General features: G+C 41.1%; 13 protein-coding genes and 2 pseudogenes across 27 annotated transcripts in view; 8 read left to right on the top strand and 7 right to left on the bottom strand.

Annotated features, from left to right (window-relative positions):
- The window catches only part of LOC110988295 (uncharacterized), a 128,192-nt gene extending 89,455 nt beyond the window's left edge, over window positions 1-38,737 (bottom strand). The window contains exons 1-7 of the mRNA XM_087134485.1: window positions 38,615-38,737; window positions 37,789-37,975; window positions 37,470-37,544; window positions 37,212-37,280; window positions 36,511-36,978; window positions 36,223-36,276; window positions 30,344-30,436 (exon numbers count right to left, since the gene is read on the bottom strand). The gene's annotated coding sequence lies outside the window, so the exon portion shown is untranslated. The remainder of the gene's footprint in view (window positions 1-30,343; window positions 30,437-36,222; window positions 36,277-36,510; window positions 36,979-37,211; window positions 37,281-37,469; window positions 37,545-37,788; window positions 37,976-38,614) is intronic.
- Window positions 38,738-47,594: 8,857 nt separating this feature from the next.
- Window positions 47,595-56,629, top strand: LOC110988293 (ubiquitin-like modifier-activating enzyme 5). The gene is made up of 12 exons (XM_022251655.2): window positions 47,595-47,893; window positions 48,385-48,430; window positions 48,870-48,959; window positions 49,822-49,931; window positions 50,238-50,324; window positions 50,829-50,913; window positions 51,957-52,061; window positions 52,611-52,738; window positions 53,246-53,381; window positions 53,823-53,898; window positions 54,581-54,690; window positions 55,059-56,629. The coding sequence occupies exons 1-12, from the start codon at window positions 47,742-47,744 to the stop codon at window positions 55,128-55,130; spliced, it is 1,197 nt and encodes a 398-aa protein (XP_022107347.2). The 5' UTR covers window positions 47,595-47,741; the 3' UTR covers window positions 55,131-56,629.
- Window positions 56,630-56,853: 224 nt separating this feature from the next.
- On the bottom strand, window positions 56,854-77,047 carry LOC147799628 (nephrocystin-3-like). Of its 2 annotated transcripts, none has more exons than XM_087134792.1 (24): window positions 76,673-77,047; window positions 75,886-76,095; window positions 75,168-75,337; window positions 74,089-74,214; window positions 73,434-73,563; window positions 72,525-72,671; window positions 72,064-72,200; window positions 71,261-71,451; window positions 70,811-70,900; window positions 70,241-70,382; window positions 69,177-69,350; window positions 68,274-68,492; window positions 67,400-67,543; window positions 66,924-67,021; window positions 66,377-66,701; window positions 65,442-65,606; window positions 65,013-65,113; window positions 64,447-64,670; window positions 63,006-63,094; window positions 62,077-62,315; window positions 60,681-60,893; window positions 60,050-60,290; window positions 58,519-58,644; window positions 56,854-57,867 (listed from the first exon to the last, which is right to left on the bottom strand). In XM_087134792.1, exons 2-24 carry the CDS (start codon window positions 76,037-76,039, stop codon window positions 57,571-57,573), a joined length of 3,942 nt encoding a protein of 1,313 aa, XP_086990918.1. In that variant the 5' UTR covers window positions 76,040-76,095; window positions 76,673-77,047; the 3' UTR covers window positions 56,854-57,570. The 2 variants fall into 2 exon arrangements, with proteins under 2 accessions (XP_086990918.1, XP_086990919.1); XM_087134793.1 differs by having other exon boundaries at window positions 76,764-77,047.
- A 4,960-nt stretch (window positions 77,048-82,007) lies between these two features.
- On the top strand, window positions 82,008-126,915 carry LOC110988279 (disco-interacting protein 2 homolog C-like). The gene is made up of 38 exons (XM_022251638.2): window positions 82,008-82,448; window positions 88,715-88,786; window positions 90,014-90,106; window positions 90,851-90,973; window positions 93,214-93,417; window positions 94,540-94,662; window positions 95,752-95,868; window positions 97,382-97,455; window positions 97,654-97,777; window positions 98,807-98,898; window positions 99,237-99,347; window positions 100,335-100,458; window positions 101,313-101,416; window positions 102,092-102,259; window positions 102,942-103,035; window positions 103,586-103,705; window positions 104,229-104,343; window positions 104,993-105,132; window positions 105,616-105,752; window positions 106,210-106,290; window positions 106,654-106,781; window positions 106,943-107,027; window positions 107,326-107,424; window positions 107,673-107,764; window positions 108,557-108,710; window positions 109,421-109,501; window positions 112,161-112,326; window positions 112,674-112,813; window positions 113,189-113,350; window positions 113,884-114,014; window positions 114,369-114,460; window positions 114,792-114,868; window positions 116,067-116,237; window positions 116,836-116,955; window positions 117,564-117,638; window positions 117,949-118,123; window positions 118,554-118,677; window positions 121,618-126,915. The coding sequence occupies exons 1-38, from the start codon at window positions 82,364-82,366 to the stop codon at window positions 121,868-121,870; spliced, it is 4,626 nt and encodes a 1,541-aa protein (XP_022107330.2). The 5' UTR covers window positions 82,008-82,363; the 3' UTR covers window positions 121,871-126,915.
- Window positions 126,916-127,195: 280 nt separating this feature from the next.
- LOC110988287 (uncharacterized) lies at window positions 127,196-145,623 on the top strand. Of its 2 annotated transcripts, none has more exons than XM_022251648.2 (5): window positions 127,196-127,395; window positions 127,886-128,175; window positions 128,679-129,756; window positions 130,318-130,464; window positions 131,335-134,974. In XM_022251648.2, exons 1-5 carry the CDS (start codon window positions 127,374-127,376, stop codon window positions 131,535-131,537), a joined length of 1,740 nt encoding a protein of 579 aa, XP_022107340.2. In that variant the 5' UTR covers window positions 127,196-127,373; the 3' UTR covers window positions 131,538-134,974. The 2 variants fall into 2 exon arrangements, with proteins under 2 accessions (XP_022107340.2, XP_022107341.2); XM_022251649.2 differs by lacking the exon at window positions 131,335-134,974 and adding an exon at window positions 145,505-145,623 and having other exon boundaries at window positions 127,197-127,395.
- Window positions 145,585-146,678, bottom strand: LOC147799627 (adenosine receptor A2b-like; annotated as a pseudogene).
- A 1,086-nt stretch (window positions 146,679-147,764) lies between these two features.
- On the bottom strand, window positions 147,765-150,251 carry LOC110988288 (uncharacterized; annotated as a pseudogene). The gene is made up of 2 exons (XR_015424885.1): window positions 150,100-150,251; window positions 147,765-149,247 (listed from the first exon to the last, which is right to left on the bottom strand). The product of XR_015424885.1 is annotated as an uncharacterized LOC110988288 (transcript).
- LOC110986647 (putative G protein-coupled receptor 21) lies at window positions 150,218-202,929 on the top strand. Of its 7 annotated transcripts, none has more exons than XR_015424882.1 (5): window positions 150,218-150,875; window positions 151,491-151,886; window positions 168,456-168,621; window positions 197,611-197,844; window positions 200,931-202,929. XR_015424882.1 is itself a non-coding variant. In XM_022248686.2 (3 exons), exons 1-2 carry the CDS (start codon window positions 183,520-183,522, stop codon window positions 197,631-197,633), a joined length of 1,125 nt encoding a protein of 374 aa, XP_022104378.2. In that variant the 5' UTR covers window positions 182,335-183,519; the 3' UTR covers window positions 197,634-197,844; window positions 200,931-202,929. The 7 variants fall into 7 exon arrangements, 1 of the variants encoding a protein (XP_022104378.2); XR_015424880.1 differs by having other exon boundaries at window positions 151,373-151,886; XR_015424881.1 differs by having other exon boundaries at window positions 150,218-151,886; window positions 168,459-168,621.
- On the top strand, window positions 157,949-160,310 carry LOC110988299 (putative G protein-coupled receptor 21). The gene has a single exon (XM_022251665.2). The coding sequence runs from the start codon at window positions 158,129-158,131 to the stop codon at window positions 159,296-159,298; it is 1,170 nt and encodes a 389-aa protein (XP_022107357.2). The 5' UTR covers window positions 157,949-158,128; the 3' UTR covers window positions 159,299-160,310.
- LOC110986667 (G protein-coupled receptor 52-like) lies at window positions 162,139-166,025 on the top strand. The gene has a single exon (XM_022248723.2). It carries the CDS (start codon window positions 162,204-162,206, stop codon window positions 163,338-163,340), a length of 1,137 nt encoding a protein of 378 aa, XP_022104415.2. The 5' UTR covers window positions 162,139-162,203; the 3' UTR covers window positions 163,341-166,025.
- Window positions 169,165-175,055, top strand: LOC110986650 (tachykinin-like peptides receptor 86C). The gene has a single exon (XM_022248690.2). It carries the CDS (start codon window positions 170,517-170,519, stop codon window positions 171,612-171,614), a length of 1,098 nt encoding a protein of 365 aa, XP_022104382.2. The 5' UTR covers window positions 169,165-170,516; the 3' UTR covers window positions 171,615-175,055.
- Window positions 176,004-178,248, top strand: LOC147799626 (histamine H2 receptor-like). Its single transcript, XM_087134784.1, has one exon. The coding sequence runs from the start codon at window positions 176,016-176,018 to the stop codon at window positions 177,108-177,110; it is 1,095 nt and encodes a 364-aa protein (XP_086990910.1). The 5' UTR covers window positions 176,004-176,015; the 3' UTR covers window positions 177,111-178,248.
- Window positions 179,864-182,202, bottom strand: LOC110986649 (alpha-1A adrenergic receptor-like). Its single transcript, XM_022248689.2, has one exon. The coding sequence runs from the start codon at window positions 182,065-182,067 to the stop codon at window positions 180,958-180,960; it is 1,110 nt and encodes a 369-aa protein (XP_022104381.2). The 5' UTR covers window positions 182,068-182,202; the 3' UTR covers window positions 179,864-180,957.
- Window positions 191,905-195,783, bottom strand: LOC110986651 (putative G protein-coupled receptor 21). The gene has a single exon (XM_022248691.2). The coding sequence runs from the start codon at window positions 195,688-195,690 to the stop codon at window positions 194,581-194,583; it is 1,110 nt and encodes a 369-aa protein (XP_022104383.2). The 5' UTR covers window positions 195,691-195,783; the 3' UTR covers window positions 191,905-194,580.
- On the bottom strand, window positions 196,388-205,919 carry LOC110986646 (cytochrome P450 4F4-like). Of its 6 annotated transcripts, none has more exons than XM_022248685.2 (10): window positions 205,844-205,919; window positions 205,132-205,359; window positions 203,488-203,632; window positions 201,937-202,109; window positions 201,173-201,294; window positions 200,484-200,748; window positions 199,895-200,091; window positions 199,390-199,523; window positions 198,602-198,749; window positions 196,388-197,824 (listed from the first exon to the last, which is right to left on the bottom strand). In XM_022248685.2, exons 2-10 carry the CDS (start codon window positions 205,303-205,305, stop codon window positions 197,647-197,649), a joined length of 1,536 nt encoding a protein of 511 aa, XP_022104377.2. In that variant the 5' UTR covers window positions 205,306-205,359; window positions 205,844-205,919; the 3' UTR covers window positions 196,388-197,646. The 6 variants fall into 6 exon arrangements, with proteins under 6 accessions (XP_022104377.2, XP_086991078.1, XP_022104373.2 ...); XM_087134952.1 differs by having other exon boundaries at window positions 205,132-205,355; window positions 205,709-205,849; XM_022248681.2 differs by lacking the exon at window positions 205,844-205,919 and adding an exon at window positions 205,552-205,834.
- Between the last annotated feature and the right edge of the window lie 544 nt (window positions 205,920-206,463).

Here is a 206,463-nt window from a genome sequence, read left to right as displayed (position 1 = left end):
GGTGTGCACAAGGAACAACCGCTGCCAAATTGAAAGGAGTAGGCAAAACCTTCACACTTCTTTCCAGAATATCTCTCTAACTACAACGAATGTGGATATGAAACTTATATCACTGTATAGAAAAACATGTGAGCTGTCTGAAATTTTAAAGATGGCCGAGTTTAGAGCATTTTCAAGTCTATTATGAAGGGATATAGGCAGCAATGTATACGCGTGAAGTTAGAATCAAAGGTGTTCACAAGGCAAGCAGAAGAACTAAAATTTAATAGTTCTTTAGAGAATATCTCTCTAACTTCAACAAATGCGGATGTGAAACTTATATCACTGGATGGAGGGACATGTGAACTATTCAAAAATACAAAGATTGCCAGATTTGGAGCATTAACAAGTCTTTTATGGCGGGATATAGGGAGCAAAGTATGTGCAGGAAGGTTGAATCCAAGGTGTGCACAAGGAACAACCGCTGCCAAATTAAAAGGAGTAGGCAAAAACTTCACACTTCTTTCCAGAATATCTCTCTAACTGCAACGAATGTGGATGCCAAACTTATATAACTGGATAGAATAACATGTGAACTACCCAAAAGTTCAAAGGTTGCCGGATTTGGAGCATTATCAAGTCTTTTATTAAGGAATATACGGAGCAATGTATGTGAAGGAAGTTTGAATCCAAAAAATTCACAAGGCAAGCAACAGGACAAAAACTTAACAAGTCTTTCGAGAATATCTCTCTAACTACAACGAATGTGGATATGAAACTTATATCACTGGATAGAGGAATATGTGAGCTTTTTGAAAATGCAACAATTGCCGAATTTGGAGCATTTTCAAGTCTAGTATGAGGGGATATAGAGAGCAATGTATGCACGGGAAGTTAGAATCCAAAGTCTTCACATGGAGAGCAACAGGACAAAAACTTAACAATTCTTTCGAAAATAGCTCTCTAACTACATCGAATGTGGATGTGAAACTTATACCACTTGATGGACGAACATGTGAACTATTCAAAGATGCAAAGATTGCCAGATTTGGACCATTATCAAGTCTTTTATGGAGGGATATCTTGAGCAATGTATGTGCAGGAAGGTTGAATCCAAGGTGTGCACAAGGAACAACCGCTGCCAAATTGAAAGGAGTAGGCAAAAACTTCACACTTCTTTCCAGAATATCTCTCTAACTGCAACGAATGTGGATGCCAAACTTATATAACTGGATAGAATAACATGTAAACTACCCAAAAGTTCAAAGATTGCCGAATTTCGAGCATTTTCAAGTCTAGTATGAAGGGATATAGGGAGCAATGTATGCGCGGGAAGTTAGAATCCAAAGTGCTCACATGGCAAGCAACAGGACAAAAACTTAACAATTCTTTCCAGAATATCTCTCTAACTTCAACGAATGCGGATGTGAAACTTATATCACTGGATAGAATAACATATGAACTATTTAAAATGCAAAGATTACCGATTTTGAAACATTTTCAAGTCTAGTATGAAGGGATATAGGGAGCAATGTATGCGCGGGAAGTTAGAATACAAAGTGTTCACAAGGCAAGCAGCAGGACAGAAACGTAACAAATCTTTCGAGAATATCTCTCTAACTACAACGAATGTGGATATGAAACTTATACCACTGGATAGAGGGACATGTGAACTATTCAAAAATGCAAAGAATGCCGGATTTGGACCATTATAAAGTCTTTTATGGAGGAATATACTGAGCAATGTATGTGCAGGAAGGTTGAATCCAAGGTGTGCACAAAGAACAACCGCTGCCAAATTGAAAGGAGTAGGCAAAAACTATACACTTCTTTCCAGAATATCTCTCTAACTACAACGAATGTGGATATGAAACTTATATCACTGCATAGAGGAACATGTGAGTTGTCTGAAATTCAAAGATGGCCGAGTTTAGAGCATTTTCAAGTCTATTATGAAGGGATATAGGCAGCAATGTATGCGCGGGAAGTTAGAATCCAAAGTGTTCACAAGGCAAGCAGAATAACTAAAACTTAATAGTTCTTTAGAGAATATCTCTCTAACTTCAACGAATGCGGATGTGAAACTTATATGACTGGATGGAGGGACATGTGAATTATTCCAAAATACAAAGATTGCCAGATTTGGAGCATTAACAAGTCTTTTATGGCGGGATATAGGGAGCAAAGTATGTGCAGGAAGGTTGAATCCAAGGTGTGCACAAGGAACAACCGCTGCCAAATTGAAAGGAGTAGGCAACAACTTCACACTTCTTTCCAGAATATCTCTCTAACTACAACAAATGTGGATATGAAACTGATATCACTGCATAGAGGAACATGTGAACTGTCTGAAATTTTAAAGATGACTGAGTTTAGAGCATTTTCAAGTCTATTATGAAGGGATATAGGCAGCAATGTATGCGCGGGAAGTTAGAATCCAAAGTGTTCACAAGGCAAGAGGAAGGACAAAACTTAACAATTCTTTCGAGAATATCTCTAACTACAACGAATGTGGATGTGAAACTTATATCAATGGATAGAGGGCCATGTGAACTATTCAAAAATGCAATATTGCCGGATTTGGACCATTATCAAGTCTTTTATGCAGGGATATAATGAGCAATGTTTGCGCAGGGAGGTTGAATCCAAGGTGTGCACAAGGAACAACCGCTGCCAAATTGAAAGGAGTAGGCAAAAACTTCACACTTCTTTCCAGAATATCTCTCTAACTACAACGAATGTGGATATGAAACTTATATCACTGCATAAAAAAACATGTGAGCTGTCTGAAATTTTAAAGATGGCCGAGTTTAGAGCATTTTCAAGTCTATTATGAAGGGATATAGGCAGCAATGTATGCGCGGGAAGTTAGAATCCAAAGTGTTCACAAGGCAGGCAGCAGGACAAAACTTAACAATTCTTTCGAGAATATCTCTCTAACTACAACGAATGTGGATGTGAAACTTATATAACTGGATAGAGGGACATGTGAACTATTCAAAAAAGCAATATTGCCGGATTTGGACCATTATCAAGTCTTTTATGCAGCTATATAGTGAGCAATGTTTGCACAGGAAGGTTGAATCCAAGGTGTGCACAAGGAACAACCGCTGCCAAATTGAAAGGAGTAGGCAAAAACTTCACACTTCTTTCCAGAATATCTCTCTAACTGCAATGAATGTGGATGCCAAACTTATATAACTGGCTATAATAACATGTGAACTACCCAAAAGTTCAAAGGTTGCCGGATTTGGAGCATTATCGAGTCTTTTATTGAGGAAAATACGGAGCAATGTATGTGAAGGAAGTTTGAATCAAGGTGTTCACAACGCAAGCAAAAGGACAAAAACTTAACAATTCTTTCGAGAATATCTCTCTAACTTCACCGAATGTGGATATGAAACTTATATCACTGGATGCAGGGACATATGAACTATTCACAAATGCAAAGATTGCCGGATTTGGATCATTATCAAGTCTTTATGGAGGGATATAGGGAGCAATGTATGCGCAGGAAGTTAGAATCCAAAGTGTTCACATGGCAAGCAAGAGGACAAAAACTTAACAATTCTTTCGAAAATAGCTCTCTAACTACATCGAATGTGGAAGTAAAACTTATACCACTTGATGGAGGAACATGTGAACTATTCAAAGATGCAAAGATTGCCGGATTTAGACCATTATCAAGTCTTTTATGGAGGGATATCTTGAGCAATGTATGTGCAGGAAGGTTGAATCCAAGGTGTGCACAAGGAACAACCGCTGCCAAATTGAAAGGAGTAGGCAAAAACTTCACACTTCTTTCCAGAATATCTCTCTACCTACAACGAATGTGGATATGAAACTTATATCACTGGATAGAAAAACATGTGAGCTGTCTGAAAATGCAACAATTGCCGAATTTGGAGCATTTTCAAAGCAAGTATGAGGGGATATAGAGAGCAATGTATGCACGGGAAGTTAGAATCCAAAGTCTTCAAAAGGCAAGCAACAGGACAAAAACGTAACAAATCTTTCGAAAATATCTCTCTAACTACAACAAATGTGGATATGAAACTTATACCACTGGATAGAGGGACATGTGAACTATTCAAAAATGCAAAGAATGCCGGATTTGGACCATTATAAAGTCTTTTATGGAGGAATATACTGAGCAATGTATGTGCAGGAAGGTTGAATCCAAGGTGTGCATAAGGAACAACCGCTGCCAAATTGAAAGGAGTAGGCAAAAACTTCACACTTCTTTCCAGAATATCTCTCTAACTACAACGAATGTGGATATGAAACTTATATCACTGCATAGAAAAACATGTGAGCTGTCTGAAATTTTAAAGATGGCCGAGTTTAGAGCATTTTCAAGTCTATTATGAAGGGATATAGGCAGCAATGTATGCGCGGGAAGTTAGAATCCAAAGTGTTCACAAGGCAGGCAGCAGGACAAAACTTAACAATTCTTTCGAAAATATCTCTCTAACTACAACGAATGTGGATGTGAAACTTATATAACTGGATAGAGGGACATGTGAACTATTCAAAAAAGCAATATTGCCGGATTTGGACCATTATCAAGTCTTTTATGCAGGGATATAATGAGCAATGTTTGCGCAGAAAGGTTGAATCCAAGGTGTGCACAAGGAACAACCGCTGCCAAATTGAAAGGAGTAGGCAAAAACTTCACACTTCTTTCCAGAATATCTCTCTAACTGCAACGAATGTGGATGCCAAACTTATATAACTGGATAAAATAACATGTGAACTACCCAAAAGTTCAAAGGTTGCCGGATTTGGAGCATTATCGAGTCTTTTATTGAGGAATATACGGAGCAATGTATATGAAGGAAGTTTGAATCCAAGGTGTTCACAACGCAAGCAAAAGGACAAAAACTTAACAATTCTTTCGAGAATATCTCTCTAACTTCACCGAATGTGGATATGAAACTTATATCACTGGATGCAGGGACATGTGAACTATTCACAAATGCAAAGATTGCCGGATTTGGACCCTTATCAAGTCTTTATGGAGGGATATAGGGAGCAATGTATGCGCGGGAAGTTAGAAAAATAAGTGTTCACAAGGCAAGCCGCAGGACAAAAACGTAACAAATCTTTCGAGAATATCTCTCTAACTACAACGAATGTGGATGTGAAACTTATACCACTGGCAGGAAGGACATGTGAACTATTCAAAAATGCAAAGATTGCCGGATTTGGACCATTATCAAGTCTTTATGGAGGGATATAGGGAGCAATGTATGCGCGGGAAGTTAGAATCCAAAGTGTTCACAAGGCAAGCAACAGGACAAAAACTTATCAATTCTTTCGAAAATATCTCTCTAACTACATCGAACGTGGATGTGAAACTTGTACCACTGGATGGAGGGACATGTGAACTATTCAAAAATGCAAAGAATGCCGGATTCGGACCATTATCAAGTCTTTTATGGAGGGATATACTGAGAAATGTATGTGCAGGAAGGTTGAATCCAAGGTGTGCACAAGGAACAACCGCTGCCAAATTGAAAGGAGTAGGCAAAAACGTCACACTTCTTTCCAGAATATCTCTCTAACTGCAACGAATGCGGATGTGAAACTTATATCACTGGATAGAATAAAATATGAACTATTCAAAAATGCAAAGATTGCCGGATTTGGAGCATTTTCAAGTCTAGTATGAAGGGATATAGGGAGCAATGTATGCGCGGGAAGTTAGAATCCAAAGTGTTCACAAGGCAAGCAACAGGACAAAAACTTAACAATTCTTTCCAGAATATCTCTCTAACTGCAACGAATGCGGATGTGAAACTTATATCACTGGATAGAATAACATATGAACTATTTAAAAATGCAACGATTACCGATTTTGGAGCATTTTCAAGTTTAGTATGCAGGGATATAGGGAGCAATGTATGCGCGGGAAGTTAGAAAAATAAGTGTTCACAAGGCAAGCCGCAGGACAAAAACGTAACAAATCTTTCGAGAATATCTCTCTAACTACAACGAATGTGGATATGAAACTTATACCACTGGATAGAGGGACATGTGAACTATTCAAAAATGCAAAGAATGCCGGATTTGGACCATTATCAAGTCTTTTATGGAGGGATATACTGAGCAATGTATGTGCAGGAAGGTTGAATCCAAGGTGTGCACAAGGAACAACCGCTGCCAAATTGAAAGGAGTAGGCAAAAACTTCACACTTCTTTCCAGAATATCTCTCTCACTACAACGAATGTGGATATGAAACTTATAACACTGCATAGACGAACATGTGAGCTGTCTGAAATTTTAAAGATGGCCGAGTTTAGAGCATTTTCAAGTCCATTATGAAGGGATATAGGCAGCAATGTATGCGCTGGAAGTTAGAATCCAAAGTGTTCACAAGGCAAGCAGAAGAACAAAAACTTAACAGTTATTTAGAGAATATCTCTCTAACTTCAACGAATGTGAATATGAAACTTATATCACTGGATAGAATAGCATATGAACTATTCAAAAATGCAAAGATTGCCGGATTTGGAGCATTTTCAAGTCTAGTATGAAGGGATATAGGGAGCAATGTATGCGCGGGAAGTTAGAATCCTAAGTGTTCACAAGGCAAGCAACAGGACAAAAACTTAACAATTCTTTCCAGAATATCTCTCTAACTGCAACGAATGCGGATGTGAAACTTGTACCACTGGATAGAATAACATATGAACTATTTAAAAATGCAAAGATTACCGATTTTGGAGCATTAACAAGTCTTTTATGGCGGGATATAGGGAGCAAAGTATGTGCAGGAAGGTTGAATCCAAGGTGTGCACAAGGAACAACTGCTGCCAAATTGAAAGGAGTAGGCAGAAATTTCACACTTCTTTCCAGAATATCTCTCTAACTACAACGAATGTGGATATGAAACTTATATCACTGCATAGAGGAACATGTGAGCTTTCTGAAAATGCAAAGATAGCCGAATTTCGAGCATTTACAAGTATAGTATGAGGGGACATAGAGAGCAATGTATGCACGGAAAGTTAGAATCCAAAGTCTTCACAAGGCAAGCAGCAGGACAAAAACTTAACAATTCTTTCGAGAATATCTCTCTAACTACAACGAATGTGGATATGAAACTTATACCACTGGATAGAGGGACATGTGAACTATTCAAAAATGCAAAGAATGCCGGATTTGGGCCATTATCAAGTCTTTTATGGAGGGATATACTGAGCAATGTATGTGCAGGAAGGTTGAATCCAAGGTGTGCACAAGGAACAACCGCTGCCAAATTGAAAGGAGTAGGCAAAAACTTCACACTTCTTTCCAGAATATCTCTCTAACTACAACGAATGTGGATATGAAACTTATAACACTGCATAGACGAACATGTGAGCTGTCTGAAATTTTAAAGATGGCCGAGTTTAGAGCATTTTCAAGTCTATTATGAAGGGATATAGGCAGCAATGTATGCGCTGGAAGTTAGAATCCAAAGTGTTCACAAGGCAAGCAGAAGAACAAAAACTTAACAGTTATTTAGAGAATATCTCTCTAACTTCAACGAATGCAGATGTGAAACTTATATCACTGGATAGAATAGCATATGAACTATTCAAAAATGCAAAGATTGCCGGATTTGGAGCATTTTTAAGTCTAGTATGAAGGGATATAGGGAGCAATGTATGCGCGGGAAGTTACAATCCTAAGTGTTCACAAGGCAAGCAACAGGACAAAAACTTAACAATTCTTTCCAGAATATCTCTCTAACTGCAACGAATGCGGATGTGAAACTTATATCACTGGATAGAATAACATATGAACTATTTAAAAATGCAAAGATTACCGATTTTGGAGCATTAACAAGTCTTTTATGGCGGGATATAGGGAGCAAAGTATGTGCAGGAAGGTTGAATCCAAGGTGTGCACAAGGAACAACCGCTGCCACATTGAAAGGAGTAGGCAAAAACTTCACACTTCTTTCCAGAATATCTCTCTAACTACAACGAATGTGGATATGAAACTTATATCACTGCATAGAGGAACATGTGAACTGTCTGAAATTTTAAAGATGACCGAGTTTAGAGCATTTTCAAGTCCTATTATGAAGGGATATAGGCAGCAATGTATGCGCCGGAAGTTACAATCCAAACTGTTCACAAGGCAAGCAGAAGAAAAAAAACTTAATAGTTCTTTAGAGAATATCTCTCTAACTTCAACGAATGCAGATGTGAAACTTATATCACTGGATGGAGGGACATGTGAACTATTCAAAAATACAAAGATTGCCAGATTTGGAGCATTAACAAGTCTTTTATGGTGGGATATAGGGAACAAAGTATGTGAAGGAAGGTTGAATCCAAGGTGTACACAAGGAACAACCGCTGCCACATTGAAAGGAGTAGGCAAAAACTTCACACTTCTTTCCAGAATATCTCTCTAACTACAACGAATGTGGATATGAAACTTATATCACTGCATAGAGGAACATGTGAACTGTGTGAAATTTTAAAGATGACCGAGTTTAGAGCATTTTCAAGTCTATTATGAAGGGATATAGGCAGCAATGTATGCGCCGGAAGTTAGAATCCAAAGTGTTCACAAGGCAAGCAGAAGAACAAAAACTTAATAGTTCTTTAGAGAATATCTCTCTAACTTCAACGAATGTGAATATGAAACTTATATCACTGGATGCAGGGACATGTGAACTATTCAAAAATGCAAAGATTGCCGGATTTGGACCATTATCAAGTCTTTATGTAGGGATATAGGGAGCAATGTATGCGCGGGAAGTTAGAATCCAAAGTCTTCACAAGGCAAGCAACAGGACAAAAACTTAACAATTCTTTCGAAAATATCTCTCTAACTACATCGAACGTGGATGTGAAACTTGTACCACTGGATAGACGAACAGGTGAACTATTCAAAGATGCAAAGATTGCCGGATTTGGACCATTATCAAGTCTTTTATGGAGGGATATACTGAGCAATGTATGTGCAGGAAGGTTGAATCCAAGGTGTGCACAAGGAACAACTGCTGCCAAATTGAAAGGAGTAGGCAGAAATTTCACACTTCTTTCCAGAATATCTCTCTAACTACAACGAATGTGGATATGAAACTTATATCACTGGATAGAGGAACATGTGAGCTTTCTGAAAATGCAAAGATAGCCGAATTCGAGCATTTACAAGTATAGTATGAGGGGACATAGAGAGCAATGTATGCACGGAAAGTTAGAATCCAAAGTCTTCACAAGGCAAGCAGCAGGACAAAAACTTAACAATTCTTTCGAGAATATCTCTCTAACTACAACGAATGTGGATATGAAACTTATACCACTGGATAGAGGGACATGTGAACTATTCAAAAATGCAAAGAATGCCGGATTTGGGCCATTATAAAGTCTTTTATGGAGGGATATACTGAGCAATGTATGTGCAGGAAGGTTGAATCCAAGGTGTGCACAAGGAACAACCGCTGCCAAATTGAAAGGAGTAGGCAAAAACTTCACACTTCTTTCCAGAATATCTCTCTAACTACAAGGAATGTGGATATGAAACTTATAACACTGCATAGACGAACATGTGAGCTGTCTGAAATTTTAAAGATGGCCGAGTTTAGAGCATTTTCAAGTCTATTATGAAGGGATATAGGCAGCAATGTATGCGCTGGAAGTTAGAATCCAAAGTGTTCACAAGGCAAGCAGAAGAACAAAAACTTAACAGTTATTTAGAGAATATCTCTCTAACTTCAACGAATGCAGATGTGAAACTTATATCACTGGATAGAATAACATATGAACTATTAAAAAATGCAAAGATTGCCGGATTTGGAGCATTTTCAAGTCTAGTATGAAGGGATATAGGGAGCAATGTATGCGCGGGAAGTTACAATCCTAAGTGTTCACAAGGCAAGCAACAGGACAAAAACTTAACAATTCTTTCCAGAATATCTCTCTAACTGCAACGAATGCGGATGTGAAACTTATATCACTGGATAGAATAACATATGAACTATTTAAAAATGCAAAGATTACCGATTTTGGAGCATTAACAAGTCTTTTATGGCGGGATATAGGGAGCAAAGTATGTGCAGGAAGGTTGAATCCAAGGTGTGCACAAGGAACAACCGCTGCCAAATTGAAAGGAGTAGGCAAAAACTTCACACTTCTTTCCAGAATATCTCTCTAACTACAACGAATGTGGATATGAAACTTATATCACTGCATAGAGGAACATGTGAACTGTCTGAAATTTTAAAGATGACCGAGTTTAGAGCATTTTCAAGTCTATTATGAAGGGGATATAGGCAGCAATGTATGCGCCGGAAGTTACAATCCAAAGTGTTCACAAGGCAAGCAGAAGAAAAAAAACTTAATAGTTCTTTAGAGAATATCTCTCTAACTTCAACGAATGCAGATGTGAAACTTATATCACTGGATGGAGGGACATGTGAACTATTCAAAAATACAAAGATTGCCAGATTTGGAGCATTAACAAGTCTTTTATGGTGGGATATAGGGAACAAAGTATGTGAAGGAAGGTTGAATCCAAGGTGTACACAAGGAACAACCGCTGCCACATTGAAAGGAGTAGGCAAAAACTTCACACTTCTTTCCAGAATATCTCTCTAACTACAACGAATGTGGATATGAAACTTATATCACTGCATAGAGGAACATGTGAACTGTCTGAAATTTTAAAGATGACCGAGTTTAGAGCATTTTCAAGTCTATTATGAAGGGATATAGGCAGCAATGTATGCGCCGGAAGTTACAATCCAAACTGTTCACAAGGCAAGCAGAAGAAAAAAAACTTAATAGTTCTTTAGAGAATATCTCTCTAACTTCAACGAATGCAGATGTGAAACTTATATCACTGGATGGAGGGACATGTGAACTATTCAAAAATACAAAGATTGCCAGATTTGGAGCATTAACAAGTCTTTTATGGTGGGATATAGGGAACAAAGTATGTGAAGGAAGGTTGAATCCAAGGTGTACACAAGGAACAACCGCTGCCACATTGAAAGGAGTAGGCAAAAACTTCACACTTCTTTCCAGAATATCTCTCTAACTACAACGAATGTGGATATGAAACTTATATCACTGCATAGAGGAACATGTGAACTGTCTGAAATTTTAAAGATGACCGAGTTTAGAGCATTTTCAAGTCTATTATGAAGGGATATAGGCAGCAATGTATGCGCCGGAAGTTAGAATCCAAAGTGTTCACAAGGCAAGCAGAAGAACAAAAACTTAATAGTTCTTTAGAGAATATCTCTCTAACTTCAACGAATGTGAATATGAAACTTATATCACTGGATGCAGGGACATGTGAACTATTCAAAAATGCAAAGATTGCCGGATTTGGACCATTATCAAGTCTTTATGTAGGGATATAGGGAGCAATGTATGCGCGGGAAGTTAGAATCCAAAGTCTTCACAAGGCAAGCAACAGGACAAAAACTTAACAATTCTTTCAAAAATATCTCTCTAACTACATCGAACGTGGATGTGAAACTTGTACCACTGGATAGACGAACAGGTGAACTATTCAAAGATGCAAAGATTGCCGGATTTGGACCATTATCAAGTCTTTTATGGAGGGATATACTGAGCAATGTATGTGCAGGAAGGTTGAATCCAAGGTGTGCACAAGGAACAACTGCTGCCAAATTGAAAGGAGTAGGCAGAAATTTCACACTTCTTTCCAGAATATCTCTCTAACTACAACGAATGTGGATATGAAACTTATATCACTGGATAGAGGAACATGTGAGCTTTCTGAAAATGCAAAGATAGCCGAATTTCGAGCATTTACAAGTATAGTATGAGGGGACATAGAGAGCAATGTATGCACGGAAAGTTAGAATCCAAAGTCTTCACAAGGCAAGCAGCAGGACAAAAACTTAACAATTCTTTCGAGAATATCTCTCTAACTACAACGAATGTGGATATGAAACTTATACCACTGGATAGAGGGACATGTGAACTATTCAAAAATGCAAAGAATGCCGGATTTGGGCCATTATCAAGTCTTTTATGGAGGGATATACTGAGCAATGTATGTGCAGGAAGGTTGAATCCAAGGTGTGCACAAGGAACAACCGCTGCCAAATTGAAAGGAGTAGGCAAAAACTTCACACTTCTTTCCAGAATATCTCTCTAACTACAACGAATTGTGGATATGAAACTTATAACACTGCATAGACGAACATGTGAGCTGTCTGAAATTTTAAAGATGGCCGAGTTTAGAGCATTTTCAAGTCTATTATGAAGGGATATAGGCAGCAATGTATGCGCTGGAAGTTAGAATCCAAAGTGTTCACAAGGCAAGCAGAAGAACAAAAACTTAACAGTTATTTAGAGAATATCTCTCTAACTTCAACGAATGCGGATGTGAAAATTATATCACTGGATAGAATAACATATGAACTATTCAAAAATGCAAAGATTGCCGGATTTGGAGCATTTTCAAGTCTAGTATGAAGGGATATAGGGAGCAATGTATGCGCGGGAAGTTACAATCCTAAGTGTTCACAAGGCAAGCAACAGGACAAAAACTTAACAATTCTTTCCAGAATATCTCTCTAACTGCAACGAATGCGGATGTGAAACTTATATCACTGGATAGAATAACATATGAACTATTTAAAAATGCAAAGATTACCGATTTTGGAGCATTAACAAGTCTTTTATGGCGGGATATAGGGAGCAAAGTATGTGCAGGAAGGTTGAATCCAAGGTGTGCACAAGGAACAACCGCTGCCAAATTGAAAGGAGTAGGCAAAAACTTCACACTTCTTTCCAGAATATCTCTCTAACTACAACGAATGTGGATATGAAACTTATATCACTGCATAGAGGAACATGTGAACTGTCTGAAATTTTAAAGATGACCGAGTTTAGAGCATTTTCAAGTCTATTATGAAGGGATATAGGCAGCAATGTATGCGCCGGAAGTTACAATCCAAAGTGTTCACAAGGCAAGCAGAAGAAAAAAAACTTAATAGTTCTTTAGAGAATATCTCTCTAACTTCAACGAATGCAGATGTGAAACTTATATCACTGGATGGAGGGACATGTGAACTATTCAAAAATACAAAGATTGCCAGATTTGGAGCATTAACAAGTCTTTTATGGTGGGATATAGGGAACAAAGTATGTGAAGGAAGGTTGAATCCAAGGTGTACACAAGGAACAACCGCTGCCACATTGAAAGGAGTAGGCAAAAACTTCACACTTCTTTCCAGAATATCTCTCTAACTACAACGAATGTGGATATGAAACTTATATCACTGCATAGAGGAACATGTGAACTGTCTGAAATTTTAAGGATGACCGAGTTGTAGAGCATTTTCAAGTCTATTATGAAGGGATATAGGCAGCAATGTATGCGCGGGAAGGTTGAATCCAAGGTGTGCACAAGGAACAACCGCTGCCAAATTGAAAGAAGTAGCAAAAACTATACACTTCTTTCCAGAATATTTCTCTAACTACAACCAATGTGGATATGAAACTTATATCACTGCATAGAGGAACATTTGAGCTGTCTGAAATTTTAAAGATGACCGAGTTTAGAGCATTTTCAAGTCTATTATGAAGGGATATAGGCAGCAATGTATGCGCCGGAAGTTAGAATCCAAAGTGTTCACAAGGCAAGCAGAAGAACAAAAACTTAATAGTTCTTTAGAGAATATCTCTCTAACTTCAACGAATGCGGATGTGAAACTTATATCACTGGATTGAGGGACATGTGAACTATTCAAAAATACAAAGATTGCCAGATTTGGAGCATTAACAAGTCTTTTATGGCGGGATATAGGGAGCAAAGTATGTGCAGGAAGGTTGAATCCAAGCTGTGCACAAGGAACAACCGCTGCCAAATTGAAAGGAGTAGGCAAAAACTTCAACCTTCTTTCCAGAATATCTCTCTAACTACAACGAATGTGGATATGAAACTTATATCACTGCATAGAGGAGCATGTGAACTGTCTGAAATTTTAAAGATGACCGAGTTTAGAGCATTTTCAAGTCTATTATGAAGGGATATAGGCAGCAATGTATGCGCCGGAAGTTAAAATCCAAAGTGTTCACAAGGCAGGCAGCAGGACAAAACTTAACAATTCTTTCGAAAATATCTCTCTAACTACAACGAATGTGGATGTGAAACTTATATAACTGGATAGAGGGACATGTGAACTATTCAAAAATGCAATATTGCCGGATTTGGACCATTATCAAGTCTTTTATGGAGGGATATAATGAGCAATGTATGCGCAGGAAGGTTGAATCCAAGGTGTGCACAAGGAACAACCGCTGCCAAATTGAAAGGAGTAGGCAAAAACTTCACACTTCTTTCCAGAATATCTCTCTAACTGCAACGAATGTGGATGCCAAACTTATATAACTGGATAGAATAACATGTGAACTACCCAAAAGTTCAAAGGTTGCCGGATTTGGAGCATTATCAAGTCTTTTATTAAGGAATATACGGAGCAATGTATGTGAAGGAAGTTTGAATCCAAAAAGTTCACAAGGCAAGCAACAGGACAAAAACTTAACAAGTCTTTCGAGAATATCTCTCTAACTTCACCGAATGTGGATGTGAAACTTATATCACTGGATGGAAGGACATGTGAACTATTCACAAATGCAAAGATTGCCGGATTTGGACCATTATCAAGTCTTTATGGGGGGATGTAGGAGGCCATGTATGCGCGGGAAGTTAGAATCCAAAGTGTTCACAAGGCAAGCAGCAGGACAAAAACGTAACAAATCTTTCGAGAATATCTCTCTAACTACAACAAATGTGGATGTGAAACTTATACCACTGGCAGGAAGGACATGTGAACTATTCAAAAATGCAAAGATTGCCGGATTTGGACCATTATCAAGTCTTTATGTAGGGATATAGGGAGCAATGTATGCGCGGGAAGTTAGAATCCAAAGTGTTCACAAGGCAAGCAACAGGACAAAAACTTATCAATTCTTTCGAAAATATCTCTCTAACTACATCGAACGTGGATGTGAAACTTGTACCACTGGATGGAGGGACATGTGAACTATTCAAAAATGCAAAGAATGCCGGATTTGGACCATTATCAAGTTTTTTATGGAGGGATATACTGAGCAATGTATGTGCAGGAAGGTTGAATCCAAGGTGTGCACAAGGAACAACCGCTGCCAAATTGAAAGGAGTAGGCAAAAACGTCACACTTCTTTCCAGAATATCTCTCTAACTGCAACGAATGCAGATGTGAAACTTATATCACTGGATAGAATAACATATGAACTATTCAAAAATGCAAAGATTGCCGGATTTGGAGCATTTTCAAGTCTAGTATGAAGGGATATAGGGAGCAATGTTTGCGCGGGAAGTTAGAATCCAAAGTGTTCACAAGGCAAGCAACAGGACAAAAACTTAACAATTCTTTCCAGAATATCTCTCTAACTGCAACGAATCCGGATGTGAAACTTATATCACTGGATAGAATAACATATGAACTATTTAAAAATGCAACGATTACCGATTTTGGAGCATTTTCAAGTTTAGTATGCAGGGATATAGGGAGCAATGTATGCGCGGGAAGTTAGAATCCAAAGTCTTCACAAGGCAAGCCGCAGGACAAAAACGTAACAAATCTTTCGAGAATATCTCTCTAACTACAACGAATGTGGATATGAAACTTATACCACTGGATAGAGGGACATGTGAACTATTCAAAAATGCAAAGAATGCCGGATTTGGACCATTATCAAGTCTTTTATGGAGGGATATACTGAGCAATGTATGTGCAGGAAGGTTGAATCCAAGGTGTGCACAAGGAACAACCGCTGCCAAATTAAAAGGAGTAGGCAAAAACTTCACACTTCTTTCCAGAATATCTCTCTAACTACAACGAATGTGGATATGAAACTTATAACACTGCATAGACGAACATGTGAGCTGTCTGAAATTTTAAAGATGGCCGAGTTTAGAGCATTTTCAAGTCTATTATGAAGGGATATAGGCAGCAATGTATGCGCTGGAAGTTAGAATCCAAAGTGTTCACAAGTCAAGCAGAAGAACAAAAACTTTACAGTTCTTTAGAAAATATCTCTCTAACTTCAACGAATGCGGATGTGAAACTTATATCAATGGATAGAATAACATATGATCTATTCAAAAATGCAAAGATTGCCGGATTTGGACCATTATCAAGTCTAGTACGAAGGGATAATAGGGAGCAATGTATGCGCGGGAAGTTACAATCCTAAGTGTTCACAAGGCAAGCAACAGGACAAAAACTTAACAATTCTTTCCAGAATATCTCTCTAACTGCAACGAATGCGGATGTGAAACTTATATCAATGGATAGAATAACATATGAACTATTTAAAAATGCAAAGATTACCGATTTTGGAGCATTAACAAGTCTTTTATGGCGGGATATAGGGAGCAAAGTATGTGCAGGAAGGTTGAATCCAAGGTGTGCACAAGGAACAACCGCTGCCAAATTGAAAGGAGTAGGCAAAAACTTCACACTTCTTTCTAGAATATCTCTCTAACTACAACGAATGTGGATATGAAACTTATATCACTGCATAGAGGAACATGTGAACTGTCTGAAATTTTAAAGATGACCGAGTTTAGAGCATTTTCAAGTCTATTATGAAGGGATATAGGCAGCAATGTATGCGCCGGAAGTTACAATCCAAAGTGTTCACAAGGCAAGCAGAAGAAAAAAAACTTAATAGTTCTTTAGAGAATATCTCTCTAACTTCAACGAATGCAGATGTGAAACTTATATCACTGGATGGAGGGACATGTGAACTATTCAAAAATACAAAGATTGCCAGATTTGGAGCATTAACAAGTCTTTTATGGTGGGATATAGGGAACAAAGTATGTGAAGGAAGGTTGAATCCAAGGTGTACACAAGGAACAACCGCTGCCACATTGAAAGGAGTAGGCAAAAACTTCACACTTCTTTCCAGAATATCTCTCTAACTACAACGAATGTGGATATGAAACTTATATCACTGCATAGAGGAACATGTGAACTGTCTGAAATTTTAAGGATGACCGAGTTTAGAGCATTTTCAAGTCTATTATGAAGGGATATAGGCAGCAATGTATGCGCGGGAAGGTTGAATCCAAGGTGTGCACAAGGAACAACCGCTGCCAAATTGAAAGAAGTAGGCAAAAACTATACACTTCTTTCCAGAATATTTCTCTAACTACAACCAATGTGGATATGAAACTTATATCACTGCATAGAGGAACATTTGAGCTGTCTGAAATTTTAAAGATGACCGAGTTTAGAGCATTTTCAAGTCTATTATGAAGGGATATAGGCAGCAATGTATGCGCCGGAAGTTAGAATCCAAAGTGTTCACAAGGCAAGCAGAAGAACAAAAACTTAATAGTTCTTTAGAGAATATCTCTCTAACTTCAACGAATGCGGATGTGAAACTTATATCACTGGATTGAGGGACATGTGAACTATTCAAAAATACAAAGATTGCCAGATTTGGAGCATTAACAAGTCTTTTATGGCGGGATATAGGGAGCAAAGTATGTGCAGGAAGGTTGAATCCAAGCTGTGCACAAGGAACAACCGCTGCCAAATTGAAAGGAGTAGGCAAAAACTTCAACCTTCTTTCCAGAATATCTCTCTAACTACAACGAATGTGGATATGAAACTTATATCACTGCATAGAGGAGCATGTGAACTGTCTGAAATTTTAAAGATGACCGAGTTTAGAGCATTTTCAAGTCTATTATGAAGGGATATAGGCAGCAATGTATGCGCCGGAAGTTAAAATCCAAAGTGTTCACAAGGCAGGCAGCAGGACAAAACTTAACAATTCTTTCGAAAATATCTCTCTAACTACAACGAATGTGGATGTGAAACTTATATAACTGGATAGAGGGACATGTGAACTATTCAAAAATGCAATATTGCCGGATTTGGACCATTATCAAGTCTTTTATGGAGGGATATAATGAGCAATGTATGCGCAGGAAGGTTGAATCCAAGGTGTGCACAAGGAACAACCGCTGCCAAATTGAAAGGAGTAGGCAAAAACTTCACACTTCTTTCCAGAATATCTCTCTAACTGCAACGAATGTGGATGCCAAACTTATATAACTGGATAGAATAACATGTGAACTACCCAAAAGTTCAAAGGTTGCCGGATTTGGAGCATTATCAAGTCTTTTATTAAGGAATATACGGAGCAATGTATGTGAAGGAAGTTTGAATCCAAAAAGTTCACAAGGCAAGCAACAGGACAAAAACTTAACAAGTCTTTCGAGAATATCTCTCTAACTTCACCGAATGTGGATGTGAAACTTATATCACTGGATGGAGGGACATGTGAACTATTCACAAATGCAAAGATTGCCGGATTTGGACCATTATCAAGTCTTTATGTAGGGATATAGGGAGCAATGTATGCGCTGGAAGTTAGAATCCAAAGTCTTCACAATGCAAGCAGCAGGACAAAAACGTAACAAATCTTTCGAGAATATCTCTCTAACTACAACAAATGTGGATGTGAAACTTATACCACTGGCAGGAAGGACATGTGAACTATTCAAAAATGCAAAGATTGCCGGATTTGGACCATTATCAAGTCTTTATGTAGGGATATAGGGAGCAATGTATGCGCGGGAAGTTAGAATCCAAAGTGTTCACAAGGCAAGCAACAGGACAAAAACTTATCAATTCTTTCGAAAATATCTCTCTAACTACATCGAACGTGGATGTGAAACTTGTACCACTGGATGGAGGGACATGTGAACTATTCAAAAATGCAAAGAATGCCGGATTTGGACCATTATCAAGTTTTTTATGGAGGGATATACTGAGCAATGTATGTGCAGGAAGGTTGAATCCAAGGTGTGCACAAGGAACAACCGCTGCCAAATTGAAAGGAGTAGGCAAAAACGTCACACTTCTTTCCAGAATATCTCTCTAACTGCAACGAATGCAGATGTGAAACTTATATCACTGGATAGAATAACATATGAACTATTCAAAAATGCAAAGATTGCCGGATTTGGAGCATTTTCAAGTCTAGTATGAAGGGATATAGGGAGCAATGTTTGCGCGGGAAGTTAGAATCCAAAGTGTTCACAAGGCAAGCAACAGGACAAAAACTTAACAATTCTTTCCAGAATATCTCTCTAACTGCAACGAATCCGGATGTGAAACTTATATCACTGGATAGAATAACATATGAACTATTTAAAAATGCAACGATTACCGATTTTGGAGCATTTTCAAGTTTAGTATGCAGGGATATAGGGAGCAATGTATGCGCGGGAAGTTAGAATCCAAAGTCTTCACAAGGCAAGCCGCAGGACAAAAACGTAACAAATCTTTCGAGAATATCTCTCTAACTACAACGAATGTGGATATGAAACTTATACCACTGGATAGAGGGACATGTGAAACTATTCAAAAATGCAAAGAATGCCGGATTTGGACCATTATCAAGGTCTTTTATGGAGGGATATACTGAGCAATGTATGTGCAGGAAGGTTGAATCCAAGGTGTGCACAAGGAACAACCGCTGCCAAATTAAAAGGAGTAGGCAAAAACTTCACACTTCTTTCCAGAATATCTCTCTAACTACAACGAATGTGGATATGAAACTTATAACACTGCATAGACGAACATGTGAGCTGTCTGAAATTTTAAAGATGGCCGAGTTTAGAGCATTTTCAAGTCTATTATGAAGGGATATAGGCAGCAATGTATGCGCTGGAAGTTAGAATCCAAAGTGTTCACAAGGCAAGCAGAAGAACAAAAACTTAACAGTTATTTAGAGAATATCTCTCTAACTTCAACGAATGCAGATGTGAAACTTATATCACTGGATAGAATAACATATGAACTATTCAAAAATGCAAAGATTGCCGGATTTGGAGCATTTTCAAGTCTAGTACGAAGGGATATAGGGAGCAATGTATGCGCGGGAAGTTACAATCCTAAGTGTTCACAAGGCAAGCAACAGGACAAAAACTTAACAATTCTTTCCAGAATATCTCTCTAACTGCAACGAATGCGGATGTGAAACTTATATCACTGGATAGAATAACATATGAACTATTTAAAAATGCAAAGATTACCGATTTTGGAGCATTAACAAGTCTTTTATGGCGGGATATAGGGAGCAAAGTATGTGCAGGAAGGTTGAATCCAAGGTGTGCACAAGGAACAACCGCTGCCAAATTGAAAGGAGTAGGCAAAAACTTCACACTTCTTTCCAGAATATCTCTCTAACTACAACGAATGTGGATATGAAACTTATATCACTGCATAGAGGAACATGTGAACTGTCTGAAATTTTAAAGATGACCGAGTTTAGAGCATTTTCAAGTCTATTATGAAGGGATATAGGCAGCAATGTATGCGCCGGAAGTTACAATCCAAAGTGTTCACAAGGCAAGCAGAAGAAAAAAAACTTAATAGTTCTTTAGAGAATATCTCTCTAACTTCAACGAATGCAGATGTGAAACTTATATCACTGGATGGAGGGACATGTGAACTATTCAAAAATACAAAGATTGCCAGATTTGGAGCATTAACAAGTCTTTTATGGTGGGATATAGGGAACAAAGTATGTGAAGGAAGGTTGAATCCAAGGTGTACACAAGGAACAACCGCTGCCACATTGAAAGGAGTAGGCAAAAACTTCACACTTCTTTCCAGAATATCTCTCTAACTACAACGAATGTGGATATGAAACTTATATCACTGCATAGAGGAACATGTGAACTGTCTGAAATTTTAAGGATGACCGAGTTTAGAGCATTTTCAAGTCTATTATGAAGGGATATAGGCAGCAATGTATGCGCGGGAAGGTTGAATCCAAGGTGTGCACAAGGAACAACCGCTGCCAAATTGAAAGAAGTAGGCAAAAACTATACACTTCTTTCCAGAATATTTCTCTAACTACAACCAATGTGGATATGAAACTTATATCACTGCATAGAGGAACATTTGAGCTGTCTGAAATTTTAAAGATGACCGAGTTTAGAGCATTTTCAAGTCTATTATGAAGGGATATAGGCAGCAATGTATGCGCCGGAAGTTAGAATCCAAAGTGTTCACAAGGCAAGCAGAAGAACAAAAACTTAATAGTTCTTTAGAGAATATCTCTCTAACTTCAACGAATGCGGATGTGAAACTTATATCACTGGATTGAGGGACATGTGAACTATTCAAAAATACAAAGATTGCCAGATTTGGAGCATTAACAAGTCTTTTATGGCGGGATATAGGGAGCAAAGTATGTGCAGGAAGGTTGAATCCAAGCTGTGCACAAGGAACAACCGCTGCCAAATTGAAAGGAGTAGGCAAAAACTTCAACCTTCTTTCCAGAATATCTCTCTAACTACAACGAATGTGGATATGAAACTTATATCACTGCATAGAGGAGCATGTGAACTGTCTGAAATTTTAAAGATGACCGAGTTTAGAGCATTTTCAAGTCTATTATGAAGGGATATAGGCAGCAATGTATGCGCCGGAAGTTAAAATCCAAAGTGTTCACAAGGCAGGCAGCAGGACAAAACTTAACAATTCTTTCGAAAATATCTCTCTAACTACAACGAATGTGGATGTGAAACTTATATAACTGGATAGAGGGACATGTGAACTATTCAAAAATGCAATATTGCCGGATTTGGACCATTATCAAGTCTTTTATGGAGGGATATAATGAGCAATGTATGCGCAGGAAGGTTGAATCCAAGGTGTGCACAAGGAACAACCGCTGCCAAATTGAAAGGAGTAGGCAAAAACTTCACACTTCTTTCCAGAATATCTCTCTAACTGCAACGAATGTGGATGCCAAACTTATATAACTGGATAGAATAACATGTGAACTACCCAAAAGTTCAAAGGTTTGCCGGATTTGGAGCATTATCAAGTCTTTTATTAAGGAATATACGGAGCAATGTATGTGAAGGAAGTTTGAATCCAAAAAGTTCACAAGGCAAGCAACAGGACAAAAACTTAACAAGTCTTTCGAGAATATCTCTCTAACTTCACCGAATGTGGATGTGAAACTTATATCACTGGATGGAGGGACATGTGAACTATTCACAAATGCAAAGATTGCCGGATTTGGACCATTATCAAGTCTTTATGTAGGGATATAGGGAGCAATGTATGCGCTGGAAGTTAGAATCCAAAGTCTTCACAATGCAAGCAGCAGGACAAAAACGTAACAAATCTTTCGAGAATATCTCTCTAACTACAACAAATGTGGATGTGAAACTTATACCACTGGCAGGAAGGACATGTGAACTATTCAAAAATGCAAAGATTGCCGGATTTGGACCATTATCAAGTCTTTATGGAGGGATATAGGGAGCAATGTATGCGCGGGAAGTTAGAATCCAAAGTGTTCACAAGGCAAGCAACAGGACAAAAACTTATCAATTCTTTCGAAAATATCTCTCTAACTACATCGAACGTGGATGTGAAACTTGTACCACTGGATGGAGGGACATGTGAACTATTCAAAAATGCAAAGAATGCCGGATTTGGACCATTATCAAGTCTTTTATGGAGGGATATACTGAGCAATGTATGTGCAGGAAGGTTGAATCCAAGGTGTGCACAAGGAACAACCGCTGCCAAATTGAAAGGAGTAGGCAAAAACGTCACACTTCTTTCCAGAATATCTCTCTAACTTCAACGAATGCGGATGTGAAACTTATATCACTGGATAGAATAACATATGAACTATTCACAAATGCAAAGATTGCCGGATTTCGACCATTATCAAGTCTTTATGGAGGGATATAGGGAGCAATGTATGCGCGGGAAGTTAGAATCCAAAATGTTTCCAAGGCAAGCAACAGGACAAAAACTTAACAATTCTTTCCAGAATATCTCTCTAACTTCAACGAATGCGGATGTGAAACTTATATCACTGGATAGAATAACATATGAACTATTCAAAAATGCAAAGATTACCAATTTTGGAGCATTTTCAAGTCTAGTATGAAGGGATATAGGGAGCAATGTATGCGCCGGAAGTTAGAATCCAAAGTCTTCACAAGGCAAGCAGCAGGGCAAAAACGTAACAAATCTTTCGACAATATCTCTCTAACTAAAACGAATGTGGATATGAAACTTATACCACTGGATAAAGGAACATGTGAACTATTCAAAAATGCAAAGAATACCGGATTTGGACCATTATCAAGTCTTTTATGGAGGGATATACTGAGCAATGTATGTGCAGGAAGGTTGAATCCAAGGTGTGCACAAGGAACAACCGCTGCCAAATTAAAAGGAGTAGGCAAAAACTTCACACTTCTTTCCAGAATATCTCTCTAACTACAACGAATGTGGATATGAAACTTATAACACTGCATAGACGAACATGTGAGCTGTCTGAAATTTTAAAGATGGCCGAGTTTAGAGCATTTTCAAGTCTATTATGAAGGGATATAGGCAGCAATGTATGCGCTGGAAGTTAGAATCCAAAGTGTTCACAAGGCAAGCAGAAGAACAAAAACTTAACAGTTATTTAGAGAATATCTCTCTAACTTCAACGAATGCAGATGTGAAACTTATATCACTGGATAGAATAACATATGAACTATTCAAAAATGCAAAGATTGCCGGATTTGGAGCATTTTCAAGTCTAGTACGAAGGGATATAGGGAGCAATGTATGCGCGGGAAGTTACAATCCTAAGTGTTCACAAGGCAAGCAACAGGACAAAAACGTCACACTTCTTTCCAGAATATCTCTCTAACTGCAACGAATGCAGATGTGAAACTTATATCACTGGATAGAATAACATATGAACTATTTAAAAATGCAAATATTACCGATTTTGGAGCATTAACAAGTCTTTTATGGCGGGATATAGGGAGAAAACTATGTGCAGGAAGGTTGAATCCAAGGTGTGCACAAGGAACAACCGCTGCCAAATTGAAAGGAGTAGGCAAAAACTTCACACTTCTTTCCAGAATATCTCTCTAACTACAACGAATGTGGATATGAAACTTATATCACTGCATAGAGGAACATGTGAACTGTCTGAAATTTTAAAGATGACCGAGTTTAGAGCATTTTCAAGTCTATTATGAAGGGATATAGGCAGCAATGTATGCGCCGGAAGTTAGAATACAAAGTGTTCACAAGGCAAGCAGAAGAAAAAAACTTAATAGTTCTTTAGAGAATATCTCTCTAACTACAACGAATGTGGATATGAAACTTATACCACTGGATAGAGGGACATGTGAACTATTCAAAAATACAAAGATTGCCAGATTTGGAGCATTAACAAGTCTTTTATGGTGGGATATAGGGAACAAAGTATGTGAAGGAAGGTTGAATCCAAGATGTACACAAGGAACAACCGCTGCCACATTGAAAGGAGTAGGCAAAAACTTCACACTTCTTTCCAGAATATCTCTCTAACTACAACGAATGTGGATATGAAACTTATATCACTGCATAGAGGAACATGTGAACTGTCTGAAATTTTAAAGATGACCGAGTTTAGAGCATTTTCAAGTCTATTATGAAGGGATATAGGCAGCAATGTATGCGCCGGAAGTTAGAATCCAAAGTGTTCACAAGGCAAGCAGAAGAACAAAAACTTAATAGTTCTTTAGAGAATATCTCTCTAACTTCAACGAATGCGGATGTGAAACTTATATCACTGGATAGAATAACATATGAACTATTCAAAAATGCAAAGATTGCCGGATTTGGAGCATTTTCAAGTCTAGTATGAAGGGATATAGGGAGCAATGTATGCGCGGGAAGTTAGAATCCAAAGTCTTCACAATGCAAGCAGCAGGACAAAAACGTAACAAATCTTTCGAGAATATCTCTCTAACTACAACAAATGTGGATGTGAAACTTATACCACTGGCAGGAAGGACATGTGAACTATTCAAAAATGCAAAGATTGCCGGATTTGGACCATTATCAAGTCTTTATGGAGGGATATAGGGAGCAATGTATGCGCGGGAAGTTAGAATCCAAAGTGTTCACAAGGCAGGCAGCAGGACAAAACTTAACAATTCTTTCGAAAATATCTCTCTAACTACAACGAATGTGGATGTGAAACTTATATAACTGGATAGAGGGACATGTGAACTATTCAAAAATGCAATATTGCCGGATTTGGACCATTATCAAGTCTTTTATGGAGGGATATAATGAGCAAGGTATGCGCAGGAAGGTTGAATCCAAAGTGTGCACAAGGAACAACCGCTGCCAAATTGAAAGGAGTAGGCAAAAACTTCACACTTCTTTCCAGAATATCTCTCTAACTGCAACGAATGTGGATGCCAAACTTATATAACTGGATAGAATAACATGTGAACTACCCAAAAGTTCAAAGGTTGCCGGATTTGGAGCATTTTCAAGTCTATTATGAAGGGATATAGGCAGCAATGTATGCGCGGGAAGTTAGAATCCAAAGTGTTCACAAGGCAAGCAACAGGACAAAAACTTAACAAGTCTTTCGAGAATATCTCTCTAACTTCACCAAATGTGGATATGAAACTTATATCACTGGATGCAGGGACATGTGAACTATTCAAAAATGCAAAGATTGCCGGATTTGGACAATTATCAAGTCTTTATGGGGGGATATAGGAAGCAATGTATGCGCGGGAAGTTAGAATCCAAAGTGTTCACAAGGCAAGCAGCAGGACAAAACTTAACAATTCTTTCGAGAATATCTCTCTAACTACAACGAATGTGGATGTGAAACTTATATAACTGGATAAAATAACATGTGAACTATTCAAAAATGCAATATTGCCGGATTTGGACCATTATCAAGTCTTTTATGGAGGGATATACTGAGCAATGTATGTGCAGGAAGGTTGAATCCAAGGTGTGCACAAGGAACAACCGCTGCCAAATTGAAAGGAGTAGGCAAAAACTTCACACTTCTCTCGAGAATATCTCTCTAACTACAACGAATGTGGATATGAAACTTATATCACAGGATAGAGAAACATGTGAACTATCCAAAAGTTCAAAGGTTGCCGGATTTGGAGCCTTATTGAGTCTTTTAGTGAGGAATATACGGAGCAACGTATGTGAAGGAAGTTTGAATCCAAGGTGTTCACAAGGCAAACAGAAGAACAAAAACTTCACAATTCTTTCGAGAATATCTCTCTAACTTCAACGAATGTAGATATGAAACTTATATCACTGGATGGAGGGACATGTGAACTATTCAAAAATGCAAAGATTACCAGATTTGGACCATTATCAAGTTTTTTATGGAGGGATATAGGGAGCAATGTATGCGCGGGAAGTTAGAATCCAAAGTCTTCACAAGGCAAGCAGCAGGACAAAAACTTAACAATTCTTTCGAGAATATCTCTCTAACTACATCGAAAGCGGATGTGAAACTTATATCACTGGATGGAAAAACATGTGAACTATTCAAAGATGCAAAGATTGCCGGATTTGGACCATTATCAAGTCTTTTATGGAGGGATATACTGAGCAATGTATGTGCAGGAAGGCTGAATCCAAGGTGTGCACAAGGAACAACCGCTGCCAAATTGAAAGGAGTAGGCAAAAACTTCACACTTCTTTCGAGAATATCTCTCTAACTACAACGAATGTGGATATGAAACTTATATCACAGGATAGAAAAACATGTGAGCTGTCTGAAATTTAAAGCTGCCTGAGTTTGGAGCATTTGCAAGTCTATTATGAAGGGATATAGGCAGCAATGTATGAGCGGGAAGTTAGAATCCAAAATGTTCACAAGGGAAGCAGCAGGACAAAAACTAAACAATTCTTTCGAGAATATCTCTCTAACTACAACAAATGTGGATATGAAACTTATATCAATGGATAGAGGAACATGTGAGCTGTCTAACATTCAAATATGGCCGAGTTTGGAGCATTTTCAACTCTACTATGAAGGGATATAGGCAGCAATGTATGCGCGGGAAGTTAGAATCCAAAGTGTTCACAAGGCAAGCAGCAGGACAAAAACTTAACAATTCTTTCGAGAATATCTCTCTAACTACAACGAATGTGGATGTGAAACTTATACTACTGGATGGAGGGACATGTGAACTATTCAAAAATACAACGATTTCCGGATTTGGACCATTATCAAGTCTTTTATGGAGGGATATAGGGAGCAAAGTATGTGCAGGAAAGTTGAATCCAAGGTGTGCACAAGGAACAACCACTGCCAAATTGAAAGGAGTAGGCAAAAACTTCACACTTCTTTCGAGAATATCTCTCTAACTACAAAAAATTTGGATATGAACCTTATATCACAGGATAGAGGAACATGTGAACTATCCAAAAGTTCAAAGGTTGCCGGATTTGGAGAATTATCGAGTCTTTTATTGAGGAATATACGGAGCAATATATGTGAAGGAAGTTTGAATCCAAGGTGTTCACAAAGCAAGGAGAAGAACAAAAACTTCACACTTCTTTCGAGAATTTCTCTCTAACTACAACGAATGTGGATATGAAACTGATATCACTGGCTAGAATAACATGTGAACTATTCAAAAATGCAAAGATTGCCAGATGTCCAAATCCAGATTTGGACCATTATCAATCTTTTATGGAGGGATATAGGGAGCAATGTCTGCGCGGAAAGTTAGAATCCAAAGTGTTCACAAGGCAAGCAGCAGGACAGAAACTCAACAATTCTTTCGAGAATATCTCTCTAATTTCAACGATTGTGGATATGAAACTTATATCACAGGATAGAGGAACATGTGAACTATCCAAAAGTTCAAAGGTTGCTGGATTTGGAGCATTATCGAGTCTTTTATTGAGGAATACACGGAGCAATATATGTGAAGGAAGTTTGAATCCAAGGTGTTCACAAGGCAAGCAACAGGACAAAAACTTCACACTTCTCTCTAGAATATCTCTCTAACTACAACGAATGTGGATATGAAACTTACACCATTGGATGGAGAAACATGTGAACTATTCAAAAATGCAAAGATTGCTGGATTTGGACAATTATCAAGTCTTTCATGGAGGGATATAGGGAGCAATGTATGCGCGGGAAGTTAGAATCCAAAGTGTTCACATGGGAAGCAGCAGGACAAAATCTTAACAATTCTTTCGAGAATATCTCTCTAACTACAACAAATGTGGATGTAAAACTTATACCACTGGATGGAGGGACATGTGAACTATTCAAAAATGTAAAGATTGCCGGATTTGCACCATTATCAAGTCTTTTATGGAGGGATATACTGAGCAATGTATGTGCAGGAAGGTTGAAACCAAGGTGTTCACTAGGCAAGCAGAAGAACAAAAACTTCACACTTCTCTCGAGAATATCTCTCTAACTACAACGAATGCTGATGTGACTCTTATATCACTGGATAGAAGAACATGTGAGCTGTCTGCAAATGCAAAGATTGCTGAACTTGGAGCATTTTCAAGTCTATTATGAAGGGATATAGGCAGCAATGTATGCGCGGGAAGTTAGAATCCAAAGTGTTCACAAGGCAATCAGCAGGACAAAAACTTAACAATTCTTTCGAGAATATCTCTCAAACTACATCGAATGTGGATATGAAACTTACATTATTGGATGGAGGGACATGTGAACTATTTAAAAATGCCATGATTGCCGGATTTGGAGCTTTATCGAGTCTTTTATGGAGGGATATAGGGAGCAATGTATGCGCGGGAAGTTCGAATCCAAAGTGTTTACAAGGCAAGCAGCAGGACAAAAACTTAACAATTCTTTCGAGAATATCTCTCTAACTACAACGACTGTGGATGTGAAACTTATACCACTGGATGGAGGGACATGTGAACTATGTAAAAATGCCATGATTGCCAGATTTAGAGCATTATAAACTCTTTTATAGAGGGATATGGGGAGCAATGTATGTGCCGGAGGAATCCAAGTTGTGCACAAGGAACAACCGCTGCCAAATTGAAAGGAGTAGGCAAAAACTTCACACTTCTTTCGACAATATCTCTCTAACTACAATGAATGTGGATATGAAACTTATATCACTGGATAGAATAACATGTGAGCTGTCTGAGATTCAAAGATGGCCGAGTTTGGAGCATTTTCAAGTCTACTATGAAGGGATATAGGCAGCAATGTATGCGCGGGAAGTTAGAATCCAAAGTGTTCACAAGGCAAGCAGCAGGACAAAAACTTAACAATTCTTTCGAGAATATATCTCTAACTACAGCGAATGTGGATGTGAAACTTATACTACTGGACGGAGGGACATGTGAACCATTCAAAAATTCAAAGATTGCCGCATTTGGACTATTATCAAGTCTTTTATGGAGGGATATAGGGAGCAATGTATGTGCAGGAAGGTTGAATCCAAGGTGTGCACAAGGAACAACCGCTGCAAAATTGAAAGGAGTAGGCAAAAACTTCACACTTCTCTCGAGAATATCTCTCTAACTACAACGAATGTGGATATGAGACGTATATCACTGGGTAGAGTAACATGTGAGCTGACTGAAAAGATTGCCGAATTTGGAGCATTTTTAAGTCTATTATGAAGGGATATAGGCAGCAATGTATGTGTGGGAAGATTGAGTCCAAAGTGTTCACAAGGCACAACCCTAGCAAAATTTCAAGCAGCAGGACAAAAACTTCACACTGCTTTCGGGAATATCTCTCTAACTACAACGAATGTGGATATGAAACTTACACCATTGGATAGAGGAACATGTGCACTATTCAAAAGTGCAAAGATTGCCGGATTTGGAGCATTATCAAGTCTCTTATGGAGGGATATAGACTGTGAGCAATGTATGTGCAGGAAGTTTGAATCCAAGGTGTTCACATTGAACAACCGCTGCCAAATTGAAAAGAGTAGGCAAAAACTTCAAACTTCTTTCGAGAATATCTCTCTAACTACAACGAATGTGGATATGAAACTTACACCATTGAATAGAGAAACATGTGCACTATTCAAAAGTGCAAAGATTGCTGGATTTGGAGCATTATCGAGTCTGTTATGGAGGGATATACGGAGCAATGTATGTGCAGGAAGTTTGAATCCAAGATGTGTACAATGAACAACCGCTGCCAAATTGAAAGGAGTAGGCAAAAACTTCACACTTCTTTCGAGAATATCTCTCTAACTACAACAAATGTGGATATGAGACTGATATCACTGGATAGAGGAACATGTGAGCTGTCTGAAAATGCAAAGATTGCCGAATTTGGAACATTTTCAGGTCTTTTATGAAGGGATATAGGGAGTATGTATGTATGTGTGGTAAATTTGAATCCAAGGTGTGCACAAGGGACAACTGCTGCAAAATTTCAAGCAGACTTCTTTCGCTGATAACTTACTACAGTAAATGTGGACATGAAACTTTCTAACCGCAGCAAGAATGGATATGAAACTTACCTTAGTGGATAGAGGAAAGCGTGAAGTTTCCCATGTTATTGCCAGGTGTGGACCATTTGCAGGTTATTCATAAAGGAATACAGGGAGCAAGTTCTGCGTGAGAAGAGGACCAGTAAGGTTGAGATTTTATTTAGTTAGTAGAGGAAAAATTCTTCACTACTTCCACAGATGGTTCCCGAACTACAACAAATATGAATGTGAAACTTCAACGGTTGGAGTACAATTTGCCATTTCCGATGCCAACTTGATTGGCAAGTTTGGACAATTATCAGACCTTTTTTAAAGACCAACTGTTTTAAAAGTTTCAAAAATAAACTATATTGTGTTTAGTGTGTAATTGTGTAAGAAATCATATAACCATATATCTGTATCGTGTTTTGTAATCTGTATTGCGTTTTGTAATTTTGCCAAAACTTATAAAACGGGTGTCTCAGAGGTTTTAGGAAAAATCCCCCAATCTGACCACTGGCGGCGCTGTTCAGAAGCGGAGTATTTATGATGTAATACCAGAGCCTGAAACTGGTATCCGTGGTACGACTGGCTACGCTACAAACGTATATGTACATGACCATGGCGCTACAATGTGTGCGCACCGAGTGCACCGCGTACAGGGAGCGTAATTTTTTTCCCCTAGGAGAGTTAGGGGCAATTATGTGGACACGTTGAAACTTAAGTGATAAGATAAATGCCGGGCTTTACTTTATTATAAAAACATATTCCAACCAACGAATTCCTCACCAAAAAAATTAATACATATAGACTCACATCCTCGGCTTGTATAACGTACATGTACGACGCTCTTCTAACAGAGCTACCAAGCAAGTCAGCCAGAAAAGCAATTTGTTGTGTCTTATACTTAAAAGTTTGTGTACCCTATTTATGATAATTGTCCCCAACCTTCCTACGAAAAACGCATTCTCAACGGTTAAGATACTCCCATTTTATGATGATTACCTCTAACCTTCCTAGGAAAAATTAAGCTACCGGGGAACGACCTGTGTGCTGGATCTACTGTGCGGCATTCTCTTTTCCCATGGGAAGTTTGTGCTCCTTCAGCCATTTTATTTTCCAGAAAGCCCGGGACGACAAGTAATCTTCAAGTTCGTGCTGTCGTCCGCGGCTACGTGTGCTATGCTTGCACGCATTATGGTATTTCCTCTCCTCAGAAATACTGCACAGAAATCAATATTCATTAGATGCTAATGGGACGCGACAAGAAGTCCATTTCACCGGACTGGAATCGCAGGAAAAAATGGGGGGAAAACTGTGTTTTGTTAATACAAAAACCGAGTATTGCAAGGGAGATATAGATATGTGCCAGTTTTATTACCTATAAATTATAGATTACTTGGCTCTTAAGAATATGATTCAATATGAGGGAAATTAGCAGTGTGGGGGTTGGTCTGTAAACTCGAAAGAAGGGAGCAGTCCTTGCTCGGGAAGAAACCAGCAAGGCGTGAACAAAGCGAGAATTACAAAAAAAGCCCAAGAACGAACTGGGTAATAACTCTTTCGCAATATTTCTGCCTACAGCAAATTTGGTTGAGTTACACCAGTGGAAAGGGAGGCCTCGGAAATAGCCAGATTTCGACTGTTTTCAGATTTTTATGCCGCAGTGTGGGAGCCATCTTTGCGCAGGAAGAGCCAGGTGTGAACAGAGGCAGGACTACGACAAAATACGGAGCAGAAGGGCAACACCTTTTGAATTCTTTGACAGATATTTCGCTAACTTCAAAATATATTATTATGAACTTACACTAGTGGATAGAAGTGCATGTGACCTTTTTGGGTTTAGAAAATTCTCAGGTTTTTTATTTGGAATATATGGGGAACCATTTTTAACCTCGTAGTACGTGGACAAGGGCAGATTGCACACAAATATTGAGCAGTACAGGGCAAAAGGTCTTGCCTTTTTGCCTTGCCTTGGGTATTTCCCTAACTACAGCAAATATAGATACGAAACTTCCACCTGTGTATTAAGAAACGTGCTCTTTTCAATGCCACCAAGTCTGAAAGGTTTTGACAATCGACAGAGATTTTGATGCGGGAATACAAGGAGCCATCTGTGTGTGGCCCAGAAGTTGTTGATAAAGGCAGAATTCAACCAAAAAAGAAATTGGTAGGGCAATAACTCTTGACATCTTTCGCAGATGTTTTCCAAATAGCAGCAGATATGGATTTGAAACTTACATCAATGGATGGAAAACAATGTGCCCTTTCGGAAACCACCACGATTGCAAGCGTTAGAGAATTTTCAGGCTTTTTAAGCTCGCAAATGGGGACCCGTCTTTACGCGGAAAGAGGTAGAGCGGCCGGTGGAAAGGGGGAGAATTACACACAAATACCAATTAGTATAAAACTTTTGCCTTCTTTAGCAGATATTTCTGAAATCCCAGCAAATTATAGGCATGCACAATCTATCGTTGTTATAGACAGTGAACCTTTATTGCGCGCACTGGCGATGTTGCCTGGCCACCAAAAATGATGGACAACGGTGATCTTTCCCCCAGTTTATGTGTCGTGTTTTTTGCGTTGTAACTGTGTAATCTTGGGTATGAGGTGGATATTCGCGGTAGTACTATGAGCCAGTTATTGTAGGAGATATCGTTGGTTGCACCACGAATTGGCCTATCTCATATTTTATCGAGAAAACTGCGTCCAAATTTCTGATTTGTTTGTCGTAATAATTTCTTATTAAAGTGTCAAAAACGCTGGGCCAGTGTATACTGCACATTAAAGAAGGATGGCCAACGAGTACTTTAATTTTTTGAATGAAAATTTGGTTTATTTTAGCTGGAAATAAAATAAAAACTTCATGTCTTTTCGTGAAATTGCACATCTCATATTTCCATAAAACAACGCATGACCCATTCGGATGTGTTACTTCGTGAAACTGCGAGTGTGAATTCTCGACAAATTTTTGTGACGTTTGTGTTTTTGCGGCGTTTGCGTTTTTGCGCATGCGTAGTTTGTTTTATTACATTCGTTTACTATTAGTGCACGCTCTTCAGATCTTTGTACTAAGTTTTAAAGTTTATTTCCAAATTTGTCTTGGTTGGATAAATTCTAACTGGAATTTTAATGGGCTGTGTATGATGAGAGTGCTTTACTCTAGTTTGATTTTGACACATTTTTGGTTGTGTTTTATTTTGCTGAATTACATTTTCATTAGGTTTAGCCTGCTATTAATTCCAGTTTCTGTCCGAAAAGATCTGATGGTGTGGGGGGATGTAACTACTAACAAACATTATTGCACAGCTGAGACAAATTATTTTTCAAATTACTGCCTTCCTCCACTAACGACCCAAATTATAAATTTTATCAAAACACAAACAAAGTTACATTAACTTGAGAAACGAATTTTGTAGACCTGCCCATTTTTTCTAGTGTTTATTTTAATTCTAGACAGTTAAAAATTACACATGAATCAACTTTGAAGTTGATAATTAAAATAAAAAAGTACAAAACGAAAGACGGTTATCCTCCAAAAATTCATTACACATTAGTTGTTTAATAACAAGGCAGTTTTAACCAGTGAAATTCATTTCAGCCCATTCAATTTAGGTATCATAAACAGCATAAAAGACTGTTTTTTAATAGTGAAAACAGCCAACTTAGTCTTCTTAATCACTAAATTATGGCAATTCATTATTCTTCAGGTATAACATTTTTGGATTCATCCACGCAACTTCTAAGACATTAAGAACGAATCAAAACATAGCCTTTTTACATGAACATGTACCACACCCATACATGATGTCTACAAGAACACACTGCTGTTTTTTCAATTAATGTGGCAAATTCCTGTAGAAGGCAATGTGGTTCTGGTGGCTGATTACTGGAGTGGGCCCTGAACACAGAGTCATTAGGTCATTGTATTTACCTTCAGAGAGTTTAGGTGGTGCTTTGGCATATGCCTCAGGTGGGAAAAACAAAGGCTCCGCAAGCGGTCGTCTTAAGCCGTCTTCAATGTCCATCGTATCAAAGGTGTTTTCCAAGTGCGAGCATTTGATCATGATCTTTTTTGGCAGATTTTTACACACTCACACTTGCATTACCTTTTTCCAGTCAGCAGGTTGCCCCTGCAACTCTCAGAATATGCATTTTCTTCCCTAACTTCTCCCAATCATGTATATCGCTACTTTGCACATCTGTGACATGGTAGTGTTCAGGGAACTTTCTAGCAGCTTGGATTAGAGTAGCTAGTTGGCAAGGAAGAAAAACATCCCAAGTGCCTCTTAAGCATCGCTCAATTGTACTATGGACAGCGTCCCCCTCACTTTGGCATTGGTTGGTCTCAAAAAAGTACAAAGTCACCTGTCTCACAGACGAAGAATTTGCCACGAAGTAAAGTAACATGGCTGGCAAAATGAAGTTTTTATTTTGCCCTATGCATCCATTGCTAAACAGGGCGACCTCCTCTTTCCCTTGAAGGTCTAAGATGGACAGATATTGGTACAGATTAGAAGCAATTTCATTAGCTCCTCGCTTAGCAATTCCCTCATGATGAAAGTAACAGTATCCTGCTTTACTGCTCATTTAATATACTGTAAAATTGTAGCAGGCTAGTCTATAGAAGAGTGCCCCCTTCCAGACTTTGGCAAGTATATTACTTGCTGAAGATCATATACCAATGCTTGGAACTTATCTGGGTTTGCAGTAGCTTGTTTTTTCTTTTCACTTTTTATCTCACGGACGGCACATTTTTCTTACATGTGCCTCTCGTATTGGCTGTTAAGCACATCTCGCTCTGGTTCACCTCCTTTGTGATAACTTTCACATATTCCGCACAGGTCTTTTTTTGGCTTATGAAATCTGAGCTTCAAGTTCCGAAGCACCTTTCCATAAAAACTTCTGGAAGCTTTTCTCTTGGGGTGCTCTGTCACATACAAATCATACATTTTATTAACGTTTAAATCTGAGGATAGGTACTGAAAGGAGGAACTGACACGACAGTAGCGTGACTCTGTTTTAGGAAACCGCTGTATGTGTCTCTCAACTTCATCTCTTAGTTGTTTGTCTTTCAGTTTTGTCTGCCTGCCCCCTCGTCTTTCTTTTCCCATCATGGAACACTGGCCAAGCTTTTTCACAACTGTTCTAACCTGTCGGTCAGAAATTCCTAATGTATTAAGGAACATCAGTTTACAAACCTTGCACTTACTGTCACCTTTAGGCAAGTAAAAACATGTAAATCTCTTCTTACGTGTGCTTTCTTTTGGAGATTCTACTTTTATATGTCTTGCAATCCACTCTCTCTGAGCTTGAAGATTACTCAATGAGAAAAATGCATTTCTGACAGACTGGCAATCTTCATCAGAAAACTCATTACACTGAAGTTTTCGGGCCATACAGAACAAGGATTCACATTTTGGTTTCGGTTTGGTTTTTGCGCCCCTCAACATGCTTGTTTGATTTTTCAGTATGATAGGATTCGCCACTGTTTCTCTTTTGTTTGACAGTTTTATTCCTTGCATGGTTAGTCTCTGTTGCAATTGTGGGTTCTAATTGTATTTCAATTTGCAGTTCCCCGTCCACAATGAAATCTTCTGGTTGTAATTCAACCTGTTGTGGTGGTGCATTTTTGACACCGTAGTCATTAGTGCAAATTACTGCTTCTTCCTACAAGGAAGTAGAAGAAAAACTGTCACATCTTTCATCTATTCTGGGAAGCAGATCTTCCAAAGTCTCACTGTTGGCATCTAACACATTGGTACAAGCTTTAATTCCAGGATGACCCTCAAATATGTCAAACAGCAAATTATGTGTTGCACATGAATCTGAGTTTACAAAATGTTCAAAACATACAAGACAGTCACAAATGGAGCAAGCAGCAAAAATTTCCTTGTGACAACTAGAATTGGAGCAAGTCTGTACTCTACCATTGTCTTGAACTGCTGTGTTGTCTGCACTGCTTGATACTGCACCCATCAGACCTGCAAGAAGGAAACACAAACATAAACAGTACAGTTATAAAATAGCAGAGCACGAAACATATAGTCTAAAACTAAAGATACAGTTGTATTCAGATTACACTATCTTCTCTCTTCAATGTTTTATAAAAAAAAACCTCCTCATCAGTGAATTGTATCAAAAATTGTTCCAGATTTAAATAAAATTGATTTGTTGGAAAACTAAAAAAAAAACCTTTATACAACTTAAACATGTACCATTAGGACTGCAATGGGCGTTGATTATGCCAGGAGAAGTACATGTTGAACCACTGGAGCTGGCTGGAGCACCTTCAGTAAGAAATGAACTGTTGCTGCCTAGCACAACCTCCGAAGCCGAAATGCTGCAATTAGCCGTATCATCTGGGGTATATGAAGAGCTGCTGCAGCTTTCAGCAGGTTTTCGATGGGGGTTGCTACATGGAGCTGCATCAACTGGTGAGACTGTTGGATTGCTGGGTCCAGGTGTAGCCTCAGGTATGTTGTCCTCCAAAGTAGTAGCAGTAGCAAGGACACTGTTGCTGACTACACATTCTCAAGATCCACTACTTCAGGGGGCTGGAGTTGTTGAAATTGAAGTTGCATCTTCTGGAGTGCAAGAAGATTCACTGCATCTCGCTGCAGCTTCTGGTCTTGGACTGTTGCAAGGGGCTGGAGTACGAGGACTGAAACATGAGGCCGCAACCTCTGGAGCACCGAAAGAAATTCACAAAAGAGTAAAATACTTGTTTTGAGTCAATGAAAGTGACTGGCACCAATACACACAGGCAGAAGAAAGGGGGAAATTTAAACCTGAAATCATACACCTAACATGCAGTCAAATGACTTTTTGCTGAAGAAAAAAAAATGTGTAGAGTTTAAGCAGCGTGTGTCCTCATAACATACACTCCAAAATTACAAGAATTCTATTCAAGGATTACCTGTTTCCATTAAAAATCGGGGAGATAGATCTCCATTTGTACACGTAGTTGCCAAATAGCAGCCAGTGCCTGATAATTAATTTATAATTTACTCATATAAGAAACTATATTGTTATATTGGATAACAGCATCTCAAGTAGTATTCAATTTCTGCCATGCTGCTCTATTATGAATAAGAGCTCTAAATGATGTTGCGAATAATACCAGAACAGGTAAAAAGTGTTCAAATTAAGTGAAATACACCATGACACAACTTACTCTTTGTTGTACTCAGCCGTGTACTTATGGGTACATCATCTGAGTCTGTGCTGTCACTGGTGTCCTCGTCATTTTCTGAAATCATGTAAAATACATACATTCTCCATCATTTGATACATGAACCAAAACTCCCCAATGATCAAGCCCAATTAATTATAAGTATCCATTAATTTATCACATCATCAACAAGTGAAACCAACAAAAGACTGGAAGGACACTAATCAGTATCCCCATGCCATTGTAGATATCATATATGTTATATAGACAAATGAAAAGTAATACAAGTGAAAAAGTAACGTTTAATAGGATTTAGACTCACCTGTACTCTCTTCAAAATCCAGAACCCGGCCCCTCCACCAGACCCGTCCCCATTTCATTTTGACTGCCTTGTGCACATTAAGGGGAGGTTTGTATTTAAGATGTTCAGAGTACACAATATTCTGGCTTCCATCTGACCACTTTACAAGAACATCCATGGCAGAACAAAAAAGTGTAGACTATGAGTCCTGTAACATAAAAGAAACATATGTAGTCTGTGTATTAATCAAGGTCCCCTCCACCAAGGTTAAATTAAAAAAATGTTTAATGCCAATTTCATTCAGAATTGTGTATTTCACACTATCTACGCCATGGACTCTCAATGAACAGTGTTTACCCAGAAGTAATGTCTATAATTAGAACTACATTTGGCCAAACCTACAATACAGGTTAAAAGGAACAGCTTTGAATGTTATAGGAAAAGGGGGCAAATAGGCCTAATCTCAACGGCTGATTCGGCCAACGTTCTAATCTAGGCTACATCTTCACATGACTCTCAATATAAATTTAGACTAATACATGCAGGCCTGCACACATTTCCGTTAGATGGCAACGACAAAGGATGTGTAGGATGTTTGTGCAAATACAAAGGGGCCTCTAAATAACAGTGACTAATCTAGGCTTGCAGCAGGCATGGCAGGCCTGGCCTATGTGTACGTTAGGCTAGTCCTATTCACTGTTTACATGCCTGCATAATGCGAGTGGGCCTGGCTTATCAGAGGAATTGTCTGTCGCCATACTCAAAGCCATGCTAAAGAACAAAATCTTCTCAAACAAGCTGAAGTCTAGGCCCTATGTGTTAATCGTTTAATGAAAAGTCTACTTACGGGAAACTTGTTCGCATAAAATGACGGTTTGGTGGAGGGACTAAACAGTCTGATAGTTTAAGCGACGCATAGCGACGCCGCCATTTTGAATGTCGTTTACTTTGGGCCTACGTACATGTACGAGTACATAAAAGTAACGAAGCTCGTTTACCCACAAACATTATATACAAAAGTGAGGCTAGACACCAGACCATAGTCAGAACCGGAACAAAAACGACTGAAAAAAATGAAAATGACACAAGTAATTTCAACAAACCAAAATAAAGAAAAAGCCACACTACTGCATGTGTGAGGAAAGAAAGATAACTGAAAAACACAAAGTTGAAATATCTTGGAAAAACGCCATACTAATTTTTTTTCATACCGTTGTAATATGTCACTTCGTCGTGGCATTTGTTTTGTTTTTCAAATATATTCTGGGGGACTCGTCCATGTTGTGACAGTTTAGCATAGCGTTCGGCATCATTTCCTGTTTTCACGAAGTGACTCATCGCAAAATGTCACATTGTCGAATTTTGATTGGAGCTTTTGGAATATGTGCTGAAATTGTTAACTCAAATAATTAATTAAAAACTCACAGAATTTGTCTAAAACTTCAACAAAATGAAAATCTTTAAAAATAAACACCATTGGTGTAAAAATCGAAATTTCGACCAAGGTGTGGACAAACTTAAGGCAGAATTGCAAAAGATTAGGAAACAGTAGGGCAACATCTGTGGGGGGCTTTGCAAAAGAAGAGGCCCAGTAGAAAGTGTTGACAAAGGGGGAGTTGAATTAAAATACGAAGCAGTAAGGTAACAACTTTTGCCTGTCTTTGCTGATAAATATGGATATAAAACTTCATGGATAGATAGACGAACATGTACCCTTTTTTGTTTCCACCGTTCCAAATTTGGACAATTTTGAAGACATTACAGGCTCGAATATATAGGAACCCATCTTTGAGTGGGAATAGGCGCAGTAATGTGTTGAAAGGGGAATAGTTTTCGTTAAAAGAAGAAATATACGTGTGTAACTTACGTTGGTGGAAAGACAAAGATGTACACTTTCAGATGCCAACATGGTATCTAGGTTTGGACAACTTTCGTGGTTGTATTAAAAGAATAATGGGAAACCATGTTTGCGCAGTAAGAGACAGTGTGCCGTTTGACAAAGGGAGAATTGCAAGAATGCAAAGCGGTTTCTAAACAACACTTGCTGTTATCAAATATTCCCAGCATGGCATCAAGTATGGCTATGAAACTGGATAAAGAGAGGGCAAGATTTTCCTAGCAACGGAGGCTCCTTGTAAAAAGACTTTGAAATGCACGCGTTGCGGATGCGTCGCTGCCAACAAAACAAACACTCCCGACCAGCTTGACTCTTTTCAACCGATGAAGGGGTGCTTCTGCATGTTCTAGGTGAAAGGATCTTTTTGACTTTTATCTGCTCGTTATTTTCTTTGTCTTTTACAGTAAATCCATTTCGCGTTCTGAGCGCTCAATTTAGGAACAATGGAGAAGTTAATGCTCTCTTATCGTAAGTCGGTACCGTATGACGTTTCTGTTCCATAAACATTGTTTTGATGGTTGCAAATGATTCCCTTATGTCCTTTCTTTTTTGTTTGTATCTACGCCTATTTCCTTGAGTCAAATCGGAAAGTTTTTGTTTTTCTCTTTGCTGTGCGTACTAATGCTGTGCACTTTGGTTTCATGTCTGATTAACTGGGCCATTTCAAAACACATGTATCAGTACACAGTCATGAAATTTGACAAACGTTCAGGGAAATGAAGTCAGGGTTAACGTTAAAACATGAAATGTACAAAAAAAACACGCGTTACTCCCCTTAAAACAGTTGATCAGATTTTCTCAACCTACCATGCTCAATTTCCTGTAAGAACCTGGCCACCACAAGTTATCCACAAACTTAACGTTTACAAAATCACTCTCAAGATCCACCATTAAACTTTTTTCGGGGAAAATTAGATAGAATCTAGGATTCAGAAAGCGCTTATCACTGGAGCGAATCTGATTTCCATTGGAAGTAAAACAAGATTGCTTATTGACTAACTTTAATGCCTGATCAACTTCTTTCTAAGCCTTCTTGACGAATATGAATGAAAGAAACGATTTTAAACTGACTAGTGTGAAACTGAACGACTTTTTGCTAAAGTTTGCCTGGAAAACCTATATTATACGTCTGTAGAAATTATATCCTGGCCCATTCTCAAAGAGACTAAACAAGGAGTGTCGATCAGTTTATGATACGGGGGCACTCACCTCCGTGTTCCAGTCAAGGGCGCCTTCCACCGGCATTGCGTCCATCATTGCGGAAGAAGAGAAGCTCTGCCTTAAAAGCTCAAAATAAGGGTAAGTCACGAAGGATGACACGGCGGTCCCTTCTTTGCTGCGCCAGGCAAGACCACTTCGTTCATGCCAGCCAAGGCTGGCGTGCCAAATAGGGTATATCTATGCCAAGTCCTTGTTTGTTCGAGTTTGAATAGTTATTCCGCCAACTTTAAGGACGAGGTCAGTGTACCCTCTTATTCTCCAGGCCATGGCGGAAAATCCTCAGATGAGAACACCAGTGACCGCAGGTGGGGTCCGAGTGGGGTCCTTTCATCGAGTAGGGCCAGGCAATCAGGGCCATGCATTTATACAGATCAAAGGGTAAAGGTCAGACGAATGTCAGGTCGGCAGCAAGGGCTGTCGGCTGCAGTCATGACTGAGTTAACCATCTTGCGTCCTGAATGTTGTGATAAGCAAACCGACAATCGGATATTCCCAAACCGCCCGTCAGCATTCAAGGTTGGTCCGCCACGGTAGTCAGCTTCCACCGGTCCACATTCAAATGTTGTCCTTCCTCCTTCATGCTGCTGGACTAGAAAACGTCTGCCCTCACTCGAACCGACAGGCAACCGTCCGGGTCTTTTTTAATGTTGCTGTCTTCATCCATGCATCCTGACACACAGAGCAATGTCTCTCCAAAGAGAATTCTGTACGATAATAAGGCCCAAAGGGCAATGGAAAGAATGTTTGTATTTTGAACTTGCACGGGTATACGTTGCTGGCTGTTCACCTATGCCGCGCATATACATGCAGTGCCACGCCCTACTGTGAGATGCCACAATGGAACGCCGGCATTCCTTTGGCAGAAAAGAGGAACAATAAAAGATTTCACTTATTTGTTGTGCCGTTGGTGCTAAGGGTCAGTTTCAAAGAATCCTTATCACTGCTAAGAAAACCTATGTGTCAATATTGTGCATTCGGGGCTGTGATGGTCGACCATAGCTGTAAGGTCATATCTCAGCCGCATGTTTCGTTTCGGTAAGCGGTGGTGCAAGTAAAGAATAGCTCACGACGAAATAAGTGATTATGTCTGTGTTTATGGTAGTGTTATGTTTATGGTAGTCTGTGGGTAAAAGCCGAACTAAAACAGATCAAAATATTTTACACACTTGGATCATTTATAAGGTAATAAACATAAAGCAATATTCTACTTTCACGAAAGATTCTAATATTTTATCTAACCTTTCCTGACAACAACTGCGCGATGTCAACTCAACGGAATCTGGAACCCATCAAATGCAGGCGGGTAAATCTTTGCAAGGTTGTACCGCCTCATTTTCAAGAAAGCACGCCGAGTGAAAGCAAACGTGTATGAACAAGCAGACCTAGGTACGATATCGCCGGACGTGACAGGTCGTTAATAAAATTCGTCTTTTACCAATCTCCTGGTGACTTTTTCAAAATAGGCCTGTTACTTGAGGGAGACAAAGGTAAAATTCCAAGATGAGTGTTTCATGGGGTGGTTTCAGTAACGAATGATTTTTCCAAAAATTTTCGAACATTACAGGACGACCCAATGTAAAATTCCCATAGGAAGACCGCGCAAGGGTTGGGGAAGCTCGCTGCATGCATATGACTTTTTACTTTCAGGCTCTATACATGTAACTCTATGTGCAGGGCATGTGTAATGGGCATGGTTTAAACTGAAGTGACGTCACATTTACGAACCGAATAACGGTCTCAGTCATCGACAAGAATATAAGATTAAACCAGTGCTCTGAAATATATGATTGCCGAGCTTTCGGTAACTGAGTACCTTCTTCAGGGCAAGCAGATGCTGAATCTGCTCGGCAATCTTATATTTCAGAGCACTGATTTAATCTTATATTCTTGTCGATATCTGATCACGGTGTTACGCAGCCCTTCCATATTTCAACGACCTCACTCATCCGCACTCGGATAAATAATTCATGCATTGCCACAACATGCTTCCCCTGTGTTGTTACGCAAGCACGCACGCTGCGCACTGGTTAGCAGTTTAATGGTGGTTATTTTTTTTGGGGGGGGGTGTCTGCTGGGTGTTGATTTCGTATCCTCATTTACCAAATGCACGCGCGCGTCAAGAATGCGAGTGTGGGTGCGATGCAACGGCGTGTTACATGGATGGGTTGGACAAGAACTGATACATAGGTAGAGAGATATTTAACTAATATCTGGAGTTTGTGCGCCCGACTGCTGGGTCAACACGCTTCTATAACTTTTTTTGTTGTTGCTGATGAAATGAGGGGTTTCAGTATATAATTAACATGTTAAAACATCTGGCTGGCAGTTTTGTATTTGGAAAATTCACATTTGTTGAAGACAAATTTTGTTACGCTTACCTTTTGGTACACTTATATTCTCTTACACATAAAGTAAGTATCAGCAGAGCATATTCAAGCCCTGCATTGATGTTAGAATGGCGGACAAGCCAGGAGTGGCTTTTCATCTGCAGCCAACCCATGTATAACCAAGGCATGAAGAAGAAGGAGAGAGGTGGAACCCCCCCCCCACCAACCCAAGCACCCAAACACAGTACACCCACCCATACCTCAGTCTTCTGTATTGCACGCAAGTGCAAGCACTAAGGTTGTGCAGCATATTGTTGCGCACCCGCAAATCTTGGAATTCTAGCGCCCCCTAGTTTTACTCGTTGTCGGTCCTTGCATTTTTCAGGGTCTCTTATTTAGCTCAGCTATGCATTATGGACATGTAGCAGAGACTCTAATTTTGTATTAAATTATTCATGCTGTACTCTGGCGTTTTTGCGTGCTCCTTCACGCCTTTGTCCTTGTGTTTTCTCTGCTCAGTTTGGTATGTCGAAATTCCCCTCCAAATGGCTGCGTGGTTGGGCGTGGTAAGGTTCCCTGAAATGCTAATGTTCAGAAACCTCAGACTTTGTAACTGTCAATCATTCGCCACAGATGACCGGGTAAGCACTTTCACGCACCCTGCTCTACACTTTGTACAAGTGACTGCTTATTCTGTATTTTACCTTTTTACACATGACACTTTGATTCTTGAACACGACTTTAGCAGGAAGTCATGTGACCCTTTGAGATGGAAGATTTTCATTGGTTGAGCTGTTCAGCGACACTCATATTTTATTAATTCCTAAGCCTCTAGAATCCTATAAATAGAGCAGATTTTCCCCGCTCGTCGGTCAGGTGCGGCGAACCAAACCCTTGTTGCGAGAGCGGAACCTAACCTAGTGCGGCGGTTGGTCCCTTTCCGAGAGAAGTGCGATAGTAACCATTCTTATGGCGAAGAAATGTAACCATATGAATGACCAGCTAGCTTAGCTTGGACCGATGCGAGAGCGGTACAAATTAGCCCAGGGTGCTAGTGAGATTCGTAGCGGCCCGTCATCGCTACGTCCGAACCGATTGCAGGGCGAGACACCCCGTGTCCCTTGCCACCCTTGTCCTGCTAACTAGCCCAGTCCTCCCCGTCTCTGCACTGAGCCAATGGTACAGAGTGCGGCGATCTTATCATTGCGCTCAACACATTGCGGCCTGAACGGCATTGTGGTCGGTGCACATAGGCGCTGGGCCCCGTCCAGCCCTTGGTAGTCACCGTGGTGGTCCGGGACAGCTCCCACCTTTGCCCGGCCTGATGAGTGTAACCTAATTATGCGACGCTACACACACGTACTGTAACCCACTCCGTCTGACATGCATTTCCAATGGTCCTGCCAAACCGTAGTTTAGTTACACTCGTATACAACTCCGCCTCTCTATAACTTTGCCTTTTGTGTGTTGTATTATGTTAAGCTACACCTTCTTCAAACCCACATTGAACTTTAATGAAGACAAGCGAGAGCAATAAACCAACCATACAGTTTGACAGTCACCCAAACCCCTTTGTTTCGCGTCCACCTTTTAATAAATTGTTGACCCCAAATATCACATCCTGTAGACACTAATAAAGTCCATGCTACCATCAACTTGATATTTAGGGAACGCAACAATATGCACAAACAACCAATGGTTGGGACAATCCTTGAATCTAGGACACGCTGAACATCACTTTCAAAGTCCACTTTCATTGAATACCAGCTACTCAGGTGAGTGCATACACTTCCAATTAGAATTGTGGAATTACTAGACAAAAAATAAACCAATACAAAGACAGAGAAATACATGTGCTGTATTTTTATTATTACGAAACAAATTACTCGCAGTGGTAATTTATACAGTTATAACAAAGGAATAACAATCGCAACCATTTTGGCCTACCTAAAAGTTCAGCAGACGAGCTCTTTCCAGCACGTTCAGATTCCGTCACACAAGCACACTCCCAAACAGCAGTTGAAGTATGATCTGCGAAAGTGATACAAATATTGTAATGAAACAACAAAACAACACACTATGTAAGCTACTTAAACACTGGAAAGATTCCAGTGTTAATTAGTGAAAAGTTATTGAAAACATTTCTCGAGCCGTGCTCACAACTCGCAATGCGACTGCAGCGGAAACTACACTCTCTTGTTGAATACACAATGTAGGCCAAAGGTCACCAACGAGGAACTGAAAATGTGACAGCGCACGCACTGCAACCTTACGTCGCTTCAATAGCGCATTTCAATTCACACTGAATGAAATCGAGCTCGGTGAACACAACACTGCTGAGTGGCAAACTAAGGTGAGATAAGTCAGGGCAATACCACTCACCAGTAGCGGACTGTCCAAACTGTCTCCTCCAACAAGGTTTCTTCACCAAAAGGAGACGGTTGCTTCCCAAGGAACAGACATTTTAGGGTCTGCTCAAAGACAAGGAACACTTCGTACACAGGGAAACTAGATTAGCCCGCGCCCTATTACAGTTTTTCCACAGTATCAGTGCCCTCATCACTTAATTACTGGTAAGGGTGGTTCGTACCCCAAAACCATTGGCCAGAATTTACTATCAATCACAAAGTAATTAAATAATAAAGTTGTTTCAGTTTCCCTATCGAAATAAGACATCCAAATCATGGGCTGCATTTTCTTTCCGCGGATGATTACAGCTGCGGTGAGACCAGAGTGGTTAGGCTAACTTTCAGTCCATATATACCAATTTCCAACATCTAAGTGTGAAATTCCTTTGTTTCTTTACAAAAAGATGGCCGTTCCTGGTTCCTTTTTGTCGAAAAACGCTTGTACACCTATTTCATTACACATTTCATTAAAATTGTTGTGGGGAAAGAGAAATGTTCCAATACAACTCGTTCAAGCCATTTCCGAAAAACTCCGTTTAACGAGATGCACGAAGACCATCCACACACTTTTTGAACAAAGGAATTGGCCATTGTTTTGAGCACCGCCACATTAGCTGGTTGCAGGCAAGAAAGAGACAGGGGTTTTCTTCTCAATTTTCAAGCGGTCAAACCGGCATACATCCTCAATGGAAAAGGAGAATAAATTTACAATTTTTGGCCTTAGATGTCCAGGTAAAAGAGAGTGGAAGCTTACTGTGACCAGGAATAATTACGGTGACGCTATGTATATAATGATTGTGTATATGAAACAGGTTGCCCGTAAACTCTGGTGCTCGCTAGACCTACTAGGCCATCGTGCTAGCAATGAGTTCTTTGTCACGGACCTGGTGGTAATACGCATGACCTGGTTCAGCGAATGTCAACACTCAAACTTGAGAATTAGTTTCCGAATTCGACGTAAACCTCTATAGCATCCCATAATTTGACATACCTAAACACTACTGCAATTATACGCCGCATAGCTGTGGTGGCACCCACCACACTCACATTCATCAGCTTGACTCGCGCATGTATTTGGCGAATCACAGAATGCAACACACGCGGTACCACGTATCCACGAGCGTTGTGCCGCCAACTTCTAATTCTGGTTGTTGAATTTATTATTTCTTACGTACCCTAACATGGCATAGCTCCTGGCGCACCTTGAGTTTTCGCTTCTACTGGAGCAACTTTTTGGGTGTGTTTCTTTACCCTAAAGTTCACTGTGAGTGAAATATCAGCAATTAAATTTCAGCGATTAAATTCTAGTTTGTTTCTAATTTGTTTTGTAAAGTGCAAAATGAACTCTTTTCAAATGCGCTCAAAAATGCCCCCAAAATTAACAAGCCTGTGGTTAGGTATTTAAGTAGGGTTGATGATAACTTATTTTAACTTCAAAGGGTCTGTTAAATAGATGTAGGATTTTTTTAGATTTGTTCAAATTCAACAGTACTTTTTATGAATTTAAATGGATATATAGAGTTTTTTTAGGAAAAGTCAAGTGAAAGTCGATGCGCGCCACGTTAAGGGACTCAATGGTAACTCACCACTCGAAGTTAGTGCGTATTAAACAAACCTCCATCGCAGACGAACCGTCACTGCACTTTCTTTGGGGCCGAAATTTACGCGCCCAATTATTACGCTGACTTTTCAGACTCCCGCCCCGTGCGCATTCCATACGGAGAGCATATGGGCATAGAGTTTACGTCTAAATTAAATTTAACTCTTTTAACACTTTTTCAAACTAGTAATTTATTTGGTTTATGTGTAGGCCACACTGCTTTCGCAGACATATTGCGAATGCAGTCGACCGACATTAGTTCAGCCTTTTTACTTGACACACGCCCTCTTGAGCTTTTCCCTGTTCACCTACGCTTGACTTCTAGACGTCTATACACTATTTACAAAGGTACCTCTGCGCCTGTCGCCCGTCTCGTCCTGTAAACGTGAATTTTGTCGAAGATACAAAGTCGCTTCCGAAGATACATCGCCATATGGCAATTATTATCAAGGCAACTAATCGAAGCTACCGGAACGGTAAAGAGACAAGAACAGAATATAGGAAGCCAGCCGTCAAAAACGATGGCGACAGTGGTTGACTTGAAGGAAAAAATTGCTCAACTTGAGGCAGAGCTGGCCAGAGAACGAGAAAAATCTGGACTCGGAAATGTTTCGGGAGGTAGACAGAAAATCGACCAGATGTCTGCAGAAGTAGTGGATAGCAATCCGTACAGGTACATGTACTAAGGTAGCCTAACACCGAAAATTCATGCGATGTTTCATTAGTAACAAAAATAGCATGATAACTGTACTTTAGAAATTTTTTTCAATGCTATTTCAAATATGTGCCATTCCTCCATGTAGCCATGGTAGCGAGTGCGGCGTGTGGGGGATTTTAACTTTCCTGTCTTGTAAATGTACTAACTCTGAATTCGATCTCGTGAATTATGTATACATGTATTCACAGTAACACCTGGAACCAGATCTAGGCGTGAGATATTTAAGACTGGAAGTCCCCCCAAACATTTGCTACACATGTTCTTAAGTGCCTAAGCAAAAGCTGTTCAGGACTGATGCCACACGCAGATATCTATTGCCCACTGAAAATACACTTCACGGCTGTGCAATTGAAATTCCATTTTGTTGTATATTGATTATTTACCATATCCCTTGAAGTGTGATGAAGCAAATTGTCAGTGTAATTTAAATTTGCATTTTTTTTCAGTCGACTGATGGCTCTTAAACGCATGGGAATTGTTGATAATTATGAGGTAAGTTGCATGAATTTGAAGATGCATGTACTGTATGGAGTAAATTGTAATTTGTAATTCTTTTAGTTGTTATAATCAGATCTGTAATTGTGAAAATAATAAACCGATAATAATAGTTAAGATTTATTTATCATTTGTACCAGTGTTTGCAAATAGTTCCAGTTAATCAACACATAACATAGATACTAATACTATGCAGTTTTGGTCGATAGTAAGAACAACAGGACCCTAATTTGCATAACTGAATGATGGCATGCAATTATTGAAAGTTTTTTGCAAGCTAAAACTTTGTTTCACTTTGACCCATAACCCTCCCGGTACATTGGCCTTCATAATCCAGTAGGTTTTCTGAAGCCTTTGATGAGTTGCAAGAGATACCTGGCAGTATTTATTTGAACAGGGCTTGGAACTGATGAACTTGTTTTCTTCTTTCTTATAGAGAATACGAGAGTTTACCGTGGCAGTCGTTGGGGTGGGTGGGGTTGGCAGTGTAACTGCTGAGATGCTGACAAGATGTGGGATTGGAAAGGTAATTGTAGACTTTATGTATTAATGGCAGCATACATGTACCTTCTCGGCCAAAATTACACTAACGTACTGTTCTGGAACGTGAAGGACGGGATTTGTGCTGTTTTTTCCGTTCAGAGTTACTACAGACCAATTGCGCCCACTAAGTCACACAGCCCGTAGTGGGTATCAAACATCAACAAACATGGCGTCCTCCTATACCAAAGTCTGTCATAACGTGTCATTTACTGAGAATAAAGCCGATGGTGGGTAAAGTAGTACGCAGACTACAGATGTGCTGAGTACCATACTGAAAATTGGCTTATTTTTCAGTAAACAACACTCTGGCAGGATGGCATATTTGTTCATATTTGATGCCCACTTTAAGTCACAAGACTTCTCAGTTGCTATCAGTCTATTAATCAGCGCACGTTGATTGAAAAACCCACTAGCACATGTGGGCAGTGTCTCTATTTGCCTGGCCCAACAAGTACACACACAATTCTGTCTTTGGTATTGTACAGCTAATTGACAATCTATCTCGTCTATAGTACATCCACTGGTTTGAAGTGACAGTATTGTGCTGTGAATATGCTTAAGGGTATCTCATTTGCAAAGTCGAATGACTCTGGACTTGCATTAGTTTGACCCAAGGGCTCAGATATGTGAGAAGTCACTCAGACTCAGCGTATAATGTACATGTACAGGTCTGTGTCAGTTGTAGTAAAACACATACGAAACAATCTTCATAGATGGGCACTCGAGCACTGACTCTCTACAGACAATTTCTCCTTACAGTTAAACTTATCATGTACTACTGCACTTGCAAGCTTATTTCTTAGTTGGCATTGATGTTTTGCATTCATGTGTGCTTTGTGTTTCAGCTCCTGCTATTTGACTACGACAAGGTGGAATTGGCCAACATGAACCGTTTGTTCTTCCAGCCCCACCAAGCTGGAATGAGCAAAGTTGAGGCGGCAGAGAGGACGCTAAGGTACAGAAAGGGCAAGTTGGTTGCCTGCCCATCATCACAGCAACTGACCCCAAAACAACAGTTTTAAAAAACAAGGCAGATTTGAATTTGGTGAACACAGATTTTGATGCACCGGTTACGGTTGAGCAATGAAATTTGACTGCAGGAAAATTCCAACCTGCGGCTAAGGCACTGCGGTACTCTTCCCACTAAAATTCGACTGAATGGAAGGCTTGGCCCAGTGAGAAGTTGTTGTTTTGTTTATCATGGAAGGTTTAAAAGTGAGCTCAGTGGTAACGCACATGATTACATCTTTGTTTTTGGTAGAGATATCAACCCAGATGTGCAATTTGAAACTCACAACTACAACATCACCACGATGGATAACTTCCAACACTTCCTGGACAGAATTAGGTAAAGAGAAGAAATTGAAAACAAAAATTAACTGCAAGTTCATTGTCAAACAAGTGCTATGTGAGTTTGTTTCTGCATTCAATTGGGGACCCTGAACAATAGCGGACAATAAGGTCCCCGATTGACAACTGTGTACAAAACATATGGGTGGTCTTCTAAAAAAGTTAAAGTACAAACAAAAGAGGAACAATAGGGGGTCCCCAGTTGCAGGCAAATACACACTTGGGTGCACGTGTGGACGGTATGTAGGACCAAGAAATTGGGGGTCCATTTCTATGTGAAACCATGCATTAGCTCTGCCTAATGTACATGCATCTAAACATGTTCAGGGCAAGAACAGACCTATGTAGTGATGACAATCACACTTTGTTCACATACATGCACTTTCCTGTAGATCCAGTTGGGGCCCATGACCCACTGAACACCGTAGTTTCAGTGAACTGAAAACCACTGAATTTCCTTTTAATGTAATTATTTTTGTGTCGATGCTGTTTCTGCTGGTAGCCATGGAAACCTGAACAGGGACGGCAGCGTGGACTTGGTACTGAGCTGTGTGGATAACTTTGAAGCCAGGATGGCCATTAATACAGTAAGTTCACACACTCATTCTTATCACAAGGGAAGATGCAGGGAGAGTCAAGTTTCATTATAAGAATTCCTAGAGTGTTTTAGCAGGAGTGCTTGGTGCACTGTTCTGGGGTTGCTTTGTTGTAAATTTGTCGTAACTAAATGAATATTGCACAAGCCTTTTAAAACTTGTATTTGGTGATAATTAATGTGAGCATCATGTGCACTAACGTATAATTCTGTTTCAGGAGTGACAGAAAATGTCGGGAATGGCACAGATTAGACGTACCTGCAGGTCTGTTTGTGCATTGCATTGAAGGGACCACAGACTGATTTTTACTGTGCCAGCAAACATAATTAATTTGGCCAACAGATTCTCTATCCCATTCTTTGAGACTGGGAACAGTAAGCAAACACAAGTTCAGAGTTTGAACTTCACAATAATGCTCTGCACACTTTTATTCATATCTAGACCTCAAGGGCACATTTACTACGAGTGTTACTGAAAAGCATTCACTGAAAGTGATATGCCAGGAAACAGTCTGTGTTTACATTCAAGGACGAAGCCTCTCAATTTTCCAATCATTCCATGTACGTTACCAACTTGCCGAAATAGCAATAGTGCCCCACAGGACAGGATCAAAGGCATGACAAGAAAGCACTCAACCATGCTAGTCAGTCTGTGATATTACCTAATGAGACTGCTGACTGGCCAGAATGAGCAGTTTCAGCACGACATCTTTGAAAAAAAATCATTCAGGTTTCAAAACGCAGTGGTTTATCTCCCTATTTTGTGGTTTGTCCATCCTCAAGGTAAAATAGTCCTGTTGGAACCCACTGTATTCAGTATTTTTACAGCTCTTTCATTACTCCTTGCCTGTGTGAATGGGCTCTAATGTGCCAAGGGTTAAAATTAGTCAGGTTACCTATAAGCCTCTGTTACTAAGGGTCCAGAACACTGCTGAATTCAGGAACACTTCCTTTAGAAACTAGTTGTACCCTTGTCTGTTTTTGAGAGCAGGAAAACGAGTCCTTAAGTAACAACCATTGCCTGTTCTGTTACAGGCGTGCAACGAACTGGGACAGAATTGGTTTGAGTCGGGGGTCAGCGAAAATGCCGTCTCGGGTCACATACAGCTGGTCAAACCAGGGGAAACGGCCTGCTTTGCGGTGAGTCCATTCCCCCTCTGACTGAGTGGGTTTAGTGGCTTGGCGCCTGTTGTGATGCTCTGTTGGCAGGCAAGAATGTGAGGGAAAGGGAACAAGTTTTGTCAGGTGTAAGAAGAAATTGTACCAAGCACTGTAAATGGAGGCAGGGGATTTGCGCTCTCTTATTTGTCAACCTTACAAATACCCTGTAGATTGCATGCCTTCCCAGTGCATGTATGATGTTTTCCTGAAGTTCACTGCATTTCTTTTATGTCAAAATCCACGAGGGATTTCAAAAGTATTTTGCAGGATGAAGAGTGGTATACTCAGCCGATATTAGCTCATGCGAAAATTAATGCCCCTTGGAAGTTGGAATGCAAAGGACTTTGCAGTGAAGTTTAGCTATCTAAAAACTTTTGGAAGATTTGGGAACAGTCCCAGAAAATGCTTTTTTTTCGTGTTTACATGTATCTACTTCGCCTTGCAAAATGCAAAAACATAACAAATGGTCATTAGGCAGTTGTTCTGTCTGCCTGTTTAGACCATTCCTGATAATGTTCTTTCGTACAGTGTGCCCCACCGCTTGTTGTAGCAGAAAACATCGACGAGAAGACCCTGAAACGTGAGGGTGTCTGTGCTGCCAGCTTGCCTACCACCATGGGAGTGGTGGCCGGCCTGCTAGTACAAAACACACTTAAGTGAGTAACGCATAGTCTAACACACATAACTCTGCATCACCATTAGGCTGGTGGATAATCCACTATTGTTTTGCTCCTTGGACCGATCAATGCCAAATCCTGAGATTGTCATACAATTTTTCATTCAACCAATGGGCTGTGGGTTAATACAGCACTCTCCTGTTGAGAAACCATTCTCTTGTACACTTTCAGTACATGCTTGAAAACAGTTTCCACAACGTTATCTTCTCCTAATTACATAAATCGTCAATTTCATCTGTCAAAATGTACCACAGGACTACTCATTTCAAAGAGCTTCACCAGTAATGCAGTGCCTTCTCTATAAAAAAAATTAATTGAAGAAAAACAAACCTCAAGCAAAAAATCCCACATCTAGGTATGAATTGAATTAGTGACTATGGAAAGATTTGAAAGTTTGTCAGAGAAAAGGATCACTTAAAGAAATAACCACTAAGTCCCTTCTGACTGGCCAGGTTAAAAAGAGTTTTTTATGTGTGCATTGTTCAGGTATCTTTTAGGGTTTGGGTCGGTCACGCATTACTTAGGCTACAGCGCTCTGCAAGATTTCTTCCCCACCATGTCCATGAAGCCCAACTCGGCCTGCGATGACAGCTTCTGCAGGAAGAGACAAGAGGAGTTTCGAGTATGTAGATCTTTCTTGTATCTCCATGTACACTGCAGGTTGACAAAACCAGACAAAATCAATTTGTTGGACCAAGTCAAAGTCAAGTAAAAGGTTTTCAATTGGACCATGCAAAAATATCTCTTTTGTATGTTGTTCGGAGAGTACCCAACATTTCGGAGCGTATGTTTTGTCCACTGTCAGCAGACTACTAAAGCTCATCTGAAATCAAGTCATTGGTTTTTTGTTGTTGTCAGTGTTAACAACTGAACAACTCCAGTTTGTTCAAGTCCAAATTCATTTTTTTGTATGTTAAGTAACAAGTCATCGTCTCTCTTAAGGCCAACTCAAGTCTTATGAAAGAGAGACTGCAACTCAGGTGACCGAAGTCCCAGTCAGCAATTCAAGACAACAATGTTAAAAACATTCTTTTCCTCACAAATGTTTCTTGATGAACTGCAGAAGGAAGAAGCTCTCAAGCCCAAGTTGGAGGAAGCAGTGAAAGAGGCAGAGATTGTACACGAGTCCAATGAATGGGGTAAGCCATCCATTGCCCATTCTCACAGTTCAGTGCCTCAACCCGAGAAGCTGGGCCATAGGGGAAGGACACACCCCTCCACACACATTGCTTCCAAAATAACCTCTCCATCTTTTCCAGGGGGGGGTCTTTAGTTTGTAGCATGGTGTCTTGCACATGCCTTGATCGCCAGCTTCAAACATTTGGACATTTTGTCTCATGAAATGGCAACATTTTGGAGGGCAACAAAAATCTCAATTTTTAAAACTGTGCCCGTGCTGGTTTGCAGAAATGTGAAATACTGATCCAAATTACCAATGCTTTGTCCAACAAGGCTGAAACTTGTCTTCGTAAAAAGCATTTGTGTGTCCAGGTTTCTGCAACATTTCAGTTAGCTTTTAGATAATAGGGGCTAAGATAAGACGCTTCTAAAATCTTCTAAAATCCAACACAGTATTCCAGATAGTGTGAAACGGAAGCGTCCAGTCTCAAGTCTTAAGCTTCACATTCCAGGCATTTTTGCCAGAAACCTTTCTGAACCCAATGTCTCATTCCTTGTACTTCATCTCTCATTAATTAAAGTTCAGAGGATTAGTTCTACTTTCCCAAATCTTGGAAAATCCGAGCAGAGTTTGTAGGAATTGGGTTGGAGGTTGATCCATCCACACGTCTACTGTGAGCAGTGTGTCTGTATTTCTTCTAGGTATTTCACTGGTCGATGAGTCAAGCATTGATGACCTCAAGACAAAAGCGGCCCCTGAACTTGCCTCTGGCTTGTCTTACGCCTACGACAGACCCGATGAAACAACGAAGGTGCAGTTTGTTCAATCATATTGGAAGAAATGTATTTGTATTGATGGTGGTGCTTATCTGTAACCCTCTAGGAACCATTAAAACCCTGTATAACCTTGTTGGGTTCAGCATGGTTAGGGTTATATAGTGCTATCTAGGCTGGGTTGGAATCAGTTCAATTTGGTTGGGTTGGGTTTCATTAGTCCAATCCAGTAATCCATCTCTGGAAAAAAGAGTGCCCTTTTTTGTTAGGTTCAGAACACTGAATGATAACTTGTTTTATGCCACGCCTGCATAATGTTGTGACATAAACTTGGCAACAGATGGTTACCACAGTAACATCCCAAACTTTCAGATTAACTTTCACCATTTGTCATTTTGTACTACAGGATTCTGATGAAGTGGTCACAGACACCAACCAGTCATTAGAGGAGCTGATGGCACAAATGAAGTCTCTCTAACGACATATGTCAGTGTAGCATTCCATAATTACTTATTTATAAAAATGTATACTTGCGCTTGTAGCCCACTTCCCACACAGAATGAGAGTGAAGTCAGAATTGACAGCTACGTCTGTTCTCAAAAACAACATAGGGTTTGTCTTAACGTAATCTTAACATAATCAAAGTCCTGGCCATAAGGAAAAAAAATCTGAACGAAGAGTAAGGATTTCAAAGCCCCCCAAATCAGCATGTTACATGCACTGCCAGTGTATTGAGTCCATATCATTGAGTAAGAACTAAGCAAGGTCTTTGGCACTGCTTCTGTTTAGACAATTGCAGATTTTACCAGAAAAATTATACTTGGTATTAAACTTCACTCACGTTTTGTGGAAGCAGGTTACATCCCGCTTAACTCCATTCATCATGCATTGTATCTGTTTGACAGAGTTAGATTTTAAGTTTATAAAATACATCAAGACAAGTTGCACCGCAAAGATGGATATTTATTATAGACAAGACAGGTGACCAGTCTAGTTGAGACCAAAATGTGATAAAAAATTCTTAAAACTCTTGCCACAATATCTCACAACTGTGGCTAAGGCACCTCTGGCATTCATGCTGTGTGCGAGCCTGATTCTTGGAGCACTGCTAGAAATTTTTTAAGTGTATAGAGATGTTGAGGTTTCAAGGAAATATCTCAAATAGGTAGTGTCAGCATAATTTTGTATCAATAATCTTCATCAGAAATAAGGCTAGCACATGAAAGCCATGAGTAAAGGGAAACATCACATTCAGCTGGGTGATTAAGGATACATGTACATGTATAGACATACATGTACATGTATCCTTAATCACCCAGTATATATGTGTATGCTGGAAAAAATGTGCTTGAACTTTAAAACTATTTTCAAAATGCATGCTTTCCAAAGGAAGTGTATCACACCCATAGCATTTCCACGTACGCAGTTTTAAGCATGTATACCTAATGTATTTTATGAATTTTTAACCATTACAACTTAACTATTACATGTACATGTACACCCAAATTGCAGGAGGCACAAACACAGTTCTATCGTATTACAAAAAAGAGAAACTTTGTTTCCATTTTTGGTCCTCAGTGTGGACACACTTGGATCCATCTATATGCATCCTTGCATGGGTAACATTTTCACCAAGTTTTTGTGCGTGTAAGAATTTGGTCCTCTCAAGCCCAGAACAAGGTTGTGTGTTTCACACTTGTACCATTGGTGTGAATGAAGTACTCTTCCAAGTACTGTCTAGAGAAATTGACAGCCAACCTGTGGAATTTTAGAGCTGGGGATAAGGTCAGGCCCAGAATGGATAAAATCCTGTCACTCAAATTGTCTGTAAAAACGTCGTCAGGTTATTTACTGCAGCCTTCTTTCTTAAAAAAAAGCATCATTCAAGGTAAAAATTATTTACAAATGTATCAACTTCATCATATAGTATAAATGAATAAATAAACACTGTATATTTACAGAATACAAATACTGGAAGACAGTCAAAATGCATTAAGTAAAGGCGAACAGAGCTTGAACAAATATTCAGTCAAATACATTGTACATGTAAACATTCAGTGGTGGAGGTTTAAACATTAAAGGTACAAAGAAGTTTTGATAATTGTCTTGACATCACAATAAGCCTTTTGTGAGTTAAATTTGAATAACACCTGTCTTTATAAAATTCACGTAAACATAACAATTTGACTTTTCCGTACTAAAGACATTGTCACTACATGTATACTGTACCTCATGACTCGGGGCAAGCTTGCACCGACACACTGTTTTCAATGGATAAGAAGGGCACAAAGGAACCAGTCCATTCTAGAGAAGGTAATTGCTATGCAAAGCTTGCCACAAATCATGAGGTACAGCAACAGTATCTTTAGTCTGGGGAATTCAAATTGTTATGTTTATGTGCAGTCAGGTAACTCAGTGTACAAGATTTTACTCAAATTTAACTCGCAAAAGGCTTATTATGTTAGGGTCCAAAGACTACAACCTTTGGCACATTTTGCAGTTGGATTGGGTAAAAGACCATTGGATTGTTGAACCAACACCTTTCTTGCCAACCCCACTGAATTACGGATGCATTATAATGCAATAATGCAAGCTCTGAATTGGTTGGTTTCCAAACAAGAGTTTCTCCATGGAAAGTTTGTCCACCTGCACCCCATCAGCTTAAACAAATTTCAGAGAGTTCTGGACGGAATGATTTGCATAGACAAATAAACTCTGCTGGCTAGTCACTGTAACAAAAATATACTGTACAGGTACATCAAACTTTTCAGGCTATGAAGAACCCAGAGCCTATCACATTTATGTGGGTTTCAAATACTGGAAGTGTTCTTGATCTATAAAGTTAACTTGGAATATGCTGTTCAATTATACTTCTTATACGGTGCAGTCCGCATAAGCCCTAAACATTCAGCCCTTCACTACCTGCTGTCACTGAGCAGAAGTTGTGGGCTCATTGGGATGATGGGTCTAACAGCTGACGATCCCCCGCTCGACGATCGTCGCGAGAAGGGCTTCTTTGCAAAGGCTGCCTCCATTTCTTTGATGTCCATGGCACGCTTGTAGAGAGTGGCAGCGTTCTGGAAGTCACCCTGTTCGTAGCGCAGGACAGCAAGGTTGCGCAGCGTCTCTGCCACCTTGGTGTGGTGGGGACCCAGGTTTTCCTCGTAGATCCGCAGCGCTCGCTCGTACAGCGGAAGGGCTTCGGTGTGCTTCCTCTACACAACAAACAGACGTGCAATGGATCAACTCTTAACCCTAACCATGCTAAATCCAAAAGATCCTACGTGATTTACACTAACCCTTTGGGCTATAGGGCAGTTAACACCCAAAGATGCCTCAGAGATAAGCAAAACTAAATTCTCACATGATATAGTTTGTCAATACGATGAAATTTTCTACAAATCAGTGGTATTTCGGTACAAGCAAATACAATCCTCAAAACATGAGCACCTTTGAAAGATTACCCTCAGCTTGTTTTTAAGTAAAATGCCTTTCTGCAACATTTGGTATTGGTACTTTAATGTCACTGACAGAGTTCCTTCTTTAATCAGGCATTGAACAATGACTAGAAAGAATTTCTTCTTCATTGTAATCTTTGTGTTTGGTTTTTAAACCCACAAGTCTGCTTCTTGAATGATGGATATCGTATCCTGTATAAAGTAAGACATGGCACAATCCAACAAAGTTTTTTGAGACCAGAAACGTCTCATGTTGATTAATGTGCCCATAACCTGAATTTCAAATCAGACATGCATCATGTGCGCAATAACATCCTCTACAAGTTTTGCATGCTCTCTGGAGTGACTGTAGCACTTGAAATTGAGAGAAACTTTTGAGTTTTGAACCAAGGGAAACGAAAGGCTAACCTGCTGGCAGTAGACTACGGCCAGATTGACCAACGCTGTGGCCACACTGGAATGATTTCCACCAAGGCATCTCTCTTTAGTTTCCACAGCTTGAATGTACAATGGCTCAGCATCAGTGTATTTACCCTGCGTAAAACAAGGAACATTTTAGCCAACTGATGGCTATTTGTGTCTAACACCAGTGTGCAATGAAGGCTGATGATGTGGCTGCTGTATAGACTTTATCTTGATGCTGCTTTGTTTGAATTGTTCCCTGTAGACCCAATGGCAATAGTAATACAAATTCAAATTATGATAAAAGGGAACAAACTATTTTTCCTTCCAGCCGTAAGTTACAGAGCTTTGAATGGCAAAAAAGCAAGACGGCTGCCTCTCGTAGAGGTTGCAAAGATGGTTTCTGCAGTTGCATGACTAGCAATACACAGAACCCAAACAAGGTACCGGTACTCATATAGGTATTACACATGATTTGGTCTGGGAAGTTACTGTCACACTGACCTTCTATCTCAATATAATTAGCTTAATCAGAATAGCCACACAAATCCATGCTCCCAAAATGACGTTAATAAGTTGATGACTTACTGAGGTATCAGCTGCCGTCATTTTCTTGTCGATAACCAGTATTTTCACAAATGCTTTGGAAATATTGGAAATGCTTTCAGTTTTTTTCCACATGGGCCATTAAACTTTGCAAGCTATGCCAGGAAACAACGTGTGCACAATGATTCACATTTGTCTGGCATGGAGTAAACATGACCAAATTTTTTCATGCAGATGTGCCTTTACCCATGCAATTTGTTCATCCCAGTTGGATGAATGCAAAATGGGATTCCAAATGCCAACAGCACACGCGGATGTTGTTCTTAAACAGTATTTTACTCCCCACAATCTAGGGAACAGATGGAGATCATCAGAAACAAAGATGGCAGACTTCGCGTATACCACAATTTAATTCCAGCTTTTTTGTGTGTGTAAACAAGAGCTTATTGCAGGAGCACTGAGCAGTGATAAAAGATAGGGCCTACATGGTCATACAGTGAATTTGCAAATGCCAGTTTCTAACTATACGTTAAATTGTATGCAACGGTACTGTGTGGCTCATCGCTGCAGTGGTGGAGCGCTTTTGTCCCCGGTGGTAATCCACTTGTACTGAATGCCCCAAACATTGGTATACTGTTTCAAAAATATGCTGGATGATCAGTCCGCTATTGACAGTGAAAAAACGTTGGTAATTACCAGCAGCCTGGTCTTTTGTTACAAGTAGGGTCTTTTGTTACAAGGCCCAGTTCCCTTTATCCAATTTCGGACACCCGGCTGTGCATATAAAGAATACATGCCCAAAACCGGGCTCCCAGGCAGCAAGTGGTTAATGTTTGGCCTCGTTCTCAGTCTCGAAGTCTTGGTCTCAGTCTTCAAGGTCTTGGTCTTGAATGCCTTGGTCTCAATCTTGGTCTTGGACATCTCAGATATAACACTGGTTTCCAATACTCTCTCGTGGTTAGCCCAGTTACTTGTCCCAGTAATTACCCACCTGTCTACGATACAGCATTCCCAGGTTCCGTATCGACGAGACCACTGTAGGATGGTCGGCTGGCAAGAGAGATTTCCTTATGCTCAGCACTCGCTCGTAAAGGACACCGGCCTTCGTCAGATCGTTGGAGTCATTGTACAGGGCCGCCAGGTTATTTAAAGACTGTGCAACGTCGAGATGCTGCTCTCCCAGTAACGCCTCACGTATGGACAAGGATCGTTGGAAGCTCTGCTCTGCATTGCTGCAAAGAGTTGAAACACTAGAGTCAAATCTCATGGCAGTTCCTTCAGTAAATAACAAGTCATCAAAATACATCTGGTTTTAACCTTGTTTAGAGGTTACATGAGAAATAACATTGCTTGAATAAGAATAAATATGTAGATATTTCAAATGGAGAATTAGTTAATGTCATTGTTGTCTAACCAAAGATTACACTGTTCACAAACATGTTTTAGTAGGCAGTCAAGTTCATAGTTGGTACACAGTGAACACGAATTTGTAGCTAAACAGCACGCTGCACATTCATACAAGTTGGAAAAATTTCAGGTTAATTGTTATTTCGCTATATGATTGAAGAAATGCAAAACTAGTGTTGGTGTTGGCTTTGTATGTACTGAGCACCGTCCTTTACCTGATATTGTTCTGGAGGTAGTACAGCACCCCGAGCTCATTCAGCGTCTTGGCCAACTCCAGGGAGTCCGGCCCTGTGGCCATCTCCTGCAGCTGAAGGCTGCGCTTCTTCAGGGCATTGAGGGCACTCTTCTGGTGGGGTGGGACGTGCGGGGGCTGCATGCGCTTGAGTATGGCTGTAACTCTCTTCTGCAACAGCTCGGCTGGTTCGTGCCTGAGGGTTCCAAGCAAATGATTTATCTGTATCATCTACACATGTTTATCTCACGAATCTAAACGTTACAGGTACAAGACCACGATGCTTCTTGAAACTTCATTTTAACTGCAATGCAGATGATATATAGGTGAGTCTTTAGCAAAAAAAAAGAGAAAACATGTTCAGCATCCAGATTTATGAAAACCGAGAGGAAGTGGGATGTTTTATGTTTGTTTTCAAGATGGCTGCCACTTTTATAGGCGTGTGCACAATTTGCAGCCGTAGCCCACGGACGTATATATAAAAAAACCTGGACTTGCAACGCCTTTGTATGAAAAAGAAGCCAACCAGCGGCCATTTTACCGAGCCGAATACAAATGCGCGGGTTGGCTCGCTTCTATTGACGCCAGGGAGAACAAAGGCGGGCATTGCCGGGCAAGCTTTGTTTTCGGCTCGGTAAAATGGCCGCGAGTGGATTCAATGATCTCTATAAGCTGAGTAAGGGCATTGCGAGTCCAGATTTTTTTATACACGTCCGTGCCGTAGCCATGTGCAGACATTCAAAGACATGTTTGAACCCTTAGATCGAACGGTCACCAACAGAGTCTGGTGTCAGTTTAGAACTTCTGGTTTGCAATTATTTCACTTTCCAATCAATCAGTTGACATTTTTTGCTGTTTTTAACCAACATGTTTTAAAAAATTAACAAACAAAAAATTGAGGTGGCCCCCCAAACGAAAGCAGGCAGGGTGCTAAACATGTTAATTTTTTTCACTTTACCTTACCCACCATTTTCGTACTTCAAAGTGATCCGTGGTGCAAATTATGGTCGGCAGAAAGCTTTGGTAGTTATATGGGCAGTGAAGTTATGGAGTTTGCATTGTCCACATGCATAATGTCACCGTTCTCTAGATAACATCAAAGAAGCTTTCAGACTGGTTTTTGGAATGATTGTGACTCAACAAAAATTGAATCAAGAGGTCTCCACAGCCACTTTAAGAATCTTGCACAACGTAAATCAATACAAACCCTCAACATTTGTTCTCCCATACGATGTCCGTTGTTATCAGGACATCAAACTAATTATACATACAATCAAAGAATTCAGTTTGTTCTCCCTTGTAAACTATTACAACAAAGAGCATTACGAAGTGGCCCTTTTGTGGGATGGGGATACATATGCATTTATATTCAATCTTACTTGTTCTGTTTCTTGTATAGCACCACCAGTGATTCCAGCATTTTCAGCACCGTTGGGTGATCACCATCGTAGGCATTCTCGCTGATCTCAAGGGCCTGCTTGTAGTAGGCCTCGGCCGTGGCGTACTTGCCCCACTGGCCGTGGAGACCCCCCAGGAGGTGGAAGGACTGTGCCACGCTGGGGTGGTCTGGGTCCATGGACTCACGGATCTCCAGCGCTCGCTGCAGAGGACGCACAGCCTGGAAAGTGACCATTGGATTCCAATGAATTTTTGTTTAATAACGGCATGGGAAATCATTTTAAAAGTCACAGGACAAGCTAATAGGGGTCACCGCTAGTGTTGTAGTCAGGCGCACCACAAGACGGGACACAAGACCAGTCATGAGTGGCAGGGTGAATCACAACAAAGGAATGCTTTAGTTACATTTTTTTTTAATAGCTGTGACTTGAACTCAGACAGGAGGTTTTGTATTGGTTTTGTGATGGTCTAGTGGGGTCTTTTGATGGTCCCAATTGGTCTTGATTACAACACTGTTCACTGCAGACAACAACGTCAAAGGTACATTTTTCTGCACAGAGTGTAAAAAGTAAGAGAAAATACCAGTCCATCACAAATTTCTGAGTCAGTCTCGAGAAAGCACTATGTTCTTTGTTCTTTTTTTCGTTCATGAAAGGTGGCCTAAGAAAAGCAAAATGAAGGCAGGTAGAGATAACACAAATGGCAAGGTGGGAATGAATAAAAGAATAATTTAAAATAATGGGCTTAAAACTAATATCCTTTGCTGCTAACAAATTAACATACTAGACTGTGGGTATTTCCGATTCAACATTTCAGATATCACGTTATTGATCAGTTGCAATTAAAAAGTGGGAAGCTATCTTGACAAGTATGACTGTCAAACGGAATGGACGGGTAGAATGATACTAACCTGAATGAGAAGTCCCATGTCTTTCAGAAATCGGCCCAGCATCTCATGCAGAAAGGCTATTGTGGGTAGAGAAAGTACACCAGCGTACACTGCAACCGATGATAAATGAAATATTTTAATGAAAGATTGTCAAATGCCTTCCTAAATCGGGGGGGGGGACTTTTCCAAAGGTGTCAGCACTGAATTGGGAAATGGGTTAGCCATTAAACCTTCTAAAATCTTCTTGCATTTTGAAGGATTGTGAAAGGCACAGCTTCACCAGAATTATTTCACACAGGGCTTAGTGTCAGTTGTAGTCGAGCCCACCACACGCCCCTGGAATTCCCAGTAAGTCTATCACAAGTCAACAAGTCATTTGGTCTTAAGCCACATCGTAAGCTATTCAAATGAAATGTGATAAAAGCATTGTTCACCCTAAGGGTTCGACCTTAACACTGGTCAGCTAGCCAAATTTGAGTAAAAACCGTGGTGGTCTAGCGAAAGCCCTTGTTTGGGTAGTCCGGCAGTCTAGTAAAACAGTATTCTGAAATAAGTGGCAAAAAAGTTGATTGTGACCCATGCCCTCTAGCTGCTGCTGGTTTTTGAACCAAATAAAATAGAACCTTTTGCAACCAAGAATAGTTGGGTCCCTGGCACCTGCCCAGCAGGAGTAATGCTGAAGTCTTTGCGGCACGATCGCAGTTAACTGTGCGCTGTTTACTGTACTACGTGTGTGGCCGGTATGTCTCGACAACGCTGTGACTTGACGTTGGTTCTGCGTACAGCATCTAAATCAGCACGTGCTTTCATGCATTGCATCGCGTATAGGTACATTTAAGTCGTGAATATGCATCTCACACGTATGGCATGCCGAGTGAGTATGGTGTGTGCATACGCATTACGTTATATGAATATGCAGTACTGATTTTTCTGATTGGTCACTGGTAGTTGTGACACCAGCGACGTGATGGTTGTGATTTCATGTTTTGGTCGTGCGCTACAGGTTGCACTACACCAAATACGCGCTCGTAGAAAACATTGCAAAATCAGACTAAAATAGTGCTGCCTGTTGACTCTTGGAAAGAGGTTGGCCTCTATAGTGCTTCTTTAAATTTAAGTACAAACAAAGGGCCATTGGTTAAGACCATGAGTGATGGATGTTAGGGGGATGAAGGAAGTTTCCTCCACGAAAATTCATATATTGAAATAGCAAGTAATGGCAAGATTGAAAACCATTGGGCCCACACTGTATATGTGATGTTAACTTCTACACTAGGCCCTTTTTATCCTGTTTTGTGTCTCATAGAAAGAAGCTACATATTTGAGCACATCAAACTGAAAGCTGGTTGCAAACACTCACAGTGTTTCATGTTTGTATTCTTTACTGGGTCTTGTGTGTGGGTCACAAACAATGCCATTGACAGTTCTTGCAAGACAACTACAAGTTAATGTAATCACATACCCTCTTCCACTTTTTTGACTGTGTCAAAGTAGATGCTAGCCACACCCTGCCTGTCTACGCCGACCGATCCCCAGAAGTCCAGCAACTCCGAACACCGCCCCCTGGTGTACAGCAAGCGGAAGACGCAGAGGTTGGACAGGCATTCCCGCAACTGTTGGCTGTCGCCTGTGGACTGGATCAGGAACGGGAGCTCGTCCGCAAGGCGAGCCGTCACACTGCCCGGCCTGTAAAACCGAGAGAGAAAGTCTTTCCTCAAAACACACAGCGCAACTGTATGCATTAAAATGCTTTGATATGCTACCACTAATCACCACTCCCAAATTATACCCTTCATTCTTTGCTACTTCCCTTTCTCATTTCTTAAGCATGGAGCACATAATGAGATACCCACTCTTCACTGCACGATGTTGTTTAAAGCTTAATAGCTGAAGTGCATGCTTCCTGGAGAACTTCCTCGAGCAAGAATACCCACCCATATATAATATAAACTTAAGTTCACAGCTGAAAAAAAGAACGGCACTATCAACCTGAGTTGGACAAGTCCAACACAACTAGGAATGACTTACTGAAGCAGTTTGGAATAAAACCCAATGAGAAGCTGTGTTGTGGAGGTGAGGTCTTGTTCGTGCACGCCCATGCAGTAGTTCAACTGTACCGCTTCCTGAACCTACCGATACAAACACAGACAGGCCACAGAAAGTATCTGTTCAGCGCATGTACTTCAGACCCTTGGTACACAAATCCCTACCATCATTCAGCCACATCACACTTGTAGAAAAATAACATGAGCATTTGCCTTTTCACATACCTGCAATTAATTCAAATTAAAACAAATCCACAAGTGATACAAATGTGCATTAACAAACAAAAACAATGAAGAAATGGCACTACACTCTCAAATCTGGGGAAAAAACAACATCGCAAATTTGTGATTTTTCCTCAAAACCTAGCATGCATATCCATTTTCACACAGTTAACGCATCATGTATATGTACCTGTTCATGTGCAAAAGTCAAGGAGCCAGCCCGGTATGTGAAGACATGGCAATCCAGAAGGTCGTAACACAAAGGAGCCCACGTGACCCACGTCAGGTCAGGGATTAACTGGAACAGCTCCGATTCAGATACACCATTACGAGACACATAGACCAGCTGACATATCTGAAACCAAGGCAAAAAATGGGTGCCAGACAGTGAGAGCACCGACACAGCAATACAGAATTTGGAGGCAGAACACGGAGGTCTCAAGGCATCAGTTCCCGAGTAACTCTTGTGATTGGCATTTCTGACCCAAAACTGATGCAGACTTTTTAAAACATTTTGTCTTCCCCTGCATCCAGTAAAACTACCATTTCAATTTCTGATGCGTAGTTCTTTTGCAAGTCAGTTGGGCATGCCACTAACAACTGAATGTGGACTGCATTGGAAAATTCAATGACAATGACTCTAAATATGATGCGATCAAACATAGTGCGGCGTTTGTCAACCAAGGCCAATAGATTGAATTTCATTCCTTCAAAAAAGTATAAAATATCAATTTCATTTCTCTGAAAACCCCCATCTTGAAACAACCTTTGGATAAAAAGAAGTAGAAGCTGAAACATGAAAAGATTTGATGGTGGACATTTTCTTCTGACACATTTTTTAAAATAAAAATTTGACAAATGACTAATTTGGCTTTATTGCATCACAAATGTACGATAAATGGCACAGAAGTGACTACAGATGAAGCACAGTTCAATAGCTACTAATTACACACTTTGACACATTAACTCCAACACTACGTTCTATTCCAATGTAATATTCACTTGTGAATCCATGAAACCACAGAGTGATTCCAGGTAGTGACACATTGAGCTGTTTAAGGCAGTACTAAAGGATTAAACAACTTGACACATTTATTCATTATATTGTGCATTTTTTATACTCACTCTCTTGACCAATCCCCTTTCAACATTGCCCTCATACTGTTCCTCAAGTGACTCCAGCACATGTCGATAGATCTCCACCGTGTCGGCGTGCTGCAGGCAGGCATCCAGCTTAGCATCCGTCACTGTCCCGCTGGCTGTCTGTGCCAGCTGGTCCACGAGCACAGCGAGGTAGAGCGGGAGACGGGAGGCCGGGGTGCGACAGTGGGAGACCACATGAGCCTCCTGCTCCCCGCTGAGCAGGAAGTTGCGCTCCTGGTTGAGGGAGTGGAGGAGCTCCTTGGCGTGGCGGGGGCTGAGGGCCTCCAAGTGGAGCGTGGGCCAGGATCTGGGGAGGGCAAATCCCAGAACTGTTCAGCACAGAGAATGTTTGTTTACCAAAAGCTGGTTACCAGTCACATACTACAAACATCTTGCGACTGGTTCTCAACTGTCCTATGCCTTTTGGAAGGATTTCTTTTTATTTTCAACGCCCTGCACAGTGTCTACTGTTCCTATTTGATAACCCAAGCCTGACCAAAGAATGTCCACATACAGATGCCTATTTTACCTCCAGGCAGGAAGACAATTGTCAGGATTAGCAGTTACTATGACTCGGATGTCAACGGGTAGAGGGTCCAGCAACCACTGTAAGTGGTTCTCAGCATTCTGAGTGGAACAAACCAAAATGCACTAAAAGTATCAAATGGCATGCAGAAATCTTGAAATACCAGGTACAAATTAATAGTAAATATAATATACAATATTACATCACATGCATTTGACACAACTTGGGATAATAAATGTACATGTATCGGATACCATGTGGAGTATGTACATCTATACTGTACTGTGACAAATTATTGGTTGCATGGGGTGACGTGTCATGTACAGTTGCAGCACTATCAGTACAAAGGGTATAAAATATCCACAAAAATATTAAAAACTATCCAATGCATTAATAAATGAAACAAAGGATGAAATCTTTAAAAAACGGTGTTAAATATATTTAGAGTTGATTGAGCCAGCATGTATTATTCTGCGTACCTGTATTCTGTCCAAGGAATCGATGACTAGAATGATTCCTCCAGGAAGACGAGATGAAACCCTCTCCAGCCACTTGGGGAACTCATCCAAGAGTCTGTTGGGGTCGCAGGTCAGGGCCGGGGGTGACGTCACATACTGTATCAGCTGGACACAAAATCAGACACGCATATACTTGTTACCTAATTGTTGGGAGGGGGACTACACGCATGTTGAGATATGAGGACAGAAAAATGTCATGGGGACAAAATTCTTTTCCCCACAATCTGCTCCCAACTTTCCCAACAGACAAAATTGTTCCCCTCGATGTGGCGAAGGCCTATCCACACACATGTATGTCTCACATTGTGTTTATTTGCCTGGGTACCATTCATGAGTTCCATGATAGTCAAGATTTGGACTCATGAGTCCCATACAGGGGGCAGGCCGATGAAACTGTGGGTACACGATAAGTCACCAGAATTTCATTCAAATTTTCCAGACAGAAGTTGTATGTGTCACTGCAGAAGTGGTCAAATTAGCCACGACTGAAGTGTGCTTTGAGACAGACGGGATTTGGAGCAATTTGGTTCAAGTTTTCAGTGATAGACTCCCTTTTGTACCGTGGCCACCGGAATTCATGCTGTGTTTAAAGAAGGGGTTATGATTCCTTAAATAATCCATGCACATTCAGACTTGACCTCACAACAGGCACGAGAGCAAATCTAGCACATATTATCTCACATCAGAATAAGTTCAACCATTGGTGTGGAACGAAAACGTGCAGTAAATCTGTATTTGCTGACGAATTATTCTGTTGAATGGTTTCAAACTTACGAAGTTCACTCATCTGCAATGGTGAAACAGTGATAGCTCAAATGAGCAAAAGGTGATCTACCTGAGCTGTGATTCGACGTATCATGCTGACTGCGTTGGCGCTGCAGGAGGCGGGGCTGCCGACGAAGTGATAGACCACCAGACTGCTGGGACTCCTCTTCTGAAAAAGAGAGATCCACTTGGCCAGGAGCAGGGACTTGCCAGAGCCTGGGATGCCGCTCACAAGGAACGGCGGTAGAGGGCCAGCGGCAGCAACATGCTCATTTAATCTCTCGTAGTGCTAGAAATCGAGTAAAACAGAGAAAAAGTCATAATACTGTCAACATAAACCATCAATGAAAGTATACATGTACATGTACTATATAATAACGTATACATAAACTATCCCATTATATGGAAACTAACTAGGAGCTGACATAAAAATTATTGAGATGAACAAAGAAATCAACCGGAGCGAGACTTGGACCCACGATTTCTGCAACATAATGCTCCAGAATATGTAGGTTCAAATTCCACTCCATATCCCACAATCAATCTCCTCTTTTCATCTCTGTAATACGGATGAAAACAAGTCAAATTTGGTTTCAGAGGTTGTACTTTTAATAATAGTCTTATTGGAAGACTGTTTGGTAACTTGTCAAGAACATTCATTATTTTGTGCCAGAGTGGGTGTCGATATACAAGAGTATTTAACAGCACACACACCACGTCTGTCGGTGAAGTTCAGTCAGGCGTGCAGGACACAAACCGTTTCACACACTAAGCTTCGCTGAAAAACTGCCATTTTGTCAATGACATAAAGCGGTACAACCAACCTTTATGAAATCCCTAATCTGGTGCACTGAATAGCCAAAAATGTCTTGGAACAAAAGTAACCACGTTTAAATTCACCAATACCGTTCAATGTGATGACAACGCAGCGCCATGTTCTTGGACGTTCAAGAATTGGGCCTGAGCAACTCACCTTTTCAAAGCCCAGTTCACAGGACGAGATGGATGCCGTGTTGAACATCTCCCGCTGCTCACCGTCACCATGCATGTCCCACTGACAGCTGGCGCACAGATCCTCGTAGGATGAATCCAGTTCAGTCTGGGCATATTTGTGTTTGGGCTCCTCTGATGTGTCGATTCCAAGCTCCTGCAAAAACCACAGAAAGGTTTATACTGGCAGCAAAAGCATAGTGACCTTCATGGGTTTTCATATAAAAAAGCAGGGACTTTTATGAGCAGACTACTGCGCATGCTTTGTTCCCGAATGACCTGCAGCCGATTTCACGAAACGTGGTGTAACTTTGACATGTTTGAAGCATGCATAAGTCTTGTGTAACAAATTTAAGCCATAGCTGCACCATATACTTACGTTCAATTTCATGAAAAGCTGCACAGCTGTGCCACATTTTAAAAAGATTTAATTTCTTGAACAAGGACAAAAAGGGCTTTTACAATGGCTTTTCCTTTCCAATATAACAACAGTCATCAAACAGTCATTGAATCACCTCTGACCGCCATTTTTAAAAAGTTTTCATCTTTCCTTCGTCAGAACCGAACAGAAAATCTCGCAGTTCTCTCATAGCCAAACAAGTTTTCCATCACCTTCTACAACAAAGTTGTATGTTTCTCATATAAGCCTTGTTAAGTTCAGCTAAGTTCAGCATGATAAGCTACTCAAATCGTTCACTTTTGCTTCATTTGGCACAACTTACTCCACCTAAAATGACTACATAAGTTATGCCATAATTTGTTGCACAAGTCACAGTCTTACAGTACGTAATTTTCGTGAAATTGGTCTTAATTTGTTGTGCAACTTACGCAATAAAATGTGGTGTAAGTGAGGTTACGCCATTTACGTAAAGTTTTGTGAAATAGGCTGCTGGTTTTTTTGAAATGCGTAACTAGCTCACTGCAGTGATAAGAGTGATTCATGAAACTTTTGGCACATTGTTAAAGAATGCCACCTCAACAGATCTTGCCTTACATGCCCAACACACCCGACCGGGTCCCAAAATCGACATATGTATGCGTACTCACCAACTGAATGACTTTCCTCAGCTCAGCAAACGCTTGCTCCACACCGTCCCTGGGCTCGTTGTAACTGTTGACGATCTTAGCACACCCTGTCTTGTTGACGAGGCTCTTCAGCTCTTTGGCTTCCCCTTGACTCGGTTTGTACCTACAATCACAGGAGAAAATGACAACTGCTTATGTTAGAAGGTTGCATACTTCTGAATTGCTTCAGATCTGATTTTTGTTCAAGTATGGCTTCAAGAGGTAATTCTGTATTTTATGTTCCACTTATTTTCAATTTGTCTTAATTCCATACCGTTATGTGAATTTGAAATTGAACAGTTGACCTCAAAAGTGTAAACTGAAGATATTCATGTACAATGTGACTGGTACACATTTGTGCATGACAGAACACTGACATGGAGGAGAACTACTGTTTCACCAAATAGAAATCATAATACATTTTAATGCCTAAAGTGTCTCAAGTGCCAAACACTGGACAAACTGTAAAAAAAAAATCTCTTAATATATTAATTGATAAGAAATATAGAACACTGAACAGTTACTAATATTGTAATGTCAAGAAGTACACACCCTCTGAATGCTGGATTGCTGAAGCAAAAGATGGCCGACTTGGCTCCAGGGCTATTGAGATGGCCAAGCTCATACTCATCACGCGTGAACCTACCCCAAAAGAAATGAAAGCACCTTCAGACACTGACGAGAAATGATGACGACCAAGAAACTCAAGAATTAGTATAGCACCCTTAACACACCCATGTACGTCATGCATGTACATGTTGCCTTTAAATTCTGAAGTGAAGAGTGAGAAAACACATCAACTATTTTTAAAATCCCATTTTTACCAGCAATACTGTGATTCAGTTCCGAAAAAAATAATTCAATTTTTTTCAAAATAACCCGTTTCTCTTTCTCTGATGGCACTTTTGAACTGCTTTTGTAAATACTTACCGCCGCAAAATGTTCTTTACATGAAATCTGAATCAGCATTGCATTTCATTTACAGCTCGCAGTATTTCTTACCGATTGGTCTGCTCTCCTAAAAAGGCCAGAAAGATACTGCAGTCATGCACCAGTCGCTTGTACATGCTGTACACCTTTGACAGCTCGTCATCTGAACATTCCTTCATTCTCTGCTCAGAGAAAGGCAGGTGGATCAGCAGGAAAAAACGCCCCTCCAGCTCACAGAGCTCCCTCAGTTTGGGCTCAAATTCCTGCAATTGCAATTTCAGTCTTCTTCTTGTTAATTGACTAATGGTAGAATCACTTCAACACAGCTTGTGAAAGACTGTTCAATTACGGGTCAGTAACACCCAAAATCTGGGATGAATGAAACTCAAATGTACAAAATTTCATAGGCTTCTATGGGGTGTGGCTAACTCGCAAATGGTGATAGCCCAATAGGGGTGCGATCCAATCTGTTGCTTTGGATAAGTAAGAGCAATGAGGTTTTTTTTAATTCAGAATAAGATCTAAACAATACACAGATGTGACAGCCAAGAGTGAAAAGATGGCATCCTCTGGACGGCACAGTCAACGACAATGATGTAATATTGATATTATATTGATGAGAATTAATGTCACAGAAAATATGCATAAATGTATGCAGTGTGGAACCCCTCTAAAGTGAAAATGTTCAAATGTGAGAAAAGATCACCTAAAATTGTTTGCTTTCCATGAAAGAACAACTGACAAACGTTAAATGTGAAGGTTTTGGGCAAAAAACAGTAAACCAGTAGCAGTTTTATTACAGTCCGAACAAAAATCAATCGGGAAATTTCCCTTTGAGAAAGGTTTCCAAATTATGTACCAAATTCAGCACATACCTTCTCCATAATCGTCAACTCATCCAGCATGTCCTCCGGGGCAGACAGGTAGACACGTATGACATTGAACTGCGAGGTCTGAGGTAGGCTCAGCATGACTTGGTTCCATGCCACAACAGAGACAGGGCTGTCCTCTCCTGTGCATGCATGTACAGATTGAAACCATGTCTCTGAGGGATGAATATTTCTCTAACCCACTTTTTATAAATCAATTTTTTCTTTAGTGTATGAAAACATTTTGATATCCTTTTGGGCTAAGAGTTCATTGAAAAATGCAATTTTTGAACGTTTAAAAATGGCAAGGTTTTCTGGATGACTGCGGGTGCTGCTGCTGCTCACTAAAAACATTTCTGAGAAAGGCTTGCATGTTGGCTTACTCCTGAGTTCTCAACAACAGTAAATTCCCAAAGACGGAACAAGAAAATGCCAAACATTCCATGTAGGTAAATCTTCCAACTCACCTCTGTTTAGACTTGTGAAGGTACTGTCAATGTCAGTGAGATTAGGGGAGACCTCTTGTCCCCTTGGTAACATCTGGAGTTGGGACACACTGCCAAGCGAGGGCTCACTCTCCAACGCTGTCCACCAGTCACCTGGGTAGGAATTGCCTACATTCACAAAGAAAAGGTTGTAGCAGGTAACTGGCATTCAACCTTGGGTTGATGGCACGGTTGAAGTATTTGAAAGTTTAAACTGGAAATTTAATGACAGGCTGTCTTTAGGAACATGTGTCAGTTAGGAAATGCTTGCTTCAGTTCAGAATCATTTGTAAAGATGACTGAACAATTGATAGACAAAAATGAGGAGACAAATGCTTTAAATATTATTATTAAGAACAATTCCACTAACTACTCTTCAATACAGATACATGTTTATGCGTAAATGTTGGGCACAATCAGTCAATCAGCTTAATCAATTGATTACGTTGTGCAATCAGTTGATCCTCTATGAAATCACTGCCTTTACCACAGCCATAAATTAGAAAGAAATTACAAATGCCCACACATGAAATTATCGACTGACTGTACAGCAATTGCGCAAAACATGCACAGCTCTGCAGGCACAGATCATGCAGATGGACTGATCGTGCCCAACATAAACAACCTGGTGATTTGTGAAGGACCCTTTTATACATTGGAACAACATGGTTAAATTATTTGAGTTCCTACATATTCTTCAAAATTGAATCGCTCAACCGGCCAAGTCGTGTCTTTCCCTCTAGTTCTAAGGCCCTTAGAGTTATTCATAACCTCAAATTTTCTTCTTTATCTGAATTTTGATACAATCTTCACATCTTCTTGATGTTATTAATCAAGTGTCCTTGCTTTGTGGTTGAATTTTGCATGCCGCAACCCATCCTCACGTCCTACCTGCATCAAGTGACCTGACTACCCCGTTTTCTCCATTAAGGGGAGGAACAGTCCTGTGTAATGTGGCTTCCAGGCTGCTTCTCGCCTTCAGAAGATCGCGAATTTCGCTCTCTTTTGTCTCGCGGAAAATCTTCAATATATTCAATAAGCCAAAAATAGTTTATCATTTAATACAAGCCATTAACTCCCTCGCCAATCAAAGAAAGTATCAGTTTTAATTGTTACTGTCACACTGAGACAATACTTTAAAAAACCTTCCATTAAGAAATGTATTTACGAAACAGATTGGCAAATACACAACAAAAATTATATTGTAAAAAATGTTTGTTACACATTGTTCAGGTCTTCTGAAGACTACACATTTCATGGGTCACAACAAACAATGATTTAACCCCACACATTGATAAAAATGCAGTTGTAGGCCTTTCCACCCTAGCCACAATTATCACACATGAACACCGAGCATCCTATTTCCAAAATTCAAACATGAATTTCAAAAGGCCTGAAAACCTTTGATTACTGCAGAACTTTCAATGCCAGAAGGTCTTCCTTAGCACAAGATGCTTTTGGTTTAAAATTCAAAAGGTTCACCGGCTTATTAAATTGCTGTCATGATGTCTAAAGAAAACAATATATGCATGTACATTAGATATACCTTAAATTGACGTTGTACTTTATTCCTGTCTTGTTCAAAGGCGGCTGCCCTCTCCAAAGCCTGGTACTCTGCATCCAGAGCCATGTCGCGCTCCTGGCGGAGTTTATTGCACGTTTTCTGCATAGCCTTCAACCAAAACAAAAACATAATAAAAGTTTGTGCATAGAGGTAATCTGATAGCTGTTTTGTCATGTCACTTTTTGTGGTATTAAAACTCGTCATAGTATTGGTCAAAGACAACAACAGCCGAAAATTGGTCCAGCAAATGGTTGCAGCTTCACAGCTAAAGGGTAAGAAAATGCAATGGGTAATACACGGATCACCCCTTATGCTCCAAGATCCATCAAAATCAAACACTCTAGATTTGATGGTGATGGATTCGGGACGGCACAAATTTGGTTCCTCTTTAAACAAAGAACATACCATTAGTTTATTGCTAATGGCTGGAACTTGGAATAATCAGGAAGATAAAGAGCAAGAAATTGGAGGGTTTCCTCTCTCACTTTTTGCGAAATTTGTCTTATGTATCACCTTATCTTTGAAACCCACACAAAAGTGATGCCCTCCCCAAAAATTTAAAAAACCTTCAGCCTTCACTGTGCTTAAAAGCTCCTTGGAAAGCACCATGAGGATTCAAATTGTCACCATTTTCACAAAGAGACAAATTTGCAAAAGAAATTACCTCTTTCCAAATTTCCAGTTTTTCCAAAACTAACTACAATATCTGATGCCCACATCTTGGTGAAATCATTTTGACCAAGTGTATTCAAATCAGCTAAATCATGGTGATCTCTAAGGTGAAAAATTCAACTAAACCACACTTTTGGTTTTGACAGACAGAAGAAATATGTGCTTGACAGAGATTACACAGAGCCATGAATGGCAGAAAGCAATTTTAACAATTTTAAGGAAAAGATAAATTTCCGTAATGCATTAAATTAATCAATTCTTGAAGTTAGTCTCAATAAATTCTCTTTCGAAGAAGTGACAAACTTCAATCATGATTTTTCTAAAAAGGGTTAATTTGATGCAGCTTGGAGAAAGTTGTCTCTTTGTGACAATCCTGACAGAAGTTTCACCTGCAGTTCGGCCCGCAGCCGTTTGTTTTCACTTTCCAACTTCTTCTCTTTCTTGATCAGATCGCTCATCTCATTCTGTTTGCCAATCTTGTACATCTCAAACTCTCGGCGGACTTTATCCACCTCGGAACTGTCCAAGTCCACAGAGAGGGCAGACCTCAGACTCACTCCTGGAGACAGATCATATGGAGTATTCATAGGTTAAGAGCCAAGTCACTAAACCTTGATTTGGTCCAGAACCAATTTTTTTTTGGGGGGGGGAGGTTTGGACCAAATTTGTCGAGCCAAAAAAATTTTTCCTGAAACTTTTAACAGCATTTTAGATTCGTGCCAGTGTTTTGTATCAAAAGCATTTTCATTTTGCATACAATGTAATGTAACAGTAATGCTGAGCCCAACTGATACGTATTTTAAAAAGCTGAGGCAAAGCTAGTATTCAAGTCGACGTATGGCAGCACTGATAAGGTGCATGTAGACCAGTATTCATGCTCGTCCTGAATTATCTTGCACGCACTTCATTTGGGGCATGTGCTGTTGGAATACTGAACTGGCTCAAACTGATCTGACAATCATATTCAATGTCCGCTTAGCCCTATGCAATGGACAAGTTGCAGTATTCTTTGGTCCTATCCTTTTCTAGCTAAATATCTCCAATTTACATGTCATTGCACTAAGTGGACACAAGGGAAACAAAGATAACTTGAACCAGCAGCCACACCTTTCTGTCGTCTGCCAAAAGAGCCGACGGATCGCAAGGTCCCCCCCAGGCTCTTCCGAGGCTTCAGCTCAATGGGGATGCGCTTGATGACACCAGGGTTACTGTCAGACATGTCGGCATCCTCATCGTTGGGAAATGAGCTTCCCGTACCCATTATGTACAGTAACAAAGCGCCTGTGCGGTCATGTATAAAGTCTTGCCGTATCACATCTGCAGTAATGTACATGTAATTGTAAAGGAAAAAGGTTGACACACATTCATTTGTTTAAAACATCTGTTTGATGACTTCCAGGTGAAGGACAAACAACAGAGAACAATTAATGGAGATACTGTAGGTGCCACGCATTGGTGGATCTGCGCTATCAGTTGATTACGCAGGAAATCTTGGACTTTAATTCCCCTTTTTAAAAAAAGGATCTTCCACAAACATGAATCAGATAGAAAAGATGATCAGCTGATGGCTGAAGGGAAAGAGTTCCGTATGCAGAAAACACTAATTTTCCCTTAAAATGTTATAATAGCCATCAGAAAGTGATCACATGACCTAAAAAGTGAAATTAAGCAAAGAATATTTTGAAGCATTTACTAAGAAAACAGACAAGCCTCCTCATAGGTTTGTGCACAGGGGCATCACATGTTAATTTTCCATATGGAACTCTTTCCAAAAAAGCAGTCAGTTCCATCGGGCAGAGCAAATGTACACATGACATAAATAGCGTGAATAGCTCATCATTTGATTGCTAATTTACAAATGAATGATCGTCGAGTCATCTTTTGCAGTACTTACGTTATCATGGTTTTTGAGCTAGGGCCTAACAATCATCGTGGACCAGGCATGATCATGGAGGAGGACGGAATCAACTTCACTCACTGCTTACCGGGATCTGGAAGACTGGGTGTGGATGCGTTTACAGGCCTACTCCAATAAAGCAGACAGACTGCATCACATTAGAGTGAATGTATTCGCCGATATTATTCATTCTGCCTGGACATTGGACCCATGAGCACACACACATGATGTAAAAGTCCTCTTAGCCAAAAATCGTATTGTTCAGGGGTCTCATGCCATGCACGATAGGCCTATGTCACGATCAAGGGGTTCTGATACAGCCGTCCGTAACACGTCCAATGTAGGCCTACAAGTACCTATGCATGTGTTGCTCTACGGTGATACTGTACGTAGCTAGGTACAGGTAAACGCTTTACGGTCAACTTCGTGGGCCTGTGTGTTATGCCCAACTAGACCATCTGTCCCAAATACAGTTGGGTAGCGCTAAAGTTGGGCATCGGGCTGGCCAAATTTATCAACCTCCAGTTCAAGTTTTTGCACCTTTTGTGTTTGAGGGGAGGCCTAAAATTGTATTTTGGAGGCCAAACCAATTCAGATTTTCTTTTTGTTACCTCTTTATGTCATTTCCGAGGGGTGAAGTTAACCATCGGGACAACGGCGGCAGAATGATTTTAAAAGTTTGGAGGGGATTTGTAAATAAAAAGACCTTCAAGCCATGAATAGGCCAGCCATTAAGCCCCACCCAATTTTTAGGACCTGCAAAAAGTGGGGGGGGGCACCCCCAGTTAAAAAAGAGGGGCCATTTGCCCCACCTCTGCCGCCGGTAAATGGCTTTTTACACGCTTTCGGAAGACGGGGAAGTGAAGTAGGAAAGGTCCCAAAATTTGTTTTTCTCTCATCAAATACAACAAGAAAATGCTCGTTGGGGGGACATTACCCCGATTGACCCCCTCAGGATCAGTCAGCGGCTCACTCTCGATTTTTATGCATCAGAGATACGCCGATGTTAACGACGCGAACGAATGACGAATGGCCCGTGTACTGAATATTTTGAGTGAAGTGGCAAAAATAATGTGACAGAAGGAATGGCCCTTTCTAATCAGCTTCGGCTCCTTGAATGGAAAATTCTCCTTGTCATTGTAATAATGTAAAATATTCATTGTTTGTTTATTACAATACCTGTAATAACCCCTACAGCACCTGTATCCCTTCCCTATATAGTAAATCCCTGAATCTTTTAGGAATTCATTGAGCTATGTGGCCGTCTGCGCATAAATGGAACCTTCCTAAATTTAACGTGTAATTGAACTTATGTTTACATGGTAAGGCCCTGTTGGAATGTATAGACCTGAATTATTCCTAGTTATCTGATTAGTGGGAGGTTGATATTCGGTATAGAGGTTTTTCACGTGACGTAATAGGACGGACAAACTCATTTCTGGAAGCGTACCATGTCCTTGGAAGCGCGTGCAGTGTATTTTCGAATCTGGGTATTTCTATTTACAGATCCAGTAAGCCCTGCCCACTGTGCAAGTGGGCACCGTAGACGCGTGCTCTTCTCCAGTGCCACACCACAGGTTCCAGCCGCACGTATAATACGCGCGTGCAAGCATGTTGGGCTTTTGCACAAGCATGTCACGTGGTTAGTCAGAAAACAATGGGGCAGGACCATAGAGCTCTATAGACTAATCCGGTTAGCCGCCAAAACTGCAGTGGCACCGCACTCACACGCGCATTCTTAAGCTTGACGCGCACATGCATTTGGCAAATCACGACACCCTGTTGGTCAAAGAGGCATGTAACGCACGCGTACCACCTGTCCACAAGCGTTGTGCCACCGCAGTAATGGCTTCTAATTGTGCTGGTCGAATTACACTATAAAAAAAACCTGGAGTGCGCTCCGTATTCTATGTACGCAGTACTCTTGTGCCAACATGGACGCCAGCCGCCGTTACAACTGTGGGCGGAATTGTAGTCCTAAGCTAAAAGTGCCCGGAAGTGTTATAACCACGTGCTGCGTTTAAACTGGTTTCGCAGCGACCAAAATATGCTTCTGGTAACCGTAAGTATCACACGCAGTTAGTAAGAAATACGGACATCGCGCGCACGGGCGCACCTGGACCTGGTGTAATAATTTTTCCACGGTGGCAATGGCGGTCGTTGCTTCAGGTTACCTGCGAGTACGCATTCTAGGTTTTTTAAAGAGCTTTATTTGCAGGACTTAGTGATCGGTCTATGGACGTCAGAATGTTGAGAGACTTCGTAAGCGCTCGTTTCCGCGCACATCTGTGTAAATTGAACGCTGACCGTCAAGAATCATGTGACTTAAAATCCTCTAGCCGCTCCGAGCAGGAACAAAATGGCATTCATTTGATATGACACATAGGAGCGCAAAATTATGCGCAGTTGGCGGGGCCGGGCGCGCTGAGTACGCCCTCTAAGCAACGAATTATGCTGGAATGTATGCATGCTCTTTGCGTGTGAGACAAGCGTGTACTAGGAACCAGGCTGCAAAACCGGGTTCACCAGCCTGTCTTTAATTCTTTCCCCGGAGAGGGTGCACTTCAACTCAGGGCGCATAGATTACCGAACACAGAGATCATAAAGTAGAACTAGAGGGGACACGGGGCACGTAAAACTAACTTGGTACCTCGAGGACGCCTACGCGTGCGTGTAAAGTGCGACTACAAGCTCGTGTAAGGGTTAACATCCTTGAGATCAATGGTTAACGTGGCAAGGTAATCGAACATGCCGCCTGTGATAAGGCCAAATTTCCGTAATGTAAAAGAATAGGTCTGTCACCTCCAGTTTTACTATTTTGATCTCTATTAGGGCTATACCCATTGATCTCCATGAAGTCTTTGAAGATACCGAACAAGTGAATACGCCACGCGCACAATTATGTAAAACATTGATCTCCATTTTGAAGACTTTATAATGGAGATCAACGGTGTAAAAGGACCGGTGGGTGAACCAACACGCAGTGCGTACTTCATCATTCGTTTGCGGCACCAGATAACGTCACACACACTTTGGTACTTTATAAAGTCCCCGTTATTGCTGCGCGCTGTTCAACTACCGGCCGTGCGTGCACTAGGCAGGCACAGGAGTGATCGTACATCATGTGGCCAGCTAAGAAGGTGAAACAGCGACTTGTTCACGAGAAGGATATATTTGGGCATTTTATAAAACGAATGTTTCGCATCTGTGCAAATGAAATGAATAATTTCATTCTGTGTCGTTTTTAGTTCTGCATAAACTGGCACTTTGCATGCACCAGCTGGGAACGGCTTTTACACTACAGTTGGGACAGGCGCTGTAGTTGGGGCGTCACACCAAGTTTACGATCGAATCTGACCCAGATGCCTAGTGGGATTCCAATTTATAATGTCAAGCTATGCGTGTCTTAGTAAAAGCGGGAAGATAAATTAGAGTTGGTCAATAGGTCAATAGGTCATTCGTACCAGGTATGTGAAACAATCGAGCTTGTGTTTCAGGGTATGAATCATGGTCCCTTCCAGTGGGCGGCCAAATACACCAAAATAAATGGGATTGTGAAACAACAAAAAAGCGTCAGTAGCCCCCGAGCAAAAGGCAAACCAATGAGAACCGGGACTCGAACAATCAAAGGGAAGATACCGCCAAAATAGGACTGAAAAAGAAATCCTTAAAAGATCAAGGAGCAATTTCATAATGAATACAATGAAGGCCATCATTTCAGTACTGATATTTAATGCGTGCTGAAATTTTCAGTGAAAAACCATACAAAAATTATTGCCAAGCAGAAACGTAGAAGGGACTTAAAGGTAGGCCAGCAAAAGAGGACAAAATCGGCACCAAACAAAATAAGGAACCAATTCGACAAGAAAACCGACTTGCAAAGGGTTGCACGCCAAGCCGTTTTCTTATTGAGTTTTTCCAAGTTGTCTGTTTAATTTGATCTTTATAATTTCACTCACTTATTATAATTGCAAGAGGGCATAATTCGTTCTTTATTAGACTATGCCTTACCATTCTTGGATAATTTTAAGTTGCCCTAGTTCCTTGGTATAGTTGCCTTGCATGTGTGTTATTCTAATACAATTGTTGCATATGTTGTTTGTCTTTTATATGCTTTATTTAAGTTATGTTTATTTTAATTATTTGTACTTGTTCAAATTTATCTATTTTGTGTCTTTGGCCAACCATAATGGATCAACCGGGTGGCTGATTTGTGGGTGGATGCATGTGGGTGGGGGGTGGCGGGTTGAGGAATGCTCCATTATGATGACCCCAGGAATGAACAGTAACAGGTAGAGTGCATGCGACGGGACGGTGGAAACCCGTAGGTCGGTAAGTGCTCGATGTTTTTTTTTTAACATTGTGGAGGACAATTTACAAGTGGATTGTGACTTTGGCCAGGCGGGTGTCCGAGGAGTAGCCAGGTGCCAGAGGATGACGGTCAAAGTGCTGGTTGGGCAGGAATACGGAAATATTGTAAATTCAGGAGTAAGCTTTTTTTTCTTTTTTTTTTAGGGTGTTTGTTTATACTGATATGCAATAAGTAATATTAAAACAGCTAAAAGCGGAAACTAACAGCTTTGATTATTATAAGCTTAGGTGATATTTTTTATGAACGCCCCATAATTTGTTTCTATTTCCAGAGTACAGTTCATCAGGTTTAAGTGTTTGAATGTTTGTACGTGTGCCGCGTGTTTCCCCTCCCGTATTGCCTTGCAGTAGGCCCGACATTTCTCTGAAATGTATCAGTTCGTTGTCGAGGCAAGTTCAATAACGCGACTCAACAGTCAGGGACGCCAAAACAACAAGGTACCGGAACACTCAATCCACGTCCACTCTGCAGCTGCAAGTCCAACACAATTTGCTGCTGTACAAAAAAGTACAAGAAATAAATCGAGACATTTTGTTCCTCGGCCAACAGCATTGGTCAGGGTCAATGTGTATCCAACCCCCCCCCCCCCCGTCTAGTCGGGAATGTGTCATTTATTTACCTGATTTTATTGTTTTGATCACATGACAAGGCGTGAACCAAAGTGCGGTTTGTTGCGGGCCGGGAGGAGCTCGGAAGGGCCGAGGGACAGATGTAGTCTGACGTCACTTACTTTTTATTGGTCTTCAAACAAATTGTAGTCACATATTTTCGGATGTATGTCACAGTGCGCACACTCAGTAAAACGCAATAGTATAATTTAAACCACAATGAACAAAATTTGGCATCTTTTTCTTATGGCTAGAATTAATCATAACAATTATATCCCTTCAAAATGGAGAAAGCTGTACTTGCAAGAGTGTGGTGTCCATAATTTGAAAAGGGTATAATTTAATGCCACACCGTACCGGCAGGTTATTTATTCAAGATGGCTGCCCCTACGTTGTAGAAAGTAGCGAAACACTTTCGTCCGTAGGGTACGATGATGTATCGTCTATTGAACATGTTTTGCACTTAGTCCAGTTGAAATTACCATGAACAGAAATATTTGAATAATAGAGAAGTTATGTTTTGTTTTTAAGCCTGTATGAACGAAACGTAAGTCTATTCATCAGACAACTCGTGAAGGCAAGTTTGAAGCTGTCCTGTCGAGGGCTTGGCTACGCTGCTACACCGTAAGCCTACGCGCACACGTAGGGCCCACTAACTTTCGACTGCTGCTGGTGCTAGTGCTTGACAGGACGTTTCGCGCTATCAAAATGGCTGAGCAAAGGTTAGATGCTTCCAAATTGCCGGTTCATATACGAGAGAAGTTGTCTGAATTGGAGCAGGAACTAAAGGAAGGTAGGCCCCATCGTATTCTCTCAAGCAGGTTGGGATGTTGATAGAGTTCACAGCTGGTCAAGCCAGTTCGGTTCTTGTCACGTCACTGTAGTACAGTATACATGTACATGTAGCGAGACCTATGCATGTTAATGTGTGGTCATTGTTCGTCACGTTCATAGCCGGCATTATTGTCAACAAAGAGACAACAGGCACCCACCTTCTGTTGATTGCGGGGTGTTAACATTGTCTTACATTTGTCTTAATTTTTACAAACATGACAAATTATTGAATATTTTCAGACTTAAATTCAGACAGTAAATTTTTTCTGATTTTTTGTCAATCATAAATAAATATAAAGTGTAAATTAAATCAACTGCCTGACTACATGTACATATATACATGTATATATACCAGGACCAGCATGACCAGTGCCTTCAGCAATAGCTTCTTTCCATGGACAATCAACGGATTAACATGATTAAGGACATGAATAGTGTCCCATCTAGTAGTAGTATTGTTGAATCTGCAGAAACATCACATGCAACCTTTAGACTTGAACTGTTTAAATTGTTTAGCACTTGTGGAGTAACTATAGAATGCAGGGCCAGGAGTGAATATACCCCCTAGATCACTGGCTATGATGTCACATTGGATCTCTGGTAACAACATGATTTGGCGATGTGTGCACAAAGTGACCCAGAAGAGGGCGAAGAAAGACTCAAGTCCGAACCGAGTACCCGCTTCGTGGCTACAATGTTGAAAGAGTTCTTTTTGAAAACAGAGCAACAGAAAATGAATTAATATGGTCGAAAACAGTTTAAGTCCAAACCGAGTACCCGATTGACAGCTACGATGTCGCCCTCTTCTACATGTGACTTTTGACCTTGTAGCCGGCTACAAGGTGGAACAGGTGAGTGGCCCTGTTTTCCATAGTTGTACCATGCTGGTAAATTTAAGCTACTGAAGACACCTCTAGCCCAAAACACACGCCATGCCCCAAACTAACCCTCAAGTTGGTGTGATGTTTCCTTATGGAAGCTTTGCCGACTCTATGATTCAGATTCTGAATTGTGTCAACAGGTCAATGGAAGATTTGATCATGTTGCTGACCGGTCCAGGTTGAAAGTGATAGGGGCGTAGTAGTACTGATCACTTTTAGGTCCTGAGACCGGACGCAAGACAACTTTTTGCTGGTCTCGGTGTTGATCTATCTTGGTCTTGGTCTCGGTCTCATTCTCTAAACTTCTGGTCTTAGCCTTGACTGCAAGACTGGTATAATTGCAGTTTCCTCAAAAATGGACCATTAGATAATGTTCAACTTTGAGGGTTCAGTTTTTCTGAGGTGAACAGCAGTGAATTAATTCCCAATGTCAGAAGAAATGAGGGAAATCATGACTGATATCTGGAACACCGATGACCTTGCCTATCTTTCAACTTAATCGGAGTTGATTAATTAAAGTCTCAAACATAAGCCTTTTTAACCGACTTGAACAACCTGTTGTAAACGATACCCCGATAATCCTTGTGGTTATTTTACATATACGTGGTGTCACATAAAACCATAATCACGAAATTAAAAAATACCTCTCACAAACAATCGGGTCCCTAAGTTGGCAGTCACAAATGTCATTTGATTCTGTCAAAAAATCCAGCTGTAGCTGTTGAGAATTTTAAAGAGGAAAAGTCTCAAATCAATTGCTATGACTGAATTCCATTTCACAAACACAATTTTACAAGTTCACACAGATTATGTACTGAACATAAGCAGGAACCCACAGGGTAAAATTTCTGAGCCCTCCAGGCAAATGGTGGAACACTCACTGCACATGTTTAGTTGCCCTGCCAACTGGTAGATAAGTAAAAAAGTTTCAGTCTACTGCTTCTTCATGGTCACAACGTTTAACACACATACATGTACCTGTGGGGTCTGGACCAAGACTGATTTTGCACTGAGTCGTGGGCTACCTTGTGTGTGTACATGTATGTAAATGTGAAGCTTCCGGGAAAAAAACGACAGCAACCCACGTACAGTACGTGCTTGTTTCTATGTCTGCAATTTTCAATGTGAGAAAGAAAAAGAGATAAACACGTATTGTGAAAGTGAGTGGATTCAATTCCTATGACAGTAACTACATGTACATGTTTAACTTACTCGTCAATGAATGAGGATGAAAGCATGGAACTTGTCAGAGTTGCGTGGCTGCTGTGGCAGTCCCAAACCTGGCAGTGGTCCGGCAGCACAGCACCATACACAGGCAGCTGCAACACAAAACAAGCAGTCAGCAAGGCTTATCCATCCCTTTACTAAATTCGAAGTGCTTCTGCAGACGCTGGATATTTGTGCAAGCAGTCCTCCAAAAATCCTTGGCATATTACTTATCTGCAACAACCGGGAAAATTTAAAATCTACCCTTATTGCATTACCTTGGAACAATCTATTCAGCGTGTTATTGCATGGAAACCTCAAGACCAAGACCCGCACAAGAAAATTGCATTTTCAGCATGCCTCTACTACAAGATTCGCCTGTGAAGATGCACCCTTTTTCCCCATGACGTTTTGGGGTTACTGGCATACAGTATCAATAATACAGGTACATGTTGAGAGTGTTTCTGAAATCAATGTGAAAAAGTGACTTGCGGAAGGCCATTTTGGGATATTTTTGACCATGAATATGAAAGCTGTTCCTTTTTTTTTAATGTTAAGTTTGGAAGATGGTCTTGTCATTTATTGTATAAAGGTTATCATGGGGAAAGAAGGGTTTCTTTTCAATGCCTCTTTTATCATGGACAATTTCCATGCGGTTCATGATGCTAATGCTGAGGGTATTTGGAACTAATTTTGGATGAAATTCTGATTATTTGCAGATATGTAGTACTACATGTACATGTACTTGTAGTAATTGTTAAAAGGCCATTTTTCCGAACCATTTGGTCATAAACTGCATGTATATCGGGGAGTTTTAAGTCTTGCACCCAATGTGTGGATGATTTTATTATCGTATCAGCAATATGTAGTAATAATGAGAAACCTTGCAAATATTTGCTGCCATTTGTATCTGGGAACAGCAGGTCACAAGATGAATGTGTTAAGCCGTATCCAGCAAGACCTTCACAGTAATTTAAACAGCTCATGTGCTGTCTACCACATGTACATTACATACATCCTTCATACGGAAAAGACCAGACATGTATGTATTTTTCAAATAGACATGCCGTTGAAAACCTGCAGACCATGTACACGTACATGTACGTACAGTACATGTTTGAAATATATGTCTGTGTACATGTATTTGATGGGTGAACTGAGGACTTGTGAGCAATGTGACGAGATACTGCAGGTATGTATGTACGTATGAATGTATTAAAGCAAAAGGTTGCTTGTTCATTTTTTTTTCTTTTTTTTTTTTGATGGTTTGAAGTGGTGTCAAGGTACGGCATTTTTATTTTTCAAAGAAGAAAGTAAACTTACTGGAGGTGACCTTGTACATGTATGTGTATAAAATACTTTCACTTCATGAACACAAACGTTCCATTGTACATGTATTTTTCCCTTGCAGAAAATTTTGCCTGAGTTGTTTCCATGTTGCACATGGGTACATTTCATTTGGTTTGACCCAACACATCCTCCAAATACTTTAATTTGACCACTTTTCTGTTGTTTTTTTGTTGCAGTTTAATATTTTATTGATGTCTAACATTACAGTTTAAAGTGTGTGGATTTTTTTCCTAGGTTTCCTTTAACAACTTGTTTCCTCCGTAAGATACATGCAATAACAGACTGCTTTGATGACAGTGTTAGAATGTTGTTTCATTGGTTCTTCATGTACAAAATTGGCACCTACATGTACATGTACATGTATTGTAGCCCAGGTTGGACTCCAGTCTTCATTACATGTACATTATGACTGACATCAGGAAGTCCTCTTGGGCAAGTACCTACATGTATTGGTGCAACTGTTATATCTCTGCCTCAGCTTGCAAAAAAAGGTACAAAATAAAACACCCTCATATGGTACATGTACATGTACTTTGTCCCCAAAGGTCAACTGAGATGACCTCTGTGAGTCTGTGGCAAAAAATTCCAGGGGTAAGAAAACACAACATAAATTTATTCATGTTGTGGTAACTTCTTTCCTGTGGACTGCAGCGAACAGGCCAAAGTATTGTCAAAATGACTGATGCAGTACACCAGGAAGAGATCGACTGATGTACATGTACATACACATGTAGGTTTTAATTTATTGCATTTCATACATGTACAGTACATGTACGACATCTGAGGTACTAGGATTGTGTATTTAATTTATTGGTTCTTTGAGAGGAAATTCATGTTGTTACATGTACATGTGGATTGATAATACAGTACATGTTCTTAAGTACATCTATGTTAATTGAACAAATAAACATACATATACATTAAATTAACAATTACCAAATCATAACAACTATCATATGGTAATACCCCCCCAATGACAAATGACCGGGTACATGTACATGTGAGGATTGTTCAAGCTGCACTGGTTAGGGCAAGACATTAAAGAGGCAATAAAAGAACCTTCTTTCCCCAATTGTAACCTTTATACAACAGGTGACAAGACCATCTTCCATAATTAATATGGAAAATGGAACGCTTTTCCCATTTATGGTTGAAAAGCCTCCAAAACATGAGCTCTCGCGAGGCCCCTTTTCACCAATTTCTGAAATGTTCATTAATGATATACATGTACATGTATGTACATTTATACATGTATGCCACTGACCCCAAAACGTCAGGCTGTGAACACTGCATGTGTCGGATGCATGAATATGTGAGTGTCGCAGTAAGAGGCATGCTCAAAATGCAATGTTCTTGCAAGGTTCTTGTGGACCACGTTGATTGTTCCGTCCATCAAGTTTAAGTGCATGATTTGTTGCCATTTGTCATAAAAAAGCATACTCATGCAGTTTGTACATACCGGTACGCGTACATGTATGTACCCCCTGTAGTTTTAGACAGGAATCTCGTAAACACAAGACTCGATGTTGTCAGGTTTCCATGCAGTAACATGTTGAGTTGATCGTTCCAGAACAATGCTCGGTTCAGTGAGGGTAGATTTTAAATCTTTCTAGTTGTCACAGATAAGAAATGTGCCAAGGATTTTGTAGGACTGCTAAAAAGACAAATATCCAGCATCTTCACAAGCAATATGAATTTATGAAAGCGATGGATATGGGTCATTCTATAAATTTGGGGTCCAAAGTGTGACATTTATCCGTCCCTGTTACCTCTGGCATGTACATGTATACCATCTGACAAGTTTGACAAGGGATGTATCACTGAAATTGATTTCAAACTATTGTTATTTGTGTGGCAGGTAATTTGCAGTACTTATGCAGTCTTGGAAATTAAACAATAAGTTCTAAACATTGAAAATCAAGTGCCAGACGTAACAGGGACAGGCAAAAAGTGGACCCCAAATTTATAGAATGACCCACATACAGGGAAAGCATGGCCGACTACTTGTGTTGTGGCGCAGCTACCGTCACGGCCGGCCGTGGTGCTATATTTGTACATGTATGATGCTGGGCCACCACAGGGTTGGGACCACAACCCCACAACGTGGACAGGTTCTGTGCTGTCATCCTCATTCATTGATGTACCGTCATAGGAATCGAACCCGTGCACTTTCACTTTCTTATTTCTCTCTTCTTGATTTTCAGCCTATGAATTCATTGTATATTGGTTCTCACTCAGAAGTCATATTGACTGGGAAATGAATGAGTTCAAATACATGGTACATGTACCTGCACGTTCTAGCTCTCTTTGAGTGCCATTTTCAGTTGCTACCCAAAACTTTGAAAAGGTTGATATACATGTATCTTTTCTGTAAAATGTACAGATCGTTTGATAATACTGTACCTTCTCTACTCTGCTGATTTCATCTAAATTCAAATCTACTCCCAGAATCCTTCATGCGCCAGTAGGGAGATGAGGAATGTGTTCATCAGTTAAAAAAAAAAGAGCAAGAATGTTCAAATTTATCGCAATTGTGTATTTCTATAAAATAGTGGGCAGAAATTGTTTGTTCCTTTGGCACTACAATTAGCAAGAAAGCAGCACCAAGCTCAAATACATGTACATGCTGGAAACAGCTGGTGTTGTCATCAATTCATGTTTTTTCGGTACAGAAGGGAAAAATGACAAAATGATCAGATGTAACCTTGTCTTTGAGTTACAGTGCGGCTGAAAGGTTCAGAACAGTGGTGTGTACAAAAATACTCATTACTTTTTTTTTCTCCCACAGGTGACATCACTCACAAAGGTTACGAGAAAAAGAAACATAAGCTCATTGAGCCCTTCATGCATCAATTGGAAGGTTTGTCCCTTTACATATGTACATGTTTAGGTCCAGTATATGTTTGTATGTAGTTTCTCTATGTGTACATGTACATGTAGTTCCTTTGTTCACATGTCTTTGTGACCAGAATCCAATTAGTCACAGGCACTCATACATGTACATGTGTACATGGGACAGAAATGTACTGGACATACATGTACACAGATGCATTGCGCATGAGCGTGTACCGCACATGTGACAGTGTGCTGACAGTGTAGTTGGCTCGTATTGCTTTTCTCATGTGCTGATTTTTGTGTTATTACAAGCGACTCTCAGTTACATGTATATGTACAGTTTGTTTATACAGTATGTAGGTAGAGGCACATGGTTCCCTGTTCACTGTTTAAACAGATGGTTGACTTGTGCTGTTGAGGACTTAGTCTCCAAGCATGCCAAGTTGAGTCATGACCTGACCTTGAAAATGTTGAATAGAAGTATCAAACTTGGCAGTATTAATAATGAGGTTTGGGCTGTAAATGTCTGTCTTTAGCCTATGGTTTGATTAACAAAATATGCATTATTACATGTACATGTACGTGTACATGTAAGTACATGTACTTGCTGTCAGATTGATGTATAAATTTATCTCTGTTTGGCCCAAAAGTCAATGTCTTTACTGATTACTGGAATAACTGAAGACATTGCATTAATACTGGTAAGAGATACCGGGTTTGTCCAAGTTGATTTGCACAGTTCTTGCACAGTATGTATGGTACATGTACATTGTACATTTATCATGTTTACATGTACATGTATCAAAGAATGTCTCCTGCTACCCGGTAGTGATAACCTTACAATTACATTGTAGGAACATGTAGGTTAGATAAATATTACATGTGCTGAAGCTGCTGAAGCACATGCACAGCTTACTCTGCAGCTTTCAAGACTTTCTTCTCACACAATATGTCTGTAACTGATGCACTGTGATCTGACTGCATATTTAAATTGCCTGTGACTCTCACCCAGCAATAGAATGTCACATAATGAAAAAATTTAAGCTTTGTTTGGACAGTGATGTGCAGACTTGTGTGTAGGAATTCTTATGACTGTCATTAGTGAGATCCAAATCACACATTCAATGTTGGGCGTTCTTATGCATGTACATCTTACATCAAAGACTTGCAGCCCATTACATGTACATGCACTTTAGCCAACGCATAGGAGCTGTTGTGTGTAACATTATTCTCTTTTTATCCTTTGCTGCAGTTTCAGAGCAGGCAAGTGCTGCAGCTGCTGCTAAACGCAGTGGCAAAAGCCGCAGATACGAACATCATGAACCAGAGAATAGATATCGCTCAGGTAAATAAGCAGTGTGCAGTTTTCGTGTTAATATGCAGTTTTGTCTTAATGTGCATTAACAGTGACGAATGGTAATTTACATTTGCAGGAATATGTACTGTACAGCATTCTCCTAACTGTGCTTTATGCATACATGTATGGTATGATTTGTTTTTATCATGAACACTTACATGGACATTGTGTGCATGTCAGACATGTACATTGTACACTGTGTTTGTGTTTTGCTGAATATTACAAGAGATGAACCATTGTATGTTTTAAATAAGCTAAAATTTACTTTTGAAATGGTCAGCTATTTACATTAAAAATAAGTCCTCGCGTAGCGTGTAGCAAAATGTTTACAGTGGGCACATTGTCATCTTACGTCACTAAATTATAACAAATCTGAACCGAGTTGGTTAAAAATTGGACGCATGTGACGCAACATACATGTAGTGTAGCAACTCTCCAGTGCTACTTTTTGTGTCACCAATCCTTGAACAAATGTGGAGGTCTCTAGGAATCACCCAAAGCTGTCACCATATGCATACACGCACACATACTGGTACACATTTGTCATCACATCAAACAAGTGTCACGTCCCAGTTATGAGTTTGAGTTAGAGGAATAGGTGCGGTTCTTCTTGAAGCATATGTAGTGTTAGTAGAAAGCCAGTACATGTATCTATACAGGTACGTGTACTCATTCTGTGGGATCCTGTCATGGTTTTGTAATGGTGAAATTCGTGCCATCTCCTCTGTACAGATGTTCGAGAGGAGGCCGTCAAGGTGGCGTTGGCAAAGCATCGCGAGCGAGAAATGCCCCTCCCTATGCCGTCGAAGCGTCAGTCTTTCCACACCAGTGCAGTCCCTATTGAAACTCCACCAGGTGAGGCAGCATTTACATAGACTAGCATGACTACCATTTAAGTTTTATCACGTGTCTATGCATTCTTGTACTTGTGTAAAAAATACTGTACGAGAAAAACAAAAAAGCTTATCATCCAAGTTCCAATAGACTGATTGAGCCCACTAAGCCACGTGACCTAAAGTGGGCATCAAACATCAACAAACATGGTGTAATCCCGTAGCAAAGAGCGTCATAAGTGTAATTTACCAAAAGCAAAGCCAACGATCGGTAAATTACTTACATGTAGACTACTGATGTGCTGAGTACTATACAGAAAATTGGCTTCATTTTTGGTAAACAACACTTAGAGCACACTTTGCTATGGGAAGATTCCAGGTTTGTTGATGTTTGATACCCACTCACGTCACTTGATGTACATGTAGGTCACATGACTTAGCGGGCGGAATCGGTCTATTGTCATGAGAAGTACAGTGAACCAGTTTTTTGTTCTACATGTATATTGTACCAATGAACCGCCAAGCTCTGAAAACTGTCCCAGGCAGTGAGAAGGTAGGCAGTTAATAAATATACCTGTAGATCCGAAAATTTGCATTCTGAAATTGTTGTTGTTTATTGTAATGTCCAATTTTTCCCCTGGAGGCCTGTTATCATAGGTGATTTTGTTTCTCAACAATGTCACCTTCTTGAATACATGAACCAATGAGCATGTTTCATCACATACATTTATGTACGGGTATGCCTCAAAGTCATGGGACTTGTACATGATTTTTTTAACAATCAAACTCAAATCAATTTTGTCATGAGATAAATGTTTCCCCCTAAATGTTCCCTATTGTTTATCAGCTGCATCATCAGGGTGTGAAACCCTCCTACTTGTGGTCTTCTCTCAGTGGTCATCTTTGTTGTTTTCCTTCATCATCAAAAGACTGAACAAAAAAAGAGCTTATCTGTCTGACAACAGAACAGAGGGCTTTTTCGCATTCTTTTGTACATTTGAACAACTAAGGCATCATCACATCAGGTCATTTTTCATATATAACACCTCCCTTTCAAGTTATCTGCAAAGTTTCAACCTGATAGAACATGTACTTCAGGAGATATAGGGTCTTAAGGAGTGCACCTTTAATGTCACGTGACTTGTCTCCAGATGACATCATCTTCACATAAGGTCAACTTTTGTCAGTAACACTTCCCTTTCTAGTTATCTGCAAAATTTCAAGCAGATCGGACATGTCGTTTAGGAGATATGAGGCTTTGAAGTTTACAGATTTAATGTCAAGTCACGTGACATATGATGACGTCATCATGTTGGACCTTCTCTAGCTCATGGTCTAAAAGCAAGCACCTAATATGTAACCAGTCAGACCTATAAGAGTATCGAAGTCTGGCTATTGAAAAAAAAAAAAAAAAACGTATGGGGAGAAATTAAACGTTCAAAAGTCAATATAAAATAAGGTGATGACATTATCATGACGTCATAAATTAGGCAATAATTTTGCATCATGGTCTCTACCAGCTGTAACTTTGATGACGATTGGGGATCGCAAAGTAACCCAAATTGTGCCTTGAAAATGTGTACAAAGTCAATTGGCTAAAATATATATGTAAAAATCAATAATAAATCACTTGATGACATCATCATGACGTCAGGTTTCTAGGACCATCTATGCATAAGTGTTCTGCATTGGAATAAGTTCGATGAAGATCCAAAGTTGCAAAAGCACTAAAGTCGCAATGACTAAAAAAAAGGGGCTTTTGAGCGGAAGAACAAAAAAAAAAGAACAAAAAGAATGCCTTTTTGCAAAATTGCAAAAAAGCCAATGATGCCAAAAAGAGGCATAATAAATATAAACAGGCCAATGTGTCTAGAGCAACATTTTTGGTTTCTCTATGAGTTACATTTCCAAAAATCACTCAGCAAAATGCTTTTTGTTTTTTTAAACAAGTGCTTGTGACCAAACTTGTATTTAAGCCTTACCTGATTTGCACTTGTATGTGTCAAATTTGGTATGTTTCCCAAGAGCTTTTCAGAACAGTTCCATCAAGCTAGCTTGGATGGCAGTCAAACCCACGGCTTCCTGCTTATTAGTCAAAAGGTCTGGCTTTTTCAAAATCGAGTTTGTCAGAGTCACCTGTTGACTTGGTTGTGGTCGTAAATGTATGTCTCATGTCTGTTGAGTCACAAACTATGCCATTGTACCTTTGTGTTTTTGTTTTTGAATTGCACGTCGTGCATCTGTTTGTTTTTTCGTTTCCAGATTCCGACACAGATGACGATTCTCGTTCCTCGACCTCATCGCTCAATCGCCTGGGAGACCGGAAAAGTGGCAGTCGTCCATCGTCGGCAGGGAGCTTCCGCCTGCCGGGCATGGAGCCGGGCTTCAGCGAACTGGTGAATCGGCAGGCGGCCAATGGCCACCTCGGTAGGGGCGGGGCCAGGAGATTAGATGTGGCCAGCAGCAGTGAGTACCACAAATGAATGTTTGAGCATTCCCTTCATGGATTGCCTGCGAATGTCATTTTGACTCGTAAAGCTTACCTACTAGTAGAATAACAATGCCATGCAGTGTATTTCTCCAGTTACATGTTGAGCAGGTATTGTAATTAAGTTTTATTTTTTATGAGTGCGAGAATGAGTACAGAGTTCTTCTTGAGTATTCAGCTGACACGTGCAGTATTTCAACTACGGTGTATATAGATTCACAATTGAAAATATTGTGAGCAAAATAGTGTTGGTGTGTACTTTAAGGTTACAGGGTTATCCTTGAACACATCTAAATTTCTCAAAGCTCAAAAGCTTTACTCAGTTGTGTATATCATCTACACTGATAGACCTAACACTGTACATGTACGGTACGTTACAGATAGACACCACATATACATGTACCTCAAATTATTCATCCATTTGCCATTCAAACCATGTTGCCCTTGGAATCAACATGACCAAGCCCTCACCTGTTTTATGGATTTGTAGCCAGCCATATTATCTGTCACAGAGCACCACAGTCAAAGTGACTTTCAGAGCTCTGGCAACAACAGTCTTTCCTTTGAATTTGTCCGTATCTCGAGCTGCCATGTTGAATTCCCCCCCCCACACCAAATGCAAATCCCAGTGAACATGGTGAAGCCTTTGTTTCTAGTTTCAGTAAACCTGGGAAGTCCAGTCTAGTTGGTGACATCTTAAACTGTCATCGCATATTCCTCTAAAAGAGTTTTTTTTTAAACATCTCACAGCTGTCAGATCTTTTTAAAATGCGGCATGCATGTAAAGACACTCTGGATCAGTAGAAATGCATCTCATTCCAACTTAACGGCTTTGTTGTTATGGCCACACACTTATCGTTCTACTTGCATCAAGCTTGTCAGTAGAAAAAAAACATTTATGGCTGACCTGTTCTAGAAAAATGAGCACTACAAGAACGCTCTTTATCCTATTTCACAAGATTGGTGTCAGAATGACGGTTTGCGACAATGTAGTGAAAAACAATGGGGGGGAGGTTCCTCCATCCCCTTGGTCAGAGTTAAACTGGAACCATTGTGATATCCAAACAATAAAGGTCTTTGATCATCTTTATCGTTGCCAGTGGCAAGTTCTCCTATGCCGGTAGCCCAGCCCCCTCCCGACGTCACAACTAGCTCAGGGTACATCGCTGCAAGACAATTGGACGATAATGAAGAGGAGGACGAGCATGATGGCGCATCCTACAGTAAGGAACTTTGGTTTCCTAGCACTTTGTCAATATCAGAGCCAAATGTCACAATTTTCAAAGTTAAACAATGGGAACTGGCAGAAGAATTGTTGAAAAATCTCACTCTATAATACTGCTGTAAATTGGACGTAGAGATTCTGTGAAATTTAAGGATGTGTTGGCCCTGAAAACTTGTTGCACAAATACAGTAGTCTTGAGTGTGTTCTGTGTGCATTAACTATTTCTTTCCAGTTCAGAATGGGGCCCTAAGAGTATGTGCCAAAAATCTTGTGACTGCCACTAGGAGCTTGTGGTACCAACAAAGTCCTGTATTAAGACTGGAAACTGTACCACATTACCATACCATGTGTTGCTTGTATTGCTTGTAGGACTAAATGTACATTTGTCAAGGGCACAGTGGATGTTCAAAGCCGAGAGTCATTGAGTATTTGATCAGGGCCAGTGTGTTGCAGAAATTTTTTTTTTTTACCTGAAATCCCTCAAGATGCGTTTCTGGTTCAAAGCCACCTAGATGCTGAAGAATCCTCCACTCCCCAGGAAACCGGAGGCACGTTCTTTGTAATCAAATGCTTAGACTTGCTTAGGGCCCATGCAGAGTTTCTGTTCTCTGCTTTCTTGTTGCTGTCCCATCTTCCAAATCCTTCAGAGTAGTTTGAAGGTCTTGGAATATTACGGTTCAAAGAACTAGGGGGCTTGAAATTGCAGAATACACATGTTCATATATGTCTGTGAATATTTGCCTGGGGGCATAATATCCTGGATTCAGATATTTGCTGAAGTACGAAAAATATTCACTTTTAATAACATACATGTATTGCTACATGTAGGCAAAATACCCTGTTACATTTACATGGAATGTAGGCTGTGTTTTCTGCATGACATTAGGGCTGGTTTTTATTGCTTTAGTTGGTTGTGCGTGTATGTGTTGTATTTTGTATGTTTTTTTTTTTTCAGCAGGCCATAAAATTAAATGTTGTATTTCATCAAGTGTGCTGGGCAAGTACCCAGCATTATTTTAACAGACGTGCCCTTGTTGAAATGGCTAAGTCAATCTCAGCTTACACACTTTTTGTGAACTTGTCCCAGGGGCTCTGCCCAACAGCAAAGTGTCCGCCAAGATCCAGCAACTGTTGAACACCCTGAAGAGACCCAAGCGGAAACCTCTGCAAGAGTTCTTCCAGGAAGACGACGATGAGTTAGAAGGTAAAATGTGCTGAATCTTTGGTCTCAGTCTTTTTTGTGTCATCCTTTTTTTCTTCTGTTGTCTTCTCTGGTAAGGCTAAGGTAAATTTTGAATGCATGATGCCTGAAAGTGCTGACGATTGTGTGATGCAGTTATAACTGCCCGATGAACACTTTTGACTTGTTTATCTTTATTTTTACATTTTTATTATTTTCATTTCTACATTTTTTTCTTGACATTTAAATAAGTTTTAATTTTTATTCATTTTTTAATTGCGGCTTTTAATTGTTTAAAATTCAAAAACCAGGGATTTCAAGGACAGCAGTTCTACAACTGAGGAAACTACTCTATTTAAAGAAAACTGTAAATAAATAAATAACTGTGGTTCTCCATAGTACCGTAATCTTGTCACATTTTTTGAACTACAGTTTGTACATGTATAATGCCCTTGTACCTTCCTAAAGAAAGTAGGGCTCAATTAGTCAAAGAACTTGGCTGTGTGTGCTTTGATGTTTTTTTTTTACTATTTTAAAGGTCACAGAAACACAGGTCAAGTAAAAATAGCACAGGCATGTGTATCCTGATGGCCTACAATTACATGTAGGTCAAGTTTGGACATGTTTATCGGGGGTTATCACAAATGTACATGTCTTTATGCACAGTGCACTTGTTGCCCAAGTGAGACCAAGTTTCCTCCTTTTTTCATAAGTAATTGGAGTTGACATACAAATCTCGTTGATAAAAGTAACTAGCACATGTACATGTATGTATTTCCTAGCAATAGAAGTACGGTCCGGATTGTTGTTTGCAGTGCAAGCCTGCACACAGGCTGCCCTTGGTGAATTCATCTGGTAAATCCATGAGTAAGACAGTTCCCAAAGGAACCATGGACTGTTACATAAAAGAAAGATATTGCGTCCAGCGCCAGCGTAGCCGAAGATATCCTGTCCAGTGGGAAGATGATGCATTTCCCCTATTCTGGGGATTTCTTAATTTATCTCTCGAAATTTGCGATAAATGTATAAATGATCATTAGAATGATGTATACATACTGGGTACTGCCCATGTTTTTATTTCTGTGGGTTCCGTGCGCATTGGCTATCTGGTGGTAAAAATACATGTCTAAAGTTGTTTGGAGGGCATTTGAGCTCCAGTTTCATGCCTGCGTGCACATCAAGGGCATTTCAATCTTTCTACACACATGGGTACCAATATGTGTAGTTGTTATAAATAAGGTACATGTCGTGTGTTGTACGTGTGCACACTTAACCGTAGTTGGAAATTGGTCTAGCCCAATTTGTACATGTACATGTACATGTATTTGCACTGATACATGTAGCTACATGAAACTTTATGGGCAAGCTTGACCCGTTTAGCATAGAAAGTTTGAAAGTTGCCTCATCAGTCCTCACTCGGAGCCTGTGTGAATACCGCACTGACTCGTACACCAGGTAGCAGTTCAGGTTGGATTTGCAGCCGTTGTGAATACAGGTATCTCAGTTCTGCAGTTTCTAATATTGTGTTTTCTTGCAGTGACAGAAATGGACCCGAATGCTCCCAAACCGGAAGGAAACACAATCACCCCAGCCATTGGAGAACAACTCAGTGTGAGTTCATGTGCAGATTCTAAATACCTTAGTTTGCATTGTGATTTCAAGTATGTTTTAACTTTTCCCCCAAAGTGGAAGCCTTGCTCTACCCTGGACACGTACTGTTCCCTGAATTGTGCCACTCAATGCACTACTAAAATACACATAAGATAATAAGGGTCAAAGCAAATCTTCGGTTTTGCCCCCCTTCAACAGATACCAACAGGCTTGCCAAGGAATCTGGAGTCTGCCTTGCAGCGCTATGGCACCGCTCACCAGAAGGCCACCGTGGTCACATCACTGGATGCCAATGGTAAAGTCAACTGCACTCTTACATATGGTGAGTGTTTCAAATGGTACCGTGAGTTGTTTTTTTTTTGTTTATTTTGAATCATATATTCCACTTTCAAGTGAACCAAATTGTGAACTATATTCTTTATCAGTGAAAGTAAATGTTTTTATACGTGTAAATAACATTTTATCCAAAAATTAATTGCAATATATGTACATGTGCATGCGTTTAGAGTTACATATGAGCCTTATTTTCTTTAAGTATAAATTTTGCGTAACATGCACATGAAAATGAAAGTGAAATAAAAGAAAAATTGCCCTGTTCATACGGATGCCATGCAATAGAGGAATTCCTTGAAATGAATTCAATTACTCATGTATGTTGACAACAAACATGACAAAGCTTTTGTGGGTTTTTTCAGGGAAACGGATTCAGTGTACGTATTGACTTTTTATATGCAATTCTGACCATGAATATGCAAACTTAGTTCACAGAACTCATAATAATTTTTTAAACGTCCTCAGAACACTTTCCTTTTAAGAGTGCATTTCATATTTGTGATTTTATTGTATACATGTCCGTTTACACGAAGTCCCACTGTTGAAGATTACCTGTACAAAGGTTGAATACCATCTACAAATGTCTAGAATTAAAGGAGTCCAAAGTGCCATCCTCTTAACGTTTCAGAGACGTAAACATACCAGGTACATGTATCTTATACTTCTGCCGACTTCATGTACCTGTGCTCTCAGAATCAACCAAATTAGGGTTGTAGCTTTTACATACTTAGTCCTCAAAAGTACTTTTCCAAAACAACAAAGATTGCCACTGACAGTTGAATTTCAGTAGCACTTAAGGTCCTGACTGTGGGGAACTGCTCGAGTTGTGGTAATTTTGTGCTTTTAGGTGTTCAGGGCTTAAAATCTTAAAGAACTGTGAAAAGCTTTTTTATCCCAGTCCCACAGGGTGTGTTTGAATTTTAATGAGCTTACAGGGTTCAGTGTTTCTGATACTCCTTGTGTGTGTGTACATTATGTTGTTGACTTTAGTGTATTCGTAATGCCCCCCCCCCCACAGGCAAGCTGCTGACAAGGGCCAACAAACTTGCTTTTTACTTGCTGCACAAAATCGGCAGCAAAGGAGAGCCACAACTCAAGCCTGGAGACAGGGTAGGAATGTGTCCATCTCTAAAAGCAACAAGTCTGTTTGTGTACACTTTGTGTGTCTGTGAGTTGTTGCGAAAGCAAGCCAGTGAGCTGTTGAAATTGTAAATACTTGTATTTTGTCAGTTATTTCACATTGCATTGGGAAGGGCTCTATATCCTCAACAAATATTTGTGTGTGTGTACGCCCAGTCCTTCTCAGATTTCCTGAAGTTTTTAGCATGCAGTATCCATCTGGTTTTCCACCACCGATTCATGTCTGTATTCCTGGAATTTCTATGCTTAATGATAAATGTAATTTTAACTTTGGCTTCATTCACTCTTTCTTTGTTGGTTGTACCCAGGTTGCCCTTGTGTTTCCAAATTCGGACCCGGCTGGTTTCATTACGGCCATGTACGGATGCCTCATTGCAGGCGTGGTACCCGTTGCCATTGATGTACCGTTGTCTCGAAAGGTTTGATATTAAGAATTTCTGTTTGGACTTTATGCCATCACAGGGTAAAGGCATGACGAGTCCCTTTAATGCTGAGTCAGAAAGTTTCCAAATTAGCTTACACCAGTTGAACTGTTTTCTTCATCAGGCCATTTTGTATTTGTGTACACTGTCACATGGCCCTACAAGAATTCTTTAGCCAATTAAACCAGTTTGCTATTCATTAGCTTTGTCCAACGTTAACTTGTATGTTTGTGTGACTGCAGAATACATGTACATTTTTGGCCCTTCAGTTTGTAGCAAGACATAATTTAAAGGGTTTATAACAGCGGAGTAGAGAGCTGACCACAATATCTGTCCACACTGTCAAAGTGTGTGATCAATGAGTCTTAAGTACATTGTGATGCATTTGTTTCCAGGTGCATTTGAGAGAATGTAATCATCTCTTTTTGACATGTGACTCAGTTGGACATCGTAACAAATACAGGCATTTTGTGTTCAAAAGAAGTAATAATTGCTGTTTGTTGTTGGGTTTAAGGGCTTGCATTATTAGCTTGCATTATTATATAAGTAGCTTGAGCAATTTCCGGCTATTTTTTGTCCAAAGTTTGCCCCGTTAATGCTCTGAGAAAAGTAACACTGAAAACATTGAGGAAGATTCCACAGATTTTTCACAAATATGTCCAAACAGAGGTGAGATTTGACGGTCTTGTCTTAATTTGTCCTGATTTCAGGATTTTTTTTAAACTGGATTTTCCTGCTTTCAGGATTTTGTCAAACAATCTCTTTAAAATCTAGAAACTTTTGAGTTCCCTTTTTAAGGTGTTTTTACATATAACAGTTGATAAAGAAAACAAGAATTAAGCATGTAGGGGGGTCTGACTGTTAACGTTGGACAAACATGAATGTATGCCACATACCCTACACTGCTGTGGAGGCCCCAAAACCTCCAGTGATTATTTTGGGGCCACTTCATTTCCCTCCAATCTCACCCACTGTTCCCCACAGGATGCTGGCAGCCAGCAGATAGGCTTTCTCCTGGGGAGCCTTGGCGTGACTGTTGCCTTGACCTCCACCATCTGCCTGAAGGAGCTGCCCAAGACACAGCAAGGGGAGATCATCAGGTTCCGAGGTAAAGCGATCGTTGGGATTGTGTTGTAACTGAGTTACGTCATAAGAATTTGATGTATCTCGTAACATTGCTCTCATTGTAACAGGTAGTTTGCCACCACGCTGCAAACTATACAGCAAAAGAGGATGAATGGCAGTGGCTGATAGAAAGCCTAAGCTTGTTCTTGGCCATGTCACCCTGAGATACATTACACATTTTAAACAAATAGAAATTAATCATTACGGGGAAAGAGGGTGAATTTCAAGTAGTGAATTACTGTTATACGGCAGCAAATTGATTTGAACAGCAAATTGATTCACGTAAGAACTTCAGTTGATGCAGTGTGGTGCCTCAAATGACAAATGAGAAAAAAAGTGAAACGATTGGTTTTAATTGACACAATGGCCCTCTGAGCTGTGCAGTGGGCAAGGTGTTAGCGAGTGAACTTTTGTCAAGCTACATATGTCACAGTGTTTTTGTGCAGTTGAGTGGATCTCCCCACCTCTCAGAATGTGCAGTCATCTGACTCTCAAATCTGAGCGAAGAACCTGCTTTGCTTTTTGTTTTTTTTCATCGTAGTGATTAGTTGTGCAAATGGAGCTGCAAATGGAATGTTGGTTTATTGCCTAATGCTCCTCATAGCATTGTTGGTTATAACAACTTTCTGCTAGGCAGGATTTTAAAGATATATGAGATCTAAGGTTCTTGAACTGTTTTTTCCATGACCCGTTTAACCAGTTTTGATTTCACGTTCATGTATTGTCTCAGAGAACCTCGGACCGGCAACTTGCAATTGAAAGCTCACAGTATTGATTACATTCAGTACATATGTATAAGCACAGAGACAGAGTTTCAGTTTGTCTTTCAATACACAGGATGGCCTAAGATGAACTGGCAAGTCATAGATCACCTGAGCAAACCCGCCAAGGATTGGCAGGTGCCCCCACGCATGGCGGATGACGCACCTGCTTACATTGAGGTGAGATTAGTTTGGTTTTACCACTCTCCACCCGTGTCCGCATCATGATTAGGCTTTAGGAGTGCCATACGAAAACCAATTCCAAACCCAAACTTGGAATGATACTACACTTTCATAGAGTTTTCAAGCCCCTGTAAATTTCAGATCACAAGTATTTGATTCCTGGTGCATTGGAATGAATTGGATATGGATCGTTAATAACTTGGTGCTGATTTTAGAGTGGGAATGAAAATTCATGCATTGCAGAGCTGAGTTCCTTGACCGTTTCCTCGCTGGAACCGGCTGTTTGTGAGTTGCTATGTATATGCACAGGAATAAATGTACATTTCTCATGTAAGAGTACATTTTTTTCTTACTTTGGTTACAGCGAGGACAGGAAGTGTGCTAATCAGTACAGGTGTATATTCAATTGGATGTCACAGATGTTTTGAATGTTGACAATCTCTCTTTGTGCAGCATTCTTGGGGTTAAATGTGGGAATTTCATCAAGATAGGAAGCAGAAGTTAGCTTTGCAACTAGTCACAGCCCGTGAACACTGGTGAAATTGTGACTACTATTAACCTGTTCTTGCTAAGCCAATATTTGTGTGCTAAGCAAGTTTCTGTTCAAGCAGCCTCAAATTACTTGTCATACTTTACAATTCGCCTCCTTTGTTATTCTGCATTGCTCGACAGTACACCAGTGACAAAGATGGCAGCGTCATGGGAGTCACTGTGACAAGGAAGGCTATGCTGTACCATTGTCGCACACTGACCGTGGCGTGCAACTTCTCTGAATCTGAAACAATGGTCAACGTGCTGGACTTCAAGAGAGACGTGGGTCTCTGGCATAGCATACTAGCTGTGAGTGTCCTTGACTAGCAGTGTTATAGTTGAGTACCTCACAAGTACATGCGGCCGAACAGTAACAAAGGAATGTCTTTGTTGCAGTTCATGAATGCATAGCTTGTGGCTTAAGTGTACATTGGTACTACAGTACTTGTGCCCACTTGTGAAGCAGTTACGAGTGTCGGTGAAGTAGTTGTGAGCACTTCTGCAGTATTCCACTACAGCGCGGTTGCACAGACCTTTATCACAGACACCGAGTAACATTGCAGCACTTTGATATGTCACAAGGTCATTTTGTTGGCGATCATAAGCTAGTTTCATTGGCTGATCCAGAAGCGGGGGCCAATTGGGCTGTGCTCTTACTTTCACCCCCATTCCCCTCCCCGGAAGGGGACATTTTTTTTATAATGAAAGAAAGACAATTGTGGAACATGATTTCCCTTCCTTCACAAAGCTTGTAAAACCCCAAACTCTTGCCCAACCCAAATTTTGTCCAGCCCCAAGAAAAAAGTTGTTATAGCCAAGTCAATTCAATTCAGGTTTAATGTTGATCCCATTTTAAAAAAACCAGTCAAAGTTAATCTTAACTTAATTTTGAAAACTACCACAAGCTTCCCTGACTTGTAAACAGAGAGATGTGAGTGTTTTCTCAAATGCACATACATATTTGATGAATTGAATTTCTTTTTGTGTTCAGAGTGTGTTCAATGGAATGCACGTCATCTTTGTGCCGTACTCTCTGATGAAAGTGAATCCCGCATCCTGGATGCACATGGTCACAAAATACAAAGGTAATTTGCCCAGAAAGAATGTTGGTTTTAAATTGTCTTTCCACCTGAAACATATTCTCAAGAGCTTCCTGCCCAAGCTTACATGTACTTTCAATGATTCATTAAGACCTCTTGTTTTGAAGATATTTGAGCAAAACCATGTCACGTGTAGGATGTAGTGTCAAGGTTGTATAGTAGAGTTTTCCATAGTCTACACTAGAAGTAGAACTAGTAAGCCATTACTGTGGGGCCATCCTGTGCACGCATGCAAGTAATGCACTGGTTCCATTTCTCTCAGACCAGTAGGTTGTTGCAACTTCCTAAAAGGCACGCAGACGGTCAAGTTAAAACTTGTGCTTGAGTATGATAGCCCCTGCAGGAATAGCATCTTCTTAGATTTGTTTATAGAAGACACAGCCGGTGACCAAGTCTTCCAGTCATTTTCAAATTTCACCACAATCTGGTGTGGAACCATGATGTTCCAACTGATGGTCATGCCACCGATCTACCCAAGTGTACACCTGTGATTGACACCTGACATATCCCTTGCTTGTTTTGTTTTTGGTTTCAGCCTCTCTGGCCGTGGTCAAGTCTCGGGATATGCACTGGGGCTTGATGGCCCAGAAGGAGCATAAGGACATCAATCTAAGCAACCTGCGCATGCTGCTTGTGGCTGATGGGGCTAACCCATGTGAGTGTAAAAAAAAAAATTATTATTAACTTTAGATTAGGCAAAAAATGTTGTGAAATTCTGTCACTGAGGCTTAAAGTCTATTTGTGGAAAAGAGCTTGAAAATGACCTTTGTCATCATTAGTAAATGATTTTTCTTTTGTGGCACAGAGAAATGGGAAGGGCAGATTTTTCATGCCGGAACACATCCTTGCTGGGTGGACTGTTGTTTGAATGATTGTGACTTCAGTAATAATATTGGCATGGAGACCCTTTCATTCCTCTCTTCATGCAACATGCATTGCAGGCCCTAACTATCTAGCCTTGACAGGGCCCATAGGGTAGATAATGTGAGAGAGGGCATTTTTGTGTAGGGTGTTTTGCCTTTCAGCAGTGTATTTTGATAAGTGCGGTGTTCTCAGTATTGTCTGAAGGCTTGTGAAAGATCAAGGTGCATCATCCACAGAGCAAGGGTTTTACGTGGGTTGGTTGAACATGGTCATTCAGTAAACCTGTTTATACCTGCATTGTTGCATTGTCTCAGGGTCCCTGTCCTCCTGCGATGCATTCCTGAGTACCTTCCAGAGTCGGGGCCTGAAACCTGAGGTCATGTGCCCCTGTGCCTGCGCCCCAGAAGCACTGACCGTGTCCCTGCGAAGGTAGAGCGGTATTTTGATTCAAACCTTTTTCTTAATTAACACCGATGGCTGCTACCATGCCAAGAACAACCTACTGGTGATTGTTACATCGCCTGAAATTCTATGAGACTGTATCACTTTTTCACATGTTCTTTGGATGTTGTCAGTTTGATGAACATATAAAGAAGGTTCTTAGATTATTGTTTTTTCAAGATCCTGTGTGACTTTTAATCCAAAACTGCTTTTGTTTGATGGTGTCTGTAATATTCTGGAGATTCTCTGGAAGCTATATCTCTTGTTCAGCCAAGAAGGGAACCTTCATTTGCAAGATCTGATTTGGGAGGGTAAAGGTCTAGGAGGGTTTACAGTTCTATTTTCAACTAAATGGGCACAAAAGAGCTCCGAGATGATGCCGAAGCGTGTGTGTATACAGGAGTGAGGGTGGTTAAATGTCTTTTAACCCTACTAACTAGGATAAATCCTCCAATTTCAATATGATTCCACACACACCCTGGGAAGTCAAAGTTAATTTATTGATGATGTATATTTGTTGGTGCTGTTGGGCAAGGGATCACACTTTCGCATAGAGCCAACATGCTCAATACAAGGGCTTGAGCCTGTTGCTGTTGCAGTCCCTGCTTATTAGAACTGATTTCATCTCTGGTTTCAGGCCGGGCAAGACCGGGAGCACGGCCTCAGGTCGTGGTGTGCTGTCGATGGCGGGACTGAGCTATGGCGTCGTTCGGGTTGACACCGACGACAAGTTGACCTCACTGACTCTGCAAGATGTTGGAGTTGTCATGCCAGGATGTAAGTGTAAACTTGGAATCTGTTCTGGGCCTTCGCAAGTGAGAAGTAGATAACGCTACACTTCCTTTAAGTTGTTAGACCGTGCCGGTCATTACTGTACCACCCACTGATACATGGTAGTCTGGTATTCAAATTACATGCGCATGTTGGCAGTAAAGGTTGTCACATCGGCATTGCTTTATTTTTATTGATGAAAGTGGCAAGAAGTCATAATGATTTGGTTTTTCCATGAATTTAAGGATCATGTTCCCTGACTCTTCTAAATCAAGCATTAGGTTTCAAAGGATTTTGCACGGTTAAGGAAGGTCAAGCCCAGCCACTGTACTTTACAAGGGACTCCATACTCCATCAAAACTTCAGTATTAAAACTGTGCCATTGTTTTTCTTGCAGAGTAGTGGATTGTGTAGAAGGAGTTGGGTTCTTATTGAGAGGAAGGCTTGGGAAGTAACCGTGAACACATTGCTTTTTTCACTATTTAACAGCTGCCATGGTTGTGGTCAAGGTGGATGGGCCACCAGTGCTGTGCAAGACAGATGAGATCGGGGAGCTGTGCGTTGCCTCGGAAGCCGTCGGAACCTCCTACTGGGGGCTGAGGGGAAAGACTAACACAACATTCAATGTGAGTAGTTTGGTTGTCGTGACTCTGCAAGGCCTCAATCTCCTGAGCTGTAACTCACAAGATACAATCATTGAGTGTTGTGGATAGTGTAACGGGAGGTATGCAACAGAATATTGAACACAGTTATTGTAAATTATCTGCCCTTGTGTTCCATTTGGCCCCATTTTTATTTGTCGTTCTTAATTTTGAAGGGCATTTTGAAGCCATTTAGTTTTTCTGCCAATGAAACTTGCATATTCATTGACAAAAGTGTGATTTAATTCCAGAAAGGTTACAGCCGTTTTAGTGCCAAACTTTTAAATGTTATATAATTTACTTGTCAGTAGATCTAAAAGGATGTCTGATAGTTTCAAAGCATTATTAAAAAGAGGGGTGATAAGTTTCAGCAAATGCTTTCCTACATTCATGTCAGAGGCCCTATTACTCACTTACCTTTGTTTGAAATCTACTCATTCAGGTCATTCCACTCGGGGATGATGGGAGTGAAGTCAGCAGTGAGCGTTTTGTCAGAACTGGTCTGCTGGGCTTCCTAGGACCTGTAAGTCGCAGTGCTATCAAGTCAGTTTTAGGTGTTTCACTCATGTCAGACAGTTGACTCAATCGAAGATCAAGTTTCATATCACAGTCCAGTTTCTTTAGACTGTGTAGCCCACCAGACTTTGGGTTCTCAATGTTGGATCCACTGGTTGTAGATATATGTACAAGGGATTACCTTCAGTCCACTGTTGTGGCAAATCCAGTGCCTGTTGCAATATTGAACTATAGCTGATTTGAACAAAAAGATTTTCTTGATTTAGACTCTCTGTGTTGCTGCTAAAAGAGATATCTCCTCTAAAATTTTTTCATACATCTGGTAGTGATTACATGAACTGACTGCTCCATTTTTTGGTACTCTCTTTAGGGCGGTTTGGTGTTCGTGTGTGGCAAGGTGGATGGACTGATGGTGTGCGGAGGAAGAAGACACAACACAGATGACATCATCGCCACCGTCCTGGCCGTGGAGCCCATGAAGTTCATCTTCAGGGGGAGGTGAGGGTCTGCCAGACCGTGAGATATTGATCAAAATGGAAAGAAAAAGCATCTCTCACGAGAAAGGTCGTTGCGGTTGTTTCAGTTAAGTGCGGAAATTTCAAACATAATGGGAGTGGCATAAATGTGAATGGAAAAGTTCTTCGTTTGTCTCCTTTCAGAATTGCTGTATTCTCCATCAAGGTTTTGAGAGACGAACGAGTGATCATCATAGCTGAACAGAGACCAGAGGCCACCGAAGAAGAGGTACAGACATAAAGTCCACTTGAGGTTAACTATTTACGAGCTTCAGAGCTCAAGTTCCTGTACATTTCTTATTTGGACCCATTTTCAATTTTTTTGTCCATCACTCTGCTGAGACCCAGTGGCTTTAACTGAGATGTTGAGTCCGCTGGAGAATAATTTTGGCAGGGCTGCACAGTCCTGAATGCAATGGATGGCATGATTGCCATACGTGACCATTACCGGGTGGTTTTTTTGTTTGTTTTTGTTTGCACTGCAAACAAATGCTTATTCAAGTACTTTCTTTGTGATCTGTCTACAGTGTTTCCAGTGGATGAGTCGTGTCTTGCAAGCCATAGACAGCATTCACCAGGTTGGCGTGTACTGCTTGGCGCTGGTCCCTCCCAACTCACTCCCCAAGGTAAATCCTCCAAATTCTCCCATCTTGTTGGACCTCTTGAAACTAGCTGAACCCAAAAAAGTTTGACTCAAAGAACTAGTAGTTATATGTTATATTTCATATTTTGTGAAGATATTTTGGGGATAAAAATAATTGACAAAGCATGAGTGGTTTTTTTATGCTTGAGAAATTTCCTTGGGAAAGTGATGACCTTCTGTACAAGATTCCTCTTCCTTTTCTTAAAAGGATTGATCCTTCCTTGTTTTCAGACCCCACTTGGAGGGATTCACCTTTCTGACACAAAGCACCGATTTCTAGAAGGGTCTCTCCACCCTACCAATGTCTTGATGTGTCCCCACACGTAAGTCTCCTCAGATATGAAATCCAAGTCACTGGGATATAATGCCTTGTTCAAAGTGCTATCTTCTGATATTTTTTTCCCATTTTTTGACCAAAAGTTTTTGACAGGAGCAGTCAGTGTCGAGGCATTAGCCCTGCAGTTCTGTTTGTGTCGTTATGTGGTTTTTTCCCACCGTAAAAATTAATACGAACATTCAGATTTTGCAAGATGTAATTTAATGTCAGGGATGTTAATTTTTCCATAAATGTCTTGCCCTTTATATTCATAAGCACTTTGCACTCATATTTAGTACGCTTGCGAAACAAACAAAAGCTTTATTTTGGTTGCACTCCAACCCACAACCTCAAGCTTACAAGTGCAGAAAGCTCACCACTCAACCCTCAAGCTTGCTTGGGTTGGCTGGTCGGTTGAAGTTAGAGGAGCAGTGGATAGCAAACCCACTTGACAGTCATAAATAGAAGGAATAGAATGGAAATGTAACAATTTAATGAAAATCAGTGGTCTTTGTCATGATTTTGGATTGTATGTAAAGGCAATAACAAAACTTCTAACACAACTTATGTACTGTAACTGATGCATTGAGTGTTTGCCTTCAAAACCCAGCTGGATGGTTTGTAGGGTCTTGCACAAATGGGAAATGCAGACGCTTTTTACACTGTTACCTTGGAGATTGAATGAAGTGCTGGTTCATGTGGAGGAGCAGATGATAAGACAATCAGAACAGGTTCCAAGAAGTGTTATCCAAGGAGTTGAATGCCTATTGATTGTTTCACCGATGGCCATTCTCTGCAGCTGTGTGACCAATCTACCCAAGCCCCGAACCAAGCCGGGTGACATCGGCCCGGCCTCGGTCATGATGGGCAACCTGGTGGCCGGGTCCCGCATAGCCGGAGCATCGGGTCGTGACATTGGAACACTGGATGACGAGAATGATGCTGCTAAGAAGGTAAAATAGGGTTTGCCCATGGTTTGCACCAGAAGGCATCTTGGAGGATAGGGCTTAAGTTTACTGCTGAACCCAATTTCATAGCACTGCTAAGCAGGCAATTTTACACTAACAGAGGCTCCGTGAATTTTAATGGTGACTGTAAGCAGTGAGCTCAGCAAAACGACACCCTCCAAGAAAGAAGTTGTTTAGCTTTATGTCAAAGTGGAAATCTCTATATGAGTGCGACCATTAGCACAATCACACCATGACGTTGTGCTTCAGGTTTAAGCAACATTTGATGCTGTGAAGTAAAGACAACTGTTCTGCTAACTATTAAGCAGCAGGGTCTGATTCGGCTTCCAGTTCATATCTAGTGCTTGATTACTCCTGAGTCTTTAGTACGTTATTCTTACAAACAGGGAATTGGGGCTATTGTTTCTCCTGATGTCGTTAAGATTTTTTATTTGGGAGAGATAAGGGTATACCTGGGCTGGGTATCACAGAGCAATAAATCAGGACTATGTTAACATGACTTGATAAATTGCAAAGATGACGCTAGTCTGTGTTGGAAGGCCTTCGGCCAGTGTGTGTGTGTGGTATCTAGTGAAAAGTGATTTTTCAAGTACTCACGAAATACTCCACTGTAACCCTGATTTGAACCCTTGAGGCCCACTGAAAAGAATTCCCAATTAAACTTGGCCGTTATGGTATTATTTTCTTTGTTCTAGTATCAGTTCTTGTCTGAGGTGTTGAAATGGCGTGCCCAAAGTACCCCTGACCACGTACTTTTCACTCTTCTCAACAATAAGGTAAGCGTTTCAGTTTTAGATGGTGAACTTTACTCCATTTGCCCATTTTTTTCTTTCATAAATGAGTGAAGTTACTGTACATGAATGGTGCATTTTTATGTTTTCCGCTGAGACATTTTATGCCGTTGTCATAGGTAGGCATGTGCCAGGTACCGGTACCTGGGTACCCGCCCGTCAACATCAAAACCTGGTTCCATTTTTTCGGGCCGGGTACCCGTAAAAAAAAATAAATAAATTAGGAACAAACATCCATGTATAAAATGTCTGTGAAATTTCATACTGAACTGCAGACTTCCTGAAATATCACGGTGCCGCTGAAAACCCGGTCCCACGGTCATACATGAAACGTCAGTTCCGAGATTGAGGTGTTATGTACACCGCCCATTGTACTGCAGTCGCTTTCCTAGTTCGGGAGTTTTCCTAGTTCACAAAAGCGAAAAAACCGACTAAAATTCACGGAGGGATAGGTCACTCACTACGTGTGATTTCAAATGCTTTTTTATATTGAATAGTAATATAAACTTTTGCATTTAATGTCTGCTTAATCAAAATGACTTTTAGAGTTTCTGTTTTTTGTTAATTGACCCAAAACTGAAAGTTTTCTCCCTACTTTCGGATCGTGCAGCATTACCACGCAAATTTGTTGCGAACTCAACTACTCGGATGCAGCAGAAATGTATGTGACGTAATGGGTTCGTCAGCTGTGCGGCGCAGGGGGGCGTACTGTTGATAGCTCACTGTACAGTTGAAAATTCAAGTCAAACATTATGCAATTTCTACTTTTTAGTTCATTGGAATTCTTTATAGTAGAAAAGCAACCTTTTATAATGGTTTTGGCTGAAAATGGATATTTCGCATGGTTACTTTTTATTTGTGAAGACGTTTTTGTCTCGATCCGAAATCGATCCAGAACTAGGAAAGGCGTCGTCTTCACTTTTGTCAATCCTGTGATCCAAATATAAAAGCTTAGATTTGGAAAAAAAAATTTGAGTTACATGTATCTCCAAAACATAAAGTTGACTTGTGACCATATTTCACTCAAATTTGAGGATTTTTGTAGCTGCAATCTTACCGAATAATTTTCGCGATTCGGAACTAGGAAAATGACTGTACCAAACCTATGAACAAGAGACTGAAGGAATTTTGTCTTCTGAGGTGGAAACGCAGTTGATGTACACTTGCCTGACTGTATTTGTAACTTTCAAACCCTGTCGGCCCAAACTACTTTTGTGCGGAAGTGGTAGTGCTTACTGTTTTAAGTTAAGAGTAGTTTTGTCAAATAAAACAATTTGAATGAAAATTACTTTATGTTGGGATTGACGATGAAGCTAGAGCGGACTGTGTAATATACCAGCGGTACTGAGATTCCACACGTGCAGTAAGTAGTGAGCACGCACAAATTGTGCTGTTCATCAGCCTCTTATTAGCTGGTAACTATTAAAAGCACTGAATGTGTGCCATAAACCCAAAGAGTCAGAGAACCAGTTGAGTTTGTGATACCAAGAAATATGCCGTAGTCATCATTCAAACTTCAGTTTCAAAATTACTTTTAAATTAAAGCAATATGAATTTCCTCAGTGATTCAGCGGAACTGTGGATGAGGAATTGAACAAAAAAGCAGGAGGGGTGTTTTCTGTGCGCACAAAAGCATTTCAAATCTAAGTGTTTCTTTCATTTGGAAAAGGGAAATGTTGACAGGTCACAATACCGTTGGTCAGTCAAATGTCACTTGTGGAAGTACTTATACATTAAAATCTCGACAACTTGAACCTCAGGTTCAAGTTCACCATCAACTTTGTTTTGGCTGTTGGTCATTCTGTGTCAAATCAAACACTTTTCAGCATCAGTTTTACAGATTTTCTTGAAATTTTGTCGACATTAGTCTCCAAAATCGTCCGTTTGGAGGATCAAGATTGGGAAATGATTTATACTCGCAACTTTAAATGTACTTTTTAAAATTTACCACTGCCTTTTATAAGTTTCTTTTCAAAATTTCAAAGAGAAGATTCCCCAAGCTGTTCTTCACTTCACTTCGTGTGTTTTGCACCTGTAATCATGTGACATCAAACCAGTCAGACTCTCTTTGTTTTATGAATCAAAATCTACAAAATTCTTTATAAATCGGGAAATTTGAGATTCCATATAAATTGAGAAATCTGAGATCTTATGTGGCTTTGCCAATATTTTAGTTATACATTTGGTTTTTTTTTATTTTCTCTAAATTTCATTTTGATATATTTCAATTCCAATGTGAGTGTTCCTCCTTTACATGATATTGAATACAAGATTGTACTTTCTTCCCTTTAAGAAATGGAAATTTGAATTCTGATTTTCATAATAATTTTTTGTGTTTAATCATAATATTTTTAACGAACCTGACAGAAGTTAAAATTTCCCCATGGGAGTCAGCAAAGTGAGCTTTGATTTTTGACCTCTCATGGGCAGAAAGGGTTGTTCTTGTATTTATGTCTGCAAAACTTGTTAATGGCTTGTTCAAATCAAGTCCAGTCATTTCTCTCCCTAGTCGCATCAAGTCACAGTCTTTTTTTCCAAGTCATGTCTCAAGTCACATAAATTGCAACAGAAGTCCACTTCAGCAATTCAAGTCGACAACACTGCAGTGTGGGTATTTAGATTATTGATTGTTCTTGTTCAACAGGGTGCAGTATCACTGGCCCTGACCTGCAGCCAGCTCCACAAGAAAGCCGAGAAGATTGGAGCTCTGCTCCAGGAGAAGGGACGCATCAACACGGGTGACCACGTGGCCTTAATCTTCCCCCCTGGCGTGGACCTCATTGCTGCCTTTTACGGCTGTCTCTACATTGGTCAGTGTCTCCTGCACTTTCCATTGAAAAAAAGACAATAAAAAGTTACAAAAATTTCTGTCAAACCTCTGTATACCTCAGTGACCTGAAATAAATCTGAAAAAAGTAATGGCGCCTGACACTTCATTCTTAGCGGAGATTGTTTTTAATGAGAAAGATTTCATTGGGATCAAAATGTTGTGCCGTCCGTCTTCAGTTGTCCATCCACCTGGATTGATGTTGAAATCATTTGCTGTGCAACAGATCCGAAGTTTTGAATTTCCCATTTCACTCCTGGGATGTAAATACACGCACTTATGCCAGTGCTTGATACAACGTTGCTGTCTTTGTAAAACAACCGGTACCAGGTGCTGTTCCCGTGACTGTGCGGCCCCCTCACCCCCAGAACCTTGTGACGACTCTGCCCACGGTGCGCATGATTGTGGAAGTCAGCAAGTCCATTGCAGTGTTGTCCACAGCCGCTATCATCAAACTCCTGAAGTCAAAGGTAATTTTTTTTATTTCACTCACTTCTTTCTCAAATCAGAGCTAATGACCTCTGAAAATTTGCCATTGGTACTCAGCGCTTCGCTAGAAATTTCACTCGTTTCTAGGACTTGGAGAAATAAACAGACTTACGCCTAGAAAATCCCAATAAAAATGGGAGGTGGAAAACCCAAGCTGCATAATGCTTTGGGTGTGATATCAAAAGGGGCCATAAAATAGAAGGCTCGGAAAAGCTTAGACACAGACTGAACAGAAATTTTGAAAAGCCAGGATGTCATTTTTATTTAATCTAACTCCCAGAATTCACATTATTTAGTATGATTGTGTTTTAAACAAACAATGGTATGTGCACATTTTTTTATTTCCTGATCGGCAGGAGGCAATGGGCACAGTTGATGTCAAGACCTGGCCCCAGCTTCTAGACATGGATGACCTGCCCAAGAAGAAACTGGGCGGTACTTACAGGGCTCCCACCGCCGAGATGATGTGTTACCTTGACTTTAGTGTGTCGACCACAGGGATGCTGGCTGGTGTCAAGGTCAGTGGTGTAGTCGCAGCTAGCAACGCAGGGGAGTCTTACTTGGGCAGAATTTCCAATTACAGATGATCATGATCAGTCATCTGCTGAAGAGTTTCTGAATGGTCGCTGTGTCAGTAATCTAATGAAAGTTCAATCCTTTGAATACTGGGTACCAGACTTATGTTCCTCTCCAGTGTTGCATTGCATCCTCCAGACATGCTTTATTGGCAAATATGCACATGTGCTTTTGTTGAGGCATTTAGGTGCAAACAGTTCCTAGCTGTGAGTGGTGCGAAACATCGCTCTGTTGTCTGACAGTGCAAATCAACAACAGACTGTACTCAAATATGCCTGACTATCTAGTTGTCGATGTCACCAACATTCACAAAGAACTTCCCGCTAAGCATGCACCAACAATTTGTTGTGGCCAGATGTTGGTAATGTGTGTGCGACTGGACTCTAGCCCACGCGCAGAAATGATCGATCACATTTTTCAGCTTGCAGTTGGGATAAGTGTCGCAGTAATTCTTTGATATGTTTGGTTGTTGCAGATGTCCCACGCCTCAGCCAGTGCAGTGTGCCGCTCCCAGAAGCTTGCCTGCGAGCTCTACCCATCCAGGGTAGTCTGCCTGTGTCTGGACCCTTACAGTGGCCTGGGCTTTGTCCTTTGGGTACTCACTAGGTGAGACACACTTGATCCACATTTGAACCTATTTGTGTGAACCCCCGTGCAGATTTTCCAGAAATGGAGTGAAGTTCAGGTCACAGTATACGACCCATGCAGTTTAAATCCAAAACATTAAACTTAAATATTCAAAAATTAAAACTCTCAAAGTCTTCAGGCAAATTTTTTTTACATCTAGATAATCTTAGCCAAAGATAATCATGGCTTTTGCAGCATATTTGCATATAATTAAACTTTCCTTTAACCCTCATGTGGTATCTTTCCGTGAGCAGAACCTGTCATTGTAATAAAGATTTATTGGTAATGTAGATGGTTTTTAATCAAGGTACATATTTCTCTGTGACATTGCAGTGTGTATTCGGGACATCAGTCAATCCTAATTCCACCTGCTGAGATAGAAACGAACCCTTCTCTTTGGTTGAGTGCACTCAGTCAGCATAAGGGTAGGTTCAAAGCAACAAACACTGTTGGTTTGGAGCTATTGTTTTACAGTGTATGCAGTTTACAGTACTTGTGAGTGACTGTAGAGACTATAGTGTGGCTTGAAAGGTGTTTTTAAGTATTTGTGTTCTAACCAACTTCTTAAATATGATGTACCCATAGGTCTGTCCCATGACACTCTATGCAGATGAATTGATCCAAAATCTGACAGAGTTATTTCACAGGTGGCTACTTGTAATTTTTGTTTGACTTTTTTTAAACAGTTTACATGTAGATAAGTCACAGATAACCAATGGTGCATATGTGGGCATTTTGTGTTTTCCAACTATGCAGTGAGGGACACGTTCTGCTCCTACTCGGTTCTGGAGCTTTGCACCAAAGGACTGGGCCAATCTACCGGAGCGCTCAAGGTAGGCTTGTTTTGGTTTCCGCTGTGGCTTTCATAACGCTTCACCTCAGAGATTGCCAGTAGAAATAGGGTTGTTGGCTAGGTCAGGGTCACACTGCTATAGGGCTTAGTCAATTTGATTAAGTCACTATTTGAATATTTGACTTACAGAGTTGCACATTTTAATCACTGTAATAGCTTCTCACATCTGGGAGTATCTCCAGCCATCATTGAGCAAGATTTAGAGACAAAGAATAGTTTGTGTCCTTTAAAATTTGTAATGAATAAATTAGTTTTTGAATCGTTGCAAGATTTCTGTCACTTTTTATTTGAGTCTGCATGAAACAAGCCTCGGCAGTGCAATTTTTGTGCATTTAAAACAAAAGAAAATTCTCCCTTCAGTTTCATGAATTTTGCATTCGAATATTTGAATTCTGAAAATAATATTCAAATATTCAACACTTGATCGATTATCTGGATATTTGGCTATTCGGCACAGCCCTACACTGCTAAGGTCGGTATGACCTACTCATAGTCCCAGTTTCATGGAGGTTTGCCAAAGGTTTCAATATGGTGAAAAAGTTGAATTGTAGGGCTACAATGTGCAGTAATTCCAAGTTTCTAGGTCCTACAGCTGTGGGAAATGTTTGAGATATATGCAAAAACTCTAGTTTTTTTTTTTCAAAAGCCTGTATGTATGCTTGTCAGACAGGTTCAGCCCGTGCTGTATTGTCTTGATCATTATGATGATAGATCTATGACATAATAAAAAAAATCCAGACCTATTGCACATTTTTGAACAGCTGAAAATTAGGGTGAAAACATGCCCAAACCTCAAAGATGGATGATGTGGTTGTTGATTTCACTAAACATATTCATGTGGCAGTTACAGCAAAATCCAAAACATGAGCATTGTGGCTTTTTAATTTTCATATTGTTATATTCTGGTAAAGCAACAAAGGATGTTTCAAATATACCAAAGGCGCTCACAAACCTGAAGAAATTTGTAGAGAGAAGACAATTATAAAATATTCGCTTTTAAAGGTGAGAAAAAATCCCAGATATGTATCCTGGCGGAAAATGCACAGTGTCAGGTGGACTGAGAACCTGATCCACACTCCGGCCCACATGGGATTGTAACTCTGGGTCACAGAGACAGAGGGCAAAGAAAGTGCGAGCAAGCACCAAGCAAGGATTGACAAGGTCTCCTTTGTTTGCAGGCCAAAGGAATCAACCTGTCAGCCGTGCGGACCTGCGTCATTGTTGCAGAGGAGAGGCCTAGGATCGCGCTGACCAACTCCTTCTCCAAGCTGTTCCGCAGCCTAGGGCTCTCTGCCCGAGCTGTCAGCACCTCATTCGGCTGCCGAGTCAATGTTGCCATTGGACTTCAGGTACATGTGCCTGTCCTCTCATCTCACACTCAAGACGTGGAGACGTCCAATGTCCTCTGAAATAATTGTGCCTCATTTGCCAGTGTGATAAGATATTGCATTATCCTTCTGACGTTAGTTGTTGCAAATGAACTGTGTCAAGTTGACCTCTCTACTATTTGCATTTACCAACAGTTACTACGTGAAAATTTCCCTTGTGTAGTCTGTGTATCCCACTTCACCATTACTGTTGGCCTTGTGTGCTTGAATTTTATAAATTGCATGGGACAGTTTCTGGTAGCATTTTTGTACAGGTGTGACCCTTTGTCAAATATTTAATATTTATGTACAGTTTATTCATCGTTAAACTAAAGAAAATGACAATACTAGCACAATCAATTTTACAACCTAAACAAGGGAAACTTCCTGATTTGAAATTTTATATACCTGGAATGCCACTCCTGTTGTCTACCAACAGAGCCAACCAGCCATTCTTCCACGTTCACTTTTTGCTGGTGAACCCCTTGTCAAGGGATAATTAAAACATTTTGCAATAAGGGATCATTTCTGCACTAGATGTATCAAATGCCGGGCCACCAATTTTCTTCCCCCGTCTTAGGGAGCCTCAAGTCCAGACCCAACCCAGGTGTACTGCGACACGAGGGCACTACGTAACGATAGAGTGACCATCGTTGAGAAGGGGAGTCCGCAGAGCGTGTGCCTTATGGAATCTGGCAAGGTAAACCAGCATCTGATAAACCCATCACCCACCTGCAGGAATACCTCGAGCCACATACCAGCGTTACAGACAGTGTCAGACCTACCCAAAAAGAATGTATTCTGTTGACAAACCAGATTACCAGAATTAAGAGTCATTACTGCATAATCCCACGTTTGGGTACAGGTTATGTATGTGCATAATTGCAAGTGCCTCTGAAGGTGTTGTGACTCACCGAAAATTCACTCATGGTATAAATTTAAGACTGCATGCCGCATGCAGTGTTTCTGTTTGTACTACAGCAGTAACGTCTCACCGGCTTTGTCCATAATGGCCCTTCCAGTGTAGAGGATACACATAAGAATTGAAGGTCACTTGTTGTCGGAGCAAAAGTAGTGGTCATATTTCTGTTGCAGAGCTTCTTATGAACCTAAAATATATTGAACATGGCATAAGTGCCTGCCCTTTTCTCAAAATCACCTTGTTGCATTTACCTACAGATGCCTTTCACAGAGGGAAATGTTTTTCCTAGAGCAATCAAGGCACGGTGTCCTACCCAGCGAGGCTCGGGGACTGTCACTGTGAAATGATGACATTACTTTTTTTCATTTCCCTCCCCCTCTTTTCAGATTTTACCGGGGGTGAAGGTTGTGATTGCCCACCCAGAAACCATGGGGCAGTGCGCTGACTCTCATCTGGGAGAGGTAGGGAACTCACTTTGGATTGATTTTTTTCCTCAGATGAATTGTCAGAAAACAAGGTTATAGACTCGTGATTCTCTCCATCCTGTTGCGATTATTCAGCTGTTGCCTGTGAACTTTTTTCTTCCTAGTGCCGCCATCCTCTCTTGAGTCATCGTCCCTTCCCTTTATCTTTGTTTCTGGAACGGACATATACATTAAACAGAGCATTCTGTTCGAACTTTCGAGCAACGAAGTAAACAGCTTATGAGTTATTTCAGTTCTATTCATAGATTAGTTTATTGATAATTTTTTCTCCCACCCTCATTCAAAGATCTGGGTAAACAGTCCACACAACTCCTGCGGCTACTACACCATTTATGGTGATGACTCACTACGCAATGACCACTTCAACGCCAGACTGATGACTGGAGACACACAAACAATGTACGCCAGGACAGGCTACCTGGGCTTCATCAAGAGGACTGACCTGACTCAGGCTGACGGAGGTGAGTACTTTATCTCTTGCTTAATATTGACAGAGAGGGCAATAGTTTATAACTATGCACACCAGGAGGGATTCATAGTCATAGCTGATAAGCATGTATTGACCAGCATTTATGCTTGGGGCACTAGTACATGTCAGTGTACGCATGGCACTCTGTGTAACCACCGTTTGAACAGCAGCAAGGGGACCAGTTATTGTCTATATTAGGACAGTAGTGATTTTCAATATGTTTGGATGATCTGTGACTGACAAATATGCAGTATTTGACTGGCAGGGAGGGCACTAGTTCAGTGGTTGTGCCCAATGAACTATGAGTGACCCCTACCATAAGCCTAATATTTAACATAAATTTTGCATCCCATGCTGCTGGATGTCACAACTTTGGATGACTTTGCCCTAACAAATGTCTGTTCTGTTCTCCTCCGACACAGATCGGCACGATGCTCTGTTTGTGGTTGGTTCCCTGGATGAGACACTGATGATGCGTGGTATGAGGTACCATCCAATTGACATTGAGAACACAGTCCTCCGATGCCACAAGAATGTCTGCGAATGGTAAACACTCAGCACACTTTATTATCTTCTTTAATTATGCACGTTTTCAGAAGTTGCACTTAATGATGCATTAACAAAGAAACAATAGACCTTTACAACATCAGCAAACATGGTGTCCTCCTATATCAGAGTGTGTTTTAAGTGTTGTTCACCAAAAACGAAGCCGCTTTTTGGTATAGATACTTAGCACATCAGTGGTCAGAGTACTTTGCCAACCATCAGTTTTTTTGGGTGCAGTCGGTCTATTGCTGTGATCTACAAATTTTCAGTTATGAGGCAGGGTTTGGACATGTAACAAAAATAGCAATTGATAAGTTAGATACATGGAGTCTTGTTTGAGAGAAATAACTCTACAACGAATTTCATGCAACACGTCAACCAGTACATTTCTTTCCCAAGCTCCGTACTTTGTATTCGTTGGCAGAAGCCCCGTATTCCTGCAGTCACCTACATATGTTACAGACAGTGTTGTATGACTTGAGTCCAGGACTCAGACTTGAGTCAAATTTTTCATGACTTGGACTCGACTCGAGTCACATTGGATAATGACTCGGACTTGATCACAATGACTCCGACTTGAGCTTGGTGACTCTTGACTTGAGTCATGTATTTTCATTAAACACATTTACTGTATACACCATCGAAAAGTAATTTGTATGCACCCGTGCTATCACTGGTTTGCATGTGCGGAGTGTCGTCGCATTGGTCATTTTCCACGTCGCCCATTTATGTACAGCTTAATATCCATTTCAAACGTATTCAGCCTCAAACATGTCAAAGTCCCCAGAACCAGTCGCAATTATGAACACTTTTAGTAAAATGGCCAGGCTCATGTGTAGATAAAAATGCTTGGCCTGCGCTGGTTGTGGTGTTCATATGGGCAGTTTCCATACGATTGGATTCAGCTTAGACTTTGGTCTCACTGGTTCCATCCGTTTTGAAGCTGCGTTCAAAACCGCAATGTTCAAACTCTGAGAGGAACCAGCGAAACTGAAGTCGAAGTGACATGACTCGAACTCAAGGTTGTGACTCAAGAATTGGGCTCAGACTTGAGGCTTGGGACTTGGACTCGGCATTGGTGACTCGACTACAACACTGATTTCAAATATTGATATACTGGCAATATATCTAAACGGTTGTGGGAAATGGTAGTCCAGGGACTCAGTGTTCTCCACAAAGTTTAGACCACCCCGCTGAAGTTTTGCCACCCTGCCAAAATTCTCACCGCCCTGCTATTTTTTCTGTTGGATTTTCCCTAGTTTCCACCATCTTCAGAGTTTATGCAAAGAATTCTACCCCACTTTATAGAATGAACATGACGAGATTGCTATCATTATTCAGCGTGAAGCCAGATGCAGTATACAGTACAAAAGCACAAAATTGGACTGGTTCTAATCTCCCAGTCATAGCATTTTCATTTTGTAGTGTCAAGAATCAGTACCTCAAATGCGGTGTGTTTTTTCCTCGGAAAATTCAGCCAACTTCCTTCATGTAGTTCCTGATTTTTCTTAGATCCGGATCACTTGAAATAAAACTTCTTTTCTTCTGTTTCTAAAAGTATTTCTTATGTGTTTCACATTATCAAACAAATTCAGGTGAAATGTAAGCTTCTTGTACAAAATGTTTGTTTCAGAAGACATCTAGAAGAGAAAGTTTTTGCCAGCTAGATTTCTGTTTCAAACTTAGACATTTTGGAACGGCTTCTCAAAAATCGACCAAAAAATACAGGGTGATGGGTCATTCTGTATGTGTGATTCCAAATACTTGTTTCTTAACAGTCCTATAAACTGTTGCATATAGTGTATGTTTAATCAAAATGACTTTTGGAGTTTCCATTTTTTTGTAAATTGGCCAAAATCTAAAGGCATATTTTTCCTAGTTGTGGATTACACCATAAGTGCATGCACTTACAGTACGGGCATAACAGAAATGTACGTGTATGTGACGTAATGGGTTTGTCAACTGCAGCTGGGAGATAGTCGCTGATTGCTTGCAGTATACAGCTGAAAAACTAAGTCAAAACTTACACAAGTTTCACTTTTTAATTCACTGAAATTGTTCTTTATGAACTAATTTCCTCGAAATCAAGAAATTCTTCATTGGAAAATCAGCTTGCTACAATGGCTCTGGCTGACTTTTTTATGAGAAAAATTTTGTCGCTATTGGGAACCGATAAAACCAACTCAGAACTAGAAGTGTTGTCACTTCTGACGATCCCGTAAGTCCAGATTAAAAGCTGAGATTTTGAAAGTAATTTTGTAGTTTTTCCAATACATGAGTGGACGACTGACCATATTTTGCCGGAATTATAGGATTTTGTCGCCGGAATCTGACCATGGAGTTATTTTGAGATCCAGATTTAGGGAAGTGACAGTGCATCATACACTTGCGCTGTGCCCACGTACGTATTGTCCATGTAATCCCAAACCATCTGCTCGATGGCAAGTTCCGATCATTAAAAAAAAGGAACATGCCCCAGAAAAAAAATCAACTTCTGATGACCTCCCGATAAGAATCTTGCCTGCATTTCAACAAGAGCAAATTTGATTCAAGGAGTCTAAAGAAAGTGCCCAGGAAATACCTCAGATTGCACCACAGAGCTTCTAGAATCCAAAATTTTCTGGGGCCCTTGCCCTTGAGGGGGCCGCAGACCCCACGCCGTAATGGCTTTGCACTCCGTGCTTGCATCATGTGCTGCCCTGCTATAATCTTAGGCTGTGGAGAACACTGGGACTGATGTGTTCCTACTCATTTTCGTATATGTGGCTGCGTCCAAAAGTTGTGGCTTTGGCCAACAAGAACATTTGTACCTGTAGAAGCCATGAGCCAGCTTCTGCTGCTTCTCAACATTAATGCATGTGTGACTGCCAATCCGCAGCCAGGACCCTTTTTTTGGAAGCAGCCCCATTCTCCTTTTAACCTGCCCATCCTTCTTCCCAGCGCCGTCTTCACCTGGACAAACCTGCTGGTGGTGGTGGTGGAGCTGGACGGCAAGGAGTCGGAGGCCCTGGACCTGGTGCCCCTGGTCACCAATGCCGTACTGGAGGAGCACTACCTGATCGTGGGCGTGGTAGTGATGGTGGACCCAGGCATCATCCCCATCAACTCCCGGGGGGAGAAGCAGCGCATGCACCTGCGTGACGGCTTCCTGGCTGACCAGCTGGACCCCATCTACGTAGCCTACAACATGTAAATGCAGCTGCACCCCAACAGAACGGTCAGTCCCAAGATCCCCAAGCCACCATCGATCCTCTTCCAAGTCAGTAGTGCAAAGAACGAGTCTGCACAGTAGACAGTAGAGTTTTCCAAACCTATCCCTTTTAGGTCTTTCAGAATGCACCATTAGATTTCAGGATAGAGGAAGGCAGAGACCAGCTACCGTATGCTAAGCTCAAAGTCTTTTGAAAGTTTAAGTGAAGCCTGTGCTGTTGGGCTCCTTATCAAAGGTGGTTTTTAAGTATTTGGATCGAGTTACAAGCAGATATTTTTCTGGGAAGTTGGTGCTAAAGTGAAGTGCTTAATCAACAGACACCCCTGAGCCTAATGGACTCGACCACATCTGCAAGCCACACCTGCAGAGAAATTCGAACAAACTGTTGACAGCAGTTTTACACCAAGCTCATTTTTTGCATTTGTATTCCTTTTCATGCAAGGCCAAGGAAGATGAACTAGTGCAGTCAATCCTCATTTACACCCTGACTGTGGACACAAAGTATTAGGGGTTTTAAGCCAGTGGTTTTTGGATGTTCACACACATGTGGAGACGGTGCACGTAGACCCAAACGTACATTTTCACGTAATTCAAGACATGCATGCAGCATGCACACCCCCATTCTTTATAATGTACAAGGTGGCTTCAAGAGTGCGTGTTCATGACAGAAGCACTCTCAGGATCGTAAACTGACAGCCAGTTTCTTAATGGGGCCGCATCAATGAGTGTTCTTACGCAAACGTCTCTTAAAGATTTTCAGTGTGTGCCAGATGGCGTAGTATAGTGCAGGTAGAGATTTAAAGACAAGTGGTCCAGGAATTTGTCAATGTTTTCCCATCTATTTCTGGCCCCTTAAATACGGTGAGTTGATGCCTCAACCATGTACACATCGACATTTGTGTGATAACTGTCTCTCAAGTCCTTCTTGCATTAGATTTGGTACAATAATTCCTTTTATCCGAATGCTCTATTAATTACAACTGCTTCCAGTTAGCGGATAATGTCTTAACTTTTGACACTTTGCTTCATGTGTTATCAGGAGGCGTTGACTTCAGGGGAGTATATCTGGTGACTGCGAAATCAGATTGTATACAATCAATGAATTATAAACATTAAATGAACTAGAATTTTTTTTAGACGGGAGACCCTCTCTTCCATATAAAAAAAATGAAATGATGCAAATTCAGTCTAAGTTGAGTTGTTTGATGACAGAATTGTCTTTGTCCAAAGTGAATGAGAGTTATGTGTGTAGACTGATGCCAAGACTTCTATTTGGAGAGTAGTAAAAGCATACTTGCTGGCTTGTTGAGTAATCACTTCATAATGTGGCAAGTTTGTATTGCGATTTTTGTAAGATAGCATTAAGGATTAAGAACTAAGTCGTAAATGTGGCAACAGATTTAGATATACAGGTTCTAAATTGAAATTTTTAGGTTCACATTCTAAGAGATTGCCTTTATTGTGTATATTGGGGGAAAATGATAAATGGGGCAGTTTTTTAGGGGCATGTTGAGAAGTGTTTCACTGCAAAATTGTCAGAACTTTTCCCTATCATCTTCATATGAATTGAATCACATTTTCTAAAAAAATTCTGATATTGTTGAAATCACTGAATTTCCTAATCATGAAAATAATATTAAACTTTTGCAAGAATAAAGTACCTACCCCGAATTAGATTATACATATACCCTCCCTTTCCTTGACAAAACACCGGTCAAGACTTGCACCTATGTTTAACATGTAAAAATATTGGCTAGCAGTTAATGTTAATAGTGAGGTTGATAACGATATATGTGTATTCTGGTCACACGACCTGGCCTATGATTTTTGTTTGATAAGCCTGTATGGGCATTGCTAGATGGAAAAAATACAACTATATGCATGATTTAAGAGAAAATAATAGACTTGCTTGCAGCAGTGTATGGTTCTCCGTGTAAAGCCAAGACGTGTACATAGCTAGAGGAACTGTACCAGAGGTAATGAGACGTACATTTGAACCGTTTGTAGGAATGGACAGGTGTAAGGCAAACTCTAACGCAGGAGAAAAAGTCTTACACACGATGCTGATTTATCCAGGTTTTAATTTATTATTTCAGTGTAGCTCGAGAGGGCGGATATTAGCAGGTTAAGATTTTGTGTAAAAGGACAAAATATACAACACAGGCGTAACTTCTCCTGGCCCTGGAAAGTTAGTGTGAATACATGTATTTTGGAATGGATTTAGTTGTGGACAAGATAGCAACGTAGCGTTAATTTTAACATTTTATATGGTTCCTATAAATCGTGATGGCTAAATTGGCTATGCAGAATTAGAAACGGATTCGATGCGTATTGATCACTAGAATAGGATCCCTTTTTCTTTTTTGATCAGTTGTTTGTTTTTTTTGGGGGGGTGGGTAGTTTGTCAATACATAACTTAGTGAAGGAAGCAAAACGCAACTTGTTTGAGATTATAAGTTCGGTTCGAGGAATGGCGAAAACGGCTCTGGAACTCAAAGACTAATTAGGGAAAGGGGCATTAGCTGTATGAAAGACTGACTAAATGTACATGTGCATTGGCTGAGTTAGGGTTAGTAGTTAATTGGTTGTCAGAAACAGCGCACCTGTATTCACCCGTCGTGTCAGGTTTTTAATTCTTTAGAATCAGGGTCTCCAATTAATCCATTCAAGCTGGTCAGAATCGGACTCGACCAATACAAGGTACCTGGAAACAAAATTATCACATAATTAAAAGTATCCTTGTCACGGCAGAGGTACATTCTTGCATTGGTTAGTTTGTTGCGTTCTATGGGAAAAAAGTGACAAGATGAGATTGAAGTGATTGATCGTCGGTGTCCGTCCCTCTGCAGTCTTCATCGCTTTTTGTCAACTTTCTAGATGCTTTTTTCAGCTCATAGTTTCTCATGTGTCCGGAGATTCCGTGGGTACAAAAAAATTACGAAACGCACAACTTCCGTGATATTGTAAATTAAAATATAGCTTCAGGGTTTTACGTTCCACATTTGCGTTGCATAGTGGTCCAGAGCAGTCACTTCCCTCTGTGCAGTGCTGTGCAAGAGTGTCTGCTCTGCAAATACTTATTGCTTTAGAAACCGACACGTGACTACTAGTAGGTACGTTGCATGAAGTTTGTTCTCACTCGTCAATGGACTTTAACTGCGTAGACCTTTTTCACCCACGAATAAATGTAAACAATACCACCACGTGTGGACCGCCTTGGCCACGGTGATCGCACCTAATTCCTACGGGCAGCTTCAACCACGTGCAAGCGCACGTGCAAACGCTGAATGCTTGACTACTTTATCTTGAATAGATAGATTACCATCGCAACATTATGCACTCATAACCATTACAACACATCGCAGTCCAGTACGATCGTGACATCACTGGAAAAAGGTGTATACGTTCCTAGAGAATGCGTTGATTGTCGAGTTTACACCATTCGAACCTTATTCATGTTGGGGCCAAATTCATAAAGATGCCGTCTTTCTGTAATCACATTTGTGGAAAACAATCGTCGGCTGGACTCCGTTAACAGTCAACTGCAAGTACAGAACCGGTTTTACCTTTTATTTCTGTGACTTGCTTCCCAAATGTATTAATTACCGGTACGTTGATATATTAATTTGTCTTATGCAAGTGTTTTGTCGGATTTAAGGGTATGAAGTTTGGTTACTCACTCTTGATCAGCTGTGCTGATCATGCTTAAAACTTATCAACGAGGCTCTCAGTTTAGGTGTATTCCTGTTTTTCTATTAAAAGCGCTTGTAAGTAATCTTCCAAATAAGTGATTATGAGATCACTTTAACCGTTACCGTATCGTTCGGTAATTAAGACGACATGGAATTCTGGAACTTCATCCTTTGGGATTTGAGAATTTTCCTTGCCACTTTTCCCCTATGATTCGAGGTAACACCTGACTGAATTTTACGCCAATCGGCTTGCGTGCATATTGCTCCTGATACGCCAGTTAATGTGTAATAATGACTATATGCTACAAGTATTGCCAAGTATCGGAGGCAATAATGTGTCGGAGTTTGGTGTTGCAACGGCATTTATTGGCTTCCGTTCCGGCTTTGATAACCATCATTTTGAGTGGCTGCTGCTAGTTGGATTGCAGGTTGAAAAAAAACCGACTAAATTCACAAGAGTTAGCGTCGAGCCTCATGAATATTCCTTCTGTGCAGAGGATGTACAAAATATTATGTGAATGTTTGTATAGTTTGGTTTAGAAAATTGATTTAAAGACGGAGGTAGGGTTTCTTTTTCATTATTTAAATGGGCGACTGTAGCCGCTACAATTATGCTAAATTTTGTAAAGTGAAATTAAAAAGTACGGTGTCCTTTCTTGACAACGAAAGGTGCTTTGGTGTGCAGCATGTAGATTGAAAATAGATCCCTTCAAATAAATGCATTCTTAGGTCTTCAAAAGATAACAAGCTGTTGTGATTTCTTAGTGTGGCTGACAGGTTTTCTGACTTATAACCATCCTCTCTAGAGCCGAGCAGTCACATTTATAGCGAGAACAGTAATAGTTGGGTTAAATGTGATATTTGTCGTTTGCCATATGTTGTAACTGAATAAAAGGAAAAGCTGTGTTGAGCGTTGCATTGCCTTTGGAACATGCCGCAAAAAAGTTGTTGATGCCACTAGAGGTACGGCTAGAACTAAAAATCCGCTTTTGCTCCCCTGTTTTAATCCAGGGTTGCTCTTTTGCTCTCGTGTATTGGCTTTTCTTGGGTTCAAGGTGAATGTAAAGCTAGCTTATAGGAAACCCTTACAACGAGAATACTTGTCAAGAGTTTTAATCAAGTATCATAACTTTCGTTCATAAGAAGAATATTCAACTTTGCCAATCTAAGATCGGGCATTTTTGAAAGATGTAATATAGATAATAAACCAGATAATGTTATTAATTTTTATTGGTAAATATTGTTGCATTTAAAGATGTTAAGGTTTGCGGTACATAATATTCGTTAAATGGAGGCTAGTTGAATTCAATAAAAGCTTGGCTTAACATTAACTAATATTGAGAAACTACTTTTTCTCTTTCTGTTCATTACAATGTGGCCCCTTCTTAGAATTTCTTGACATTTGTTTTCAGTTTTAAGACTGATTTATCAACGCCAAAATTCGTCAAATTCGGTATTTAAACTTTAGCCAACGTTAGCGTAATGACTATTTTATGAACTCTAAAATAACTGCAAGAGAAGGAAACTAACAACTAAAAGGGGCGGATGACCAGTAAAAGTCTACGAATTTTAATATTCATAATGAAGTTGTTGCCCACCAGGTGGCGCTGTTTGTATTGTGAGCGTTAGTTACCGATTGTGAGACGCGCGCGTACGTACAAGACCGTCGTGAAACAGATCTTGCTTGCACGTGTAGATGACAGCTTCGCTTTGGTGTTCAGTGGAATCGACGCATATTTGCGGTTGGAAAACGATTATTTTCTACAAAGTCCGTCACTTTTGCCAGTCTCAAAATGAGTGATATCAACCCAGGAGGTGAGTTTCGATAAGAGCGAGCAGTTTTCCAAGTCTACAGTCACAGTGTTGAGGATAAGAAAGAGCTTCAGAGTTTGCATTTTTACATTTGAGGGAAATTGAGTTAAAGGAAACCTGTCAATTTCTGTAAACACGTCCACGGGGAAGGAACATTTCCTTCTAGATTTGTGATGTCACTTTGCTGTTGTGGATGTCCAAAGAGATATTGCGAGATTCACGTTATTCCAGTCAAAAAAAGTAAACGGTCTGCAACAAAATGAAACCAATGGAACCAAATCTGCATGCCTCCTGAATGGAAATCCAGGTAATCTTTATTCATCCAAACTGGATGCGTTTACATTTTTAGTAACATTCAACGAATTCATTGCCGAGTTCAACGGTTGAAAATATATAGCAGTTTATTGTATTGACTTTTGTTGCAAGGTTTTGTTGAATTTAAGACTAATAAAACAGAGATTGTTTTTTACTTTTTCCCCCATTTTCTGTGCAGTACAATACGTGAATGCTCTCGTTCAGTCCGTGGACGAGTTCGTGGACTACACTGATGAGTTTCAAGAGGAGCTGGATGCCCAGGCCGAGAGGCGGGCAGCCATTGCCCTGGAGGACCCTGACTCCGTCTGTGCCATGATCATGCAGGCCGGCTTGGCACGCCTGCTGCAGGAAGCGAACGAAGGCGGCAGGGAAATCTACGGTGCCGCTGTGCCCTTCAAACAGACAGGGAGCGGAGTTACCGTGATGGCTGTGGGTGGAATCAGTGGTGGCACCACTGCATCTACGAAGGTTAGTTCAGTTAAAAAAATTGGCAACTCCAAACATCAGCTTTGTAAAATGTAGGTGGGGTTCGGACGCGTTTAATTCCATGCTTGTTTAATGGTAATGTTGTATAAATTTTAATTATTTCGTGTGTGTGATTTATATTTATTTTGAATAGATGGTCTATGTACAAGCATACAGCTTATGGCAGTTAGCCAAAATCGTTAAAGGAACAATGTAATATACTGTGTAGAAGACAGTAAATGTGTCATTTAACTAGTACTAAGTATTGTCGACTAACTGCAAATTGGAAATTATGAGGGAATTTGTTGTGAGAGGTTAAAAACGATAAACTACGTGTTTCACCCATTTATGCGATTTGAACAGCTAGCTGCCACAGGAGACGGAAAACACAAATCACCACTCACCATGCTAAGATGAGTGCTATTAAAACGGAAAACTATAACACTCTTTGTTAACTCGGCAGAATGCTCTCCTTTGACAAAACTCACTTTATTAAAACCAAACAGGTGTGTGAAGAATTGCATGGCATACCCTCGTGCAAAGATAACAGGGCTAGCTGTAGTGTGAGCGGCGTCACGGAAAAGCCAAGTGAGGCAACAGGTGATCTTGGGAAAGGGAGAGAGGATGTTGAGGAGAAAGAAGTAGAGGAAAAAGAAGAGGATAAGGAGGAGATGTTGAGAATGGAGGAAATTGAGCTGGAATTGGAGGCAGGGCGTGAGAATCAAGGCGAGAGTGTGCAGGCAGCAGGACAGGAGGGGACGGTACAAGTAGACAAGACAGAGGATAAGAACGAGGATGATAGGGAAAGGAAAGCAGAGGATTGGATGGTGATGAAGTCTGAGGGCGAGGAGAAGAAAGGTGGAAGTGTGCAGGAGGAGCAGCTGCAGGATTCGGAGACCAAGACACGGGATCAGGATGGGATGGAGTTTGACGAGAACTGTGCACCACATGCTGTAGTCGAGGCAGGCGAAGAGGAGAAACAGGCAAAGGAGAAAGAAGAGATGAAGGGACCGACTCAGGAGGATCAGAAAAAAGATGGGAAGGATGTTGAGGAGCTGGATGGATTAGAAACTGAAGATGGAGCGCACGTAGACACGGAGGATGAAAGAGAAGTTGAAGAATATGCAGTTGTCAAGGATGGGGAGCTGACAGATGACGAAGTGAATGACTCGAGAGAAGAAGCGGAGAAAGTGACCTCGGAAGAACAGAAGAAACCTGAGAAGCAGAGTGAGGTGGGAGAAGACCTGATAGACCAACAGGTGGAAACCGAGGAGCAGGAGGCAGGGGAGGTGGAAAAAGAGGAGGAGGCCATGCAGGATGATATCGAGAGGCAGGACGGATTGATGAAGGGTTTACCACACGAGAGGATCGACCCGGTGAAAATGGATCCAACTGAGCTGGAAGAGAAGGAAGAGGAAGGAAATGGGATGCAGGAGGATGGGGAGGCTGATTTCAAGAAGGAACAGGGGTCCAGAGGGGAGAACTTGGATGCAGAGGAAGAGAAGGATAAAGTGACGGTGCTCAAGGAGGAGATAAGTCATCTGGAAAAGGGTGGAGATGCTGTCAAGGAGGGCGGTGAAAAAGGTAGGTGAATCTAGGGTACTTTTTACTGCGGCATGAAAATCTTAAAAGACTGAAAACAGTGTTCGGAGTTGTATTGAAGTTTCAGATTGTTCAAAATGTGACTTGATCAAGCAAAGTTATAATTTCTAAGTTCTATAAAGACATGGCGTAGCAAGATTTAATGCAGAATGTACTCAAACATTCTCATTTGGTTCGATGTTTCGAAGTGATCAGTTCATAAAGACTTGACGAGGGCCCAAGCCAAGAGCAAAGCGTACTATGTCCTTTATGTAAAGTAAGTTGAACATCCCGTTGAAGTGTTTAGAAAAGCGAGGTCAAGAAATAAAAACTGGCGTAAACTCTTGATACAAATTTAATGTTTGCTTTTCAAAAAAACAAGAGAGTCACTGCTGTGTTGCTTGTCGATGCTGAAATATCAAAATGTTCCTGATTTGTAAACCTTTACCCGTTTTCCTAAAATATGGAACCATTTTCATAGCGAGCACACGTAATGCATGAAAGTGTACATTTATACCGAATGAGCACATTATTTTTGTTATCGATGTTTGGTGTTTCCTCAAGATTGTACAGAGAAAGGGACAACAGTTGCCCCTCGGGAGATCAGCATCATCACTGAAGATGATGTCAAAACTGCAACAGTCACTGATGAGATGACCACTAGTGACGAACCCGCGACAGAGGAAGACCATACACTGGTTGTCAGCAAAGGTAAGGCTTAGATCATGTTCATGTTATGATGATAAATCCAATCTGGAAGCAGCTGAGTCCCAGTTGTATCCTACTGCTGAAATTACTTTGGCAGCGGGCAGTAGGGATTATCTATTAGCTATAGACGCGCACTACCTCGGTTCCTTGGCCCTGAGGAGCCATTTGTCTTAATGTTGTTATCTCATTCTTAGTCTCATTGAATTATGGCACTTTACCGAAAACTTTTTCGGTGTTGCGTTTCTCCCTGTTTGTTTCTGTCATGTAATCTCACTCTTAGTCTCAATGACTTATGGCACTTTATGGGAACGTTTTTCGATGCCATGTTTCTCCCTTCCACCTCTCGAATGGTGACCCACTCATGATTACGTGTGTCACCCTCGCATCTCGTTTGCTAAATCAATTTTGCTCCCCGATTACCGCCACTGTTAGCTGTGTGTTAAAATGGGAAAGATTACAAATGCACCTCTCGGCGTGCGGGCCACTAAAGTGTCCCAAGGAAATGCAGCCATATTAATGATATACCCCATGACTCGTTGAAAGCTAACATGAGATGACATTTGCGCTTTCACGATGACAGCTTTCGTATCGTGACCACTTTGTTGATAACCAAGATGTTTTTGTTGTATTTTTTAAGTAAAAGAAAACCAAATGGTGATGCTTTGAGTACGAGATGAAACAGAACAATGTAGGAATGCGGAGGGCGATAAAGGTGTTCTTTTGAACCGGGATAACTTGTTACCGTGCAAAAAAATGGGAGTTAACACTGCGCGCAAGCTCTTATCGACGTTCTGCTGATTTTGTGAAATTCTGTACTCAAGCGATGAAACTCTGTCCCAAGCTTTCGTCAGCTTTTGTGTCGCCATCAATCAGGTACAAATAACATCGACACTCCCCCTAAGATCAAGAAAAGGGGTTTGTGGGCCAGGATCTTTGGTAAACGCACGAGCAAGGCAAAGAATGACAAGATGAAGCAGAGTGACGAGGAGCACCTGGAGAAGGAGGAACAGAAGAGGAAACCATCGAAGCTGAAGAATCTCATCTTTGCTTGCTGCTGCGTGCAACCGATAGATTAAGTTAAGCCTTGGGGTATTGGAAAAATGCTGGAGGCCGGGATTCTTCAAAGGTTGGGCCGTCAGGGGCGTACGCCTGTACGTAGAAGGGGTGGCTGCCAACAGAAAGTGTGGCCCTAGAAATGTGTTCGCTTGTCCTATACCTTCGGCAGCAAAGTACCCAGATTACGTTCAGTCACACCCTTTTGGCTACGCCCCTGCTGATGGTGTGCGCCTCATGGAAGTTACTCCCACAAGCATTACAAAATCATCACAAAATCTAATGCTTTTTCCATCGATCCATACGAGAGATAAGCAGAAAAGCACAACAAATAAGAAAAGACTGAGTGAAAGACCGTGGAGAAATGGAGTTCTGGAATGGCAGTGCTTGGGATGCGCAAGAATGAATGATTTTATGGTGATGATGATGCTTAAAATCACGTTGATTTCAGTGACAATTTAGTATGGATGACAAGCACGTCGACTGACGATAATGAAGGTAATGACCAGTTAAAGTGCAGACATCGATGGGCATGGATCGTCATCATCATCACCACCATGGTGGTGGCCCCTCGAGTGAGTTGAGGATGGTGATCCCTTCTTCTCTTGTGTGCCCTGATGTAGCTGTTGAGGCCAAGGTTACTCCCAGAAAGTCGTGGGCAATCTGGGGATGACAGGGTAATGTTCTCTGTATGTTACTCTGCGACTGATACCTCTGCTGACACTTGGTTGAATCAGCGAGTATTCTCAAAACGGCCAACACCAAAATCACAGAGTTGCTTGCAAATCTTACTGTTCTGTGATAGATACCCTATGTCCGGTTGCGGAATACCACAGTCATGCAAGTCCTTAATCTCTTCTTTGGTGCCTTACGTAGGCGGTGTCCGTGTATGAGCTCGGAGTCCAAGATGATAAGCGGCATTGGGTCACAGAACGTGATTAATCCGGGGCAATTGCCTTCTTATAATCTGTGTCTCGATGCTTCACGTCTCGCATGGAAGGAGAAACACTGTATGCGGAACTTTGTCTATCCATGTGAGGATTAGCATCCTCTGGAGGCATTTCATTCGAAACCTCTCGAGCATCTTGGTGTAGGTCTTTGTTCATGAAAACTCGATCTCGGAGCCGACCAGATGAAGAGCATACAGCATTGATTCGAGATTCGATTCGTCAAGGAGCCCTTTGTGAGAGGTAAAAATACTGCCAAGATATTTGAAGTGGTCAACATTCTTGGGGGAGAAATCCCGATAGCGAGCTTTGGCTGTTACTCGGGGTTGTCTGAGACATGTATCAATTCCGTGTTAGTGGGATTGACTTCTTCAAGACCCATGCGGTTGTGGACGCAGTGCAGGGAAGACAATTGAACAATTGTTGTGTTCGAGATAGCAGCGGAATCATCAGCACATTGAAGCTCCAACACCAAGTACGTTGATGTCTTGGTGTTTGGCTAGAGCCTCCGAAGATTGGAGACACTGTCATCAAGTCTTTATCGTAGATTAACCCAATCTTCTTTGTGCGAATGGAAGAAGTTGCAGTACTAATGGCAATGCCGACATGACATGACGTTTGACGCTGATTGATATATATACGACGCTACAGAAAGCTTAGGGCCACATTTCATGGAGCTGCTGTACAGTTAGCAGAAATATCATGCTAACCTTAGCAGAAAAAATTGCCATCCTTATGCACTATCTCCATAAGAACTGAATATGTATCTCTATCACTATTTCAAACTTCATGGCAGTGGTTGGCGTGGTTGAGCTAACGGTTGCACGCGCGTAGAGATTTCATTTGTTACGTCACGAAGTTATGCAAATTGTTCTTCCAAGGTTAGCATGCCTTTGGTTGTGCTTACTGCTGACGGTCTCAGTGGAACACGTGAGCCTCTGATAGCTTGAAATCGTGTGCCAAGCAGCGCCATGAAGTTGGTCTGGCCACGTCATCATGCATAATGGGCAATGAGGGATTCCAAATTAAGCAGCTGATGTTTGGGGCCACTGGCACAGGGCAGGAGCATGTAGGGACGACCCTGCATGCCCTGCAAGGACAACCTTAAAGAGAGCTTGAAGCGGTGCAGCATCGACTCCTCTGAGCTTGTGGAAGTAGCTCAAGATTTCCCCCACTGGTGAGCTCTACTCTCTTAGCAACATCTTCCTTTGAGAGTGAGCAACGTGCGCAGCAGGGGACAGCTCTAGAACGATCTTACAGAAGTGCAGTAGCATCTGTCTTGATAAACGAGCTCCAATGCCCCGCTTGCCAGAGACTCTGCAGATCTAGTCTGGGTCTAGAGTCTTTCAAGAGTTCACAGGCAGGAGCACAAATTCAAGCCTCTGTGATATCTAAAGGCAGCCTATATTACAGCCATACAGTGGACCGATCGAGGGACCAAGAGGCTGACTGACCTGACTGACAACAAAAGGACAAGAAAAAGAACAGAAGATCGAAGTACATGTACTTTTATTTGGAGGGCTCACAGGAAAAGAAAATGATACACGGGGTAAAATACGACGAGGGGTTGTCTGAACAGAGAGACAGAGACAAGGGTTGACAACGGACGGAAATATTGATGTGGATTTTCCTGGCCAGTTTCAGCAAATATAAACTCATTTTCGTCAATACGTATTCATTTTCGCACAGATGCTACGGTTTTGTTTGTATTGGGATTTCTTTTCCCTTTTCCGACATTCGTTTTTGTGCACGCAATTTGTTAGCTTTGCCGTTCAGTTTCGTTTCCATCATTCCATTGCGTTTGTGGGCATTCCGAATTACACTATCACCATTCTTCAGTCTAATTTCTGCTGCCGCTTATAACAATAGATGCACTCAAATGAAAATTTATCGATGCGTAGGATCTTTTACCTGCGTGTGATTTTCTTTTTTGTTTACAGTAAATCTGTTTCGCGTTCTGAGTATTCAATCTAGTAGTATTGACGCCGTTGGTCTCCTACTGCTAGTCATTGTGTATGATGGATGTGAATGATTCCTTCATATCCTTTATTCTGTGTGTGTGTGTCTGCGCCTATTTTCTTGAGTCAAATCAGAACGGTTTCGTTTTACTATTTTTTTGGCGCGCCGTTTGTGTTTCCTATACAATTATTGGACCATACAAAATGCATACATAAAGTTAACAAAAGCGCGGGGGGCACACGAACAGGAAAAGACTTGCTTACAGACCTTTCTCTGCATTATCGCCCTGAAAGCGTTAATCAGCTTTCCCTTTCTACGAACCTCATTGTATTTTTGTAAAAACCCGGCCGCCACAATTTTTGTGCAAAGTCATGTTAACAAAAAGCTGTCTCACGACCCACGGTTAAACCTTTTTTTCCTTGGAAATCAGATTTATATATCCCGCAAGCCGTTATCACTGGAACTAATTTAAATTAACACAAGGGAAACAAGATTACTTATTGACTAAACCGAATGCTTGATCAACCCCTTTCTAAGCCCTTTGGCGAATGTGAATAAACGAAGGACCTTTCGAATTTGAATGAACGTATTTTTTGAAGAATGTCCAATAACAAATCGAATGGCTGCTTTTGATTACTGAATGCTCGTGTGAAGAATCATTCTTTTTAAAACTGAAGTAAATGGGCCCAATGTTAAATTGAACGACGTTTTGCTGAAATGGGCCGGGAATATCTATAATATCGAATGCACACAAAGGCAAACTGTCTGGACAGTTTAGATTTCATTTCCAGACAAAAAGGGAGAAGAGGATACTGACTGACAAAATGAATGGAAGAGACCGACCGGCGACTGGCGATTGGATGGACAGTGGGATCGTTCATAAAATACGTACCGGTACGCTTGAGGGAGGGGTTGTTGACATTGCTGTGCTTTGCCTACCGGGGAGAGGGCTTAGAGACATCGCCTGCATACACAGAATGCTGATATCGTGAAATAAACGTGTCCCGAAATAAATGTACCCCTAAATTTGTGCATACAAGCTTTATTCACGCATGAAAGTAACTTTCTCGGCGAGTATCTCTTTGCGCGAAGTGATTATTAACTTACTGTCGATGATCGTTTGTCACAGCTTTTTTCTGTCTCTCTCGCTTTGCATTACGTACAAATTAGAGCTTCTCCAGCATCATTTGAAGGGAAAATGAAGGCAGAGAGTGAAGCTTGACGGTATGGGAAACATAAATTATAGTTGCCCGTATAAAATTTGCGACATTGCAAATATTTTTTTTCAAATTATTTGCCGAGGTATTTGCAACGTGATATCCCATCAGAGCCACAATAGGATGAACTAGATAGTATAATATGCGCATGTACGGAACAACCGTTTGAATAAGAAAACTAATAGACAAGTACTACTCCCGATCAAAAGTCAATGTCGGAATCCTATGCGTGCAACGACTTTGGTCAACTTTGTCAACTTCTCAGGGCTTTTTCAACAATAAGGAGCCTGAGTAAAATGTACCATATAGTTTAAGATTTCTTTTGCCGTGGCGCGAGTCTTACCTCAGTTTTGTTTTGGTTTGTTTTGTGTGTTGTTGTGTTTCTGCTTTTCTTTGCAGAATTGGAGCGCACGTTATATTGGTATCCAAATCAACTGCTCTTACCGTCAAGCAGGGTTGACCATTTTAAATAACCTTGATTTAAACCACCGATTGAAGTTGAGATTTAAATCAAATGATTTCTTTAAAAATCACTGATTTAAATCATCATATGATTTAAATCATATGATCATCATATGATTTAAATCATCATTTTTCCCAAGGACAAAAATGTTCATTTTGTTTTCATTTTTTTAACTGAAATACTCTTACCTGTAATTGACAGCCTTTGATTTCGTGATGTAAAAACTCCTTTGAACTCTACACTTTTTGACAAAACTTAGATCGCAGTAAAATCTGATACTTTACCGTTAGCAGCTCTATCTATGATGAGAAAACTGTCTTTAGGCACACGTAAGTGCTATACTGCACGCCCTGGTATTTCACCAGGGCTTAGAAAAGATTGAAGTTATTTATTAATCGCTGATTTGTGATTTTAATTAAATTACTCCATTTGATTCTTTTCATTCAAACTCCAATTTGTTTGAGTTTTTTTTACCAAAAATAGATAATGAAAATTTACACACATAAAGCTAAATTTGCTTGCTTTGAAACAGATAGGCCTAATTAAGCCGACTTGTCTCCGATTTTAAAAAAGAATTTGAAAATGCTTTTTTTTTTTAAATGTCTGATTTTAATTTAAAAATCACGTTTTTGCTTAATGGGGGAAGGTCAAGATATTACGAATAAATGTATTTTTTCTCAAACGGGATCACAAAACTACTCAATAAACACCAAAAATTGTTCTCAATTCAGAGGTGTTGATTGGTAAAATTGTAGTAGAAATGGTAGGACACAACTTGTTGCCATGGGATGTGGCAGCACAAAGAGCGTGTATCACTCGTAACAGTGCATCGACGTTCATGTGGATCGCAGGCCTACTACTTTCGCATAGTGTAAGTCTTAGTCTCGCTTCCATCATGCAGAGTTTCAAATCTTACTTTCGCATAGTGTAGACAGTGAGAACTTAATTTCAAACAATTCTGAAGACACTTCCAATGCAAAACCACGATCGTGTTCGTCTACTCTGTCAATTACCTTTATTCGTTTAAGATGATTAAAACCACCCTCCGACAAGAGTCTTTATTCTGTCCTTGATGCACGTTTGTTGATGTACACACGTCCGTCGCATGGTGACAAGATTAGTGCGCTTTATGATGGTGATATTAAGACATAATTTAATTTTTACGTGATCTGCGTAAACGTTTGACCGTAGTTTCACATCTCGTGTACAGATACCAAATTACTTTTAAAATATGTCAGTTTAAAATGACAACATAGCTGGGTGTTTTATTTATTTAAGCCACATTTTACTTAAACGTTTTTACCAATTAAGGTTTTAGCACTCATTGTTCGCGTACATCTGATCCAACTGTGCGGACGACGGCGTTCCTGTCGATTCGGTGATGTCCGATTTTCCTCAATTTTTTTTAAACTATGAACTTACAAAAGTGAAGCTATAAAAACGTTAATGTATTTAAGAACAAAAGTTGGTCAAAGTAGGACCTTTCGGCCTTATAAGTGCGCGAATTATGGTAACTCGTGGATACTTTTTCTATATTAATACCTTCCGAGACTAGCTTGACAGGTAGAGTCCACCATTTTTCCTATATGTGGTATGTTCGTTTGAGGCTACAAAATTACTCAAACTAAGAAGGGAACCTTAGAACAAACCTGCAGTGTCAGCTCAGTGAATACTGAATATTCCAAGGAAATCATTATTCAAGGTTTTCGATTTCAGATCAAAATTTACTGTGTCATGTTTTGAATTTGCGCCTGAATGCAGTGTCTGGGACACGTTCCCACGTTCAGTCTGATTGCAATTATACGTGATGTCACGCACCGAAGTGACGAATTGTCGTGTCAACGCTTGCGCGCGCTTCTGATAGCAATTTTCCAAAATGCGTTTTTGGACACATCCTTAGCAATGGCATGCTTTCATTGTTTTCTTCGAAATGACAGCTTGCAAGAAAGATTGATATCAGAGGGAGTTTCGTTCCATAACTACCTTTCGTCGGTAACTTCGGTAACTGGAAATGATTGACTATGCATCGTTAGTAGTCATAACTCAGTACCTTTCATCTTTGTCATTGAGATCTTACCCAGTACATTCAAGCACAAGCGGTGTGAGATGTTGAATAGCAACATGGAATGCCTACATAAATGTGACTACTGTGTAGGTTTGTCACGCCAGTGGAGGTGGGAAGTCCAGAGAGCGTCGGCATTCTGTGCCGACGCACGTAGGGTATGCGTACTTTATGAACGGTCCCAGAAGTTAAAGGAAAAGAGACGGACTGACCAAAGGACAGCTTGGCAGCAGAGCGTATGCATGAGGCTTTTACACAGAAAAGTTCCCTGTTTGTTTTGGGGACCAATATAATATATCATGGTATTACTGAATCAAGCAACAGCTTTACCATCATTATGTGGGGTCGTAGGCACAAAAGAAGAGACTAAGAAGTTCGGTCGAGCTGGCTTGCCTAGTGTAGAGCGTCCGGGAAAGGATTAATGTTTGAATATTCATGGCTCGATTACACGAGGATTTTTTCAGGCTCTTTGCTGTCAGAAAAGACCAGTTTAGTTATTAATTCGTGTCTTTTATTCATAAATCATAATCAATAACTAAAGGCACGGAGGGCACTTATAACATCATGAACATGAAGACGAATAAAAAGAAACAGACTCAGTGTTGATGAAGAAAGGAGCTAGAAATCAGGGTTGGAATCGAAAAAAGAAAGGAATCGTTGACAAATGTGGGCTGGTAATTTGACGTACTGATGATCAATATACACTGTAAAACCCAAGCGTTTAACTTCTAAACACAAGGTAAAAGTAAATTTGTAACATTTTGACACGTTTATGAATATGCACGTACGACATGTTTATATGCTGACCACACTATTTTGATTTAATAAACGCAACGTATGTTTATAATTAAATATATGGATGGGTTTAGCATATGTTAGGTTTTAAAACACATTTTAATTACAAACACGTTTTTGTGTTTATTACTTAAACGTCTAAGCACTTTTTATACACTTTGACGCGTTTATAAAGGCTGTAGTGTTTATTAACTGCACATTATAACACGTGTTCAAGTCATACGCAGTGACGTGGAGAGTGGCAAGCCAACTGCTACAACGGGAACAAAAATGGTTGAAATACTGTTGACGGACCATATTTTTTTCAGAAACTTAGCACCCATCCAAGATCCTGAAATATCTTTCCACGTTAAATGGACGAACCAGCGTAAGAAACAAGAAATCCGATTTCGCTACATTTTCAATTAACAGCCAGCTCCAGACGTGTTTGGGACGAGGAAAGAGATCGAAGTGTGCATGCACGTGCACGTACATACAACGCACGCGCTCAGTCGTGTCTTGAACGCTTGGCGGAATAACTGAACGTATAATTATTGTCTAAACACCGTGTTTATTTTTGGTGTGATACTCACTATGTATCCATATACTATACGTTATATCAGCTTAAATTAACCACTTACAATATGAAATTTGAATTTCATAGACACTAAAGTGTAATGGCGGAAAATAATGGATTCGCGTTTTAAGCCGCAATAAACAGGCGTTTAATATCCCGATGATAAACACTTTTTATGTTAAATACGTTCACGTCTAAACGCCCCGCGTGTTCAAATGTTTAATGTGTTTTGTTCACAAACGCGTCAAACGTTCTAGGGTTTTATAGTGTACTTCAAATAAAGCCAGATTGAAAGAATATAAACAAGAAGAGAAAGAAAACGTAAACCACTGGATAGCGTATGCTGGCTTGGTTGAGGGAATAACGTGGACTGGGATAAGCAATAAGAAAAGCCATAGTCATGAGAATCGATCGAGACAGGTCAGTATTTTGAGTAGAAAGTGACAAGAGAAGAGACCGGTGCTGGTTTTGACAGGTGAGTGGTGAGGTGTCTTAATTCGGTTTTTGTCATAAGACTAAAAAGAGAGCGAATATGTATTTACTGCCAAAATTTGAAGCCTGTAAAGAAAAAAGCCCACTTCAACGCGTTCTCGGCCATGTAATACCAAAATATATTTCGGCCCTTTTCCGAACGGGCATTTCTTTGTCAAAGCCGCGGTATCAGCTGTAGGCAGTCGAATCGAGTGCACCGGTATGTTGCTCAATCTGTATTAGAAATCCGATGTGGTAAACCACGGACCATTAGGGATGTGCAACTTCAGGTCAGAGCTAGCTCAATGGTTGTTATGGCCGGCAAAGTATCAATGGAGATGTTGCATTAACCCTGCGGGTAAGATAACTCTGGATTACATAACACCTTCAGCCAGTGCAAGAGGGTGTGTCGATGAATAACGGTTTTGTCAGGCACGTGCAGCTGCAGTCAAAATCACGTCTAATCCTCGCGTGAATGAGTGCTTGCATATTACTAGATTGTCTGTACATCTGGACCTTTCCACTATTTTGTGTGATTTTAATGTTTTAAGTCAGAGTATAACATTTTATTAAGTATGATACTCAAGGTATTCTATCTTATATTCTGAGGAAAGGGTGCCACAAATTTTTAAGAAGTTGTCCTATTAAAACGAGATTTCATTCTGTCGAGTGTCGTGGATATATGCCGTATTATCAAAATAAATGTTTTAAATATTATTGTAAGTAACACCTTCATTAAAATGCATAAAGCAACGGTAAAATAGGGCATTTTGGAGTGTAAAATTTCAGAAATATCCTAACTAGGGGTGGCAAAAGTAATATCCAAGTAGATACCGCGTAATACCATTGTCGCATATTTTGATTTGTAAATGGTGGCAAGAAATTATGTGCAACTACGTCCACAAAAGACAGAAAACAATACTATTGAACCAATTTCGATTTAAATGTACCATCGTTTTATTATTGGTTATAAAAGTAAACGGCAGTCAAAACTTGTGGATTCACAATGACGAATCACACGTGTTCGAAGGATTACTCGTAAATAACACTGATTCGTTTCATCTCAGAAGGCAAGAAAGAAGATTATAACCTGATCCAAATCTACATGTATTTCATTTCTCTTTAAAAGTGATAAATGGAGAAAATAGTTCGTTAAAACAAAACGAGTAAATTGAGACATAAACTACGTGTATCACGTAGTCGCGAGCTTTCTCAAAAAAGTCATGAACAATCCGAGATCGTACGTGTTTATGAATTGGAACCGCTCCAAGCTGCACATCCCTGTTTAAATGGTCCGTGTATAACCTAAGCAGCGTGTTCTTCCCTGTGCATTTACACTCTTGATTGCTCCTTGCTACTGTCCTGTCCTAAGATCAGTCCGTCTTCTCAACGACACAAGTTAGTTTTCTCCTGATCAGGACTTGGTCGATGCATTTGTGGCTTCTTTGTGTGAACTCTCGCACGACTCAAAGAACCCAGTCTGGATCTGCAGAGTCTCTGGCAAGTGTGACGCTTGGAACTCGTTTGTTAAGACTGGTGCTGCTGTGCGTCCGTGACGTCGCTCTCTGGCTGCCTGTAACTGCTGCCTATACGTCGCTCACTCTCAAGGATGACGCTGCCAGGGGAGTGAGAGCACGCCCGTAGGGTCGATCCTGGGCTTCTTCCCCATGCTCAGAGGGATCGATACCGCATCGCTTCAAGCTCTCCTTCGGGTTGTCCTTGCAGAGCTTGCATGGTCTTCCTGCATGCTCTTACCCACCGTCAGTACCCCCAAACAGCAGCTGCTTTTGGATCCCTTTATTGTCAGTTTTGATGACGAGGCCAGACCACCTGAGTGTATCTGATGCCTTCCCGTCAGACAGACGGAAAGACAAATGTAAACCACAGAGTGAAAAATACAAGCAAAAAAAGAGAAAAACTATCTGCCAAAAAGACCCCAAAAAAGTCAAAGGGGCACTTGAAAGTGCCAGAAGGCATCATGATAGAGGACCTTTACAACTGACATAATTGTAAGTGACAAATTTGATGTATCTGCCACTGCAGATGCATCAAATTTGCAGGCAGACTTGACGATACACGACGATAGTAGACAAATATCGTTCACAGGCAGTCCCAGGTTTCATATAATGACATAAAAATAGGACAACAAACAGACGATTTAAAGACGACGAACTGTAAAATGGACAAAGGACCCAATTTGGAGTGTAGCTGGTAAGACGGCTGACAGACATGCTGACCGAACAAAAAACATAGACAAGCGGGTCTTTGTAGCAGGGATGCACCCGGTGAACACAGCCCAACGTAGGGACGGGTGACGATCTATGAGAAAGCCGAGTAAGCAGGCCGAGTTGACAAACAAACAGGCAATCCGATTTCCAAAAGATAAACGTGAAAAAACCGAACAGACCAACTCACGGATAATTCGCGGGTTACCAGAACTGCGTACTGGAAAAACGGCTACAAACACCATTCAACAGAGAACATGGAGAAAGATAAAACAAACAGTCCAAAGTCAGTGGCAGATGGAGTGACAAACAGACAGTTAAGACTGGAGAGTTCAACTTAAAAATTGAGGCAAAGTGATGCGCACAGTCTGTCATCCCCACTTGTAGAAAGAAAACACAAATACCAAACTCTCGGTTCCGGGCCCGTAATCTTTTCGGCGTGCATTAATTTCTTCACAATCACTTCGTAATTTATGCATTTCACGAAGAGAAAAAAGGTAAAAGGGACACTTGGAAGTGTTAGAAGGCATCATAATATAAGACCTTTTTAGCTGGCGTAATGTCAACAGAAAACTTTGGTGTAATAGTGGCACGCAGACTGGGCAGACAGACTTTGTGACAGAAGACAGAAACCATAGAAAAATAGTTCGAGGCTACATAAAATAACAAGAGTAATTAGGAAGATGACCAAATAGAAGAAGAACGTTTTAGGCAGAGGCATGATAGGAAAGACGGTGAAATGGACAACAGAGCCAGAGAGATTGGGAAGACAGATGACAGACATGTAGACAGAACAGAAACGTAGACAAGAGGGTCTTGTAACAGGGACGCACCCAGTGAACAGCCCAACGTAGGGACGGATGAAGATCCGTGAAAAAGACGAGTAAGCAGACTGAGTAGACACGCAAACAGGCATTCCGATTTCCAAAAGCCACGTGGAGAAACGAACTGACTGACCCACTGATAATTTCCAGTTCGTGGGGTATACCGGAACGGAGTAATGGAAAAACATACAAACACAATGTAACAGCGAACATGCAGAGAGATAAGACAGATAGTTCAAAACAGAAAGGCAGATGAAGAAACAAAGTTAAGTCTTGAAGAGTTGAATCGGTAGTTCATGACAAAGTGAGGCGCACACTATCAGCCCAACCGAAGAAGAAAACAAATACCAAAATCTCGGGGTCTGGGCCATGGCCTTTTCGGCATGCATTAATTTATTCACAATCTCTACGTAATGTATGAAATTCACAAAGAAACGAATGCTTGTGTTTGATCATATTTACCTTTGCTGCATCAAATCATTGATCATTGATCATTTTATTATGAAACAAATGACATAAAATTTCCGTGACCGTCTTAAAAAGTCACATTTGTATAACCACAAAAGCTTGAAGTGGAGAGGCAAATCCTTGGAACCATGTCAAAGTATATAAATCAATTTAAAACCATTCCGAATCATTATTGGGTGATATGCACCTGTAGAATGTCTTCAATTTCTTTACAGAAGAAAAAAGGGATTTTGAAAATGTAAGTTATTGTCATCACAAATCGAGTTGTTACCAGTGTCAAAATTTCACAGCCGAAGTGACACATTTTTTCAATATATCTATGTAAGCAGGCCATTAAATTTGAAACTCAATATAAAACAAGTTTGTAATAATTTGAATCTGTTATTATGTGACATAACTGCCTGGGAAAATATATGTCTTCAGTTTCTTTAGAGAAGAAAAATGTATTTGAAAATGTAAGTTATTCATCACAAATCAAGTTCTTGTCAGTGACAAAAATTCACATCAGAAGTATCGCCATTTTTCAATATATCTATGTAATCAGATCATTATGTATGAAATTCAATATAAAACAAAAGCAATACTGTGAATCTATAATTATTTTAACAAACTTGCCAAGCAGCCAGAATGCTTTCCATGGATATAATCATTTCTTCGACGTTGCAAATCAGGGTTAATTTTTCATACACATTTGTCATATCTGAATTGCTCTTCCTACAGTTTTAAATCATGTTTACATATACAAACAGAGACTGCTGCGAAATCTGTTTTATAATTCCTAATAAAACTACATGAAATATATTTTTTCTGGTATGTGTGAAGTTTCTTATTACCAAGATTGTTTGGTAAGGTAGAAGGCCCAAATGAGAGTGCAAGAAACACCACTTTGAAACAAAAATAAATCAACTTCAACGATGCACTCTTGACCCGCCACCTTTTATCCTGGAAGAAACATATCATCCTTTGTCTTTGCTCAGACCAATTGCTGAAAGTGCAGGCCTGGGTGTACATAAAACATTGCGCCTCTCGTTAAAACCTGTGTTTATTGCACGAATGCTTTTAGTCCATTAGTCTTGGTCAACACATTTCGCTACAGCAACGGTGCAACCATAGCAAAATGGTACGACCAAAATCATTTATAACTTGGCATGAAGGACACTCGGTCTTGTTCATCTGAATTTTTCTGCAGCATTTTCTGAGTTTTAGAGCTCTCTTTTCGATTTGTTAAGTTAATAGTTCTTCACGAACTTATACACACCAAAACCAGGAGTTTCAGAGGAACAGAATGGTGATACCATAAATTATACAAAGTAGTTGTCATTGTCCTGCGAATGTATATGTGCTACTGAGACAGTCTGGTTTCAAATTTTATTCAACCTTGTGAAGTGTCTCTTAACACGTCCAGGTCTACACCGCCATTTCGTTAATGACTTTTTTAATCCACTGTTCACAGTTTACACCACGCTATCCGATGTAGGGGCCCCGTCTTGATTTCACCCGTGTGAAAGTATTTAATCTTTCAACACCTGTTCATTTATTGTGCGTGCAGGATATGTTTTCGGCTAGACAAAGATTATTATAGTGTAAAAGCTGCGTAGCGTTTAAACACTTTCATACCCACGTTTTAAACATATTTAAACACCTGTTTAAAAATTGTACATTAAAATGCGTTTAGTAAGGTGTTTAAATGCTAACTGTCTTTCCATGGCTCACGTTTAGCTTTGAGAAATCCGCTTGGCATATCAGTAGAATGTGATGTGTGTAGAATGTTTCAAGTAATACCATAAATTTCTTCTCCTTTAAAGGTGAAAACGCGAGTCGTTTGTTGATCTATATGATGAAATCTTTCAAACCTGACAGTACATATTAATGTGCAAAATTTCGTTTGAGAACGATTCTTTTTGGTCTATTTCAACGGTCCTCTTTTCTGATTTTTTTCTTGGCAAATGTCCTTGCGCAATTTGGTATTAACCAATGTTCTCTATCTTTTACAATTCACACAGGCAAGAAAGACCCCTCTATGAGACAATGTGAAAATATTGCTGACCCTTTGGCAGAAGAGTAATCCGACACAATGCAGTTTCTAGAGAGCCGTGGAATGAACTTCCGTTGTAGAGGACAGTATGTGTTCATTTTGCGTGCAGCATAGCCCGCGTCGCATCTTACAGCAGAATGCAGTCAGCAACATTTTGGCGCGAGCTCTGAACGCATCCATCATGAACATGTAAATGGCCGTATTGCACATCGGGCTGACGAAAAGAGCCAGCCACAACGAAAGCAGAGCGAACCAAGGCGTCTCGTTGGAGGACCCAGAGGTGGGGCTGTTTGTTACAATGTTGATTACCGACAGAGGTATCCAGCAAATAACGTAGATGAGAATGATTAGCACAGACACAACCAGCAGTCTGGCGTTGCGACGTGCTACTTTCGACTGTCTACGGCGGCTTCCGTCCCCCACGAATCCTAAGAGACGATGAAGTTGCCACGAGCGTCTGGTAAGTCTTCGAAGCATGGCAAATCCCGTCATGGCAACTATGACGAAGCTTGGGATCGTTACAATACAAGCAAACACCAGCGGGAGGGGAAGGATTTCAGCGTCTCGAGTTTGTGCGATGCATATGTAGGCCCGCTACCGACGAAGATATAGTTGAGTTGATCTGTAATCATCAGAGGAATCAGCGGCGTGAACGATACGAATAGACTCACGAAAATGACGCCAAATGTCCGCTTCTTTGTGACCCAGGCTGTATACTTCAGTGGGTGACAGATAGCGACGTACCGTTCACAGTTCAGAAGGTTGATAACGCACGTGTTTAAAAACGCCAGGACCTGGACGAAATAGGCGCAGACTCGACAAGCCGTCTCACCGTAGGGCCAACAGCCGGCCCACACTGGGTACACGGTCCAAGCCGCCAAGCATCCCAGACCAAATCCGCCCGCTGTCAGGGCCGTCAACAGGTATCCGTGGACATTGCAGAGCGACGGCGTTGTCGTCAGAACGGCGAAGTTTAATACATTTGCTGCCAGGATGCAGACAGCAGTTGCTAGGATGATAACCGCGTCCACTGGCCGAGCGAAAATCTTGATATCGTCGTCTAGTTTGCAAAGCATACCAGCGTCAATGGTCATATTTATAAACTCTGTTATCGTTGCCGTCTGTGAGACGCGTGATTCCATGTTCCTCAATTTATCACCAAAAAAAAAATCATTTGTGCAATTACCAAAGACCACTTCGTCTGATCGTTCCGTTCAAGATGTCCAATGTAAGGGCAGGATTCATGTAATGCGTACGCTCAAGTAAGCTCGAGGACTTGACAGGCTGCAATGGGCATGCGTAGTCCCCGCGCCCGAATTAAGTAAATGAAAAAAGGATCCACGGCTGTAAAACATGATATTTGGCCAGTCTTGTTTTGCAGGTCGTTAACGATTGGCTCCAGACATAAATGCATCGCTGCTGCATTGTGCACTAATGAATAATGCCTGAACTAACGGGGCATGACTGTGATGAGCCGTGAACGACACATAGGGCCTGTTTGTTTCACAAAGATCTGGATCGCGATCAGTGATCCAAGGGCTGGTTCGCACTGTCCATAACACGGGTTCTGGTGTCAGTTAACCAACGACAGATCGCTGCAAAGGATTTGTGCTACCAGTAGATTGCTGTACGCCTAAGGTTATATGGACTTAAAATTGTTTGGTTCGAGTTCAATTTATCTAAACATCGTTTGAGGTCCTTTTAACAATTATCTCTAAAAGTAAGTCTCTAAAGACGGAAAAATCTTCGCTGTCTCATCCGTTTTCAGTAAACAGCTAGATTATGATCAGTGATACTATGAGAAAGTCATCAATGAAATTGGAAGGGACATGTCCACGTTTTTTTTTTTTTTTTTTTTTTTTTTGGGATAGACGACACTAATTTGTGAAACTTATCAATGGCAAGGATGGGCGTAAGGGGGCGCAAGTGGGCACTGCTCTCCTCACAGAAAATCTATGATTGAAAAATGACCCCACCCCAAAGAAAAGCAAATGAATTTTAAAGCAAAAGAGATGCAAGAGGATGAAATCATAATTACCTTGAAATACCTCAAAAATGACCCTCTTCTTGGTTTACCAGTTAGTAGCTGATGAGCGCTCCTCCTGGAAATTTGCTTCGCTAAGACAAAATTTGAACAACGCCACCACTCCAAATTTCCAACAAAAACTTGAGGGAGCCGTTACTAATCGGCCACCCAAAAGGAGAGCACAAAATTGATCTTTCTGCAGTTAGGTTCCTTGCAATCTTTAATCTCTTCACTGATGCTTGATAATTTTAGGCCATTTGGAGTCCACAGAAGGCCTGGAGTTGACACTTGCATTCGTTGTTTCGGTCCAAAATATTACGAGTTCCATTCAGTTTATGTGGTTCTGCAGTCTTATTAGACAATCAAAGAACACATAGTCCATTGCAGTTCTGAAGTACACTTCCATGTATATTGCTCACGTAAAGCCTCTATTTTTAATGCTAAAAATTTGTTCTAAAAGCTAAATAGGCTTTTCATAGGTAATTCCAACTTACAAATGCTGTCTCCATTAAATTCTCGACTGGTCGAGATAAAAACTAGGCATTTAGTGATTACATTTTCACGTGCAGTTTGATCTAAAAATATACATCGATGAGGTTTATGTCATGCGTACATGCATTGAAAAATGACCCTTCATTGAGTTTACTTCTGTTCTGTAAATAATTGTGCATGCAGGTACGGTTCGATTAATGTAACATGAAGTTCGGCATCAATCAAAAACCTTGATTCTTTAAATTCTTGGTTCTATTGTGTGCCAACGGCAACCACAAACCCAAGTTTCAAAGAACCTGTAATTACCGTATTTTTAAAAACTCTATCAACCGTAACTGGAGGCAGTGTGGTTGGAACTTTGAGACTTGGGCGTAAACCGAAAACAGTTTTTTTACGAGGCTGGCATTGTGCTGATCAGAAACCCAGAAAAATCTGAAAAATGACGGCTGTCACCATAAATTCCACGACTCGGCCCACCAGCCTCAAGCCAGACTGTGTCCCCCACAGCCAGAATAAGGATGGCCGAATTGCTGGACTGGTGGTGGAAATTTCGCTGATTGTCGTGTAGTGTGATGATGGTTTGTCGGTTCTTCTTCAGATGATGATACACCCCTGCGTCATTGTTCAAGCTCATGAGATTTACGCTGAAGTAATACACTCCGGCAACTGAGCATGTGAAGACGCCCGTTTGCGAATTGTAGTCGTCGCCGATGTTTGTCTCGACGTTCGAAAATACGACTACATCACCATTGCCGCCGCGGAAATGCGTTGAAAGGAATGCGCTGAAAGCAACTATGGAAGGCGGTTTTGGCGTGACGAGAGTTGATTCTCCAGGCTCCCCTTTTTCTCCTTTCTCTCCAGGCGGCCCAAGTTTCCCCACTAGTCCCTGGTGCCCTCGTTCACCACGATCTCCTTTCTGTCCCCGGTCACCGACGTCCCCCTTCGGCCCCGGGAGGCCCCAATCCCTGCTCCCCCTTGGGGCCGCTTGGTCCAGGACTACCGTTGTTTCCCGGTACACCAGGTATCCCCGGTATACCTGGTGACCCCGTTTGACCTTGCTGGTGGCAAAGGTTGCAGCAAGATCCCTCAGGTGAAGTTGACGTCGGCTCAACGGAGTCGGCCGCCAGGCCCACCGAAGTGCTGAAGACCCACAACAGGCAAACCACGTGGATGAGCACAAGTGACCCCTCCATCTGCACATTAAATCAACAAACTTAGGGTTTCAGAAACGCGTTTTCCATCTTAACTTGGGAGTATTATCAGCCATTTCGTCACATTTACATACCCTTACTTTAGTTTGGTCATTATGGAAGTTTGGAGAACTTTTGACGGACCCTAAAGTATACATCAAATTCGAAAAGTATGTGTACTGTGCACCTGTTCCCTAATTATAGGGAAAGTGTGCACCCAAGTGTGTATGAAGACGCAAAAGCCATGCTATAAAAGTGTTATTTTAAAGGACGCGACTGCATTGTATTAGCCATATACCAGTAATTCACAACTCTAAACAATTTAGTCAGAGTAATAGCCACGTTTAGTTCCGTTCTGTATACTTATAATACGTGCTGTGTCATTTAACTACATTCAACATCTAAAGGCGTCTTTCCATACGCGCGTCAACACTTACGTACAACACTTACGCGAGCGATTTTGACGGCCGAACGCAACGCACACGTGTGCTACATTAGCGGAGTCGATTTTTGTGTCCGTGAAAGTGAAACGCTTGAGCGCATCGTGTACCCAACGCACCCAAAAACTGTACACATGGAAAGGCGCCTTAACCTGGTAGAATCATCTATCTAATAATAGATATCTATAAAGTGCCGGCGAGAGACGTTCGTGGCACAGTACAATCAGGAAAAGGAAAAACAAAGTGATACAAATTCAAATCAAAGAAGTGAATCTTCAAGGAAACTTTTCACTCAGAAACTGAAAGGGTGAAGCGAAAATTAAAAGCTAGTTCATTTCAAAAATGAGGGCCTGCATTTAAAAAAGATCTAAATAGAGTTAAATGTACTTGAAATAAATTTGAGTGTAGACTGTACCTGCAATAGCTTACTTGTTTTCATCCAAAGCTCCTCCAAAGTAACGCCTGATGACTTATGAACCTCTTCTCAATACACCCGAAGTACTTCCTTGAGCGGCGATTTAAGTTCTAACCGACCACACTGAATTCATTCAGATTTCTAGCGTTGGAACAGACTGGAATCTCAGTTAGTAAAATATCCCGGAAATACACAATCTTCGAAGGCATCGCTTTGCCTACTTACCAAAATGCCAAGGCCAGTCTGATTTCCGGAGAAGCAATGCAAAGCTTTAGTGGAAAGTAAATGCAAGGATTAAAACCACACCCTCTAGCGCATTACAGAGCCATCCATCTTGATTTCAAGAGCGTAGACTTGTTTGGTGACGCCAGGATGTGGATAAGTCGGCGGCATTAGTGCTTCTTTTTATCAGTCAAGAGCACAATGATTCACTCTAGGCGTAGTTTGAGTTGATATGAGCAGACTGTCGCCCTCAGCAAACCTACCAAGTTAAGCCGCAAATCGCTCAAAATTGCACTTCCACCGGTAACTAGTTGCAGTCCCTGAAGAATATGTTCTGTCCTGTTTCATAGGAGGCCACAAATGGCATGAGCTTAGATCAGCTCATGGAGCTGGGAAATTAACCAATCTGTTGCTTTTGACCCTCTAATAAAGGTTATTGGCATTCGTCAACATCTGGCGGATGCGCGGAAGACTCCATCTTGAGCCCTGGTATTCTCTGGAGGGAGTTCGTCCTTCGAACGTCTGATAGAAAGGGCGGAAAAACATCCTAGACGGTAAAGTGCAGCATCGAGAAAAGGATGGATCCAGGGGGTTAACCGGGGCTATCCCCCAAAAGAAGCCCCCGATTTAAAAGAGAGAGGGGGGAAAGGCAATTTTTTGGTCTAGTTTATTACCTTTCCTTCAAAAGTATGTAAAAAGCTATAACCTCACCCTCAGAAAGGCCACAAAATAACAGTTTTGCGCCCCCCCCCCAAAAAAAACAAGTTTAGGTTTGGCCCCAAAAAGTTTAGGTGTGGATCCTTGTGTCGAAAAAGTTTGTTAACATCACTGGAATTTCGTCTGACCTTTGGCTATACAACTGTCGGTAAGGCCTTTTAAGGGGAGGGGTGACAAGATCTGTTGAGGAGAAACGGAGAGTGAAGATTCTTTGATTCACAGAAATCGAAGAATGTGCTTTTCAGTCGTTTGTCCCACTTAAACTTAATCCCTGACAAAGCTATTATCCGATACACAAGGAAAGAAAAATGTTGATTCTTTCTAATGCCTTCAGCTATGAGATGAATTTGCTCCATTGTTCAGAGCTGGCTGTGCAAAAACCTCACTCCTAGCCCTGAATTATGCCCCTGCATCATTTGTCACGACATAGAGTGCTACATGTTCATGTACAGAAAGTCGCACATATACCTGCAGTCATCGGTGGATTGCTCGTGCCTACTTCACACACTCGTTGGCGCACTCTTCGTCGGGCCTGCCTCCCAAATGGATTTATATACGGATGTTAGAGATACGGATAAAAATACCGGATTAAACTACATTAAATGCTATCGATATGACTGAGAGGGGAAGAGGATTTTTAACACCAATTAACTGCAAGGGATTTCAGCTAGCGGCTCATTTTGTGGAACCACATTTTACTGTCTACTGAACTCAAGTCGTTAGGCCTACATGAGTATAATATGAGTATCGAATGTCCGTCGAAATTCCTAACACACCACACACAGTGAATATTTTGCTTGGAAACTACATGGCCTTGGAAGATCATCTGAGAAGTATTAATAGGTAAGGTAAGTTCAATGCAATTATTGTGTACTGCGTGTTGTCTTTGTTGCAGACGGTAACTTGAATAACAGTGGGAAAAGTTAAAGTGTCCATACGACAATTTTTCTGGATGTTTTGCACGTTTTCTGCAACTTACACGGGAATTAGTTCCACATGCCGACATTTCTAATTTTTCCCCTACAGTGTGTGTGTTATATCAGCTATCAACAAGTTATGATGATTTCCTAGCTAGAGCCAAATTTAGCATTCAAATTTATTTTCCAATTTCAAAGCGTTTACTTAGAAACAAAATAAAATTCATACCACCCTTTCTTAGAATTGGGGAACATGGTGTCAAGTGATGTCCATCACGTATGCTCACCCAGCTTTGCCGGTGTATCAATTTAGTTAATACATGGGATTGTATGGGGCGGCGCGTGACAGAGGTAGCCATAATCCGGTCCTGTCTCCTGGCTTCAAATTTTGATCAAGGGAGGCAGCGGTGGAGAGCCGTAGCCAGTGTTCGGTATTTGTGCATACCGTAGTCTCGCATGGAGACGCCGACATAGAGTACAACATAAACCATTGAAAATTTTTCTTGTAGGGGTTTTCCTGAAGAAATACCCGACATATTGCAATGGACGTTTGAAATGACACATATGATAAAGCCAAAAGTGCATAAGAGATATTAAGCCATTTCATGTAACAGCGTCATTAGAAGTGACTATCGTTCCTTGACATATCATAAACTGATTTTTATCGACACCATTAAACCCTACAAAATTCTACACTATTGGAATATCAACTGTACTTTTGGTTAAGCAATGTATTGCTGTGACTGAATAAAATCACAGCGAACCTGATTTTTAAGTTTGTGAATCTGGCTTTTAAAATCGTTAGCAAGCTAATGACCATCAGGATGACCTTTAGTTCAACGCTGGCTTCATGTTTAAATGTTTCACATTCTTGTGAAAACCCCGATTGCAAGAATATCATGGTTTGTTTTGCACGAAGAAATAAACGATTTTTCACTTCTCGAAAAAGGCTACTGCATATTTGATTACATAAGATCATTAACTAATAACAAAATCATCCATAAGACTTTCTCGTTTCATCACAAAAGCTGACTGGCGTTCCAATGTACGACCCTGAACAATAAGCAAAACTAAGTTCAGGAAGAAAACATACGTGCCATGTGTGGAACTCTTAAACAGAGGGCGCTCTTGATGCGACGTCTCTAGGGGAAGGCAGTGTTCCTTTCAATTTATTTATTCTTTTTTGGTGGGGTTTCAAATTTGGGAGCGTTGTTTTTTTATTTTTCACAAAAAGTCGCAGCATTTGATATACTTGTATATTTGGGAAACGTATTTGTACAATACTATATATGTCACAGCTCCACACTCTCATCGTAAATATTCCAAACGATCTTCTCGTGTGAAGACTTACAACTTACGCTTGCTTCTTGTCTTTCCAAAAGTCTCTCAAAATCTCGGTCAGTATCTGGGAAACCAGACTAGCAGATGCTATGCATTTTTCGCTTGCGCGTACGCCTGCAAGTCTTCACACGAGAGGTTCCTGCTCAATGTTTACAGCAGATGCTGGGACTTGTGTATTTTCGACAAGCACGTTACCGACGTATTTACTTATTCTGAAGTTAGTATTTGGGTAATGTTGGACATAGGGAACATGTAAACGAAATATTAGCTACGTTCGTCGGGTTAAAGTACGTCAGAAAGTGGTGCAAAAAATCGCTGTCGCAGGATGGATTGATATTTAATACGTTCATAATCACATAAGGGGGTTCAAACAAGGGCTACTGTCATCTACTGTATATTGCTTTATACACTACAGTTTTCCCTATACATAGAAACAGGGAAGGTGAGTTTACATTTGACTCTCTTGAGTTTATCACTCCAAATTTTTGCACTGTCTTTATAATGTTTCATTGGAAAAAGGTGATTAATTTTTTGGTATGTGAAGTTGTGGTACTTAGCTGAAAACTAAGCTTACAACAACGTGTTTCTGCACTCCGTGTTTTTGTGCAGTAAGCTTGCTTAATGTTACATAAGTGACTGGGGCAAGTCCGGAGCTTGTGGAAGCGTTGGAACATGTTCCAACTTTACCCAACCATGATGGTATATTGTGAAGGTATAAAGGGTTGTACACTGCTATTTAAAATCGCCGAATTGTGAATAAAGCAGAGCAGACCAATAGGTCACAATTTTTTCCTTTACAGTTTTAACGAAAGTAGACCTTTTGACGTATTTTGGGAGGTTATGACCATAATTAGTACCTCACCCAGGGACGTACATCCCAGGAAGTATTTGTGAACACACTCTCTCTGCATAATTATTATTTTTATCAAATGGTGTTTCGTTTTTACATACTGGTGTTTGTCCTAATAGTGCTTTAAAACATTATAAGCCTAGCCTAGAACATGACATTCAAAATGTCGTTTTCTAAATGAGCACAAACCTTACCATGTTCCACTTTACTCCATATGTTCCACCTTGAGATGACCATCTTCAAGCAGGATTTTATGCTTTCCAATACAAGTTCTGAAGTCTACAAATTTCATGGGACGTGGTTAAGTCACACACCGGTAATCTTTCTAATAGTGTACATAGTAATTGTTGCAGTATAGACAGTTTTATTCCAACGTTAATACGGGTACCCTGTTTTGTGATACCGTCTTTTAAATGAAAGTCTACAATTGCCATCAAACTAAAACTATACATAAACTGAATTGAACAATGTAAAGAGAGCATTTCGAAATGTTATAAGGCAATGCTCCTGTAGACCTAATTTAAATCATACGTCATTAGTTCGATAGACATGTAATATTTGTTTAACAACTAAGCCAACTATAACGTAATAGACCTCGCCACTCGCAGGTTTAAAAAGGACCACCGAAGAAGACAAAATGAATAATGATTTTTTTTAGTCCATGCAAAGGTTGAAAACGGGTAACTCATCTAAATTCAAACCGCTCGTGATTCTGCAGTATTAAGGAGACTGCTATTTTGTGCACCTATTTTTCCTGTTATATCGGCGTATCCAGAACCATTTTGTGGGCCATGATGACCTAGTTTTAGGCAAAATGTTGAGTGTTTCTTAACCCTCAGGGCCTTTCTAAGGAGTGAAGCTGAACATGGAGGCTTTTTACACGTATCTGCATACAAATACCTTTATAGCACAGAAACTGCACTGTTGAGAATCGAGAGTGATCTTCTCATGGCCATAGACCAACAAAAGGTGACTCTCCTAGTCCTGCTAGATTTAAGCGCTGCTTTTGACACTCTTTTGATTATGTCATATTATTGAATGCACTGTAAATATACTCATTTTGGTATCAGGGGATCTATTCTATGATGGATTGAGTCATGGGTGATATCACTTCTAGAAAATTCGGCATCAGATGTCCCACAGGGTTCCTGTTTGAGCCCCTTTATTTTTTATTCTTTTTACAAGTAACCTGATACACGCGATAAATAGATACTATCCTCAGGTCTCTTGTCACTGTTATGTTGATGATACTCAACTCTACATTTCCTTTAACCAACTGACTATAGGCATTTCGACGCTACAACAATGCACTTCTCACATTTGTTCATGGATGTTTGAACAAACTGATGCTCAATAATAATAAAACAGAACTGTTGCTTGTCGCAACACCTATGCAGCTTGCCGAGACAAACATCCACAGCATTACAGTTGGAACTGCTGACGTTCAGCCATCCACAGTTGCGAAAAGGCTGGATGTGCTGTCAGGTTCCCACCTTAATATGAATCGAAACATAACTAAGGGTGCCTTTTACTATCTGCAAAACTATCTGTAATAATTTACTATATGGACTTCCCAATTCCCAAGTTTCAAAGCTACAGAGAGTGCAGATTGCGTGTGCTAGACTTGTGTTTAACTCTGTCAAATACTGCCACATTTCCCCTTTTGCTGGTTAAATGGCACTGGTTGCCTGTTCGACAAAGACTTGTATTTAATATATTTAAATATTTAAGGCTTTGCATGACTCAACACCGGGTTATACATCTCTGAATTATATTACAGGTCACTAAATCCCAGCCACATATGTAGTGTACTGTCTCGCAGTTCACTCGACAGGTTGATCCTCAACCATATTGTAGAACTAAGGCTACTCTTGGAGACCGTGCATTTGTTTGTGCAGCTCTAGGCTTTGGATGAACCTGCCTTTTCATTTAAGAAATGCCAAATCTGTAGACGCATTCAAAATTGTTCTAAAAACTCATCTCTTTAAAGAAGCTATTTCCAAAAACTCATTTACACCTCACCTAGTGATGAGTATTATTATGCGCAGTTGCGTGTATTTGTATATTTGCGCAATGTAGATGTTTCCGTTTTATTATGAAATAATTACACAGGAAAAAAGACGATGTATACAGACTTTTGGTTTAATCATGTACGTGGTTTCAGTTGTCATCATATTGTGCTTGTCGCATCGGCAATAGTCAGTTGGAAGCTAAAGGAAAGCGCCAGCCGACGAGCCACCAGAGTACCTGCCATCACACCGTCGCGCGCAAGCCAAGTGTCCGTTTCGTCTGGTGGCACCTCTAAAAAGTCCTTCAAACTTTACCGCATGGTGAGGTTAGATAAAAATTTTCTGAATGGAGGGAAAGTGTGTGTTGTTCGTGGTATCGTGTTTAGATTTTCACAAAAGTCCTTTGTGCTGCCATGGTTTGGCATTTTACGAGATCAGTCCTTGAAAAAGTCTGCGCTATAGCGTCGTCTGCTTGCACGAAAAAAGTTGGTTGCTTGAAAATGGAGTGCGCATGCGCGCTTGTTGCACGCCCTAAACTAAAAGGGCGCGCGATACCTACAAGGCACACTGACAACTGTGAGCCACAACACGTCATTAAAGGATTTGAGTCTGTCCCCTTCTTTTTTACGTTTTTCATGGATCATCGTTGCATTTCTCGACAAAACGATTGAACTTTAGACTCCTTTTCAATGTACAAAAGCCCTTTACTGTAACATTGCTTTTTTGATTGAATGCCTTGAAAAGTACACTTTTTAGAGCTGTTGAAATTCTACACGCTCTCCTGGACAACGTCTATAATGATAAGGAGTGTCCATCTGTAAATGCATGCTAAGTTTAAAAAAAAACCGGCGTAGCACAGCCGAGTTCTTAAGGAGTTGGAACCCCCCCCCCCCCAGTTTGAAATGGGTCAAAATATCCTGGCCCTTTGAGGGTTCGCACAAACGACCGCACATGCAGTGAATTTGCCGCGATTTTTGAAGTGCGCCCTCTGGTTTCAAACCCCGACTTTTACATCTTACGAAAGTATGCGACATTATTTTCAAACGTACGCGTTGACGGTCGGTATTTCCCTTGAAGTATGAATTGTAGCAAACCATTACAGATCACTTTGTGAATTTTACATGACACGAGGCTGGCAAACACTGGTACAAGTCGGCAAATTGATTCTGGCGCTTCCAAAGAAAATACCTTCGCTATGCCACTGTGTGGGGGCGTTGTTCACGATAAAGAAGTACATTAGTAGATGTGTATCACATTCATGCAGAATCTTACATCAGAATGGCAATTTATGGCTTTTAAAACTGTTTTCCCTATTAAGTGATATTGCAAACATTTACTCGTTAGGAAATAATAAACAAAGTCTTCACAATAGTCCATCTCCCCCTCTCAAAAAGTAGGGGGCGTGTCCTCTCCCCCGGTATTTACGCCCATGCCTTTTCAATGTATTTAACAACCGGCCGAATATTTCCATCACGCTAATGCAGGAGGTATTGTGTTTTTTTTTCACCAGTCCATTGTCATTTCATGTCCCGCAAGGTCAGTTGGTTGGGAAATCACATGGGAATTTGGAGAACGCTTGTACAAGTTGTAGGATTCGGAGCGGTTTGCAGTGTCCATAAATTATTAGGCAACTTGTGGTGGGCATTTAAGCAAGTTATCCCAATACAATATCCCAAGCACGTTCAAGGTTTGCAAATAAAAGATTTGTGATTTAATCATCTACACGGTTCCATTGTTGTGCCGTGTACACGCATTAGGGAAGTTCAGGAAGTGCAGTGGTGTTTGAAGGACGTCTTTTCATCATAGCCAACACGTCATTTGACCTTACAAATGTGGTTGAACTCTGTTAAGTCAACTGGTATTGGCAGTGTACGTGCCGTTCTAATTTCTGTGGGCAAGAGCGTTTTTCGTTATTTGCCTAGTAGCAGGTACAAACGTTCGGAACACGCTAATGGGCTATTGTAGGCAGAGAAATGGAAAATATTACTACAGATGACGATTTTACGTTCGTTTACGCGTGTCCCAATGTCGTCGTTTGTCTGCTGGAAGTGATGGTAGTCATTGCAGTATCATTCTTAGTCTTGATTTCCAACACAGGCAACCTAGTGGTTCTAATGTCGACACCGTCTTTCCGCAACGGCCATGGGTACTTGTTGATATCCCTGAGTGTGGCGGACTTCCTTGTGGGCTGCGTGTCTGTTCTGTCTATCTACCCGTCTGCTACCTTGGAGGGTACGGCCGATGCCTGGCCTTACGGTGACACGGTCTGTCTTATTGCGGCCTATGTCGGTCAGGTAGCGCTGATGAACTCGGGCCTGGCTCTGATGCTCCTCAGCATCGAACGGTACATTGCTGTGGCCCACCCTCTGAAGTTTGGCCACCTGGTGACCAAGAAGACTGTGTCCATCGCCATCGCGATGTGCTGGTTGCTGGTCGCTTCAGTATTTACGACGATTTTTGCTGGTCTTCCTCCTCACTTCTACTCCCCCCAACTCTACATATGCCAGTCAGTTTTCACAGAAAACTCGACATTTAGTCTTGTGCTTCTTGTCGCGGCGGTGCTCCCGTGCATCATTATTATGCTTGTCACATCGGCAATAGCTAAAAGAAAGCTGAAGGAAAGTGCCCGCCGACGAGCCGCCATGGTGCCTGCCATCGCGCAGTCTTCCACGGCGAGCCAAGAGTCTGCCCTGGCTAACGGCACGTCTCAAACCTCCCTAAAACTTGACCGCATGGTGAGGCTCATGATGATTGCAGTAATAATTCATATGTGCCCTTTTGTGGTGGTGTTCATTCTCACAGTAGGTGGCAAGAAGATCCCCCAGGTGATTTCATTTGCCACATATTGGTGGCTTATCTGCAACAGCTTCGTCAACACCGTTATCTATTACAAAAGAAACGCCAAATTCCGGGCCAGAATGCACGAACTTATAGCCAGAGCTGCCCCTCAGTACTGTATTGACTTCGAGGCAGATCTTTCCTGCGCCTGGCGGAGTTCTAAGAGAAAGAGTGAGCCGTTGTCTCCCTATGAAAATCCTGGAAGGCCAAACTTAGAACTGACAGGCGTCAGAACTGACTCAGGAAACTGTGTAGAGAATGACGGCTTTCGAGACACCAACAGCACCCAAACGAGAACTGAGTAGACCAGTCCTGATCTAGTCCTGTCCATTAACTGATAAATTGATTTCAGGAATGGATCCACTGTGTTTCAGACTTTCAGACTGTAAATTTTCTAAAGTATTTTTCTGAGATGTCCAGATTCAACGCGCCTACTTCAGCAGAGCAACACTAGTAGCGTCAACTTGAGAAATGATTCTAAATACTCGTCCCTTTTAATGTGGGTTCTTCCGGCAATTTCAAGTTCAAATTCCTTTTCAAGTAAAGCCAAAAGTCTCATCGGAGAGTAAAACCTATTGTTTCGAGAAAACAAATTTGAAGTTGGTCCCTTTTTCAAATGTTTCTTTCCCAATATATAGATCAACCAAAGGCTATTCCACAAAAGGATCTTAAATGACACAAAACTACAAAATAATATACTTGCATATATAAGTCAATCAAAATTGTTTATTGTTGTAAACAAATTTGTTTTTCTGTTGTGAAAACGATAAAATTCGTGTGACTTTTGTCTCCTCGTGAAAAAAGCACACGACGCACACTTTTTGCCAGGGCAAAAATTTGAGTCAAATTCATTTCTTCGTGAAAATGGCAAAGCAGGTTTTGTCTGTGATTTTGCCCTTTTTTTCTAACGCTGTATCTATAAGGATGACAAATTTGTCCCTGCATGCAAACGGAAAAGTGGTTTAGTTGTATTTTGTCCGAGGAAATCATCGTGATTTGGCTGATTTCATTTGATTTGGTTAAAAACATGATTGCACCAAATTGTAGGTATCCCATACCTTGATTGATTTTCCCCTAAAACAGGAATATTAAAATATCACGAATTGTGTCTATTCCCGGAAACGGTGACTCAACAACGTATAGGCCCTATCGATTTTGCTGTTGTTTTTATTTCACAATTACCTCATTCAAATATTCACTTACGCAATTCCTGAAGTAGTTCTCTTTTGTTTATAGACATCAAGAATCCTTTTTTTTTAGTCAGCAGTTTCAGTTCTAAGTTCTTTGAATTTGTGCTGTCAAATCGAAGTTCATGGAAACGCCTGGGTGTTGTTGTGTTTCAACTTTCAGTCCATTGTATAAAAAAGAATAAAATAAAGAAAGTTTTCAAGTTCTTAATGTAAACGGGACATGGCGTGTCTGTACATATTGAATCGTTCTGTCACTGTAAGTACTCTGTATTATAATGATATAAGCCTGTGTATGTACTTGCTCATGTTCCAGAGAGTTTGTTTCTGCATTCAATTGGGGACCCTGAATAATAGAGGACAATAAGGTCCCCGGTTGACAGAGGGTCCCCGATTGACAATCGTCTACAAAACATGTGGATGGTCTTCTAAAAATGTTAAAGTACAAACAAAAGAGGAACAGCAGGGGGTCCCCAGTTGCAGGCAAATACACACTTGTATGAGCGTATCTTGAAGAAGTGGGTGACAGCTGCCCCGGTGGGGACTTATGCCCCGCCTCTTACACCCCTCCCCTCTCCAGATGTTCCTATATAGTGGCCAAGGAAGGCACAGGGGCAGTTGCCATCCTGTGCTGTGGGAACTCTCGCCCTCCCTCCCACACACCCCCCCCGCCATCAGAGCCTGATACGTCACTGTCGTGCTCTTGATTTCAATAATTCTAACATAGTATAGTTGTTTATGTTTTGGCTTTGTCATATTGAGTTACATGTTACTTTAACCTCTAATTTGAAAGATAAACCAACCTTGGTTATAACAAAAGTAACTTCAGTTTGTCTCCCCCGGGCATTTAGTCATAATTCTGTATACAGACTCCATTTCTTATATGCCTGAAATTGAAGTTGTGAAACACGTCAAGAAAATAAGTTGGAGGGATAAATGGCATTTATATTGAAAGAAAGATTCGCAACACGAACACCTAGTTAATCAAGCCGTATCTCGCGTCGATGCTGAATAATGACAGTTCTTCTCTTAAGTTACTTGCACGAAGGCGTAAAAGTGGGTAAAAAGGTAACTCATGACTGGTGACAGTCAGAAAGTAGAAATATTAAAACTATTTTACACAAAAACGAAAAAGAATGCAATAGTTGTGAAAGAGAAACCCCTGTGTCCGCGTTGAAAACCATACGCGAACTTGCATACATGTTGATACAAATTAACGCTTCTTTGCTGAATTTGGGCGCACAGGGAAGCCAATATTTGCTTCACGCCTATCCCAGTCGTGACCAGTTATCCGACGTTACGTTGGTTCACCCCAGGACATGCGTAATGGATTGAGCGAACAAGTGTTGGGATCAGTGAAAAAAGATCCAGATCCTACAGGCTACAATACCGAGGTAATGAGATAGTCATCCAACTATGATGTAGTTTCTTTTGCGCCTTTTCATGTGAACACAATAACTCCAACTTTGTTTGCGTTATTTCATTTGAACCCATTAACAACTATAGCTAGGGATAAGGGTTTCAGCAGTTAAACATCGCAAGTGCATAATCCTCGGCACGGAGGTTCATTTTTGTACGTTAGGAAAATCAATGTCACCATCGATCATTTGGCTGCGAGATCACTTGGTAAATTTTGATGTAACGGTCGTCATCGCAGTCCAGTCTCTTTCCTTGTCGTGACTTCTAATGCCTACAGTTCAGCTACGTATTAGGCAATTTAGTCATGGCGTCTGCGAATGGACTCCTGTTTTGTCACACGCTCAGTGATTTCCGAATTGGTTCCCACCGTTGTGTTAAAGCCAAGCACACAGACGATGCATGGACTGACGTGCAGTTTGTCCTGTACCATACGTGGTTCAGAATTCTACTGCAAGTAGCCTGAGTGCACTCACGTCTGAAGGACGCCATTATATAGCACCAGAACGAGTAATCAGTCCACACAAAAAAGTCAGGCAATATGATGCCGTGCATGTTTAGCGCAACGTGTATTGAAGCTAGCATATGGATTGGTTGAGGAACAGCCATGGATAACTTTACCAAAGATGATAACTTTTCGTTCGCGTATGCGTGTCCTAATGAAGTCGTTTGTCTGCTAGAAGTGACGGTCGTCATCGCAGTCTCCTTCCTTGTCGTGACTTCTAACATTACAAGTCTGGTGGTTCTGGTGTCGACACCGTCTTTTCGCAACGGCCACGGGTATCTGTTGATGTCTCTGAGCGTGGCGGACCTTCTTGTGGGTGGTGTGGCTGTCCTATCGATCTATCCGTCTGCCGACTTCCAAGATACGGCCTACACCTGGCCTTATGGCGACACGGTCTGTCTCATTGCGGCCTACGCCGGTCAGCTTGCGCTGATAAACTCGGGCCTGGCTTTACTGGCCCTCAGCATCGAGCGGTATATTGCTGTGGCCCACCCTCTGAAATATGCCAGTCTGGTGACCAAGAAGACTGTGTCCATCGTCATCACGGTGTGCTGGATTGTAAGCGCCTCCGTGTTCATTACCATCCTCCTCGGTATCCTCCCTCACTCCTACGCCCCGCAGTTTTACATCTGCCAGTCGGTGTACGCGATGACGTCGTTACTCAGTCTAGTGCCGACTTTCGCTGCTGTGCTCCCGTGCTTCATCATCATGCTTGTCACATCGGCAATAGTTGGCCGAAAGTTAAAGGAGAGCGCCCGCCGACGAGCTGCCATGGCCCCAGCCATATCAGAATCATCCAATTCGTCCGGGGGTACCGCTCAAAACTCCATCAAACTCTACCGCACGGTCAGGATAATGATGATTGCTATATGTTTTCATTTGTGTCCATTTCTGATTGTACGCTTTTTAACCATTTTCCATGAAGAGAGTGTCCCCCAGGTGATATCCTTCGCCGCATACTGGTGGATGATCTCCAACAGTTTAGTCAACACGGTAATTTATTACATTAAAAACACCAAATACCGAGACAGGGTGCACGAACTCGCCGCCAAACTTGTCCCCAGTTGTTTTCGTGACCTCGAAGGAAGACTACCCTGCACCTGTTGGTGTTCCAGAAGCCGTAATACGCTGCCGTATTCGTGCGGAAGTTCTGGAAGTTCTGGAAGACCAAACGTAGAACTTATTGTAGTCAAGACCGAAGAACTTCAAGACACGGTCAGCCCATTCAGAAAAATTTAACTGACTGAGCACCAGTTCTGATCATCTGTCAATGAAGGGTATTCATGGATTCACTTGTTGTATGACGTGGTTCAAGTCAATCCAAGTTTAATGTCAATACACGAAAGATGCAAAAACCAGTTGTTTTCATTGTATTTTCCAGCCTGATTGATATGTAGTTTTTGTTGATTCCGCGCAAAAGTAACACTGACGACACTGAACTCACAAGTGGTGTATGTGTACATTTCGTGAACTTTAAATACGTGAAGGTATGCGCTGGCAGTGCGGCGATTCACAAAAGTGCACCTCCAAGGGTTTTAGTGCGTTGGCTAATCCCAAAATGCGACATCTGTCGACCCAATGCGCGTTTGGAAATGGTTAGCAAATTCCGCACGTTGTAATTGGCCAAAGCGTTGCAAACTTTTGGAGGCACGCTATTGTGAATCGCTCGTATTCGAACCACAGACATATAAACACATAGACGGACAGCTCCTATTCAAAACAACGGCGGGGTACCTTCGCCGAGACGACATCCGACTAAAACCAAAAGCGTGGGCAAATTCATCCCTTGGTATCTGCCCCGAGCTGAAGTGCACCATCAATCAGCGAAAGAAAGACAGGTGGTTACAAGTACGTTCTTGCACGCATTCTGCGTATACGCAAAGACCAAACATGTCGGGATAAATTAGTTACGCGTACTCAGCGTGCTCCGCGTCAAACGCGCATATACTTGCGCGCCTCATGGCTCGCCTATGCAACGAGTACCAAAAAACTACGCCCTCTTTTGTTCCGCTCAGAGCGGATAGGGGATTTACACACAGTTGATAAATTCTAGCCGTAAAATGCTATGAAGCCATTCTTCCGATTGTGAAAAACAGCCCTCTGTGTATTAAATCTGGCTCATGCAGATTCGAAACAGTGCGGTTGCAACAAGTTAAAAAAAGGGAGCGTCTTTTTGTAGCACATGTAACCAAATACTTGCAATCTAAGTGCGTCACGCGCAATGCGCTATGAACGCGCTGCCATTCATCGTTTCCGCGCCCACTGCTTGCCCATGCTTTTTATAATCACAGGACTAGTGGTCTATGTGTTTATAGAGTAATCCGATTAGACGCCATAACTGTGGTGGCGCTGCACTCATACGCAAATTCTTCAGCTTGACGCGTGCGTGCATTTGGCAAATCATGACACCCTGTTGGTCGCAGAGGCGTGTAATGCGCGCGTACTACCTGTCCATGAAAGTTGTGCTACCGCAGTAATGGCTTCTAATTCTGGTGTTCGAATGATACTATATGTCTGTGATTCGAGCACCATGAGGTAATTTAAATATTTTGGTTTTCAGTAACTTTTCACAGATGAAAACACAGTCATACTGTGGAAATACGATTCGGCGAAAACTTTTGATGGTTTGAACATAATTTTCTTTTCATATACTTGTGGAATATAGTGACTGGTAACTAAATACTATTTTAACTCGGGCAAGTAACACATGTTCTAGTTTCTGAAAAGAAAAATGTCCTGAGCATAGTTGCTGGGACATATCAGTTCTTATCAGTTCTTGCAAACGAAAGTTATGGGAACTGTAAATTCTCTGCGCAAGGCGCGCAAACAAAACCACTTAGTATTTGCTCATGATGTCGGTTCACGTATTGCTTCATTATTGTGACGATTGTAGACATGCGCAGTATCTATAGCCCTCTCTTAGTTCAAGAGCACACCTACTCTTTTTCATAAGTGCAATTCAAATTGATGTGCTCAACCTTGGGGATTGTATTATTATGTCGAATGTATTGATTTTTTGGTTTTAAAGTTACTATTGGTAATCGTTTTGCTTTTAATGTTGTCCTATGCAAAACTATTTATTTTGCACAATCCTTTTGTTTAATTTGCACTTGAATTTACCGTTCCTGATTTTTAATGTACTGTAGCAGGATCTTAAAACGCATGCTGTTTTTGCTCATTGTCATATTGTTGTTGTCTATGTTTATCAATTGTTGGTTTTACATTTATTCTACACGACAGAATTAAACTGAATTACATTATGCACACATTTACTATGTCACAGTGACGCACATTCTGATCAGAACAAACGTGATTTTTTGCTCAACGCTACTAATAATCTGGCTGTCTGAATTTTATTCAATTTTAATTTTGAAGCATGGAGCAAAGTTGTAACGAACCGTCTAGTGTGGTCAGAGTTTGTCGTATGTATCACTGTTCTCGTTGACGAAGAATAAATCGAAGCCAAAACATGGATGTGCGAGGTATCGATATTCACATGATGGCGCACTACCGACGGCACAATAAGCCTTTTGCGAGTTAAATTTGAAGAAAATCTGGTACACTAAGTTTTTAAAATTCACGTGAACATAACAATATGAATTTTCCGTACATAAGACAATATTGCTATACCTTGTGATTCGGGGCAAGCTTTTGCTTAGTTACATAAGAGACGCCTTGCCTCAATACACTGTTTTCAACGGATAAGAAGGGGGGGAAGGAACCGGTCCATTCGAGAGGTGGTGGTCGCTATGCAAAAGCTAGCCCCAATCTCTAGGTATAGCAATAGTGCTTTTAGTCTTGAGAATCCAGTTTATGCTTATGTGAATCGGATAGCTCAGTGTACCACATTTTATTGAAATTTAATTTGTCAAAGGCTTATTGTCTTAATTTCCGAGTGATATGCAGATGAAGCATGTATACACTTTAATAAAAACACCGGGTCAGTCTGAGCGGAATCTGGGTCCCATTGGGCCTGATCCTTTTCCTGATCAAATTACGGCACGTTTGGGGTCATATTTGACCCAGAAAGGGTGTGTCACGCCATGAAATACAGTTAGAGGTGTGAAATGGGCTTTTTTGTTTTTGGTTTTTGTCAGCTGGTTATTTTTTAAAATAGGCCTATACCGTGCAACAAGAAAATAGCTAGATTTAGCTAGCTACTTTTAACTAACTATTTAGTTATTCTTATAATTAATTGCATCACCAGAAAATGCGCACAAGCAATATAATTGTTTCAAATTAAGTTTATAAAATGAAAATAAACAAAATTTACACGAATTTACATAACATTGCGCTTTTCAGACTTGTGCACTTTCGTCCTGTATCAGAAGTCGTACATATTTAGTTAGAGCCCATATGCACCGATTTCTCGAAATCTCAATTCAACCCATCAAGGTACCAAAAAGTCTCAGGATACATCGGTCAAAATTGTTTAAAACATAATATGATGATAACCTTTGACAACATAAAGTTTTAGCGTTCGAAGGAAAAAAGATGTGTTTCAGTACTGAACCAGAATATGTAAGAACGAACTCAACAAAATGAATCGAAAGTGAAATGTAACTAGCTAGCAACACACTACCAGACTCTACAAACACTACGGACTCATTTGTAAACACATTCTGAAGTACAGCGGACCCCTTCCATCAACACTTTCAAATTAAATTTGAGACGGGTAGAAAAGAGCATTCAGAGATTACGAATTTGTGGCGACTGCTTGACGGGACCTTCTTCTTTAAAATTAAGCGGTGCACTTTCGAGGGATTCATTAATGTACGAAACATCACTCACGTAGAATTACGTTGTCGACATTTTCCTCCATGAAGGGTCCCTGCCTACTCCTCAATCCGCCGACGTCTAAATGAATATGACCACTTTATCTAAGTGGATTTTATGTTTCATTATGGCGGACCATGGGGCTATAGTTTCGTTAGACGAGCAGCCAAGATTCTGATTGTCTTCCTGATGTGGCTTACAAATATCCTACCCCATTTGGATAAGCTGCAAATGCACTCCAGCTACAGCAAGACTAAATTATTTGTTTTCGTATCAGTGGCATATCCAGACTTGAGTTCAGAGGTAAAAATTGGGTTTCTGCAACAACTGTCCATTCTATTCCAGAAATAATCCTTACCACCATCCCCACGAAAGGAGGAACATTACGGTTTCTGATACATTAGCGCTTTCAATTCCTATATGTTTTTTTTCTTCTTTTTTGAGTCAACACCGTGTTTCGAGTGTACAGTATTGCCCCTAACCATGCTGAACCCAACAAAGTTATGCAGAATTTCAATGGTCCCTGGGGGTTAGGGTTTTAATGGTCAATTTACACCAAAGGTCAACAAGTACCAGGCCAGTTGTACAGGTACCACAAAGTAATCGTGGTGTTGTAATTAAATATAACCTCGAAGGTGTTGGTCTCACGTGTTCAGGCCTCTTCCTGGAGACAGATAACATGTTTCAGAAGATGCGGGCAGGTTGGTTAAACCAGTCAAGGTAAACTGCATCACTTCCATATCAACGTAAGAAACGCAGAACACAACCAAGACGCAAACTGCAACGCAGACATTATGGAAACATGCCAAACAAAGATGTCGTTAACAACGCAGACAAACACAACACAACCAGTGAACGATCGGAACTTTGCCGACTGTTTGCGCCGAGTAGCCATGGTATCTCCATACAAACACCCATGCTGGCATGGCCGGCGTACAATAATGTCCCTGTCAGTTCCGAGAATTTGAAAAAATTCTCCTTCATGCTTAAATTACACCCTGATGATCAACCAAATAGGTGACCATCAACAAAATGCATGTAACTGGAGTACAGGTTTGGCATCATAAGGTGGTACAGCCAATTAATTATAAAAGGGTACTTCCTGTAAATAATCGCAAAGTTTCGGACCCATTTTATTTCAATTTGGGTGGAATGCTTTCGTGCACTGTCTCTTCCATCCGTGCCTGCTTCTTTACATCTTGCAGACCAACTGCGTTACAAACGACCGGTGGGACGTCGTCATTGTTCAGTTCGGTGTTTGACGCTTCCTTATAGAAACGCACTCTTTCCTTGTGCAGTTGAGTAAGCCTTCTATAGTTAAACTACAGTGCTTTTAAACACTTCTTATCGTACAAGAGACATTAAAATTACATATCATATTTGGACAAATGGGATGTGCAAATTGAGTGGCTCCTGCAGTGACGAACAAGATTTCTTTAGATAGTTTACAGGCAGTTTGTATCATTTTGCACAGTTGGCCAAATGTTATTTGTTTCAACTGGATTTTAAACGCTGGTCACCTAGTGGTCACCTTCACTAAAAAGGCGATTTTTATACCTCTGTCTGTTTGCCGATCAGAAGAAATCTAAGCCCAGCCTGAAGGTGGATGCAAAGATTGGCCATTAACAGTATTTCATCTTCGACCCTCCACGTCTTAACCTGACGATAACACGGGGATGCACTTCAACTGGACGACGGGCCGTGAGGGTCGCTGCTTTTGCCTTCTGTGCTTGAAGCTCCTTCAGTAAGTTCCCTTTCTGTCTCAACCCTGTGGTTCAGCAAGTGTTTACAAGAGTGGCTGTTGCATTTTTTTACTTTCAGTCAACACCTCGATTCTGTTTATAAAAACATTGACTAGAGAAGCACTGGTTTCACCAAAAGAGAGACTTTAAGGACACCCTCTTCAAAAAGGGGCAAAAAGGGGCATGGGAAAAACCAGTGATGTTATAGTCAAATCGAATTAAACTAAGTACTAGTTGTAAAATTCACTCTAAGAATAGACACCTTGAATTTCGTTGTTACACCTTGTGAGACATTTTCAGAAACGGCAGAAGATGTTTCGTAGTAGATGCTGCCAACATTTTAGGTAAAGGGTATTTGGTGGGCTTGTAGATTTGTCTTCTTGTAGTAAACAGCGCCCTCTTTGATTTGTATACACAGGTATGCTTAGGATTCATGGTGTCTGGGTTTTAGCATACTTCGTTATACCTCACGTAAAATCCTCCCAAGCTGGGGTCGTTTCCCGGCTCGCAAAAATTAAATTTATCGTTTGGGTTTTTTTTCCTATGTCACAATTGACTCCAGTAAGTCGCCACCTGCGAAACGCGCAGTCAAGGTGGAGATGACAAATTAAAGATGGGGCTGATTGTTGGCACCGTTTTGCTTGCTGGATGCCGATAATAATCGCCGGCACTCGAGTCTTAGACCAGCACTATTAGCAGTGGCGGCGAGGCTTATGGATCGATTGCGGTAGTCAATTCGTCGCTTATCCTCTCCTCTGTACACGGTTTACACGGCCTTGCTAATGCGCGACTCTAAAGATCGAGACGCACCCAGGAATCCCCGTTGAAAAGCAGAATACATCAATATGGTTGATGGGAAATAACAATATTGGCAAATCTGCCCGTGCACACCAATTCATCGGTAAGAGCTGGAAAGAGACTGCGTGCGTGTTCGTAATAGCTTGTGTAGACATTCGCTTATAAGAAATGTGAGATGGAATTGTCAAATAATACTTGGCAGATTCATTTTACTCTTAGAAAGGGTAACCCCCTTTTCCAGCATATCTTAGATCCTAGATACATGTTTTGTTTCATAGAAAATTTATGAAAGAAATAGTCCTGGGCATAACTGTTTGCCTTTTGGTTTGACTCATTAAAAATGTGCACTCATTGGCCAGTCACAGCAAGGAAGTGTGTACCGGTACCCTTAATAGAACTGCTTTTAGTTCAAAATCATTTTGATCAAGATCAATTGATTTATAATTTTAAGTTTGATGACTAAATATAGCGACAATTAATGCACGACATCATTTGACTGTTTCCGCACGCCCGTTGGGCGTTCTCGTTAGGTACGCGCAGGTATTTAGAATCATTTCGGACACCTTTGCGTGACACGCTGCAAAAGTAATGCATTTTCAAAATTTCTCGAAGTGCCCTTTGACGGGATTATTTCCAAGTCTGTGGTCCTTAAGCGACTTTTGAAAGTGGAAAAAAATCTCATTAAAATGAAGTTAGAAAAAATATTCTACCCATTTGAAAATGTATGTTCCATGGCACTTGTGAGCTTTCGTAACTTGCTGAATGCAGGTGACCTTTTTTAACACGGTTGCCTTGCATTGAACGTCGAAAGAAAGGCACGCAGTTCCCTGCTACCGCGCTACGAACAAGGTCAGATACAGGTAACGTATTTTCACCATGGACGCAGGCTAGGTCAATTATTGTCAAGATCCGCGTTGGAGCGCCTCAACAACAAGAAGATTACCGTATGAATAGAACCCTTCTGTTCTGCTTCATTCAAAATATGGCGGGGTCACTTTTTTGAACAGCCTTGATCGTACTGAATGTATTTCGTGTGAACACGGGCCGTTGGAGACATTTTAATGGAATACATGTACCAGTAGACGACGGATAAGCCGACATGGGGAATTCTACCTCAGAGGACCTCTGGGTACCGGAGATGCCGTCTTGCCCCGGCCCTGCCGTGTGCATTATCGAGGCGGCTGTTGTTATCGCCGTAGTATTTCTCATTCTGGTCGGGAACGTTAGTAACTTGATAGTTTTGCTGTCCACACGGTCGCTTCGCAACAGCCATGGGTACCTGTTGCTATCTCTCTCTGTGGCAGACCTTATGACTGGACTGATGGCCAGTTTAGCGGTATATCCCTCAGCCACCCTCCAGTCCAGCCCGGACTCCTGGCCCTATGGGGACACGGTCTGTCTCGTTGCGGCCTACATCAAACAGATAGGGATCACCAACTCAAGCATTACTTTGATGTTACTTAGCGTCGAGCGCTACATCGCCGTGGTGCATCCCCTTCGCTACACCCGAGTCGTCACCAAGAAAGTCACACTTGTGTGTATCAGTGTGGTGTGGCTGTTCTCGGCCGGGTTTTTCAGCACCATCTTCGCTGGTTTCCCAGAACATCTCTACTTCTCCACGCTGTACGTGTGCCTGCCGCAGCTCTTCAGCACCAACGCCCTTGCGTTTTTTCTGCTCGGCAGCGTCACCGCTCCCATGCTAGTTATTATCATTACATCTTGCGCTGTCGGCAGAAAACTTCGAGCTGGATTCCAAGGCAGCAGAGATGCGGACACCAGAGAATATGGGACGGGCATCAAGGTGAAAACCTTCCGGATGGTTCAGGTCATGACTGCGACGTTCATCCTGTGCTATGTGCCATTCTTCACTCTCCTCTTCGTTAGCCTATTTGCCTTCATCTCCATGCCGCAGGTGGTCGCCTTCGGAGTTTACTGGCTGCTACTTGCAAACAGCTTCTTCAACACCCTGATCTACTTCAAAATGAACACGACTTTTCGGGCAAGAATCCACGAGCTCCTGGGTTACCTGGCCGCCAAAGTGTCGCCGAGACTAACTTCCGAGAAACATGACAGCCATTCTACAAGGGAAAGCTCGTACACAAAGTCATATGCAAACTCCTTCACGGCGACTGACGGTAACTCGTTGGCCACATCAACCATGTCCATGAGCATACATTGCCATGATAGCAATATATAGGGCCCCCCATGGTCTACCTCAACGTGCATCCAAAAAGAAAGCTGGCAACTTGACCCGCGAATTTTCAACATAATACAACTTAGTCATGTAAAATTAGATTACTTCATAAAAATGGTCTGTTTAAGAAAAAAATAGATGATAGATATGGTGTTTCACAGGGCCAAACTTGATTGGAATCCTCAAAAGATGACCACATAAATTTTGATCCCACATAAAGATTAAAAATAGCCAGAAGGTTTACCACCCCTACTGCCTTAATACACTTATGCATGCGAAGAAAGTAGGCATCACGAAGGACTTTTAAGTCACTTCATTGTAAATGACGGTTACGCAAGATTAGTCATCCATCGTTTCAATATTAAAGTTAACTTATTAAAGCTGCATGCGATGTGTCGCGCACTGTCAGATTAGGCATGGGGTGAACACCTCCTCTCGTCCAAGATTTTGGAGGGTGTCTTTAAGTTAGATTTTGATTGTGATTCCGTAGAGAGAGCTGTGGACGCTACTTGCCAGTTTTACTTTCGAAAGCACTGATAACAGAAATCATAACCTCATTTTTACAAATATAGGGTATCTTCTAATGAAAGAAGAGAGAGACACCGTGATTTCAATGTTTTACTTACTTTTCATTATAGGTTTTCCCGGTCCAATTATTGTAAACAGCATTCAAATTCGTGAACGTGCATTCGCATTCGAGCGATTTCTCGAAGGCCGTTAGTCCCGTGGTTCATTTTGGAAACTTTGCGCATTCAATTTATTTTGTAGACGACGAATCGTATACTTTCAAGGATTCAGTTTAGTAACAGTATCATTCAATTTCACCGTGCACAAGCGTCACTCATTTTCGCTCTGGGTGACTGGGAGGTGGGTTCCTACCCAAATTTTACTTTCATTTTCGTCAGTGGGCTCTCATATTCGCAAGGTAAGCTTTTAAAAGTATACGTAGCCTGAATATTGGAGACAACATAGAAGTTTCTGTATAATTATGATAGGCGTGCAGTTCCAGAAACTTCCTGATCGCCGGCGACCTTTATTATCCCCAACATTATTATTTAACTTTATAAATACATACTTTTCGTCTGTTAAATGCTTTCCTTGGGATAATATCGAGTTTTTTTTCTTTTAAAGTAGAACATTTAGGATTACACGAAACCAACTATTTTTTTCCTTTTTTCCATGAATTTTCATTATTCAAGGTTAACAGCCAGTTCTAGGTAATCTTGACCATTTCCCTCAAATGCTTCAATCAAACGACAACGATCGACAGTGGGTATTCTTGTGTATAAGCGAGCACGAGCTGTTGCCATCTTATTTCAGCGTTTGAGCTCATAGAATAAGAGGTTCTTTGACCATGGTGATTATAAGTGTACTAAGAGAGATTACTTTGCCAGTGAAAAACGTTTTCTTCATGATGTAATTTGAATAAATTATTCAAACCTCAAACATTTCAAATTTATAAATTACACTTCGATGCAAAACACTGCACGGATGTCAGATATCCTTGCCTATTCACGAAATCACATGCCTATTACGAGTGCCACATTGCGAATTTGACTGCTGTGTCTAGAATTTTCCAAATTAAATAGCAACTTAAATTCTTTTGTTTAACAAGAATATGCAATTGCATGCTCATGGAGTTAAATTGAATGATTATTTTTGCTGACCGAATATTGATTTGGATTGTCAATCAATTTCGCGCTAAATTGAATGAACCTAACGTTAATAATTGGAGCGTCAATTTTGAAAATTTGCACGGGACAACCTATAAAAAAATTCTTTTCCCAAAAGCTTTTACTTTGTCCCCTTTCATATGGTACAAACAAGATGGAGTTTTCAAAAAATCAGAATGGGGTTTTCAAAAGGATGTGATGGGCCGAACACGGGAACCTCTTGTGAGCGAACTCTCAAATGATAGGGTTACTACATTGAGAGAGGGTGGCGAAACTTAGTACCTTGACCTCATCCTACGTTGCTTACTTCTATCAGTTTATCAAAAAATCAGGCTTTACACCTCTCCGTGTGGTAGAATTATCGCAGAAGATGAAGCGGCACAAGGACATTAGAGAAACGGGGTGCGAAGAAATTTGTGTGGAAAGAAAGGGGGGCATGCTGAAGGACGCTGTTGCTTGGATTGAACAGCTCATTCAGCAAAGTTTTATTCCCATAAGAAAATGCAAGCAGAGATGAAAACGAAGTTGTTTTAACTGTTCCTAATTTAAGCAAGATAGTAACAAGAATATAATATAAAATCAGTGCTCTGGAATATGTGATTACCAAGCTTTCAGTAACTGAGTACCTTCTTTAGGGCAAGCAGATTGATTTTATGTTGTTAACATCCTGATCACGGTGCTACCCAGCCCTTCCATATTTCCCTAATTTGAGCAAGCCTAGAAGTAGCCTATGCAATAGAGATCATCACTTCTCGTTTCGTGAACGACGCCACTGAATTTTCACACCACCGATTCAGCTTGTCTCTTACCAGTCACGCATGACCCAAACACTATGTTGGTACATCAATGAAAGAGGACAGGATGTGCTTCAACATTAAAAATTAAACTTTGGAAACATGTTCAATAGTTACTGAGCAATTCACTCCAAAATCCTGGTTTCCTTATTTAGTGTGATTTTACTGCTAAATTATGTGCTTTGACTAAATTAACAAATTTCGAGAAGGTAAATAAATACAAGTAAATAAATTTACCGGTTTGGACTAGAGTTGAACCTATTTTTATTTTAATATGTCCATGTACAAGCAGTATTATCAGCAACCAAATTATTCCACACCGTTTGACACTGCGTTACCGCCATCACAACTACCTTAACGATACGCTCTCGTTACTTCAAGTTTGCATGGTACTGCTCCGTCTGGACCGTCACTGCGCCTCTTCGTTATGCCCCAAAATAACGACATCTTTCCTCCAAAGATAAGTGTTTTATTTTCATTGCTGTCCTCGTGTACGTTAGGAATGCAAAGGCCTTGGCAAAAATCCTCTCGTGCTCAAGTTTCTTCGATCAAAGGCCGCTGTGTATATGCGACTTTGTGAATCCATTTTTATTAATTTGACCCTACTGGCCTCAAAAACAATGGCTTCGATTCATCCGAAGATAAGTACTTTTTTAATTACAGTCCTTGTGTTTTCTGGAATACAAAGACCATGGCAACATTCTCTTATGGTCATGTTTCTTCGATCAAAGGCCACTGTATGCGACTGTTTGTGAACTCCATTCCATCACTTCTTAATCTGACCCAACTGGCCGCTAAAATAATGGCTTTGATTCATCCGAAGATAAGTGGTTTTTTAATTACACTCCTCGTATTTTCTGGAATACAAAGACTTTGACAAATATCCTGGCCTCGATCAAAGCCTTTCAAAGGCCATTGCAGGCAACTCTGTGAAATTAATTCCATCTTTTATTACTAATTTGACCTATAATGGCCTGGAACTGAAACGTGAAAATTATTTAAATATTCACAGCATATTCAAACACTGTCTGGTCCATCCATGGACTTCACGATTGGGGAGGGGCAAATCTTCCCCCTGGATATTTGGAAAAAAATTAAAAGGGGAATGGAAGCACAGGAAAGACACGGAAAGGAGGAAAGGATATTAAATTCACCAATACCTTTGACCCCTGGTTTGTGAGTTTGCCGCTGAGGAGTATAAGTTGCCTCCCTCAACCCCCACAATAATCCTTGTGGTGCCCATGTGTCCGTCCACAGAATTTGCCATGTGTGAAAAAGTCTATTGCAGGATGTCGCATGTGACCTACAGTCTAACACAGTGAGTCTGAAGGCGTGAGAGCCACCTTTGAGTTGAAGGTCTTCGAAAGACTCTTGCAAAATGGAAGTCATTAGAAACCCTCAACATCGTTGATGTCCATTTTTCTCAGGATGCCAGACTGAGTGATACATCACAAGAAAGAGCTCAGTTTGCTCTTTCTGGTAAACACCAAAGCAAAGTAATGGGAGACTTTGAGACGCTGGTGGTAGCAAACATACTGGTCCTTTTTCAAGGTTTTGCGCGTGCTCAGAACTATGCACGCATGCTCTGAATAACGAACGTGCGCTCAGAAGTGGTAAAAAGGAACAGCATGTTTGTTGCCACAAAGCGTTTCAAATTCTCCCATTGGAAATTGACCTAAAGACTCATTTTATAGGACCCCGTCACACTTTCTTTCATTACTGGAGTTAATTAAAGAATACTATAAGTAATGTCCATTTAACAGAAAACGTAACACATTAAAAACATATTATTGCTTCTCGCCTACTTCCACGTGGGAAGTGGGAGACAGAACGATTGAACTGTTTTTAGGTCATATTGCTTTATGAACTGCTCATGCGCAGTTGTGTTTGCGAACCTGTAAATTGTCATAGAGTAGGGTATCATCAATTAAATAGAAATGGGCGATCTGACTGGTCTGAATTTCTCGTTGGGGAACCCTTGTCCGAATGATGTTGTATGTTTCTTAGAGGTCACCATTATCATTGCCATGACAACTCTAATACTCGTGGGGAACTTGATCAACCTGATCGTCCTGCTATCGACACCCTCGCTTCGGAACAGCCATGGGTTCTTCTTGGTTTCCCTGACCGTGGCCGACTTGGGAACCGGTGTGGTGTCGGTGTTGGCGGTATACCCCGCAGCCACGTTCCTGGGCACGAAAGAGGCTTGGCCCTACGGCCCCTTGGGCTGCTGGCTGGCGGCATTCTGTAACCAGACGTTCTCTACCGCCTCTCGATTCACACTGACGTTGCTCAGCATCGAACGCTGCATTGCCGTTGTCTTTCCCCTCCACTACCCCCGTGTCGTCACCAAGAGAGCGGCCGCGGCCGTTCTAGTGACTTGCTGGACGGCGATAGGCGCGGCCAACTTGGCAGTCCTGTTGGGCTGGGAAGGCTACGAGTACGTTCCCGAGATACACCTCTGCCAGCCGGGGTACTCCAGCGACCCCGTGTCCGCTGTAGTCCTGATCTTATGTTTGGTAGCACCGAGCTTTTGGATCATAGTGATGACTTCGGTTGTCGTCAGCAGGCAGCTCCGTCGTAATGCCCGTCGTCGGACAGCCATGATGCCCTCTCTGACACCGTCTGGTGGCCTCGAGTGCCGAAAGCCGGACCCACCAAAGACGGTCAAGCTGTTCTTGATGGTGAGGGTCATGGTGGTGGCTGTATTCGTCTGTTGGGTGCCGTACTTCAGCCTTGCCGTCGTATCTCTGATCAGGAGGGAAAAGGTGCAACAAGTGATCGTCTTTGCCACCTACTGGCTTTTCCTGTCGAGCAGTTTCTTAAACACCGTCATCTACTTCGTCATGAATAACTCATTCCGAAACCGAATGAATGAGATTGCAAACAGTATCTCTCACAGGGTATTTCCCAAGAGACTACGACAGATGAAAATCTGTGCCTGCAGACGTTACAAGTCAAGAAACAAATACACCTTAGAGGATATTTCAAGGCAAACGAATCACACTTCGCTGTCGGTAATTAGCCACTAATTTCTCTTCAACATGTAATACTTGTAATGGATGTAATACTGCCATGGCCTGGGAAGCGTTTTCAACAAAAAACTGATTGTTAAAATACTCGTACGAGTATCTCCATTGCCTTTAGCGCTGTTATTTTTCAAAAGATTGTTTTCATATAAAGTAAAAATACACGTTAAATTACTGTTCCGTACTCATTATGACAAGAGCTGTCTCTCGCTGTCTCCAGAAATATTTTTCTTCTGTAGTTTAGTTCTCAAATAAAATTTTCGAATAAAAGTTCCACATGTGTTGACGCACTGTTGTATGATATGTTCTAAATCCTTATATATGACATACGGTGCTGTAATAATCGAATTCGTATCAAGAATAAATCATGAGGCACTCCTTGAATTGAGCGAACCTGCGATGGGATCACTGATGATTGAGATCAAGATCCGCGTGAAACAATCTGGCCCGAAATCACACATGGTAGAAGGGCGGTTTGAATTCTCTCATTCAATAAACTATATTCCTGTGTCGGCCATCTTGAATTGAAAGTGAAGTTAACCTTTTTATTTTGGGAACAAAAATAACACAAACATAATAAAAGTTGATAAAAAAAATTCAATACGACCCCCATATACTTGTTCGAAAATAAACAATGTTTATAAAATACCCCTTTCTAATAGTGGTCGAATTTGACTGATGGACTGCCATAGTCTTTGCGAAATTTGCCCTGAAAAAATTTCACAATCGAAAGCTTACTACTTGTCAAATGGGACAAAACCAAATGAGTTTCTTTATCATGGCGGTTTTGTGACCAATGTATATCTAACACTATTAAACTATGTGTGTGCCTTTTTGTAAATGAGATTAGTAAGAAGATAGAATACGTTAATTATAATCATTCTTGTGTCAGTTATTGGGGCGGAATCAGTGGGGCCTGAACATTGAGTTCTGATAGAATGCTTCTTGAACCCTGCAATTATTTTTCATACGTACCTCTTAAAAAAATGACCTCCAAAAATGTCCTTTGGACGATATTTACTAGCATACAGAGAGATTTGCGCTTCACTTGTTTTTCAATGGTTCCCTGCCACGTTAGAGGAACCATTACCGAATACCAGCTGTAAGGGGTCTGTTGATAGAAAAATTACCTGATGTGGAAGAGAAATGTCGTGCCAAAAATTAACAGTTCTGAAAATCTTCTGAAAATTCAATAAACATGACAAGGTCTTGGTGTACTGGTATGAAAATTAAACGTTGCTGATTATTTATTGGTACAAATTCAAATTAAAAAAGCACAAAACCACTTTGGCAGTCTACATTTTAAAGGAAAGTTAATGTAAAGGAGTAGCCATAGTTCGACTATCTCTGATAGAACGCACGTTAGTTGACGAAGGTTGGATTAGTCTAGTCAACTATTTGCCACCAGCTATACCGAGGTTGGTCGCGTCGCTGGTTGCCATAAACCATTTTTAATAGCACAATGCAGAGAGGACCAGTTCAGTAGAAAACTGCCTAAACAAACAATATGTCACCATAGCAAACGGCCATTTTCACTTTATTTTTGCTATTTTGCCCTTCCTGCAGCCACTTTTTCTCCCCTTGGTCTTAACGACCTGACAACGGTTGGCTAGGGTCGTTCGCACTTCGACTTCACTGCACGCGCACTAGTTACGTCACGAATCAACGTCTAGTTATCTGGTAGTCTTTGGTCGAATTTGCCCTAGATTTCATCGATTACAGGGACGTAAATCTTCACAAATGTATGCATTCTCATTCTCAGGTAGAAACATGAATTTAAAATCAGCCTTCGCGAAAAAGGAGATCTAGGTACGATAATGCCGGAAGTGCAAAGCCGCTGATGTACTTCGTTCTATGTAGAAAAAAAACATGAAACTTCGATATGAGTATTCTTGGGGTGGCTTCAAGTGAAATCATTTTTCCAAAAGTATATAACGTGATAAGGCGGCCCCACGTAAAATTTTCCACAGGCGAGTCAAAGGACGGTTTCGGCAGCAAACCGCCATTCATCGAAGTATGGGAATGACTGTTTTTCAGCGAACCACAATAACGCTCAAGAAAACAGAAGAAAATGATAAAATCACAATCTAAGAGGAGTCAGATTCCCAATTGAATCGGAGAAACCACGGTGCTGGCTTCTTCACTAACTTGCTTTACACAAGGTCGATGTTTGCACGTTGATGAGATTCCTAAACCAGGATCATTTTGATGTACGGTTTGATATTTCCCCTGTGCATGTACAACTCGGCCATAACTAAGTGCAAGGAAGCAATGAGTTCCTTCCTTTAGGCTGGGAAAGCCAATTTTCTTCCAGGTCAAGTTGATTGAAAACGAAATATCCGCACGTCTGTTGAAAAGTGTTTGCTTTTCGCACGGTGCCTTTATCGCTGGGGAAAGGCCTTAATCGCTGGGGAAAGTAGACGTCCATCAAGGTAACACTTAATTCCACTTTCAGCCATGCAGATAATGAGTACCACCATTTTTATGCGCTGCATATTAACAGCGACAATCATCATTTCTAATAGACTGTTGATAGGTTGCCGCTAGAAGATAGCAATTTATCTCCCCATTGATTTTTTAGGGCAATTCCCACCCTGCCCATAGACTTGCTATTACTTTTTAATTCATAAGTCAAGGACTGCGAGGCAAGACAATACCAAAGAATCATGCATAGTGTTACGAAGTCGGAAATCCACATAACAGATAAAAGAACGGGAAAGGAACACTGGAATGACGTGAGGATCGGAATTAAGGAATTTGCTCAAAAATAGAATTGAAATTAATTTAATTATTCAATATTACCAATTAACACATAAACGAAATAAAATGACACGGATGCGCAAAGAATTATACAATGTTAAATTAAACAAATCATAGGTTGGCCATTGCAAGGGGAGGTACCTCCATGTGTGGAATTCTGAGCCGCCAGCCTGCCGAGAACCAAACAGATCCGAAGACGCCGGAGTTCGTATCCGTTATTGGCGACTTCCGACGGGAGCAGGAGCTGAACGATGACGACCAGTGGGCGAGGTCTAGCACTCGACATATCACTTATAATGGAGGGGCGTGGTACCGGCGAGACATGGCAAGACGGCAGACCACAGTTAGCGGTGAGGGAACCTAGCGGGTCTTGCCCTGGCGGCACGGCAACGAAAAGACGGTACAACGCAGACGACAGGAAGGCATGATGATGTCATGTGCCCATGCAAGGAGTAAATATCCCTGCTTGTCCATCCCCAGCAAGCTGAAAGCTCAAAATTCGCCAAGGGACGAAATTCCAACACTTTTGAGTCCGTTAGGAAATTCAAAAGTCCATTCCAATGGAGCAAATAAGAGTTTATGGAACAGTAGCACTCAGCGAGGTAAAGTATGCCAGTCGCAGAGCAATTGGCCCACTTAATTTACATAACCTTCGCAAAACTTTACATTACTGAAATTTAATGGATTCTTAACAATAGCTATTTGATTAAAACAGGGCTGAGACCATTTTGATTTAACAGTGAATTTGTTTCGAAAATAATTTCATTTTAAGATTGGCCATTTTGACATACAAATGGTGTAAAAAAAGCAAGCTCAAATTTATGATAACAAAGCTGTCAATAACTTCTATCCAGCGCCCCCCCCAAAAAATTTCCTATATTACGGCTATTCTACCTTGACGGTACACTCGCCAAGATTCTGAACCGATTCTCCAAGAAACTGCAGATTAAACTCATTTACACAATGATCGATTTCCGGTGAGAAAAATATTCTCAGTTCAATCATTTGTTATTCAATGTTTTATCTTACCTCTGTCGAAATAAAAGCCGATATGATTACAAATGTATAAAATAAATGATGAGTTTTTTAATCACGTGGTTAGGCTGTTTGTTGAGACAGACAAAGGTCGACTGCTCTTTGGCTGTGTTTGGTCTCTCGTCTCCAATCCACCCTCTGGAGAAGCCGTTCCTTCGACTTTGAGGCAACACCCGCATATTCGCTGCTGCTCGCGTCGGTTGAGATCTAAACAAAATTTGGGGATGACAGACCTTGCCAAGTGAATAAGTTTATCATGGAAGGTCTTGTTCATGAAAAAGTAGATGACTGTGTTGAAGAAACTGTTGGCAAGTAGGAGCCAGTATGAGATGAAATAAACATCCCCTGGGAGTTCTATTTCGGTAAGCTGGGCCAGTGAACCTACGACGAAGTAGGGAATCCAGCTCACCAGCGCCCCCACCGTCATCACCCGCACCATCCGGAAGGCTTTGATGGTAGTCGAGAAGTCTTTGCCGCGATGGGCTGGGCTGGGTGTCATCTCGGCCCTCAAACGGGCGCTGTCTTTCAGTTTTCGGTTCACCACGCAGGAAGTCAGCAAGATGACGACGGCGCTGGGTATGATAAGTGCAAAAGTCAACACCAGAACGATCGTGAAATTACTCAAAAAAGACGGTGTGCACGTGCGTAACTGGAGATTGTATCCGTGTCCCAACAAGACGATGGGCGGGACGAAGACCGCCAACTCGATGATCCAACAGCAACCGATCGTGAACAGAGAGACTCTCTTGGTCCAGAGCCGGGCATATTTCAGCGGGTGGGCAACGGCCAGGTAGCGCTCCACGCTGAGAATCGTCAGTGTGTTGCCAGAGGTGGCCAAGAAAATATGACCGACAAGGGCCGTCGCACCACAGGCCACGTCCCCGTACGACCAAGCGTCCAGAGTCCTGTCGAAAGTGGCCACTGGGTATATAGACATGGTCGCCACGAGGCCCACACCCAAGTCCGCCACAGCGAGTGAAATTAAAATGTACCCGTGAGCGTTATTCCGTAGTGACTCCGTAGACAGCAGAACGGCCAAATTTCCGACGTTGCCCATTAAAATGAGGTACGTTACCCCTATGACTACAACGAGGTCAAAGTAGCATAGTAAAGACTGTGAACAAAACTCCAGTGACGTTGAATTGTCTACTGTAGAATTTTCCATGTTTATTGTATAAACGTGTATCAGTGATCAAGTGAGAACTTCGCAGCCAACAACCAAAAGCGGGTAACGAATGACTCACGATTCGAGAGAGTACATATTTACACGATCCATTCTGTGTATGAGACGTCAACGAGGTCAGGTCGAAACGTAGAATCTACGACCTTGACTGATTGCTTACATCACAAAAGACTCGCACGTCATAGTTAAATGTATTGGTTTCCGTAAAACCCGTGTTGACAGAGATTCAGAAAAAGGCTCCCCTTGGCAGCGTCCAATTTGGGATGCAAACAAGAAGCTTTGTATACGTAATACAATGTGTAATTCATAGACCAACGTATGGTGGCCCTGGAGGGACATCTGGAGGGACATCGCCAATCGTCCATATTTACGTCATCATGCGCCACCAAATTCACGACTCGTTGTATCTCCAGTCGCCACAATTTTTCATCCAACAAATGTAGTGTTCACACGCACGCGCCATGACTTACATTTTTTGGCTCAAGTCGTTATTCGGCTTGGCAATTTTGGCACAACGCAGGGGAACAACTTCAAAAAGCAATTGCTGTGTCTATAGCCGAGCAACTCCTCTCTCTACCTGACCGGAGATAAAGATACGAGTCGTGAATTTGATCGCAAATATTGGTGTCAATATTCGCGACCAGAGAACTAGTTGTGAATTTTGGTCGTGTCGATTGACGAAAATATTCACGAATAGAGAGCGAGTCGTGTTATTTGGTCGTGAATATTGGCGTCAATGTTCGCGACCGAAGAGTGTGTCTTAAATGTGCTCGCAAATATTAACGTCAATATTGACGATTGGCGATGTCCCTCTGGAGCCACCATACCAATGCCTGTAGCCACGACTGACGTCATAATTATAAAAAGTGTGCACTCGGAACTCTTTTGTACCGACTGAAGCCACCGGCGGCCATCTTACTGTGCTGCATACAAAGGGTTGCCCGTTCTTGTCAACTAAATTTGTTAGTGACAATAGTACTCCCAGAAGCGGGAGAGCTTTTCATCACCTTTGTAAGATGGCCAACGGTGGCTTCAGTCGGTACAAAGGCGTTCCGACTTTAGACTTTTTTACATGACGTCAGTGGCTGCAGGTATTGGGTGTATAGATATATTTATTTCACAGTGTATTATGTATGAAGCTGCATGTTTGAATCCCAAATTGCAAGCAGCCCATCAAACTGGAAGCCATTTTCAAATGTCAATACGACTTTTACAGAAACCAGCACAATCAACTGTGGCATGCAGGTCTTTTAGCGGAAAACAATTGGTCAATGTCTTAGACGCAACGATTCAACGTGTCCTCGTTGACGCCCTTTAAAAGGATAGGTCGTGTAAACACATCAAGTTGGTCTTTTGGCTCGTGCGTAGTTAGGTGAGGCATAGTCGTTCTTAACCTGTTTTTTGTTGCTGGTCTGCGAAGTTCTGACGTGATCAATGGCACTTGTTTATAAAATGGAAAATTCTACCGTAGACAACTCAACGTCACTGGAGTTTTGCCTGCAGTCTTTACTATGCTACTTCGAGCTTGCCATAATCGTAGGGGTAACCTGCCTCATTTTAGTGGGGAACATCGTAAATTTGGTCGTTCTGCTGTCCACGAAGTCACTACGGGATAACGCTCATGGCTACATTTTAATTTCACTCAGTGTGGCGGACTTAGGTGTGGGCCTCGCTGCAGCCATGTCCATCTACCCGGCGGCCACTTTTGACGGGACTCTGGGCGCTTGGCCGTACGGGGACCTGGCCTGTGCTGCGACGGGCCTTGTTGGTCACCTTTTCCTGACCAGATCCGGTAATTTTCTGACGATTCTCAGCGTGGAGCGCTTCCTGGCCATTGCCCATCCGCTGAAATACGCACGGTTCTGGACCAAGAGAGTCTCTCTGTTCACTATCGGTAGCTCTTGGATAATGGAGTTGGCGATGTTCGTTTTGCTCGCCATCTTCTTCGGATATGAATACGATACGCAGTTACGCGCATGCACCCCTTCTTTTTGGGACAATTTCACACTCGTTCTGGTACTGACTTCCGTACTTATCATGCCTAGCGCCATCGTCATTTTGCTGACCTCCTTCGTGGTGAACCGGAAGCTAAAAGAGAGTGCCCGTTTGAGGGCCGAAATGACACCCAGATCAGCCCAACGCAGTAAAAACATCTCGACCACCATCAAAGCCTTCTGGATGGTGCGGGTGATGGCGGTGGGGGCGCTGATGAGCTGGATTCCCTATTTCGTCGCAGGTTCGCTGGACCAGCTGTTTGAAATCGAACTCCCAAGGCTTATTTACTTCATCACATACTGGCTTCTACTCGCCAACAGCTTCTTCAACTCCATCATCTACTTCTTCATGAACGACACCTTTCATGATAGACTCACTGTCTTGGCAAGGTCCGTCATCCCCGAGTTTTGTATGAAGCTCAACCGACGCGAGCAGCAGCGAATATGTGGGTGTTGTCTCAGAGTCGAAGGAACGGCTTCTCAAGAAGGTGGATTGGGGACGAGGAACCAAACACAGCCATACGCCAGTCAACCTGTGTCAGGTATATGATCAGTGAAACACAGTATTTATTTGATGCAACACTGTATTATATGAAGCATGAGTTTCGTTTCGAGAGATGAACCATTGAACTGGAAATGATTAGGTCACAGAAGGTTGCAATCATGTAAATATCCAAAGCTACTGAATAAAAGTAATACGCTGTATTAGACAGTTCTGAGAACCATGGAATTGGGAATTGAAGATCATTTCAGATGCAATTCTGTAAGAAGGTGGCGCTATGAAGGGATTCCTTTCCAGAATGGTCACGCTTCGCGTGAGAATTTCTCCCAAAAGTCACTGGTCAATCGACAGGAATATGAAAGACAACATATTGCTCACAATTTTTATGTGTTGCCAGAACACCTGTGAAAGTTAAAGGAATTTTTAAATATTGGATTTTATCAGTGGTGTCTATGGGAATTTACTTGCTTACTTGTACCCAGAAGAAATCGATTTAATGTGTTTGATCTGTAACTTTCAGGAGGATGTTCAAACCCTTGAGGAGTGTTCCGTAGCAAAAAGATGGGCGTATAATTATATGATTTTATTGCTTTATTGATTTGAATAACAGCTTAGTTATAACAAATTTGCAACTCATAGTTTTTATTATCTCATAACATTGTAAGGTTAAAACTGACACTAGTAAAAAGGAACTATTTTGGAAAAGTCCACTGTTGATTTAAAATGGTATTGGCCTTGTATTTATGAAATAAAAATGCGGTTCTCCATCACTCTTTACTTTTGTCTTTCCTTGCCGTCCTTGACTGATGAAGTAAAACAAATGATTGCAATTTTAATCCTTTCCATAAAGTGGCTATTAAAAAACTACCATGCTGCATTTGGACGGTAACTTACGATCTTAGCAGGAAGCTATCAACAGTATATTCTAAAAGGAATTTTGTGATGTTATTGCGCCCTGCATAAAAATGGGGGTAGTCATTATCTGCATGGTTGAAAGTGGAATTAAGTGTCTTGGAGTGTTGCATTGATTGGTTTTTTCTGTACCTTCTGCAGTAATTAAAGGATCGTGCGTAAACCTACAAATATCTTTCAACACCCGCACGGAAATTGTGTTTTCAATAAACTTGGCCTGCATGGGAAGAAATTGGACAGCCCGGTCTGGATAGTGGGGAGAAAAAAAGGAATCATCAGCGTTACTCACGGTCCCGACGTCCTTGCTTTTTGCCTGTGTTGTTTTCTTAGGGTTTGGTGCTAAAACATGACATACACCAATTTCTTTCTTTCCTACTCATCTATGAAGTATTCTTTGTGAAAGCAAAACCATCAGCCTCCTCCCGAATACGCCACTTCTTGTCATCAATTCTAAGGACAACGCTGTCCGCGTGTAAACACGTGTACAAGCATACCAGTGACTTGAACGTGTTCATGACATTTCAAACTGGAAGAAACCAAGGCTGTCATGGTGGATCTTCAATATGGCGCTAGATCTTATTTTCTCACAAAACTTATTTCCTATTAAAATCAGTGGATGAAAAGCGGGCAAATCAACAAACCCACCATTCGTCATGGACTCAGCTACCAGATTCGTGATACACTAATGCGACAAAAATCACAGGTAACATAATTTACCCCGTTTTGTTACAAATGGCAAATTGGGAACAAGTGCATCAGATACGAGTCCGTGGTAACTGTTCACTAAACTTCAGTTAGAATGTTTCATAGGTTTAACAAGTTTGCTCAACATTGAAATGACATCCGTTAATAGAATTGTAACTTTTGTCTCATGTTCCTCAATTGCACTTATGTTCTTTGACTGACCCGGTAGCGCCACGCTAAGAATCGACAGCGAGTTACCGGAGCTAGTCAGGAAAGTTTGCCGGCGGGGGTCGTCGCCGCATAGGTCACGTCTCAGTACGACAAAGCGTACACTCGTGGTGGGTATGGTCCATTTACCCGGCGGTAAACGTGTTAGACTGGTTCCCGTCCCGTACGTACACGTAGTCTCCAGACGTCTAACAGACGTCCTTCGACCGTAGGGACCGATAGCGTTCGCTTGTCGCCCTGCGTCTGAACAGGCGCTGGGCGACTAGCGAATGGTAGCGGGTATTGAAACCCGCAGAATCCTGCCGGTTTTATCAGTGTAAATGGGGAACGCAAAAATCAAGTAGGACTTGATTAAATACATTTGTCTTTTCTTCTTCGTTACTGAAAAAACGTTGCTATACTTATTATTGTTTTTCCATAACCACTGATTTAAAATAAACTGTCATAAAATACATTATAGATGATTTTCATTAGAAGAGGATTTTCAGGGATACGTGTGTTTTATTCGCTTTTCAGTGAAGACACTAGTGGCCAGCTTACTATGCCGATTACAAAGATGATGGTTGGCTCTCCTGCTGTTTTAGGTGGCCACAAACAAAATGGTTAAAATGGCGGGATAAGTCTTTGTAAATGTATTGCCTTTGTTCTTGGCACAGTAAGACGGCAGCCGATGGCTTCAACACATGTGGGCTGATCTCGTGCATTGCTAGTCCAGATTTTTTCTATAGGCCTTTCTTAATTAATATTTATGCAAATGTTATTCACGGCAACTGAAAACGAGGCTGTAGGGGACTCGCGTGTCACGATGCCAAAACGGAAGGGATCTTTCCGTGGTTCCCGACATAACCTTCTGGTTTGTGGAGGATTACGTCCAAAAGGGATTCAAAAGCAGTGGAGGGCAACAGTTTGGTAAAGGCTTCAAGTATTTTTCAGAAGCCTTTATTCATAATCGGAAGAGGTAATCTGAAGGCAGTTTATTAACAGGATTTTATCTGTGACGTTTTGTTGACGTTGCATGCGTGCACCTTTTATGTCTAGGACTAAACGGCCAGTTGTCGCACCGATCGAGCAGTTTGAAGACTTTTTTGTCATTCAGCGGGTTACCTTATATGACTGGGCTACAGACGTTATTTCTTTATGCTGGGCACGATCAATCATGGAGAAAGGAAAAGACTGGATCAACCGAACTGCACCAAAGTGCAATAACGCATAATTTATGTACGGTATAGGGGCAGTAATTACGATTTTTATACGAACATCTCAAGTGCCCAAAGAACCCGTTTCAAAGTCAAAATCGAAAGTGCCCCCCCCCAGTCTCGTTTGATCCTAACAATCCACTTTTTCCGCAGGATCTTGTTCTTTGGAAATCGATGAAAGCTAATTTCTGGCAATGATCTTCGTTCGTGATTGCTAAAACACGGCATTGAACGATGCTTCGCCATGTTCGCCGACAGCGCGGAGTCCCCTACAGCATAAAATTTGCATAAATATTAGAAAAGGCCTATTGGACGTCCCTGTCTGTAGCCTGTTCTAAGTGGGGACAGCGTGAGCGTTCTCAAGTAGGACAAGTAATATTCCTGGAGCTGGATGTCATTTTGGCCCCCAGACGGATGCTTTCTTTCAGGGGCATGATAAGTACGAAAGTCAATAGCAAAACAATCGCAAAATTGCTCAAAAAGACGGTGTGAATGAGACGGTTAATGAGGATTGTATTCGTGTCCTGAAAAAAACGATGGGCGGCACGAACATTGCCAACATTGGTCGCGTATTTTAGCGAGTGGGCAGTGGGTAGCGCTCCATGCTGAGAATCGTCAGTGTGTTACCGGATCTAGCCTAGAAAAGGTGACCGAAGAGGACCGTAGCAGCACAGGCCACGTCCCCGTACGGCCAAGCGTCCAGAGTCCCGTCAAAAGGCCGCTGGATAGACGGACATGGCTGCCACTAGGCCCATACCCAAATCTGCCACAGCGAGTGTAATTAAAACATAGCCATGCGTGTTATTCTGTCGTGACTTCGTAGACAGCAGAACGGCTAAATTTACGACGTTCCCCACTAAAATGAGGCAGGTTGCCCCGATGATTGCGACGGGGCAGAAGTAGCATAGTAAAGGTTGCAGGCAAATTTCTAGAGACGTTGAATTGTCCCCTGTGTCATTTTCCATATTTAATGTTATAAACATGGCATGTTTCAGTGATCAAGCCACAACTTCGCAGCCGACAACTAGGAACGGGTTACAAATGACTCTGCACAGGTCAAGAGACCACCTTTTAACACCGTGTGTACAAGATTCATTCTTCGGATGAGGGCGTCATCGAGTTACTGTCTAATCGTTGAATCTACGACCTTGACCCATCGCTTTCATCGCAAAAAGACCCGTATGTCATAGTTTATCAGCGATTTGAAAAGCTCCCATTTAGGGGCAGCTTCCACTTTGGGAAGGAAGCATACATCTCCATCTACGCAGTACACTTGTGTAGCGTAACATGGAGGTTGTCTAATGTGTACCTGCATGCTGCCGTCCTCAGGAGACTGCTGTCCTCACTCTCCTGAGAACAGCCAGAGCATCCTGGCCGAAACATCGAGTTAACACTCACCTGTTCTTAAAGAACCACGCCTCTTCCGAAAAGAGATTGATCCCACGGTGTACCCGCAAGCCTACATCTCATGTAACTTCCACCATGCAAAGTTTCAAATCTTACTTTTCGTGCATTACTAATCGCTGGAGAAAGTAGTCAAATAAGGGCATGGGACCTGGTGTAGAGGCATGGTTTGCCGTTCTATTTCCGGCTCTGCTTCTCCTGCTGTAGGAAGGTTCGTTGTTCCTGACAGGCATGCCTGGCAGGCGTAGGCGACCGCAGGGTCTGGAGACTGTCGACAGCTGCCTGTATGTAAGAGCCCTGGATAGCCCACTGGGGGTCCATCTCTTGGGTGTGATCAAGGCATCTGAGGTGAAGCCAGCTCAGCATAGTAATTGATGGAATTGGCACGTCCCAGCACCGCCGTATAGGGGACTTTCCCCTTCCACGTGATGCCCATAATGCGGCGGAGGCAGCGAAAGTGGAAGATGTTCAGCCATCAGGCATATCTATAGTGTAGATGGTCCAGGCCTCACAGCCATAGAGTAGAGTGCTGACGACGCATGTCTGATATACTTGGAAGTTTGTGTGCGGTGCCATATTTTTGTTTGAACACACTCTCTTGGGTAGGTTGGCCGTCGCTGTGGCGACTCTCACAAGCCGACTCTTGAACTCTCTCCAGTGACAGGTTGCTTGGAACTACAGGTCCAAGATGTGTGAAAGTATCTGCAAAGTTCACAATCTTGCCCATTGATGTTGGTCCTCTTTACGCTAATCGTGAGAGCGAACTCCTTGCAAGCGCAGGAAAGCCTATCCATCACCTTCTGAAGCCCAAGCTGGCTCCGAGTGGGATGGTAGCGCCGCATTGTCTGCAACTGCATTCCCCCTAGGAGCACGCTGGTCACTTCGGTCTTGGCCCACAAGCGAGCAAGACTTCAAGAGTTCGCCATCAGCTTTCGTGTGTAGCAGGTAGACACCTCCAGTAGATGACCCAAACGCGTACGCCAGCAGAACGGAGAAGATTATCCCGGCCCGAAGAGGGTTGGTGCGAAAAGGCAGCCCCACTGCACTCAGCTGCGGATTTGAAATGTCTCTGAGGTGTCTCCGTCACAGCAGACTGAGCCCTTCATGTTGTCGTAAAAGGATGTGACGATGCTACGGAGTTTATGGGGACAGCTAATCTTTGCGATCATGAATAGACCATCTCAGCTCAAAAGGTCAAAGGCCTTCGTCTGGTCGACGGAAGCGAGGTACAAGAGTCCCCTCTGCTCCTGGCATCTTTCTTTCAGCTGTCGGAGGGTGAAGATGCATCTCCAAGCCCTATAATGACACACTGTGACTCCAGGTAGATGCGTTGTGTTAGCGTCTAGAGTCTGGTAACAACAACGCGGGCAAAGACCTTCGCGGCCCTGCTGAGAAGGGAGGTGCCGCGATAGTTGTTGCAATTGGTGCGGTCTCCCTTGTTTTTGTACAGCGTGATGATTTTGGCATCACGCATGTTTAGGAACAGCTCTTGAGGGACAGTTCCTTCTTTCCAACACAAACAAAGAAAGTGGGAAAGCTGACCCGTGGCGCCCCTTCCTTACACCAACCAGGAGGGGCCTTTATAACCCGCAAACTGCCAGCCTCCTTGTTGTGTCCTCACCTGGTGCGGCTGTAGTGACCTCTCCGGAGCACTGGCCTGGACTATAGAAAGATGGAGATTCTGGGTAACCTAGTCGTCCTCCCTCGGCCTTGAAGGGGTCCAAAGGAATGCAGAGCATGACGTTTGACACCAGCTAAGCTGCAGCAGTTGCCGGAGAGTGACAAGTATGCCATCCAACCGCCTAAGGGGCTCCACTCCTCATTTTTTTTCAGGGTTTACTTCTTGGCCTCTAACTTTCCCAAGACGACCAAAAGGTAGTAGTCGTTTTCTATCAAGGTTTACTCAACATATATGGGCTTGAAATCAGAGTTTTCCGTGTCCTGGGTGGGTTGACTACCATGGCTAATGAGCCCCACCTGCCAGAGCAGTCTAATTTTAAGACACCATGGCAGAGGCTCGCCTTTCACACCCCTGTCATCAGTTATGAACGGGATCGGCTCGATGCAGTTGGAGTTTGGTCAGGAAAGGCTGTTCTCTTTTTCCTACCATCCCGGCCATCCTAACCCTTTGACCCCTGCACTTTTTATACACCTCTGATATTCCTTATTAGAAATGTTACGAATGGAGGAAAAATGTGCGTTGTTTGTGGTGTTGAGTCTAGATTGTTCGGGAATGCATTTGCTTTGCCTCATTTGGGTATTTTAGGACGTCAGTCTTTCAAAAATGGTGCTACTGTTGGCGTTGCCTTTCTCGCACAAAAACCACTGTTGTCTGCTTCAAAATTATTAATAAAGGTTGTCTAAATAGGGCATAAACGTAACAAGGAAAATAAGTTGTGTAATGCAGATGCAGATGTTTAATGTGGTCTCATATACCACGTGTGTATACATCTCAGCTATTTACAAGAGTGCAACCGCCTCCATGGTTTAACGAAACAAGGAGTCCCTTCCATGAGGATGGGCTGTCTAATAACTTTCCAGGTTAAATTGATTGAAAAGCCTACTTCCGAGCGTCTGTTGAAAAGTGTTTTTTAACTTTTCAAACGGCACTTTAATTGTTGCAGAAAGCAAACATCCATCAAGGCGACACTCCAACACCCTTAATTCCGCTTTCAACCAGCCCGATAATTACCCTTCGACCATTACGCACGGCGTATATACGCAAGAAACATGTTCTGATAGGCTGTTGACAGCTTGCCAATACGCGGTATACGTTTGCTATTTGCTTCCCAACGTAAACTGGCTTGTTTTTATTTCTAAAAGCAAGTCTGTGGGTAGGATGGGATTAATTTTTAATCTATAAGTCAAGGACGGCAAGGAAAGACAAGACTGCAGTGTAATGTAAAACTGTATCTTTACTTTATAAACATACAGACAAGACCATTTTAAATTAGATAGCGGATTTATTTCCAAAATGATTCCATTTTAATGTATATTATAATGTAGTTTTATTGTCGTGTGCCTGGATGAAGGACGTAAGCGCTTACGCCCTTTTGCCATGGAAGAAGGATCACTGCAAAAAAAAACTTTCCCGGCAAAAGTACTTATGTATGCTACTGTTTTTGTTTAATGAAATGTAAAGATTTTGCAAAAAGTTTTTAAAAAATCCCAAGTCGTTTAATAAGTTGTTCAAAGGTTGCTCTTTTTACAGCCTGTGTTGATTTGCATCAGGTAGTGAAAAAGCATATTGCAAATTGATGATAGCTAAGCTTTTATTTACATCTATGCAGCAAAATAAACTCCTATAATTATCTGCCTAGTCTGCATGTATATACTTTTAGAATACACTCGCCAAGAGTCTTACCATTCTCCTGAAAATTACAGATCAGCCACACTGACACACAGATCAATTTCTTCTGTAACCATGGTAACTGTCATAAACGTTCCTGATGACGAAAAATTACAAATCATATGTAGTTCAGTGGTTCATCTTACCTCCTTCGCGGAACCAAAATGCTTCAAGGGTAGCGGCAATCAACGTTGTGTTTAGGCCCAAACAGCTGTTTAAAATGCACGTTTGTGTCTCAGCCAACCTTATTTTCAACTTTTTTTTTAACTTTCCAAAGGGTAGTTTACTGCCTTTTTGGTTTTTGTGCTACATGTAATTAGTATTTTCATATTCCTGAGCAAAGCTGAGATACTGTCCAGGGAAAAAGCCTCGATGTTAAATGCCCTCCATTTTTGTAGATTTTGCTTTACTAAATTTTCTCCTTGCTGATTCATTGTTGTTTATGTGCATATCAATAAGCAAGCATCAGTCCATTGCTCAGAAATGTTTCCAGTAAGTAAATTCTGGGTTCACAATTTGAATAGAAAAGCCATTCACTGAACTATTGTTTTCCTGGATGACATCACAGCAACAGCGCCCTCGTTTGTCCCGGGAAACATGGATAATTTCAACGCCTAAAAAGTGCACATTTCAGTGCATTCAACCAAATGGAAATGCAAGTGAGTTTTCGTGCAATTGAACAACAAAGATGCAGACGAAATTGTGTCTAACCATTGGTTGACCATGGGGCAATGTTATATGCACCACGTGTCGGGTAGGAAGGTCCGCCAAACGATTATAGTTACGGATAGCAAGGGCCAGGCGAGTTAGACAATGAGGAAAGAGTCAGATATATCCCATCATGAAGCAAATTGATTAAAATAATTTAATTATTGATTTACTCCTAAAATTTGGGATTGAAAGACAGAGAAAAGGACGAATACTAGGCCTACATAGGACAAAGAGTTCTGTACTATGAGTAGGCCTAGTGATGATAATATGCAATGACTGTCACATTTGATATGTCTATTGAAAATCCCCTTTGATTATCTGAATTTGTAATCAGTTGGCCCCTGTCAACCTCTGATCATAGTTCAACTTAGTTCAGTTCAACTCAGCTGAGTTCTGTTCAACTAAATTCCCCAAACGCCAAGCTAAGTCTCCAGGTCGATATCAATTATCCAAACGCCTTAATGAAGTAATATAAACAAGAGACCAAATCGGGGTTTAGTTCTACAAGGATACTGTACAGAGCCATGTCATATTGGAATACAATGCATCGACCATGTGACTCACGTGAAAGTTTGCCACGAATTGAGTCGACAAACTAATCACGAACATTCCTTTATACTCAATATATGAACCAAAGATTCATACAGAGACTGAACAAACAATAATTTGACAATGTAAGATTATACTTGCTCAGCAAATGCTAAATTCAGACTATTAAAATTATGTATTTTGTGTGAGGAAAATATCCACGATACTCACACTTTGCAGACCGGTCTGGAAGAGTAGAAACCGCACGTACGCACATTCCAAGACGGCGCATCACAGATAGTATCTCGCAGCAACGGAAACTCTAGGCTAATTATAAAGTCCTGTTTCTCCACTGCCTTGAAAACCACCAGATACATTCTCACAAAACAGCAATCGATTATACGCTCATAAATTCAGTTTCCAGATCAAAGCCCATAAATTATGCAGGCTTATAACTGGAAGGGGTGCAGGTGGTGATTTTGCATCCCCCCCCCCATTGCGACTAAAAGGTTCACTTTTGAGGCAAGAAAAGATTTCGAGCTATAGGGGGCCTAGTTAAACATTTTGCGCGAAAAAAAATGCCGCGCGCTCGGTATTTTTTGCTTCAGTCAATCCCGTCTTTGGGAGTTTACTTATAACCCTCCTAAAACAATTGGTACGACCTCGTGAATCCTGCTGTTTTTCAAAAAAAAAAAACAAATGATCTGCTAGGTCCGCTTTGTTGAGGATTGCACACCCCCCACACACCCACACACAAAGTCCTAGTTACGCTCCTGATATGATTACTTCATGGACGGACTATGTTAATTACTAGAGGATGTTTACCAATGATGTAATCGTTTTGTTTCGGTGATTAGGCCCGTAAACCCAAATAACCAAAATTACGAGATCCCTACAAAGCCCAACCTCGCTGACCCTTACACATTTTTTAAAAAATCATTGCAGCGATACTTTAATAATATATGAAATAACAAATGCGTTTATTTATCATATGACAAGGCTTTGGCTGTTTGTTCTGACCGACACGGCTTGACTGGCCTCTGGCTGTGTTTGGACTCTCGTCTCCAATCCGCCTTCTTCAGAGGCCGCTTCTTCGACATGGAGGCAACACCCGCCTATTCGAAGTTCTTCGCGTCGGTTGAGCTCCAAACAAAGTTTGGGGATGACGGACCTCGCCAAGTCGGTGGATTTGTCATGAAAGGTCTTGTTCATGAAAAAGTAGATGATGGTGTTGAAGAAGCTATTGGCAAGTAGGAGCCAGTATGTGATGAAGTAAACATCCCTTGGGAGTTCGATTTCGGTAAGCTGGGCCAGCGAACCTGCAACGGAGTACGGCAGCCAGCTGACCAGCACTCCCACCGTCATTACCCGCACCATCTGGAAAGCTTTGATGGTGATTGAGAAGTCTTTGCCGCGATGATCTGCGCTGGGTGTCATCTCGGCCCTCAAACGAGCGCTTTCTTTTAGCTTCCGGTTCACCACGCAAGAGGTCAGCAAAATGACGACTGTACTGGGTATTACGAGTACAAAAAGCCATACCAGAACGAACACGAAATTGTTCAAAAAAGACGGCATGCAAGTGCCCAACTGAGGATCGTATTCATGTCCCAAGAGGACGACAAGCGGTACGAACACCACCAACTCGCTGATCCAACAGCCACCGATAACGAACAGAGAGACTCTCTTGGTCCAGAGCCGGGCGTATTTCAGAGGATGGGCGACGGCCAGGTAGCGCTCCACGCTGAGAATTATCAGCGAGCTGCCAGAGCTGGTCAGGAAAAGTTGGCCGGCGAAAGCCGTAGCAGCACAGGCAACGTCCCCGTACGGCCAAGCGTCTGGACTCCCATCAAAAGTGGCCGCTGGATAGATGGACATGGCCGCCACGAGGCCCACACCTAAGTCCGCCACACTGAGTGAAATTAAAATGTAGCCATGAGCGTTATTCCGTAGTGACTCCGTAGACAGCAAAACGACCAAATTCCCGACGTTCCCCACTAAAATGAGGTACGTTACCCCTATAATTACGACGAGGTCAAAGTAACACAGTGAAGACAGCGAGCAAAACTCAAGAGAACTGCCCACTGTGGAATTTTCCATGTTTATATATGTCAGTGTTCAAGCCAGAACAAGTAATTCGCAGTCAACAACCAACACGGGTTGCGAAAGATTCCGAGTACATGTGCCCATGGAGGTATGTACCTAACTACATGCATATGCACCTTAAACGAGCCAACAGACCACGAGTCGTTGAATCAATCTACGACCCTGACCGATTTCGTCAATAATCACCCGTACGTCATAGCCAACTGTGTTGGCTTCCGACGGCAATTCGAAATGGCCTCCTTTTTTCTGTCACACGTAACAGAAATCCGCGTAGTGGCACCGGACCAACAAATTCACAGCATCGCGAGTCGTCGAAGAGGCATAACGTACCCGTAACACCTGTCCAGGAACATTGTGCTACCGTAGCTTTTAAGTCTAGTTTTAAATGGCATTTAATTGCCGTGGCTTTTAATACTGGTCGCAAAATTACACTACATGTCCATTTATGTTTTCCCCAAAGACACAGTGCATGTTATGTTAGCCTTCAGTTTCCAAGTCATGGACATCACAGTAAAGCTAACTAAACTTGCTTATCTTCCTGTTAAATGTTCGTGTATTAAATAAGTAAGGTCGTGAGGACTTGTTCAAGGTGTCTTTCTTCACACGTGATTCGAGTCGGAGATCTTGTGTTTTAATTGTTTCGACAGGGCGCTCACCAACTAGCACATTAATGTATCAACAGACAGAAAGCTACCGTGTATATGCACATTATATGCTTATATTCTCATTTATTACCAAAATGTTTCCAACGTTGCTGAGGTAAAAATCAACACACACTTCCCACTTCATTTTTATCTGTCCTATATTTTAAAAAAAAGTCTAAAAAGAAAACACTTTCCTTCAAAATGTATAAACTATCTTGAAAGATTATTTACAATTTGCATTGCTTAGGTTTTCAAAATGTGAAGACTGGAAAACATGAAGTTCCAGATGTAAAGCAGTAACGTTTAAACAATACGTGTGTAATTGGCTAAAGATAACGTGGTCATACACAAATTTGGATATGTTTGAAATTTATCCCCGACTTCTTTGAGAATTGATCTATTATAAAAATCAGTTTCTTTATCTCCATGAACAAAACTAAATACATGTATGTTCAATCTGTAGAGAGCACAGTTACCTTAAGCCTTTGAGAAATACGAAATCTTAGACCCTCAAGGTGTATAGCCTAGGTTGAAGTTTTCCCTTGCAAACTAGAAATTTTCGGTCGTTTGGGCTGAATTGAAAAATTAGTCTACAAAGTTGAAGTTAGATACATCAATTTAGTTGTATTTCTTTTCTGTGACACTATTTACCAGTATTACCATCCCAGTTTCACATTAATGATCTTTTCCTCATTGTCTTGATTTCACATTTAAACTCCACTTCCTGTGCCAATTTAGCTTCTTGAAGCATTTCAAGTTCGCTTTTCCATTCTCTAAACTCTTACATTCTACCACACTGCACCACTCAAATCATTTAGCTATGCTACGGAAGCCCTCGCAGCTTTTACAATGGGACTGTTTACTGAACTATGTATGATTATGGCAACTTTGAAACTGAAAGAAAACTTGATTAGAACGGTTGCAAAACTGCTTCCGATAGACTTTATTCATGTTTCGGCCATCTTGAATTGAAAGCGAGGTGAAACTTTTCGTTTTGGGGGCATGAGGGTTAAAAAAAATACTGATTAAATTAAAAGTTGAAAACAAATTCATGCCAGTTTTGGCTAGAATAATTTAAAATGTGTAATAAATTACATGTTAATGTTTCAAATCACAATTTAAAAATGAGGTTTCGAACCCAAAATAGTCTGGCACCATTCCATTCAACAGATCACACTGAATATGATAAATTCAAGGAACAAGATAAAAAATATGGCTTCCCAGTGAATAAGGTCTACTGAGGCTGATGTCAAATTGCTTTACTTCCCAGGTCATCGTGCAAGTGAAGGCTAAGAGAGGAGAAGTTTTAATGTTGAAGTTGGCGGGGTGTGACATGCAGATGAATGCCATTCTCGCCTCGCAGGACCAGTGAATTGATTCGCAACACTGGGACAGATTTATCGACGGACACGTGGAAGTTGCGCAGGATTGTGGCGGATATTATCTTCATCTCATTCAAGGCAAAGTGCTGACCGATGCAGTTCCTGGCCGAATGGCAAATGAAGTGGGTTATTCAAATTCAATTACTAATATTCAAGTATTTAATAGTTATTCCATTTATTTCTCACTTAAACTTGGCATTTGGGACTAAAAGAAACCCAAAGGAAGTGTTGCTTTCAAACATAAGAGGAAATAGGAAAACCTTAAAGTCTTTTGCTTGACGACATTCAGAATGTATCAACACCAAATTGATGGGGCGTGTGGCCTGGCGCTTGTTCCTTCTAATAAATGGAGTGACATAGGTTGGCGCGGCACAGGCCATACTTTGCTAAGGCTAAGCTAAGAACAAATTCGTGGATCAGTACTACAAGGTCTTCACGGCGGTCACATTGTTTTGGCAAATACTCATCAAGCCTTATCGTTAGCTTGAAAGATTGATTGATTGATTAGAAATAGCACGTTCTAGATTATTTTATTTGTATAAGAAGTTTTTGGGGCCAGTATACATAAATTTCACCTAATCCTATTGCCCGACTACACAGTTTAAAGGAATATTTTTAAATAGTTTTTCAAAGAGAACATTTGAGTACTAACATGCCAAATCAACCAGTTTGTTTTTGGAATCTAAGTATGCATCTTCCATGTACCCTGGACCTGTTCCAAATGGTCACCCCAAGCCTCTCTCCTTTCTTCTCCTTGAGGGGGTATTTCCACACACTGCGGATCATCCCCCCCCCATACAAAGATTAGGGCAGTGTTATGTAACTGTAGGTAACATCATGAAACTGTTGCCCGTAGACAAGGCGTAGAGTGTCTCTCACCTGGGCCCAGCCGAGAACGGCACGTACGCATAGGGTGGAATATCTTTGGCTTTCTCTGGTGAAAACCTCTCGGGATCAAAGGTTTCGGGGTCATCCCACACGTATTGGTTGTGGTGTAGAGCATTGATTGCCACTGCAACAAAGGTCCCTGGGGCAAAATGCAAAAATTAAAGGCCTTATTATCTGACGGGCTTCTGAATGTGAGGTAAATAGACAATGGCCCAGATCACCAATAAGCAACCTCTATAAAATATTGAGGTTGTCAATGTTGTCCTGTGCTAGTTAGGATACAGTTACTCTCTTAAAGCCCATTTTCTCTAGTGTTAGATTTGAGCATGGCCAAAAATTACCTGAAACAAAAAATGCACAATAATGCAACAAAAGACCTGGAGAGGTCCATGTTGCCCCAAAGGAAGGCTTCTCAGTACCCTTTGCATTGATGCATGGTTGACGACTCAAAAGAATCAGCAGCGGAGTGGATTCAGAAGTGGGGGGGGGGAACCCAAGCCATTAGACTGAAAAGGATACAATTACGAAGTTGCAATGTACCTCCAACGGCTGGTGGGCTTATAAAGTGGGGGAAGTAACTACCTTTTCCAAGGTGGGGGCAATACCCCCCCCCACTCTGCCACCAGTGACTCGAAGAGTCTGTGTTTATCACAAGAGACTCATCTTTTCACAGCAGGTCATAATGACAGTCTTGTGAAAGAATATCATTATTGTCTCTCCATGTTGAAAAACGAATGGTTGTTTAAAATAAAAGCCCAGCCATATCTTTGGCAGCTAACCTTTTGGCAACTTCCTACCATCAGGAAAAGTCAAAGACTGAGTCAACAACCTCATGACATTGGGGACAGGGGAGTGTAAACGAAGGCTCTCCTTCAGACACTTGGTCAGATAGGGCATACTGGTGAGATCATCCCTATCAACAAAGAGAACAATAATATTACAGTAATGAAAAACTACTTAATTGGCAGGAGGAAAATGTTTTGTCAGAGTGCAACAGTAAATCACACTAGTTTATGACTCGCAAGTTTTTTAACTCAAATGCCAGCATTTTTCTTTTTGTTTCGAAGGCCAGATTACAATCTTGCAAGCATACATTCATGTGAACTTTCACGACAAATCCCTCTGAAAAAAATTAGGAGCTTACACTCCAAGGACTTGGAATTTTGGTATTCATTAAATTACTTGACTGTGGCTTGATATTAGGCCTGACTCTATGGAAACTGAGATGAGCAAAATTCCTCAAGGAATGTTTGAAGCTCCCCAGCCTTTCAGGTGCTTCCTTACCATTCCAGTCGGTCGTTTTCCCTGTCAGCTAAGAGACTGTCAACTTCCTCTTGGCACTTCTGCTGGAATTCTGGCAGCCGGGCCATGTCGTACAGGAACCAGGACAGGCCTGATGCTGTCGTGTCATGCCCTTCAAACATGAACGTGTCCACTTCGTCGTAGATTTCCTGGTCAGTTAGTCCTTGACCATCAGAATCCTAGACAAATCGAGGGCACAAAAGCAATGTGGACTTGCAGTTTATGAAACAGAACTAACATTGGGCCTTTTGAAACACTGTGAAGGGAAGATTTTTGACAGCAGCACTTTCATTTTCAAGCAGAGGAAAAGTTTATTGGAAAGTGACAGACAGACCAAACTGCTTGCCATTAGTTTACCTCGTAACGACCACAACGGCTTCAAAATACGAACTCAGCAGAGAAATTCTTTCAAAGGGTTTTCTATACGTGTGCAAAGGCTGCAGGCAAAAACGAAGAGGCAAAACCCCAAAGGTTTTGATGGGCTAAAGACTAGGATGGTTGAGAACCAGTTGTGTGGCTTAAACTCTGGCACATTCAAGTCAGTTGTTATTTCCTCAACCAGTTTTCTGACCCTTGCGCAGAGCAGAATGTCCAAGAAGTCGATGTATTTCCTCTGTCTTCTTTGCCCGTTGACTGCCTCTTCTTTCAGTGCTCCCTTGCGCTTCTTGATGATATCCCGTGCGTAGGTGTGGAGAGTATCGCAAGCATGGCGGAAGCGTCGCCCACTGGGACTCCACTGGTAGATTGTGTCAAGGTGGTAAGGAAGGAAGCGAAAACGTTCCACAATCAAGGTGGCTATGTCATAGATGCCCTTGATATAGGGATGATTTTCAATCCTGAATAGGAAAAAAACACAGAAGGTTGTATTAGCAGTATTAAATCTTCCCTCTAGGAATAATGCTCAGTTCCCATCGCTGCTAAACAAACTGCGGATGAGGATTTTAATTCAGTGGCCACATGACTGTGCATTTTCTGGAGAAAAAAAATTGAACGTTCTTTTGTTCTGACTTTTGCACAGGTTTCTCCAAGTTGCAGACTACAGTGTAATGGGCGATACTGAGGAATCTTGGATTCAAATGTAAAGAAATGAAGTAAAGCGAAGCACATCTCTCCTACTGCTGATGTCAATGTGAGTGTTTACATGAAGCAGCACGTGTATGCTTTTTAAAGTACAAAATCATGTGCTTTCAACTAGCAACGTGCTACAGATTCAGACATCTGCTCCAAACTTTGAGACAAACCTACGTAGTGACAGCTTACGTTTGGCAGTTGGTCTCCACACTGAATATGCACTTGAGGAGGCTGTCCAATGTCAACAGGCTAATGTTACTGAACATCTCCATTGAAGTCTCTTTACCACCACAGGCTGCCTTCCACTTCTCCTGCGTTCATCAAAGCCAAAGGGGAAAAGAGCTACACCGTATCAAACAGAAACACTATACAGGGGGATGGGGTAGGGGGTGAGGATACAGTAGCTAAATCATGTGATCAAAAGAAGCCTGTTTCTAAAAACAAACAGGCTAAATGCTCTACCTAAAATCAACTGCATATAAACATCAATGCGTGATACATATTTGAGAATCTAGCACTCCTTGTAGCATCTGCTGAAAATAAGAAGTAGCTTTTGGGGCAACAGGGTTCTTCAGTGTTTTTCCAATTTCCATGCAGTGTGTCATCATGCACTTGCTCTGGCTGGTTTTTGAGGGATGGATGGCACACTGCGGACTGCAGAGTCAGTATCTTTTCCAACAAAAACATGATATTCAACTGGTTCTCATATGTAAGGAGCAGAAACTCCAGATTATCATTTATTGCAGGACAGCTTATAGGGCAATTTCATAAAACTATGCATAAGGTAATTACATCAGTGCATGTTAGGTTGCAAAGTGTACACCCACCAGGTAGTGGCAGGTACCTTGGTAACGACAAATACATGTACGCGTATATGTATAGTGTTGAATATCTGGTCATGTTCACTGCAATCTACCTATCCCTCCCTTTCCAATTAAACATGGTTTACTTACGACAAGGATATCTCCAGATTTCTGGAAGATGTCAACGTATGGTTTCAAGATATCAAAGTGGAAGCCGGGCGTCAGTAAGCGTCTGTTCCTTGCCCACTTCTTCCCACCTGACAAGAGCAGCCCATCTCCAATCCAAGGACGTAAAAGTGAATAGGTGTACTCTGCCTTGGGCTCTAAAGTTAATAAGTATGAAGGTTAAGGTCATGTGTACAGATCATAGTTTAAAACTTCGAGAAGTAAAGACATGTCAACATATGACCTCCCAATTTGTTCATTTGTTATATATATAACAGTTTTTTTGCCCTTACCCAACGTATATTAATAAGCACTGTATGCTCAGTGCTTGTCCGAGAGCTTGCGAAAAAACCTCAAAAGCTTACTCGGGTGGGACTCGAACCCACGACCTCCTGCTTACTAGTGCAGATGTCTTAACCACTCGACCACCGAGCTTGCCAGGGTCGGCTGGCCGGTGCGAGTCAAATGGAGCAGCGGGGACCGCGAACCATTTTTGTTCATTTGTACCAGTGTTGCATATTAAACAATAGACTGTATTCCTATGTCAGCGATCTTGAATTGAAAGTGAGGTAAAACTTTTCATTTCGGAAACCTGACAGTAAAAAGTACAGTTATAAAATAAAAGTTCAGACAAATTCGAGCCCAACACATCTTGCTTAAATTAAAAGTTGAGTTGTTTTCTTTGGCCGAAATTCATACCATGTACGAGCAGATTCTTGGTACATGTATTTCCTGCTTCTTGTTTCTCCTGCTATTTCTTTTTGCCTTCGTATTTCTATCACTGTCAATTTTTAGCTGTTCCCAATTTAGATTGGGAACAGTCATTCTTTTCCTTTTTCTCCCCTTTTCCACCCTCCTCCATAGAGTACTGAAGCATGACTTCATGTGAACCAGAAAGTGTAACACAAAGAAATAGAGTGCACGCACCTGCTCTACACTTTTAGAACTAATAAAATCCAAATTTCTCCAACCTTGAAATTTTTCATCATGATGCCATTATAAGTAGTCATGTGATGTCACAATAAGCCACTGTACTTGAAGTACTTTATCTCAGGAACCATCAATCTGATCAGGTTTGAAGTTTGCACATGTGCAGACCGTATGAGTCACACATGAAAATGGGTATAACATCATGATGACATCATCATGGTATTTCTTAAGAATTGTTTTATTACCGATTTCTGACCAAAACCTTAGCTAGTCCAACTTGATGTGCATGTTACTTTAAAATATTTTGATGTTATCATGACATCATCAAAATGAACTTTTAAACTGAGATAACCGTAAGGGAACAACCACTCTTAAGTAAAATTGGCAGATAAATACAGTATGTCCCAAAGACAACAACTTGAAGTGATTTCACTATGACATAATGTCACTATGGACTGGAACAAAATGAACCGAAAGGAAATAAATTTACTAAAAAGCAATCAAGTCCAATAGTAGTACCTATTGACTACAGTTAAACTCCAATGCCATGGTAATTTTAACACTGAAGAGAAAGCAGAAGGTAATGACACATGCACCAATACATACCTGCTGAGCTGAGTACAGCTTTGACTGTGCCTGGGTGGTACACAGAGACGACTGGCAAAAAGGGGCCTACCCACAGGATTGAAGCATCAACTGATTTACTCACAAACTGAAGTCCCCAAGTGAATTCTCTCTCGTCAAAAGTAAGCTTCAACATAAACAAACATAATGGATTATTTACCTTGCATAATGTAGCACCAGTCATCACTTCATGTGTACAATTGACAAAAATCTACAAATGGACTGAATGAGAGAGACAAATTTAGTGTATGTCTGGTCAAGACATAACTGAACAAGCTATCAAAGTTGGATTGAAAACTCTCAGGTAATCCTGGAAATCCTGCAAGTAGAAAGGTTGAAAAGACCTGGATTGGACAATATTTCAGCACTAGACCCAAAAACAAACCCTTGATCTATTTGAAATTCCCAATATATCTGGAAGCTGCAAATATGAAGTGATTTTGTCATGGGGTAACTCAGAAAGAGCAGCTGGACTCTTTGCTTTGATCTGTTACTGAGTTCATCATCCTGACAAAAATATTACGCGAGAGAACCATGTCAAGGGTCCTGATTGACTTCCATTGTATGTGACTGTATTCAAAGGACGTTCTGGTAACTTGCAACTCATTTTATTGAGTCACAAGTAACGTGCGTGTGGGTCTTTCTTTTGGTTTATGCACTTAGTTGCTTAGTACAGGTACGTGCTGAGAATCTTCCAATCTGCTTTTGGACAAGTTGTGATCACACTGGGCAAGGATGATACCGACCATACATGCTGTGCCCATCGCTAAGGGGTGGGGGGCCAAAGGCCCCCTGGCAGGATGTTGCCCCCCCCCAGCCATCAGTAAAAAGCATTAAAAATAACAAGCACATTTTGTTCTTGTGTTGTGGCCTTCCTAGCTGATACTGTGGTGCCCTTGCCTGAAGCTGGCGACGGGGCAGGGTTGGTCCAAAATGTTTATTGGGACCAATGCTGGAGCATGTACATGTAACAATATTGTCTAAAACCTCTCTGGTTTTACAGATGACTGTTTCTACATGTGTGATTTGTTTCTCCTCACCTTACAAAACATCCAAACAATGTCTGCCAAGAAAATGACTGATTCATGAATGCGCCATTAGAAAGGAATGTCTATGAGAACATGTATCTTGTAGATTCGCATTAATCGGTTACACAATAGCTACAATTGCAGTTATATATCAGCCATCAGAAAGCAATACCATGCCATAAAAGGTATGTTTAGACGGGAAAATGCTCAGAAGTATTTACTTCGAAAACTGAGTTTTGCAAGCCAGTATAATAGGGTTTGTGCATTATGTGGCAAGTGATGTCCGTGGATGCAGGAACTCTTTCCAGCACAACTTTCATGTGGGTCCAAAAGGAACATCTAGACAAGACACAATATGCAATCTAGGCTACCCTATTGTAATCAAAGAAATATACTGAGATGCATCTAATCCTCTCTTATCTTGACCTCTCTTATCTTGAAACAATCAGATACTTGATAAATGTTTAGATTACACCAAACATACACCAAACCACACATTAGCTCAAGTAACTCATGCCCTCATGCTCACAACATCTGGAAATTCCAGAATTTCCAGATGTCATGAACACAACTACAGTAAGGCTTGAGACAAGAATACCTTATGAATGTGACCCAGGAGCCAGTGCTTGTCGGGGGCTGTCGGAAATGCCGCCAATTTTTTCTCCAGCTTCCATTTCTGGATGAAGAGTACCACCACAGCCACAATGCCAGACATGATGCCCAGTGTGGCAAGTGTCACACACAGAACTGCAAAGGATTCACTGAAGCCCATCCTTCTCCAGCAGAATCAAACATGTAAAAACAATTAACGCTGACCTAGGCCTACCTGCAAAACGACAAAAAAAAATTGAATTAGGGCCTACCCTACTTCCCATACAGCCAGAAACTATCATGATGTCAAAGAGTAACTTTAAAAAGCTTATTTTCCGGCACACGCCCGGAAACGTGCCTAAACAAAATAGACAAAATCGGTGGATCTATGTGATCGGTTGATGCGTTTCCCTGCATGCAAAACAACCTGTGACACTACCGCACTAGTCATGCTTGTGATGACAGTGGTCAGTGACTAGTATACCCGTAGCAGATGACTGGCATCGCGACAGTACTCACGATAGCTGGGCCTACCGTAACTAAGAAAGAACATGCGAAAAGAAGTCCTAAATGTATCTTGATACTTGCAGTTGCTGTGAACTGAAAGTAGACTCAACAGAAACCAAGCTGCTGCAAATGACAACGAACGCTAGCAATCTACCTCCATGGTATCACTCAGTATCAAAATCAGACAATGGGCAGAACAATGTGATGTTTACATTTTATGTAACCATAAGATAAGGCGGGCGCCCGAGTGCGCGCACTTTTGCCAAGGCAGGTGGACAGGACCCCCAGCCCCCATGAAAGTGCACATTATTAATGTACGCAGCTAATCGCAGCAAATCGATGCGCAAAACAGAACACCGCCCTCAGACGAGTATGTAATAGCATGTCCTTACCGTGCTGCGAGGTGCACCGTACAGGTGCAGCTGCCTACGCGCGGCAGCTCTCGACATCTGCCTCTCGTGCTTGCGCTGTCAAGTTGTTTGCTATAGGGTACACCCAAATAAATTCCCAGACAGCAGTGATAAATCCCCATACTTCACAAATATTTAAAAAATACAACTCTCGCAGGTGTTCAGGCTGCACAGAAAAAAAATATTCCACATGTCGTCTTTCATTTTCCTTTCAATTTTTATTGGGTTGACCAATGACTTTTTGAGAAATTCTCATCCAAAGCAGACCACCCCTAAAACGAAGGGAATTTCACTGCCCGGGAAAGCAGCCATTTTGAAAATGCATCCCTCTGCAAAATGGCCCAAATAGTGCCACTTTCGGACCCGATTGTATCCAAACTGCTCAGAATTGGAAGCCCGAGTCCGGCCCAATATTTCTTCAA

Source organism: Acanthaster planci, linkage group LG03, assembly GCF_054643075.1.
Source record: "Acanthaster planci isolate LZ-2023a linkage group LG03, COTS_SCS, whole genome shotgun sequence".
Classification (NCBI taxonomy): domain Eukaryota; kingdom Metazoa; phylum Echinodermata; class Asteroidea; order Valvatida; family Acanthasteridae; genus Acanthaster; species Acanthaster planci.
The sequence above is the reverse complement of the archived record's forward strand: the minus strand, read 5'-3'. Positions and strand labels throughout refer to the sequence as shown.

Bases quoted from the DNA above. Each gene is read 5' to 3' on its own strand.
- LOC110988293 (XM_022251655.2), top strand. From the start codon at position 47,742: ATGGCGACAGTGGTTGACTTGAAGGAAAAAATTGCTCAACTTGAGGCA. The intron at 50,914-51,956 runs GTAAGTTCACAC...GTTCTGTTACAG, and splicing joins CCAGGATGGCCATTAATACA to GCGTGCAACGAACTGGGACA. The intron at 54,691-55,058 runs GTGCAGTTTGTT...TTTGTACTACAG, and splicing joins GACCCGATGAAACAACGAAG to GATTCTGATGAAGTGGTCAC.
- LOC147799628 (XM_087134792.1), bottom strand. From the start codon at position 76,039: ATGGGTACGGGAAGCTCATTTCCCAACGATGAGGATGCCGACATGTCT. The intron at 65,607-66,376 runs GTGAGTATAAAA...CCTTGGTTTCAG, and splicing joins AAAGGGGATTGGTCAAGAGA to ATATGTCAGCTGGTCTATGT. The intron at 57,868-58,518 runs GTTAGCCTTTCG...TTTGTTGTGTAG, and splicing joins CCGTAGTCTACTGCCAGCAG to AGGAAGCACACCGAAGCCCT.
- LOC110988279 (XM_022251638.2), top strand. From the start codon at position 82,364: ATGGCTGAGCAAAGGTTAGATGCTTCCAAATTGCCGGTTCATATACGA. The intron at 107,765-108,556 runs GTAAGTCTCCTC...CATTCTCTGCAG, and splicing joins GTCTTGATGTGTCCCCACAC to CTGTGTGACCAATCTACCCA. The intron at 112,814-113,188 runs GTAATTTTTTTT...CCTGATCGGCAG, and splicing joins TCAAACTCCTGAAGTCAAAG to GAGGCAATGGGCACAGTTGA.
- LOC110988287 (XM_022251648.2), top strand. From the start codon at position 127,374: ATGAGTGATATCAACCCAGGAG. The intron at 128,176-128,678 runs GTTAGTTCAGTT...AAAACCAAACAG, and splicing joins GCACCACTGCATCTACGAAG to GTGTGTGAAGAATTGCATGG. The intron at 129,757-130,317 runs GTAGGTGAATCT...TGTTTCCTCAAG, and splicing joins CAAGGAGGGCGGTGAAAAAG to ATTGTACAGAGAAAGGGACA.
- LOC110988299 (XM_022251665.2), top strand. From the start codon at position 158,129: ATGGAAAATATTACTACAGATGACGATTTTACGTTCGTTTACGCGTGT.
- LOC110986667 (XM_022248723.2), top strand. From the start codon at position 162,204: ATGGATAACTTTACCAAAGATGATAACTTTTCGTTCGCGTATGCGTGT.
- LOC110986650 (XM_022248690.2), top strand. From the start codon at position 170,517: ATGGGGAATTCTACCTCAGAGGACCTCTGGGTACCGGAGATGCCGTCT.
- LOC147799626 (XM_087134784.1), top strand. From the start codon at position 176,016: ATGGGCGATCTGACTGGTCTGAATTTCTCGTTGGGGAACCCTTGTCCG.
- LOC110986649 (XM_022248689.2), bottom strand. From the start codon at position 182,067: ATGGAAAATTCTACAGTAGACAATTCAACGTCACTGGAGTTTTGTTCA.
- LOC110986647 (XM_022248686.2), top strand. From the start codon at position 183,520: ATGGCACTTGTTTATAAAATGGAAAATTCTACCGTAGACAACTCAACG. The intron at 184,622-197,610 runs GTATATGATCAG...TTTACTTCCCAG, and splicing joins CGCCAGTCAACCTGTGTCAG to GTCATCGTGCAAGTGAAGGC.
- LOC110986651 (XM_022248691.2), bottom strand. From the start codon at position 195,690: ATGGAAAATTCCACAGTGGGCAGTTCTCTTGAGTTTTGCTCGCTGTCT.
- LOC110986646 (XM_022248685.2), bottom strand. From the start codon at position 205,305: ATGGGCTTCAGTGAATCCTTTGCAGTTCTGTGTGTGACACTTGCCACA. The intron at 203,633-205,131 runs GTATTCTTGTCT...TTTATGTTGAAG, and splicing joins TCCTGGGTCACATTCATAAG to CTTACTTTTGACGAGAGAGA. The intron at 199,524-199,894 runs GTAAGGAAGCAC...CTTTGTTGATAG, and splicing joins GAAAACGACCGACTGGAATG to GGATGATCTCACCAGTATGC.